The 285,570-nt window shown below is 45.8% G+C and overlaps 11 protein-coding genes and 1 long non-coding RNA gene across 30 annotated transcripts; 6 read left to right on the top strand and 6 right to left on the bottom strand.

Moving 5' to 3' along the window:
- The first annotated feature begins 17,289 nt into the window (after positions 1-17,289).
- Positions 17,290-110,084, top strand: FRMPD1 (FERM and PDZ domain containing 1). The gene is made up of 17 exons (XM_083592796.1): positions 17,290-17,529; positions 61,046-61,176; positions 68,901-68,990; positions 72,975-73,132; positions 74,445-74,550; positions 77,273-77,318; positions 80,186-80,293; positions 87,610-87,705; positions 89,643-89,768; positions 91,428-91,547; positions 93,030-93,166; positions 94,391-94,517; positions 95,926-96,024; positions 98,069-98,251; positions 101,023-101,170; positions 102,554-103,339; positions 105,721-110,084. Exons 3-17 carry the CDS (start codon positions 68,905-68,907, stop codon positions 108,054-108,056), a joined length of 4,662 nt encoding a protein of 1,553 aa, XP_083448922.1. The 5' UTR covers positions 17,290-17,529; positions 61,046-61,176; positions 68,901-68,904; the 3' UTR covers positions 108,057-110,084.
- Positions 110,085-114,271: 4,187 nt separating this feature from the next.
- Positions 114,272-114,743, bottom strand: LOC310752997 (cytochrome c-like). Its single transcript, XM_083594206.1, has one exon. The coding sequence runs from the start codon at positions 114,605-114,607 to the stop codon at positions 114,287-114,289; it is 321 nt and encodes a 106-aa protein (XP_083450332.1). The 5' UTR covers positions 114,608-114,743; the 3' UTR covers positions 114,272-114,286.
- Positions 114,744-114,752: 9 nt separating this feature from the next.
- TRMT10B (tRNA methyltransferase 10B) lies at positions 114,753-129,548 on the bottom strand. Of its 2 annotated transcripts, none has more exons than XM_083593855.1 (9): positions 129,389-129,548; positions 128,130-128,357; positions 126,522-126,630; positions 124,514-124,638; positions 122,236-122,388; positions 121,539-121,617; positions 118,809-118,876; positions 117,725-117,848; positions 114,753-115,177 (listed from the first exon to the last, which is right to left on the bottom strand). In XM_083593855.1, exons 2-9 carry the CDS (start codon positions 128,322-128,324, stop codon positions 114,978-114,980), a joined length of 1,053 nt encoding a protein of 350 aa, XP_083449981.1. In that variant the 5' UTR covers positions 128,325-128,357; positions 129,389-129,548; the 3' UTR covers positions 114,753-114,977. The 2 variants fall into 2 exon arrangements, with proteins under 2 accessions (XP_083449981.1, XP_083449982.1); XM_083593856.1 differs by having other exon boundaries at positions 128,130-128,336; positions 129,389-129,545.
- A 1,122-nt stretch (positions 129,549-130,670) lies between these two features.
- On the top strand, positions 130,671-143,360 carry LOC310752859 (uncharacterized protein). The gene is made up of 5 exons (XM_083593978.1): positions 130,671-130,845; positions 135,994-136,170; positions 139,555-139,654; positions 140,689-140,819; positions 142,773-143,360. Exons 1-5 carry the CDS (start codon positions 130,672-130,674, stop codon positions 143,049-143,051), a joined length of 861 nt encoding a protein of 286 aa, XP_083450104.1. The 5' UTR covers position 130,671; the 3' UTR covers positions 143,052-143,360.
- A 2,258-nt stretch (positions 143,361-145,618) lies between these two features.
- LOC310752900 (uncharacterized protein) lies at positions 145,619-154,065 on the top strand. Its single transcript, XM_083594055.1, has 5 exons — positions 145,619-145,756; positions 148,776-148,952; positions 150,404-150,503; positions 151,350-151,480; positions 152,840-154,065. The coding sequence occupies exons 1-5, from the start codon at positions 145,700-145,702 to the stop codon at positions 153,110-153,112; spliced, it is 738 nt and encodes a 245-aa protein (XP_083450181.1). The 5' UTR covers positions 145,619-145,699; the 3' UTR covers positions 153,113-154,065.
- A 1,525-nt stretch (positions 154,066-155,590) lies between these two features.
- On the top strand, positions 155,591-167,426 carry DCAF10 (DDB1 and CUL4 associated factor 10). 2 transcript variants are annotated; one of them, XM_083593584.1, is made up of 8 exons: positions 155,629-155,811; positions 155,871-156,081; positions 159,102-159,215; positions 160,066-160,263; positions 162,106-162,308; positions 163,321-163,431; positions 163,769-163,914; positions 164,785-167,426. In XM_083593584.1, the coding sequence occupies exons 2-8, from the start codon at positions 155,984-155,986 to the stop codon at positions 165,151-165,153; spliced, it is 1,239 nt and encodes a 412-aa protein (XP_083449710.1). In that variant the 5' UTR covers positions 155,629-155,811; positions 155,871-155,983; the 3' UTR covers positions 165,154-167,426. The 2 variants fall into 2 exon arrangements, with proteins under 2 accessions (XP_083449709.1, XP_083449710.1); XM_083593583.1 differs by having other exon boundaries at positions 155,591-156,081.
- Positions 167,427-171,876: 4,450 nt separating this feature from the next.
- Positions 171,877-178,690, bottom strand: SLC25A51 (solute carrier family 25 member 51; the record flags this gene model as incomplete). The annotated part of the gene is given in 3 exon segments (XM_083593908.1): positions 171,877-174,726; positions 178,636-178,657; positions 178,660-178,690. Coding segments are annotated over 3 exon segments (972 nt in total). The 3' UTR covers positions 171,877-173,807.
- A 10,666-nt stretch (positions 178,691-189,356) lies between these two features.
- Positions 189,357-228,958, top strand: FBXO10 (F-box protein 10). Its single transcript, XM_083593033.1, has 11 exons — positions 189,357-189,463; positions 194,588-195,178; positions 200,601-201,458; positions 210,729-210,878; positions 213,135-213,271; positions 217,738-217,808; positions 219,837-219,989; positions 220,779-221,054; positions 221,870-222,180; positions 228,266-228,447; positions 228,612-228,958. The coding sequence occupies exons 2-11, from the start codon at positions 194,594-194,596 to the stop codon at positions 228,787-228,789; spliced, it is 2,901 nt and encodes a 966-aa protein (XP_083449159.1). The 5' UTR covers positions 189,357-189,463; positions 194,588-194,593; the 3' UTR covers positions 228,790-228,958.
- On the bottom strand, positions 214,999-229,096 carry LOC310753114. 2 transcript variants are annotated; one of them, XR_014543196.1, is made up of 3 exons: positions 228,958-229,029; positions 217,669-217,775; positions 214,999-215,632 (listed from the first exon to the last, which is right to left on the bottom strand). It is a non-coding gene; the product is annotated as an uncharacterized lncRNA (long non-coding RNA). The 2 variants fall into 2 exon arrangements; XR_014543197.1 differs by lacking the exons at positions 214,999-215,632; positions 217,669-217,775 and adding exons at positions 226,216-226,477; positions 226,844-227,027 and having other exon boundaries at positions 228,958-229,096.
- Positions 229,097-237,873: 8,777 nt separating this feature from the next.
- Positions 237,874-258,016, bottom strand: POLR1E (RNA polymerase I subunit E; the record flags this gene model as incomplete). Its single annotated transcript, XM_083593465.1, is given in 17 exon segments — positions 237,874-238,160; positions 238,764-238,895; positions 241,509-241,590; positions 243,772-243,905; positions 245,083-245,179; positions 247,274-247,381; positions 248,740-248,884; positions 249,508-249,563; positions 252,160-252,245; positions 253,105-253,181; positions 254,795-254,898; positions 255,764-255,949; positions 257,598-257,610; positions 257,612-257,638; positions 257,640-257,654; positions 257,656-257,949; positions 257,951-258,016. Coding segments are annotated over 17 exon segments (1,770 nt in total). The 3' UTR covers positions 237,874-238,012.
- Positions 257,701-266,850, top strand: ZBTB5 (zinc finger and BTB domain containing 5). Of its 16 annotated transcripts, none has more exons than XM_083593289.1 (3): positions 257,705-257,931; positions 259,117-259,493; positions 263,097-266,005. In XM_083593289.1, exons 2-3 carry the CDS (start codon positions 259,468-259,470, stop codon positions 265,126-265,128), a joined length of 2,058 nt encoding a protein of 685 aa, XP_083449415.1. In that variant the 5' UTR covers positions 257,705-257,931; positions 259,117-259,467; the 3' UTR covers positions 265,129-266,005. The 16 variants fall into 16 exon arrangements, with proteins under 16 accessions (XP_083449405.1, XP_083449415.1, XP_083449419.1 ...); XM_083593293.1 differs by having other exon boundaries at positions 259,117-259,475; XM_083593285.1 differs by lacking the exon at positions 259,117-259,493 and adding an exon at positions 266,267-266,850 and having other exon boundaries at positions 257,809-257,931; positions 263,097-264,877.
- An 813-nt stretch (positions 266,851-267,663) lies between these two features.
- Positions 267,664-281,755, bottom strand: GRHPR (glyoxylate and hydroxypyruvate reductase). Its single transcript, XM_083593883.1, has 9 exons — positions 281,587-281,755; positions 276,152-276,276; positions 274,402-274,474; positions 273,927-274,043; positions 272,427-272,515; positions 271,054-271,158; positions 269,759-269,894; positions 268,592-268,722; positions 267,664-267,884 (listed from the first exon to the last, which is right to left on the bottom strand). The coding sequence occupies exons 1-9, from the start codon at positions 281,676-281,678 to the stop codon at positions 267,763-267,765; spliced, it is 990 nt and encodes a 329-aa protein (XP_083450009.1). The 5' UTR covers positions 281,679-281,755; the 3' UTR covers positions 267,664-267,762.
- Positions 281,756-285,570: the final 3,815 nt, after the last annotated feature.

The following is a 285,570-nucleotide window of genomic DNA, read 5'->3' on the forward strand; positions in this document are numbered from 1 at the left end:
TTTGCTGTTGAATTATTTCTGTGGTTTTCTGATCTAAGTTTTTGCTTATTATTTTGGTTTTACTCTTATTTAATTTGAACCCTGCCACCTCTCCAAATTGCTCTAATTCTTTCAATATTTCTTCCATTGCAGTTGTTGGTTCCTCTGACATTATTACAACATCATCCGCATATGCTCTAATCTTGTATACATTCTGTCCGACCCACACTCCTTTTATTTTTTGGTTCTGCCGTATAGAATTTAATAGGACTTCCAATGTCATTATGAACAGAAGCGGGGAGAGCGGGCAGCCCTGTCTCGTTCCTTTTTGTATCTTTATCTCTTCTGTCACTATGTTATTAATGATCAATTTGGCTTTCTGGTCTGTATATATAGCTTTTACTCCATTAAAGAAATCTTCCCCCACCTCCATATATTCTAAATTTTTCAGCATAAAGTCCCAAATGACATTGTCAAATGCCTTTTCGGCGTCTACAAACATCATTATAGCTTGTTTGTTAATCCTAACAGATAAGTACTCCAACATATTGATTATATTCCTTGTGTTGTCTCTCATCTGCCGACCTGGCAGGAATCCTGCTTGATCTCTGTGAATATTTTCTGATAACAACCTCCTCAACCTTCTCGCTAGGATCCCTGCAAAAATTTTATAATCTATATTCAGCAGTGAGATCGGTCTATAATTTTGACCTGGGTTAAATCCGCGTCCTGTTTAGGAATGAACGTAATAAATGCCTCCCTCCAAGTCTCTGGGAGTTCTCCTTTCCTTAGAATATTATCCATAATTTCTTTCATAGGTCCCATCAATACAGTTTTCATCTCCTTATAATAACCTGCAGTAAATCCGTCTGGACCTGGGGCTTTTCCTCTCTTTAGCTCTTTTATTACATCTTCTATTTCATCACTTCCTATTGGGGTATTTAGTCGTTGTTTTCCCTCCATTGAGATTTTCTGCACCCCTTTGTCCCTCAGAAATCTTTCTATTCTCCTTAAATTAGTTCTCTCCCTGTTAGAGTATAGTCTTCTATAGTAGTCATGAAACTCTCTCCTAATTTCTTTGGGGTCTGTTTTCTCTTCCTCTCCTACCTTTATTTTATTTATTGTACTCCGTTCCTTCCTCTTTTTTATTTGCCAAGCAAGCCATTTGCCTGATTTATTTGCAAACTCAAAGTTTTTTTGTCTTAATTTTTTGATATTCCACTCCACCTCTCTGTTTATTATTATGGCAAATTGGGCTTGTAATATTTTTATTCTTTCTTTTGCTTTCTGACAATTGGGTTTTTGGGCTAATTTTTGTTCATTTACCATTATCTGCCTCAAAATTTCCTCCCTCCCTTTCTCTCTATTCTTATTTTTAATTGCATTTTGCTGGATAAAGTAGCCTCTTATTACTGCCTTGCTTGCGTCCCACACCACATTAGCTTTTGTTCCTTTACCACTGTTTTCCTTAAAGTATTGCTTTAGTCTTTCCTGCGCCGTCTCAACAATTTTTTGGTCTTCCAGAAGATAATCCTTCAATCTCCATCTAAAACTTCTTGGCTCCAGGCTTTTTATTTCTAACTCTATCGGGTTATGATCTGAAATTACCCTCGGTCTTATTTCTATTAGTTTAATTCTTGGGCATAATTCACTTGAGGTCCATATCTGGTCGATCCGTGACATAGACTGATTGGGTTCCGAGTGGAAGGTGAATTGTTTATCTAGTGGGTGTTTGAGACGCCAGATATCTATCAAATTACTATTATCCACCATTGAAAAAAAAGATTTTGGTAGTTTCCCGTTCCTACTTCCTCCTTCTCTATACCTATCCACTTCTAGAGAAACCACCCCGTTCAAATCACCCATTAGAACAATTTTCTGATCTACATATTCACATATTTTCTCTTCCAATTTATTAAAGAATTCCGACTTATTGTCATTTGGGGCATACACCCCTATTAACACCAAATTTTCTCCTTGCCAATTAATACGGACCCCTATTATCCTACCCTCTTCATCCTTAAATATTGTTCTAGCTTCAATCTTATTTTTAATATATAGTACCACTCCTCTTTTCTTCTCTTTATCCAATGATTCAAATTCCTTCCCCAATCTCTTGTTAATTAATATTTTCCTGTGCCTTCTGGCTATATGCGTTTCCTGGAGACAAATAACATCCAAATTTTTCTTTTTCAAATATTGCTCGATTTTATTCCTCTTTTTTTTCTCATTCATCCCATTGATGTTCCAACTCCAAATTTTTAACCCCATAATTTCTAACTCTCCCTAACTCTCCCGTGAATTTTCCTTTTCTTTATGGATTCTCTGGGTCCCCCTCTTCTACTTCGCCCTCTGTTTCTTCGTCTGGTCCACTCCCCCCTCCCTCCTCTTCCTCTTTCGATTCTGATTCTCCTGAAACTCCTCCCTCCGCTCCCCCCCTTCCATTCATCTGTGCTCTTAACTCTTTATATTTTCTCAGGAATTTCCCGGTTTCCTCCTGATTTAATAACTTGTGTTTTTTGCCTCTATATGCAAAAGATAACCCCTCCGGGAATTCCCACCTGAATTCAATTTTATTTTTCTTCAGTGCCTGCACCAATGGTTTATAAGAGTCTCTTCGTTTGAGTAGTCTGATTGGGATGTCTTTAAAAATAATGATGTAATTCCCCTCAATATTCAACCTCTTTTCCCTATTCTTTTGAAGAATCTTGTTCCTTATATCTTTATCTTTAAATGTAATCAGGCAGTCGCCTGTATATCTCTTTGTTCTTGTTGAGCTAACCCGCATTCTAAATGCACTCTGCACATTTTTGGCCATTTCTTCCACTGATATACCCATCCATTCCGCTAGCTCCATTACTAATTTCTCCTTAATATTTTCATTTTGTGCCTCTGGCACTGCCCTCAGCCTTAGATTCACCTCCCTCTGTCTCAATTCATTCATTGCTATAATGTCCTTCATCTCTTCCTGTGCCTTATTTAAATCCATCACTTCTGCTTTCACCTTTTCCTTTTCTCTTTTTATATCCTTTAACTCCAATCTAGTCTTTTTTAATCCTTCTTCATTGAGCTGCGTTCTCCTAAATATTTCCTTTATTTGGCCTTTAAGTTCACTCACTGTTTCATCCATCTTTTTGTCCATTCTCCCAATCCTGTTATCTACTTGTTCTAATTTATATTCTACATTATTTTGACTCTGTTTAATTTCAGCAAGCACCTTCAAAATATCAGTCTTAAAATCCACTTCTTGTTTAGATCCCCTTCTATCACTAGGTACTCCCCCATTCGTACCCCTCTTTCCCGTATGCGACATCCTTCAGATTTTTCTTTTCCCCACCTCCCAGAAAGTATCTTCCTCCCTTATTTCTTTCTTGTGTTCTAATTGTATATTTTTCACCTCCTCCCTTTCGCTATATTGACTTTTCGTCCTTACCCCCCTCCTGGGCTACCAGACCTTTATACAGATCTTTCTATTACACTTATAGTCAGTATAGCGTTTTCCCAATTAGTCCCACAAGTTCACTTCTCTCCGATCTGGTTATCTCTCAGCCAGCTGTTCTTCTCGCCTCCAAACAGGCTAATCCGCGCAATTGAGCAGGGACTCAGGTACAGTTAGTAGCAGTATCGCATAACAGCAAAGGGAGGGGAGAAAAAGGGGGAGGAAAGATAAACAATAAAAATAACAAATAGGGGAGGTAGGGGGGATAGGGAGAGGTAGGAGGGATAGGGAGAGGAAGGAGGAAGAGGAACCAGCCGAAAAAAAATTAAGCAATCTCCATCCCAACGCTGGGCGACATCAAGTTCTTAAATAAACATTAATTTTCTGATATCTCAGTTCTACCTCAAAGACAACTAGCAATCCAAGTCTCTTTCTGAAGTATATCTGTATCTTTTCTGAAGATATAACTTAGATCACCAAATCTTAGTTCGTCAAGTCTTAGTTACTCATATGAGTCAGCATTTAGCATTTTCGTCTCCAATTGAAAGAGAAAAGAAGTCAAACGCCTCACAGGGAAAAAGGGAGACACCTACAGTGGGGTGGTGTCCACGCTAACTTACTTCGCCTTCTCCTCTTTTTTCCCTTTCTTCTTTCACCGTTTTCACACTGAGGCGGTTTCTAATGGCGACGGGGCTTCTCTTCCGGCTCGAAATCCTTTGCGTTCTTTCATGCAAAACCGAGAAGCACCTCCCCTCTTCTCCTCCCCTCCGTTTCGCCAAGGACCTTTTAATCCAACAAGTTTTTCTCTGGCCCCTCTTCTTCTCTCCTATTGCAACAATATTACTTCCCTTAGAAAGATTCTCTCTCGTCCTGAGAGAGCAGCCGAAGGGCAGTGTTTTATCCGCTAGGGCAGCTCACTTTCACTTTCCCCCTGCACTGACGTTGCGCTGCGTCTGCGTTGATTTCGGGATTCAGCTAAACTCCGTTTACTCCTTTTATTCCTCCGAGACTTCCTTGTTAGTATTTGGGCTCTTGGCCACCAAATTCAAGTATTTTCCTTTTTTTTTTTTTTGTGTCGGAGTTCTTGGTTTTGAGAGCGGACCGCTGTTCTCTGCAAGCTCAGGGCTTCGCTAATTGGAGGTGGATAATGGCGTCCCTCGACCTGCAAGATCTCTCCGCCACTCTCTTCACCTCTCTCGAGGCTACCTGGCAGCCGGGTTGATCTTTTTCTGGTCACGCTGGGAACCGGACCTTCTGAACACCCTCCAGAAGTATTTTTGGGGGGTCTCCGCGCCCTGGAGTTGCCCCCTCCCTCCAAAATAGCTCAGGCTCTCACTCCCGGTAAGAACCTTGCTTGCGTCGAGCTCGCGGCACACCGGAAGTCTCCGGGAATGGGGAAAACTTGTAATTTACCTTGAAAACCAATGAAACAGTTGAAATCGTTAGAAGGGCTGAAATAACACTTGTTGTTTAATGGTGAATTTTGGAGATTACATAAAAGATTATTATAAAAGATGCAGGAGGAAATTATTATTATTATTATTATTATTATTATTATTATTATTATTGTTATTATTATTATTATTTATTGTTTATACCCCACCCATCTGGCTGAGTTTCCCCAGCCACTCTGGGCGGCTTCCAATCAAATGTTAAAAACAATACAGCATTAAATATTAAAAACTTCCCTAAACAGGGCTGCCTTCAGATGTCTTTTAAAAAGAAGATAGCTGCTTATTTCCTTCACAAATATCTAACAATAGGACCCACAAAGGAGAGGAGGAAAATCCAGGGGAGTGTGTGTGTGTGTGTGTGTGTAAGAAAGGGGAAACAAACTCCAAGCATTGGAAATGGGCAGTCAAGTTGTGCATCCATGACAGTGACCAGAGGAGGAATAACCACAGAGAAGAGACACTGGTTTGTCTGTAGCAGCGCAACCCCAGCTGCGACAAAACATGTTTCCCCCATATCCGATTCTACAGCCACATCAGGCGCTGTAGATGTCTGGCAGTTTAACTTCACCCAAAAAGGTGCACTCTTCCACTGTCTCCCTAGACAAATGGATGTCAACCACGGATTATTGTGAGCCGCTTTCAGCTGAACATTTGTAGTTGGAAAAGCAAAATGCAAATATTTAAATCACATCAGATCAAAGAGCGCTTGTTCTATGTTATGTTAACATACAGAATAAGTGAACAAGAAAAACATACATTTTAAAGAAGATTGGAAAACGTTTATTGAATATATCGGAAAGAATTGTGTACAGCTGAAAACGCTGGCAGCATTAAGATAAATTCAACAGTGTAAATAAGTTTTGATGGATGCAATAATGGAATACTGAATGGTATACAGTTTTTGTCAAATATGCAGGGATTTGTGATATGTAAAATGAACCAGGGAAAGAAGAAGGGAAGTCATTAATATCTTAAGGATGTAAAATGAGTATTTTAAATTGCAAAACAGACGATTTAATAAAAATTGTGTTTGTGTGCTTGCTCTTGTTTTTTTGTTTTTTAAAAGACTTTTGCCTTGCTCTTCTGGCTTCCAGAGCACCTTTCAAATATCAGTGGTGGTGAAGAAGAAGAATGAAGAACAGTTGCTTGCAAAGAAGAAGAAGAATGAGGCTTCATTGAGTATTTCCAATGGATGTCACACTAATCTTTTTTCCATCTCTTAGCTGCATGGACTTTTAATTAATGGAGGACACCCATTTCCTAGTTCCTCAAACCTCTTTCCCCCTCCCTGGACAGGAAGTGAAAGCTTCTGACTGGGTGGGGTGAGGCAAAACAAATGAAGAAACCCATGAATTGTGACTGGGTGAAAGTGTGTTCACTCTGCAAACACACAAAAAAGCAACGTCCTTCTAAACACGGCAGAAACTGCAAAGTCTTGCAGCTGGGGCACTCACAGATGTGTGTTTATTACAGCATAAACTTTCAAAGAGGGTTTTGTCAGATGTATCCTGCTCTGTTGTGGGAATTGTTTTATTTTCGGGACACTTCTCTGTGCTGTTGCCTTTCAGAGGGGAGGCAACAGGGGTAATTTGTCCAGGCACTTGCACTTGTCAGGCACATCAACACTCCCACCAGAGGAGAAGATGACGGGGAAAGGAGGCGCAGATAAATCCAATACCTTCATTTTCACTTCAGGCCTATTGTGTGTGCCTGCCTCCAAGGAGTAGAGATTGGTGACACAAGAATGGGCCTTTTCAGTGGTGGCCCCCCATTTATGGAGTGCTCTCCCCAGGGTAATAAACTTATTTATTTCACCGTCACAAGCTGCTCTTAGGGGCCAGGCAAAACATTCAAATTCACACCAGCCTTTGGATCTTGATTTTAGAGGAGTACAGTAGAGCAGTAGCTCTTCTTGTACATATTATTTGTGTATATTGGGCTGTTTTATCCTTGTTTATGTAAATTACATGGGGGGAGGAAGTACCTAATAAAAATTATTATTATTATTATTATTATTATTAGCTGAGCCTTCTAGAACTACCAGCAGCTGCAGATGTTCAGATGATGGCAAAAGCCACAGGTATGGTGTTTTTTTTACTATTCTGCATGGAAATAATTATTACGCTGCCAGCAGGGGTCGTTCTCTGTTAGATTTAAAATTAAGAGCATCTCATACTATCCTTTTTCTATGGTTCTTCACCCTGAACTGCCCTGGTGGAAATCAGATGTGTAATTCAGGCTGGGATGAAGTGGAGAAATTAGGGCAGGGAAAGTTTTCAGTATTCATGCAGACCCAGATTTCACATCACTATGCTCTAAACATCCACTCCAAATCATCATCATCCTCTCTGCAACCTTAAGCTAGCTGTTGAAGTCCTTCAGAGCAGCTGGTATCTGTACAAAACAGAAATTGATAAAATGCAACAGTCTGAGGCAGTGTGGTGTAGTTGTTAGAGGGCTGGACAAAGACCTTGGGAGAATAGAGTTCAAATTTCCACTTAGCCGGGAAGCTCAATGGGCCAGTCACAGTCAGCCAAATGTGTGTGTGTGTGTGTGTGTGTGTGTGTGTGTGTGATTGAGCAAATTATGCAATCCCTGGAAGAAATGACATGGGCTGAAGGACCCTTGAATGAAGGCATTAGTCATCGATTTTCCAGCTCTGTCATTAATAGATTTAAATAATGAGACCAGATAGCTGTGATTATACACTAGTCAAATTAAGCCCCTAAATAACCTGTTCATTTCCCCCGATGGCATGATGAATGGCTGCACTGACAATGCAGCTTAAAAGGTGGCAATCCTTTGCATGCTGTGTAAACGGACCTATTGTGTCTGCTTTGCTTTCATTATCATCACCACCATCATTTTATTATCATTATCGCCATCTGGAAATGCAAAACCCACCTGTTTCCCAGGTCTGCCTCCATCCCTAGGCAAAACACACAGGTTCTTTGGTAGGTGGAAAACAGGAAGGAAGAGGAACTAGGTGTCAGGTGTGAGTGCAGAAGCCAGGCCCTGTGACCAATAGGACTCTGCAGGACTGGGGCCTTCCTAAGTTTGTTCTGAAGAGGCAAGGCGCGGTCACACAGGTGAGGCCGATTGGTAACTCACAGCACCTGGTGGCAAGAGCTGGGAAGGGATATAAGGTCAGCATTTTCCCTTTGGCTCTTTGCCACAGCAACACGCTTCCTGCCTTGCTGCGTTTGGCTTCTTGCTTCCTGATCCTTGAACCTCGGCTTCTTGACTCCCTGCTTCTTGATCCTCGGACCCCTGACTTTGTGACTTCTTGCTCCTTGAACCCTTGACTTCGTGATTCCCTGCTTCCTGACCCTTGGATCCTTGGCTTCTTGACTCCTGGCTTCTGGACTCTCGTTCCTGCTCCCACCCTGCCATCTTGCCCCCGGTCCAGATGTCCCCAGCCAGGACGTCGATTGACCGTGAACCGGACCGTGACACTAGGTATCCTTAATATCAAGTGGTAGAGATTCATTTTTGGAAAATGGGGCATTAGCTGCTGTTGTGCTGGTTGTTCCAGCAGGTCTTGGTACAATCTGAACTCTCCTCCGTGGACCTTCCTGTGAATATCTGCCACTCCCTCCCATGTTCTTAAGACTCACAGGAACATAGGAAGTGGCCTTATCCTGAGTCAGACCAATGGCAACAGCTCCCAGACAGGAGACGTTCCCCATCCTACTTAGAGACACCAAGGGTGAACCTGGGGCTTTCCGCATGCAGACCAGATCCTCTGCCCTCCCTTATTCTCTGTTAGAAACTCATTTTGCCAGTCTCTGGCAGCACTTGCCTAAGTGAATCTTTCAGTTTGCTCCTGTTCCCAAGAGCTACAGAGAGATGAAACGTGTCACGAGCAAATTGATGGGGTAGACAAAAAGGCAAGGAATAGTATTGTTGCAAAAGTCGGGTGTCTGCCCGTCTTTCTGCCGAGCGGTGGCAAAAGCCCATGGGGTCCCAGGCACCCAAAGAGGGTCTGTGTCCCTTTGGGGGATGGAAGACACTGTGGAGACTGCTGTTGCTTTAAGAAATATGGTTTATTTGCCTATTTGCACCTTCAGTCTGCATGGAGGAAATCCAGGTCGTACGGCATGGGCATTTCAAGAGGCAGCAGCACAGGCAGCCTTCAGCCAGCCTGCCCCAAATGGACCTCAGCTCTTCTTCCTGCCTCTTCTTTCCAGCAACCCTTACTCCCAGATCAGACTCCCTTTTCCTGTCACCTCAAATATACACCCCGTCACCTTGTCAACCTTTCAAACCTCTGTCTCTGTTCACACTTCAGGGCAGGAGGGGAAGGAGTTATCTTGCATTGGCAACAAGCCCTCAATGGCCCTCTATTCTAATAATGATGGTGATGATGATGATGATGATGATAGGTAAAGGACCCCTGGACAGTTGAGTCCAGTCAAAGGCAACAATGGGGTTGCGGCGCTCATCTTGCTTTCAGGCTGAAGGAGCCGGCGTTTGTCCACAGACAATTTTCCGGGTCATGTGGACAGCATGACTCAACCGCTTCTGGCACAACAGAACACCGTGACAGAAACCAGAGCGCATGGAAATGCTGTTTACCTTCCTGCCGCAGCGGTATCTGTTTATCCACTTGCAGTGGTGTGCTTTCAAACTGCTAGGTTGGCAGGAGCTGGGACAGAGCAATGGGAGCTCACCCCGTCATGGGGATTCGAACTGCCGGCCTTCTGATCGGCAAGCCCAAGAGGCTCTGTGGTTTAGACCACAGTGCCACCCACGTCCCGTCTTCCCTTAATGACCCTAGCTTGGCCAGGCTACCTAGGAATTCGAAACCTATGAGAAGCAAGATCCAGGCACAGGTGGAAAACTGTGGTACCTGGTTGTCCATCTGTCAAACGGGCCTGTTTCGCACGAGAGCAGGTTGAGAGGCAATCCCCTAATGCGTGTGACCTTGATCACAAATCACTGACAGCAGGATAGTTGCATGTCCCACTGTGATCGCCGCTAGGCATCACAACAGGGGTGTAATTCAATTGTGGCGCAATGTGGATTTTATTTTGGCTGCTTGCAGCCAGTAACCTGATTAAACGGAGCAGCCGTTGGTTCTGGCTTAAGACAACATCTGCCATTGCATGGAATTAAGCCCGCGTCCCCTTCTCAAGACGGCGTACTTGGTCATTCCTTCATTCTGGCTCCCTGTGCAACCACATAGTGGCACAATTGCAGGTAGCCATGTATGTCCAACAGGAATGTAAATCCCAAAGGTGCAAGGCAGAATAATGGCAAACCCACATTGCAGCACAGGTGAATGTTTGAGCCGCACTTCTTGTTTTTAGTCAGACAGGATCATTTGGGTGGTGGCAACTGATGCCAAGCATTGTCCAGTGGAGGGTTGCAGGTAGAGGTTTCTGGGTCATAACCTGGCACCCAAATCACAGCTTTCAAATGGGAGCGGAAAGTACAGCTGATTTGGACAATAGATATAGGACACAATATAGATTTTAACCTCTGGGGGAAACTCTGGAAAAGTGACTTGAAGTTTACCAGCATGTTACTCTTTGAAGGAGAACTACTTGGAAATGATTTACAGATGGTATTTAACTCCAAGTAGGCTTGCTAAGATGTGTAAGACAGAATCAGACTAGTGCTGGAGATGCAAAGAGGTGGAGGGAACCTTCTTTCATATGTGGAGGACTTGTAAAAGGGAAAAAGAGTATTGGGGAAAAGATCCATAATGAATTGAAAAAAATGTTAAAAAGTACTTTCCCAAAAATAACAGAGTCCTTTCTGTTGGGGATAATTCAGACTGAAATTCCCAGGTGTCAAAAAAGTTTATTTATGTATGCCACTACTGCAAGCTCCCGTTGCTCGGTCCCTGCTCCTGCCCACCTAGCAGTTCGAAAGCACATCAAAGTGCAAGTAGAAGGCGGGAAGGTAAAACGGCGTTTCCGTGTGCTGCTCTGGTTCGCCAGAAGCAGCTTAGTCATGCTGGCCACATGACCCGGAAGCTGTACGCCGGCTCCCACAGCCAATAAAGCAAGATGAGCACCCCAACCCCAGAGTCGGTCACGAATAGACCTAACGGTCAGGGGTCCCTTTACCTTTACCTTTACTGCGGCCCTTGTTTGGTTAGCCCCAAAATGGAAAACAAGCGAAGTTCCAAACAAAGAAGAGTGGCAACTTAAGTTGACGGAATATGCGCAGCTTGCAGAAGAAGAGAACAAGAAGAACATGCATTTAGAGAAGATTGGAAAATGTTTATTGAATATATTGGAAATAATTGTGTACAGCTGAAAACACCGGCAGCATTAAGGTAAATTCAACAGCGTAAATACGTTTTGATGGATGCAATAATGGAATACTGAATGGTATGGTTTTTGTAGAATATGCAGGGATTTATGATATGTGAAATGAACCATGGAAAGAGAAGAAGGGAAGTCATAAATATCTTAAGAATGTAAAAATGAGTATTTTAAATTGTAAAATTTAATAAAAATTATATCCAAAAAAGAAAGAAAGATAGTACAGCTGATTCCAGGTTTCAGGTCACTCCCAAAGCTATACCTCCCAGTGGGACTGCTTGGTCAGTGTTTCTCAGGCTGTTGGCTGACTTGGTAGCAGCAGCCGAGTCTCAGATACCATAACCATTTAAATTTCCCACAAAATGCCCTGGTGTTCCAGGGTTGCAGGGCATTGCGGGGAAACCAACTACATCTGGTGAGGAGTTCTGCAGCACAGTTTCAGATGGAAGTGATTATGTACACGTTTTGCAATTGCAGGTTTCATTTACAATTCAAACATTTATGTTAACTTGTATCGATATTTTAAGTTTTCCTATGTGAACCAATTTAAAGTCACCTACCCGGTAACGGCATATAAATTTTGTTAGATAAATATCAAAAAATAAAATTTTAATGACGGCTGCTTTCCAGACTCAGCCACTGCTGCCAGATAAACCCAAATTCAATATAAATTCAATAAATAATAATAATAATATGTTTTTTGGGGGGGCGCAGCAATTGGGTTGTTGTTTCTATTTTTATTATGTATTTTGTGTTTTTGTATCTTGATTTTTTGGGATGCGGGTGACGCTGTGGGTTAAACCACAGAGCCTAGGAGTTGCCGATCAGAAGGTTGGCGGTTCAAATCCCCATGACGAGGTGAGCTCCCGTTGCTCGGTCCCTGCTCCTGCCAGCCTAGCAGTTCGAAAGCACGCCAGTGCAAGTAGATAAATAGGTACTGCTCCGTCGGGAAGGTAAACGGCGTTTCTGTGCACTGCTCTGGTTCACCAGAAGCAGCTTAATCATGCTGGCCACATGACCCAGAAGCTGTACGCTGGCTCCCTCGGCCAATAAAGCAAGATGAGCACCGCAACCCAAGATTTAACCGCGACTCAACCTAATGGTCAGGGGTCCCTTTACCTTTACCTATCTTGATTTTATTCTGTGAAGCGCCCTGAGACCCTCCCAGGTATATAAATTCATTGAAGAGGAAGAAGAAGAAGAAGAAGAAGAAGAAGAAGAAGAAGAAGAAGAAGAAGAAGATCATCATCAACAACAACAACAACAACAGCGGAAATGTGCAAACAGGTGAGTGGGCCCTGCTGGGGCACACAGGACCCAGCAGCTGCCAAAAAGTGCCAGTATTGGCACTGCCCCTGGCAAGAGGTGAGTGTCATTTGCCACTCTTGTTTCTCTGCTGTGAACCTTCCCAGGAAAGGAGAGGCAAGTGCTTAGTAGGGGAGATGCAAGCTCCTCCCTTGCCTCTCCCAGTGTGAGACTTAAGAAGGACAATACAGAGAGAGTCGACCCAACCCCTTGGATTGATCATCATCTGCAAGTGCAGCTTTCTCCCGATTGAAGTACAGAGTGTTTGAGGACCGGAACATCTGCAGAGAAACAAAAATGCTTGCTTGCAAAGCTATTGTACTGCCAACCTTACTGCATGCTTGTGAGACGTGGATCTCTTATAAACGCCATCTCCAACTCCTCGAAAGATTCCATCAACGGTTTCTCCAAAAAACTTTACACATCACTTGGGAAGACAGGCGAACTAATGCCAGTGTACTGGAAGAAGCAAAGATTACCAGTGTCAAAGCAATGATTCTTCAACATCAACTTCGTTGGACTGGTCATGTTGTGTGGATGTCTGATGATCGTCTTCCAAAGCAACTACTCTATTCCGAACTTAAAAATGGAAAGCGTAATGCTGGTGGGCAACAAAGAGGTTTAAAGAACTCTCTCAAGGCAAATCTTTTAAAAAATGTAGTATAAACACCGACGACTGGGAAACATTGGCCTGTGAATGCTCCAATTGGAGAACAGCCTTTACCAAAGGTGTCATGGGCTTTAAAGACACTCAAACTCAGGACGAAAGGGAGAAACATGCTAAGAGGAAGGAATGCTTGGCAAATCCACACCGTGATCAACTCCCGACCGGAAACCAATGTCCCCACTGTGGAAGGACGTGTGGATCCAGAATTGGCCTCCACAGTCACTTGCGGACTCCATGGTAAGACCATGTTCATGGAAGACAATCTTACTCAGCTACGAGTGATCACCAAAGAAGATGGATCATCAATGCACAGGTTCAGAGAAGTTTCTCCTGATCTTCTCGCTGCTTGAAGGTTCCTGAGGGATTAGAGTGAAGTCATGCAAGTGCTTCGTCACTGCTCTGCACTTTATATGAGAAGTTTGAGGAAAGCAGCGGCGTCTAGGGAGTTCACACATTCACACATTGGCAATTAGCAGTTATCTATAATTCATCCTCACTCCTTCCTTTGGCAGAGGCTGGAAGCACTGCAGACGCAGAATCCTGAGCCCCATGGGAGCAGCAGGTGGAGGAGCATCGATGGACAACACACATGCCAAAGAGAGATGTGACAGTCTTTTCTGAGGTTAAGGGCTTCAGAGAGAGGTGCAGGTTTTAGGAGTTAAAGACTGAATTGGGATCCTCAGAAATCCTTTCTTCCCTGAGAGCAAAAACACCAAATGCCACCCATTGTTAACGGTGAGATCCCATGCATGTTTATTCAGAAGTCAAATCTGCTTTGCTCATCGGACTTACTCCCAGATAAGTACTCTGTCAATGGATAGAAAGGGCAATCCTATACTATACTTACCTGAGAGTAAGTCTCATTGAACTCAGTGGTACTCACCCCTGCGCAGACATGTATAAGACTGTGCTCACATTAAAATTGTGAATCTATTTCGTTCCATTAATTTTGTTCCATTTGGGGAGCAATCTGTGAAAATTTGTTAATATCTGTTGCTAGAAATTCAATTTCCAACCGTGTGTGTGTGTGTGTGAGAGAGAGAGAGAGAGAGAGAGAGAGGGAGGGAGAGAAAGAAGGTCACCCAGATAAGCTTTTTCTATGAAAACTCTTATGCTGAGTAATTTAATATAAATCAAATTGCAATAGCTGGTTGCTAGAAGGAATGGGAAGTTGATGTCACTGTTCTGTTCCATCTTGTAATCCCTCGAGAGCCATTTCCAGCTGATTTTCAGCCTGGCTTTTAGTTCAAAAAAAGGCAGCCTCTGCTGAGTCCAAATCAGCTGGCAAACCCACAAGCCAGGGCCAGCTCAGCCTGATCCCCCAATGTCATCATGAGTCATGTTTATAATTTGGTGTTGAATACCGTTTAAAAACTCCCTTCTCTGACTTATGAAACAGGCATCTCCTGCAGAACAGAATACAGCATCGAGCATCACACAGAGATCTGGTGTGCTATTATCAGAGAGAGGAAGGGATCATGTGATCTCAACAGTACTTACAGGGCAGGGAGTAGCTTATTAAAAATATGTGCCAGAGACACAAGAGGCATTGTTAATATCAGGATGGGAGGCTGAGCGAGATGAACTGGAAGTCCCCGCATAAATACAACACGGCCTTTAAACTTCAATCATGTGCTCTTGTTGAGGAGTACATGCCTCTCACTCTCTGAGAATAATACACCAAGAGAACTGTCTCTTTGGGGAAGAGCTTGTGGCTCAGTGATAGAAGAGGGGCCAATCTGCAAGTGTTTGGCACCACTTCTGAGTGAATTGGACAACGTAAGATTTTTTGCGAAATTCTGACCCCGCCCAGAGGTTAGGGCTCCGAGGGCTGATTTTTTTGGCCTACCGTAAAACGTGCTGTTTGCACTGCCAAACGTTGCAGGGGAGAATTTACAAGTGTTTGGCACCACTTTCGAGTGAATTGGATGACGTCAGATTTTTGGCAAATCCTGACCCCCGCGGGTTAGGGCGCCAGGGGCAGATTTTGTGGGGCGCCATGAAACGTAGTATTGTCACCGCCAATCGTTGCAGAGGGCTTTTCTGGGTGTTTGGTGCCATTTTGAAGAGAATCGGACAACGTTGGGTTTTGGGCAAATCCTTGCCTTATGAATCAGGGCGCCGGGAGCTCACTTTATGCCCTACTGTGAAACGTAGCGTTTGCACCATCAAAGGTTGTAGGGGACCATTTGCAGGTGTTTGGCGCCATTTTCTAGTGAATTGGACAATGTTGGATTTTTGGCGAAATCCTGATCCTGCAGGTTAGGGCACCAATAACTGGGTTTTTTTGCCTTCCCTAAAACGTGCTGTTTCCACCGCCAAACGTTTCAGGGGGCCCTTTGTCGGTCTTTGACACCACTTTCGAGTGAATTGGACGGTGTCAGATTTTTGGCAAAAACCTGACCCTGTGGCGAGGGCGGATTTTGTGGGGTGGCGTGAAACGTCCCTGCTTCCAGTTGCCTCCCTCCTGAAGCTGCTTTTCCCTAGAAGAAGCAGCCATTGGGGTTTTATTGCATGTATTCATATTTAACTTGCTAGTTTGCTCTCCGCAGACTTTGTATCCAAGTAGTAGTAGTAGTAATTTATTTATACCCTGCCCATCTGGCTGGGTTTCTGCTAAACAAGCTTAGGATAGAGCTACATGGAGATGGAAGGAAGAGACAGCCCTGACCAGAGTAAATGGCAAATCCAGTTGATGGACTATGCCGAAATGGCAAAACTAACTGGGAAGCTCAGGAATCAAGAAAACAAGAAATTTTAAAAAGAACGGGAAATGTTTATAATTTATATGCAAAATTATGGTAAATAGGTTAAAACATTAGCAGGATTTTAAATACATTAGTAATGTAACAGAATGTATAGATAACTTAGGAAGATGAAAAATTGGAGATATATTTATACGCAGTTGAAAATGGAATGGACCTGTGGAAGGGATGGGGTGGAAGTCAGGAGATTCAGAGCAATTTAGTACTATTTTTTAATGTATGTTTATTTTCTCTTTCTTTTTCTCTTTTTGAAAATCACATAAAAAGATTATTTAAAAAAGGATAGAGCTATATGCAGTAGCTCATATATCAAGGGGCTAGTCATTATTTTTGCTCTTGACAAATGCAATGTTGTAATTAAATGGGACAGGTGACCATTTCTATCCAAGGTAATTAAAGTATTGCACTTGGGCAAAAAAAATGAGAGGCACAAATACAAGATGGGTGACACCTGGCTTGAGAGCACTACATGTGAAAAGGATCTAGGAGTCTTGGTTGACCACAAACTTGACATGAGCCAACAGTGTGACGCGGCAGCTAAAAAAGCCAATGCAATTCTGGGCTGCATCAATAGGAGTATAGCATCTAGATCAAGGGAAGTAATAGTGCCACTGTATTCTGCTCTGGTCAGACCTCACCTGGAGTACTGTGTCCAGTTCTGGGCACCACAGTTCAAGAAGGACATTGACAAACTGGAATGTGTCCAGAGGAGGGCAACCAAAATGGTCAAAGGCCTGGAAACGATGCCTTATGAGGAACGGCTAAGGGAGCTGGACATGTTTACCCTGGAGAAGAGGAGGTTAAGGGGTGATATGATAGCCATGTTCAAATATATAAAAGGATGTCACATAGAGGAGGGAGAAAGGTTGTTTTCTGCTGCTCCAGAGAAGCGGACACGGAGCAATGGATCCAAACTACAAGAAAGAAGATTCCACCTAAACATTAGGAAGAACTTCCTTACAGTAAGAGCTGTTCGACAGTGGAATTTGCTGCCAAGGAGTGTGGTGGAGTCTCCTTCTTTGGAGGTCTTTAAGCAGAGGCTTGACAACCATATGTCAGGAGTGCTCTGATGGTGTTTCCTGCTTGGCAGGGGGTTGGACTCGATGGCCCTTGTGGTCTCTTCCAACTCTATGATTCTATGATTCTATGATTCTATGATTCTAAAACATTTATTTGGATGCAGACTTGGATTGCACTTTGGGACTGTCACTATTTATCAGGTGAGATCCAGTCACACCCTAGTAAATTCAGCTTGCACAATTAAAGCTGATTTCAAGGTCTTGCGCAGCAAAACTGCTTCCCGGAAAGATCGGAGTTTGAATCACAGAGTTTTGAATGCCTTGAATCACAGGCTCTCCAAGAAGCAGACGCTCCAGCCGGCAGGGGCGGGGCTTCCCGGGCGGGGCGGGGCCCCAGAGCACAGCCCCCACCTGCCACTGCTGGCCGGATGGGGGCTCCCACTTCTCGCTCGCTTGCAGTTGCTTCGTGCGGACGGAGCGGCGTAATTCAGGGTACCGTAATTCCCCGTCTCCTTTGCGCGCGCCGGCGTAAAAAGTTCCCCAGACCTCCGGCTCCTGGACGGCGGGACGTGGAGCAGGGAAAGCGCGCTCTGAGCATCACTCGGGCAGGTTCGGCGGCAGAGGTAAGCGTCCCGATCCTGCGCTTGAAATAAGCAAGGAGGGGGACTTAATCCCAGGGAAGCGAGCGCCGGGAGCGCAAGGCAATTTTGCGCTTCTGGAATTGAGTCGCCCTGATGGAGAGGCGTCCGACGGGACTCTTCCTCTCGGCCGAGGCTGCCCTTCGCCTCCTGCGATTGCCAGGGAAGGCAGGCAGGGGGCAGGGAGAGGTGACGATCGCGGCTCCAAGCTGCAGGGCGCACTTACCTCCGGGTGCCAAGCGCTGCCGTGCCACCCCATTCCTCGCTTGGGGTGCTCCGCTGCTTTCTAGGGGGCGTTCAGTATCCCTACCCCTGGCAGGCGGCTCTCGCACCCTCCGCGTCCCTCTGTCCGTCCTCTGCGAGGATGGATTGAAATGGTGCGTTTTAACTTTTGCGATCCAGCCACTCCCTGCCGATCTGAAATCGCTTCCTCCCTCCCGCCTCCTAATGAGAGTGAGTTTAAAGTAGGATTGCCCGATCGTAAGGCGCTTTGGTCAAAAATAACGCAAACCCCCCCCCGCTCCACCCAATATTTCTGTTGAGCTTTACTTCTGCTTTCCATCAAGCACGCCCCAAATGGAGATACTGCGCTTGGACTGTGGCCCCATCCAAAACCTAGTGGCATCAGGGCAGAGTAGTAGATCACATTGCTAGGAAGTCGATCCAATTGCATTCAATGGGGTTTACGCCTTCGGGACTGCCGCGTTCCTAACCTAGCTTTGCTCCCAGCCTGGAACTCAGGGAGCGCCTTGGCGTTCTGCGTAACGATGCTGAGTTCAATGCAACCTGCAATTTTGCGCGTCTCCTTCATGATCTGCTTTGAAAACGCTATTCTCGTGCTTCGTTTCTGTCGTTGTAACGCAGTATCGAACCCCTCGCAAAAAGGAGGCGGGGAAATCCTCAGGGTTAACTAATATGGGGTATTGGATCCTATCCATATGATCTTCCCGACGTCTCTTCTGGGTACACGCTAGGAAATCGCTCTGAGGATAAATAGCTGCCTTCATATTGGAGACATTTTGAGACATCTTATTATTTATTGACTTCATATACCGCCCTAGAGGGGACGCGGGTGGCGCTGTGGGTTAAACCACTAAGCCTAGGACTTGCCGATCAGAAGGTCGGTGGTTCGAATCCCTAGGACAGGGTGAGCTCCCGTTCCTCGGTCCCTGCTCCTGCCAACCTAGCAGTCCAAAAGCATGTCAAGTGCAAGTAGATAAATAGGTACCACTCTGGTGGGAAGGTAAACAGCGTTTCCGTGCGCTGCTCTGGTTCGCCAGAAGCTTAGTCATGCTGGCCACATGACCTGGAAGCTGTACGCCGGCTCCCTCAGCCCATAAAGCGAGATGAGCGCCGCAACCCCAGAGTCGGCCACAACTGGACCTAATGGTCAGGGGTCCCTTTACCTTTACCTCAAAATATAAAAGCACAAAATACATAATCAAAATAAAAACAACAACCCAATAACACCCCCCTCAAAACAAAAAAAAAACAGCGCAAGAGTGTAAGATATTCAAGCCCCAATAGACAGTCTCTGCAGAAATGCCATCACTCCAAAGCAGATTGTTCTCTGCCAAAAAATATTTCCCACCAAGTATTAAATCGGGCTAAACACATAATGAACTGAGTAGCAATAATCTAGGCCAGGCTATGTGCATATCACCCTTTCCTCTGGCTCCAGTGTGACACCACTGCCAGTGGTTGAAGCTCAGCACATGTGGCGTGAGCCAACATCCATAGGTACTCTGTAGTTTTTTGAGAAATACTTCTGTCTGGTGCACTTTCTCTTAAACCAGCTTCCGTCCAGTTTGAAAATGGAAGCCGAAGTTAGGCTGAGGTATGTACACTTCCGGCAGCCATTGCACATGCTCAGATGACAGTGCCAGTGAATAACTGTAGTTCGGTGCAGGGAAAACAAGTCAGGTAATGCATATCAGGTGAAGACACCCCCTGCCCTCTCTCTGGTCTGCACAGCAACTTAAAACCTTGTTGCATTTCAAGCTGCTAATGTGTTCATAGATGAAGCATGACCAACTGCTGATGGTTTTCCACAGTCTTCAGTTGCTGCCAGATGACTGTCAATTGAGCAGTCCTTCCAGCTTGCTTCCAGGGAGATGAGATGACCGTGGCTATTTAATGACCGTTTGTTCCTATTTGTTTGCAGGGAGGTTAGATGATGCTTGGTCAAAACAAGTGTTATCCCACACATTCCTTTCTGCAAACAAGTCTGCTATTTGGGGGGAGCGGGTTTGTGTTGCAAGCACTGCCAATCAACAATAACTGCTCGGCCTGGATTTTCTGCTTTGTGATTGAATCCCACCCAAAAATTAGACTGGAAGTGCCCACAGTTTGTGGGGAGGTCATACAGCAGCAGCTGCTTGTTCAGCATTCATTCTGATGTGTCTGCAAGGAGGTTATATGACAATTGCATCAAGCAACTGTGAACCTGTACTTTCAAGTGCATTTCCCTATCGCCTGCCACAAGGGGCAACTAGTTTGATTTGGGGTGGGGGGCTGTTGCAGAAAAGCACAAAATCCCCTTTAACTTTGCAACCTTAATTTGCAAATCCCACCTGCAAAATCTCCTTCAGATGCCCAGGATTGAAGTTGAGACCTTCTGTAAGCAAAGTCCTTCCTTTATAGAACTCCTGCTACTCAGGACTTCTGTTAGGGTGGGCCTGGTGAAAAAGTAAACAGTGCTCCTGTACCTTTAATAAGGTAAAGGAACCCCTGACCATTAGGTCCAGTCGTGACCGACTCTGGGGTTGCGGCGCTCATCTCGCTTTATTGGCTGAGGGAGCCGGCGTACAGCTTCCGGGTCATGTGGCCAGCATGACTAAGCCACTTCTGGCAAACCAGAGCAGCGCACGGAAACGCCGTTTACCTTCCTGCCAGAGCGGTACCTATTTATCTACTTGCACTTTGACGTGCTTTTGAACTGCTAGGTTGGCAGGAGCTGGGACCGAGCAACGGGAGCTCACCCCGTTGCGGGGATTCGAACCACCGACCTTCTGATCGGTAAGTCCTAGGCTCTGTGGTTTAACCCACAGCGCCACCCGCGCCCCTTGTACCTTTAATAGCTGTGCCTAAAAGTTTACACAGCTAATTAAAGGCATAAGAGACATGTCTGATTTTCCCCCTTTCCAGCAGATCATGCTAGCTAGCTCCTTTTAACTATCCCGTGGATGAGGGAATTTTTTGCAGATTCAGACTGCTGTAATGGAGAAAGGAGGAGAGCTACACCTGGCAGAACTCGAGGGAGCTATACCTGGCACAGCCACTTCTACACAGGGGTTAAAGGTGCACAGCATCACCCCATTCTTGCATCTAAAGTTCCATGACCTCAGGACTGAACAGCTTGCAGAAATAGCAATCCAGGTGCAAATTTGAAAGTACAACTTGGTTGCGAATGCCTGGCTGTCAGCTGGGAACAAGAGCATGAAATATTCACAGGCTAATGACCGCCCTTTCCACAAAGAAGCACAGATCAGGCACTGCTTGGTTTTGTTTTTTAAAGTTTGGATGTTTAGTGAAAGCAGGATTTGACATCCTGCCTGTTCGTTAGGTAGGCGTGTGCTTGGCAGTTGTTGGGCCATTGTTTGGATGTGCATATATCTGGGCTGGGAGAAAGTTTGGCGTTAGTTCTATAGTGCCGCTAGCAATGTGAATTTAAAGCCCAATGTGAATTTAAAGCCCAATTTAAAGCATTTGCCAGCTTTTCTTTTTTCATTTTATTTGCTCTCCTCCCATTTCTCTCCACTGCCACCTGCTATTTTATTTATATTTAAAATACAATTTATTAAGGTTTATAGAGAAATACATGAAACTTAATATCTTTTCCCTTTTTTAAACCAAACCAAGACTTTATTTAGATACAGTAAAATCATGAAGGGGGGAGGAGAAATAGAGAAGGAAGAATATATATATATATATATATATATATATATATATATATATATATATATATATATATATATTTCTCTTTAAACATATATATATAGAATATATAGATAGAAAAATTACTTACCGAAACTTACTGGAAGAATAAGAAATCAGGATAACAAACTTTTTATAAAAGAATGGAAATAGTTTATTGAATATTTACAGATAAATTGCAAACAAATAAAAACACTGGCAGGATTATTGTAATAACCTGCAGTTTCACAAGAGTATATATTTAAAATAGATAATTAAATGAGCAAATTAAATAAATTTGGATATGCAGAAGATATTAAAAAAAAAATTAAGGAACTGCAGAAAGATGGGGAAGGAAGTCAAACTTTGAAATGTTAACATGATTGTAAAACTAAGGAAATGTATCAATTTGAAAAGTATAAATAAAAACTTTGTTAAAAAGATACAGTGGTACCTCTGGTTGCGAACGGGATCCGTTCCGGAGGCCTGTTCACAACGTGAAAAGCCTGCAACTGCATCTGTGTAGGTGTGGCGCTTGTGCACATGCGCGAAGCGCGATTTAGCGCTACTGCGCATGAGCAAGCGGCGAAACCCGGAAGTAACCCTTTCCAGTACTTCCAGGTTGCCGCGGGACGCAACCTGAAAAACTGTAACATGAAGCAAACGTAACATGAGGTATGACTGTAATTGTTATGGGGGGAAAGGGGGGAAGAGAAAGATGGAAAAATAAAATTGAATTGGATGAAGTGCATATTGTGTTTAAATAGCAGACAGATGAAGAATTGGAAGTTCTTTACTTTTCTTCCCACCATCTGACATTTTAGAATCTCGTCAGGTAAAGTTTTTCCTGACATGGGTATGGTGATGGAGGAAATTATCACACATGCTAAGAGTGCCACACCTCTGAGAGAAATTATAGCAAGGGGTGTGTATATGCTTATTTTCCTACAGAGATGAACCCATGGCACTCACACAGTATAATAATTGTGCTTATTGAACTAATGACTCTCGCAATGCAACTCAGTGGAATTTATTCAAATAGATTTTGGGATATCTGTATATTTCTGTAACAGAGAAGCAAGGTTGGGATTTCCCCCAGGCACAAGGGCTATTGCCAGTCCAGTGGGCTGCTCCTATACATATTTAGTCTAAGGAAAATCACACTGAGCTCTAGGGGACTTGCATTCAAGAAAGTATACACAGGACTGGAGCCATAGTGAGTTAAAGTTACAGTACTGTTTAAATTATAGATTTGGAAGTTGTTTTGTCCTGACATGGTCTTCTTAGATCTAGTTCAACATGGACTTTCCTCACTCGGTGACAGCAGCAGTAAGTGACAAGTTGCACGCCTTCACAGATCAAATCCTACACATTTCATCATGCAAACAATTTCTGCCGAAATACTTCAGGCCCTGTGCTTTTCAAGATGATCAAACAAACCACAGATGATGAAACCATGGCTCGTTTCTCTAAAGTTTCTTTGTTTTCCAACTTCTCGTGCCTTGTCCTTTGGCACTTTGGCAAGCTTCTGGGGTCAAGTGGTCAAACAAATCATAGTTAAGGAAAAGTACTATGTTGTTGTTGTTGTTTATACCCTGTCCATCTGGCTGGGTTTCTCCGGCCACTCTGGGCAGCTTCCAGCATGCACAATGCCAAGCTATGCTTTAAACACACTCAATGTTCATGCACAATCCCAAGCTATGCTTTAAACATGCACAGTGTTCACACACAATGCCAAGCTATGCTTCAAACATATCAAGGTTTGCAAGCCAGCAACAAACCATGGCTTCAGATCATAGTTTGTTGACAGCAAATAAACTCTAGTTAAGCCGCTGGGCCAGGGTTCACAGATAATACCAATCAATGGCTTAATAAACCCTGGTTTATCATGTGCATACCAGGCCACTGAAGGTTTGTTTATTTAGCAAACTGTATATATCTCTGGATTGTAAATTGAAACTCTTAAGTGGTTTAGAGGAAGCCATGTACTTTAAATGCACGCTGATTGAACTTTAAATGCATGGTGTGGATCTGCCTGCACTATTCCCCTTCCTCCATCCTATTTGGCTTCAAAACCATGGTCAGCGGAAAACTATGGCTCCTTTAAAAGATCAGTTGTGGTGGATGTGTTTCCTTTGAAGACAGTTCATTACTTCCATCCAAGGCAACATGCTGCTATAGGGAGGGGGTGCCAGGGGATATTGGGGGAGTCTTTACGGAAGGGATGGGGAGCCAGGAGCCCTCTAGGGGTTGGCGGATACGACTCCTCTTATCCCTTGGTCTCTGGAGAGCTGCCCATTCTCCATCTCTGCCTGAGGGTGTGTGTGTTATCAGTTCCTGTGGACAAGAAGAGTGAGGGTAAGAGCCTTGGCCAGCATCCAATTGGAACTGAATGTACACCCTTGAACAATTTCCCAGAACCCTTTGCACTGTGTGCGGATTGCGTAACAAACATGCAAGAATTCCTTGGCAGGCCAGCCAGTTGGAAGGGGTTCTCTGAAAAGCAGAAAGCTCGACAGCCACTTCTTAATAGGACATGTGAACAAAGACCATTCCATTGTACCTATCCAACCTCCCAAAATTTCAACACCTCTAGCTATGGTTTGACCCCTTTCCGTTTTAACAGTACAAATTCTACAAACACCCTCCATATCTCCTCAAAATAATTTCTCCTGTGTATTCCCCGTCTTACCTTAATGGCACATGTTAATTTATCGTTAATAGCTATATCCCACACCTCTTTATACCATTCTTCCATTTTATATTCTACTTGCCCCTTCCACTTCCTGGCTATAATAATTTGTGCAACTGCCAATAAATTTGTGAGCAAGTCCTTCATAGCCTGTGAACCTTCCACCCCTTTGTCAATTGATAATAATGTTACCTCTGGACTTTCAGTTTAACCCGGTGGTTTCTGTTATCTCCTTAAAAACCCTTTGCCAAAAAAATTGTACATATTTACACCCCCACCACATGTGAACGTAATTCCCTGTTTCCTGGCATCCCCTCCAACATAACACATATTCCAACAGAATATTCCAACAGAATATTCCTTGTTTATTTGCTTTCATCTGACTGGTGTTATAGAAGGCCAGTTTTTTTTTTTTTTTTTACTAATCTTTTTATTAGAAGGCCAGTTTTTAATCACATGGGTCTCTTGCCCTTTGTCCAAGCAGCTTGGAGCAGTGGCCACGGGGAAGGTTCTTAGCTCTGTGGAGGATGCCAGGTTTGCATGCTGAAAATGCCAGGTTGATCGTCATTAGCTCTATAAGTAAGACTGGGAGCATCCCCGATCTGAAACCCTGAGAGGTGCTGCCAATCTGTGTTGTCAGTACAGTGGCACCTTCATTCTCAAACTTAATCCGTTCCGGAAGTCCATTCCAAAACCAGAGCGTTCCAAAACCAAGGCGCGCTTTCCCATAGAAAGTAATGCAAAACGGATTAATCCGTTCCAGACTTTTAAAAACAACCCCTGAAACAGCAATTTTACATGAATTTTACAATCTAACAAGACCATTGATCCATAAAATGAAAGCAATAAACCATGTACTGCAGTCACACAATCTATCAATCAATCAGTAGCTGAACAGGGTTCCACACAGTCACAAAAACAAAATGAAAAAGAGCCACAAAAACGCAAAATGAACAGCAAAAACAGACAGACCTCAGCGTAACACTCAAAATGGAAGTGTAGCACTCAGATTGGAAGTGTATCACTCAAAACGGAGCACATTCGGCTTCCGAAAAAGGTTCGCAAACCAGAACACTTACTTCTGGGTTTGCTGTGTTTGGGTTCCAAGTTGTTTGAGTTCCAAGGCATTTGAGAACCAAGGTACCACTGTATAGATGGAACAATGGTTTGGCTCAAGGCTGCTTTGTGTGTTGCTGTCCTCTCAACAGCCCTGTGAGTTAGGATAAGCAGACAAATGGTGATTGTCTCTAAGTGTTGGGTTCATGTCTGAGCAGCGACTTGAGCTGAGGTCTCTCGAGTCCACCTTCAATGCATCGCATCACGTTAACTCATTCATTGGTTGAGCATTGCTCCTATATTAGAGGTAAATCTAAGTAAACTATCCTTATTGGGGTAAAGATGCTCTGTTCCATTGAGCTAAGCTAAAGGGTAAATCCCCACTAAGTTTCCCCCTTTTACTGCTGGAATCTCCTGGCTTTCTAAAATATATACTTTATTAAAGATTTCTCAGTTTATAAAAGTATGTGCAATGTCTCTTTTTTCAAGTTGTGTTTTCGACCGATCAGTTTCGTTTGTTGTGAGGCATTAGTATTACATTAGGAAGAAAAGGGGGAAAGAGGTAGGGGGGGATGGTGAGGGGTGTGTGGAGTGGCAATGCTTCTATTTTTCTGCTTAGTGTATGTGTGGGGTTTTGTGTCAGTGTCACTTTTGTGGGTTCTCTTTACTATTTGCTTGTATTTCTTTGGTGGTGAGAGAAGTTGGGGGTGGCCTAGGGTGTGGTTGGTTGTCTTTGATTGGCTGTAATGAAATTTGTTTTCGTGTGTGAGTGGGGTGTGTGTGTGTGTGTGTGTGTGTGTGTTGGATCAGGTTAGCCATACAGTGGTACCTCAGGTTACAGACTCCACTAACCCAGAAATAGTACCTCAGGTTAAGAACTTTGCTTCAGGATGAGAACAGAAATCGTGTGGCGGCAGCAGGAGGCCCCATTACCTAAAGTCACACCTCAGGTTAAGAACAGTTTCAGGTTAAGAACGGACCTCCAGAACGAATTAAGTTCTTAACCTGAGGTACCACTGTATTGATTTGTGTGCTGTTGGAGGATGCTTGTTGTCTTGTTGGACTATGTATGTGATAAAGGGTAACCATATCAGGGTGAAGGCGTCTTCTATTTGTTCCCATGTCTGTTTCAGATTATTGGTTAGTTTTTCTAATAAGGCTATTTCCCATACGATTTGATACCCTTGGTCTATGCGTACTCCTAACAGGTCTCTCCTGTGTCTGGCTATGATGTTTCTAGCTGCTGAGAGTAGGTGGGTTATGAGCTCTTTGTGATGTGAGTGGGCATTATTATCTTGGAAGATGTTTAGTAGGGCCAGTTGTGAGGTGACTTCTAATACTTGCTTAGTTATGTTCCATATTTCTTGTATGATTGATGTCCAGAAGAGTTGGATTTTAGGACATTCCCACCACATGTGCCTGTGGAGGTGCATCCTCTCCAGCATTTTGGTGAGGTTCCTGGGCATATTGGTGTTAGTTTCCATGGTGTTAGGTACCACCTGTAAGTGAGTTTTAGAGTGCGTTCTTGTCTTTTCGCTGATATGGATTTAAAGGGAGGTTGAATCTCCTGGATTTTTCAGGTCCCACCATTCTATCCTGCGTACTCTTGCCACATAGAGTGCTTTTGTAGATAAACCATAAATAAATATAAGGTAAAGGGACCGCTGACCGTTAGGTCCAGTCACGGACAACACTGGGGTTGTGGTGCTCACCTCACTTTATTGGCCGAGGGAGCCGGCGTGCAGCTTCCAGGTCATGTGGCTGGCATGACTAAGCCGCTTCTGGTGAACCAGAGCAGCACACGGAAACGCCATTTACCTTCCCACCGGAGCGGTACCTATTTATCTACTTGCATTTTGATGTGCTTTCGAACTGCTAGGTTGGCAGGAGCAGGGACCGAGCAACGGGAGCTCACCCCGTCACGGGGATTCGAACCGCCGACCTTCTGACTGGCAAGTCCTAGGCTCTGTGGTTTAACCCACAGCGCCACCCGCGTCCCTATAAATAAATATAGTTCCCCCCAAAAAAACTATTGATCCATGTTTGTTGTTGTTTGTAGCAAAGTAATGCAAGTTTCTCAGAGCTCCTCTAGGCTGCTTTAAGCTAGAAAGACCCAAGGTTACTGGCGCTGATGTTATAGGGTGCTAAATTGTTCTTTGTGGCTTACCTCTATATTAGCAAGGATTTTCAGAAGAAATGAAAGTTCCGGTAGATGCCGCAGTGTTTTTGGCAAATCAGCTTTTGGATAAACCTGCGAGCCCGCTTTCAGTACCATCCCCACCCCATTACTAAGTGTGCAGTCTTTGATCGCTTGATTAATCAACTAGAGATTTACTGGAATAACCAGTGGGGGGTCAGTTATAATAGGTGGACTATGTGTTTACATGTATTTACATTTTCAAAGCTATTTTTGAAATCAAAAGGAATCAAAAAGGGAAATACTGACAATTACTCCTTCTAACAAACAGATGCCAAGAATGATGATTTAGCAAAAACTCATCCTTGGTTGAATAACTGAAAAGGTGTCTTTATTCTGGTTTTGATGATGCACACATTTACTTAAGTTTAATTTGGTTAAAAGGCAGGTGGCCCTCCAGAAACACTTCTGAATACCTAGGCACAAAGATATCTGTGAACTCTCATTGATTCTCTGACCCTGTAGAAGGCTTCTGATCTTTAATGCTTTAATTTATTATTATTTGTTTTGTAGTTTGTGCATCGCTAAGCATGTGCAAAGAACATTAACCATACTTTTTCTCTTTTTTTGTATTCCATTATTTCATTAAATAAATAAAAATAAAAGGCGGCTGGTCAGTCAAGGACCCTAAGCGTTGCTGAATAAGTAACAGCCAATTCATATCTTAAAAACTGATATCATTATGGTGACCATACACAAAGGAGGACAAGGGCTTTAAGAATTACGTAGAAGAGAGAATTTTGAAGGTGCCTTGGTTAAATCTCCTCTTTGACGCAAAACCTGTCCTCTCTTGCATTTGGCCACCCCTAGGTACAAAAGTGCACCTGAGCTTAAAAGGTAAAGGGACCCCTGACCATTAGGTCCATTTGTGACCGACTCTGGGGTTGCGGCGCTCATCTCGCTTTATTGGCCGAGGGAGCCGGCGTACAGCTTCCGGGTCATGTGGCCAGCATGACTAAGCCACTTCTGGCAAACCAGAGCAGCGCACAGAAACGCCGTTTACCTTCCCGCCGGAGTGGTACCTATTTATCTACTTGCACTTAAATGCCAAAATATTCCGGCAACTTTGTCCATTCTGAGCATGCCACTCCTGTTGTTCTTTTAATGGCATTTGATACAGCAGGCCTTTCCTGGCATAGCAGTACTCTTCAGCTGTTAAATTTCTGAGCGTCGGTCTGCTGTTAAAGCAAAGCTGGAAAAGAGGAGGCGATGCCGGAAGCAGCGTCTTCCTCTTCCTTTCTAATTATTAAAAGGAATGGGTACCCTGCCTTGTCTCAGATCTGACAGAGACTTAATGCACTCTAATTATTCCTGATGCAATTTCCTCTCTTTTGTTCTGGTTTCTCTTTTCCTGCATTTCAGACTGGCAACAGCTATTCTCCCATATTCCTTTTGCAGAGGTTATGATAAAAGTATGCTCTGGCCAGCTGCTCCTGCAAAGGAGAGCAAACGCAGCTACTCTAAGCTGCAGAATCATGTGGGTTTTGTTCCACTGGGACACAACTGCTGGATCTTCCAGGGGTAGCTAGGAAGTGAGGTTGGCATGCTATAATTGTTGTTTGTAAAAAGGCAAAGGGACCCCTGACCATTAGGTCCAGTCGTGATCGACTGTGGGGTTGCAGCGTTCATCTTGCTTTATTGGCCAGGGGAGCCGGCGTACAGCTTCCGGGTCATGTGGCCAGCATGACTAAGCCGCTTCTGGTGAACCAGAGCAGTGCACGGAAACGCCGTTTACCTTCCTGCCGGAGTGGTACCTATTTATCTACTTGCACTTTGACGTGCTTTTGAACTGCTAGGTTGGCAGGAGCAGGGACCGAGCATGGGAGCTCACCCTGTCACAGGGATTCGAACCACCAACCTTCTGATCGGCAAGTCCTAGGCTCTGTGGTTTAACCCACAGCGCCACCTGTGTCCCTAATTGTTGTTTGTGCCCGCAGTTAAAAACTGCTGTGGATGCAAGGGGATGCAGGTTTCAAGTAGAACACCAGATGATTTGCACCACACATGCCATGAAACTAGGAGTGTCCAGTACCATTGAGCTTGAATTGGGAACTGTTGCAGTGCAGCAGTTAGAGTTTAGACTAGGATCTGATTGGCCAGGATTCAAAGCCCCATTCTGCCTAACCTACCTCACAGGGATGTTGTGATGATGAAATGGAGAGGGAGAACCATGCAGGCCGCCTTAAACACTTCGAAGGAAAGGTGTGGCATAAAATACGCTGCAAGATCTAGACTCCCTTCATGCACACCGAAGGTGTAAATAGTTGAATAAACCATTTTTTATCTTATTTTTGAAATTGTTTTTATTTGATTTTACAAATGTGGATTTATAACAATGCCTAATACATATCCGTATATAGAGATTTATCTGAATCTCGAGACTTCCCACCAGCCCCTCCATGGGTCCTATTGTCAACATTTTCAACTGCATATTATTTCAAAATCTATATGTTGTATCTGTCCATATTATCCATAGTGCTTGTTACATTACAGTAGTCTGCTAGATAAATTATTTTTTAAAATCCCATTTTTCTTGAAGTTTTTGTCTCCTGGGTTTCTGAACTTCCTGGTCAGTTTAGCCATTTTGGCGTAGTCCATAAGGTTAGTTTGCCATTCCTCTCTGGTAGGGACGAATAAACCATAATTCTTAAAGCTTTGACAGTCTCCAAAGGAACACAGACCCCATGTGAGTGCCTGGAACCCCCAGGAATCTTGCACAGAATGGGGGTAGCACCTAATTTTTGTAACAACCTGATGGACTGAGAACCAAACTGCATGTTAAGTTATTTGTGCTTACAAAAAAAGAATCAATTTTCAATAGTCCGTTTCTATTACAAAGAAAATGCAGCCACTTTCCTATCCCGGGTGATGCCCTGAAAAACCCTGCAACTAGACTGAGATGTCCTCTAAACGTGATGAAGTTGATGACAGTCCTGCAGCGTGATCAACCTCCCCTTTCTGTATTTGCCTGCCGGTTCATTCCACCACCACATCCCTGCTGCCCTGATATGGCGAAACTGACAAGCTGCAGAAACTCTTATCAGTTTCACTCATGTGTGGTTGCAGTCTTGCCTCAAACTGCTATTCAGGCACAGTATGATTTAACATCTGTTACCACTGGATTCTGGCATTGGAATCCAGTATGAAGCATTTGGATTGACAAGATTTTCTTTTACTGTTCAGACAGGTCTTTGGAACTCCCCCCCCTTTTTTTTTTTGACCAGCCTTTATTGAGATGCTACTGATGCTTTTACTGATGTTGCTATTATAGTATTGGTTTGTAGTATTGTATTGCCTGCTCAATGGAGCCGTAAAGGTAAAAAGGTAAAGGACCCTTGGATGGTTAAGTCCAGTCAAAGGTGACTATGGAGTTGCGGCGCTCATCTCGCTTTCAGGCCGAGGGAGCCGGCGTTTGTCCACAGACAGCTTTCTGGGTCATGTGAACAGCATGACTAAACCACTTCTGGCTCAACACCATGATGGAAACCAGAGCACACGGAAACGCCACTTACCTTCCCGCCACAGCGGTTCATATTTATCTACTTGCACTGGCGTGCTTTCGAACTGCTAGGTTGGCAGGAGCTGGGACAGAGCAGCAGGAGCTCACTCCATTGCAGGGATTCGAACTGCCGACCTTCCAATTGGCACACCCAAGAGGCTCGGTGGTTTAGACCACAGCGCCACCCGCATCCCTGTAATAGAGCAGTGACTTCTGCCTGATCTAGGGCTCCTCTTGACATCCTTTCAATTGTGCATTTGTGATCATTAATGCTCACGCTGGTAGCAGGGTGGTTATATACGTAGTCCTCTTTCAGTACTGTTTGATTCTGCAAAACCTTTGGGGTGGGCATACTGCTTTGTGCGTACCCTGTAGCATCCAGCTGAAATCCTGTAACTTTTCAAACCACAAATGTTCCCTTGTTGTGGAGTTTCTATGTCCTGCTTTCATTGAGGTGCAGTGGCGTGCCGTGGATTGCTAGTACCCGGGGCCACATGGAGGGGTGTTTGGGAGGGAGGGAAATGGACGGAGTATGCATGCTCATTCAACTGCCTAATGGCATTCACTTCACCCAGGAAATTGCAGCCACAGAGATGAGGAGTCATTTTCTTGTCTGGAGGGGTCACTTCCTGGTTCGCATGGAGAAGCCGTTTGCAATGGAGCCCTGTGACGGAAGCACACAGCTGTCTTGAGGCCTGCACAAACAGTTGTCTTGAGGCCCTCACTAACAATTTTGCACATGGGGCAACTTCCACTCCAGATGGCAATAACAGGGGAATTACGCAGGTGGCGCTGTGGTTTAAAGCACTGAGCCTCTTGGGCTTGCTGCCACAATGGAGTGAGCTCCTGTTGCTCTGTCCCAGCTCCTGCCAACCTAGCAGTTCAAAAGCATGCCAGTGTAAGTAGTTAAATGGGTAGGGAAGGTAAATGGCATTTCTGTGCGCTCTGGCTTCTGTCACAGTGTCTCGTTGCGCCAGAAGTGTTTTAGTACCGCTGGCCACATGATCCGGAAAGCTGTTTGTGGACAAACGCCAGCTCCCTTGGCCTGAAAGCAAGATGAGCGCCGCAACCCCATAGTTGCCTTTGACTGGACTTAACCGTCCAGGGGTCCTTTACCATCAGAGAACCTCTAATAAAGGGGAATGGTGTGCAGGTGCTCCTGTCAGAAATCTACCACCCGTGTTCTCTTTTTGCTCCAGTGACCTGTTGTAGAATAAACCCACACACAAAAAAACACCGGAATGAAGTGAGCCCTACTTGAGGCTCAAACGCAACTTCTGCTGTTCCAGCAATGGACAAGGAGGAACACTGTGTTAAAAAACAACCTTCTCCTAAGTCGGGTTTGGGTTCACTTCTCCATGTCTCTGACAATGGGCTGACAAAGCCCTTCCTTAACTCCTGCTGTAAACCTGACGGCTAAGGGAGGACTGGCAGGCTTGGCTATTGATGGCAATCTTGCCAAGACTGGAATGGCTTGCCTGGGACAGTGCTCCCTTTGTGTTCTGCTTCACTGTGTCTGCCCACTGCAGCAATTTTTGCCGTGCTTTCATTTGTTGGGCATCGTGGGTAGCCGGGAATGTTTGCAAACTCTCTGCAGGGATTTGAACAGAACGACGTTTTAGCAAATAGGTCTTGGGTAACAACGGGGCAGAGAAGTTCAAAAAGATGGAGGTTGTCAGCTGGCAGCAAAACAGCTCTTCAAAAATTGAAAGGATTGTAGGTGGCATACATTGCATGCAGTATTTTATTGTACTTTGCTTATTTTCCCGCCAGCCCCCTGCATGGCTCTCGGAGTGGAATAAAACATCCAATTTCTGAGTCAAACTGCCTAGCTTTGGAGCATTTCCACCTTACATATCTGTACTGGCCTTGATTTGATGCCTTTTTGAAGACGCTTGCATAAATTTTCTCACCACTTATCTCCATGCCAGGAAAACCTTCACCTGCTGGATTTTTGTATGTCAAGCAACTATTAAATGCACACAAGCAGAAACAAAAACCTGGCAACCTTATTTTATAATAGCTTATAATATTCTTTATGGCAGGGGCGGGAAATCTGTAGATGTTGTTGGACTCCAGTTCCCATCAACCTCCAGCCGGCATAGCCAGTGGTCAGGGATGATGGAAGTTGTAGTCCATCAATATCTGGAGGACCACAGATTCCTCACCCCTGATATACGATGCTTATCTGCTTCCTTTAATTTATTTAAATCTGCTTTATAGGCTGCATATTTTTGTCAAGAAATAACGTCTCTAAGCAGTTTACAAAATAATAATGAAATAGCAATAATAAAATACATATGAAATTGCATACTGTCCCTATCACAGTAAGAATCCAAATATGAGACCAAAATATTGAGCACTGCAACATCCAGGGATGTTTGTTGTGTTTTTAATGTATTCTGATACATGTATTTTCCACTGTTGCAAGCCGCCTTGAATGTGGTGAGAAGATTAGGATATACATTGTATTTTATTTTATGTTTATTTTTTTAAAAAAGCAACAAGAAATGTAGGAGGCTGCCTTGCACAGAAGTGATCCATTGGTCCACCTAGCTCATTAAACCCCTTTGGGCTCCAGGCAAAAACATTCCTCTTCAACCAGGCCTTTGGCTAATTAACATCCAATACCCTTTCAAATGTGTTGTTGTAGTTGTTGTTGTTTAGTCGTTTAGTCGTGTCCGACTCTTCGTGACCCCCTGGACCAGAGCACGCCAGGCACTTCTGTCTTCCACTGCCTCCCTCAGTTTGGTCAAACTCATGCTGGTAGCTTCGAGAACACTGTCCAGCCATTTCGTCCTCTGTCGTCCCCTTCTCCTTGTGCCCTCCATCTTTCCCAACATCAGGGTCTTTTCCAGGGAGTCTTCTCTTCTCAAGAGGTGGCCAAAGTATTGGAGCCTCAGCTTCAGGATCTGTCCTTCCAGTGAGCACTCAGGGCTGATTTCCTTCAGAATGGATAGGTTTGATCTTCTTGCAGTCCGTGGGACTCTCAAGAGTCTCCTCCAGCACCATAATTCAAAAGCATCCATTCTTTGGCGATCAGCTTTCTTTATGGTCCAGCTCTCACTTCCATACATCACTACTGAGAAAACCATAGCTTTTACTATACGGACATTTGTCGGCAAGGCGATATCTCTGTGTGTGTTCTAAGAGGGGATTATTGGTTTGTTTTTGTTCTTCTTTTTATTATGTGCATTGTGATTCTTCTCTGGTATTTTTATGTTATGAATCACCTTGAGATCTGCAAATGAAGGGATGTATACAAATTTAAATAATAATAATAATAATAATAATAATAATAATAATAATAATAATAATAGCTGCAGAATCACAGACTTGTAAGGGACCACAGGGGTCATCTTCTAATCCAAAGGAATCTTTCACCCAACATGGGACTCGAACCCACAAGCTTGAGATTAAGAGTCTCATGCTCTGCCAACCGAGCTATCCCTCAGGGCTAATATTGTTTGCGACCACTGGCAGTGGTTCTCCGGGATTTGGGGTAGGGGAGATTCCCAGCCCTACGTGGAGATCCCAGGGAATAAACCTGGGACCTTCTGCATGCAAATCCACGGGAGTGAGTCCTGTTTGCTGCTGCCCAGCTTTTGCAAGACTTGCAATAACAGCACTGGGCTCATGGGGCACCATGAGCAGCCATGCGCCCTGGCCTGTGAGCCCAGCACTGCTTTTGCGAGTGGCACTGGGCTCGCAAGGAGGGTGCCGTCAACTGTTGCACCCTTCTTATGGTGCCCTCCAGTTGGAGGGCAGCTGAGAAGTATTCAACAAGTCTGCTCCCTGGCCCCTCCCTACGCCTGCAATAAAGCAACAGAATAAATCAGGGGTCTGCAACCTTTTTCAGCAGGGGGCTGGTCCACTGTCCCTCAGACCTTGTGGGGGGCTGGACTATATTTTTTGGGGGGGGAATGAACAGATTCCTATGCCCCACAGATAACCCAGAGGTGCATTTTAAATAAAAGGACACATTCTACTCTTGTAAAAACACGCTGATTCCCGGACCGTCCACAGGCCGGATTGAGAAGGCGATTGGGGCAGATCCGGGCCAGATCATCCGGCCCCCGGGCCTTAGTTTGCCTATCCATGGAATAAATCCTTTCTCGCACAGAAGGGCCTTCAGACTTGCTGAGGCTCCCTCTAACAGAAGTGGAGGAAGGCGTCTCATCGTGTTTTGCCAATTCCTCCTTTCTCTACAGCCTCGCCACACTGTTCTGGAAAGGGAAGATTTCCAGCAGGCCACAGGGGAGAAGGGAAATTGGTGGAAATTGCTTTCATTAGTCGGTGCCAGGAGCGCACGGCCTTTCCGTGGAGAGAACTCCACTCTCGGGATCTTTATTTATTTTTATTTGAAACGTACTTAGCCTGCTTTTAAGGATCAAAAACCATTTCAAAGCAGCTTAGGATGGAATGCAGTAGAATACAGCTACAGATAATTGATAATCGAGCCAATGCAACCATTCAAATAAACCATTGATTAAAAAAACACCCAGCTATAATAAAACCACAAACGTTTTAGCCCCAAAACACTACAGTGCGATACAAAACTGCCACCAAAACTTGGAGGAGTGGGAACAATGGGGTCTTCGGGGCTTTCCTAATACTTGAATGGAAGGGACCTGTTGGAGTAATTATTATTATTATTATTAATTATTTGTTTGTTTGTTTATTTATACCTCACCCATTTGGCTGGGTTTCCCCAGCCGCTATGGCCAGCTCCCGACAGAATATTAAAAACATCAAACATTAAAAACTTCCCTGAACAGGGCTGCCTTCAGATGTCTTCTAAAAGTCAGAGAGTTGTTTATTTCCTTGACATTTGATGGGAGGGCATTTCACAGGACAGGCGCCACTACCGAGAAGGCCCTCTACCTTGTTCCCTGTAACCTCATTTCTCACAGTGAGCAAACCAGCAGGAGGCCCTCTGTGCTGGACCTCAGTGTCCAGGCAGAATGATGGGGGTGAAGACGCTCCTTCAGGTATACTGGGCTGAGGCTGTTTCAGACTTTAAAGGTCAGCACCAACACTTTGAATTATGCTCGGAAACATACTGAGAGCCAATGTAGGTCTTTCAGGAGTGGTGCTAAATGGTCTCGGTGGCCATTCCTAGTCTCACTGCCGCATTCTGGATTAATTGTAGTTTCCGGGTCACCTTCAAAGGTAGCTCCATGTAGAGTGCATTGCAGTAGTCCAAGCGGGAGATAACTAGAGCATGCACCACTCTGGTAACTGTTTTCCAAGACATGGGGCCACTGCAGGAAACTTACTCACCCTTAAATTCATCAGCTTTAATCTCGGATCCAATCTCATATGTATGTTACACCCTGGTTAGCATACGCTTAAAAGGAGGGGAGTGGAGAAACAGGATCTTATGGTGTGGAAAAAAATATGCCCATTCTTTAGCGTGGCTTCCGCAGCCCATGTGAGTTATTCAGATTAGGCAAACTTGTCTGGCTCTCGTCTCACTTTGCATAACACATTTTGCCATCTTGCCAACTTACGTAATTCTGGGACTGCTAGTCATGGCAAGGGGCAAGGACCTGTATAGGGCACATAGGCGCCAACTCTATAGGACTGTGGTGTCTTCAGCCCCAGCCAAAGTCTGTTGGGATGGGGCTGATCCTCACCAGCAAATCTTGAGGGGCAGGGTCTGGCAATGGCGGACCTCACTGGTCCCTTGCAGTGGTGGCTGTGAGCCTCACTAGGGCTCATGGCGGCAGTGGCAGACCTTGCGGGAGCCTTGCAGCGTAGCACATGATGTGTGATGTCCCCCCACATGCATGCAATGCCTCAGCCCCCTGCAACATTGGGCAGAACTCGGCATCTCTGGTAGGGCCTGGTTCAGCAAATCTTCTAGCTTCTGAGATTTCAGCTGCCACTGCTGCCTGCACATTTCCAAGCATACTTTAGCAACCGAAAAGATACAGGGGTTTCCTTCTCAAGCAGAGATGCTCAGAAAGCTGAATTCTGCACATAGGATTTCGGCAAGCACTGCTGTCTGCACGTTTTCAAGCATACCTGAGCAAGCGAAAAGATACAGCAGCTTTCTTCTCAAGCAGAGATGCTCAGCCGAATTCTGCACCTAGGACCATGTTTTGTGCTCTGGGAGAATGTTGGCGTGCACACAACTCTAGTTGCCTCCCAAAGTGGGTTTTTGATGACCTTCTTTGGGCTGGGGTCTGCGATGAAGGAGACCTTAGACAAGGAAAGTGAGTCAGGGAAAATATTATTTGCAGGTTGATCTATATTATATTTGTTTTCCAACCCCAGCCTGCTATTGCCTGAGGAACTGACGTCTTCCTTACACTTCAGCTAGGTATATTTTTAGAGCCAAAAACCCTTTAAAAGGCGACGTATCGATTCCTTCTATCCCTCACGCATTTGGCCTTTCTGTTTTAGAATCATATTCCACTGTTCTCTAGTAACGTGACCTCGGCATCAATATTCCTATTATCTTCCATGCTTGTGTTCTGAAATAAACCAGATCCCCACAGGGGTTTTTTGCCATAACCCAAATGTGCCCATTACCATTTTAGCCTTTCAGAATATTGTCAGTGACAACAGCACGGGATCCCTATTGCATTCTGCAGCCTATATAAGAATAATAAATGTTGGGGTGAGGGCTGTCTCCTCAGAGCCATTCTGAGCCTCTTCCCTAAAGTCTCAGCTGCTCTTTTTATTAACTATATTTTTACAACAACAAAAATCTCTCGCCCTTTTAGTTAGATAAGGGGAAATTATACAGACAGTCTTCAAACCAATTGCTCAGTAAGAAGTAAACATGTTCTCATCTTCTGATGCACTGGCTGAATAAGTACAAACGCACTGGCATCATCAATGAGCACTGGGGCATGTAGAGTTTTTTTTAAAAACCAATTATTATATTAACATTAAATAAATAGCATGCTAGACTTTGCAGGGGGGGTCTTTCACATTGACAATCCATATATTTTCCAATTGTAATTGTCTAAATTTGTTTTTCCATTGTTAGCTTGTTTCATGTAATTCGTAGCAAAATGTATATTTCATGTTCGGTGCATGCGCCGTTCTGAACAACAGCTTCTGAAAATTTCTGACTCTATGCAAACATTCGCTTCTGTGCTCTGACAGCATAGTCCAGCCTCATCTGATTATGTGCAATTGCAGTTGCATGTTTTGCTAAGTGAACACCATGCGACTGCAACAAAGTTGTTGCATGATACACATTGTGTTGTGTTGTGTTGTGTTGTGTTGTGTTGTGTTGTGTTGTGTTGTGTTGTGTTGTGTTGTGTTGTGTTATGCATACAAGTTCAACGCTTAAAGTGTATGGTTAGTTCAGCATCAAATGTGTGGGTGCTTATATATTGATCTTAGTTATTAGGATCTCAATATGATCAACAGGTACAGATAATATATTTATTATTAACATAAAAATGAGGCCACACATTTATTTTATATCCCATGTAAAGCCAGTCTGCCATTGCTGAGGAGTCCAAAAGATTTTTTCCACTGGGACCTGAACCCAAAAGTATGTCTGAACTTGTGGTTTATCTCACTTCAGACAAACCATGCACAGTAGCCAAGCTTTGTTCTATCGCTTACCACTTGTGGTTTGTCAGGGGAGATGAAAACAATGAGCCTGGGATCAGATGTAAAGTAAAGGTAAAGGACCCCTCAACGGTTAAGTCCAGTCGAAGGTGACTATGGGGTTGCAGCGCTCATCTCGCTTTCAGGCCAAGGGAGCCGGCGTTTGTCCGCGGACAGCCTCCTGGGTCATGTGGCCAGCAGGACTAAACTGCTTGTGGTGCAATGGGACACCGTGACAGAAACCAGAGTGCACGGAAACGGCATTTACCTTCCCACCACAGCGGTACCTATTTATCTACTTGCACTGGCGTGCTTTCAAACTGTTAGGTTGGCAGTAGCTGGGACAGAGCAACGGGAGCTCACCCCATCGCACGGATTCGAACCCCTGACCTTCTGATTGGCAAGCCCAAGAGGCTCAGTGGTTTAGACCACAGTGCCACCTGCATGTAGATGTAATTCTAAGCCAAACCATGATACAGCTCACAGCAGCATGGAATCACCAGAAGAGGAGTGAGTGCCAATGAACTTCTCTCCAGAAACCAATGCTTGCTCATTTGCACAAAACCATGGTTTTGGCTTAAGCATTATGTGCACACTGGCTCACCGTGCCAGCTCTGCTCTTAATTAGAAGCATGCATTCCTGTAAATCCTGTTTGTTCTGCTATATGGTCCAATTTGGCAACCAGAAAAGAAATGTCCTCAAGAAGTTGTAAGGTGTTGGTCGAATGTACTTTCTTCTCCTCTTGCCATTGTCTTGTTGATTCTGGAGTTGCTCTCAGCCAGTTGGTCTACTCCCCAGATTTTGGTTCAATTTGCGTGCCAAGGCCCCTGACCCACAGCTCCCCATAGATGAATAAACACACCAAGACGAGTATTTAGGATTATGCCTGATTTTGTTAAATCCTATGGTGCCTGATGCTTGAATGTTGCACTTTTGATTGGTGATAACTTCAAAATGCAGGGGCAGCCTGAATTTCAGGAATATTTTGAAAGTAATGAAGGTTCTGTTTTGTCCTGTGATATTGAATGGGAGTCTTGCAAGAGAAACAGCCCACAACTTTATTGGTTACAGATGTGAGCGGTTTGGTTTAGGCATTGGGTGAAACCAGACTATATCTTGACTCCCGCCCATCTGCAGGAAGAGGGAAGCCCCCAGCCGTGCCACAGTTTTAAATACCCGCAGCCATGCCCCCTGCCAGCATAGATTGGCCCGGCGGGGGTGACATGGCCAGGGTTGGGGCAGAGGGCACATCAATTCCCCCACCCCTGAGCCCGGATGCCCAGCCCCAGCCCCGCCCACTGCAAAAGGTGAGTGGTCTTCTGGGCCATATGTTTGACATTCAAGAGGCGCTCGGTAATTTTGTTATACAAAAGCTGACTGGATGCTGGGTAAATTTTCCTAGCTGTGAAATCCTTCCCCATTTTGACTTTAAGTAGGAATTATTGATGTTTGGCACATAGCAGACTCTACAGAGTGATGCTGTACCTTTTTTGGTCAGTGTATCAAAATTATTTCAGATCAGAGTACTTTTCGTCTTTTACCTCAATATTTTGCAGCATGTCATATCGATACAATTGCTATTTCAGATCACACTCCACTTTCTCTTATTATGCTGCTGCCTAATTTTCTTAAATCCTCGGGTGCCTGATGCTTGAATGTTACACTTTTGATTGGTGATGACTTCAAAATGCAGTGGGAGCCAGAATTTCAGGAATATTTTGAAAATAAAGAAGGTTCTGTTTTGTCCTGTGATATTGAATGGGAGTCTTGCAAGAGTTACATGAGGGGGAGGAGAAGCACAGGGCTTAGCACGGGAGGAATTTGGATTTTGAAGTTTTTATTAAGTCAATTTGCATCATGTCTTTCCTTGAGTCTTTATCAAAATTTGTAAATGTGCTACATATAAACTGAATAATTTACTTTCAGTTAAAGCTGAATTTGCAGTGCGATGTTTGTGCCAGAAGTACTGGGAAAGTGGTGAGAGGATGGGTAAAATTTTAGTATTCCATTTAGGACAAAAAAAAGGTTGAAATTATATTCCTTTAATTAAGAATTAATGCAACAATGTATACACAACCCCAAAGGATATATATTTAGAGTTTCAAAAGTCCAAAAAATTATACAGTAATACAGTATTAAAGAGCAGTATCAGCCAAAATATGTTTACATTAAAATATACCAATAAAAATAAATAAATAAATGGTTAAATGAATTACTACATTAAAATCATCCAATTAAATCGTTACTGTCAGGGAATCAGGAGCAGGAGCACTGGGGAGAGAGGATTGGGAGAGCGAAGGGGAAGAATCCGAGGGCAGCGTAGGGGAGTATGACAGTGGCCCGAGAGATTCCATGAGCTTCTCCAGCGAATCAGAAGATTCCCAGAAGGGGGCGCCGATGGTCAGGGCAAGGGGGGTCCCAGGGGGGACGCACCAGAAACAAGGAGCCAGAGGGGAACCCCAAAGCAGCAGTGGAGGATCAGGACCAGTTTCCCCACCAGAGCGTAGTGGGGGGGAGGAGTCACATGTGTCAGGAGCAGTGTCTCCTCCAGAGAGGAAGTCAGGGCTGACCACGCCTCCAACGGAGGGGAGGTCAGTTGCAGCTAGCCCCCCCGATGGGGGAAGCAGTGACAGCAGCAGTGGAACGGTCAGGAGGAAAGTTGCTGGCTGGGCGCGCGCGCCAAGTTCAAATGTGCAGGCGCGCGGAACAGCAGGAGACCCGGATGGGGAACCAGCTCCTAAAGCCCGCCGGAGGGAGGGAGAAGGCTCAGGGGAATCAGCGGGAGAAGAGGCTAGAAAGGGTGGAACCCCGGCGGGCAGGCGGACCCAGAGGAGGAAGGAGCAGCGGAGAAGGTGGAGCAAGGCTAGACTCTTAAATTGGTGTCAAGGGGGAGGAGACTCAGACGGAGCATCAGTGGTCTGACACTTTAGACGTGGGGCTGCGCGCTGCGGCTCTGGAAGTGAAACTGAACTTCAATAAAGGCTTTTATACTTAACAACGAAGCAGCGTTGGTCCTTTGTGAGCTGGGACCTAGGGTAGCCCTGACAGTATGCTCCGTCCCCTATAAAAACCTCGCAGCGTGAGTTGGTGCAGCGAGGGGCAAGACTTGGTGTTTTGCGAGCTCACGAAGATAGGCAAAGATGACTACAGAGAGCCAGGTGAAAGAACTGCAAGAAGCAGTCACGACGCTTTACGCGGAAGTAGCAGCATCCAGGAAAAGAGAAGAAGAAGCAGTAGCGCTCTGCCGGGATCTGCAAGCCAGGTGGGACCGTTGGGGGAAAGAGGGGCTGCCAGGACCCAAACCGGAGGGAGTTGGCCTCGGGAAGAGGGGGGGCAGCCTGGTGGCGCACTTTGATGGGAACCTGCAGCAATACCCTAACTTCAGAGCTGACGTGGTTTACGCGCTCAATTTGCTTCGGAAAGACTTTAGAGATGAGGAAGAGAAGGTGGGCTTCATAATCACTCATTTGCATGGGGAAGCAAAAGCGTGGCTGCGGAATTTGTGGCGCGAAAAAGACCCTGCCCTCAAAGATTCCGATGCATTTATCAAAGCTATGGACGCTTGCTTTAAATCTACGGTAGATGTAGATATTGCTCGGAGGGAAATGCATGGACTACAGCAAGGGAAAGCGACGGTGAGGCAGTATCACTCGCGCTTTTTTGCCTTACTGAACGTGCTGGGCTGGGAGAAGGACTCCATTGCTGTCAGAGACCTGTTCTGGGAGGGGCTAAGTGGAGAGGTGAAAGATGAACTGGCAAGAGGAGAAAGACCCCAAAATACCCAAGAAGTTGCCCAAAGAGCGTTGGCAATTGGTGTGCGCCTGGAAGGACGTAAGGGAAGCACCCCAGCCAGGACAACCCCTTTCTTTCCCAGAGAGGCGGGGCGGGCGCTGTCCATGCCTCCTTTGGGAAGGGGAGAAGAGCCGATGGAGATTGGTGGTGCAAGGGCTCAGACTGCCAGCAGAGCCCAAACACCGGGAGCAGTCAAGGGGAAGGCTCCTAGAGGGACCAGGAAGTGTTACATCTGCGACAGTGCACAGCACATGGCCAAAGAGTGTCCCCAGAGGCTCCAGAAGCACACTGCAGCCTCAGCAACAGTAAAGGGAACAGGTGAGCAGCTGAAACAGCTGCAGGGGGAAGAAGAAGCCTGGTTGGAAACAGAGCCACTGGGGCCCAACCAGGCAAGTCAGTGAAGCAGTCCCCAGAGATTTTACAGCCCACAGACCCCCTCCCACCCAAACCAGTGGTGCAACTCACCGCATCGCTCCAGTTGCCCAATGGGCACACCATGCAAGTACCAATAACCATTGACTCTGGGAGCAACGCAGACTTTATTGGAGTGGACTTTATCAAGCAACATCGCATAGCACTCATGCCAGCCACGATGCCCCTAAACGTCGTCACGGTCGATGGCAGGAAGCTACTGGGAGGAGAGGTGGTACAGCAAACACCACCGATGGTGATGCAAATTGGAAACCACCGCGAAGTCATCAGCTTCAACGTCACCCACCTGTCGGACACGCCCATAGTGTTGGGTATGAGTTGGCTGGATAGGCACAGCCCGGCATTGGCATGGTACCAGCGGCAGTTAACCTTCTGTTCCTCCTACTGCGCAGAACACTGCATCCAGACCCGCCAGGAGGAGGAGGGGCAAGAGGATGAACCGCAGCTACACCTAGGCATGGTGCAAGCGGTACCCAACAAGTACAAGGAGTTTTTGGAGGTCTTCTGCGAGAGGGAAGCGGATAAGCTGCCTCCCCACAGGCCTTACGACTGCAAGATTGACCTCCTGCCGGGAGCGACGCTGCCGACTGGGAAACTGTATTCCATGTCTGAAGATGAACTGCAAGAACTCAGGGAGTTCATAGATCACAACTTGAAGCGGGGGTTCATCCAAGAATCTAAAGCAGTGGGGGGCAGTCCCGTGTTTTTCGTGAAGAAGAAGGACACGCCCCAACGGAGACTCATAGTTGATTTTAGGACCATAAATTCCAAAACAAAGCCCGCAGCATTCCCCATGCCCAAGATCGACGACCTGCTCGCGACGGTGAGGAAGGGACGGATCTTCACCAAGTTGGATCTACGAGGGGCGTACAACCTTATACGCATGCGGGAGGGCGATGAGTGGAAGACAGCCATGTTTACACCTTTAGGCACCTATGAATATCGCGTAATGCCTTTTGGTCTGCAAAATGGCTCCCATACCTTCCAAGCTTTCATGCATCACGTGTTAGCGGGACTCCTCTACAAGAAGTGCGTCTGCTTCCTGGACGATATCCTGATCTTCTCGGAATCGCAGGAGGCTCACGAGAGGGACGTCAAGGAGGTCCTGCAGAGGCTACGGGAGCACAGACTTTACGCCAAATTAGAGAAGTGCCAGTTCGACATGACGGAGGTGGATTTTCTGGGCTACAAGCTGTCCGACAAGGGACTCGCCATGGACAGCGCCAAGGTCCGCGCGGTGTTGGACTGGAAGAGCCCGCGCAATCGGAAGGAGGTCCAGAGGTTCGTCGGCTTCGCCAACTTTTATCGCAAGTTCATCAAAGGGTTCGCGAAGGAGACGGCGGCCATCACGGACACCCTCAGCTCCAAGAAGAAGAAGTTCACCTGGACGGACCAGGCGGAGCAGTCCTTTCGGAGACTCAAGCGTCTCTTCGCGTCCGAAGAACAGCTGCTACATGTAAACCCCAGCAGACCAATGAGGGTTGAGACGGACGCCTCAGACAGAGCAGTGGGGGCCGTCCTGTTGCAGCAAGATCCGCAAGGGGAATGGAGGCCGTGCGCATTCTACTCCAGGAAACTCAGCAAGGCGGAACAGAACTACACCATCTGGGACAGGGAGTTGCTGGCCATTCATGCAGCTTTCAGGGCGTGGCGGCACTTCCTCGTTGGAGCCAGACACACAGTGCAAGTCCGCACGGACCATAAGAACCTGGAGTACTGGCGCACGGCGCGGTTCCTGAACCAGAGACACATCCGCTGGGCGGAGTTCTTTGCGGATTTCGATTTCCGGATAGAATACATCCCGGGAGACAACAACGTCATGGCGGATGCACTATCCAGGAAGCCGCAGTATCTCGAGGAAGCGGCGCCGGTGGCGGCCAAGCACATTTTCGCACCGAAAGCGTGGGCGTGCGCTTCAGCTGCCGTGGACCTGGACGCGGTGCGTCGAGCGCTGCAGACGGATTCGTTCGCACAATCCAAGATGGAGGAGGTGCGAAGAGGCACAGCGAAGGACGACGAGTTCCAGATACGAGACGGACTGCTCATCCGCAAAGGGGCTCTCTACGTGCCCGGAGACGACCTCCGCGCGAAAGTCTTGCAGCAGCTACACGACGCGCCCAGCGCTGGGCACTTCGGCAAGGACAAAACGGCGGAATTAGTAACCAGAGACTTTTGGTGGCCCAAGGTGAGGGGAGAAGTCGCGGATTACGTCTCCAGGTGTGACACCTGCCAAAGGGCCAAGCCAGTACACAGGAAGCCAGCGGGTCTACTAGAACCCCTACAGACGCCGCTCGAACCGTGGGAGAGAGTGGCCCTGGACTTTGTCACAGATCTGCCCAGCTCGCGAGGCAAAACAGCGGTGCTCGTGGTCGTAGACATGTTCACCAAGATGGCACACTTTATTCCGTGCGCGAAGGTGGCCACAGCGGAACAGACCGCCAAGCTGTTCATAGACCACGTGTTCAAAGCTCACGGCTTGCCGCGGTCCATCCTGTCCGACCGGGGTCGCCAATTCGTCTCGAGCTTCTGGCAGAAGCTGCTGGGCATCCTAAACGTCAAGATCAACTTAGCGTCGGCACGACACCCGCAGACCAACGGACAAGCGGAGAGGGTCAACGCCATCATGCAGCAGTACCTGCGATGCTACGCCAATCAACAACCCTCGACCTGGGTGGACTACCTACCGCTGGCCGAGTTTGCCTACAACAACACGAAGCACGGGTCTACGGGAGTGACACCGTTCTTCGCCAATAATGGGCGGCATCCCAGAACTTTCCCAGGGTTAGAGACGAAGGGGGAGGGGGAGCCAAGGGGAGCAGAGCACTTAGCAGCAGAGTTACAGGAGGTCCACGAGCAACTCCGCAGGCAATTGGAACTGGCGAAACACGCCTACAAAATGCAGGCAGACAAGCACAGGAGGGTCGGGGAGGACATCCAGGTGGGGGACTGGGTCTGGTTAGCAGCCCAGGCAGTGCCGGCCAGGACGCTAGCTAAGAGGAAGCTCAAGCACAAGCAGCTGGGACCTTACCAGGTCGCGGCGCAAATCAATCCAGTGGCCTTCCGGTTGACACTCCCGGAGGGCTCCAGAATGCACCCAGTCTTTCATAGGTCAGTGCTCACACCCTACAGGGAACCCCACAGGTTTCAGGCGACAGGGAACGCGCCAGACACACTTAGTGAATCTCCGAAGAGGGAGGGGTCACGGAGGGCGACGCCACTCAACGAGGTCACGGAGATTTTGGACTCGAGGTGGGGGGAAGAGGGGGTGGAATACCTCCTCGCCAGGGAAGGTACCCCAGCCAGTGCCAACAGGTGGGTACCGTGCTATGCCGTGGAGGAGCACTATCTTAAAGACGAGTTCCATGCACTCTTCCCACACAGACCTATGCCGGCAGAGTATTTCGACGACTGGCTCTTCACGCCCGCACTGTCAGCCAGTACGTTCCAGGGTTTTTCATCAGCTGAAGAGACGACGCCAGACACTAGCTCCTCGGAGGGGTCTCTCTCGGGGTTTGCCACAGACCGCTCCTATTGGTGGGACACTCAACCGGAGGTGGGGTGGCGCAGGGAGCTGCTGCGGGGACCTTTGCAAGCTGTCTCACCAGAGGTACCCGGGGGAGGGGAGGACATGGACGTGTTGGGGGAGGATCCTGGATTCGAGCACATCAGCAGAGAGATGGAAGCAGAGGAAATCGACGTCGACGAGCCCGTTGCGGTTGGGCCGGATCCAGTGGACCGGCTACACACCAGGGGGGAAGAATGGTATCCCGCACTCACACCCACTGGACTGGAGCACCCGGAACCCACACCCGAAGAGGGGGAGGGGGGAAGGGGGGGCTTCGAGGGGGGGATGGATGTCAGGGAATCAGGAGCAGGAGCACTGGGGAGAGAGGATTGGGAGAGCGAAGGGGAAGAATCCGAGGGCAGCGTAGGGGAGTATGACAGTGGCCCGAGAGATTCCATGAGCTTCTCCAGCGAATCAGAAGATTCCCAGAAGGGGGCGCCGATGGTCAGGGCAAGGGGGGTCCCAGGGGGGACGCACCAGAAACAAGGAGCCAGAGGGGAACCCCAAAGCAGCAGTGGAGGATCAGGACCAGTTTCCCCACCAGAGCGTAGTGGGGGGGAGGAGTCACATGTGTCAGGAGCAGTGTCTCCTCCAGAGAGGGAGTCAGGGCTGACCACGCCTCCAACGGAGGGGAGGTCAGTTGCAGCTAGCCCCCCCGATGGGGGAAGCAGTGACAGCAGCAGTGGAACGGTCAGGAGGAAAGTTGCTGGCTGGGCGCGCGCGCCAAGTTCAAATGTGCAGGCGCGCGGAACAGCAGGAGACCCGGATGGGGAACCAGCTCCTAAAGCCCGCCGGAGGGAGGGAGAAGGCTCAGGGGAATCAGCGGGAGAAGAGGCTAGAAAGGGTGGAACCCCGGCGGGCAGGCGGACCCAGAGGAGGAAGGAGCAGCGGAGAAGGTGGAGCAAGGCTAGACTCTTAAATTGGTGTCAAGGGGGAGGAGACTCAGACGGAGCATCAGTGGTCTGACACTTTAGACGTGGGGCTGCGCGCTGCGGCTCTGGAAGTGAAACTGAACTTCAATAAAGGCTTTTATACTTAACAACGAAGCAGCGTTGGTCCTTTGTGAGCTGGGACCTAGGGTAGCCCTGACAGTTACATTAAATCTTTAATTAACTCATCCAATTAAACCTTTGCAATGCACCATATTGACCTCAATAAAATTTATCCTCCGCTTTGGGGCAGCCATTGCAAATCTCGCAACTCTGTCACAAAGTTGTCAGACTCAGACAACACGTATGTGTCTTCATCATCACCATCAAGGCATATCTTTTAACTCATACAAATGATTGACAGGCTTGTTTTTCTGCAAATGCATGGGTAATCTTGGAGATGATGTTTTTGGCACTCCTTGATGATGTCTGGCTATGTTCTGTGCGTATATAAAAAAAGGAAAGTACTATATCTGTCTGCAACTACAACAGCTATGGTATACAATGTCTTTTCAGTTGGCATTTGACCTTTATGCTCATGCTAAATTAACTTTGTGGCACCCCACAGATTTGAGAGTGGAGAGGCAGTCCTTTTTGTGGAAGAAGTGGGCTGAAACGTAGATATCATCTGGGGGTGGCGGAGAGTAGAGGAATCTCTACTTGATTCTGAATTTGAACAGAATCATGAAGGACGGACTGCCTGCCACAGAGTTGATATCAGAGCCTCCCTTTCTCCCTCGCACAATGCTCTGTGTGCATATTATAAATGCAAAGCAAGAATTCTGGGCACTGTAGGGTTGTAACTCTGTGAGAGGTAAACTACAATGCCCATAATTCTTTGAGGGAAATAATGTGCTTTAAAAGTACAGCTTCTACATTGTACACACCCAGCTCACTTCCGCAATGAGCTTGCGTATCCTCTTTCGTTCGCATGCCCAAGCGACGCTTGTGTGCTGTGGCAGGAACAAGCAGAATAACCAGACTGACGGGAACAGCGATTTAATGTCTAAACATCTCTGGGCACAGACTGTATCCCTGAGATTCTTAAGAGTACCGTTTCAAAGCAGCCTTCAGCTAAGGCTGGGTTCCTGTGCAACTCTGGTGTGGCATAGCTAAGGTAAAAGGTAAAGGACACAGAAAAAAGGGAAATACCATATTTTTCGCTCTATAAGACGCACCAGATCACAAGACGCACCTAGTTTTTGGAGGAGAAAAGCAAGAAAAAAATATTCTGAATCTCAGAAGCCAGAACAGCAAGAGGGATCGCTGTGCAGTGAAAGCAGCAATCCCTCTTGCTGTTCTGGCTTCTGGGATAGCTGCGCAGCCTGCATTCGCTCCATAAGACACACACACATTTCCCCTTACTTTTTAGGAGGGGAAAAGTGAGTTTTATAGAGCAAAAAATATGGTAGCTTCTGTTTGACATAGCGCAGAATCATGATGTTGGCTTCGTCAGTGTAAAACACAAACCCAAATTGTAAACCCACTAGCATAGGGATGGGGGAACCTGCAACTCTCAAGATGTTTCTGGATCCCATCCCATCATCCCTGACCATCATCAACCTTCCCTGGAGTTGATAGGAGCTGGAATCTAACAACATCTGGAGATCTGCTGGTTCCCCATCTAGCAGTTCCAGGCAGTTCTAAAATAGCTCGATCTTTCTGCTGTTTGGCACCACTGCAGGGCTAGGATCCAATGCAGTGGGGAGTTTTTTAAAAAAAGAAATCCAACAAGGTAAAGCTAAAGCTAAAGGATCTCTGGACAGATAGGTCCAGTCAAAGGCGACTCTGGGGTTGCGGCGCTTATCTGCCTATCAGGCTGAGGGAGCTGGCGTTTTTCCGCAGACATCTTTCCAGGTCATGTGGCATGCATGACTAAACCGCTTCTGGCACAACGGGACACCATGACGGAAGCCAGAGTGCACAGAAACGCCGTTTACCTTCCCACCACAGTGGTACCTATTTATCTACTTGTACTTGTGCTTTCGAACTGCTAGGTTGGCAGGAGCTGGGACAGAGCAACGGGAGATCACCCCGTTGCAGGGATTCGAACCGCCAACCTTCTGATCGGCAAGCCCAAGAGGCTCAGTGGTTTAGACCACAGCACCATCTTCTCCCCTTATAACTCTGGTGTGGCATAGGTGGTCAGCAAAACCGCTCCTCTGCACACCAAGAAGCCCTGGACTTTATGGGGAAGAGGGTTTGCTGAGGAATTCCACTGTCACCCTACCAGCTCCTAAGCGATTTGGGCTCATTCCAGTGTGGCTGGAGCAGCTATCAGTTCTGCCAGCTGCTGTCATTACCGGTGGATAAGCCTCTTCCAGCCGTCTCTCAGCACCTTCGCCCATCTGCTCATGTGCTCATGAACCCTCTGACAAAGTCCAGTGCCCTCTTGCGGAAGCCTTAGAGGGCATCTGGGCAGATGCTGATCATGGCAAGAAGCATGGAAAAGCTGGCATGGGGAAGACTGAGCAAACTGGGGTCTGAGCAGTCCCCAGTCTCAGGAAAGGGGCTTCCGGACAGGTGGGGGATTTGGCAAACAGCGTCATCTCATAAGGACAGGGTTGGGTGGAGGGATGTCAAATATCAAAAGGCAGAGGGTGGGTTGTCGTGACCCATCAGATGATGGTGCTTCCTGCCCCAGAGTGGCAGGAAGGTCACATGGGGTCTATGGGGCAATCATAGCCTGCTCTTATAGTAAATTATTGCTTACATCGGGACAGGGGTGTTTCCCCAGGAAATCAAAATTTCCCAGGTGTCCCTTATTGACTGTCCAGAATTAATTTAAAATTAAATGGCATGGGGAAAGTAGTCTTCTTCTCTTTTTTTTAGAATATGGCCTTGAATATTCCCAATGCAGAAACATTGGAAATCTAATATAAGAAATTGTATGAACTTCCGTTGCTTTTTATTAGATGTTATTGCCATTTTTATCAGATGTTATTTTTTTGAGATTTTTTGTATTTTTTTAAAAAAAAATAATGTTGTGTTATAAACTGTTGTAACTTGCCTTGGCTGCTTAGGGTGATGGGGAGTAATAAATGAAAATAATAATAATAACACACACCCCACTTCATTCTGTGTTCAAGATTATTTGTGCTCATGATGGTACCGGGGCTGGCATGCATGATTCTGCTTTCAACATTGTTCCATCTGCAGAAGTTTTGAGGTGGAAATTCTGCTGGTCCTGTGGCTTGCTGCTGAAATCAAGTAAACTTTTTTCATACCACAAATGTCCCAAGAGGGTGGTTGTTGTTGGTTTTGTTCTACTTTTGTTGTGCTAGAGTGCAACAGTGCCCCTACGGATGGCAACGGTGCAGGAAGACTGAGCAAGCACTGCAAAGCAACAAATAAGTTGGAATGATGTGTAGATAAGTAAAGCTAAAGGGACCCCTGACCATTAGGTCCAGTCGTGACCGACTCTGGGGTTGTGGCGCTCATCACGCTTTATTGGCCAAGGGAGCCGGCGTACAGCTTCCGGGTCATGTGGCCAGCATGACTAAGCCGCTTCTGGCGAACCAGAGCAGCACACGGAAACGCCGTTTACCTTCCCACCTATTTATCTACTTGCACTTTGCCGTGCTTTTGAACTGCTAGGTTGGCAGGAGCAGAGACCGAGGAACAGGAGCTCACCCCGTCGCAGGGATTCAAACTGCCGACCTTTCGATCGGCAAGTCCTAGGCTCTGTGGTTTAACCCACAGTGCCACCCACGTCCCTTGTAGATGTGTAGATGTGTGATGGTAGATGTGTAGATGGTCCAGCATAAATCCACCTCTGATGTACTATTATTTCATCGATAGCATGTCATGGAAAAAATGCAAGTGTATTTACTCGCATTAAGATGTAGCAGAAGTTCCGGGGACCAATTAGCTGCACATTTGCATGATGCATGATGCTTATGTATCACTGGGGTTAAATTCCCCTTTACGGCAACCACTATAGGAAGATATTTCGCAAGAACTTATGACGGCTTCCCTTGGTATTTAGCTTGAACTTCCTCTACTGTGAAGAACCCAGCTTGAACGTCTGCTAGCTTTCTCTGATCCCCTGTGAGAGGCCCAGGCTCATTGCTCAGTCCAAAACCAACAGGCATGCCTGGTCTCAGGGGCATGTGCAGAATTCCAGTTGAACTGCGCTTCTTGGAAACACCAGATTCTCTCAAATGAAAATGTTCTTTCTCCCCACTCTGTTGCAACGAGTCTGCTATTAGATCTTTGAGAGGACAGGAGTAGTATTGTCTGCAACAGATGGCTTTGTTATGCCACATTGTTTCTGGGTTGCAAAGCTGCTGGCTCAGAAGTGAAGTCCCATTAATTGTCCATCATAATTAGGCTAACAGCTTGGAAGCTCCTGTGTCCTGACTATGAATTTTTGGGGTGGTTCTGTGTTGTTATTAAACTCTGCCGGAACGAGCCTGCCTTCGTCCTGAGGATTATTTAGCAAGAGTTGCTTTCCCCCACCCAGAAGGATCAATGATCACACAGCCGCTGTTTCCATTCTTCATAAAAGTGAATTGTTCCTTGCTACCAAAGTAACCAAAATTAGGGCACTGGGGGAAACGATCAGATAAGTAATTGACGCAATAATTCAGAGTCTAATCCGATTAAGGAGATTTGTAAGGATCTGACCATGTGCTCCTGAGGAGTTGTTTTTCTTGGGTGATGGGACGGAAAACACCTGAGGAACAGAAGAAGGATCAACAAAGCTGTAGCAAAGAGTGAAGACAAAGAGGACCACTCATAAAATGCATCACAGGAGAATAATTAGTATTGGTTAAAACTGGGCAAGTTCTTCCAAGGTGCAATTTATACATCATCCCAGACACTCTTAAGAGAAGAGACTGCAGATTCTTCACTTGCTGGGTGAGCACAGCTTCATAAATTGTGCTCTGCGATGATACTGCCACAAATTATGGCTATTATTTTGAATGTTAAAACGATGTGGGATCTAAAGGTAACACGGCATTTGGGATATAGTTAAAAGAGCTATGAAAAAAAGGATTTAAAAAAGAGGGGAAATTAGAGATATAACAAGTGGGAGTATACAATTATAAATGAGATATGAAAGAGGGTTAGAATTTGCTGAATTTGACGGAATAAAGAGAAACACAAAAAAGGGAGATGTGAGGAGGTCAGGAAAGAGGGTTATAGAACCTTGAAATTTAAAAGTGGATTCTTTTTCTTTTTCTTTTTCTTTTTTATTAAGTGTGTATTTTTTGGTTTTTTGTGTGGATTTGTCTGTTTTTTATGTGTTGTAAAATTCTAATAAATATCTATTTAAAAAAAACAAATTATGGCTATTATTATTGTCGTTATTATTATTTGAATTTATATACCACCATATACCCAGGGGTCTCAGGGTGGTTCACAGAATAAAATCAAGATATAAAACCACAGAATACATAATAAAAATAAAAACAACACCCCAATCGCCGCCGCCCCCCAAATTTTTTAATAGATGCACATTTTAAAATAGAGAGATAGATGCAAAATCACAGGACATCGGTTTGAAGTGATTCCAAAACAATTGCCATTAAATCTAATAGATGCAAAGGACCGCCCATGCCACCACAAAAACTAATCGGCTGTTAGGTAACAGTGTTGACTATGGGAACAATCAAAAAGACTGCAACCTCAATCATAAAGTGGAACGCAGAATGTGCGGAACCGTTTCGGTGAAGCAGTTGTCCCATCTGATAAGGGCTAGACCAGGCAGGCAAAAATCGGATAACTTCTTGGAGTTATGCTTTGTGTGGCTCAAAGCCATATTGTTACCAGAGTTGGCTGCCACCCTCCCCCCCCCCCATTCTCTGCCAAGCGGTAGCAAAATTCCAGGAGGTTCCAAGCATTCACCCAGGGTTTGTGCTACTTTGAAGAACTGAAGATGTGGCAGAGACGACCGAAGCTTTAAGAATTTTTTTAAAAAAATTAATGTCATGTCTTTTATTAAATTACTTCTTGTGTTAATGAGATTTGAAGTTTCCAAATCTCTGGACTTCCCACCTTCCCCTCCATGGGTTCTGTTGTTAAACCTTTTCTACTGCATCTTTTTCAGTAATCCATGCTTTTTTATAACTCCATTATCTCCATAGTACTCGTTACGTTAGGGACGCGGGTGGTGCTGTGGGTTAAACCACAGAGCCTAGGACTTGCTGATCAGAAGGTCGGCGGTTCAAATCCCCACGACGGGGTGAGCTCCCGTTCCTCGGTCCCTGCTCCTGCCAACCTAGCAGTTAGAAAGCACGTCAAAGTGCAAGTAGATAAATAGGTACCGCTCCAGCAGGAAGGTAAACGGCGTTTCCGTACGCTGCTCTGGTTCGCCAGAAGTGGCTTAGTCATGCTGGCCACATGACCCGGAAGCTGTACGCCGGCTCCCTCGGCCAATAAAGCGAGATGAGTGCCGCAACCCCAGACTCAGTCATGACCTGGACCTGATGGTCAGGGGTCCCTTTACCTTTACTCATTACATTACAAGTGTTATTGCAATCCTGTTAATGTTTTCATCTGCTTACAGTGGTCTCCAATATAAATTATAAAAAATTCACCGTTCCTTGTGAATGTTTTGGTCTTCTTGGTTCCTGAGCTTTCTGGTCAATTTTGCCATTTTGGCATAGACCAACAGTTTAATTTGCCATTCTTCTCTGGTAGGGACTTTATCTTCTTTCCATCTCTGAGCTAGTAGCATCCGTGCTGCTGTCGAAGAAATATCATATATTCACCTTCAGTCTGCATGGAGGGAGTCCAGATTTTACAGCACAGTCATTTCAAGTGGGGCTTGTTCCCCATAGCAGTGCAGCCCTGGAGTCAAAGGCATCTCTGCAACCAGACTGCAGCCAGACTGCCCAAAAGGGATCTCAGTCTCTGTTCTTTCCCCTCTTCTTCCCAGCACACCTTGCTAAGGATACTCTTTTCCCGTCACTTCACACACGCATCGCATCACCTTGGCAACCTTTGTCTGCCCAGGTCCAAGATTCCTCTTAGATGGGCCATCAATACCTTATGCCAGGGGTCAGCAACCTTTTTCAGCCGTGGGCCGGTCCACCGTCCCTCAGACCATGTGGTGGGCCGGACTATTTTTTGGAGGGGGGGATGAACAAATTCCTATCACCCTCAGATAACCCATAGATGCATTTTAAATAAAAGCACACATTCTACCATAGCTGTCAACCGTCCCTTATTTGGCGGGAAGATCCCTTATCCCAGCACCGTGTCCCACTGCTGTCCCTTATTGATGATGTCCCTTAAATTTCCCGGGTTTCAAAGGAAGCAGCTCCTCTCCCTCCCTGCCTGCCGGCCAGGGAGGAGGGAGGCTCCAACTGTGTTGCTTGGCTGCATTGCTCACCCAATAAGGAGTCTAAGAATGACTGGAGGGTGGAACTTGCATTCCTTGTGCCGATCAAATTGGCCGTGTTGCCTGGGGACTCGCCTTTGCTCAGCGCTTCCCAGCGGAGAGGTGACGGTGGTTTTCCTTGCTGCATCCCCTTTGCCTGGTTGCTGCGATGTGGGAACCACCACTTGAGGCTTCATTTGGCTGCTGGCTGGGCTTTCTGCCTTTGGCTCGGAGGGGCTCAGAAGTCGAACATACCTGTGTTTGGAAAATCCCTTATTTTGGCTGCTGATCCCTTATTTTTGAGGCTGCTGGTCCCTCATTTTCAAATCTGTAAGTTGATAGCTATGCATTCTACTCATGTAAAAACACCAGGCAGGCCCCACAAATAACCCAGAGATGCATTTTAAATAAAGGGACACATTCTACTCATGTAAAAACACACTGATTCCCGGACCGTCCATGGGCCAGATTGAGAAGGCGATTGGGCCTCATCCGGCCCCTGGGCCTTACGTTGCCTACCCCTGCCTTATGCCATGTAAATGCCTCTAACCCAGGAGAGGCCTTGGCTCAGAAAGGAAACTTAGCTTGTGTTTTCCCACAGGCCTCTAATCTTCCCTTCAGTGCTCCAAATAATCAAAATCCTACCATTTATTAATTTGTAGGGTTTAGGGGGTCCCCCCCAAAAAATCTATAACAATATTTAAAAGCTCCCAGCGGGGGTTAGATCTCAACAGGTGAAGAAATTTGTTAAGGAAACAACTTGCGTATCTTGCTCTGGGCCATAATGAAGGTTGTGTTATTACCACATTTACTAGTTTAAAATAAAATAAAAAATCAGCCTCATTCAACTGTGGCTTCCTATTCTGGTTGTTTAAGAGAAGTTTATATAAAAAGGGGGGAAACCTAAGGACAGTTAATTAATTGCATAGTGCTTATGAAAATGATTGGTGGTAGTGATTATTATTGTGACTAGTGGGGCAACAATAAAACTGCTAGCACACCTGCAAAGCTAAGCAGGGTCTGGTAGGGTTTCAATTTGGATGGGGGACTGTGTCTTGAAATTCCTGCATTGCAGGGGGTTCGACTAGATGACCCTCGGGTCCCTTTAAGCTCTATGATTCAAAAGTTAGTTATTTTTAAATTCTTCTAATACGAAGCAGAAAAGTTGCTTCCCATGCTGTGTCAGCCACCAATCTTTGCTTTATTGCTTGTGCAAGTTGCTTGACCTTAAAACAAAAAGTGTCACTCATTCTCTTATATGAATATACTTTAAGCCAGTGTGGTGTAGTGGTTAAGAGCGGTAGTCTCGTAATCTGGTGAACCGGGTTCGCATCCCCGCTCCTCCACATGCAGCTGCTGGGTGACCTTGGGCCAGTCACACTTCTCTGAAGTCTCTCAGCCCCACTCACCTCACAGAGTGTTTGTTGTGGGGGAGGAAGGGAAAGGAGAATGTTAGCTGCTTTGAGACTCCTTCGGGTAATGATAAAGCGGGATATCAAATCCAAACTCCTCCTCTTCCTCCTCTTCTTCTTCTTCTTCTATTAGCTGCAGAACAGAATATTACAGAGTCTTTCCCCTCACTTACACTGAAGTAAGTCAGTGGGCAGAATCAAAGGGCCCTTCTGTCACAATCCGTTCAAAATATGGTCCACATGAAAAGTGAATTGCCTGCGTTATCTGCCACAAGCATCTAATGTTACGTTGAGATTTTGGAGGGGGGGGGATCAAGAAGGCACTGGAACGGACACCTTGTTTCCAACTGCGCAACTCTTGTTCAAAATCGTAGGGTTTTCTTTTTGTAATATTTTGAACCAAACCCCAGAGTGGCTGTACAGATACAGCCCATTATGCATTAAATGTGTTTTGCTTTATAATGTTCCTGAAGGAAGCACATTTGTCTAGCCTTTGCAGACAGAAGAAGCCACATTGTTTTGTACTGAACAGATAGATTTTTTACATTAGTTACTGTGTCTGTCTTAGTTCTGGCTATTATGGACAGCTTAGCCAGAGTCTTTTGTTTATAGAGTGGGAGGGAACTTTTCCATACAAAGACTCCAGTCTGACCAGAGGCGTCCTGTACACCTTTCCCATCCTGTACAGAAAGGGGTTTTCAGCAACTGCAAATATGTTATGCAAGTTTGGGGTGGGGCAGAGACTGCATCTGCCAAGGTTATCTTCTGCATAGCTGTTAGATTGTCAGAGTGAACCTAAGCAGGTGTTGGTCTGTTGAGTTTCTGGATGCAGACCTTCCAAGTGTCCCTGTTTTCCAGGGACAGTCCCGGATTTACAGAAGCCATCCCGGTTTCTGATTTGATCTTGGAATGTCCCACTTTTCCTTAGGACATCCCTATTTTCCTCAGAGAAATGTTGGTGGGTATGGTAAGATGTCCCTACTTCTATCGGAGAAACGCTGGAGGGTATGGAGTTACACAACCCACAAGCCATTAAAAATCTTCCCTATACAGTGGTACTTTGGTTCTCAAACTTAATCCATTCCAGAAGTCCATTCCAAAACCAATGCGTTCCAAAACCAATGCACACTTTCCCATAGAAAGCAATGCAAAACAGATTAATCTGTTCCAGACTTTTAAAAGCAACCCCTAAAACAGCAATTTAACATGAATTTTACTATCCAACGAGACCATCGATCCATAAAATGAAAGCAATAAACAATGTACTGCAGTCACACAATCAATCCATCAGTAGCTGAACTGGGTTCCAAGCAGTCACAAAAACAGAACAAAAAAGAGCCACAAAAACAAAAAGACAAAATAAATAGCAAAAACAGACAGACACTCAAAACAGAAATGTGGCACTCAAAACAGAGCAAAAAAAAAGTTCACAAACAGGAACACTTACTTCCTGGTTTGCAGTGTTTGAGTACCAAGTTGTTTGAGTACCAAGGCATTTGAGAACCAAGGTACCACTGTACAGGGCTGCCTTCAGGTGTCTTCTAAAGGTTGTATAGTTACCATATTTTTCACTCTATAAGACGCACCAGACCACAAGATGCACCTAGTTTTTGGAGGAGGAAAACAAGGAAAAAAATATTCTGAATCTTAGAAGCCAGAACAGCAAGGGGGATCGCTGCGCAGTGAAAGCAGCAATCGCTCTTGCTGTTCTGGCTTCTGTGATAGCTGTGCAGCCTGCATTCGCTCCATAAGATGCACACACATTTCCCCTTACTTTTTAGGAGGGAAAAAGTGAGTCTTATAGAGCAAAAAATACGGTACTTATCTCCTTGGCTCGGGGGACACTTGGAGGGTATGTTCTCAATTTTTTAATGAGGGACTCTGTTTCCTGCCACAAACCCTAATGGTGCACATTGTGCCTTGTGTTCCCGGGATAGGATGTACTGCAGGAAAACAGGTTTTGCAAACACACACACTCCTCCAGCAGCAGAAACCAATGTGATTTACCAGCACGTAGAAAGGAGCAAAATGTCGGGTGGCCTGTGACTACCTGCCCTTCTTCTGCATTTCCCAACAGAAGGGTGCTCTTTGGATGAAATTGACGTGCTTGCTGCAGTTCCCACGCTTGATGTCTGCGTCCAAATGGCAACTGACGTGTTTCTAACAATCGGCGTGGCTAATGCAAGGGATTGGCTCCGATGGGATTTCACAGTTCTCGACGCTCCTGTCCTTGAAATGATGGAAAAGCATCATGTGCCTTCAGTTGGCAATTATCACAGGCTGTGCATCTCTCGGCCCATCACAAAAGCTTTTAAGCTTGTCAGCTATAGCTTTAGGATTTCCCACCCCCTTCCTAAGGTCTGTTTTGCAAGCCTGGTTTTTTTAATGATCATGATGTGGCAAGAAAGTGGTTCTTTCCTGCTTAAAGTATATGTATTACATTTAACCACTTCTGCTAGAAGGAGATCGTTTAAGGAACCCAGGGTCATTGGGAAGGAGTTCTGTGTTGGTTTTTTGCAAGGGCAGTGAGCAGGGATGGAGGAGGAATTTGATTCGGTATGCATTTAAAGCCAACTCTGTCAAACTTGAACTTTCCAAAACAATATGAGAACCGAAACACAGCTATCCTTCAAAATTCTCACTCCTCTGATTTTGCAATGCAGTTCTCCAACCAAACAATAATTACAAAAATGAATATATTAAGAAGCAGATATATTAGTGAAAATGTCATACAAAAGTACACTATACAGTGGTAGCTCGGGTTAAGTACTTAATTCGTTCCGGAGGTCTGTTCTTAACCTGAAACTGTTCTTAACCTGAAGCACCACTTTAGCTAATGGGGCCGCCTCCTGCTGCCGCCGCGCCGCCGGAGCCCGATTTCTGTTCTTATCCTGAAGCAAAGTTCTTAACCTGAAGCACTATTTCTGGGTTAGCGGAGAGTGTAACCTGAAGCGTATGTAACCTGAAGCATATGTAACGCGAGGTAGCACTGTATTAGGAGAAACTGCTTGCAAAAAATGTGTACATTAGACAAAAACACATATGAAAAATGTGTTTCTTAGGAGAAATTTGCTTTAAAATGCTGAAGAATCCCCACGTGTATTTTTGTTTTTTAATGCAAATTGCTGCAGAAAGGTAGAGAGCTGGATCTAAGATTGGAAAAATGAGAAACTGAGAGAAATAAAATTGACAGGGACAACTGAGATTATCTTTGGCCTATGTTTGGATTCACTGGTGCTCTTGGAAAGGAGGAGTAGGAAGTATTACAACCGCCTCCTAAAAAAAAAAGGTGGTTCTTTCAACTGGGGATGCCAGAGAATTCTGACAAAAACAGGAGCAGAAATTGCCAGCGCTCACTTATTCATCCCATGTCTGGAACAGAGAACAATCCAGCAAATACAAATCAGCATTTATTGCTGTTGCATTTGGTCAACAAATGATACATCCTTTATAGTTCCCCCTCATTTGCCTTGAGTTTCCTTTGCACTGAAATGAATAGGATGCAGTAACGCAATGACAGTGTAAACTACGTAATTTACCTAATTAATTACATAAATTATGTAATTTTGCCAGAACAGACAGTGGGACAGATAACATAGTCTGTGGCAGAAGATGAACTGCAGAGGAACAGAAACAGGGCTGCCTGTGGTGAAGTGGAGTGCAGAATGATTCCTTTCTCCATCTTTAGTCTCAACCTAGCAAAGGAACTCTCTTGCCAACCTAGCAGTTCGAAAGCACGTCAAAGTACAAGTAGATAAATAGGTACCGCTCTGGCGGGAAGGTAAACGGCATTTCCGTGTGCTGCTCTGGTTCGCCAGAAGCGGCTTAGTCATGCTGGCCACATGACCCGGAAGCTGTACGCCGGCTCCCTCGGCCAATGAAGCGAGATGAGAGCCGAAACCCCAGAGTTGGTCACGACTGGACCTAATGGTCAGGGGTTACTTTACCTTTACCTTAGCAAAGGAACTGCACAAGCATAACCTGCACAGCCCTCGTTTGCTCTCTCATTGCAATGTTCACTGAGACCTAAATGTTCTTTTCATCTGGAGCCATAGAAACTGAAGGCGACTAGTTGCATGTGCCAGTAGAACAGGAGTGGCTAAGCTCTGATCCTCCATCATCCCTGACCAATGGCCATGCTGGTTGGGGCTGATGGAAGCTGAGCAGAATAGCATCTGCAGGTTCTTCATCCCTGCACTAGAACATCAGTGGAGACTGTTATGTACTGAAGTTCTCACCCTGGGCCAGAAGGGGGATACTGTAGATAGTTATGCAAATAAGGGATCGAAACTGACGTTCAGTGATTGGATAGTTTTAGAAAATTGTTACAGTTACATTGTACTGGAGCTCTATATAAGCAGGCTGACTGAACCCTTCAGTTCAATTCTGTCCTGGCCTGTGAATAAACAAGAGCTGTTTGAAGAATCGCTGTGTCGTCTGATATGTTCACCCACAACTTAACACAGACATTCTGTTGTTCCTTTTTTTTTTAGTTGTGGCACAGGCAATAATTGCGAGTATATTCGGCTTATGCTTGATTTCAGGGCATCCAACGGTCTTGAGTTACAGTAGGGGTAAGAAAATTAAGGAGGCACATGTGTTTTACCCCCAAGGTAAAGGACCCCTGGACGGTTAAGTCCGGTCAAAGGCGACTATGGAGTTGTGGTGCTCGTCTCGCTTTCAGGCTGAGGGAGCTGGCGTTTGTCCACAGACAGCTTTCCAGGTCATGTAGCCTGCATGGCTAGACCACTTCTGGCGCAATGGGACGCCGTGATGGAAACCAGAGCGCACAGAAACACCCTTTACCTTTCCGCCACAACAGTACCTATTTATCTACTTGCACTGGTGTGCTTTTGAACTGCTAGGTTGGCAAGAGCTGGGACACAGAAACGGGAGCTCACCCCATTCCGGGGATTTGAACCGTCAACCTTCTGATCAGCAAGCCAAAGAGGCTCAGTGGTTTAGACCACAGTGCCACCCACGTCCCTCCACCATACTAGAATACTAATATTTGTATAGCACAAGAGGGGGAGAATATCCTAGACCCATGTGCTACTGAAAGTCTTGTCTGAATCATCACATACTTCTCATCTTCTTGCACAGGCAGAAAGGCAGATGAACCAATGTCCCAAACACTAAGCAAGAGGTAGCATCCAGAGGCGCGAGCCAATCTCGCAAAATGCGAAGCACGTGAACAACTCCGCTGGGTTAAAGCCAACATTAAGTACACACACGTAAGTCTCGCGGCACGGCTGGATTCAGTTTATTCATTTGGGTTCTGAGTCAGATCGTTCATCCTGGGGGAGGGCAGAAAAGCCCAAAGCAAACAGAAGTCATGCTACCTTTTAACCACAGCAAGTTTGGAAAGATCATGACAGGTTGATCAATAGCTGCTGAAGTGCTGAGCTCTCTTCCTTTGCAGGCGTGTGCACTTAATTCAGCAGCTTGTTTCGTCCAGGACTGCACTTTTTTTGCATAACTTTGGCCTAAACCTTAGGCCCTAAAGAAAGCTCTAGAAAGGGAGGAGCCATTTTGGCCCAGCTGCGGATTTCAGAAAAGTTAACAGTTTGCTATGAATGTGCCTTTCTGGACTATTTATTTCCTCGCAGCTAGCACAGAGGAAGCAAACCATGGTCCCTGGCTTAGCATTGTGTCTGAACTCAGGACTGTGGTTTGTTTCACTCCAACAAACCATGGTTGGCAAGCCAAGAACAAACTCAAGCTACAGATTGTGGTTTGTTGAGAGTGAAACAAACCAAAAGCCCTGATTCGGATACAGTCCTGGTTTGCTTCCTCTGTGTATTAGCAGGGGAAAGCGACAGCCTAGAAAGGTACATACATGGTGCACCATTAACCATGGCTGGCCACAATGTACAAATGAGGCCTGTATGAGGGTTGCATGGCTCAGTGGGCTACACTATATGGTTACACACCATCCCAATCTCTCAGTGGTGCAAGATTCCAGGAGTCTAGGTGTTTATCGAGGGTTTGTATTTCCTTTGGAAATGAGGCAGTGGAAACTGTGGTGTCTTTATGATATATGGTTTATTTACACGTATATATACAACCTGAGCCAATGATGGAGGGGGCCACAGCATTACACTCCAATAGGTTCTTGCTTCTCCCATGGCCACAGTCTTGGATGCCAGCCGAAATTGGAAAGGCCCTCTGTCCCCCTGCTCAGCTTTCTGTGTTTAACCAACACTTTTTCTGTCTATCCTATATTTCAGCCAACTCTGCTTTTTCCCTGCGAACTACCCCCCAGGGAAAGGGGAGGCTCACTGCCACCCAGCACAGAGTATCTCCTTGTTAATCACCTATTACCTCTTTTTTTATTCTCCCTAATGGCCCTTCTCCAGGGACGCAGGTGGCGCTGTGCGTTAAACCACAGAGCCTAGGACTTGCGGTCAGAAGGTCGGCGGTTTGAATCCCCGCGACAGGGTGAGCTCCCGTTGCTCGGTCCCTGCTCCTGCCAACCTAGCAGTTCAAAAGCACGTCAAAGTGCAAGTAGATAAATAGGAACCGCTCCGGCGGGAAGGTAAACAGCATTTCCGTGTGCTGCTCTGGTTCACCAGAAGCGGCTTAGTCATGCTGGCCACATGACCCGGAAGCTGTCTGCGGACAAACGCCGGCTCCCTCGGCCTATAGAGCGAGAGGAACGCGCAACCCCAGAGTCGGTCACGACTGGACCTAATGGTCAGAGGTCCCTTTACCTTTACCTAATGGCTCTTCTCCAGAGTGATTTCCAGAGCACAGAAAATCTGGTTTGGTCTGTATTTTGACACTGCTAAATTCAGCATCTAGCAGCCCATTTCAGTACTCCAAGCAATGATTAAACCCCAACACTCACTAGACCAAGGAATTTAGTGGAGAATCTTGCACTTAAGTAACTGAAGCTCACCTCTAAGTTAGAAAAATGAGGCACATTTTCATGCTCTGTAACTTACATTAACAGTGGAATGCCTAAGAATGTAAGATCATGAATGCTGGATCAGATTAAAGGCCCATCTAGCTCTGCAAAGGGAATAGGGCTCTCTTAACAACTAAAGAAGGCAGATCGCCGAAGAATGGATGCTTTTGAATTATGGTGCTGGAGGAGACTCTTGAGTCCCATGGACTGCAAAAAGATCAAACCTATTCATTCTTAAGGAAATCAGCCCTGAGCGCTCACTGGAAGGACAGATCCTGAAGCTGAGGCTCCAAGACTTTGGCCACCTCATGAGAAGAGAAGACTCCCTGGAAAAGACCCTGATGTTGGGAAAGATGGAGGGCACAAGGATAAGGGGACGACAGAGGACAAGATGGCTGGACAGTGTTCTTGAAGCTACCAGCATGAGTTTGACCAAACTGCGGGAGGCAGTGGAAGACAGAAGTGCCTGGCGTGCTCTGGTCCATGGGGTCACGAAGAGTCGGACATGACTAAGCGACTAAACAACAACTGTTAGCTCTCTTAAACGACAGTTCCCAGGATTCTTTGAGAGAAGTAATGACTGTTCAAAGTGGTACGATACTGCTTTAACTGTATGGTGCAGATGGAGCCTCAGTGTAGCATGGGAATGAATGAAAAGGACCAGAGAACATTTTGCCTTCAGAGTGTTTTACTAGATAGGCTCACGGCTCCCAGAAGTTCAGTATTCTTGCTTGTTTGTTTATCTGACTCAGGCAAGTTTACCACCTATGAGAAACTTTATTTGCTGAGAAAATTAGAAATGAGGATATTAATTTAATGCCCTGTGTCATTCGGTATAAACTGCTGTGGAAATGCCTTATCAGCTTCCTCTTCCAGATAGCGTTTCCCTTGGTTTTTGTAACCATAGCAATCTCAGTGCTTGTATTCATTTGACTTGCATCTTTGTGCAGCACGACTCTTATCATGTTCTAAATGGAGCCTTGTTTTCTAATGAACTGGGGGGGTAGGCAAATAAATTTGACTCACTCAATGAGAAAATAACATTCTAAAGAGAAAATGTTCATCAACTGTAGCTCAGAAGGCTCCACCGTAAAGCCACAAATATGGGTAAATGGAATTGTCCAAAAGGCGCTTGGTGGAACAAAGATCTTGCCTGCCTCTGAAATACCTTTGCTAGGAGAGGATATATTTAAAACCATAATCACACAAACAGCCTTGTAAAAGGTAAAAAAATAACATTTACTCACTCATAGTTTCTGTTGCAGAATATCAGATACAGCAGCTTTGTTCAGGCAGGCTTAAAATGGTAATTCAGTTTCAAAGACATGCTTAAGTCTGCTTTAAGATGGTGTCTGAGCAATTAAGCTCAGATATGCAGATTGTGCTGACATTTCTGGCTTGGCGTTGAGATGAAGAGGTAAGAGTGAAGAGAGGCAAAAAAGGATGTGCCCACACAGGCAAGGCCAGATTTAGGTTTGATGAGGCCCTAAGCTAATGAAGGTAATGACCGCTCCCCGCATAAAAACGGGGGGGGGGGGCGCTCTTTGCGTGGACGCGCGCAGCCCCTGGATCTGGAGCAGCTCCATCAGCATAGGCTTGGCTTCGCTTTCCCTCAGGTGGGATACCTGGAGGTCTCCACCTACCTCAGTCAGCTGTCCAATCCCACCTGGGGGAAGCGTTGCCAAGGAGACCAGGCCAGGTAGGGGAGGGACTACCTGCCCACACAATAGAGGGAAGATCTTACCTGGGAATCCTCACTTGGCTCCAGAGCTTCTCCCACCCTACCCACCCTCAGTTAATGTCTTGTTTTGCAGGTTAACTTTTCTTCACAGGTTTGCAGGTTAACTTTTCTTCACAGGTATGCGGGCGCTGCTACGTTAAGGTCTCTGTTAAAGGGCCAGAAAGGAATTTCCCTGCATTGGCAGGTTTCGCCTTTCCCGTAGCAAAACGTCACAATTTTGGTGGTATCAGGCCTTGGGCGGAATCCTTTAGTCTATCTTCCTCTTTGCAGCGATGTTACCAGGGTTCCCCGTTAAAGGGGTTTCTGAAGGGAGGCTTTGACCATACGCCGAAAGGTCGTCATTGCTCTCCCCTGCAGCGGCGGCATAATGGGGGCGGCTATCTCTGCTTGAACATATGTTCTCCAGAGCCGGCCCATCCCCCCCACACACACACTGGATAACCCTGATGCTCCCTAGGTCCCCGACTGGGGAGGGATAACGCCCAATGTCTGAGCCAAGGTCTACCCACATTTGAAATTTAATAAAGTCGTGGCCAATTTAATCCCATAGCACGTTGTCTTGAGTCGTTATTCCACATGGCGGGGGGGCCGCTCGGGATCTGGGGGACTCCGCCTGTCCACGCAATGGAGCCCTTTATATGTCCAGCTGTCCTTTGTCAACAACAAATTGTCGCTGTTTTTTGTGTTGAATATATGCTATATGGTAATTTATGGACCTAATAGGTATCTCAAGCCATTTGCACATGTAGCCATGCAACCAGTCCATGCAGAATGTAGGCACCCTATATGTAGAAATGAGCAAACCAGTGATGTTTTAGGGAGCAGGCTAGCAGGCGGAGCCCATTACTTACATAACAGGAGCCTACACAACACAAAACACTGTTGCTGTATGTAGGTTTTATTTTATTTTAATCTTATATTTTGGAAATGTACATCCAGGTGTTTTTCCCCTTTAATTTTTTTTGGGGCCCCCAAGAGAGTGGGGCCCTAATCTATAGCTTATTTAGCTTATACGTAAATCCAGCACTGCACACAAGGAGAATATTTATACAGCTACACCCTTCCCCTGTCAGGGCACAATGGGAGTTCTCTCTAGCAAACTTACAGGAAAGCTCCGAGCTTCAGCTCCTATCATGTGCCTATCTAGAAAACATGCATTGTTGGTTTGAGGTCACATGAAATATCCCACATGTATTGCTTTGAGGCGTTATGTAAATGGAGCTATTGCTTAGGCCAGGAGGGGCTAGCATGGCATCTTTCAGGTGCTGCTGAACTATAGTTCCCATCATCCTTGACCATTGGCCATGCTGGCTGGGGCTGATGAGAGTTGGAGTCCCACAACATCCAATGGACACCATGTTGCCTACCCTGTCTTAGGCAGAGTGTGCTGGGCCCGGGGGTAACCCATGAAACACGGTCCAGGACTGGTCCAGAATCCAAAGGTTCTGCTAGTAGTCAGTCCGACAGGGCCAAGGCAGGACACCAGGCAAGGACAGGTACAGGATCTAGCATAGAGCAACGTTGCTCCCGCAACCTGGGGCAGGGTCCAACAGCCTTTTATCTTTGTTGGGGTAACAGCCAGTCCTGATCCCCCAGCGACTCACCTCCCTGTCTCACCCAAAGGTGAGCCCTCCTCCTGCAAGTACTCAGGTCTTTCCTTCTCTCAGACCTTAGTCTCTGCAGCTCAGGAGACGCCAGTGGTTTACTAGACCCAGGGGTCACCTCAGTCTCCCCTGACCCAACCGGTAGTGGAGCAGCTGTAAGTGATGGCCCAGCTGCAGGCAACGAGGTAATCCCCGCATCTGGAGCCAGGGCAGGCTCCGGCCCCTGACTCGGACCAGCTGGTGTTTGTTTCAGGGGAACTTGTGCAGACTGGGACTCTTCAGGATCAGGCCCCAGACTTGGTTCAGATGATGCCTGAGGCAAAGGATCCGGTGCAGACTGAGTCTCCTCTGGTTCCGAGCCCAAGTCCCAGGCCGTCACACAGAGCCAATCAAGAGCAGGAGGTAATGCTTGCTTAATGATAACTAGCCAAGTGTGAGTCTTGCAAGCTGCCCATTCAATTCAGTATGGGTTTTGCAAGTAGTTTCCTGGCAGACTCTTTGAGTCAGATCTGTCTGTCTTCCCATCTGGAACCTTAATGACCCACCTGAGACAGCCACCCCATAGCGGAGCCGTCAGTTCTCTCCTTGGGTCAGCCAATTTCTCTAATTAGCTAGAGTTTTCAAAGCAGCAATGGGCTTTGTTTCCATTACGGTCTCTTCATGCACCCAGGACACAGTGTATGTTTCCATCCTGAACACTCATCAAAGACACTCATCAAAGAACTTGTTCTCTCTCGTAAGACATCCCAGCAAAGAACATTTTCAGCCTTCCTGGAAGAAACTGGATGTATGCATACTTACGGAGAACAAAGACTTCGTCCGTGATCGCCACTGTTGCCTTCGTAAAACTTTCCCCTCTGAGTTTTGGTCTTCTCAAGTTCCATCCTGCAAATGCATCTTAGACATTCATAATAAAGACCTGAGGCAATTAACATCCAGCAGTTATTCTCCGGATTATACTCCTCTCCCCTTCGCTCTCATGCTTGCCTTGTTCTAGCCAGCTTTTGAGAGCACCAGGATCTAAGCTAGAACTTCTGAGGGCTGAACTTGAGCAGATGTTAACCAGCAATAGAAAGAAGGTTGCAGGTTCCCTCTGGGTGTTATTGTACTTCAACTCCCACCAGACCAAGTCAATATGACCAATGGTCAGGGATGATGGGAGTTTAGGTCCAACAATATCTGAAGTATACCTGAAGGAGCGTCTCCATCCCTATTGTTCAGCCCGGACACTGAGGTCCAGCTCGGAGGGCCTTCTGGTGGTTTCCTCACTGTGAGAAGTGAAGCTACAGGGAACCAGGCAGAGGGCCTTCTCGGTAGTGGCACCTGCCCTGTGGAACGCCCTCCCCTCAGATGTCAAGGAAATAAACAACTATCTGACTTTTAGAAGACATCCGAAGGCAGCCCTGTTTAGGGAAGTTTTTACTGTTTGATGTTTTATCGTGTTTTTAATATTCTGTTGGGAGCTGCCCACAGTGGCTGGGGAAGCCCAGCCAGATGGATATGTGAAATATACTCAGAGTCGCAAAGTGATTTCATGCTCTTTATTCAGCTCATAGTGGTGAAGAGGAATGAATCGAAGTCCCCTCAAAGTATCTGCTTTATATACATTATTTACACAATGGGCTGCACATGACTGGCTAATTCTGGAATTCTACTGTAAGCCAATCAGGTTGTGGATTCACTTCTATCTGGAGCATGATTGGGTGGTTCCTGCCAACCAATCATACTGCTGCATTGTTCTAGGACCAATCAGACTGCTGCATTCTGAATCCTATTGTTCTAGGACCAATCAGACTGCTGCCTTTTGGATCCTATTGTTCTAGGACCAATCAGACTGCTGCAGTTTGGATCCTATTCAACTCAGTACATAACAATACGGTATAAATAATAATCTGTTGTTGTTGTTATGAGCCACAGGTTCCCTATCCTTGCTGTAGAACTGGACCCTGAACCCTCCTTCAAGCAAATCTGTAGGGACTGTGGCCTCAGATTACCTCTTCCCAGGGAACTCTGGGAAGTGTAGTTCTGTGATGGGAAGAGGGGTCTCCTAACAACTCTCAGCACCCTTGGCGAACTACAGTTCCCAGGATTCTTTGCAGGAGGCCATGGCTGTTTAAAGTGATGTGAGACTGCTTTAGATGTATAGTGCAGATGGGGCCTAAGCGTTTTGGCTGAAATAATTATTTAAATCCCGTCTCCCCCAGCTCAGACTCAACACACTGGCTCCCTAGTTAGAGATCTTTCTGAGAAAAAGATTGCTTTCTCCCTCCCATGCTCCAAATTACTTTATGCATTCCTACCTTTAAAAAGAGTTTGAAACTCATTATCTACACACCAATAACCTCTGCTTTTAGGTTTACAGAGATAGGTCTTAGTAGTAACTCTTAACAAAACCTTGCGCGTGAAGAATATTTCTGTAACAGAAAGGAATGTGGGGTCTCCTTGTCTGAAGACTCCAAAAGTGAACCTTCTTGGAGAAAATCCAGTCAAGTCTTGTCAGCTGATAAAGACATCCTATGTCCTTTTAAAATGTGGTTTTTTGGGGGGCGGGGGCTATTGAGTTGTTGTTTTTATTTTTATTAGTTATTTTGTGGTTTTATATCTTATTTTATTCTGTGAACTGCCCTGAGACCCCCGGGTATAGGGCGATATATTATTATTAATAATAATAATAATAATAGGGATGGCATGTTTCTTGCACAGGTAAATGGAAGATCTGGAGACACGCAAGGCACGTCGGATAGAGCAGATGGTAGCCAAATGGCTCCGGCGGTCACGAGATCATGCAGCCAGGTAGTTATTTTAAGGAAATGTCATAAAAAGGGGGGGTGGGCTACCCTAGTTTCATAGGGGCATAGTTTGGATGTGGGTGCTTTGCATGGCTATTCCCGCCCCCTCCCACAGAATGGAATAAATAAAGACACAGGACACCGAATTTAGGTTAATGGGCGAAAAAAGGAACTGCTTCGCAAGTTTTTCAGACGTTCCCTGTAACCCAACTGCCCCTCTGCTTTCCTTCCCTGTTCCGATGGCAGTTCACTGACACATACACACACTCCCCCCCCCCACTTCCTGTCCAAATCCTGGTTTCTCCTGCCAGTCTTCTCTTTATTCTCCTCTTGTGCTGGTCCCAAGGGTTATCCGTGCAGTGAGGTCCGAGTCCAGTCCGAGGTCGAGGGTGCGGTATGGAGGCTGCCCGTCAAAGCTGAAGCAGGGTCCAAGGCAGGGAGTCGGGTGAGGTCAGGAACTCTGGCAGAAGAGCAGGACAGGGTGCAGGCAGGAACAGGCTACCAACAATGTTGCTCCCGCAACCTGGGACTGGGGCTGGCTGGCTTTTATCTGCCCCGAGGCATAGGGCGGCCCCAGTCCACAGGTGCCTTGGCCTGGAGGCGAGCACTCCTCCTGCAGGAACTTAGTTCCCTCCGCCTCTCTGCCCTGAGCCTCTGCAGCTCAGGAGAGGCTGGAGGGTTACCAGACCCAGAGGCAACCTCAGCTTCCCCTGATGGGGCTGAGAGTGGAGCATCTTTAGGCAATGGGTCCTCCATCACCTCAGGAGCCAGAGCAGACTCAGCTGGTGCCTGTACCTGAGGATCCACCACAGGTGAGGATGCTTCAGGCTCAGGCCCCAGCCCCGGTTCAGCTGGTTCTGGAGGTGGGGAATCCTGTGCAGGCTGGGATTCCTCAGGTTCAGCCTCCGAGTCAAATCCCAGGCCAACACACCTCTTCTCACATATCCTTCTGTTCCTGGTCTGCCCGCCTGCCTTTCTCTCTCACACACACTAAGCAGTGTGGTCTCAGAAAATGCCCGCCTCTGCCTCCTGCAATTGCTCCACTCAACACTGCTGCTCTCTGATTTCTCTCTCACCTCCTTTGCCTTCTCTGGGGCATATGCTGAAAGCTGGAGCCTTAATCTATCCAGGCTGCCATGCCAGTGCTTGCTAATCTTTCTGCCCGTCTGCCACTTAAACTATGCTACGTCCTGGCAAGCTCTGGAAGTTGTCACCCTGCGATACCAGGAGTGCTGCCAACATTCCTGTGCCTGCTTCCATTATCTCCACTTCTTTTCATGCCAGCCTCTCCTCCCTCCCTGGCCGCCCAGGGCACTTGCTGTAAGCAGAAGTCCTAGAATGGCTGAAACAACTTGCCTGCCAACTCTCCCCCTTCCTTCCTTGCCGCTGCCCAGTTCAATAAGAGCCTCTCTCTTTGGGCTCCCAGGCTGCCTGCCTGGAGAACAAAGGCTGTGACCTCATCCTGACATTTTCTGATGCAGACAGTGGCTTTTGTGACATCATCCTGGTGTTGCCCACCTGAAGCAGGAATAGGTGGTCCCCTCCCACAGCTGCTGTCCTTCTGACAGAAAAAAAGAAAACTGTTATGCCCCAATACCTGCACATTGTTGTCGTTGCCATTACTTATTATTTGTACATACATTTGTTGTACTCACTGTACAACTGATCCAGAATGCGGCAGCCGGACTGGTGACTGGGAGTGGCCGCTGACACCATATAACACTGGCCCTGAAAGACCTACATTGGCTCCCAGTACATTTCCGAGCACAATTCAAAGTGTTGGTGCTGACCTTCAAAGCCCTAAACGGCCTCGGCCCAGTATACCTGAAGGAGCATCTCCACCCCCATTATTCAGCCTGGACACTGAGGTCCAGCTCCAAGGGCCTTCTGGCGGTTCCCTCACTGCGAGAAGGGAGGTTACAGGGAACCAGGCAGAGGGCCTTTTCAGTGGTGGTGCCCATCCTGTGGAACACCCTTCAGATGTCAAGGAAATAAACAACTGTCTGACTTTTAGAAGACATCTGAAGGCAACCCTGTTTAGGGAAGTCTTTAATGTTTGATGTTTTATTCTGTTTTTAATATTCTGTTGGGAGCTGCCCAGAGTAGCTGGGGAAGCCCAGCCAGATGGGCGGGGTATAAATAACAAAATTACTATTGTTGTTGTTGTTGTTGTTGTTGTTGTTGTTGTTGTTGTATTTGATTTCTTTCCCATCAGTGGTGGAGAATCTGCCTTGCATGCAGAAGATTTCAGGTTCCATCCCCAGTGTCTCTGGGTACATCTGGGAGAGAGCCCTGTTTGAAACCCTGGAGAGTTTTTTTAAAAAAAAAAATATTTTATTAAGGGTTTTCTTGTTTTACAGTGTAAGTGTAATGCCTCGTATTTTCTTTTCTTCCATGTAACATTTTTACAAATCTGTTTCATTTGATGAGGCATTAGGGAGAGAAGAAAAAAGAAAGAAAAAAAGAAAGGGGGTGGAGGGAGGGGAGATGGATGGGGGTGGGGTCGGGTAGCGGTGTTTCTATTATGCTTAATATATGTAGAGTTTGGTGTCAGCGTGCTTGTGTTGTTCACTTGTGTTCCTTTGGTGGTGAGAGAGGTTGGGGTTGGCCTAGGGTGTGATTGTTTGTTTGTGATTGGCTGTGGTGGTCTTTTTTTTCGTGTGTGAGTGAGGTGGGTGGGTGTTTTGGATCAGGTTAGCCATATTGATTTGTATGCTGTTGGGGGATTATTGTTGTTGTCCTGTTGGGCTGTGTATGTGATAAAGGGGAGCCTTATTGGGGTGAAGGTGTCTTCTTCTGTTTGTCCCCGTGTCAGTTTCAGTTTATTAGTTAATTTTTCTAGTAGGGCTGTTTCCCATACTATTTGGTACCATTGGTCCATGCTTACTCCTGACAGGTCTCTCCAGTGTCTGGTTATGGTGTTTCTGGCTGCTGAAAGTTGAGCCTTCTTCTCTTGGGGGTCCCCCAGTTTGTGCCTCTCGCCATTCCTCTGTGTCCAAGCCAGTCCATGACAGACACTTCCAAACTGTTGCTATTTTCAGGAAGGAATCAATAACGTCCTAGCAAATTCAGGTTGTGAATTTCTAGTCGATTGGGAGGCCCTGTGCAATAGACTCAGTTCTCCAAAAAGATCAGACTTCCCGCAATATGGAAAGTGACACAAAAATGCACCGGAAAGTATTTATATTTATTTATTTTATTTATACCCTGCCCATCTGGCTGGGTTTCCCCAGCCACTCTGGGCGGCTCCCAACAGAATTAAAAGGACTACAGAGTGGGATGGAAAAGGATACCTTCCTGCATCCCTATGGACAACCTTCTTTTTCACATATAAATTTATTTAATTTTACATAATAGTTATACATAACAAACATATCAATTCAAACAAACAACATCAGCAACAAAGAACACAAAAGGTTATCTCAAACCTTCAGACCTCCATCTACCCCTCCATGGGTTCCATTTTTATAATTTTGTTCCTGCATCTTTTCCTGTAATCTATCTACTGTAATAATAAATGTCCATAATATCCAATTTACTGTAATCTACTTAATAATAAATGTCCATAATATCCAAAGCCCACATTTCTTTTCAAGTGTTTTTTATATTCCTGCTACTGATTTTAACCATTTACAGTGATCTCTCAAATATTTTTTAAAGTCATCCCAGTCCTTAATAAAGATTTGGTCTTCCTGATTTCTGATCTTTCCCGTCATTTTTGCCATTTCGGCATATTCCATCAACTTGGTCTGCCATTCATCTTTGTCTTCTTTCCGTCTCTGGGCTGAGAGCATCTGTGCTGCTGTCGCCACATACATAAAAATAAATTTCTTATCTTTTGGTAATTCTGCATCTATAATTCCTAATAAAAAAAGCTTCTGTTTTTTTAACAAAAGTTATGTTAAACATTTTTTCCCCAATTCATTATATATCAATTCCTATGAACAACTTTCTTAAGCATTTTTCTTATATAATTTTTTTTTTGCAGGGGGAGAGCGTCAGTGGGTGACAGAGCATCGGACAGCATTAATCAGCCTCCAACTCGCGTGAAGCTCACAGTGGAGGTCCAAAAAGATGTGCTACTTGGACATTATGGCTTTGAAGTTTCCCAGAATATTCCCCTTCTTATCACCTCGGTTGCTGCAGGTAGGGATGCCTTTCTCATCCCACATGGGGACTGTGATATCTCTCTAAGGTAACACCAAATAACATGCAATGACGACAGAGCGGTGGGGTGGGTGGCAGGAATGAATCACACAGAGTAGGCAAAGTTAACTCTTTATTCAAAGGAACAAGGTCTGCTCAGGAGCGCCAGGTCTAATAACCACAGCAAATTATTTAAACTTTTCAGATACATACATTTCACTGATGTTACATTCATTTTGACATTTTAAAACTTGACTTCCTTCCCCCCCCTTTCTGCAGTTCCTTAAATTTATTTTCAATTTCCTCTGCATATCCAAATTAACTTACTCATTTATTTATCATTCATATATTCTTCTTTCTTTTTTGGCGATCACTCATAGCCGAGTAAGATTGTCTTTCATAAACACAGTTTTAACAATGAGTCCGTAAGTGACTGTGGAGGCCAATTCTGGAAGCATACGTCCTTCCACAGTGGGGACATTGGTTCCTGGGTGGGAGTTGATCATGGTGTGGATTTGCCAAGCGTGCCATCCTCTTAACATGTTTCTGCCTTGCGTTCTGAGTTCGAGTGTCTTCAAAGTCCATGACACCTTTGGTAAAAGCTGTTCATATATATATATGTTCATACACACACACACACACACACACACACACACACACACACACTTATATAGCTGCAGGTTATTACAATAATCTTGCCAATGTTTTTATCCGTTTACAGTTTATCTGTAAATATTCAATAAACCATTTCCATTCGTTTATAAAAAGTTTGTTATCTTTATTTCTTATTCTTCTGGCCATTTTTGTATATTCCATAAGTTTTTGTATCATTCTTCCTTTGCTGGGACTACTTCTTTCCATTTTGGGGAACAGCAACTCTTCGTCACAGGTCTTGCCCCTATGTCACAGTTGTGGAGACTGAAGGTCCCCAGCTTCATGCAACTGCCTGAATCTCCTCCTTCCTGGGTCCTTCCCAAGCAATCTGAGACTACACCGATGTGCCTGTCTCTGCTCCTCTCTCTTCATACCTCTTCTGGTTCTGGGAGACCGAGGAGAGGGGAGCTTGTTGCAGCAAGAGGGGGACATACCCAGCCTGACTCATCTCCTGCTTCTGAGCACTACCATTCCTTCCTGAACTGACTAGGGTGGGATGGAGTTGCTCAATGGTGCAGTTACGACTCTTTGGGTAACTTTGGTTTGCATTTTCATGTTGCAAGATGTCTGAAGTGAGGCTCCAGCTTTCTGCAATTCGAGTTGATTTTGTAAACCCAGAGAGATCATTTGTCCCTAACAAGGCCCTGACATTTTGCAGGCAGCACCGCTGACGGGAAGCTTTTGCCGGGGGATCACATCATTGCAATAAACAACAAAGCAGCTGAAGAGGACGTTACCGGGGAACAAGCAGCCGCTCTTTTAAGGTGCTATACATGAGCATGTCCAAAGCATTAGATAATGCAGCTGGGCTCCAGGAAAAGCTTAGGTTCTCTCTTTATATATATATAAATCCATTTATTTGATTTTTCAGATTAAAGTTTTACAATCGCATATCCAGCACGGGTGACGCTGTGGGTAAAACCTCAGCGCCTAGGGCTTGCTAATCGTATGGTTGGCGGTTGGAATCCCCGCGGCGGGGTGAGCTCCCGTCTTTCAGTCCCAGCTCCTGCCCACCTAGCAGTTCGAAAGCACCCCTAAGTGCAAGTAGATAAATAGGTACCGCTTTATAGCGGGAAGGTAAACGGCGTTTCTGTGCGCTGCGCTGGTGCTGGCTCGCCAGAGCAGCTTCGTCACGCTGGCCACGTGACTCGGAAGTGTCTCCGGACAGCGCTGGCCCCCGGCCTCTTAAGTGAGATGGGCGCACAACCCTAGAGTCGGACACGACTGGCCCGTACGGGCAGGGGTACCTTACCTTACATGAGCATGCCCAAAGCATTAGATAATGCAGCTGGGCTCCAGGAAAAGCTTAGGTTCTCTCTTTTTATATATATAAATTCATTTATTTGACTTTTCAGATTAAAGTTTTACAATCGCATATACAACATAAAAACAAGATTCCAAAGACTCTCCTGGACTTCCCTCCTCCCTTTTGTGGCTCCTATTGTTAATCATTTCCTCCTGCATCTTTCATAATAATCCAAATCTTTTACATCTCATGTCCAAAATTCACCATTAAACTGCAAGTGTTATTCCAATCCTACTAACGATTTTAACTGTTTGCAATGGTTTTTAAGGTAAATTATAAATTCCCCCCATTCCTGATTAAAATTTTGGTCTTCCTGATTTCTGATTCTTCCGGTCAGTTTTGCCATTTCGGCATAATCCATCAACTTAATCTGCCATTCTTCTCTGGTAGGGACAGGGACAGCTTAGGTTCTCACCAGAGATTTGTGCTAGCAAAGGCAGGGTTTGGGTATCCCAAGGAGGATCCAGATTTTTCTGTGGCATCTCCTAACCATGTTCAATCAAGAGTTACTTATTTCTGAAGTCCCATGGTGTCACGGTCCGGTTCACGGGCGATCGAAGTCCTGGCAGGGGACGTCAGGACCGGGGGCAAGATGGTGGGGTGGGACCAGGAACAGGGGTCCAGAAGCCAGGAGTCAGGAAACCAGGAGAGCTGGGAGTCATGAAGTCAAGGGTCCAAGGATCAAGAAGCAAGGAGTCAAGGAACCAAACGCAGCAAGGCAGGGAACGTGTTTTGTAATTATTATTATTATTATTATTTATTTATTTATTTATTTATTTATTTATTTATACCCCAGCCACTCTGGGCGGCTTCCCAAAAAATATTAAAATACTGTAATACATCAAACATTAAAAGCTTCCCTAAACAGGGCTGCCTTCAGATGTCTTCTAAAAGTCTGGTAGTTGTTGTTCTCTTTGACATCTGGTGGGAGGGCGTTCCATAGGGAGGGCGCCACTACCGAGAAGGCCCTCTGCCGGGTTCCCTGTAACTTGGCTTCTCGCAGTGAGGGAACCACCAGAAGGCCCTTGGCGCTGGACCTCAGTGTCCGGGTAGAACGATGGGGGTGGAGACGCTCCTTCAGCTGTGGCAAAGAGCTGAAGGGAAATGCTGACCTTATATCCCTTCCCAGCTCTTGCCACCAGGTGCTGTGAGTTACCAATCGGCCTCACCTGTGAGGCCGCGCCTTGCCTCTTCAGAACAAACTTAGGAAGGCCCCAGTCCGGGTCACAGGGCCTGGCTTCTGCACACATACCTGACACATAGCACTTTACAGAATACAGTGGTACCTTGGGTTAAATACTTAATTCGTTCCGGAGGTTCGTTCTTAACCTGAAACTGTTCTTAACCTGAAGCACCACTTTAGCTATTGGGGCCTCCTGCTGCTGCCACAGCTCAATTTCTGTTCTCATCCTGAAGCAAAGTTCTTAACCCGAGGTAATATTTCTGGGTTAGCAGAGTCTGTAACCTGAAGCGTATGTAACCCGAAGGACCACTTTACAAGTCATATGGTGTTTGAGATGGCAGTGAAGCATCCAGACAGGAATATTGGGGAGACGGTTGGAGATGCAGGACTTGAATGAGGAAGACAGTTTAAAAGTAGAGCGATAGAGGTAACTTGGGTGTTATCTGTGTGGCGCTGATGGTCTAAACCACTGAGCCTCTTGGGCTTGCCGTTCAGAAGGTCAGCAGTTCGAATCCCCACAACAGGGTGAGCTCCCATTGCTCGGTCCCAGCTCCTGCCAACCTAGCAGTTTGAAAGCACACCAGTGCAAGTAGATAAATAGGTACCACTGTGGCGGGAAAGTAAACGGCGTTTCTGTGCGCTCTGGTTTCCGTCACAGTGTCCTGTTGCGCCCAGAAGCGGTTTAGTCGTGCTGGCCACATGACCCAGAAAGTTGTCTGTGGACAAACGCCTGCTCCCTCGGCCTGAAAGCGAGATGAGCACCACAACCCCATAGTCGCCTTTGATTGCACTTAACCGTCCAGGGGTCCTTTACCTTTTTACCTTTTACCATCTGTGTATAAGTGGTACTGAAAGCAACTGGGCCTGGATGAAGTCAATAACTCACAGTACGTCCTTAGATAAAAGGTGGTTTTGCTACTATCGAGAGTATGTATTATCTCCCTTGTGGAAACAGCTGTTGTATATTTTCATTTTCTTTTCTTTTTTTGCCTTACAGGGAATCAGAAGACACTCTCCAGTTTACAGTTCTCCGATGCACCTCGGTAAATTGCCTTCATGTACCCCTGGGGTTTGAAATGCTCGTTGGGGGGTCAGGGTTTGGCCTCCTGATGGGTGTGCGCAAACGAGATGTTACAAAGGATGAGATGTCCCTGAAACTAGGGAACATGCACTTTTTGCAACTCTGGAGAGGCCACACACATCACTGGTGGACATTTTGCCCTCACCGTAATGTTGCTGCCATCCTGGCATTAGTGCAACATTATGGACAGAGGGTTGACCACCCATTGCATGCCAACGTGTGTGACCGTATCCTGTTGACAGCCTGTCGAGATGAAGATAAGCTGCTTCCAGGGGGCAGCTAGGGGGTAAAGAAAAGCAGGCACAAGGTGGCGCTTAACCCTTGCTCTCCTGCTGTTTTCCCCTTCCAAATCACTCTCCAAATATGTTTTCCTGCATTTAGAAACCTCCCGTGAGAACAGCCATACGAGTGAGGTCCACTTTGGTGCCCAGTGAAGACTTTCTAATTCACTCTGACGTTTCCATTGTGTTTTAAAGCGGATCTATTTTGGGGGCGTTTTCCAGCTTTTCAAATTTTATTTATACTTTTCAAGTTTATACATTTCACTAGTTTTATACATTTCTCTAATTTTACAATCATTTTAACATTTCAAAACTGGACTTCCTTCCCCCTCTTTCTGCCGTTCCTTAAATTTATTTTTAATATCCTCTGCATATCCAAATTCACTCAGTTTGCTCATTTATTCACCTGCTTTAAATACAGACTCTTATAGAAACTGCAGGTTATTGCAAAACTGAGCTGTTTTACTCTGTCTCCGTTGTAACCTGGATATTGCCCCAGCTTTTTGGTGGCCTTTAATGACGACGTTTCATGTTTTGAGCATGGTTTGGTTTTGGAAGCCACTTATTTATTTATTTCTGGGTGAGGATGCACATTCAGTCAATAAATCTGGAGCAATTCAAACAGCGAAAGCGTTGTCTCCCACTCCACACATTTCTCCATTTCTGATTCGCCCCCTCCCTGCAAGTCATTTTTTAAAACAACAACAACAGATCATTAGGCTACCATTTCTCTGCATTGGGTTGCCGTAGGCAAACGAAAAGGAAGTCCTTCTCCTTAAGGTGCTCTTTGTGAAGTTCCCAGAGGCGTCAGGAGAGCCGTTGCAGGAAAGAACGCTGGTCAAAATGGACGTTTGATCGGATCCAGCAGGATTATTTTTAATGGCTTGGTAGCAGAGACGGAGCTAGCTGCTCCGGCACCCGGAGCAGCGCACATGCTGTGCTCCCAGGGGCGGGGCAAGCTGCCCACGGGGGGACGGGGTGAGAGTCCCAGGGGAGCACAGAGGCGTGCATACCAAAGGTTGAGCTGCCCATGGCAGGCTGCTTCCTGGGGGTGAGTGAAGGGAGCCACACCGCTTTGCCAGCAGCCTTCCTCCCTTCCCTCTTCCTTTTGACAGCTCGGGGGAGGCTCCCCCTGTTGGCATGCAACCAAGGGAATGGGGGCAATTGGCAGTCCCCCAGCTGGCTCCAGCCCACCGGCCGGTGTGCCAGGCGACCTCCAGTCCTTGGTGCAGCATGAATCTGTGACCTGAGTGTCAAAAGCTAGGGCACGCTACTCAGCAGAGTAAACACTGCCCAAACAGAAGTGGCAGGAGAGGCTGTGTGAGTATATTTACAGGCAGTTTATTCAGCGTATATCAGGGCAAAAGGAAACATATCTGATCTCCTTCGTGTCCAAAGCAAAAGTTATAGACAAATGGAAGTTCCCAGCATACTGTGCTGGCATGTAAACAGACATGTGACACACAACAATCATGCCTGTTCCTTAAGGTGAAATGGAATATCCCAACACTCCCTGTTATGTACTGACGTTCTCACCCTGGGCCAGAAGGGGGATACTGTAGATAGTTATGCAAATAAGGGGTTGAAAGTGACGTTCAGTGATTGGATAGTTTTAGAAAATTGTTACAGTTACGTTGTACTGGAGCTCTATATAAGCAGGCTGACTGAACCCTTCAGTTCAGTTCAGTTCTGTCCTGGCCTGTGAATAAACAAGAGCTGTTTGAAGAATCGCTGTGTCGTCTGATATGTTCACCCACAACTTAACACTGGCGACGAAGGTGGGATTGATGGACAACAGAGCACAGCCAGATGCAGCCACCCTCTGAGCGGAGCTGAATCACTGAGCGAAATCACTGAACGTCACTTTCGGTCCCTTATTTGCATAACTATCTACAGTATCCCCCTGCTGGCCCAGGGTGAGAACTTCAGTACATAACACTCCCCCCCACACACACCCCAGGAAGTAGCCTGGGAGTGGGGGGCAATGGTGACTCCCAAGCCTCCCCCGAGCTGTCAAAACAAAGGGGGAAGGAGAGAAAGCCGTTGGCAAAGCGGCACAGCTCCGGCCCTTCCCCCGACGGATTGGGGTAGGCTTGGGAGTCGCGGGCAGGTGGCGCGCCAAATGTCACCCCCCTCAGTGATGACACCCGGGGAGGACCACCCCCACCAGTGGGGGGAGAGCCAGTGTGGTGTAGTGGTTAAGAGCAGTAGACCCGTAATCTGGTGAACCGGGTTCGCGTCTCCGCTCCTCCACATGCAGCTGCTGGGTGACCTTGGGCCAGTCACACTTCTGTGAAGTCTCTCAGCCCCACTCACCTCACAGAGTGTTTCTTGTGAGGGAGGAAGGGAAAGGAGAATGTTAGCCACTTTGAGACTCCTTCGGGTGGTGATAAAGCGGGATATCAAATCCAAACTCCTCTTCTGCTGCTGCTCCTTAGGTGAGATTGCGAAAATCGTGATGATGTCAAACCGACAGGGTTTGTTGTCATGTTACCATGTTGCTGTCAGGGTGTTGTACTTTGCAAACCCAATGCCGTTGTCTTTGCAGGGTGGCCCTAAATCCTCCTTTCTTACAGCCGAGAAAAGAGCCAGGCTCAAGACAAATCCCGTCAAAGTCCGCTTTGCAGAGGAAGTAGTCGTGAACGGACATACTCAGGTATGTGCCAACGCGGCCATTATGCCGGAAGAAACAGCCTTGGAGCAATGGTCAGGTTGTCAAAATACATTTGCATGGAGGTTGTCGGTCATTAACATCACGAAGGCATCTTGTTGGCTGCCCCTGTACTGGGTTAGTGGAATTGAAAGTTGTGCTTAGGACTGATAACCAGTTTAAGGATAGCTCAGTTGGTTAGGGCATGGTGCTCATAACACCAAGGTTGCAGGTTCAATCCCCGCATGGGACAGCCGAATTTTCCTGTATTGCAGTGGATTGGACTAGATGATTTTCAGGGTCCCTTCTAACTCCACAATTCTATGATTCTATGAAAACTTAGCTGACTAGTTATTGGCCTTGTGACTGGTTTATTAGTTCCTTATATTTATATATATCTGTGTATTGCCAAAACCTCCTTGTTTGTGCCCCTCTTTGGCTGTGTACCCGTTACGGTTTACTCTGAATCCTGTGTGTTTCCACGGCTCGGGTTTTTTTAATCCACAGAACTATCCTGTGGTTTCTTGCAAAATGCTGAAGTTTGACGCATTCCAGCCTGCCACAATCAGCTTCGATCCAACTTGGGTTAGATCTAAACACAGGAAAAACAGGATAGAAGCATAACGACCCCACCCCACCCCACTTACCATTCCCCCCTCCCCGTCTTTCCCCCTCTTTTCATCCTAGTTGTTTAAACCAATTCATGAACCAATAACTTATACATTGACCACTAATAATGAACCATATGTTGTAGATATTACTCCACATTTATTATGCTATTTTTGTGATATACAAATGACATGAGAAAACTTGGTATACTTATTTGTATAACATTATTCTTGTTTATAAAGCCCAATAAAATAAGATAAAAAGAAACACTGGGAAAACCTGCTATAAATAAGCCAGAAATTAGATTATAACAAAAAAAAAAAAAAATCTATGGGAAATCGTGTTTTAAAATTTCTTGCTCTCTGGCGGCACCTTGTGTTGCATGTTTATAGCACATTCAAATCCCTGTTTCTTTACTAACGTAGCTGAGTTCTTGAAAACTATAGCATCTGACTTGAAAACCTTTGAGGTGTGCACACCAATAAACCAAAGAAACAAAACTGTGCAGATGCACAGTTTTTCAAGTGGAAATCCTGGAGGCAGCTTTATTGAGTACAAGTACAATAAACAATAAGGGACGCGGGTGGCGCTGTGGGTAAAACCTCAGTGCCTAGGACTTGCCGATCACATGGTTGGCGGTTCGAATCCCCGCGGCGGGGTGAGCTCCTGTCGTTCGGTCCCAGCTCCTGCCCACCTAGCAGTTCGAAAGCACCCCTAAGTGCAAGTAGATAAATAGGTACCGCTTTATAGTGGGAAGGTAAACGGCGTTTCCGTGTGCGGCGCTGGTGCCGGCTCGCCAGATGCCGCTTAGTCACGCTGGCCACGTGACCCGGAAGTGTCTCCGGACGGCGCTGGCTCCCGGCCTCTTGAGCGAGATGAGCGCGCAACCCTAGAGTCGGACACGACTGGCCCGTACGGGCAGGGGTACCTTTACCTTTACAATAAACAAAATCTACTGCTCACTCTTAGAAGGGTTGGGCTGCTTTAATAGTTTATTTCCCTACTATGGTAAAAGAGTACAAAAGTCAGGCAATTAACCTTTTACTGTTCCTTTAAAAAAAATTTCCTCTGGTAGAAAATGGAAACTAAAATTGTTTTACATTATTTAGTCCATTTGTGTGTGTGCTGATTGCAAGCTGCCTTGTGTTCAGCTGCAGAAAAGCAGGTTATACTTTCTAGAATAAAGAGAAAACTTTCTTCCATAGGTGTTCAGAGCCCACATCTGAAATATCCCCATATAGAGGCTTGTTTTTCATCACAAAACCTCTTGGTGCATGAATGTACACAGAGCAAGCACTGCATCAGGTTATTGTAACAAGGAATGGGAGGTCTGGGAATGCAGCCCACAGCCCCATCCAGCCCAAGGAGTATAAGCTAGAGCAGGGGTAAAGGTAAAGGGACCCCTGACCATTAGGTCCAGTCGTGACCAACTCTGGGGTTGCGGCACTCATCTCGCTTTATTGGCTGAGGGAGCTGGCGTACAGCTTCCGGGTTATGTGGCCAGCATGACTAAGCCGCTTCTGGCGAACCAGAGCAGCACACGGAAACGCCGTTTACCTACCTATTTATCTACTTGCACTTTGACATGCTTTTGAACTGCTAGGTTGGCAGGAGCAGGGACCGAGCAACGGGAGCTCACCCCGTAGCGGAGATTTGAACCACCAACCTTCTGATCGGCAAGTCCTAGGCTCTGTGGTTTAACCCACAGCGCCACCCGCGTCCCTAAGAGCAGGGGTAGTCAACCTTTTTATACCTACCGCCCACTAATGCATCTTTCTTGATGTTAAAATTTTCAGTGCTCGATGGAAGGAGGATTCAGCTTGTGCCATAGAGCCCCCTACCGCCCACCTAGAATCCTAAAACGCCCACTAGTGGGAGGTAGGGACCAGGTTGACAACCCCTGAGCTAGAGTAAAGGTATAAAAGGTAAAGGATCCCTGGACGGTTAAGTCCAGTCATAGGTGACTATGGGGTTGCGGCGCTCATCTCGCTTCAGGCTGAGGAAGCCAGCGTTTGTCCACAGAAAGCTTTCCAGGTCATGTGGCCAGCATGACTAAACCGCTTCTGGCACAACGGGACACCGTGACGGAAATGCCGTTTACCTTCCTGCCTCAGCGGTACCTATTTATCTACTTGCACTGGTATGTTTTCAAACTGATAGGTTGGCAGGAGCTGGGACAGAGCAATGGGAGCTCACCCCGTCGCGGGGATTCGAACTGCCGACCTTCTGATTGGCAAGCCCAGGAGGCTCAGTGGTTTAGACCACAGTGCCACCCGCGTCCCCTATAAGCTATAGTAGTGCAGGTTGGCCCTTTAAGGGAAAAGGGTCACTGCCCCAGCATCAGTCAACTCCATTTGACTCTGCTTAATGTTGACCCTGGCTCCACCTACTGTTGACCTCCCAGAATGCATGCCCCAAAGGTTAAGGGTGCGGGGAGAATGAAACAAAGTTGTACGCTATGGCGATCCCTCTGAGCACAGCCACTGTGGCTGTGCAGGAAAAGAGCACTTCCAAATAATTTTAGCAGGTTTTCAAAAACGGCATAGTAACTTGCTTTCTTAAAAAAAAAATGCATATCAGAATGATCAGTTTAAATGAGAACATTGTTCCGAAACAAAAGTTTTGCTTGGAAAAAGCCCAGAATTGCTTTCACGCAGCTGAAATATGAACCTTCGGTTTGAGGGCATGAATTGTTGATGAGACCAAATGCTTTTAAAACCTTAATTTTCCAGGGTAAGTCTTGTTTATTGCTTTAAGACAAAGCTATATGGGAGCACGAGGTCATCTAAGGATTTTTTGCAAGGTAAAAATGATGAGCTCCGGATCGGCGTATACTTTGTCATGTCCATTGAAAGTGCATTCCACAACATGGGCTTTTGATTCAACCCAAGACTTCGGTTTCTGCTTACAAATGATTTGCCAGTTGCTGTTCTGCTAAAAGGGCTCAAAGGAGATTTCAAACCAAAATCGCAGAATAATAAAACCCAACAGTAAAATGCTATTCGGTTGGGAATTTTAATATTGAAGTTTATTAATATTAAAGAATGGCTGCTAAGAAATAATCCACCACAGATAGCCACAAAATGGCTTCTGGAAGCAGAATGGTCATTGACTGACTGTATAAACTGCTTAAGTAAGTAAACTAGTGCAAGAATGGACAACAGTTGCACATTTGTTCTGCATGTACACTAGCGGCCAAAATTGTGGAAACCTTTTGGGGAAAGTATGTTTCTGAGGTTTGATGGCTCATCACACCACTTTCTTTTTGGAGTAATATAAAATTATTTATCAATGGAAAGATTTTTTAATAATAATTTTTATTGATTTTTTCAAAATAATACACACAATTTGCACATTTAAGTTTTAGAATAAAGATTCTACCGAATCTTAGGACTCCCTCCTCCCCTCTGTGGGTCTTTTAAATATCTTATTCAACTGCATATTATAGTTCCTCCAAATTTTTATAATCCTCCAAAGTTTTTGTAACACTGCAAGAGTTATTCAATGTTTGCCAAAGAAATGGAAAGATAATTTAATGAAGAATGTAATGCAACAAAGTTTGTTCAATTCTGTCAAAAGTTACAGTCAAATAACCAGAAAAGGAAACACCACTTGCTTAGGTTGATATGCAGTAGCTTGGCTGCATTTGAATGCAGCCAATGAGCATGAGTGTTTAGAGAGCCAATCAGTTGTTAAAGGTAAAGGGACCCCTGACCATTAGGTGCAGTCGTGACCGACTCTGGGGTTGCGGCGCTCATCTCGCTTTATTGGCCGAGGGAGCCGGCGTACAGCTTCCGGGTCATGTGGCCAGCATGACTAAGCCGCTTCTGGCGAACCAGAGCAGCGCACGGAAACGCCATTTACCTTCCAGCCGGAGCGGTATCTATTTATCTACTTGCACTTTGACATGCTTTGGAACTGTTGGGTTGGCAGGAGCGGGGACCGAGCAATGGGAGCTCACCCCATTGCGGGGATTCGAACCGCTGACATTCTGATCGGCAAGTCCTAGGCTCTGTGGTTTAACCCACAGCGCCATGAACCATCAAACCTCGGAAATACACTTTCCCCAAAGGATTTCCACAATTTTGGCCACTAGTGTAGAAGGTTCCGGGGTGGGGTGAAAATGTTCCCTGCCTGAAACACTGGCGATCTGTTAGCAGTCTTTGTAGACAATACTGAGGTAGCCAGACGAATGGTCTGACTTTGATTCTTTTATTTTTTTGTCTTGCTGTGCACTGCCCTGACCTTTTATCTGGGAGAATGGTACAGAAATATAAGTAAACCACATTGCACCAAGCGCCTGGAAACTGATGGCGCTTGACCAAATCACATCTTCTAGGATCCTGGCCCCATGGGGCAAGTAGAATAGAGCGTGCCTGCATTGGGCAACTCAGCAAATGAGTGTCTGCTTGGTGGCTGCAGTGCCGCAATTTGACTAACACTTTAATTTGATTCTGTTGCTAGAAAACAGTGTGTTCTGGAGAAGGCAATATGCTGCCAGATGTCTGGGAGATGGCAAAGAGGATATTTTCCATCCGTGGAAATGGCAGAGAATCTTTGACATCTCCCAAACATTGGTGTTTTGCTTTGTTTGCTATTGTTACCTTGTGTGTTTTGCGTTTTTATTTTGTGTTTTTACGCTGGAAGCGCCCCCTGTGATCCTTTGGAGTAAGGGCGGTTTACAAATGTAATTTAATTTTTTTTTTTAATGACATGAGGTGGTGTGCTGCCTCATGATATGTTACTTTGTAAACCCTTTAAAAGTCAATTTGGCATATAAGTAGTATATAAATTACCACATGTCAAGCAGTGGTACCTCAGGTTAAGTACTTAATTCGTTCTGGAGGTCCGTTCTTAACCTGAAACTGTTCTTAAACTGAAGCACCACTTTAGCTAATGGGGCCTCCCTCTGCCGCGGCCGCACAATTTCTGTTCTCATCCTGAAGCAAAGTTCTTAACCCGAGGTACTATTTCTGGGTTAGCGGAGTCTGTAACCTGAAGCATATGTAACCTGAGGTACCACTGTATTCTTATTATTATTAATAATAATAATTTTAAATTGAGCTGCTATTATTATTATTATTAATAATAATAATAATAATAATAATAGCAGCTCAATTTAAAATAGGGATGAGTTAATATTGTCAAGGTCACTTCCACTCTGTTTCTCATTTGATCTGTCTCAGATGCAGTTCACCACATTTCCATGTCAATTTGCATTTTTTTAAAAAAGGTCCTAACAAAAATCCATTAGCATTCCCCCCCCCAATAATTTTTATTAAATTTTCCACAGTTGTAACAAATATTGCACAACCGAAGGTCAAAACAAAACAAAAACAAAAGAATACATCAAAGAAAAAAGACGAAAAAGAAACAATAAAAATGAACTTAATTGTTTAAAAATCCAACCTTATGAACATATTAATTGACTTCCTCTAGTCCCTCCCTCCTGAGTTTCCTTGTATCTGAATGTAAGAGCTTTCCAATATCATTATTAAACAACAATATTCCAATTATAATCAAATTTATTCACTTTTCTTAAAATCCATTAGCATTTTTGGGCGAAATTTTCATAATATGCACATTTGTATGCAATATTGTCACACATTTTGCAGAGCATTTTTGCCTAATACGATACTGAATGCTTTTGTACATTATTTTCATTGTCATAGGCATTTTTATGCACACCAGTCAGGCACATGCATTTTTGTACAGGTTACTTGGCTCGGGAAGTGCATTGCAAAATTCGCAGCAGTGTGCCTTTTACAGGACGGCTGCGTTTCAGTTTTCGTATCATTTTGGGAAGGGCAAATTTGGCACGTTCGCTTTTAAATGGGAACTGAATCAAATTTCTAACCCATCCCTAATTTAAATTAATCCTTGGGCCCTATTGACTTTGGTGGGCATTGGGGATGTAGCAGATGGGGAATGTAGCAATGACATTCAGTTTGGTTAAAACTTCCTCATTCACCCCTCTCTATCCTCCATCCAGGGACGCAGGTGGCGCTGTGGGTTAAACCACAGAGCCTAGGACTTGCCGATCAGAAGGCCAGCGGTTCGAATCCCCGCAACGGGGTGAGCTCCCGTTGCTCGGTCCTTGCTCCTGTCAAACTAGCAGTTCAAAAGCACGTCAAAGTGCAAGTAGATAAATAGGTACCGCTCTGGCGGGAAGGTAAATGGCGCTTCTGTGTGCTGCTCTGGTTCGCCAGAAGCGGCTTAGTCATGCTGGCCACATGACCCGGAAGCTGTACACCATCTCCCTCAGCCAATAAAGCGAGATGAGTGCCGCAACCCCAGAGTCGGTCACGACTGCACCTAATGGTCAGGGGTCCCTTTACCTTTACCTATCCTCTGTCCAGATAAGGAAGAGTTGTTATCAGAGTTCAAGAGCACATTCCAGCCAGGGAAAACCACTCCAGGTGCAAAGGAAGACAAGTGCAAAGTGTGACCTGGGGAGAGGGAAGAGCTCCGAAAGCCAAATAGAGAGGTCTGGGGGCCATGTTTAGTCCCCCAGGTCTGAGGTTCTCAACCCTAGGCAAAGTGAAGCTTATTTTGTAGGTGCAATAATAATTGTATTAAGAGATCCCGTTGTTTGCCTTTGGGTCGTATGTGATCGCCGAAGATGACATGTTCCCGATAGATCTGCCAAGCAGAACTCTTGAAACAAAGAAAAACACTGTATGGCGGCTAGATTGTGTCTTTTGGTCTTCCAGGGAAGTTCTCTGCTGTGTATGCCCAACGTTCTCAAGGTGTATCTGGAAAACGGACAGACGAAAGCTTTCAAGTTTGACTCCAGCACTACTGTCAAGGTACTCTGAGCTGGACTCTCAATATTACCTGTTATATTTTGAGTTCTATTATATTGCAGAAAGTGCTGGGGCCTGGTGCACAAATGAACATTTGGGTATTGAGAAGTGCCTTGGAAATAGAATATGGAGGTTGCACACACACACACACACACACACACACAAACACACACACAGAGCCCAGTCTTGAATGAGTGACTTGTGCCACCCCAGTAAAGCGCCGAGGGCCTTCTGGCGGTTCTCTCATTGCGAGAAGTGAGGTTACAGGGAACCAGACAGAGGGCCTTCTTGGTAGTGGCGCCCACCCTGTGGAACACCCTCCCTTCAGATGTGAAGGAAATAAGCAGCTATCCTATCTTCAAAAGACATCTGAAGGCAGCCCTGTTTAGGGAAGTTTTTAATATTTAATGCTGTATTGTTTTTAACACTTGATTGGGAGCGGCCCAGAGTGGCTGGGGAAACTCAGTCAGATGGGCGGGGTATAAATAATATATTATTATTATTATTATTATTATTATTATTATTATTATTATTATTCAGCACTTCCTACCTGTATCAATGCGGGACGCAGGTGGCGCTGTGTGTTAAACCACAGAGCCTAGGACTTGCCGATCAGAAGGTCGGCGGTTCGAATCCCCGCGACAGGGTGAGCTCCCGTTGCTCGGTCCCTGCTCCTGCCAACCTAGCAGTTTGAAAGCATGTCAAAGTGCAAGTAGATAAATAGGTACTGCTCCGGCGGGGAGATAAACGGCATTTCCGTACACTGCTCTGGTTCACCAGAAGCGGCTTAGTCATGCTGGCCATGACCTGGGAAGCTGTACGCCGGCTCCCTCGGCCAATAAAGCGAGATGAGGAGTGCCGCAACCCCAGAGTCGGTCATTACTGGATCTAATGGTCAGGGGTCCCTTTACCTTTTTACCTGTATCAGTAGCCCCATTCGGGCAATTTTGCTCCCTCTCCATGTAACATTGTGCAAAAGGGTAGCAGGGCTGTGCATGCTAGTGCCACCCCACTGTCCTGCCTCCTGCCAGCCCTGCCTTCATGCTATCCATGCACTGGGGGAAGAATTGATGGGGGGAGTCTGCTGAGCACAGGGTCATGTGGGCATCCTACACACATCCAACAGCCTTCTCTATTCAGATGTTCCCCCATGCATAGACAGAGTGCAGGTGGGGCTGGCAGGAGACCAGGTGATGGGTCTACAGTTGATGTGTAGAGAGAGAAATGCCCATCTAGGGCTTATTTGGTAAGCTTATCTAGTTTTGATTTCATGCTGTTTCTGTAGGATGCTCTGCATGGTAGATTTTGCCGTGGCCTGATGTGTCTTATCACAAAAATCTATGTCCGCCATCCGGTTATGCATGCTTAAGTACCACAGGTTCTTTCTATTTTTATATTTTTTAACTGAATTTGTATGTCGCCTTTCATCTGAACATCACAGGGCGGTTCACAACATACAAATACAAAATTTGAACGCAAAATACAAAAACAAGGCAAGCATCCATAATTCTGTGATGGGTTGTACCCCATGCTAATATCTGTTTTAACCCATATGGGCGTGACTTCTTCTCCCCCCCTCCTCCCCAAATCATTATAAAATCCCAGTGAGACCCATGAGATTTGGGGTGCTTAGTAACCCCTGGAATTAGAGAGTCCATCACAATGGGTAAGCTTTTGTACCAAGAAACCTGCTGTGCTCTGAAACATCTAGGACACATTTGAAAGGGTAGTTTGTCAAGGAATTCTCCCCATGGGTCAGCTCTGCCTCTCACCCATTCTGCTGCCATTAACGGTGCTCCAGATCTGCCACCCAAGATGGACGCTTCACGTTGCCTGACGTGTACTCCCAGCTGCGGGAATATCCACGCGTAGTCCGAGATAATTTATCTGGGGCATAGATTTGCTGTTTAATTTGTTGCTTTGCCATCAATAATTGGCAGGACATTATTCTCACTTTGAAAGAGAAGCTCTCCATCCGGAGCATCGGTTATTTTGCCTTGGTCTTGGAAGAGCAGTACAATGTGTTGAAGATGTATCTTCTGCATGAGGATGAACTCATCGGACAGGTCAGTTGCAGTACTTTTGGTGCTCCCATCAGCGAAGGGTGGTGGACAAATGGGAAGAGCAACAGGAAGTACATTACAGAATTGATAACTTCCTGTTGCAGGGAGTTTGAGCTACCGTCAATGCGTTGGCACAACGGTCCCTCTGATCTCCTTAATTACTCCTAACGAGCTCCTTTACTAATCCAACCCTTGGGCTCCATTCTGAGGGGAAAGGCAGGGCCCATGTTTAAATGTTTGTGCAATTATTTTAGCTGGATTTTTAAAATACAGTGGTACCTCGGTTTTTGAACGTCTTGGAAGTTGAACATTTCAGTTTTTGAATGTCTCGGAAGTTGAATATTTCGGTTTTCAAATGCCAAAAACCCAGAAGTAACTGCTTCGGTTTTCAAATGCTTTTCGGAAGTCAAACGTGCCACGCAGCTTCCGTATTGAGTCTTCCGGAAGTAAATGCTTCGGTTTTCAAATGTTTTGGAAGTTGAACTGTCTTCTGGAACTGATTACGTTCGAAAACTGAGGTACCACTATATTCAATTGCCTGTGTTGTATTGTGAAATTGCTTTGAGATACTTCATCGGAAGATATAAATAAATGAATGATCTTGCTAGTTCATCTAGACTAGCAGCTACTAAAAGGGAGGGATGGCTCCTCAGAATGTGTGGGTTGTGGGTGACTGGAAGCAGCTTCATTGGAGCCCTCCAAAAATGCCAATTCTCACATGGATCTGTTCCTGTCATATGAACTGCTAGCATTTCAGAATAGTGTTCCAACAGCCATGCATTCTGTTGTTCAGAGCAAATCTCTGGCCCCCTCTCTAGGTGTTGCTGGTGGTGGTAGCTCATAAGTGCTGACTTTATCATCTGTTTGTTGTTCTTTGTCTAAAACACCAATGGAACGTCCTTTGAGTCATATCAGACTTCAGGTGAATTTCAGGCAAATGCCCCCCCCCATAAACTCCAGATAATCCTGATAAATATACTGCTCTGCAAAATCTATTCCACTTCCACTATAGACAACGGAGGTGCAAGGAGCTAAACTGGATAGTGAAACTCCACCCACTTAGCCCTAAGATATCATATTCAACAGTTCCTCCAGTGCCGGGTTACCAAATAGGCAGAATAGGCACCTGCCTGTGGGCCCCACACCTTTTAGGGGCCCCATGAAAAAGGATCAAAATAGTATTGATTTGATCTTGAAAGAAAATGACAATCAAGCTTTGTTAGTAGAAGAGAAGAAGAGGAGTTTGGATTTGATATCCCGCTTTATCATTACCCGAAGGAGTCTCCAAGTGGCTAACAATCTCCTTTCCCTTCCTCCCCCACAACAAACCTCTGTGAGGTGAGTGGGGCTGAGAGACTTCAGAGAAGTGTGACTAGCCCAAGGTCACCCAGCAGCTGCATGTGGAGGAGCGGGGAAGCAAACCCGGTTCACCAGATTATAAATCCATTGCTCCTAACCACTACACCACACTGGCTCTCTCAATGTTATTCCACTAGAGCACACACACACAAATTAAGAATTGCCCACACTTTTTCAAGCAACCATCTTTGCAAACTGTAAGAACTTGCTTATTACATAAATGAAAGTGGACATTTTCAGGAAGCTGGATACTGAGCCAAATCACTGCGTTGTGGCAGTAATTCTCTTATTTCTTCATTTCAGGTGGTTCAGAGGAAAGAGTCTCATGATTACCGCTGCCTCTTCAGAGTCTGCTTTATACCCAAGGATCCACTGGATCTGTTGCAGCAAGATCCAGTTGCCTTTGAGTATCTCTATTTGCAGGTGATGTGGTAATGCATCATGGGTCAGTCTATAGCCCTATGTGCCTTGGTTGGGGTTTTTAGCAACACCAACAGGAACCCGAAAGGTATTTCTCAAGTTTTATACTTTTGCCACAGCTCTGCTGCTGTCACATCCCACTGAAGTGCCTGCATAGATTAGCAACTGTGCATCACATACATAGCTCATAGATCCCACACAAATGGTGCTTTTCATTTAAAAAAAAATACATTTTTAAAACAAGATCCAAAACACAATGCACTTGATCGGATTTTCAAATTTGCAGCTCTTGAGAACTTCAGCATTCATATTCAGATGTGAATCTGACTCAGATAATTTGATCTATGATTTTTTTTTTACTTCGATTTTATCAAGGAGAAAAACCCAAAGCATGTATGTTGTAAATCTTCACAAATACAGTAATAGGAATATAAAAGCAAGTACATAGTATTTTGTATTTGTATATTCATTATGCATGTTTATTCACATTTGTGTTTCATTACATTTTGAGAGTCATTGTCTTGGATTCCAGTGTGCTTGCATATGTATGTATGTATGTATAAACTCATGTATGCATATGTAGGAGATGCTATGACTCTGCAGCTTTGGCAAGCCACTGGGGAAAACAAACAATTACTGTTAGAATTGTTCCTAGGTGTCCTCTACCATCATCACTGGTGGATTGGGGTCATCTTACAGTCTGGATGTAATGGTCTTAGGGTAAAGGGGTTTTTTAGATGGTATTATGTATTACTACACAGCATCTTAAAAAGCAGAGACATCACCTTGCCAACAAAGGTCCGTATAGTTATAGCTATGGTTTTCCCAGTAGTGATGTATGGAAGTGAGAGCTGGACCATAAAGAAGGCTGATCGCCAAAGAATTGATGCTGTTGAATTATGGTGCTGGAGGAGACTCTTGAGAGTCCCATGGACTGCAAGAAGATCAAACCTCTCCATTCTGAAGGAAATCAGCCCTGAGTGCTCACTGGAAGGACAGATCGTGAAGGCTCCAATACTTTGGCCACCTCATGAGAAGAGAAGACTCCCTGGAAAAGACCCTGGTGCTGGGAAAGATGGAGGGCACAAGGAGAAGGGGACGACAGAGGACAAGATGGTTGGACAGTGTTCTCGAAGCTACCAGCATGAGTTTGACCAAACTGCAGGAGGCAGTGGAAGACAGGAGTGCCTGGTGTGCTCTGGTCCATGGGGTCACAAAGAGTCGGACACGACTAAACAACTAAACAACAACAATACTTTAAAATGTTATAAGCCAGATCAGCTGCATTTGGGAGCCCTCCTACTCGTTTTGCTGAGTGGGACCCTAGACTTCTGCCCTAAAATTCTGCCTTGACAGGACCATTGACCAGGGACACCAACTTCTGGGTTAGCGGGGTGGGTGGAGTGGTTGCTTGTGGTTAGGAATAGCTTGCATAAATGAAACGGTGTCTTTCTCATCTTGCTAACCTGGCTCTGTCATTTTCAGAGCTGCAGTGATGTGCTTCAGGAGAGATTTGCTGTCGAGATGAAGTGCAGCGTTGCTTTACGGCTGGCTGCGCTGCACATCCAAGAGCGGATTATTGCCTGTGCTCAGCCACAGAAAGTCTCTCTGAAATATATAGAGTAAGTCACACTTCTCCGAATATAGCAATGTACCGTATTTTTCGCCCCATAGGACGCACCGGCCCATAGGATGCACCTAGTTTTTGGGGGGGGGATAAAGAAAAAAAATTCCCCCCCAGGCGCGGGGCTGGGGCGGGGGAAGCCTCCCCGCTGTTCCCCGAGCTTGTGGGGCTGGAGGCGGGGAGAAGCACGCCGCCAGCCCCACAAGCTCCGGGGTCAGCGGGAACTCCCGCGGGCTCCCAAGGCTTGCTGAGAGCTTCCTGAAACCTGGAGAGCGAGAGGGGTTGGTGCGCACCAGCGAAAGCCTGCATTCGCCCCATAGGACGCACACACATTTCCCCTTCATTTTTGGAGGGGAAAAAGTGCGTCCTATAGGGCGAAAAATATGGTACTTCTCTAGCCAAGTAGGTATGTGCAAAACTAGTGTCAAATAGGTGTTGAAATGCATAAAAGCTAGCGGAAATAACATACAAACATGCATTGTATTAGGGGAAAATGCTGAACAATTTTTTATGAGGGCTTAGAAAACTATCACAAATTGAATTTAGGATTGGGGAAACTGAGACAGATTTTCCCATCTCTATGTCTTAGTGCCACAATGGCAACTCCTGGTGTGCTAATTTTTCCCCCATTGCATATGATCCCCTGCAATAATGATGGCACTGGTGGGGGAAAAGGAAAAATCAAATGCTTCCTTTCACTATGCCATTAGGACACGGGTGGCACTGTGGGTTAAACCACAGAGCCTAGGACTTGCCGATCAGAAGGTCAGCAGTTCGAATCCCCGCGACAGGGTGAGCTCCCGTTGCTCGGTCCCTGCTCCTGCCAACCTAGCAGTTCGAAAGCACATCAAAGTGCAAGTAGATAAATAGGTACCGCTGCGGCGGGAAGGTAAACAGCGTTTCCGTGCGCTGCTCTGGTTTGCCAGAAGCGGCTTAGTCATGCTGGCCACATGACCCGGAAGCTGTACGCCGGCTCCCTCGGCCAATAAAGCGAGATGAGCGCCGCAACCCCAGAATCGGCCACGACTGGACCTAATGGTCAGGGGTCCCTTTACCTTTTAGCACCAGAAAGGCAGAGTCAAGCAGTTTCTGATCACCTCTATCATATGCAGCCAATGACCCCCACTCCCTCTCTGGGATGACTTTCTTTAAACACAGAGTTCTGTAGGGTTATCCTCTCCGACATTTGCTCTCTGGTTTTGTTGTTGTTGTTTTTGAACAGGAAGGACTGGGGAATCGAAAACTTTATTTCCCCAACTCTGCTCCGAAACATGAAAGGCAAAGACATCAAAAAGGCCATTAGCTTTCACATGAAGAGGAATCAACTCTTGCTGGATCCGAGACAAAAGGTAATGTGACTTTAGCACATCTCAGAAAGATCCCCAACTGCTTTGTTTTGCAGAGTTTGCTTGCTGCTGTTGAACAAATCTGTTCAGTGATCTTGATCAGTATTCTAGAGTAGTCTAGGTTCTCCATTCCAGATTTAGTGGACTAAAGTAAAGAACACAATATGGAAAATAGTTAGATTGGTTTGGCTGCATGCATGTGATGCAAGCTGAATATTAAACACTCTCTTTTTTGTATATATATATTTTTATTTTCTGTTTTACAATTTAAAGTACTCATTTTTACATCCTTAGCATATCCATGACTTCCCTTCTCTTTCCATGGTTCATTTTGCATATCAGAAATCCCTGCATATTTTACAGAAACGATACCATCCAGTATTCCATTATTGCAGCCATCAAAACTTATTTATACTGTTGAGTTTATCTTAATGCTGCTGGCATTTTCAGCTGTACACAGTTATTTCCCATATATTCAATAAACATAATTCTCTAAACATATGTTCTTCTTGTTCTCTTTTTCTATATGTTAAGTCTGCAAGCTGTGCATATGCTGTCAACTTAAGTTGCCATTCTTCTTTGGTTGGGACCTCACTCATTTTTTATTTTTGGGACAACAAAATATGGGTCGCAGTAGAGACATACATAAATAACCTTTTTTGACACCTGGGAATTTTCATCTGACTTATCCCCAACAGAAAGGACTCTGGTTTGTGGGGGAAGAAGTACTTTTAAACATTTATTTCAATTCATTATGGATCATTTCCCAATACTCTTACCCTTTTACAAGTCCACCGCATATGAAAGAATGTTCCCAGAATATTAAACTCTTAAGCCTACTAAGTGACTCATACACTAGAGGTTGATCCAAACACCTGGCTAGCAGTGATGGGGCTTGGTAGAGCAATACAGTAGTACCTTGGTTTTTGAACAGCTTAGTTGCTGAACAAATAAGCTCCCTGGTTCTGGTTTTCCGCTTGAGTCCAGGAAGCTCCTGCAGCCAATGGGAAGCTACACCTTGGTTTTTGAACAGTTTCGGGAGTCGAATGGACTCCTGGGATGGATTATGTTCGAGAACCAAGGTACCACTGTATAGTCACCGCCACTTGTACCAGGATAGAAGGTAGGTCCAAGGACAAATTCCAGCCAAGCAAAAGTACTCAAGGAGTGTAGGAAGCGGAGCTGGCAAGGGGTGTGGTTTGGGAAAAGAGGGTATGTCTGGGAAGAGGGTGTGGTCTGGTGAGACTCCCAAAGGTCATACGGAGAGACCTGGAGGTATGCATTAGTTCCCAGGGCTTCCCACCCCTGCCTTAGATTATCGTTTCAGCATTACATTGCCATTGCTTAACCTTGATTTGTACAATAGCTGGTTTTCTTAACTGTTGCTAAGCATTCCTCTCCACCATTGCAGCACCACCTCGTCTCAGCAGCACATGTGCGTCTGTGTTATCTGCAGATCCTGGGGGATCTGAAACTCTATGGAGGAAAGATCTTCAATGCCACACTAATGGTAAGGTCGTTATCTGTTTAACACAGTGTATCAGCAATCTTTGAAAGACACTTTTGATGTATTTTTTTCAACTCCTTTACTGTGAGAACTCAAAGAGCGTGGAAGCAGTCTGGGTCCAGGGTAGGGATGGGCAAATTTGTCAGTTTTGGGTACTCGTCGTTTCTCACTTTTCCAACCTTGATTTCACTTCTCCACATATTCACCTCAGTCTGTGATTTATTTATTTTTAAAAGTCCTTAAGAAAATGCATCAGCATTTTGGAGCGAATTTCACCTAATAAGCAATTTTTGTATGCAATGTTACCTAATATATGTTTCTTTGCAAGCTACTTTCCCTAATATAATGCATTTTAATGCTATTTCCACTAATACACACACACACACACACACACACTTCACAGGAGAACTGCATTGGAGGAGTTTGTCAAAATTACTTCCTTATTAAATTTCTATACAGTCGTACCTTGGTTCTCGAACATAATCCATTCCAGAAGTCTGTTTGACTCCCAAAACGTTCAGAAACCAAGGCGCGGCTTCCGATTGGCTACAGGAGCTTCCTGCACTCAAGCGGAAGCCACGTCAGACGTTCGCCTTCCAAAAAACATTCGAAAACCAGAATACTTACTTCCGGGTTTTCAGTCTTCGGGAGCCAAAACATACGAGTACCAAGGCGTTCGAGAACCAAGGTACAACTGTACTGCCCTCCAGTCAAAGATCACAGGGCAGTTTACAATATAGAAACACAAAAATAAATGCTCTTGCTAGGAGAGTAGTAGAACCAGGTTCCAGAATAGGAAAACAGGTGGAATTCAACATAGCGCTAAATGGAGCATTTGTGCATGGAATAAGGTCTGCTTGTGCAACAAGACTCCCCCCACCCCTAGCCGCCAACTCTCCTTCTAAATCTTTTTTTTGGGGGGGTTCCCCCAGTCCTTCGGAGCAGATTTAGGTGGTGCAAGGGGAGCGGGCAAAATGTTTCATTGCATGAGCTAAATTTATTCTGCACATGCAGCAATTTAGCTGAATCCTGCCCATTATTTATATTATTTTTAGGTGATAGCCCAAAAATTATGCTTAAAAGAGTATCTGAACTTTTCAGAAATGTCTGTTTGAGGTCAAAGGGCATTGAAACTACCTTGGTCAATAGCCTACTGTTTCTCTTTTCTTTATTTTCTTTTACCTTGCATTTAACATTTGCATTCATATATAGATCATAATCATATACAAATAGAATCCTCGTTACAGATAGGTAGCCGTGTTGGTCTGCCATAGTCAAAACAAAAAAAATTTTTTTCCTTCCAGTAGCACCTTAAAGACCAACTAAGTTAGTTCTTGGTATGAGCTTTCGTGTGCATGCACACTTCTTCAGATACCATCTGAAGAATATCTGAAGAAGTGTGCATGCACACGAAAGCTCATACCAAGAACTAACTTAGTTGGTCTTTAAGGTGCTACTGGAAGGAATTTTTTTTTTTTTTTTGTTTTAAATAGAATCCTCTGAATCCTTGGATTTCCCTCCAACCCCGCGTGGGTTCCAAAATTATTCTTTATCAGCTGCATCGTGTAATGTTCTCCATATTTCCTTAAAGCTCAATTCTTACCAGAGTTCTTGTTACAAATGTTGTTAAAATCCTGCCAATGTTTTTAATTGTTTACAGTGTTCTTCTAAGTAACTTTTTAAAAATTCCCCATTCTTTATTAAATTTATTATCTTATTGGTTTCTGATCTTCCCGGTCATTTTTGCCATTTCAGCATAGTCCATCATCTTTATTAACCATTCTTCTCTGGGAATGAGTCCACTGTTTCTCAATCAGTGTAGAGACTGAGTCACCCATTTCCACTCCTTGATTTGCAACTGAGTGTGTTGACATTCTTCTTTGTAAAATATTGAGGGCGGTGGTAGAAAGTTTTGTCTGTGGTCTTTGATGCATGGGGGCTCATTCCCACATGCAAGTCCTCATTGCCCATGAACATGGATGCATGGGATCTTACCATTGGTAAGAAGTTGTCCGCTGGAGTGTAAGCAAACTTTCCCCCCGTGTAGTTGCAGGACAGAGAATCATGTGTGGCCCTCCTGGTGGGAGCCAAATATGGAATCAGCCAAGTGGTTAATAACAAACTGAACATTGTCACCATGCTAGCAGAATTTGCGAACATCAGCAGACTGGAGCTGACTGAAGAATCCGACAAAGTGAGCATGGTGAAAATCTACCTCCAAGATATCAAGGTAACTATGACTTTGACTTACTTACTGTCAGAGCTACCCTAGGTCCCAGCTCACAAAGGACCAACGCTGCTTCGTTGTTAAGTATAAAAGTCTTTATTGAAGTTCAGTTTCACTTCCAGAGCCGCAGCGCGCAGCCCCACGTCTAAAGTGTCAGACCGCTGATGCTCCGTCTGAGTCTCCTCCCCCTTGACACCAATTTAAGATTCTAGCCTTGCTCCACCTTCTCCGCTGCTCCTTCCTCCTCTGGGTCCGCCTGCCCGCCGGGGTTCCACCCTTTCTAGCCTCTTCTCCCGCTGATTCCCCTGAGCCTTCTCCCTCCCTCCGGCGGGCTTTAGGAGCTGGTTCCCCATCCGGGTCTCCTGCTGTTCCGCGCGCCTGCACATTTGAACTTGGCGTGCGCGCCCAGCCAGCAGCTTTCCTCCTGACCGTTCCACTGCTGCTGTCACTGCTTCCCCCTTCGGGGGGCCTAGCTGCAACTGACCTCCCCTCCGTTGGAGGCGTGGTCAGCCCTGACTCCCTCTCTGGAGGAGACACTGCCCCTGACACATGTGACTCTTCCCCCCCACTACGCTCTGGTGGGGAAACTGGTCCCGATCCTCCACTGCTGCTTTGGGGTTCCCCTCTGGCTCCTTGTTTCTGGTGCGTCCCCCCTGGGACCCCCCTTGCCCTGACCATCGGCGCCCCCTTCTGGGAATCTTCTGATTCGCTGGAGAAGCTCATGGAATCTCTCGGGCCACTGTCATACTCCCCTACGCTGCCCTCGGATTCTTCCCCTTCGCTCTCCCAATCCTCTCTCCCCAGTGCTCCTGCTCCTGATTCCCTGACACTTACTTATTTCTATTTATTAAATTTGTATACCCACAGATCTCAGGGCAGTTTACAGCACAGAATCACAATATAAAAAAACAGAAAATACATAATAAAAACAAACACATTTCCACAACACATTTTAAAAGGCCATCGGATGTCCGACAAAAGTCTGGTGGAAGAGGAACGTTTTTGCCTGGCGCTTAAAGGTGTATAATGAAGGCGCCAGGCGAACTCCCCTGGGGAGAGCATTCCACAGATGAGGAGCCACTGCAGAGAAGGCCCTCCTTGTGTTGCCTCCCTCCAGACCTCTCAAGGAGGAGGCACACGAAGGAGGGCCTCAGAAGATGATATCAGGGTCTGGGTAGGTTCATATGGAAAGAGGCAGTCCTTAAGGTATTGCGGTCCTGAGCCATAACTTTAACAATTCTTTGGACTGCGGGTGGAAGGGAGATCTATTTTATGTCAAGTTTCAAAATCCACCATTCTGTGCTTTACTAAGAAATAGGAAATGGACCCCCCCACCCAATGCAGACTGAAGGTGTAAATAGGTGAATAGACTGTATTTCTTAAAGCTACAATGGTCTCCGTTGTGTCTCAATCTTCCAGTGGAACACAGTCCTGGACTCTTGCCACCGCTTGACAGAGAGAGGGGAAGGAACCCAACTTTTGTAAAACCATGTTTGAAGCACATTCTTTCCCTCAAAGAATTCTGGGCTCTGTAGTTTCGCCTTCGCAGAGTTAACAATTCCCAGCAACCCTCAACAAACTCCAGTGGGGCCGGAAATGTGTTTCAAATGTGCTTTCAGGGCATATTTTGTTCACAGTATGAACAAACCAGAAGCTGGAACCAGTTTGAGGGCACCTTCTCCTTTTGTTTTGCAAACCATAATAAATGCCCGCTGCATTTCTTCCTCCTTGGACCACACGTGTAAGTGTACATAGACAACGTGTGTGGACACACTCACCATGCATGGAGTCGTAACATGTACACGAGCATTTCATGCGTGGAAAAGGTTGCACAGGCTTACCGACAATTGAAGAATGGAGGATGAAGTTAATGGACTATGCAGAATTAGATAAACTAACAGGAAGGATTCGAAGCCAGCGAGACCAGAAATTCACGGAAGACTGGAGTAAATTTACGGACTATTTGAAAAGTATTTGTGAAGAACAGACATTGTTTGTAGGGTTGCAATAAGTTTTGTGAGGAGTATTATTAGAAGTATTATAAAAATGGACAAGGGGGATGTAAAGGGAATTGGGGGTTGCTCGTGCGTAAGGGGGCTGCTGCTCTAGGCAACGTTGTCTGGCTAAACCTTTCCCTGGCTGGACAGCCCTTTCTCCGTGGCTGTGTCAGTCACTGGCAGAATCCGTCAGTGGGTGTTTCCTGAACTTCTTCCAACATAAAAGCTCTTTGACGCCAAGTCTCCGCCTAGCCTCCCTGCGCGGAAGTCTTCTGCGCAGAGTGGGCGTGGCCAGCGGAGGTCCTGGGCTCTCCCCGCTGGTCTCTGTGGAAGAGACTTGGAGCCATCTCTCCGAAGTCCTTCCCTGCTCCCCTTTCTTCCTGGTGTCACGCCGATTTCCTTCCCCAAAGGAAGTGTTCTCTCTCTCCCTGCTGGTCCCTTCTCCTGCATCGTTGGGGAGCCTTACCTCCGCTCTTGGCTCTGATGGCAGTTCCCTGACAGGGGAGGATGATTTGTTAAGAGATGTAAAGAGAATATAAAGTTAAGAAATGCATAAGAAGTGGTTAAAACGGTGGATCATCAGAAGGGCTGATGGAAGTCTAAAAAGATTGTATAAGTGATAAGTTTTGTGGTACATTTTATAATTTATATGTTAAAATTAATAAAAAAAATATTATTTAAAAAAAGGAAAAGGTGGCACAGACAAAGAAGGTTTCTTGGTGTGGGTGAGGGTTTGTGCAGATGTCTTCAGCCTGCTTTTTCTTCCCCTCCTTCAAGCTGCTGACTCTGCTGCTGGAAACGAACAACGCCAAAGACCTGGCTTGTCTCATCCATGGCTACTACAGGCTGTTTGTCGATTCGAGCAGTTCCATATTCGTCTGGGGGGAGAAAAGGCCTCCTGTGCATCGTATCTCTGCCGAGGAAGGTAAAAACAACCTGAGAGCAGTGACCAAACAGTTAGGAAGACTCTTACAGTCCCGTGAACATATTATGAAGTACCGTATTGGCTTGAATATAAGCCTCACTTTCTCCCCAAATTCCGACCATGAAAAGTTGAAGTGCAACTTATATTCACGACCTCACGGTTTGCAGCCAGGAGCAGGGCAAAGCAGCACCCACCCCATCATAGCTGTCAACTGTCCCTTATTTGGCGGGAAGGTCCCTTATCCCAGCGCTGTGTCCCACTGCTGTCCCTTATTGATGATGTCCCTTAAATTTCCCGGGTTTCAAAGGAAGCAGCTCCTCTCCCTCCCTTCCTGCCAGCCAGGGAGGAGGGAGGCTCCAACTGTGTTGCTTGGCTGCATTGCTTACCCAATAGGGAGTCTAAGAACGACTGGGGGGCTGGAGCTTGCATGCCTTGTGCCGATCAAATCGGCCGCCTTGCCTGGGGACTCGCCTTTGCTCAGCGCTTCCCAGCAGAGAGGTGACGGTGGTTTTCCTTGCTGCATCTCCTTTGCCGGGTTGCTGCGCTGTGGGAACCACCGCTTGAGGCTTCCTTTGGCTGCTGGCTGGGCTTTCTGCTTTTGGCTCAGAGGTGCTCAGAAGTCGAACATACCTGTGTCTGAAAAATCCCTTATTTTGGCTGCTGAGCCCTTATTTTCGAGATTGCTGGTCCCTTATTTTCAAATCTGTAAGTTGACAGCTATGCACCTCATGCGTAGTCCTGTCCTCTCCCCCAAGGCTGGGAAGGGAGAGCGCGAGGAAGGGGGAAGGCCACTAGTATGCAGCCAGGAGCAGTGAAGAATGGAGTGGCTTATATTCGGGTATTTTTTCTTTTTTTCTTTTCCCCCCTCCAATTTTAAAGATGCTGATTATATTCAAGCCAATACAGTATTTGTGTTCTGTGTTATAAATCAAGCACTGCTAGGAGTTTCTTCTGTTCAATTTCAATTTCAATTTGAGAACCAAGGTACCACTGTAATCATAAATAACTAAGAATATAAATGTGCACCCCACCACCGAGACCATTCCATTGTAACTATCCAACCTCCCAAAATTTTAACACCTCTTGCGATGCTTTGACCCTTTTCCGACAAGCCCTTACGGTGGTGCCTCAGGTTAAGTACTAAATTCGTTCCGGAGGTCCGTACTTAACCTGAAACTGTTCTTAACCTGAAGCACCACTTTAGCTAATGGGGCCTCCTGCTGCCGCTGCGTCGCCAGAGCATGATTTCTGTTCTCATCCTGAAGCAAAGTTCTTAACCTGAAGCACTATTTCTGGGTTAGCAGAGTCTGTAACCTGAAGCATATGTAACCTGAAGCGTTTGTAACCCGAGGTACCACTGTATTTCCATCTCTTGCTCGGCAGGGTATGAGTCAAGGACCTGCAGTGATTCCGAAGAGTCGTCTGAGCCGGATTCCTCCTTGGACCGTTTTTCAGACACACAGTCGCCCCGGCACAACTGCGTCAGCCCCCTGCCTGAGGACAAAGGAGAGCAGGAGTCGTTGCAGCAAGAAAGGAAGGATCTGGAGGGCGAAGGGACGAGCTTTTGCAATGGGTACGACAACACAAACGACAGCTTGTCAGAAGCCTCTGACTCGGCCAACACGGAGAGTCGAGGGCTGAAGACGAGCGGTTCGAGCGACTCTCTAGACGCTCTCGAGGAGGACGATTTGGAAACGTGCTCCTCGAGCAAGCCGGAGTTTTTCCACCTGTATGCCCCCACCCTTCAGGAACTGATGGGCAACGGCAAGGCCTTCTTGGGTACAGACAGAGAAGAGGGAAACCGAGTGACCCAGGAGTCTGTGTTCTCCTTCCTCCTGCCACCCCAGCCGCTTGTGCAGCCGGACGGAGAATCCCGAAGGGAAAGTGAGCTGGCTGCTTCTGCTCTGGAGTCCAAGCTGTCGGAGAGCAACATCATGGAGTACTACAGCCTTTGTGCCAACATTTCCCCGGCCAGCAGTGGAGAGAAGACCGCCCAGAGCGACAGCCCAGAGGGTGGCTCTTTGAACGGCCCCGAGGGAGACGAGGGGCTCTGCGGAGGTGGCATGCGGGGCTTCATCTTGTCTCCTCCCCCCGGCTTCGGAGATGCCAGCTCGGACGAGGAATTCTACGACGCAGCCGAAAGGGTGACACAGGCAGAGGCACAAGCAGGTGAGGCCAAAGGGATTCCCCGGGGGTGGGGGTCATGATCAGTTGATGGACTGATTGACAGATTGCACTGAACTGTCGCTTTACTTTTACAAAAAAGTGCCGTATTTTTTGCTCTATAAGACTCACTTTTTCCCTCCTAAAAAGTAAGGGGAAATGTGTGTGCGTCTTATGGAGTGAATGCAGGCTGCACAGCTATCCCAGAAGCCAGAACAGCAAGAGGGATTGCTGCTTTCACTGCACAGCGATCCCTCTTGCTGTTCTGGCTTCTGAGATTCAGAATATTTTTTTTCTTGTTTTCCTCCTCCAAAAACTAGGTGCGTCTTGTGGTCTGGTGCGTCTTATAGAGCGGAAAATATGGTAACCTTGCAAAATGGTACGAAGATTAAAAGCAAGATAAAAGCAAAAGAGAATACAGTGGACGCTCGGGTTGTGAACGGGATCCGTGCAGGAAGCATGTTCGCAACCCGCAGCACCACGCCTGCGCACGCGCGGGTCGCAATTCAACGCTTCTGAGCATGCGCAAAGTGCAATTTAGCACTTCTGCACATGCGCAAGCACCAAAACCCGGAAGTAACCCATTCCGGTACTTCCGGGTTCGGTGCAGTGGGCAACCCGAAATCGTGCAACCCGAAGCGTCTGTAACCCGAGGTATGACTGTAAAGTCTTTAAATACACAGTGCCTTGCACTAAATGTGAAGAGAACACAGGGAAACGGAAGAAAGGGAGGAAGGCACAGTGGTATTTCGTTCCTGTTATTTATTTTATTTTTAACACCTTTATGAAAGTTCAAAAAGTGCATAATTATATATGCACTCAACATTGTGAAACGTAAATGAAAGAAAGAGAAAGAGAAACAGAACCCGTGTAGAAGAGAAAATAAAGGGGGAAGAGGGGAAATCTTGATCCTGATGAATTGGAAAAATAAAAATGCGGTTCCTTTCTACGATTGGATTGAAGAGTTATACAAACTCGCAACATATGAACAACTTGCATATAAATGCAGACTTGCCATGGAGAAAGTCAATGATATTTGGAATCCATTCTTACAAATACTGTAATAGGTTAAGATCTGGTAAAGTACAGTAACAACCTTGTAAAGTATACAGTTTTGGGTTTCTGTTATTATGTTGAGGGGGAAAACTCAATAAGAGTTTGGTGGTGATGATGATGATGAAGAAACAGAATAAAAACCCCAAAACGCATCCATATATTAAAAATACAGGCCTAATGCATCTCACCTGCGGAAAGAGGCCACAAATTAACAACCGAAAACCTGGGTAACGAAAAATGCTGTGGCAAGCTCCTGAAAATAGATATCAATGGCGCCTGGCCTAGCTCCCTGGAGAGAATATTCTGTGAATGTACTGATTGTGAAGATAACACAAGAACGGCTTTAAGCGAGGTGCCACAGAGACAGGGATATGGGGGAGGGGTGGGCTTTCAGCCCAATTCAAATGTTCTTTTGTTTTGACTTTCAGTCTGAGGACTAGAGCCCAGCAAGGATAGTAAGGTAAAGGTAAAGGGACCCCTGACCATTAGGCCCAGTCGTGGCCGACTCTGGGGTTGCGGCGCTCATCTCGCTTTATTGGCCAAGGGAGCCGGCGTACAGCTTCCGGGTCATGTGGCCAGCATGACTAAGCCGATCCTGGTGAACCAGAGCAGCACATGGAAATGCCATTTACCTTCCCGCAGGAGCAGTACCTATTTAGCTACTTGCACTTTGACATGCTTTCCAACTGCTAGGTTGGCAGGAGCAGGGACCGAGCAACAGGAGCTCACCCCATCGCGGGGATTCAAACTGCCAACCTTGTGATCGGCAGTTCCTAGGCTCTGTGGTTTAACCCACAGCGCCACACGCGTCCCTTCAAGGATAGTAGTGGGTTGCAAATAATAATTCTTAACATAAACGTTGTGCTTTCACATTTGTAAAGTGTTTCAGGCAAGTATTTATGTATGCATGCATGTACAGTGGTACCTCGGGTTAAGAACTTAATTCGTTCTGCAGGTCCGTTCTTAACCTGAAACTGTTCTTAACCTGAGGTACCACTTTAGCTAATGGGGCCTGCCGCTGTGCTGCCAGAGCACAATTTCTGTTCTCATCCTGAAGCAAAGTTCTTAACCCGAGGTACTATTTCTGGGTTTAGTGGAGTCTGTAACCTGAAGCACCTGTAACCTAAGCATCTGTAACCCGAGGTACCACTGTATATTGCTTAATGCCAAAGTAGACATCTAAGCAGTTTACAAAGCCTTAAAAACTGGTAGTGCAAACATTGAGGTATCAATAGCCACTGGTTTTAAGCGAACAGATCATTTATCCTCATAATATTTTTTTTAAAATAACATTTCTTTCTTCACACTGATAGTCTCTTCCTTCTTTTTAGGTTCTGCAGGCCCGGCCCTGCCAAAGGTACAAGACTGCAGCACCCTGAAAGTGTCTTCCAGCTGCAGCTCGGGTGAAAATGTTCTGTCAAGGCAAAGCAGGAGGACAAAACACAGGCCAGAAAAGGAGCCAAGGTGTGGCAACAGCAGCCTGAGAAAGAGGAGGTCTTTCCTGGAGACGAATTACACCTCCCAAGTTACTTTCCCTCAAGCTCCAACTCAGTCCCTGGAAAACATTGATCAGTTGTCCGGTGAAGGAGGACCTGGGTCTTCAGGTCTTTCCTCCTCACCCGTTGTGGCCTCCTTGAGGGACCCTGAGAGAGATTCTGCTCTCCTTGAGGTCGAACAAATAGCTCAGATAGCCAAAAATACACCTGTCTTAATGGAGATGGAGCCCGATTCACTAGAAACCAAGTCATTAACCGATTCAGTTGTGTGTCCTGTCTTGGCCATTCGTCTTCAGGGTGCTCAGGAAGGGATAGAGAGTTCAGACTTTGCCCGTAGCTCTTTCTCCACAGTGAAGCAAGACAGTAGTTTAGCTGTGTCAGAAATCTCCTTTCACGACCTTGACACCACTTACAAAGAAAAACCAGAAGGTCTTCCAGAAACAGCTAGCAGAGTTCAGGACCATTGTGTGTCTGGAGGAAAGAAAATATCTGGCAATGCAGCAGGGACAGCAAAAGTCTCACGTGAAGCAGGAGGAGTCAGCTATGTATTGATTGAGGAGATAATACACACCACTACCAAACCCTCCGGGTCTCTGAACAGCTACCAAGGGAAAGTGTCACCTCGCGTGCCAACCTTGGAACAGGATCTCCTTCCTGCTGAGAAGGTGGAGAAATACGAGCAGCTTGTGCTAGGTCCCTGCAAAAGAATCAAAGGTGACCTGGCCTCACGTGGCTCAAGCCAGGCACCTCCCGGAAACTTACTGCTCCAAGAAGACACCAGCAAAACGCTGAGTGAAGGCTCTGTAGCAACATCTGAAGATGCCAAATGGCTGGGGTTCTCCAAAGCAAATGAGCTCCTTTCCAAGTGTGATGGTGCTTCAGGGATCAAGACACACCGCTCTCAGCTTGGTTTTAGTTCAGTGGGAGGTCAAAGAGAAACACAGCAGAAGGTAAATGACAAGCACCAGAGAATTGTTGGCCAAAGTGACCTGGTTGCAGATCAGGTCTCTTTAAAAGATGATGTCCCAAGTCAATGGTCGTCGTCAACCATGACTCCTCCTCTGGATGGGTCTTCAGAACTTGCTGGTGACCAGAAGCCAGAGGAGAGAGCGCTCACAAATGATGCCTCCCATGTGGATTGTAAAAATAAACTGCCCAGTCCCCAAGTTGTCCCTACAGAGAAGAGTGTGGAGCAGAGAAAAGCTGGCATTTCAGACGGAGTGGATGGCTTTTCGCATGACAATCTGTGTAAGTCTACGAGGCTCAGTGAGGAAAGCGGTATTTCAGAGTTGTCTTTTTTGTGTTCTGGTAACTCAAGAGATGATGCTAAAGGACCAGGGAGCTCTAAGACCACAGAGTCTCCACCTGCAGTGAACACCGCAGGGTCATTCTCGCCAAAACATAAAACAGACAGGTGCAGTTGCCGGTTGACTTATGCAAGTTGTTTCCATGGGCTAGACGAGGCAGAATTAGAATTCGCCAGTCCAGTTGCACGTGGTCCTTCTGAGGAGCCGTTAACGACCCCACCACCAACAAGAAGTTCTCCGTCTTTAGATATTAACTCCACGAGATTTATTCTAGAGCATAACTACATGAATGGTAACCCCAAAGACTGTAGAAATCACGCCTTGCTTCCAGACTCTCATATTCAAGTGCTGAGCTGTTTAAAGGATAGAACGCGTGCCTCACCTTTTGACTTCCACCAGTTGCTAGATAATATTATAGACCTACAGGGAATTTTGCGGCAGTTTGGGGGAAGCAGAATAAAGCACCCTCGGGATAAATGTTTGGCCCATTTTTCAGAAAACAAGAACACCTTGCACACAGAATCACAAAGGCTGATGTCCAGTTGCCAGAAAGTTATCAAAGCACATGGGCCTTCCTCGGAGACACAAAACGCCATTCGGGAGACCTTCCAGAACCTTCTCCAGCTGACCGAAGTGTGCTTTCAGTTCACAAACTGTGGCCTTTGCAGCAAGAGGCACAAAGACCTCGCGGTCAACCTGAGAGATGTTGCGTACAGCTATCGCCAGTTTGTCCAAGCGGCAGAGCAAGCCTGGGAGAGGGGCTATCCCCAGTTGAGCATAAGACTCCTCGTGTGCCAGTACACTGCCCTCAGTGCAGCCCTCTTCTGCCTCATGCAACGATTCAGGGCCTCGTCTTGTGTATGAGATGGGAGGATTTTGCACAGGTGGCTGTCCGACTTTCAACGGGGAACGACCTAGCCAAGTGTCTGCCCTTAAAAGCCCTCCTCCCAGTAAAATTACAAGCTGATATGTAACAGCTGGACTGAAGCAAGCAATTGAACAGTCCCCCTCTCTAACAGATATCAGTGCTCATGGCTTAAATGAGTTAACTTGGCAGGATTGCTCAGCCTTCATGCAGAATAGTATTTTGGTGCATGTCCAACTTGTTCCCCCCCCCCCCCCAGTGTGCCACAGGTAAAGAACACAAGAGATTCGTCTCTATTGCGTGACTCCGGTTGTAAACAACTGCAGTTATATGCATGCAGTCTCCAGTGTCAATTTGCCGCTAACCCATAATAGCTGAGAGAGAGTGCTGTCTGTCGCCCGGACTGAAGTACTGAGAACATTCTAAAGTTATAGTTTGGGTATGCCAACCTGCACAGATATCAGCCAAGGTTGAGGGAAGCGCATCAGATGATTCAGTGCGCTTGGGTGAAAATCAGGGCTCCTCATGCTTAAGCAATGCACAGTGGGATGGGTTTACAAACAAAACAACACGCAGAGCAGATAATTATCTAATCCAAGTGGCTCCAGTGTCGGGGACAGAGTGCCTCATTGTACCTATTGGACTCTAACGCCCAGGGGTGCCATCTTGGGCAGCTGCCCCCCCCAAAGTTCAATATTCCACAGCCTGTTGCAGGCCCCATTGGGCCTTCCCACAGGTGTGGCGGTGTTGGGAGATGCTGTGCGGTTTGGTGCGACCTCACACCAAGCACACTGGTACCTGGGGCACCTCCCGGTGCTGCGTGGCCCAACAGGAGGCTGCAGCAGTGTGCGCAGTGTTCGGAAATGCCGTGGGGACCACTGTGCAGGCGTGAGGTCGTACTGAACTGCGCAGGAGCTCCCGACACTGCGAAGGTCAGTGCAGCCTTCCGCTAGACCAGGGGTGGCCAACTCACAAGAGACTGTGATCTACTCAAAGAATTAAAAACTCTACCCCCTTAGGATTCACGCCTAAGCTCAAGGGAGAAAGGGGATCAGCCACTCATCAACAGATCGCTGGGGAAACAAACAGCCTCACTGAGTAAACTCCGTCTTCCGTTCTGCAGATCGGTGCAACAATGGAGGGTGGGGCGGGGGCAGATTCTCTTTTACCAATGCTAAGGAAAGGGACCCAGCGATCGACCGTGATCTACCAAAACCTCCCAGGGATCTACCAGTAGATTGCGACCAACCTGTTGGACATCCCTGCGCTAGACCAACATGTCCTAGCAGAAGGCTGCACCAGCCTCACGAGACACACATGACATCACACATGACATCACACACGCCCATCAACCCCAGCCAGCATGGTCAGTGGACATGGCTGACGGGAAGTGATCCAGAAAGTTGACAGTGCACGTTGTGAGATGCTTTCCTTTGCTTATAGCCACTTGCTTCAGTGCCACCGGGAGGAGCTGTCATGCTGGACATGCCTCCTCACTGGATTTCAGTACAGTCATACCTCTGGTTACAGCCGCTTCAGGTTGCGTTTTTTTGGGTTGCGGACTGCCAAAACCCAGAAGTACCGGAACGGGTTACTTCTGGATTTCGGCAGTCATGCATGTGCAGAAGCACTAAATCACACTTTGCGCATGCGCAGAAGCACCGAATCACAACCTGTGCATGCACAGACACGGGTTGCGAACGCAGCGGGTTGTGAACGTGCATCCCGCATGGATCATGTTTGCAACCCGGGCATCCTTGGAACTTCCTTGGAAAATGGATTCCATTAGCAGCCAGTATTCTAAAAGCGACATACAGGTAGTTTACCTGAGAAGCAAAATCTGTCCACTGCTTGTTACCTTTCCACAAACTCTTAGCTGCACTTATAGAGGGACGCCCCCCCCCTGCTGGCTTTTCATCTGTCAGGCCTCCTGTGTATGTACTCTTGTCTACTTCATGCATCTCGTTTGGATTGAGCTGTTGTCTTCTCAAAGTTCCTGCCACAATAAACCAGTTAGTTTTGTCATAGAGCTTTCTTCATCTGAGTTCCAATCGGTCAGCCCTCACCAGAAACAGTTTATTTTAAAAGCAAATAAACACACACACACCCAATCCAAAAACTACATTTAGGGTCTCAAAATTGTAGGGTACTTTGGCGATAGCCACAAGAGCTTGAATTTGGTACCCACGTGATGGATTGCGGGTGATAGGAGGGTACAGGGGTTCTCCCCAAGCAGGATAATCCATGAGTGAGATTGCCTCTGGGTGCTTTGGAATAAGACATCCCGGCATGGCCGATGGTCAGGAATGATGGGCGTTGTATTACAGAATATCTGAAGGGCAGCACGTTGGCTACCCCTAACTTTTAAACAACCACTGTTCACTAGAAACCAACCAGGTCTCTGGTGGAAACCTCATTAAACATCTTGCAAGGAGGCAGAAGCAATAGATTTGAGGAGTCCAAACTCATGATAGACAGGCAAGGAAGGATGCCAGTGAGCCCCAGGCACAAAATTAATATAGTAAAAAAACCAAAGTGGTACTCAAGGAATCAGAACTGGAAGGGACCCGGGGGAACATCTAACCCTGCAATGCAGAAATACGCAGCTGTCCCTTTTGGAACCTGCAACCTTGGCGTTATCAACATGACACCCTAACCAGCTGAGCTGATGGCACTGGTTTTAAGGGAAAGAGCTCTTTACTCGATATTAAAATGTTATTTGAACACCTGACTCATGGTGCTGTCTGAGCAGGATGACTTTCTTTTATTTTCTTCTTTTTTCACAAAATAATAAATCATAAATAAAAATGTGCACCCCATCACCGAAACTATTCCACTGTAACTATCCAATCTCCCAAAATTTCAACACCTCTTGCGATGGTTTGACCCCTTTCCATTTTAACAGTACAAATTCTACAAACACCCTCCATATCTCCTCAAAATAACTTCTCCTGCATATTCCCCATCTTACCTTAACGGCACATGTTAATTTGTCATTCATAGCTATATCCCGCACCTCTTTATACCATTCTTCCATTTTATATTCTGCTTGCCCCTTCCACTTCCTAGCTATAATAATTTGTGCAACTATCAATAAATTTGTGAGCAGGTCCTTCATAGGCTGTGAACCTTCCACCCCATCGTAAACTGATAACAAATTGACTGGGTCGAGGAGCTGGAGATGGCATTTATAAGTGGTCCACGTTTCGCAAGCATACAGTAAGGTTGCTAGTAGAATAGCACTGTAAACAAGCATTTTGGTTTCCCTGCGAATGTCCCCGTCCTCAAACACTCTGCACTTCAATTGGGAAGAAGACAAGGAGAAACTTCAGTGGTCTTCAAATTTCAGGTAAGCCCACACCAGGTGTCAGCCCCATTCTCACTGGAGGCCCCATGGGAGTTGGATGATCCCATTCTCTCACCCTGCTAGGCATAACCTGGAGGAGATGGCCCAGGACATTTGGATGCCTGACAAAGAAAATTTGATTAAGACAAATGTAATAAATGAATCTTAAAAAGCAGAGACACCACCTTGCCAACAAAGGTCCGTATAGTTAAAGCTATGGTTTTCCCAGTAGTGATGTATGGAAGTGAGAGCTGGACCATAAAGAAGGCTGATCGCTGAAGAATTGATGCTGTTGAATTATGGTGCTGGAGGAGACACTTGAGAGTCCCATGGACTGCAAGAAGATCAAACCTTTCCATTCTGAAGGAAATCAGCCCTGAGTGCTCACTGGAAGGACAGATCCTGAAGCTGAGGTTCCACCTCATGAGAAGAGAAGACTCCCTGGAAAAGACCCTGATGTTGGGAAAGATGGAGGGCACAAGGAGAAGGGGACGACAGAGGACGAGATGGTTGGACAGTGTTCTCGAAGCTACCAGCATGAGTTTGACCAAACTGCGTGAGGCAGTGGAAGACAGGAGTGCCTGGCGTGCTCTGGTCCATGGGGTCACGAAGAGTCAGACACAACTAAACAACTGAACAACAACAACAATAAATGAAATGACTGATACGTTACTGTCCTGTCCTAAAGTCCCATAATCCATCACTGTAGGTTCTCCTCTACGTGAGCAACACATTCATAGAAGGGTCACAGTTTCTGTGTCATGGACCGTTGTTGAGTGATCAGAAGAAGACGGGGGAAGAGGAGGTGTCGGAAGCTGAGGAGGTAACAGGGCTTAGTGAGCTGGGAGAGTCTGTAACAGAAGTCCGGAATCGGAGGCAGGAGAGGATGGGAGCCAGGAGACATGAGATTACTCTGGTGAAGAGACAAGAGATGTCTCCCCCTCCTGTTGCAACTAGTTCCCCAAATCCCAGAACCAGAAGAGGCATAAAACAGGAGGAGCAAAGACAGGCATGCAGGCGCAGTCTCCAATAGCTTGGGGAAAGCCCTGGAGAGGACAAGACATTGATGGCTGTGAGGAAGTGAGGACCTTTAGTCTCTGCACCTGAATTCATGGAGGAAGACCTACCAGGATTGAACTGCTGTGTTCGTTAGGCCTGGCACTCAGCCATTGTGTTTTTGCTAATAAAGAGTTGCGTAACTCCAGCTTTGAACTGCGTAATTGACTGTCCGGCTCACTCTGTGACAACAAACAACAACAACAATAATAATAATAAATTATTTATACCCCGCCCATCTGGCTGGGCTTCCAGAAAAATATTAAAATACTGTAATACAGGGGTGTCAAACTCAAATTCATCGGGGGCCGCATCAGCAGTTTGGTCACCCTCAAAGGGCCGGTTGTATCTGTAGGACTTACAGTACAGGAGAGAAGGGTTCAGGCAGCCGTTGGATCTGTCACATCACAGGATGGCATGCGCTCAATATAAAAACAAGTGGAGGTTTCCTGAATGCATGTAAAGTGGAGGTTTCCTGTGTAGAACGGCCGGCGCCGCTAGAGGGCAGACATTCTCTGGCTTGTAGGCTGCCGCACATGCGCTGAAGAGGCGGCTTTCTTGTGTCAAAAAAAAGAAAGTGAGAATAAAAGGTGAAGGCTGGCGGCCGCCGCCGGCTACACGGGCCACATGACGAGGTCTGGCGGGCCGGATTCGGCCCGCGGGCCTTGTGTTTGACACCCGTGCTGTAATACATCAAACATTAAAAGCTTCCCTAAACAGGGCTGCGTTGGCACACGGAAAGTCTCAGTGGCGTAGCGTGGGTTGTCAGCACCCGGGGCAAGGCAAGTAATTTGCGCCCCCTAACCCGTGGATTTGCGCCCCCTAACCCTAACCCCCAGATGTTGCACCCGGTGCGGCCGGCCCCCCCTGCGCCCCCCACGCTACGCCACTGGAAAGTCTCAATCCCAAGCATCTGAAGGTGGGGCTGGGAATGCCCAATCTGCAGTCCTGGAGAACTGCCACTTGGGATAAGGCATCGCTCTCTTGACACACAGAACTAGAATGTCATATAATCAGCTTCCTTGCCGCTAAGGGGTTGAAAGAGTCATCCACCCATTAGCCAATGGTGGGACACTTGCTTGTTTTGGGGGGGGGGGTTGACAGGGGTTGTTTGTGTTTTAATTACATGATCAGGAAACACTAGTCACCCTGCCTGCACTCATTCAAGCCTGACTGCACAATTCTATAAATTATAATACAAGAACAAGTACATGTGTTAAGAACCATCCATGATCAAAAGTTCTCTGGCTAACATGAAGGCTTTTTGAAGTTGTTACAATATAATGCATGTAAAAACAGAAAGTTTAAAAACCAATCTCATCAGAGAGTCCTTTCCATTTGTGTTGCTGAAATACCGTATTTTTCGTCCCATAGGACGCACCTAGTTTTTTGGGGGGGAAATAAAGGGGGGGAATTCCTTTATTCCCCCCCAAAAAACCAGGTCGGGGAATCCAAACCAAGTCGGGGAACAGCGGGATGGCGGCGCTGCGCCTCCCCACTGTCCCCTGAGCTTGTGGGGCTGCCCGATGTCTGCCCGAAGCGCGGGGCGCTCTGCTTCAGCACGCCCCGCGCTCCATGCAGCAGGCTGCTATCCGAAGCCTAGGGAGCCCTGCGGGAACTCCCGCGGGCTCCCCAGGCTTAGGGATAGCTTCCTGAAGCCTGGAGAGAGAGGGGGGGTCAGTGCGCACCGACCCCTCTCGCTCTCCAAGCTTCAGCGAAAGCCTGCATTCGCCCCATAGGACGCACACAGATTTCCCCTTCATTTTTGGAGGGGAAAAAGTGCGTCCTATAGGGTGAAAAATACGGTAAATAAGGTAGCAGAAGCCATTAGTTAGAAGTCGCCTCCTTAAGGTATGCTATTAAATCTGCCCTCTCCCCCTTCTTCTTCTTCTTGCCAGCAAATATCATCTTGGTTCCTGAAATATACTTCTTGGGGTTTTCCAAGTAAACCATCAGTGTATCTTCTCCCCAGGTTATACCTTTGCTTTTGTTGGCCTCTGTGTAAGAGAAACCTTCGGCCTGACCAGTCTTTCGGCCAAAAAGACCATGAAGGTTAGGGCCAGTCTTGTGCTTGCCTCCCTTCTCAACTGTGTGGCACTGCGGACACTTCTGAACAAAGATCTTCTTGCCCTTCTCAACGTCTCCCATGCTCACTGCACGCAAAGTAGAGGAAGGGATGCAAAGCTGCCGCCACACGTTCTCCCGTCAAGAGTTCCGCAAACTGAGCCCAAGGCCACCCCGTACGCAGCGCTATGTAACCGGTGTCCACGCAACCAAGCTTTGGGACGCTTGCTTGTTTATGAAATAAATTTATTAAACACTTTACCGCTAACAAAAAAAAGCAGCAGCTCTCAGAACAAATGCCCTGTTTACCCAAGGAAAAAATGTTCTCGCCATTGGTCGCTAACAACAATATTAAAGGAGGTCAAGGGTATTTTAACCCCATCTCCTAACACAGATTCAACAAGAACAAGCAACTGTTTAGCCCCACGACTGATTGCCTCCAGAGAAGTGGGGATCAGTTGAGCAGGTGAGGGTCACTGAAGACAGGTCCTAACCCAGCCACCTCCTTATCAACTTCTCTCCTGCTTTTGCATGCCGATTCCTCGCTTCCCTGTGCTGGGTCTCGAAGAATGTATCCTTTTCCAGGAGAAACTGCAGCTTTGAGGGCTTCCTCCCAGCTCTTGGTCTCGTAGAAAGTTGACAAGGCATCAAGCACTGAGAGAAACACATGTGATTATTACAGGGATTAGTGGGAACTGGATGAAAAGTGTGAGACAATCGTGACATTCAAGAATTTTTTTATTATTATCAGGCGGCAGAGCAGCTGGAACGTCTTGTTTATGGAAACCTCCCCATTGCTTACAGCAATGCTTCTACCCTTTGCACATTTTAAGCTTGTGACAATTCTGGTGTTTGGGATTGAAGAATATCCATTTTGCTGTCTCTCACTTGTTCCTCAGGTTGCATGTTATAAAAGGTACTGTGTAACTCGATCGTATGAGGACTACTGAGCTAGCTATGTGTTCATGGAGCATTGTTGCTGTTGGTGTTTAGTCGTTTAGTCGTGTCCGACTCTTCGTGACCCCCTGGACCAGAGCACGCCAGGCACTCCTGTCTTCCACTGCCTCCCGCAGTTTGGTCAAACTCATGCTGGTAGCTTCGAGAACACTGTCCCACCATCTCGTCCTCTGTCGTCCCCTTCTCCTTGTGCCCTCCATCTTTCCCAACATCAGGGTCTTTCCCAGGGAGTCAGCTAATTCTCTACGAGTCTCCTAAAATCTCTGATATAGAGAATTAGCTGAAATCTAATGCTCCATGAACACATAGCTAGCTCAGTAGTCCTCATACTATCGAGTTACACAGTACCTTTTATAACAGTGCAACCTGAGGAACAAGTGAGAGACAGCAAAATGGATATTCTTCAATCCCAGACACCAAAATTGTCACAAGCTTAAAATGTGCAAGGGGTATAAGCATTGCTGTAAGCAAGACTTGTCGATTTCAACAGTAGTGTCAGGCGCAGGCTCAACTGTATCCTAGTAAAATCAATAGTGCCTGAAGTTATTTACCCATATTTTTCGCTCTATAAGACACACCAGACCACAAGACGCACCTAGTTTTTGGAGGAGGAAAACAAGAAAAAAAATATTCTGAATCTCAGAAGCCAGAACAGCAAGAGGGATCGCTGCGCAGTGAAAGCAGCAATCCCTCTTGCTGTTCTGGCTTCTGGGATAGCTGCGCAGCCTGCATTCGCTCCATAAGACGCACACACATTTCCCCTTACTTTTTAGGAGGGAAAAAGTGAGTCTTATAGAGCAAAAAATACGGGAACTTTGGCTGAATTATGCCCCTCATTTTAGTGTAGGTGCAGGCAGCCATTTGGTTGCGAGAATGGGCCAATAAAACAAAACACATAAGAGCTCTAGAATGCTCTTGCTTCACCCAGCCTAACCAGAATGAGAGGCTTTCTACTTCATCCAAAGTTTTCCTCCCTTCCCTGCTTCTCAAACTCCCCATTCTTCACAAGACTGAGCTACCAGGTGCGGCCGGTACCCACTGGGAAGGGTAGGGCATAAGGCTGGAAGACCAACACCAGGGGCTGCCATAGCTGGTTGGAAGTAATAAGGCAGACAACTAGGTTTGATGGCAGCCTAAGGTAGGGCACTAACCCATTCATCATCATCATCATCATCATTTTAATATTTATACCCCACCAATCTGGCTGAGTTTCCCCAGCCACGATGAGTGGCTTACAGCATATTTTAAAAATTGTAGAAACTGTAGAAATTTCCCGATATTTGGGGTTGAAATCAAACCCCAAACCTCCCTTCCAATTACATTTCTAGCAACAGGGATTATAATTATTGTTTCCTTTGTTCAAAATAAATGGAGCAATATCATTTAGAAAGAAGGTTTGGAAGATCTCCAACATCATATTGAAAAACGCCCCCAGAAATCTTCCCCAAACTGATAAAGGCCTACTTCTCCTACGTCCTAAATGTACTTTATCATATACTCCATTACACAAAATTCCAATATAATCTTCTAGATCTTCAACAGTTATCAGGGACAAGGCGAAATTATATCAGAATAAATAATGGTTTAAGATATGGGATTATATAAATGGACCAGCTTCCACTGAGCACTACATAAAGCAACATTAATAAGACCATTGCATTGGGACCCGAGCAGACAGCATCATTATGGTGTCCCATTTAACAGAACAGCAGCTGCAGGCTGCATTTGAAAACTAGTGGCAGCACATCACCTACGGGATGCATTCCTGTCAGGAGTTCAGCCTACACTCAAGTAGGACCCTGATAGAGACACATGCCCGACTGGCATATTCTCTCCCTCCTGGTCGTTCATTCGGGAGCTTCAAGAGCTTTCTTCTACCCGAACATCACAGCGACCGATGCCAACCGACACTGGCACACTTAGGGATCCGCAGAGTTTGCGCACCTTGCGTAACAGACCTCAGCAACTTAGCATTTTGGCTAATCTACTTTATTGACATATAAACACACACGGAGCACTGCGACATGGCTCCCTCTCTCTCTCTAGCATCAGACAGCAATGGGGGAAAAGAACAAAGGACAATAGTCCCACTTCACGGAACACAGTAAAACAAACATCCTGTCTTCGTCACTTCCTACTCTGTAGAGTCAAAACATATACCGTCATGTGAAAGACAACAATCCTATGACTGCAACCATGGATCAGGAATTCTCAAACTTCCAGCAAACACTGCAAGAACCTCACCTTGATTGATGGCCAATGTTGTGGAGTGATAATTCTTTGTATTGACGTTCTTTACCATGTACTCTTGGATTGGCAGCCGTGCTGTTTGCAGATGTTCTTCCTGGGCTCTTTGGAAGGTGAGTCTCTGTAAATATATATATAAAAGAAAAGTCACACCAATGGTCCCTTGGGGACTGTCTCACCAAGAGCCCATAAGTGAGCTGCAATTCAACCCAAAGACTCAACAGCTGAGTTGAGAACAATAAGAACATACGTTTAAAGAAGACGGGAAAACGGTTATTGAATATATGGGAAATAATTGTGTACAGTGGTACCTCAGTTGTAGAATGTAATCCGTTCCGGAAGACCATTCAACTTCCGAAACGTTCGACAACCAAAGCGCAAAGGGCAGTCTGCAAAGTCAATGGAGAAAATTGGGGGGAAACGCAGCAAAAGCTGTTTGACTTCTGAGGCGCATTCAAAAACGGAAGCATTTACTTCCGGGTTTTCGGCATTTGAAAACCGAAACGTTCGGCTTCCAAGACACTCAAAAAACGAGGTACCACCGTACAGCTGAAAATGCTGGCAGCATTAAGATAAATTAAGCAGTGCAAGTAAGTTTTGGTGGACATAATAATGGAATACTGAATGGCATAGTTTTTTGTAAAATAGGCAGGGATTTACGATATGTAAAATGAACCATGGAAAGGGAAGAAGGGATGTCATTGACATCTTAAGGATGTAAAATGAGTATTTTAAATTGTAAAACAGAAAACTTAATAAAATTATACACAAAGACTCCACAGCTGCTACAGTCACCCCACAGAGCGTTCACTAGTTTTAAAAGGAACAGAGTTGCATATGGACACCCTAATAATTTTCTTCTAGCAGCAAGAACCGGAATACAGTGTTGTGGAAAGGTGAAGAAAGCAGCACTCGCTGAAATTTCCTCTTCCCAACAACCTCCTGAAAAGGTACGGGAATTTTTTTACTACGAGAGGATACCGAAGCACAGCCTAAGCCACAACATGACTAATGTTAAAAGTTGAAAATGTGCAGAAGTTTCCATCAAAACCATAGCTTATATCGTGTGCGACGCACTTGCCTTTTTGATGCTTTCGTCCACCAACCCTCCAAGGATGTACACCTTTTGCGGGTCAACTTCCTCGAGAGCTGGAACGCAAAAAAGAAACGTGAGCACGTGTGTAAACAAAAAAACAGTGACACATTTATATGACAGCATTAAAATGGCAACAGAAACATTATAGAATTGTATAGCTGGAAGGGACTCTGATGGTCATCTAGTCCAACCCCCTGCGATTCAGGAATCTCAAGTAAATCATCTGTGATAGATGGCCACCCAAACTCTCCTTAAAACTCTCTGCAACTACAACTGCCGCCACAACTGCGGCTCGTAGTTTGTTAGCTAAAAAGTGGAAAACCCAAGAATTACCAACGATAGAAGACTGGCAGATGAAGATGATGGATTTTTCGGAGCTAGCCGACCTAACCGGAAGAGTCCGCGACCAGAAGGAGGAGGAGTATCAGGAAGATTGGATCAAATTTAATGATTACTTAGTTAAATATGTTAAGTTAAACTAACAGCTTGCAGATACTTAACTGGCTTAGGATTTTATTTAAGCGATGAATTAATATGTTTAATTTCATAATGTGAAGATCTAAGGATTTTAATGTTTAAGTTAAATTTTTTTAAGAACTGCGATTTGGAAAACCGTTAAAAGGACACGCAATGAAATTCAACCAAGGGGAAGCGAGGAAGTCACTTAACAAAGTTAATAAGTGTAATTTTTAATAAGGCTATGATTTGTGTTTGTTTGTTTTATGTGTTTGGTTGTTTATAATGTTGTGAAAACGAATAAAAAAAATGAAAATAAAATAAAACTCTCTGCAACTAGAGATTCAGCAGGCGCCTTCTGTGCCAGCTTCTAAATGCCTGCTGAAAAAAATTCTATTCTGCCAGGCAACTGTGGATACAGCACTACTTTTCAAACAGAGTAGGAAGGGACCACGAGGGTCATCTAGTCTAACCCCCTGCAATGCAGGGATCTTTGGGGGCTTGAACCCACAAACCTGCAATTGTCTAATGCTCTACTGACTGACATAGAGAGACAAAAACGTGTCATTCCAGACACGTGAAGCTGATCCACAAGTAAGCTAACAAGCACTCTGGAAATCTGACGTGTCCATGCAAAGTTTGCTGCAGAAGATAATCACTTTCCCTCTCTCTCTTTCTCTCTCTTTTACATATAATTTTTATTAAATTTTCCGATGCACAATTTAAAAATACTCATTTTACATCCTTAAGATATCAATGACTTCCCTCCTTCTCTTTCCATGGTTCATTTTACATATCATGAATCCCTGCATATTTTACAAAAACTATACCATTCCGTATTCCGTTATTCAAGATCATGGGTGGGCAAACTAAGGCCCAGGGGCCTGATCCGGCCCAATTGCCTTCTAAATCCAGCCTGCGGATGGTCTGGGAATCAGCGTGTTTTTACATGAGTAAAATGTGTCCTTTTATTTAAAATGCATCTCTGAGTTATTTGTGGGGCCTGCTTGGTGTTTTTACATGAGTAGAATGTGTGCTTTTATTTAAAATGCATCTCTGGGTTATTTGTGGGGCATAGGAATTCGTTCATTTCCACCACCACCACCCCCCCCAAAAAAATTTTGTCCACCCCCAACAAGGTCTGAGGGACAGTGGACCAGCCCCCTGCTGAAAAAGTTTGCTGAACCCTGTTCAAGATAATCACTTTCTCCACGCTTCGCATCAGAGGTTTGCTTGTATTTCTGTTAGCAATGAGCACATAAGCAGAACTGCATACTATCACCAGAGTGGCGTGGAAGCTCCAGATGTGGTTAGGGTTCCAACTCCCCTCAAGCCACCAGCCAACATGGCAAAAACATCTGTAGAGAGCCTGGGGCCTGTTTCACCCACCCCAAAGTGAAGTTGATCCCCGACTTCAAATTTAGAAAAAGACCTGAATCTGAGAATACAGAGGCCTACTTAACGCTGGAACTGTTAATAATTAATAATGGAAGTGAGAGCTTAATATGGAAGTGAGAGCTGGACCATAAAGATGGTTGATCGCCGAAGAATTGATGCTTTTTAATTATGGTGCTGGAGGAGACTCTTGAGGGTCCCATGGACTGCAAGAAGATCAAACCTATCCATTCTGAAGGAAATCAGCCCTGAGTGCTCACTGGAAGGACAGATCCTGAAGCTGAGACTCCAAGACTTTGGCCACCTCATGAGAAGAGAAGACTCCCTGGAAAAGACCCTGATGTTGGGAAAGATTGAGGGCACAAGGAGAAGGGGACGACAGAGGACGAGATGGTTGGACAGTGTTCTCGAAGCTACAAACATGAGTCTGACCAAACAGCGGGAGGCAGTGGAAGACAGAAGTGCCTGGCGTGCTCTGGTCCAGGGGGTCACGAAGAGTCGGACACGACTAAACGACTAAACAACAACAACAATAACAATTTAACGCTGCAGAGACATCTCTCATTTGCCACCATTTGTTCTGACCAAGAACCAAATCTAAGATTTGTTGCTTAGGATGGGATATGCGGACGGCTCGTCCAGCACTATCATCATAAAGAATTGCCTTACACCGATGGTTCGAGAGGATGCTGAAACAAGATGCAAATTTGAGAGTTGAATATTACAGCCTAAGACAAGCAAAAGGCTGGAGACAAGTTTGCTCAGGATGACTTGAAACCTAAATCCCCAAGGCAAGAACTTATTCATTTAAAATAATCTAAAGCTTTAACAGAAATCTTTCATGCCGAAGCTGCAACGCCGTACCGTTCTCGGAGTCTGGAGTGAGGTACACAATTCTTTCTAAAGGAAACAGGTCAAGGTAACTTTCTGGAGTAACATCCATCTGAAAAATAGTAGAACAATATAACCCATGTGTATGGGATTGAATTTTTAAAAGGCAGTCGGCAGACATCTTTTGGAAACAAGAGGCCATCTCTGGCCTGAGAGTATTTGTTTTTCCAAGGTCTGCTAAATAATAAGCAAATGGCAATTACAAATCCAGAGAATTTAATGAAATTAGCATTTAATCAAGATGGCAAATACAAATCCAGGGAATGAAATTAGCATTTATCCACAGCTTCAACGTTGAGCAACTCTAGAAAGTAAGGACATTTCCAGGATTAATCACCTCAACATTCTTAGTTCTTCCAGCAAGAAATGGCTTTGTTTGCTCTTCAAAATGTCACTGACTTTACAGTGGTACCTTGGGTTAAGTACTTAATAAGTTCCATACTTAACCTGAAACTGTTCTTAACCTGAAGCACCACTTTAGCCAATGGGGCCTCCCGCTGCTGCTGCGCTGCCGGAGCACGATTTCTGTTCTCATCCTGAAGCAAAGATCATAACCTGAAGCACTATTTCTGGGTTAGCGGAGTCTGTAACCTGAAGCGTATGTAACCTGAAGCGTACGTAACCCGAGGTACCACTGTATTTCTTGAAGGCAGGAGGGGGATATACTTACAAGATAACTGGCAAATCCATCATTCATCCTCTGGCATGCTTCGTAAATTGGGCTGTTTTTCACAAACCCTGTGAGGTAGATCCAGAAGGGGGCTTGAGCTTTCTTGTTTGACCCATAAAGCCGCCTTATCTGAGCAGCAAGCCGACTTGTTTCCTTGCGAGGAAGAAAAGAAAAACGATCAGGAAAACCGGCAATGGGCCTTTTTGCCCTAGCACTTTGCGTACTTTCCAAAATGGCTGACTCAACCACCATACACTCAGTACAAAATACAGTGGTACCTCGGGTTAAGAACTTAATTCGTTCCGGAGGTCCGTTTTTAACCTGAAACTGTTCTTAACCTGAGGTAACACTTTGGCTAATGGGGCCTCCCGCTGCCGCCACGCAATTTCTGTTCTAATCCTGAAGCAAAGTTCTTAACCCAAGGTACTATTTCTGGGTTAGCAGAGTCTGTCACCTGAAGCGTCTGTAACCTGAAGTGTCTGTAACCCGAGGTACCACTGTAAGGGATGCTGTTAAACTCAACATAGCTCTTGATCTCAATTAGCTACTCCTCCTCACCAGCGTGGTAAAACAGACCCATTCACCACTTAACCCAGAGTTAAGTGGGCTAAGGAAGCAAAACTGGAAAATCCGTGACAGTGACCAAGTAAAAGCCAGTGCCTTCTGAGTAGGACCCAACTGGTCGCCAATCTGCGTAACTCAGAACCAAATAATAGGCATCTCTTGCACTTTCTGTGCATGGATCAGGCATGCCAGCAGCAGTCCAAGCAGGACTGAACTCGCCACAGATCAGGTGGTGGGCAAGTTCAATCCGGCTTTCTGCAGCCTGCTCTCTGCCCTACACTAGACATCATAAAGGTAAAGGGACCCCTGACCATTAGGCCCAGTCATGGCCGACTCTGGGTTTGTGGCGCTCATCTCGCTTTATTGGCCGAGGGAGCCAGCGTACAGCTTCCGGGTCATGTGGCCAGCATGACTAAGCCGCTTCCGGCTTAGAGCAGCACACAGAACCAAAGCAGCACACAGAAACACCGTTTACCTTCCCGCCAGAGCGGTACCTATTTATCTACTTGCACTTTGACGTGCTTTCGAACTGCTAGGTTGGCAGGAGCAGGGACCGAGCAGCGGGAGCTCACCCCGTCGCAGGGATTCGAACCGCCAACCTGCTGATCAGCAAGTCCTAGGCTCTGTGGTTTAACCCACAGCGCCACCCGCGTCCCACCAGACGTCATGGTATGGGGCAAATGAGCGTGGTTTCAGAAAAACGGCCTAGCAGACTAAATAGGGAGATCCGGCAGATGTGATTTGGCCTATGGGTTAGAGGCTCTTCACCCCCATCTTACAGGCCTGTACTATTTCAGACTGCAGATGCGGGAGGAATGTTTGCAGGACCCTGTGCGTTGAAAAAAAATCTCCCTCGATAGTAATCAACTCTCCCCAGCACACCAGGTCTGAGACGACAAGGTTTATGAAGCACTACACACGAGAAATGGATTTTATATTTGTAAGACATAACAGAGGCGCTGTGTGGGGGGAGGAAACAATGGCTTGCTGTAAGAACGGACAACAAGAAGTGAAGGATGAAATGGATATTAAAGAAGAGATGAGGTGGCTACAGGAGGAAAGGATGGACATATGTTTGCAACAGGAGCGGGAAACCTGATTTTTTAAAAAATAAATTGTATTAAATTAAAGCAATTTGGTTTGATTTGTAACAATTTGAAAAACTAATAAATAATTTGGGGGGGAAAGAAAAGAAATAAATCTTCCTCTTGCACACAGACAACTCGTGTGTTAGGGAGAAGATTCTTACCTGACATCTGAGCTTTGAAAGTGTTGTATTTTAAAATGAGGAAGAATTCAAAGGTCCAGTCCTCTGCCCCACCAGCATTTCTCAGTGGTAAATCGAGACATCGCAAAGCGATGTTGCTGAACGCACCCTAGTCCTCTTACAAGTGGCCTGTAATGTGTTCAATACAGTGGTACCTCCAGTTACGAACTTAATTCGCTCCAGAGGTCCATTCTTAAGCTGAAACCGTTCTTGTTCTGAGGCGCTTTTTTGCTAATGGGGCCTCCCACTGCGCGCGATTTTCGTTCGCATTCTGAGGCAAAGTTCACAACCAGGAGCAGCTACTTCCGGGTTAGCAGAGCTCGTAACCTGAAGCGTTCGTAACCAGAGGTACTACTGCAGTGGCTACTCAGCAAAAGAGCAGAGGCCCACAATACCCTTAAACCAGCCATGAAAAAAAAAGTGGTGGAGATGATTCACTGCCACTACCTTCTTCGTCATGTGAGCGGTCATGCTCAAATCGATACACAGCCGAGGGCCCGATTCCTTGGCTTCCAGAAGGCGCTCTTTGGCAATCAATTTCAAATCCCGCTTGCTGCGCTGGGGAACAGCATCTGAAACCCAGGCAAATATGAGAATTGTATGAGAGAGAGGGGGGAAAGAGAACATCCAGTCACTCACATCTAAGCCAAATTAAAACGTGCAGACGTAGCATTGGTGCATAGTAAGTTAACCACAGAGCCTAGGGCTTGCCGATCAGAAGGTCGGCGGTTCAAATCCCCGCAACGGGGTGAGCTCCCGTTGCTCGGTCCCTGCTCCTGCCAACCTAGCAGTTTGAAAGCACATCAAACTGCAAGTAGATAAATAGGTACCGCTCCGGCGGGAAGGTAAACGGCGTTTCCGTGCGCTGCTCTGGTTCGCCAGAAGCGGCTTAGTCATGCTGGCCACATGACCCGGAAGCTGTACGCCGGCTCCCTCGGCCAATAAAGCGAGATGAGCGCTGCAACCCCAGAGTCGGTCACGACTGGACCTAATGGTCAGGGGTACCTTTATCTTTAAGGTCCTTAATGAGATTGTGCCCTATTTGAAAGTCCTCACAGGTCAAAATCTCCCTGTACAGAGAGGCTGTCTGATGAAGTCAGTGAGATTATTCGCCTGCCTTCTGGGTACCAAGGTCTTTTTTACAGCTTGATAGTGGAGTTTGGCAGGAATTATCACGGTTCATATTCATACATGGAAGAAAAGTAGCTATACATCTTACCAGAATAATGTGAGAGCAAGATCCACAAGCACACTCCATTTATTTTAATGTTTTGGGTGCCAACAAGGCCCCTTAAGAGATCCCAAGTTGATTGCTTCAACTTCAGATCCCACATCTAAAAAGCTGGGATCCCACATCTAAAACTATCTATGTACACAGAGCGTCTTAAAATAAACGGATTTCTGAGTAACAGTCCTATGGAAGATGTTTTTAAGAGAATAAATCAGCACCTCTAAATCAAGCACCATTTGAAGACAGTGGTTCTCATGCCTGTTAGCTTCAGAGAAGCCTTTCCACATTTGATGTTTTCTGCCAACAAGCCCAGCACCCCAGAACGTTGCAAAGGATGGTGGAGCATCTTCTGGGGTGTAAATTCAGCTCATGCAGAATAGCAGCCAGGCCTGTAAAGCCTCAACATTACCCTGCAGGAACTGAAAGTGTGCCCTAAAACAGACACAGCACTCTCTCGCAGCTGCACATTGCAGGAGAAGGCCAATGATAACAGGACCATAGGAAGCTGCCCTACACTGACTCAGGCTGCTCACACTGACTGGCAGCAGCTCGCAAGGGTTTTGTTGTTGTTTAGTCATTTAGTCGTGTCCGACTCTTCGTGACCCCCTGGACCAGAGCACGCCAGGCACTTCTGTCTTCCACTGCCTCCCACAGTTTAGTCAAACTCATGCTGGTAGCTTCGAGAACACTGTCCAACCATCTTGTCCTCTGTCGTCCCCTTCTCCTTGTGCCCTCCATCTTTCCCAACATCAGGGTCTTTTCCAGGGAGTCTTCTCTTCTCATGAGGTGGCCAAAGTATTGGAGCCTCAGCTTCAGGATCTGTCCTTCCAGTGAGCACGCAGGGCTGATTTCCTTAAGAATGGATAGGTTTGATCTTCTTGCAGTCCATGGGACTCTCAAGAGTCTCCTCCAGCACCATACTTCAAAAGCATCAATTCTTCGGCAATCAGCCTTCTTTATGGTCCAGCTCTCACTTCCATACATCACTACTGGGAAAACCATGGCTTTAACTATACGGACCTTTGTTGGCAAGGTTTAGGCAGCCTTTAACAGTCCTACCTCGAGATGCCAGGATTTGAACTCGGAACCTTCTGAGTGCAAAGCAGATGTTCTGCCCCTGTCCCACTTCACGAAGGGCCTGTGATCAGCTGTGACCAAACCCCATGGCTCCCTATACTATGGTCTTAAGAGATGTGGAGAGAAAAAGTGCAATTTTGCTTGTACCTTTTCCTTCCGCGTGCTTAGCTTTGCGCCGCTCTCGCTCGTATTTCCTTTTGCTCTTTTTTGCTGAAATTATCTTCTCCCAGTGCCTCTGCTTCCTTAAAACGTTTCTCTTAATGTAAAGAAAACAGGAAAAAGTCTAAAATTACTCGGGGGAGCATTCATCAACACAACCGTCTTGTCAGAATTCAAAATGGTGTGCATGCTTTTAAAAGCTCCCAAATTTCCCCCTCCTAAACATACACAGCTCCATTGGTGCACATTACCTGGTGAGATACCTGATTTACCTTGCCTGTTCTCCTTGTGTCAAGGCTTGCAGCCCTAGTCTTAACTTAGATGTAATCATGTTTACATTTGGACACATAGAATCATAGAACTATAGAGTTGGAATGGGCGACAAGAGTCATCAAGTCCAACCCCTTACAATCCAGGTAACCTGTGTGTTACCCCACTTTTTTAAAAAATCTGTACTTACACAGGTTAAGAGAAGTGAAGTGCAGATACAAGCCACTGGGCTCTTTAATATCCACCTCCACACTGCAGGCAACAACAGGAATTCTGACAGAGCCAGCCCTCCTTATTCACCAGTTACCCTCTTTTATTTTTTTATCGTCTTTATTGATTTAAAATACCGTCTTGCATTACAGATAAAGTCGTACATTACAAATGATTACAACAGAGTTATACACGAAAATGAGGGGGGGGAAATATAAAGAAAATAAAAATAAAAAAGGAATTAACAATAACAAAAGAATATCAGTTAAAAAGCCAATTATTTATATGGCATCATAGCTTATCCAATAAAGTCTTCTGTAATAAACTTCCAATTGTTCTCGTTGTACTTTTTATCTTGTCTTGGTTTTATCGCAGAGTTTGTTTTATAACTTTTTCTATATATTCCTCTGAGATATTTATTCCATTTGTTTATTATGCACAAGTATCATTCAATTCTGCTAGGATAATCTCATTTTTACAATATATTCACCAGTTAGCCTCATTTCACGCCAGCTTGGCTCACACACAAAGGAGTCAACAGCTTGGAAGCATAAAGGGGAAACAATGCAAGGCCGCTGACTGTAGCTCACACCGGGAAGAAAGGGGCGAACTACTACGGTTGTGGCTGCCACCTCCACATTTATATCCAATATTTCCTTCTCCTGTCCTTCATTGCATTCTCACAACAACCCTGTAAGGTAGGCTTGGGTGAGAGGCAGGGACTGCCTCAAGGTCATGCAAGGACCTTGATGGCTGAATGGAGTTTTGCACCTCGATCCCCTCAGTTCTAGTGCTACACTCTAACCACTACACTACACTACCCTTGCCCTCTGCCTTAACAAGTGCTGCTAACAAATGGATTAAAGAGTGTCATGTGTCTTGCCTCGCAAGTGAGGAAGTCACCAGGCAGAGACGACGTTGCCGACCTTTCAGACTTTCTTAAAGCCAAATATCACCCTTGTTTGAAAAAGAAATTGCCAGTCATCAATGCTTAGACTCTCAAACCATGTGGCTGGATTTATATTGGCAGCAGCTGCTGTTCGTGTGGATTATTGTGGTCCCACAGCTTTACGGACTCATTTCAAAATGCAGGTCTGTCGTTTGCACTGTACATACCGAACACCAATTCTTGTTTTCGGCCAACCGATCCCTGGGGCTTTCACATCCCACATCAATCTGCAGAAGCCCAAAGGTGTCCCAGAGGTTTTCCCCATCACCACTTTCCCAGAAAACAACCTCACGCTTCTCACACTGATCCTGCTGGTCTCCACAAGCGCTCGTCTCACTTGCATACTCAGGGCAGGTCGTCATTTTTGCTATGCCCTTACAGGTCAATTTGGGGAGCTGTGCAGAGACAAATGTAGAAGATGTTAATACGCTGAAACACAGATTTTAACTTGATCTGGCAGAAATCGGCCCTCTAGACTGCTGCCAATGCAGCACTAGATTTGCATTTTTGTCTGTGCTTTATGTGTCTGCTACAGTGATAAGGGACGTGGGTGGCGCTGCAGGTTAAACCACAGAGCCTAGGGCTTGCCGATCAGAAGGTCGGTGGTTCGAATCCCCATGACGGGGTGAGCTCCCGTTGCTCGGTCCCTGCTCCTGCCAACCTAGCAGTTCGAAAGCACGTCAAAGTGCAAGTAGATAAATAGGTACCGCTCCGGCGGGAAGGTAAACGGCATTTCTGTGAGCTGCTCTTGTTCTCCAGAAGCGGCTTAGTCATGCTGGCCACATGACCCGGAAGCTGTACACCGGCTCCCTTGGCCAATAAAGTGAGATGAGCACCACAACCCCAGAGTCGGCCACGACTGGACCTAATGGTCAGGGGTCCCTTTACCTTTACAGTGATCATAATGAGCATAAAAATATGGACTGGGAGAAGCACATGTGGCTGGTCTCTGTGCACATTCACACAACACAGGTTGTGTGTCGTGTTTTGACACAGAACAAACCCCTCGCAAATATGTAAATGGCAAAAGGTCACCCTCCTCCGCCAGCCCACAAGCCTCCCCGCCGGCCACATGCTTTCCCAAACGAAGCATGTCCACTTGTACCCGCAGGGGCTCTTTCAGACGTTACAATAAACACAAGGGGATCACGGGTACACGACTCCTCCTTTCCTTCCCACTATATAACGTCTTAAAAGGGGCTGTTTCCACATAATGGGATCCAATCAGCTAGGATGCCTTAATTAGCATTGCAACAACAACAAAAAAGGGGCCAGCGTTTGATCAAGCGAAAGACTTAAATGTAAAATAAAACCGACTTCACTCCAAGACTCAGCTGGCTCTCATGAGGGCGCAACCAAAGCCCAAATCAGCTGAAGAAGTTACTGCCATTTAATGGTCGGCAATTGCTGGACGTTTGCAACTCACCTGCCTCGGAGACTAAATAACAAGATGCTGAATAGGCTCCTCTTCTCTGCTTCGGAGTCAATCTGATTGCAAAAACAGGGCAGTTAAAGGCGCCCAGGTGGGAGCTGTTTCCTTGAGAACGTGCAGATCGCTTTGAACATGTGATGCGGTATAACTGTGCGAGACTTCCCTCTAACGTCACAAACCAGTCAAGGTGCATTCTGGGGGTTGTAGTTTACTTAATTGGACGGCTCTGATTCATAGCCTGATAAGAGTTGGAAGGGGCCCTAGGGTCATCTAGTCCAACCCCGTGCAATGCAGGAATCTTTTTGCCCTGTATGGAACTTGAACCCACGACTCTGAGATTAAGAGTCTCATGAGCTATCCCGGTTGCGGTGATATTTGGGACGAGGCAGCGTTTGAGTGTTTCAAAAAGCGTTATCACTTGATTTGGAAGAAAAGCCGTTTTATATTTTGATTTCTGGTGCTTAACGCTAAACGCTTGAGCCGCTGGTTTCCTTCACTGCTTACCCAGAACTCGAAGCCGGAGACATGATACTAATAGCATCTTTAAAACAGTTTCCTGGAAGATTTTTACCACGCCTTTCAAAAGCAGATTGTAATTTTGAAAAACCACACGCATAAGCTCAAAAGCCCACAGAAACCCGACCATCCTCAGTCCTCCGGCTGCCGGCCAGAAAAAGTTCCCCTTCGGCAATGCAGACCCAGAGCAAATGGTAGTTATTTGCGGCAGGGTGGAAGTTGATGTGTTAAGAGCTGCAATTCAGTGGTAGCTCCCATCCTTTTGCATGAAGAAACTCCTCGACATCTCCATGTCGGGCTGAAAATAAAAGCCTCCTGTGGGAAACCTGGCTATTTTATTTATTTCATAAAATTTGCACAATGCTCGATTGCAAAAAGAACAATGTCAGGTGTCTGTTTTGTGCAATTAAAGAAGCCGGGGGCGCGTGACTCTCATGGCACACCTTGCAATAAAGGTTTTTTTTGGATGCAGGGAGGCTGCGAACCCATCTAAAAAAGATGAGTTTTTCTGCAATAGCACCTGGCCACATTTGCCATTCGCTCTCGGAAGGTACAATGTGACACACAGACTCAATCATAAAATTGGAAGGGTCCCCCAAGGAGCATCTAGTCCACCCCACTGCGATGCACACACGCATGGGAGCGCGCGAGGAAACCCAACTAAGTTCTCCATCGTTGGGAAGTAGGGTCCCGTGTCGATATAGGGGGCGGTGGCTTGGGGGGTGGGGCGGGCTAAGGGAGGCCTTTCCGGCCGTGCGCGCATGCTCTCGCCTCCGGAGGAGCGCTTGGGTATAAAGGAGGAGGCGCCGAGCCGCGCCTGCTCGTCCTTCGGCCCTTCCCAAATCGCGCAGCGGCCGGATCGCGGCACCATGATGGCGAGGCGGCTCCTCCTGGGTACCAGGCTCCTGCAGCTCCGCAGTCGGGGCTCCCTGGACGTGAGTATCCCCGAGCCCAGCGCAAAAGGCAGCCCGGCTCGGCTGGGATGTCCTCGCGGGACATGTGCGTCCGGGAAGCGGGCAGCGCTCCAGAAGGGGGCGCCTCCCCCTTGGCGCAGCTTCTTGCGTCTTTACGCGCGGCTAAGGTTGCGCGTTTGCGCTCTGGGTAGGCAGGGCCGGCGCGCCCAGGAGGCAAGGGGAGGCGACCGGTCATAGAATGGTAGAGTTGGAAGGAATCCCGAGGGTCATGTAGCCCCAACCACCCCCCCCTTACAAATTGCTAAAATACTAAAAAAAAAAAAAACCAGGGGTCTCTATAACGTTTAACCCGGGAGACACCAGCCACACATTGCAGTCCTGGCAGCAGGGCACATTGTCCAGACTAAATAGCATTCCGCTCGGGTAAGGTCTGATTCCCTTGGTTGAATCAACGAATACAGGTAACAATAAAATCATTAAAAAGCTCCAGTAGAAGTTACCCTTAGGACTGGGATAAATTGTGTTCGCTGAGCCCGTATTTTATACAGTCTGTATATGATGTTTGTGTGATAATGTGTGGTGTGCTATGCCTAATAAAGGATTTTGAATTGAATTGAATAGAAATTACCCTTAAAACAGGAGAAGAAACACAAACCACCCCATCATGGTCCTTCAGTCCCATCCTAACCACAAATAAATTAGAGCAGGAATAGGCAAACTTGGCCCTCCGGATGTTTTGGGACTACAACTCCCATCATCCCTAGCTAACCGGGCCAGTGGTCAGGGATGATGGGAGTTGTAGTCCCAAAACACCTGGAGGGCAGAGTTTGCCTATGCCTGAATTAGAGAGAGTCCCCCAAAAACTCTCCAAAGCTACTTCAGAGAAAATGATGCTACAGTTCCCAGCATCCTTGACAAACCTCAGCTCCCAGGATTCCCCTTTGGAGGGAACCATGTGCTTTGAATGTACAGTGGTACCTCGGGTTACATACGCTTCAGGTTACAGACTCCAATAACCCAGAAATATTACCTCGGGTTAAGAACTTTGCTTCAGGATGAGAACAGAAATTGTGCTCTGGTGGCGTGGCGGCAGCAGGAGGCCCCATTAGCTAAAGTGGTGCTTCAAGTTAAGAACAGTTTCAGGTTAAGAATAGACCTGCAGAACGAATTAAGTACTTAACCCGGGGTACCACTGTACTTTAAGTGCTGAAAACCTCTGTTCTTTCCTTGAATCCCTTGGCCCCACTCTTAACTCTTAATTAATTTCATTCTTGCTACAACCAGGTGCGCAGAAGCCCCTCCCCCCTCCAGAAACATTTTCATTTTTTTTAAAGCAAGGATAGCACTTCAAAGTTTGCACACGCTGCTCTTAATTCCACCCAGCAAAATGGGTATAGCATTTGAATTGTGGAGCCTACATAGCTCAGCTGGTTAGAGCTTGGTGCTGATAAGGCCAAGGTTGCAGGTTCAAGCCCTGTATGGGATGGCTGTGCAGTCTTGCATTGCAGGGGGTTGGACTAGATGATCCTTAAGGTCCCTTCCAGCTCTGCAATTCTAGGATTCTATACTTTGCAGGACTGGCGTAGCCACAGCCCCACACCTCCAATATGAGTGTATTAATGATAGGACTTTGTTTACACTGACACTGGCAGGGTAGCTTTTTAAATGAACTCACGGGGTCACTTTTTTGGAATGCAGTCCAGCAAAGAGAAGCTGCCCCAGTGACCCCTCTGTTACTTAACCAATTTCTCTTTCCATGCTTGGAAAAGTTTATGTGTAAGGCAGGGGTGTGTGAGAGAGAGGGTGGTGCTACTGTTGTTAGAAGTTCCAAGAGCTTCTAGCAGTTTTTGGTTAGAAATACATAAATGCAATCCCTGCAAAGTAAAAAGAAAATCCTGCTTTTTGAAATATATAATGTTTTGCATTGCTTTATGTTGGGGTTAGGGACGCAGGTGGCGCTGTGGGTTAAACCACAGAACCTAGGACTTGTCAATCAGAAGATCAGTGGTTCGAATCCCCGCGACGGGGTGAGCTCCTGTTGCTCAGTCCCTGCTCCTGCCAATCTAGCAGTTCGAAAGCACGTCAAAGTGCAAGTAGATAAATAGGTACCACTCCGGCGGGAAGGTAAACGGCATTTCTGTGCGCTGCTCTGGTTCACCGGAAGCGGCTTAGTCATGCTGGCCACATGACCCAGAAGCTGTACGCTGGCTCCCTCGGCCAATAAAGCGAGATGAGCGCCAGAGTCGGCCACGACTGGACCTAATGGTCAGGGGTCCCTTTACCTTTACCTTTATGTTGGGGTTGCATTTTATATGCACTTTTCAACAAACTGCCTCAGCTATTCCCCAAACAACCTGCTTGTTAAAGGCTTAATTATGCAGACCCACTGGTGAAACTCTAACCCGGGGGCATCCTGATAACACTGACATTCAGAAACGGACTTTCTATTATGGTCAGGAAGAAAGAGATGACTGAAGAAACTTCGCCAACTGGGTGTTGTTTGACTAACAAACAATGCAAGGAGATTTCAACAGAAAGACGGGTTCTGCCTTTGCTAGTCTAAGTGAAATGGCTTATTGCTCTGTGTGTCTCTTAATTGCACAAGTATTTGTTTCATTGCAAAAGAATGGCTGGTATTTTTTCACACTGTGAACAGCTCGTTTCATTGCTTTATGCCAAAGATCAGGAACCTGGGGCCATGCAAATATTGTTGGGCTAGTTCCTTTAATCTCTGACCAGTGCCCCTGCTGACTGAGGCAGATGGGAGATGGAGTTGAACAATATTTGAAGGGCCAGATTTGCCCATCCCCAACAAGTAAATCCTTCTCCCAATTCTGCACGTTCACACTTGAGTTCTTATTTCAAATTTGGTGATACCGTTCTTTTTTAAAGCTATTAGTCATAACAGTCAATCCATTGTTCTATAGCAACACTGTATGCTGCCTCCCAAGCGCTTGGTGCATTTAAGAAAGGCAGCAACCATGTTTGGTTAGAACAATAGGTCTGTTTGCTTTTAAAAATAAGAACACAGTGTCTCGAACACATCATTTGCCCAGAGGAAAGCAAAAAGCCCACGAGAATAGAAATACGATTTGGAAAAGCACAAGCAAATTTTACAGCCTATGCAAATTGACTTTAAAGCTTAGCTGATTTCCCTCTCTTGTGAATGCACACTAGACCTTTTAATTTTAAGAGCTCTAAAGTAGGAAAATGTTTGGCAAGCCTTCTTACTTCTGCTGTTAAGAGACGGCGTTGGTCAGCATGGGGGGTTTCCAACGCTTGAGAATTGTAGTCCATAAAATATGGAAGGCACCACATTGAATCACAGAATTGTAGTGCTGGAAGGGACTCTGTGGATCATCTAGTCCAGCCCCCTGCAATGCAGGAATATGCAGCTATCCTACAGGGTTCGAACCTGCAACCTTGGCATTATCAGCGCCGTGCGCTAGCCAACTGAGCTATCCATATCATATTTCTTACCATCTTGAGATGCTGAACCAATAAGCCAGCCTCACTTTCTGTTCACAGAAGCCTGGAACTGGAATGTGTTAGAATGTAGGAATTTTAAGAGCAGCCCTGCAGAATCAGACTAAAGCTCCCATCTAATCCAGTATTCTGAGAGGTCAGTCCCTAAGCCTTCCCCAGCAGAAAGACTAAGCACAGTTTCTTGCCTCTAATTGATGCTGCAGACCCTCCAAGTGTCCCTATTTTCCGGGGACGTCCCTGATTAAGAGAAGCCGTCATGGTTTCTGATTTGATCCCGGAATGTCCCGCTTAGGATGTCCCTATTTTCATTGGAGAAATGTTGGCAGGTATGGAGTTATCCGGCCCGCAACGCAATCCTGCATAGGGAAGTTTTTTAAATGTTTAATTATGTTTTTGTATATGCTGGAAGCAGCCCAGAGTGGCTGGGGCAACCCAGTCAGATGTGTGGGGTATAAATAGTAAAATTATCATTATGGAATGGGATGTCCTTCTTTTCATCAGAGAAATGTTGGAGGGTATGTTAGTCCATCATCTTGCAATGCAGAAATATGCAGCTGTCCCATACAGGGATTGAACCTGCAACCTTGGTGTTATCAGCACCATGCTCTAACCAGCTGAGCTATTGGCTATCCCTGCCCTCCACAACAATGAGAAGAGAAGAGCATGAGCCCAGAAGGCTGGAAGAAGTGTAATGGGAGAGAGTGCTTAGGAGATGATGGGAAGTTAACACAAAAACCCAGGATATTTGAGCCCCAAACACTGAGGCATGTGAGCCCTGGGAAACTGAAGACACTCAGATTTATATATCTGTGCCAGGAGCCATAAAACCATGCAAGTGGTTCTGCATGCGGCCTGTGGCTTTGTCCTCTGCCATCTGGCAAACAGTTACAGTATTTGCTTTTAAAAACTCACTCAGTTGCAGCACTGCTTGAAGCTCTTCTCTTCAAGCGTTGTAGGGACACGGGTGGTGCTGTGGTCTAAACCACCGAGCCTCTTGGGCTTGCCAATCGGAAGGTCGGCAGTTCGAATCTCCGCGACGGAGTGAGCTCCCATTGCTCTGTCCCAGCTCCTGCCAACCTAGCAGTTCAAAAGCACACGTGCAAGTAGATAAATAGGTACCACTGCGGCGGGAAGTTAAATGGCATTACCATGCGCTCTGGCTTCCATCACGGTGTCTTCGATGTGCCAGAAGTGGTTTACTCATGCTGGCCACATGACCCGGAAAGCTGTCTGTGGACAAACGCCAGCTCCCTCGGCCTGAAAGCGAGATGAAACCCCATAGTCACCTTTGACTGGACTTAACCTCCCAGGGTCCTTTACCTTTACCTTGTTGATTTCCTTTAAAAACCCCACTGCATTGGATCCTAGCCTTTTTTGCATCCTAGCCCTGCAGTGGTGCCAAACAGCAGAGAGATTTAGCTATTCTAGAACCACATGGAACTGCTAAATGGGGAACCAGCAGCCCTCCAGATGTTGTTAGATTCCAGCCCCATCAACTCCACGGACGGTTGATGATGGCCAGGGATGATGGGATGGGATCCAGAAACATCTGGAAGGTTGTAGTTCCCCCATCCCCATGCTAGTGGGTTTACAATTTGGGTTTGTTTTCTACACCGATGAAGCCAACATTATGACGCTGCGCTTTGTTAAACAGAAGATTTCCCTTTATTTCTGTGTTTCTAGCTTCTGCCTCGCGGTTTGGCGTCTTCCCCGAAAACTCCTCAACACTCTGCACCTCAGAACCATGTGTACAGCACAGAGGGAGGGAGTGCCCGCAAACCGTCCGGGCGCTATCTAGTACCCAACAAGAAGGATTTGCCCTATGATATAGTAGAGCTCATGGAGGAAGTGGAAGTAAAGGTAAGGGGGAAATCTCCTGGGGAAGGTGAAATCTTGTCCTTTCAAAGAAACTTGTTGTTGTTCAGTCGTGTCCGACTCTTCGTGACCCCATGGACCAGAGCATGCCAGGCACTCCTGTCTTCCACTGCCTCCCGCAGTTTGGTCAAACTCATGCTGGTAGCTTCGAGAACACTGTCCAGCCATCTTGTCCTCTGTCGTCCCCTTCTCCTTGTGCCCTCCATCTTTCCCAACTTCAGGGTCTTTCCCAGTGAGTCTTCTCTTCTCATGAGGTGGCCAAAGTATTGGAGCCTCAGCTTCAGGATCTGTCCTTCCAGTGAGCACTCAGGGCTGATTTCCTTCAGAATGGATAGGTTTGATCTTCTTGCAGTCCATGGGACTCTCAAGAGTCTCCTCCAGCACCATAATTCAAAAGCATCAATTCTTCGGCGATCAGCCTTCTTTATGCTCCAGCTCTCACTTCCATATATCACTACTGGGAAAACCATAGCTTTAACTATACGGACCAAAGAAACTTGGAACTATCTTAAAGCCAGATTTTAATGAATGGTTGGATTTTGGAGGGAGGGAGAACCAAAAACCAGATTGTCTTGATTTGGCACACTAGGTGATATGACCTTCATATTAGAAGTTACTGAGCTGTGTGATTTATGTTTGACTAGAAACAGTGTTAGAAACTCAAATATATAAGCTGATCGCCAAATGGCACCTTAAACCTAGGTTATGGTCGCCAAAATGAAATGTGCAGGCGCTCCCCCCCTTTTTTTTTTGCAATGCATTTTATTATTAGAGTGGCTGAGGAAACCCAGCCAGATGGATGGGGTATAAATAATAAAATATTATTATTATTATTTATCACTATTTTTCATTTCTATACTGCTTTACCTTTTAAAGAAAAAATCTCAAAGCAGTTTACAACACATTAAAATATCAAATAAAACAATCCAGAATAAAACAAATTCAAGCTTCGAGGAAAATATTTCAGATGCTTGTCTATAAGTGGCATTTTGCTTTCCTCGTATTTTTTTAACTACTGAATTTAAGTAGCTTGCCCATAGCAGAAGTACTCTAGAAAGGCAGTGTCGTGTAGTGGTTAGTGTAAGCCTAGGACCTGGGAGATCAGGGTTCAAATCCCCTCTCGGTCATGCAGCTCATTGGGTGACCTTGGACCAGTCACAGCCTCTTAACCTACCTCACAGGGTCGTTGTGGGGATTAACTGGGGAGGAGGGTGAACCATGTAGTCCTTGGAGAAAAAGTTGGGAGAGAAATGCAATATGCTCTTCTGCTTAGTTCTTAAGAAAGTTGGAGGGGCCAGCCAGATGGAGATGTCTTTTGTCAACCTGGCATTCAGAGATCTCCATGTGGTCACAGTGGACCCACACTAGAAATAGTAGCAGTGAGAAAAAAAATTTCTGTGTTCTTGGTGGCTACAAGAGAGCGGCAGGATTAGGCCGGCATCTGTGTCTTGCTTCATTGCCCATCGGTCTAAACCACTGAGCTTCTTAGGTTTGCCGATCAGAAGGTCAGCGGTTCAAATCCCCTCGACTGGGTGAGCTCCCATTGCTCTGCCCCAGCTACTGCCAACCTACCAACTCGAAAGCACGCCAGTGCAAATAGATAAATAGGCACCACTGCGGCAGGAAGGTCAACAGCGTTTCTGTGCGCTCTGGTTTCCATCACGGTGTTCCGTTGCGCCAGAAGTGGTTCAATCATGCTGGACACATGACCGAAAGCTGTCTGTGAACAAATGCTGGCTCCCTCTGCCTGAGAGCAAGATGAGTGCTGCAACCCCATAGTCGCTTTTGACTGGACTTAACCGTCCAGGGGTCCTTTACCTTTATCCCAGCTCTGCCAATTTGTATATTGGTCTACTGTAATAGGTAGCAGTTACCCATGGTTTTAGGGGGACGCGGGTGGCGCTGTGGGTTACAATACAGAGCCTAGGACTTGCCAATCAGAAGGTTGGCAGTTTGAATACCTGCGACAGGGTGAGCTCCCATTGCTCAGTCCCTGCTCCTGCCATCCTAGCAGTTCGAAAGCACATCAAAAGTGCAAGTAGTTAAATAGGTACCGTTCCGGCGGGAAGTAAACGGCGTTTCCATGCGCTGCTCTGGTTCGCCAGAAGCGGCTTAGTCATGCTGGCCACATGACCCGGAAGCTGTACGCCGGCTCCCTCGGCCAATGATAATAATAATAAATTTTATTTATATCCCACCCTCCCCAGCCGAAGCCGGGCTCAGGGTGGCTAACAACAATAAAACAGTACAAAAGTACAGCACAAACAACACTCTAAAATCATTCATTATAAAATTAATTCAAATCAAGCCACTGGCAACCATTGGGCCAGAGCTCCGCGAAGATTGCCGAGGGAGGGAGTCAGGCTGTGCCCTGGCCAAAGGCCTGGTGGAACAGCTCTGTCTTGCAGGCCCTGTGGAAAGATGTCAAGTCCCGCAGGGCCCTAGTCTCTTGTGACAGAGCGTTCCACCAGGTTGGAGCCACAGCCGAAAAAGTCCTGGCTCTAGTTGAGGCCAGCCTAACTTCTCTGTGGCCTGGGACCTTCAAGATGTTTTTATTTGAAGACTGTAAGTTTCTCTGTGGGGCATACCAGGAGAGGCGGTCCCATAGGTACGAGGGTCCTAGGCCGTATAGGGCTTTAAAGGTTAAAACCAGCACCTTAAACCTGATCCTGTACTCCACCGGGAGCCAGTGCAGCTGGTATAGCACCGGGTGAATGTGATCTCGCAGCGAAGACCCCGTAAGGAGTCTTGCTGCAGCATTCTGCACCCGCTGGAGTTTCTGGGTCAGTCTCAAGGGCAGCCCCACGTAGAGCTATACATAGGGCAATAAAGCGAGATGAGCGCCACAACCCCAAATTTGGTCACGACTGGACCTAATGGTCAGGGGTCCCCTTTTTACCCAGGGTTTTAGGCAGAGGAGAGGGTCTTTCATAGTCCCTGCTTCCCTAAACCTTTTAAGTGGAGAAATCAAGGATTGATAAGCTGAGACCTGAGTGCAAAATATGTTCTCTGCCACTTCCTCCCGCACTGTTAGGAGGATTGAGAAGGGGAGACTTGCCGTTTTCTAGGAACTGACCCGTGAAAGTGTGGGGGAGTAGAATGTTACTGGGATGATTATTTTACTGTTAGGCTCTCTGTCATTGTTTTTATTACGCTTTTATTATTGATGTTCTGTAAAGTGTTTTTTAACGTTGTACACCGCCCTGGGATTTTCTGATAAAGGGTAGTATCTAAATTGAAATAATAATAATAATAATAATAATAATAATAATAATAATAATAATAATAGAAGAAGAAAACAGTATCAGCATCTTCTCTTAACTGTTTTAAGGTGATTGACTGGTGTGTTTTTCTTAATTCTTCCAACAGACTGGGTTTTTGCCCAACGTGTTTAAGGTTATGTCTCACCGACCAGCAGAATTTAGAGCATTCTTTGCTTATTACAATGCCATCATGAACAAGGAGACAGGTAAGAACAGAAACCATGCTTTGGTCTATCTTAACGTGACTGTTGTTGAATTCCACTAGGGTTACCTATGGGTAAGATGAGCACTCGTGCTACAGGCCTTCCTTGGTTCTGTCAACAGAAATAAGTACCAGGCAATAATAATTTCCACCGGCTCCAAGATTCTTTAAGGCCTCTAATCAACCAACAAACAAATAATGGTATTCCGGAACCCCTAGCTCAGCACTGCATTACCTCAAGGAACCGCCTCTCTCCTAATGAATCTACCCAGACCCTGAGATCATCTTCTGAGGCTCTTCTTCATGAGAGATATGGAGGGTTGCAAAATGAGATGAGGCCTTTTCTGCAGTGGCTCCTTGTTTGTGGAATGCTCTTCCCTTCTCGGTAGTGGCGCCCGCCCTGTGGAACACCCTCCCATCAGATGTCAAAGAAATAAACAACTATATGACATTTAGAAGACATCTGAAGGCAGCCTTGTTCAGGGAAGTTTTTAATGATTGATGTTTTAATGTATTTTTAACCTTCTGTTGGAAGCGAGGCTGGGGAAACCCAGCCAGATGGGCAGGGTAGAAATAAACTATTATTATTATTATTATTATTATTATTATTATTATTATTATTATTAATTTCCAGGGGGTTCAGCTGGCAACTCCATTATACACCTTTAGGCACCAGGCGGAAACGTTCTTCTTTAACCAGGCCTTTGACTGATTGACAGTCAATGCCCTTTTAAATGCGTTGGGGGCAGGAGGGATTATTGGGTGGTTCTTGTTTTTATTTTTATGATGTGTTTTGTAACCCACGACCTTGCTATTAACAGTCTCATGCTGTTCCAACTGAGCCATCCAGAGCTTTTTTTCAATATACCTTTTGCTGCTTCTAACTGATAGCATTTGGACATCTTCCAACCCTTACTATTTGGGAGTCCAGTCTATCTTATCTCTATATGGTGGTATTTGTGCATGTTGGTTAAGTGACTCAATCCCACTGCCGCTCTATAAATATGACCCACCTTCTGCATGTCTCTTCCTCTATAGGAAGCCTAAGCAAGGCTGACAAAGAGCTCATTGTCGTGGCCACAAGTATTGTTAACAAGTGTCCATACTGCGTCATTGCACACGGCGCTCTACATCGGATATACTCCAAAAAACCAGCGCTAGCAGATCAGGTTGGTACACGTGTCTGTCTTGCTTGTCTGTCTCATCTTCTGTTTCACTTCCTTGCTTAGGATTTCTCTCCTGTACAGTGGTACCTCTAGTTAATTCCTTCCAGAGGTCCATTCTTAACCTGAAACTGTTCTTAACTAGAGGCGTGCTTTCACTAATGGGGCCTCTTGCTGCTGCTGCACCGCTGGCACACAATTTCCGTTCTCATTCTGGGGCAAAGTTCTTGACTCAAGGTCACTCTTCCAGGTTAGCAGAGTTTGTAACCTGAGGTGTTTGTAACTCGAGGTACCACTGTACTTGTTTCCTTGCCACTCATTGGCTAGTTTCGCACAGATACTTGGCGAAAGAATTGCCAAACTGAGAAAGGAATTGTATGAAGGGGAATGTTTTTTTTTTTTTTCTGGATTCAAATGCTAGTTTTCTCAGTACAGTCATACCTCAGGTTACAGACGCTTCAGGTTGTGTTTTTTCAGGTTACGGACGCGCCAAAACCCGGAAGTACCGGAACGGGTTACTTCCGGGTTTCGGTGGTCGTGCATGCGCAGAAGCGCTAAATCACACTTTGCATGCGCAGAAGCACCGAATTGCAACCCACGCGTGTGCAGACACGCCGCTGCAGGTTGCGAACGTGCCTCCTGCACGGATCGCGTTCGCAACCCAAGCGTCCACTGTATGTGAATTGCCCTTGTGAAATCTGCAAAGCAGTTTTATACTTTCCTGTGCATCAAACCGGGAATATGATAGCAAAGCAGTCTAAAAGTGCTTTCAGATTGATATTTATGATAGGTGACCATGAGAGGTTACTAAAGAAGGCATAACAAAAATTATGCAGTTATGATTCCTTGCATTCTGCATGATACAAAACTGTGGGCTTGATAAGTTTGTATTGTAGTACAAGATGCTGGGTACTTTGCCACTGGATCAGGTCATTTAAAGGTCCTATGAAGCAGCTGAAAAAAGCTGCTTTCCAAAGGCTTAGAATTCTATAGACTAGGGTTTTTCAGCAGATGCTATTGTTGCTGCCATTCATGCACTTTTAATCATTTTTGAATGTTTTTAAATACCTGGTTCTTATTGATAATTCTAATGTTTTGCTTTCTATTTTTGTAAACCACTTAGAGGTTCTCTTACAATCAAGCAGTATATAAAATTTTGTCAAGTAAAATAAAATAAATAAAATGCCGTTATGCTACAAACCCGAATTCTGCGTTCATCCTCTGAGGCCCTTGTTCTAACTATTTGTTTGTGCTTTTACCTTGCATTTTTTATATCGCGAACAGCCTGAGATCTTACAATGAAGAGCGGTATATAAGTCCAATAAATAAAAATAATTAATAAGAAGTTGCACTTGGCAAAATTCCTTCTCTTGTACAAGGAGCAAAGGTAGAGGAACCCTTCAGTCCTTTGCATCACCCTGTTCAGGATCTGGCAGCAATGCACTGTGGTTCATGTTCACGGTTGCTCCCTAATCCTTTTCGGCACTCCTTCTCTTTGACCTAATGCTGCCTGTAAATTTGGTCCCCATAACTGGTCTAGTAAGGGACGCAGGTGGCACTGTGGGTTAAACCACAGAGCCTAGGGCTTGCCGATCAGAAGGTTGGCGATTCGAATCCCCACGATGGGGTGAGCTCCCGTTCCTCGGTCCCTGCTCCTGCCAACCTAGCAGTACGAAAGCACGTCAAAGTGCAAGTAGATAAATAGGTACTGCTCTGGCGGGAAGGTAAATGGCATTTCCATGTGTTGCTCTGGTTTGCCAGAAGCGGCTTAGTCATGGTGGCCAAATGACCCGGAAGCTGTACGCCGGCTCCCTCGGCCAATAAAGCGAGATGAGCGCCCCAACCCCAGAGTCGGCCACAACTGGGCCTAACGGTCAGGGGTCCCTTTACCTTTACCTTAACTGGTCTAGCGGTTGGCCATAACTGCCAATAACCTCCCTTGGCTCTGATTTTGTGCAGGTCACTGTGAACTGGCAAATGGCCGAGCTGAGTGATCGGGAGAGGGCCATGGTTGAATTTGCACTCGCCGTCTGCCGAGCAGATAATATCACTGAAGAGCACTTTCAGAAGCTGGAGGCAAACGGGTTTGACCGAGAAGATGCCTGGGACATCGGCACGATTGCAGCCTTTTTTGCCATGTCGAACCGCATAGCTCACTTCACAGAGATGCATCCAAACCCAGAATTCTACATCATGGGAAGGATACCAAGAGAGAAGGAGAAGAGCGATACCTCCTAACAAGGCCTGCTGGCACCCAAATCATTGCAAGGACATTGGGATCAGTGACAGGCAGAAGGTCAAGATGGGCAAATGTTGCATCCACTGAAAAATGAAATGTGCTTCACTTGCTGTTGTGCTATACTTTTGAAAAAGGTTTTCCGGTAGGGTCTCGATTGTAATGAGGTGCTCTGAAGACATGTCAAGATTGGAGATTTGCTGCTCAGTTTCTTTTGATTGTAATAAGCTATATACTGTGATTTCTTCATAACTGCAGAGTTAACACTTTTGTCATATCGGTTGTTTCTAATAAACGTATTTGAGCAAATACATATCTGCTGTAGCAAATCTTTTAACGGCCAGAAATTGGAAAGAGCTTTTTATGTATACACTGGAGAAGATCTGGAGGAAGATCTCCTTTCCTCTACAAGTGTAAAATCTCATTGGTCTCCTTGGAAGGTCTTCTCAGGAACAATTCCATCTGCATTTCCCCAACCTGTACAAATGAGGAAAGTTTTCTAGTCGGCATCCCACAGATCTGTTAAGCAAACTTGATGTCTTACTGTTTCCTTAATTCTTCCAAGGGGAATAAGCAACTATTTTCCATGAAGGAACATGCTGCTTGTCTCACACATTGGTTGCAGTTTTGACCTTAGTTGTAAAATATGTATAAACGTCTTTCCTGGAAAGAATGTACTTTACAGTTTGGATTCCATATCTGCTTTAACACTAACTTGTCTGAGGCCTTTGCCCATTGTACAGGAGATCTCAGAACTACTTGCAGGCAGGTTGTTGTTGTTCAGTCGTTTAGTTTGGTTTTCCATCCCTGCATTGGACCCAGGGTGCATATATAGTTGTTGTTTAGTCGTTTAGTCGGGTCCGACTCTTTGTGACCCCATGGACCAGAGCACGCCAGGCACTCCTGTCTTTCACTGCCTCCCGCAATTTGGTCAAACTCATGCTGGTAGCTTCGAGAACACTGTCCAACCATCTCTTCCTCTGTTGTCCCCTTCTCCTTGTGCCCTCCATCTTTCCCAACATCAGGGTCTTTTCCAGGGAGTCTTCTCTTCTCATGAGGTGGCCAAAGTATTGGAGTCTCAGCTTCAGGATCTGTCCTTCCAGTGAGCACTCAGGGCTGATTTCCTTCAGAATGGATAGGTTGGATCTTCTTGCAGTCCATGGGACTCTCAAGAGTCTCCTCCAGCACCAGAATTCAAAAGCATCAATTCTTCGGCGATCAGCCTTCTTTATGGTCCAGCTCTCACTTCCATACATCACTACTGGGAAAACCATAGCTTTAACTATACGGACCTTTGTTGGCAAGGTGATGTCTCTGCTTTTTAAGATGCTGTCTAGGTTTGCAGGCAGGTACTGGGTCCAAAATGCATTCTATTTGATTCACAGCCTCACATCTTGTTGCATTTTTCATCAAACGTCAAAACTAAAATGGAGTTGAACCTCATCTAATTCTGTCCCCCGCATAGATGAGAGGTCCTGTAAGAAACGATTAGATGCCCTCGTATGGGATCTGTTGCAGTTCACATCCCAGGTCAAAGTGGGCTTTTTCTCTGTGAAAAGGATGCCCTGGAGGTAGAAAGCCTAATAAATACTGACCTTGAGAGATGGGCATAAGAAGAGATTCATTGTCTAAGAATGAGGTGTACCGCACTATGAAATTACTCCAGTGACATCTAATGTCATCGGCCTTTCCTGATAAACACCCTAAGGTTCAGACCTTCCCTTATAATTTGACAACACTTGTACAACCAGTCATGCTATGAATAAAATATATCTGCATTCAGCTGACAACACATGGGTAGTGTCTTTTCTGATCGATGGAAGGGTTTTGTGGTTGTTTTGTGGTAGTGAATTTGTTTCAGATACAAAAGGGCCCAGGTGCAATCCCTGATGTTCCCAGGAAGAGCAGGGAAAGCTTATCTTAAAACTGCAGAGAACAGCTGCCAATCACTAGATTAGGGGCAGGCAGGAAATCTCTGGATCTCCTGATCTCTGGGTGATTTGCAGTAGACTGGAAAACGTTTATGACCCCCCTTTTTTTAACAATAGCAGCAACAGCGCAACTGCTTTCCCACCCCAAATTTTTAAATTTTTAAAATCAATTTTTAAAATAAAAAAGCTTGGGTAACCAATAATTGCTTTTTGTGTGTGGAAGGACTGTGAGCTCCTGTCACTTCTGTCAACTCAACTTCCTGGATTCAGAATTCTTTAATTCTAGGGCTGCAACCCTAATCCTCACCAATTACCTGAGACTGAATTCCACTGAATTCAATTGCCTCTGCATAGATATGGTTAGGAAGTAAGTATTGTACATGGATTTTGCACCAGGCCCAGGTTAGGGGAATCTCAGGATTCCAGAAGAAAACAGATGAGAGCCTACAACTTGAAATCTGCCCACTCCTGCTGCGGAACACTTGTTGTTGACTAAGTAGGGATTTCAACAGGGCGGGACTTGCTACTCTTTACTCTTCCACGGGCTGCTGTTCCTTATGGTCTAAATAGATTTTTCCCCCCTTGCACTGGGGAAGTGTCGAAATGTGGGCGGGCTAGCAAGCGCCTCTTGGCTGGGTTACTAGAAAACGGCTCTCCGCCTCGCCTGCGCCTCCGTCGGTGCCGCCCAGGAGCGCAAGGAAAACAGCCGCGGTTTGGCAATGTGGCGGCTTCTCCGCAGCAGCCTCCTACAGCCCGGCCGTCGGGGCTCTCCCTCCGTGAGTATCTCCATCGCCACAGGCGTTCAACCCTGGCTGTCGATGCGCGCTGCGGAGGATGGCAATGGTCCAGAAAGGGGCGCGCGTCTCCTTGGCGCAGCGGTGCCATTGGCTCCGTGCGTCTTTGCGCGACCGAGGGCACCTGGATCAGGTGAATCTAGTTCAGCCCCTGGCCAGACAGGTGACATCGAGTCAGACCATTCATCGCCCTAGCTTAGGACAGTATATTTTCTTCTCTCCGCTGACTGGCGGCTTGCCGGGCTGGGAGATCAAATGGCTGCAGCGCTGGTTCCCAGTGGCGTAGCGTGGGGGGTGCAGGGGGGGGCGGGCCGCACCGGGCGCAGCATCTGGGGTTAGGGCAAATCCATGGGTTAGGGGGCGCAAATCCACGGGTTAGGGGGCGCAAATTACTTGCCTTGCCCCGGGTGCTGACAACCCACGCTACGCCACTGCTGGTTCCGAAAAGGTGGTGCGCTCCTCCGAGGGCGAGAGGTGCAAAACTTCTTTTTAAGGAGAGTGAGTGCCAAATGCCAGAGCCGAGGGACTTCCGGCTGGTGCAGGCACTTGACTTCTTCAGTTTTGCCTTGCAGTGTTTTCCCCCCCGCACCTCTCTCTGGTCACCTATATGCCATGCGCAACCATTAAAGTAAATCGAAGAGGGAGAAAGTGGGGAGCAGTGGCGTAGCATGGGGGGTGCGGGGGGGGCCGAGCGCACCGGGCGCAACATCTGGGGGTTAGGGTTAGGGGGCGCAAATCCACGGGTTGGGGGGCGCAAATTACTTGCCTTGCCCCGGGTGCTGACAACCCACGCTACGCCACTGGTAGGGAGCCCTTCCAGCGATACTGCCGAGCATCTCTTTTTTTTCTTCATAATAATATTTATTATTTTCCATACATAGACATAGCAAAAGAAAAAGTTGACAATAATAAAGGAAAAAGAATGAAACAGGAAAAAGAAAAAGAAAAAATAATATAGAACATAAAATACAACAAATCATCACTACACTAACACTTAATTAATTAGTTAAGATCCATCTTCATAAACATATTATTTGACTTCCTCAAATCTCTTCCATCTGAATTTCTTAGTAATTATATATAGCAGTTTCCAATATCATTATTTCATAAAACCATACCACAGTCATAATCATATTTCCTAACTTTTCTTATCATACATTTTCTTATTTATATATTTAATCCTAATTTAATCCTAGGCCTAATTGATTCTTTCAAGTGATTACATATCTTTAATATTACAATATTTATTCAGATAGTCTTTAAATTTCTTCCAGTCTTCTTGGTGTTCCTCTTCTTTCTGGTCGTGGATTCTCCCGGTGAGATCAGCCAGCTCCATAAACTCCATCATCTTCATCTGCCATTCTTCTACCATTGGTAGTTCTTGTCTTTTCCATTTTTTGGCTAGTAAAATCCGTGCAGCAGTTGTGGCATACAAAAATACTTTTACATCATTTTTGGGGGCTGCTGGGCATCTCTGCATGCCCGTCTCATTATTTATTGCCTCAGCACAACTGGTCTTTTTAGGTTAGTGGTTCTAAAAAAAATTCTCTGGGTCACACTTTCAGAACAAAAAATTGCTTGCACCACACTGGTTTATTATTATTATTATTATTATTATTATTATTAATATTATTGATAAGAAATACATTGGAAAACAAAAGATACCTACCAGGGTGGATTGGCAAATGGAATCAGTGCTTTTTTTCTTTAAAAATGTTTAGGGGTACTCTCATTTTGACTCAAGAAAATCACCATTTTATAGTTCAAATCGGGGAAAATAAATACAGTAAATGGACAAAAGTACAAAGATTCACAAAATGTTTAGGGGTATGTGTACCCCCAGAAAAAAGCACTGGATGAAACTATTGGACTATGCAAAGATGGCTAGATTAACCGGGAAAATCAGAAACCAGGAGGATCAAAACTTCAACAAAGAATGTATATTATATTTGAAAGACCACTGTAAACACTTGAACTCTTTGGCAGGTTTTTAATAACTCTTGCAATGAAACATAGATTTTGGAGGACTGTAAATTGGATGGACTTATAATATGCAGTTTAAAAGTTACTTAAAGAATCCACAGAGGGGTAGAGGGAAGTCTTGGGATTCGGAAGAATCTTGTGTTTATCCAAAGAGTGTCAGGCTGATTTAAATGGGCCTTTACTACTCCATAAATATGCCTTGGAACAAGATGTCAATGGGATCAACTTTTAATCTTAACAGAAGAAAGAGTGTTTCCCTATGTTGCTATCCAGCCATTGCACAAATACCTGACTCCTGTAAGCGTTAAGAGCACAATTTCCCCATATCTCTGTTTGCAAAAACGTCTGTTTCATTGCAAAAGAATAGAGGATATTTCTACCTAAATAAGAAGAGTTTGGATTTGATACCCCGCTTTATCACTACCCGAAGGAGTCTCAAAGCGGCTAACAATGTCCTTTCCCTTCCTCCCCACAACAAACACTCTGTGAGGTGAGTGAGGCTGAGAGACTTCAGAGAAGTGTGACTAGCCCAAGGTCACCCAGCAGCTGCATGTGGAGGAGCGGGGAAGCGAACCCGGTTCACCAGATTACGAGTCCACCACTGTTAACCACTACACCACACTGGTTCTCACCATAAGGGTATGGTGCTGATAACGCCAAGGTTGCAGGGTCCCTTCCAGCTCAACATTTCTATGATTCCAAGCTCTTTTAATCAGATTGCTTTATTGCAGAGATGAGGAACCTGTGGCCCTCCAGATGTTGCTTCCATCAGTCCCAGCAAACATGGCCAAACTCCAGTTTCCATAAGTCCCAGTGAGCATGGCCAATGGTCAGGGATCATGGGAGTGGAAGTCCAGCAACATCTGTACAGCTATAGGTTCCCCATCCCTGTGCCGAACATTTTTTTCAGATCCTAAACTGTGCAGTTAATCATTTTACAAATAACACTTGAAGCTGACGGAGCCAACTTTGCACGATACTACGGCAAATGGGTCATTTCTTCCTTTCCATGTTTTAGCTCCTGCTTCCTGGTGCAATGGGGAGCTTTGGGGTAAGACCCAGAACTGTAGCTTCGAACCATGCATATAGCACAGGCGAGAGGAACGCCACTAAGTCCACTGAGCGCTTTCCGCTACCTAAGGAGGAGGATTTGCCAAACGATATAGCAGAGCTTATGAAGAGAGAAGAAGCAAAGGTAAGACTGATATACTGGAATCACCTTAGAAGACAGCTGAGCACCTAGCAGGCCAACCGGTTCACTCCATTAGGTTTAGCATGTCAGAGGCTTGCAAAATTGCGACAAAGAATACGCGCTAGACTTTATTAAAAAGCTGCCTTAATCCCAGGTCAGCCAATTTACTCGCCTTGCCCTGCATGGTTTGCTGAACTGAGCTACAGCTCACAGCATCCCTGGCCATGCTTCCTAGGGCTATGGAAGTTGTAGTTCAGCAACATCTGGCGGGACAAAGGTTAACCTAATTTTTCACTCCATAAGGCACACTTTTTTCTTCCTAAAAAGTAAGGGGAAATGTCTGTGCGTCTTATGGAGCAAATGCATGGTCCCTGGAGCTGAATTGCCCAGGGGCAAAAAGCAGATCTTGCTTTTTTGGGGAGGGGAGAGGAAAGTGGGTGTTGAAACAAAGCTGCCGATCGGCAAGCGATCGGGGAGGGAGATAAGGGACGCTAGCAATAAAGGAGGCTGCCTGGGAGCGGGGAGGTAAAGAAAGCAAACTTGCAAGGAGAGGAGACAGGAATACTAAAGCAATGAGGAGAGAAATTAGAAGAAAAGGAGGAGCAAAACAGTGCTCCAGCTAAGGAAAAGACACTAAGGCAAACAAGAGGGAAAGGAGTGTTGAAAGGAAGCAGCTGATCAGTAAGCGATTGGGAGGGAGATAAGGGACTCTAGCGATAAAGGAGGCTGCCTGGGAGGGGGGAGGTAAAAGCCCATGGATCCTCAGGATTTTTGCATTGGGTCACCCCAAATTCACCATCAGATCACATAGCATGTCCATGGCTACAGCCTGCACCAAAAAACACATGCACCCACTGTTTTGTGGGGCCGCAATGGCGCAAAAACGTGGTTACAAAGCACAGATCCACATGGATCCTCAGGATTTTTGCATTGGGCTACCCCAAACTCACCGTCAAATCACATGTCTGTGGCCACAGCATGAACCACAAAAATCACACATCCACCGTTTCGTTCAGAATATTTTTTTTCTTGTTTTCCTCCTCTAAAAACTAGGAGTGTCTTATGATCAGGTGCATCTTATGGAGCGAAAAATGCGGTAATTAAACACATTAAGCACAGTAAAGCGTCAAGCATGTTCCCCATGTCTGGTCTATTCTGGCTGGTAGCAGTTCTGCAGAGCCTCAGACAGCGGATCTCTACCACTGCCTGATTCTTCTGAGTGGAGAGATTAGGCTGAGAAATTAGGTTCTTCCCTGTAAAGCACGTCCGCTGTGGCTCTTCTCCACTGCTTGGATTATTCGGAACGAGAGACTTGGCATCAGCCTGCAGTTTACTATTGAATGGCCCTTAGCTAATTGTGCCATATCTGAGAATCGATGGCATTGTATAGACTCTTCCCTTGACGGCAATTTTAAGGTGTCTTGACTAGCTTTCCCCCCTCGATTCCCGAACAGCGTGGGTTTTTGCCCAACGTGCTCAAGGTGATGTCTCATCGCCCAGCAGAATTCAGAGCATTCCTTGCTTATTTCAGTGCCGTCGTGAACAAGGAGACAGGTAAGCATGGCGATCAGACTATGATCTTCTTTCCTGTTCCAACAGTCATAAACCCCCAGTGGCAATTTTATTATCACCTACTTTTCTATTTTTATACCAGTTCTCATAAAAAAAGAGAAATCCCAGAGTAGTTCACACCGAAATATGCTGGGGTGAGCATTGGCTCTGTGTGCACTCCAAATTACAGGGCAAATTGGGGCCATCTGGGGAAGGTCCTTGGGTTTCTGAGTTGCATCATACCATGAACGAGAAGAGTTTGGATTTGATATCCTGCTTTATCACTACCCTAAGGAGTCTCAAAGTGGCTCACATTCTCCTTTCCCTTCCTCCCCCACAACAAACATTCTGCGAGGTGAGTGGGGCTGACAGGCTTCAGAGAAGTGTGACTGGCCCAAGGTCACCCAGCAGCTGCATGTGGAGGAGCGGAGACGCGAACCTGGTTCACCAGATTACGAGTCCACCACTCTTAACCACTACACTACACTGGCTCTTAGGTGGACCTGGGACTCCCTAAGCTTCCAAGGCGCTCTGGGGCTTCAGTTTTCTCCCACCCCCTCATCAGAAATGAAACCAAGCTGACTTAGACAACACCCAGAACTTGAGAGGAGGGAAGGAATGAGGGCAGGATGGGGCCAGTGTTGTTCAAAGCACCCCGGAGCATCATTCAAATCACCCCAGGGTGCTACAGCACACTGGTTGAAAACCTAGGCACTAAAGCAATTATAGAACAGATGCATAGTACCCTCAAACTCAGATACAGGGTATAAGCGCATAAGCCCAGGATTAAGTGACTCATTCCCATGACTAGATATATGATCCACCCTTTGCATGTCTTTCCTCCCACAGGAAACCTTAGCATGGCTGACAAAGAGCTCATTATCGTGGCTACCAGTGCTGCAAACAAGGTTCCCTACTGTGTAACTGCACACGGTGCCTTACATCGGATGTACTCTAAGAAACCAGTGCTGGCAGATCAGGCGAGAAACTATATTTGCTAGTTTTAGTGTGTATGTGTGCGTTTCACTTCTGTGCTGTTTTAACTAGCAAGCTTCCACTTGCGACCTTGCTTCTGCACTTGTTCCAGGTTCAGGCAAAAAGCCGGGCTTTACCTACAGCTTGCAAAAAAGAGAGAGATGAATGAATTGCATGAAGGGGACTTGAGTCTGAATTTGAATGCCAGTTTATGCAAATTATTCTGGTGAAATCTTTATAGTAGGTTTTTTCCTTTTTGTGCAGTGCACTGGAAATATGATTGTAAATTAGCATATACAGTGGTACCTCGGTTTACGAACTTAGTCCGTTCTTAAACCAAATCCATTCTTAAACCAAGGTGCGCTTTCCCTAATGAGGCCTCCCGCTGCCAGTGCCCTTCCACTGTTCGGCTTCTGTTCATAGACCGAGATAAAGTTCACAAACCGGAGCACTGCTTCCGGTTTTGCGGAGTTCGTAAACTGAATAGTTCGTAAACAGGACTGTTCGTAAACCAAGGTACAGCAATTTAAAAGAAGCTTCAAAAGATTACTGAACAAAAATTATGGGATTATAATTTATTATATTCATATTTATACAAACCTGTGATTAGTTTATATTAGCTTTCTCTAACCTGGTGGCCTCCATATGTTTTGTAGTGGAACTTCTATCATTCCTGATCATTGACCGAGCTGGCTGCAGCGGATGGAAATTGGAGTCTATCTAAAAGCTGCAGGTTGGGGAAGACTATAACATTACAAGCTGCTGGGCACTTTATAACTAGATAAGTGCATTTAAAAGCCTTATGCAGCAGTGTTTAAAAAGGCCCTTGCCCAAGGCTAAAAATTGTATGGAAAAGGGCAGTTTGCAAGGTACTAATTCTCATGCCACAAAGCTGAGGAGTTGCACTTGGCAATATTCCCTTTTCTGTACAGCCAAGCTGGTTGCAAGAATGTTGCTCTGCTTTCTTTTGGACCACATCAGCGAGGCTGAGATGGTGGATCTGTTTGTCTGGGCATCCCTGGACCTCCATACACACTGCCTAGGCTTGCGTCCTAGGGAGGTCAAATCACTGCTGCTAACTTAGTGGTTTGACTTCACCCCCGGAGGTACACTCTATTGTTTATTGAGACAGCCGAATGCCAACAACCCAAAACAAGAGCAAAGATTGGGGGAGCACTTTACTTCTTTGCAGCGATGCATTGCAGTTCCTATTCAAGGTCACTCCCTAATCCTTCTTTTCAGCCCTCAGTCTGTTTGTCACTGGTCTGATGCTGCCTGTATATATGGTCTTTATGTCCCACACTTGGCCATTACGTACCCCAGCAGCTGTGTTGATGATTTCCTGCTGGTTTGTTTCTGTGCAGATCATGGTGAACTGGAAAATGGCTGACCTAAGTGATCGCGAAGTAGCCATGCTCGAGTTTGCACTCGCTGTCTGTCGAGCAGATACCATCACTGAAGAGCACTTTCAGAAGCTGGAGGCGAACGGGTTTGACCAAGAAGATGCCTGGGACATAGGCGCCATTTCAGCCTTTTTTGCCATGGCAAATCGCATAGCTCAGCTCACAGATATGCAGCCAAACCCAGAATACTACACCATGGGAAGGACACTGAGAGAGAAAGAGAAGACCAAATAGCACCCAAATCTTTGGGAGGAAATTGGACTCCAGATGCTAGGGCCAAAGTTCACTAATTAGTAAGTGGCGGGTACAAGTTAAAAATGGCAGGCAAAGAATCCAATGAGAAGGGAAATGTACTTTCTATTGCACAATAGTCCTGAAGAGGAGTGCTATTTTTCTAGAAAAAGAGGAGCTGGAACTCACCACGAGTGCCTCCCTTGTTCCCTTATAATGGCACCCACTTGAGAGGGGCCGGAACTGAGTTCAGGTGAGTCCCCCCCCTGAAAAAAGCCCTGCTGAATAGGATAGCCCTTTACAAGTACTGTTGTTGGACATTTTCCATATCTGCTATTGGGTCCCCGGAGCACAGATTCACACGAAGTGGCATCCAACCTTGCAGGATTCAACAGGATTTATGCATATGCAGAACAAAGGTACAGAGCGATAAGTTTGCAATCTGCACCCCCAGTCAGGGTGCGCCCACTTTTTATAGACTATACAAAAAAACAGAGAGTGAGAGTTTACATTCTTATCCAGTCAGGCTCTAACATTCCATGTTTCTCCTTTTGAAGGTTAACACTTCTTAATTTACTCATTCTTCGTTTGTCTGCCTGCTACAGCCTTCCCTGTCTCATAAAAGTTGCTTTGTTTGTCTGCCTGCTTATGGCCTTGCCCATCTTGCAACAGTGGCTTTGATAACAGCATGCTGGAATTTCTATTTCTGAGGCCCTTCACGATATATAATCTTCTTCTATATATCTTCTTAGGAACATTTCCATCTGCACCATCTCAAACTCAAATCATAAAGATGTGAAAGGTTTCCCAAGTTATCTGTAAAAATTAATAGGGCGAGCCTACGAAGAGTAATTATGGAGCCTCTCATTTCATCGCCCTGTGTCTTCCAGGAAGTCAATATATAACCCTGGTATGCAAGGAAGCCAGTGAAAATATACAGCTAAATAAATAACCAACCCCATTGTGCAAGAAAGTTAAATCTCTGCAGGTTTAATGATGTACTTTGGTCATTGCATTCCATTTCAGACTGGTAAATAAACAAGATAAAAAAGGTCAAGTATAATGGTACTAGTGTGCTTTCTAAATCCCTGAAAACAGTTTACTCCTTTATTTACTCTGGCAGCAATGGCTGTGTGTACTATCTTAGCAGCCAGCTGGCAATTTGAAATCATTCTAATAAGTGCTGAAATTACACTTCAGATGGATCTGCTACTCAGTGAGAATACACACAAAAACACATGGTTTATTTTTAAAAATTCAGATAAATCTGATGGCATGAAGGAACACGGCAATCTCAACGGTGCAAGATCATTCCTCCCCAAGTTACCAACATATTTTTTTAAAAATAAGTTTTATTTGATTTTACAGTTCTAACAATGCAAAATACATACCCATATTTAGAGATTTCTCTGAATCCCTGGACTTCCCACCTTCCCCTCCATGGGACCTATTGTCAACCTTTTCAACTGCATATCCGTATTATTTAGTCATCCATATTTTATGCCTCTCCATTTTGTCCATAATAATAATTACTACATTACAAGTGGTATTGCCATCCTGCTAGTGTTTCCATCTGCTTACAGCGCTCTCCTAGGTAAATTACAAAAGTTCCCCACAAATATTTTGTTACGGAAAAATCTAGGTGTGAGGCTGCTCAGTGACCCAGCTCGTCAGGCAGAGCCCGCGGGTCCCTGCGGAATAAAGGAAGGATTCCAGCCAACCGGAGCAAATAGCTGTAGACCAAAGGTTATTGCAAAGTAGATTCAAAGAGCAAATTTGAAACCCCAGGATGGGGTGACAAAGACTTTTAAAACTTTCCCACCATATCCCAGAATACAGTTCGTACAGCATCATTGCTACATTACTGACATGTCACAAAAGGGGAGGGGTTAACTTTGGCAAACATGTCCAGACAAGTCCTTGGTACAAGATTAGCATAAGCAGACATGGCAGGGCAAGACTCAGGTATAAGATTAGCACAGACAAATATGTCTTAAGTGCCCACCATCCAAAAGTACAATAGATCTTCCTTTGCATGTCTGGAGCCTGAGCCAAGTCAGGGGATGAGATTTGGCTTCCCTTGGCTAACAATGAGCCCAGCAATTGTCACCTCTGGTCACTTCCTGGAGTCCTTTTCCAAGGGGAAAATAGCTTTGGAATGGCAAGGAGTTGATTTTATATTATTGTAAAGTTAGGTAACTTCCCTGAGATGTCAAGTTGAAAGGATGCATTCAGGCATAATATTTGTATCATTTAACAACTTTAAAGACGGTAATTTCCGTAACAATTTATTTTTTATTCCCTTGCTTGCTTCTTGGGGGGGGGGGGGGGGCAGAAATCGCAGGGGGCGGGGCGACCCACAAAGGAGGCGTGGCCTTGATAAGGGGCGCGGCTTTAAAAGCAGGGCGCCAGGGAACCTCCCCTCTGGGGGAAAGGAATCCCGGCGGCCCTTAGGATCCGGGTCCGTGTTTCCGGCCGGCGCCTTTTCGAAGGGTACTCCCCGCACCGGAAGTCGGGGGGGAAGGAGGCGGAGGAGGCCGAAGGGTGTGTGAGGGGAGAGAGAGGAATGCCGCTGCCGGTGGCGGCGGGGCCGGGCTCGGGATGAGCTGGAAGGCGCGCTGGGGCCCGACGCCGGAGCGGCCCCCTCGCGGCGAGGGGGACCAGTCGCCGCCGCCGCCGCCTCCGTCGCCCCCCCGGGAACCGCCGCCCCCGGACGCCGCCGCCGCCGCCGCCTCAGCGGCAGCAGCCTCCTCAGCAGCAGCGGTGGCGGCCGCCGTTTCGGTGCCCGGCGGGGGCCTGTTCGCGTGGGTGCGCGGGCGGCGCCTGGGCCATGGCGGCCGCTGCGTGGAGCCGGCGAGGGACACGTTCCGGGCTATGACGGGGCTCTACGGCGCCATCCAGCCCGCCGACTCGGTTTCGCCCATCACCCGCACGCACGGCGCCGTCTTCAACCTGGAGTACTCCCCTGGAGGGTAAGGAAGGCGGAGGGACCGTCGGTGGGAAATTCCCCTTCCGAGACTCGTAAAATCTTGGAAAGGGACCCCGAGGGTCATCTAGACCCACCCCCTCGGCGAGGCAGAAAGCTCGGCTGGGTCATTCACGGCAGGGGGCCACTCAACCTCTGCTTAAAAAAACCCCAAGGAAGGAGAGTCCACTGTCGAACAGCTCTTCCTCTCAGAAAGTTTTCTTTTTTTCTTCCTGAAATGGATTTTATTTGATTTTACAAGTACAGTGGTACCTCGGGTTAAGTACTTAATTCGTTCCGGAGGTCCATTCTTAACCTGAAACTGTTCTTAACCTGAAGCACCACTTTAGCTAATGGGGACTCCCGCTGCTGCCACACTGCCAGATCACAATTTCTGTTCTCATCCTGAAGCAAAGTTCTTAACCTGAAGCACTATTTCTGGGTTAGCAGAGTCTGTAACCTGAAGCGTATGTAACCCGAGGTACCACTGTATATAATTCTAACAATTCAACCATTCATATCCACATTTACAGAGGAATCTGTAAATTTTACAGAGGAACTTGTAAATGTACATTTACAGAGGAATCTGTAAATGTCAGAAAGTTTCCCATATGTTTAGTCGGAATCTCCTTTCTCATAACTTGAAGGTTCTCGGTTCAGGTCCTACCCTCCGGAGCAGGCCAAGTGTGGCAGCCCTTGAGATATTTGAAGATAGCTGTCATCTCTCCTCTTTTCCAGGCTAAAAATACCCAACTCCCTCAACTGCTCCTCTTAAGGCTTGGTTTCCAGACTCTTGATCATCTTCGTCACCCTCCTCTGCATACACACTGGCTCGTCAATATCCTTAAATTGCGGTGTCCAGAACAGGACAGAGTATTGCAGTGTTCAAAAGGGATCTATTTAGATAGTGAGCTACATTATGTTTCACTTCTTTATATTCTCTCTGTCACACCCACCCACCCAAAAACATGAAGTATGGGTCTAGCAGCTGGTATTGAAATTTGAAGCATAGAATTGTGCCCTGCACATGCTTACTGTCTTTCGTCCCCATATCTTAATCTTCTGTAATACTGTATTGCATTGCAATGTGATTTCGGATCTTTCTGCCCCCTGTGACTGTTTGTGAAAGTGTTGAAGAATTCTACAGTCGAGTAATTGGCCCCACAAGACTTTTGAAGTGTATTCCAACATGAATGTAAGAACACAGTATTCATAAACTACATGAGGGTTGATGCCACATTTAAAACTGTTGGTGTGCATTCGTATGGCACATACAGATGTTTTTAAAATAACCTAAACCTGATTTGTAAATCCACCTTCATTTCAGTCTTACGTCAAGTAGAGATAGTGGTGCTAGCACATTTGCAAATAAGCAGGGTCTGGTATGGTTTCAAATTGGATGTGGGGGGCCCTGCATGTTGAGATTCCTGCATTGCAGCGGGTTGGTCTAGATGACCCTCAGGGTCCCAACTCCACAATTCTGTGAATCTGTGAACTTGTCCCTGACTTTCAACAAGGTTTTCTACTCTTTCACCCCATCTGTTGGGCATCCCTGGAAACACATGACATATCTCTGATGCCTACAGTTTATCAATAACTGATGTCCATAAGTGCATTTCTTCCCAGTCTTAAGCTTCAGTACTTATTGTGCATTTTCTAGTAGCAGGAATATAGGAAGCTGTCGGATAACAATTCAGACCATTGTCTGTCTAGCCTGGCATTGTCTACACCAGGAGTGGAGAAGTCTTTCCCCTTCCATCCCAGTCATTTACTCACAGGAAAAGTAAATTGGGTGCTTGAGGTAACAGTGACAAGAGTCATCTCTTCTCTCTCTGTCCCCTCTTTTCTTTCATTCTGCACCCCTCGCCCCCAGTGATGCTTGGTAAATGGTGGTCCTAGTGCTTAGTCCATTGACATAGCAACTAGTGAGTCAATTGGCATTGGAAGTGTGCTTTCTGAGTTTTATGGAAGAAGCAACTGAGTGGTATTCATCTTTGTTTTACTTAATGAACATGATGACATCACGCCTAAGAGTTTTGTTGCACATACCTAATTGGGGGAGGAGAATTGGGCACTGAAGTTTGATCCAATAGGAGTGGCCTTTTGGGGTAGGCAAGAGCAAAGTAACATGCACGCCATACTGTTATACGACTTTAACAGTCATGCTTTCCCCAAAGAATCCTGGGAACTGTAGTTGGTCACAGGGCTACAATTCCCAGCACCCTTAACAAGCCAAAGTTCCCAGAATTCTTGCTGTGACAGTTAAAGTGGTATAATGCACTCTGATTAAACATATGGTTGGGTTGGGTGGTGAAAGGAGCATGTCCCTTTGCCTTCTGGTTTCATGGATCATTTGATTGTGGTCATATAACATGTGAAGAGGGACGCAGGTGGCGCTGTGGGTTAAACCACAGAGCCTCGGACTTGCCAATCAGAAGGTCGGCGGTTTGAATCCCCGCGACAGGGTGAGCTCCCATTGCTCAGTCCCTGCTCTTGCCAACCTAGCAGTTCGAAAGTACGTCAAAGTGCAAGTAGATAAATAGGTACCGCTCTGGTGGGAAGGTAAACGGCATTTCCGTGTGCTGCTCTGGTTTGCCAGAAGTGGCTTAGTCATGCTGGTCACATGACCTGGAAGCTGTACGCCGGCTCCCTCGGCCAATAAAGCGAGATGAGCGCTGCAACCCTAGAGTCGGTCACGACTGGACCTAATGGTCAGGGGTCCCTTTACCTTTACCCTTTATATAACATGTGATCAGTTGGTGGCATTTAATTAATTGATTCACGATCCAATACATTGCAGCAAATGAGAGAAAATAAATGTGGTTCTAATTAAAAAATCCAGTGCGTAGAAATTCTGCAAGCTACTCCACGGAACGCCTCTGCCTTTGGAACTATTATTCACGCTTCAGCTCTGTGTTTGTGTGCCCTTTAAATAAGGAAACCTTTCTGTTCTTTACCAGATGTCATTGAGAGGGTGTTGAGTTTCTTTGGGCATAATAGCCTGTTTCTTGTTTCTTTCCTATCCAGGTCAGTGCTAACTGTTGCTTGTGAACAGACAGAAGTCCTTCTTTTTGATCCCATATCTTCAAAGCACATCAAAACTCTCTCCGAAGCTCACGAGGACTGTGTAAATAATATCAGGTTAGTTGGCTGGGAAATGAAAACCAGTTACAGATATCTAAAATTCCAGTACTTGTTTTATTTAAGCTCTGGAAGCATTGATGCTGTAGTGACAAACATATCTTCTATTTTCTCTTTTATGTTTTTCCCTCCCATCAATTAGTAATGAGAGTCATGGTACTAATTTTTAACTTTTTGCTGCAAGCCAAGCCAGAACTTGAATGCTGTTGCCCATAAACAGCCACAGAAAACTGAGGCAGCCCCTGTCTGCATTGCCCATCCCTGAATCTGTTTCTTGGTTTGAAGCTAGTCTGCGATGGAACCAAGGAAACTGCCTTCTTGGTGTACAAGTTGGACCTTTCTCTCTGTACACTGCTTCACCGCCCATCCCCAAATAGTTGTAATTGTCACTTGCCATTCCCTTCCTCCACCCCAAAAAAATTGCTAAGTGTTTTTGTTTTTCGGCTGGTGCCTTCCCTAAAGAAGCACAGGTGTGTGCGCATCTTGGACAGCTCATTGCATCAGATAACAGTGTAATGCTCTGTTGAAATTTTGCATGTTTTGAGGTTATTGAAATCTCGGGAACAAATGTGCATTGAAAGGATGATGAAACCAATCCAAACCTGGGAATGCGTTTTGGCAGCTTGCTAAATCTGTTTCTGAAACTCGAGCTAGCTCCCGAATGTACACCTCCAATCTGACAATGTCGGTCTTTGTTTCCACATCAAGATGTTATGAAAATCAATATCCTGGCATTTCTCTTCATGTGGCTGTCATCTCAAAGTTTCTTTGGGGGGGGGACAATTTAGAGAGGTTTTGCATGAATTTCAAGATACGAAACGGCCTCCCTCCTTGTCCATTTTATTTGTAGGTTTCTTGATAACAGACTGTTTGCAACTTGCTCTGATGACACTACCATAGCACTTTGGGATCTGAGGAAGCTGGACACGAAAGTGTGTACCCTGCATGGTCACACTAGCTGGGTAAAGAACATTGAATATGACACTAACACAAGACTGTTGGTAACATCGGGATTTGATGGAAATGTTATCATTTGGGATACCAACAGGTAAGCAGGTTTTAAACTGGCATCCCTCTTGATATGGAAATATTGAGGGAGATAGATGTCTGTTGCTCTGAAATGCCTTTATTCTGTACCTCATTTGCAAACTTCCCTGTTGCAAACATGGTGTTATGGCACCTGGGGTTGCATAGACTCAGTGTGTGGGTTAAATCGAACAAGTGCCAAGTAGATGTGCATAGAAAAAGGGGCTGGGTAAAAGTCTATCTGCTGTCATCCCCCCCCCCCCCCAGCCTGCAGTAAGCCAAGGCATCCCTCTCAAATTTCAAATAACAGATATAACTCTGGTTTCAGTTGATAAGAATGAACTTCTGAGCATGCTCACTTGAAGCAACCCTTGAAAGTTCCAAATAATAATAATAATAATAATAATAATAATAATAATAATAATAATAGTTTATTTATACCCTGCCCCTCTGACTAGGTTTCCCCAGCCACTCTGGGCAGCTCCCAACAGAATATTAAAAGCACGATAAAACATCAAACATTAAAAACTTCCCTAAACAGGGTTGCCTTCAGATGTCTTCTAAAAGTCAGATAGTCATTTATTTCCTTGACATCTGATGGGTGTTCCACCGGGCAGGTGCCACTACCAAGAAGGTTGCCTATAACCTCATTTCTATTGGTGAGGGAAGTGGCAGAAGGCTCTTGGAGCTGGAACTCAGTGTCTGGGCTGAACAATGGGGGTGGAGACGCTCCTTCAGGTATACTGAAGGAGGCTGTTTAGGGCTTTAAAGGTCAGCACCAACACTTTGAATTGTGCTCGGAAACGTACTGGGAGCCAAAGCGTGAGAGGGAGTTTAAATAGTAATCGCTGAATTACAATTACAGTGCTTTATACTTAACCAATCCTATCGCTTGATGTAGTAATCCTTTGTCACTACTAAACAATATTGTGATTGTATTAAGCCTGAAAACGTGGAACAGTTGAGAAAGAGAGAAAGAATGAAAGCACATTGGAACTTGTGTGGTTTGGTCTCAACAGTCTTTCAGTATTCACAGCAAAACACCCAGTGTAGCTGGATATGTTAATGCGAAATTTCCTCCATGAGATCTGGCTCAGGTAGCCTTGTCTTGTAAACAGAGCTTGTGTATAGACAAACCCCAGACCAGAAAAGTAACCCAGTGAGACCAGCCTTATCTCCTTCTTTCATTGTACAGTGGAACCTCGGGTTGCGGACGTAATCCGTGACGGAGGCACGTCCGCAACCCACAGCGTTCGCAAGCTGAAGAACCACTTTGCGCAGGTGCCGGCGCAATTTGGCGCTTATGAGCGAGCGGCAAAACCCAGAAGTAACCCGTTCCGGTACTTCTGGGTTTCCCACGGTCTGCAACCCAAAAACACGTAACCTGAAGCAAACGTAACATGAGGCATGACTGTAGGAAGTAGAAAGGGAGGAGTTACAATGACCACTATATTACTGTTAAGATACATACCACCTTAAATATAAGGCTGAGGTTCTTCCACATGTGCCTACTCCATGAAAAGCAACAGAATGGGCCTTTTCTGTGGTGGCCCCCTGCTTGTGGAATGCTCTCCCCCAGGGAGGCTCGTCTGGCGCCTTTGTTACATATCTTTAGGCACCAGGCAAAAGTATTCCTCTCCTCCCAGGCCTTTGGGTAATTAAATAATCTATGACCTTTAAAACTGAGGGAGTATTGTGTATGTTTGTTACTATGTTACGTATTTTTGTGCTTTTATATTGTAAACCTCCCTGTGATCTTCGGATGAAGGGTGATAATAGAAATTTAATAAATAATAATAAATAAATGGAATTCTTGAAACTAGAAGCCAACAGTGGATGTGGTTTGACGCTTCTCTTTCCCCAGGTGCACAGAAGATGGTTGCCCTCACAAGAAGTTCTTTCACACCCGCTTTCTCATGCGCATGAGGTTGACACCAGACTGTTCCAAAATGTTGATCTCAACCTCCTCTGGGTATCTCCTGATCTTACACGATCTTGACTTAACCAAATCCTTAGAGGTTGTCAGCTATCCGATTTTAAGAGCTAGGAGAACGACATCCAATTCGGGTAAGTCCTTGTGTTTTGATTGGTATATACTCTTGTCATGTCTGCTATTCATTTGCCTAACAAGAGATAGCTAGCGCTGGGGGAGCTGTGCTGTGAGCAGTGAATTAGCCAACCCCTCCGTTATTTATTGCATTTCATCAAGTTTATGCACCGTTTCATTGCTTTAAAAAAACCTCAAAGCGGTTTACAAAAGGAGATCGACTTGTCCACTAAAAAGCCTTTACATGATGCATTGGATTCTGGGTAGTGTTTTAGGGCATGCGCTCAAAGTTCATATATAGTCCCTGCTGTGATTCCACCATCAGCTCATGTGAACTGAATGTGTTAAACTTCCCCCGCCCCAAGGCTTCCCTGTGACTGCAGCATCTGTGGAAGGAACATTGGTAGTGATGTGTCCAAGATGCCTTTCAGATTCACCATTACTGATGTACTCACTGAAGAACTCTGATCAGCTTCCAGAATCCCAGGGTTTCGCAGCAGCCAGTTTGTAAATCTTTCCTTTGTAGTGGTTTTGAGTTGTGTCTTTTTAATAAAAAAAACCCCTGCTGCCTTTTTCCGTATCTGCGACTACGACAAATAACCATTTAATGCAAACTGTTGTCCACCACCTTAGGAGGAAAATAAGAGAAACCTAAATTAGAAGCTTATCAAGAAGTTCCATGGGCTCTGACATTAGCAGACATCCACAGGGAAGAGTTTAAACCCATGGTTCCCAAAATGGGGCACACGCCCCACAGGGGGCAATTAAATTTTTAAGGGGGGCAATTTGAGAACCAGTTATTAACAGTGAATGGCCTTTTAGGCTTCCTCCACGTGAATAGGAGTTCACTTTTTGAATAATAAGAATTATATGTCGGGGGGGGGGGGAATCAGGATTTTGGAGGTGCTTAGGTGGGGCATGGCCAAAGAAAGGTTGGGAACCACTGGTTTAAAGTGATGGAACACAGGAGACAATGGTTGAACAGGATCCCTTCTGTACGTTTCATTTTATACGTTACTGCTTTCTTCTCAGATTTGACATCTGCCACATCGTCCATTCCTCGAAGCGCTGGGTCACCGTGTCATCAGAGTGACACAAACCCAGTGTCTGAGAAGCATATGGTACGAGCTACCCAGCGAGAAGGTGTGTTAAAACAGGGTTAAACCAAGTGTGTGGGGGGGGTGTTCTACAAACAAGGGTGTCCCAGAAACTAAAAACGGTCTCCTACATTCAGGTTCAATAAAGTTAATGCAGCCTTGCAACTCCATGTAGGCTGCTTGAGGACTGGTTCAGAACTGCATGCTTGTCCTTTGATAACTACAGGCCACACGCTTGCATGTGTCGATGAGCTCTGGGCCCAATGCAGTACAGTAGACTTCCATTCATGCCATAGTTCTTATGGTCCATTGTTTGCTTTGGCTGACAAGAAGTTTGGGAAATGAAAGGGGGATAGCGACAGTGATGCTTTCTCTCCCTGCAGGTGGATCTCCGCGCAATAGTCTTGAGGTTTTAACCCCAGAAGTTCCCGGAGAGAGAGATCGCGGGAACTGCATCACATCGCTGCAGCTCCATCCCAAGGGATGGGCTACACTTCTTCGATGCTCAAGTAACACTGATGACCAAGAGGTATTTTGTGTGTGTGTGGTGTTATCACATAAAGTCGGTGGTTTGAATCCCTGCGACGGGGTTCTGTCCCAGCTCCTGCCAACCTAGCAGTTCGAAAGCATGCCAGTGCAAGTAAATAAAATAGGTACTGCTGTGGCAGGAAGGTAAACAGCGTTTCTGTGCACTCTGGTTTCTGTCATGGTGTTCCGTTGCGCCAGAAGCGGTTTAGTCATGCTGGCCACATGACCCGGAAAGCTGTCTGTGGACAAACGCCGGCTCCCTCAGCCTGAAAGCGAGATGAGCGCTATAACCCTATAGTCACCTTTGACTGGACTTAACCGTCCAGGGGTCCTTTACCTTTTACTTTACCTTATATGCAAATAATTTTTCTTGAAGAGAAATGCCTTCAGGTGTCTTCTAAAAATCAGATAGTTGTTTATTTCTTTGACATCTGATGGGAGGGCATTCCACAGGGCAGGCACCACTGACGAGAAGGCCCTCTGCCTGGTTCCCTGTAATCTCACTTCTCGCAGGGAGGGAACCTCCAAAAGGCCCTCAGAGCTGGATCTCAGTGTCCAGGCAGAATGATGGGGGTGGATACGCTCCTTCAGATATACTGGGCCCAGGCTGTTTAGGGCTTTAAACGTCAGCACCAACACTTTGAATTGTGCTCAGAAATGTACCGGGAGCGAATACGGTCTTGGCAGCCACTCCCAGTCACTAGTCTAGCTGCCGCATTCTGGATTAGTTGTAGTTTCTGGGTCACCTTCAAAGGTATCCCCACGTAGAGCGCATTGCAGTAGTCCAAGTTATATTCTTGGGCCCACATGAGCAGGATGAACTGGCAGTTAGCAGAGTGGATTAATTGTGCTTTTCTCCCCCTTGCTGTAGTGGACTTGTGTCTACGAATTCCAAGAAGGAACTCCGGTCCGGCCCGTTTCTCCTCGCTGTTCCCTCCGATTGACTCATTGCATTGAGGAAGCCAATGTCGGCCGGGGCTATATCAAAGAACTCTGTTTCAGCCCTGACGGCCGGATGATCTCCTCCCCGCATGGCTACGGGATTCGCTTGTTGGGATTTGACACCCAGTGCAGTGAACTGGTGGACTGTTTGCCCAAAGAAGCCGCCCCCTTGCAAGAGATCCGCTCGCTCTACTCTCACAACGATGTGGTCCTGACCACCAAGTTCTCGCCGACGCACTGTCAGATAGCCTCCGGGTGCCTTAGCGGTCGTGTTTCTTTATATCAGCCAAAGTTCTAGGCACCTCTTGCCTTGAAAAGAACATTAGACTTTTTTTTTTTTTAATTACTTCAGTTTAGTTGGAGTGTTCTTTTTTTAAAAAAAGAAAAACTTGTAAATTTGGCCGAGTACAGAGTTACTCTGACCCTTGGACTGGGAAACAAAAAAAAAAGACAGGTTCAATCCAGCCCTTTATGTGTGCGTGTGTGTGTGTGTGCGTATGTGTGAGTGCTGTGATTCTGAATTCACACACCAGACCTCCTGCTCATTCTCCCTCTTTCCTCCTGCTGATTCCACTAGTGTTGTTTGGATGTAGCATGGCAGCACTTCTAAGTCTTGTCTTTCCACGTGAGTCTTAGTGCAAGATGCTAGCTGGGCATGAGAGGGGGGGACGGGGACACCCAGACACAGCCCACATGCTTCCTTTGCCTGGAGTTCGCTGTATTTTTCTTCTTCTAGGAACGAAGCAGTTCTCTCGCACACTAGGTTAGATACAGCCAGCAAATGCATTGTTTTCTGTTTGTTTGTTTTTTTGTGAACTACGGGAAATGCGGTTGCTACATTTTGGTATTGTTCTGCTATAGTTGAATCTGTTGGCTGGAGTTCCTAAAATTGTACGCTGTTTATTGCCAGTTCTTCCCCCCCCAACCCACTCCAAAAATGACTGGAAGCACAGTTATTCTTCCTTGTTTAACTAGATATAAAATTTATTGAGAACTGGATAGCTTAACATCTTGCCCTCACGAGTCTTGTACAGGAGCACCTTCTATAATAATGTATGGGCATGGGAAGGGGTGTTAGTTGTTCACCTGAATATGTGCCCAAAAACTTAGATATACAATCCAGCAGGAAGTCCTGCACAAATCTCATTGAGATGAGACTTGAACAGCAGAATTTTCTGTTGAACTGTGTCCGAACCCTATGATCGCTTCCATCACTGTGGAAGGCTTTTGGAATTAATAAAACCATTTTTTTCCAATATCAGACTAAAACGTTGCCCCGTACTGTTTCAATTTTGCAACATTATAAAGGCCCGCTGGCCTGTTATTTATGTGCCTTGCGAGCCACAAAAGGATGCTACTCCATCTGAGAAAAGGCCCACCGTATATGGTCAAAAAGATTTGTCAGAATGATACTTTCTCTCCCGTGGCAGTCAGTAACAACACAGAATTCTTAGCACATAATTGTTACATCCTTTAGAAGCATTCTGCAGATCTTCATTAAAATAGCTTTAAATTGTTTCACCGTTACAGACCCTTGTGTAAAATAAATTGAACCATCATATTTGTGTAGTTTCATTTTGACAAAAGGAAGGGTAAATACTGCAGGCAGTCAGTAGCACCTGCTGCATATGGTTATGGCGACTCTGCCTCATCACTCCACAGGATCAGACACTGGACAGTGGAATTTAAACGTGGCAGCAACAGCTTTGAAGACGATCCAGGAAACAGAAGTCTTGCAACTCTCCATGACAACAAAGAGATGGCCAAAGTAGAATCTGTGATTGTGAAGGATCCCCAAGTCTCCATTGAACATGTTGTGCACAGACTGAATGTTTGGATCACTCCAGTAATACACAACCAGCAGTATTCATGAGAATATAGCAATGTCTCTTTTAAGTAATTTGTCCTGAACTGCTAGAGCAGATTGCAAAAAGATCTAGATAAATGTCATAAAAATCAATGCTCCAAATGAATGCTAGCTCCATCACTAGGGTGCAAGCAACAGAGAGCTGGCATGCGGTGTGTGTGTGTGTTGCCTCACTCCCACAAAAGAGGTTCAGCATCCTGAAATCGGCTAGAAAGCTGATCTTGAGGGATGATAGGGTGCATTTCTTACCGATTTGGGGGTTGGCAGGAAAGCTACAACGAGACCATTGCAACAGATTTTAAATTACATGAGATTATAAAGAAACGGGTATGTTCCACATTAGTGCACAGAAGTGCTCTGGCAGCTCAAACGACCATCACAACCATTAAAACAATCTGATTACTCTCTGTTTGAAAAATTAGAGGCTCTGTGGCATGTGCTCTTATCTAACGATGAAACCCTGAAAAGTGATACTATGGTTGGAAGACCAAAAAGTAGTTTTTACGAAGAAAGGAGTTTTTGAAATTGAGACAATGGTTTCAGCTGTGATAAGTCACTGTCAGTTGTTTTGACAAGAATGACAGGGTATAAATTTGTAAAATAAAATACATCCTGGGGGGGGGGTATGTAACTTCGTAAGGAGGTCATATTGAAGTGTTAAACTTGTATAAAATTTGGCTAATAAAAATACGTTTGCAAATACAGTTTTGACCAAACCTTTTGACTGAACCCTCAGCAGTGGCTAGTGCGTTGCCTGCATGGGGAATTTCTGGTTTCTCTGGATCTGTTTCTCAAGAGATTGTGGAGCTTGACTCCTCTGGAGATGCAGGGAAGCTGCCCTAAATAACAACAATCCCAGGTTTCTTATTTCCTGAAATGTCATTTGAATCCAATATACCTACATCTGTGTTGCAAAAGCTAGTTATTCTGTCATGTACGAACTTTATTTTAGACATCCATTTGAATGGTGAGACTCGATTTGTAAGACTGAGCATTGATGGGATTTGAATAAAAATAGACACCCACACTCCGCACAAAAAAAGCTCAGCAACATTGGCTCATCCTCCCTTAAAAAAAGCTCAACAATGGGTAGATCACTGCAAGTTTTTTTTAATAGTGAGAGTAGATCGCAGTCTCTTGGAAGTTGGACGCGCCCAGTCTAGGATGATACATTTGCCCCAAAGGCATTTAAAATAAAGTGGGGGGTCATAATTGCCATATTTGAGGTTATCTGCTATGTTAACAGTCTCAAAGGCTGCTGAGTATGGAGATAGGGAGCAGTTCTCTGCCCCCCCCTCCCCCCCAAAAAACACCTTTGGACTTGATGTCCTCCCAGGTGAAAGGAGGAGGGAAAGGGGTGGAGGGGGAAAATATTTTGCAAAACGCTCCACATCTTGTTCGTTTCTCTCTTGAGTTCTGAGCTGTTGGCTCTTCCGCAGAGGCCACTGCAAGATAGATAGATAGATAGATAGATAGATAGATAGATAGATAGATAGATAGATAGATAATATCCCACATCCCCGGCCAAAGCCGGGCTCAGAGTGGCTAACAACAGGTAAAAACAACACAGCACATAAAATTGCACAGTCAATTAATTAAAATACATTCTAGAATCAGTAGTGTGTAATCTTCACTACAAACTTTTCCAGTGGCTTGTAACTGATTTATACGCCTTGTAATTATATTCCGTTAGGAAACTAGTGCTCTCAAAATGCATCTTGCAATATCACCCCATCTTGGTTTTTTCTTTTTTAACTGAGGTGCAAAAATTCATAGTGAGAACATTTTAAGGTTAATTTTACTCTGGCTTAGTAGAAACTAACATTGTCCTCAGGAAAGGAAAAACTTTCCATCCCTCAGTTAAGAGAAAATTCATACCGAAATAGCTAAATTGTTCTCCGGTTATAAAACACAGCATTGAGAGCAATCCCTATTTTATGCTTATTTATTCAAAGTTCCTTAGAAATCAGTGGCTCTAAGAAAACATGCATGAAATCTGGATGTAAACGAAGTTATGGGTTAACGCCAAGTGTTTTATTGTTAGGTTGACCTTGCATTATTCCTATACATTTACCGTATTTTTCGCCCTATAGGACGCACTTTTTCCCCTCCGAAAATGAAGGGGAAATCTGGGTGCGTCCTATGGGGCGAATGCAGGCTTTCGCTGAAGCTTGGAGAGCGAGAGGGGTCAGTGTGCACCGACCCCTCTCACTCTCCAGGCTTCAGGAAGACATCCGCAGCCTAGGCAGCCCTGCGGGAGTTCCCACAGGGCTGTCTAGGCTGCGGATAGTAGTCTGCTTCCCGGAGCGCCGGGCGCTCTGCTTTCAGGGCGCCCAGCGCTTCGGGAACACATCCGCAGCGTGGGGAGCCCTGCAGGAGTTCCCCGCAGGGCTCCCCACGCTGCAGATAGCAGCCTGCCGCCCGGCGGGCGGGGCGCCCTGAAGCAGAGCACCCCGCGCGCAGGACAGACATCGGCCAGCCCCACAAGCTCGGGGGACAGTGGGGAGGCGCAGCGCCGCCATCCCGCTGTTCCTCGACCTGGTTCGGTTTCTCCAACCTGCTTTTTGGGGGGGAAATAAAGGGGGGGAAATTTCCTTTATTTCCCCCCAAAAAAAACTAGGTGCGTCCTATGGGACGGAGCGTCCTATGGGACGAAAAATACGGTATATATTAGGACACACAACTAAAGCTTTAGCAATTCTGTTTGTGATTTTGAAGTATGAAATGCACACACACATATGCTTTGAAAGCATTGTCACCTTTTAATTCCTGCAGAATACCATAAACCTAAAGAAGCTGATTGCCGAAGAACTGATGCTTTTGAATTCTGGTGCTGGAGGAGACTCTTGAGAGTCCCATGGACTGCAAGAAGATCAAACCTATCCATTCTTAAGGAAATCAGCCCTGAGTGCTCACTGGAAGGACAGATCCGGAAGCTGAGGCTCCAATACTTTGGCCACCTCATGAGAAGAGAAGACTCCCTGGAAAAGACCCTGATGTTGGGAAAGATGGAGGGCACAAGGAGAAGGGACGACAGAGGACGAGATGGTTGGACAGTGTTCTCGAAGCTACCAGCATGAGTTTGACCAAACTGCGGGAGGCAGTGGAAGTGCTCTGGTCCAGGGGGTCACAAAGAGTCAGACACGACTAAACGACTAAACAACAAAGAAGCATGCCTGCCTGGCCAGAAGCAAATTAACTAGCTATATTTTGGAAGAACAGCAAAACCTATAGAACGTTTACCAAAAACCACTGCTAATGTAATCTGAAGCTGGTAGCTGTTGTGCTGGTCCAGGGAGCGCAGTATTGAACAGATGGTGCACTTTTCAAAAAAACCCACTAGAGGTCATACTTAATTCTCAGCCCGCTTAGAATTGTGGAGCTGGGATTCCAAAGGGAATCTAGTCCAACCTTACTAAGAAAGCACATTGCAACTCCAATTTGCAAGCAAGTTAGTCATCCTCAATGAGATTGCCCCTAACTAACTTGTTAACTATCTTATAATGGATCTGTGGCAACAACTTATTGGTATACAATAATTTTCTCATTTGGCATAAAAAATATATAATGCAGAAGTACACTTGTGCATGTATTTTTAACATTCTTAAAGTTTCATAATAATAGCTGTGAGCTTTAAATACAGTGCACTTCCAAGAGCTGGCTGGAAAAACTTGTATTTATTCCTATAAGAGTGATGTTAATGTTTCATTGGTTTATCTTGCTTGCATAATAAACGTGTTACAACTGTGCTCTGAATTAAGTTGCAATGCCTAGTATTATTCAGCGGAACCCTGAGCTGAAGACTGTACTGAGATTTGATTTGTGTGAGTTGACAGAAAAATAGCTCTTGGATATCCTCTACCTGGGGGCGAACTCCAGGTGTCTCCAAGTTTTAGTGGGGAATTCTGAGCAACAAGAGAGCAGATGCAATGATGGTGAATTCGGCCAAGTAAACTCTAAGCTTCGCCTAAATACCCATTCCATGGTTTTAATGGCAGCAAATAGATATCTGCATTCTCCAGAGTGAAGCTTTTCCAAGTACTGAAACAACCAGTTTCCAGAAGAAAATGGATGCATCTGTTTTGCTGAATGTCTTCTTTCTTCTCTGGCAATCATCCGTAGCCGAGTAAGATTGTCTTACATATACGGTTTTAAAAGTGAGTCCGTGACTGTGGAGGCGAATTCTGGATCCACACATCCTTCCATAGTGGGGACATTTCCAGCGGGAGTTGATCACGGTGAGGGTTTGCCAAGTGTGCCTTCCTCTTAGCACCTTTCTCCCTTTCACCCCGAGTTTGAGCATCTTCAAAGCCCACGACACCTTTCGTAAAGGCTGGTCTCTAATTGGAGCAGTGGTTCTCAGTTGTTGCTGTTTATACTACATTTTTGTATATTTGCCTTGAGACAGTCTTTAAACCTCTTTTGTTGACCACCAGCATTACACTTACCATTTTTAAGTTCGGAATAGAGTAGTTGCTTGGAAGACGAAATCCAGCATCGCCTGAGCTCTGCGGGTGCAGCTTTCTCCTGATTGAAGTGCGGTGTGTTTGAGGACCAGGACATTCGCAGGGAAACCAAAATGCTTGTTTACAAAGCTATTGTACTACCAACCTTCCTGCTGAAGGTAGCCAAGGCCTTGTTGAGCAAGGGCTTTGTTCTAACTTCAGTGAGGCTGTAGTGAGATTTGAACCCCATGAACTGGGCAAGAGGCAGACAATTACCATGGTGGTACCTAACTCTTGTGTTATTGCCCAGCTGATGGCTATGGCTATTATTACTGAGAAAGTTACCTGTGACTGTAATCCTAAATATGGTAGTACAGTCTCTACGCCGCCATGTTGTTATGCAGGATTCTGCACCCTAAAACTCATTCGTGGACATTATGCTATTTATGCAATTATTTTCTAACAATGCAATATAAATTGAGAAGAAAAAAGGGAAGTCTGAGAACAAGAACAATCTTCTTCATTGCCTTCCTTTTTCAAGTGTTCAAGATACTTCTAATCTCACATGGACTGAACTTGTAAGATAATGTTTGAAAAATGCTAGTCTACTTCATTGCAGCAAATAAATTCATGTTTGTTTATTCCATCAAGGGAAAGATATCAAAAAATAAAAAACACACTGGTAAAATCAGATTTTACCAGCTAAACATTCCAACAGACATTTTATTTAAATGCAGATAATCACAACATTCAAAATATCAAACATTCTTTCATTTTGTGCTTGGCAATCTGTGAGGCTAAACAGCATACACTGGTACAGTACAAGAATCAAGAAATAGGATAAATAGGTTCACAAACTGCTGCTGACGGGCAATTTTCAGGTTGACAACAGGCAACATAAAGTAAAAAAACGAAACAAAAAACACCACACCATCTCAATAGTGAGATATTAGTTCCACTTTAAAAAAAAAAACCCTCACTCTGAGGATAAACGCTTGGAGGATTATCAATTCAGCTAGGGAAAGCTTTCCTGTGAAATTGACAATAAGGAAAATATTAACTCCTATTTGCATTTTAAAAAAACAACTATACAAAATAATTTCACCCTCCCCCACCCCATTAAGAGCATTATTTTGGTATTCAGACATGCTTTCCTCTCTGACTTGAAACCTCTTAGGTTGCTTCTGTTCATCTTTTGCTTTTTACCTGAATTCCAATGCGCAGAGAAATGTTTATTAGCATGATTGAATAAACACAGAAAATCAGCTTGCAGAAGCTTATGTCCTTTTTACACACATGCATGGTCCTTCGAACCGAACTATCAGCCAGTTCGCACGCCTGATGCGAGTTTTATATATATAGATTTATATGAAGCAAGGCCTGAGTCAACAACTTCTCTGTTGTAAAGTGAGTGGACGGAACTCATGAACTGGACCTACCTGTATTGATTCTATACTGAATGAGATACAGGTGAGGGGGTCGTGCATGAGGCACATTCCCAACATAAAACAAGCCTGAGCAGCGTGTGAAAGGAGCTGTTTAAATTCCTTTTTCAACCACAGTGAAATAGCCTGAAAATTGCAATACTTGGGTAAGTCATTTTCATTCAAGCACATCAAGCCTTGCTTAACTAGAGCATTCAAAGTTTAGGTGACAGCACATAACATTTCAGATCCGAATACCAATTAGCTATGCCAGAATTGTAGAAAGTATTAACAAATAGACCACAACCCACCGAAAAAGCTAAAGCAGTTTAAATATCACTAGGGGGTGGGGATTCAATGGAGAAAATGCATAATTTTGGTTGGATTGCACCAATTGTCATTCGCACCATCCTTCCTAAAGCAACCCTTTGGAGAAGTATATTCACTTGCAACAAAACTTAGTAGTATAAAGAGCCACACAAAATACCACATTGACAAGTCAGGTGGCAGTGTAACATGAAGGGCACTTAAAAGCTTTCCTCACCTTTCCACCAACACACACACCTATTTATTTTTAAACAGATACTCCCACCGCTGAGCTTACAGTGAATTCAGTTTCTGAAATTTAATACGAAATCTCGACAAGGTGTCATTTGCATCAACAGTCTAGCAAAAGCTATTTGACAACTTTTACAGAACCTTAAGGTTTGGGGGACAGGATTTCTCTTCAAAATTTGGCAGTCTCTGCTCAAGGAATAGTAATTTTTTAAAAAGTGGGGAAGGGGAGACTTGAGACATCTTGGGAGTTTATCACAGCATGCCACTGTTTGTTCCGAAAGGGCCAAGCGACAAATTAAATATCAGTCTTCTGCCCATTTATACATTTCTTCAAAGTGCATTCTTTGGATCACCAGGAGTGTGAGAATAGTTGACGGTGATCTGGAGCAAATGAATCCATCTTCAGGCATATCCGAGGAAACTTTTCAAACAATTGTTCTAGCCATTCAGTTCACTCGCACCCACAGATTGAAAGGCCATTAATATGACTGAATACATTTTGAGCTAAGTAGGCACTGTTTAAAACTGGCATTTTTACCTACCGATTAACTATTATGCTGGAGTTCAGTGTTATTAGTGGGTTTGATTTCTTCCTGGAAATTGACAGTTCTGTGTTTGTCCGGCGCCCAACCGAGAAAATGAACTCCACAAGCACTTTTCACAATAATCTGAGCAAGAATTCATATGTCGCATTGATTATTCCCCAAGAAATCAGAGACCGGTGATAATTCAGATGGGCGCCTCGGAAGAGGTGCGTCACTTTCCTGTCACGCTCCAGCCAAATCTTCATGAAAACCTTGGAAAAAGACTGGAATTCCCCGCCGATTTGTGACTGCATGCGAGCTTTTACTACGTTCAGTGGGAAAAAGAGGAACCCCAGCATAGCACCCAACAGACCTCCACAAATAAAATCATTGATCAAGTGAGTACTGTAAGTTGTGGCTTCCGGCAAACACTGCTTGATAGGTCCTCTGAGACCGAAGAAGAGAGCATTGCTCGGGCCGTTCCGGAGGAGGATCGGCACTAACCCCCGGTAATATTCCCTGGCCCCATGGTCTCGGAGAACTCTGAACGCCTGGTAAGTGTTTGTAAATTTGTCGTGGTGTTTGTAGTCCTGCAGAAGCGTCTGAACGCGCTCAAAGGGGGTCAGGACCGCTTCCGTGGTCCCAGCGAGCACGGCTGCCAAGCTGCGGGTCAAAATTTCAGGCGCACTCATGTGCCTCAGGAGTACGGAGGACAGGTCCTCATACAGGCCGAACATGATTGCCAGGGTTGTGCTCTTCTGCATGAGCGGTGGGAGGATCCCACGGTACAGATTCCTGAGCCCGTCTTTCTGCAGCTGACGTACCGCATCTCTGGTTCGTACGCCATACAACTGCTGCCGAAAGAGGACTTTCTGGACAGGGAAGGTGACGGCAACATTTGTGATGGCTGCACAATAGCCACAGAAGTAATGTTTGCCTGAGCTAACTTTTACAATGCGGTGACCGACTTGGTCTGCCGTTGATTTGTTCAGGACAAGGTCTTTTGAATCCATCATGCTGCTTGTTCTCTCTTCACAGTTGACTTCTCTTCTCCTACAAAAAGAGTGAACAAAGCTGTACATAACTCGGCTTAGTTTTATGTACTTTGCTACGCATTTCCCCCCCCCCCGAAAGACCCAAGCTACCCTAAACACTGAGTAAAAGGGGAACATCTGGCTTTAAAAGCATTGAGGACATGTCTGAGCCAAAATTGGCTGGCTATGAAAATGGATTAAAACTAATAGAAGGTTGAGAAGGTGATCAAAGAAGAATGAAGCAGTAACCTCAGGAATTTAATGGACATATGCTTGCAACGGGAGTGGGAAACCTACCGTATTTTTTGCTCTATAAGACTCACTTTTTCCCTCCTAAAAAGTAAGGGGAAATGTGTGTGCGTCTTATGGAGCAAATGCAGGCTGCGCAGCTATCCCAGGAGCCAGAACAGCAAGAGGGATTGCTGCTTTCACTGCGCAGTGATCCCTCTTGCTGTTCTGGCTTCTGAGATTCAGAATATTTTTTTTCTTGTTTTCCTCCTCCAAAAACTAGGTGCGTCTTGTGGTCTGGTGCGTCTTATAGAGCGAAAAATACAGTAATTACTTTTTGGGAAAATGTATTGAATTTAAATAATTTGGATGGATTTGTTTAAATTTGAAAACTCACACACCCCCACATATATGGACATGTCTGGGCCAACTATTTTCCCCGTAATAGTATGAACCGCCCTGAAAATATTTATATTGAAGTCAGCAAAGAAAAGTTTAAATTAATTTTTAGTAGTCTGATCAGCTTAGGCAATCTTCACCTCATCCCATCTCAACTGACACCCCATGTCTGGATTTTTTAGGATGGAATTTAATTCCTGCATTTCACACAGCACTATCTTAGGTCCACACAAAGTTAATTTCAGGTTTCTCTGACAGGGACCATTATCATAAAATTCATAGTGCATTTAATTACAGAAGGTAACTGGGAAGAAAAGTTAAGTCTTCCATGGACAGAAAACATGTATAATGCAAACCATTCTCTTCAAAAAGAGAAACAGAACCCTGCAAGCCTAGTTCCCTTTCTTACTGCTTGCTATCTTCTTTTATCTACTCGCACTTCACTCAGCTCAGCAAACAGATAAATTGCTTCCAAGTTTCACCATAGTTCCCAAACAGTTTCATTTTCTTACTTTCTTCTTGCAGAGCTCTAGGTAAACAACTTTCTCCAAATAATCACTTTCACAAAGAAGGCAGAGTCTTAAAGGGCATGTTAAAAAAAGAAGCACTGGGAATGTTCGTGTACTTTTTGGGCAGTATCTGGAGTGGCAGTTGGGAAAGGGAGAAATGGCTGGTCCAAGATGCTTTACTCTATTGCACAGGCTAGTAACAAGATTATCCAATATGACATAACTTGAGGCTTGGGTACCTGGAAGAATCTTTGCTTCCACATCAATCTGTCCTTGCATTATAATCATCTGAAGAGGCCCTTCTGTCAACTGAGATGAAGTGGTTAGAAACCAGAGAGAGGGCCTTCCCCCCCCCCCGCGACACCCCACTTACAGAACTGTACCCCCAAGGTGGTTCAGCTGGCGGCTACATTTATATATTTCCAGCAACCGGCGCAAAGTTCATTTACTATCTGAGGAATTTTTCTCATCTACAAGAGTCTACCCACGTAGCAACCAAGTATTTGCATCTGGTTAAAAGAGTTGGGGCCTAGCCAGAAAAGCTCCAATGTTTCGCCGTTTTTATTTAAACCGACATCATTTTCCTTTTAAGCAGCTCTGCCAAATCCATTACTCATTCTTTTTCGATGTTTAAAGTGTAACAGTCAATAACAAATCTACACTGCAGAATCACAGACTTGTAGGGACCATGATGGTCATGTAGTCCAACCCGCTTGCAACGCAGGAATCTTTCACCCAATGTGGGGTTCAAATCCATGGCCCTGAGATGAAGAGGCTCGTGCTCTGCCAACTGAGTCATTCCTCATATATTCTCAGACTAAGCAGATCACTATTGCCACCAATCATGTGATAAATATATTTCATTTTCTGTGCATCAGGACACAAGTTGCAGGAAACTGCTGCTGGTGCGTCTTAAATCTTGCCACCCAAACACATTCCTGGTTGACTGAACAGAAGCAGCAGTCAGCATTTTAAAACTTCTACTTTATTTTCCTGAGTCTGTTAAGTTCCTATTTCCTTGTAGTAGCTTTCTTTTTTTTTTTTTTTTTTTTTTTTGCCACAGGTTCCTTCTCCATTCCCCAGCCCAGAGGTCGGCAACCAAAGGCCCAGGGACCACAAGAGCCCCGTGGGGGTTGTTTAACCGGTCCACGAGCCGCCCCCAAACCAAGCAGCCTGCTCAGTGAGTCCCCATGCACTGTGCTAAACTGGCACAGCACGGCACAGGGACTCGCTTCCGTGGCGCCAGAAATCGCGTCTGCGCCGATGCAGACGCCAGAAATCTGGCTCATAGAGGTATCTCTGCTGGAGTGAACCAGCCCAGGCGGGGTAAACCTTGCCAACTCCTGCCCAGGCCTCTGCCCTCCTCCTGACAAGTAGTACTACAGCTGTTCTCTTTCTCTTTCCACTTCTGAAATGGGGAGGGAACCCAGCCGTTTTGCTCCAAACCCCTCTTTTCATCCTTTGGTGATGAGGCTGCATATACACTAGACCTTTAAAGCACATCCTTCCCTCAAAGAATTCTGGGACCTGTAGTTTACTCTTCACAGAGTTACAATTCTCAGCAACCCTCTACAAACTACAGTGCCCAGAATTATTTGGGGGGGGGGTGTGTGCTTTAAACTGTGCACACAGTCTGGCTGGTTTGTGAAGAATTGAGCTGCTGTGAGGAAGGCAGAAAAATCTGACCAACTACTTTTGTGGAAAGATTAGAGTTTGCGATCCTTTTTAGCCCTGGTGTGGAAAGCCAATGCCTTCTGTGCTGGTGTTGAATTGAATTGAATTTTTTATTATTTCGGTCACAGACCAGTTCCAGCTCACTTACAATAGCAGGGAAATCATAAAACACAACAGGAATACATTAAATTGCAATTGGGTATAACAGAGGCGTATATAAGATTTTGCATGTCTGGACCTTATGACTCACCTGATGAAAAGCAAATGTTAGTACAGGTTAGTCATTGTATTGAAAATCCTCCATTCACATGCATATATATATATATTCTGTTTCTCCTCCCCTCCCTGCACCCCACACCCTCAACCAAAGTTCTTTTGCCAGCTTCTTTATGGCTACCAAGCAGCCTGAGCCCTGCAAGTTGGCAGGAAGGAAATCCTCTTCAAATTCATTTGGGAATCAAAATATTTCTCTTTGAGGTTCCCTCCCCACAAATGTATTATATGTATTGCTAACACACGCCTACCATAACAAACACAGGAAATGTCCCTTATGCGCATGAAAATATGTGTGTTTGTGAACGAAAATATGTGGGTGGGGGTTGGGGGATGTTCCCACACTTTTGAGGCAGTGCTGCCTCCTATTATTATTAATAGTAGTAGTAGTATTTCAGCAGCCCTGCCCCTGTGCCCTTCAAAGCAAAACATTATTATTATTACTATTATTTTGCCAACTCTTCCACTGTGCCTTTCAAAACGAAACATTATTATTATTAGTAGTAGTAGTAGTATTTCACCAGCCCTACCCCTGCGCCTTTCAAAGCAAAATATTATTATTATTATTATTATTATTATTATTATTATTATTATTGCTGTTGTTATTTTGCCAGCTCTGCCCCTGTGCCTTTCAAAACGAAACATTATTATTATTATTATTTCATATTTTGCGTTCCCAAGCAAAAGAGGATCCCGACCTCTCCTCCCCAGCAATGGCAAAGAGAAACACCTCCAGCAAGAAGGAGGCGAGGCCGGGGAGGAAAGCGAGACCGCGAGAGGAAGGCGGCAGGAAAGCAAGGGAGCCCCGCCTTGCAGCGAGAGGTCCGGAAGGGCCTTGGCCTTACCCTTGCCCGAGGTCAGCAGGCAGCAGGAGGAGGAAGGCCCGGCCCGGGTCCCCATCTCGCCCTCCTCCTCCTCCTCCTCCTCCTCCTCTAACCACTAGGCACTCCTACCCCCGAGCCCAGCTGACTCCACACTCACCCGCCGGGGCTTCATGGCGGCGAAAGGATGCCCCGAATCGCGCGCGCTCCCGTGCACGTGCACGCGCGCGTCCTGCAGCCCAGCCCGGCCCCGCGCGCGAAGCGCTCCCGCTCTCGGCAACTGCTCTGACAGCGGCAGCCCCGCGGGAACCGGCCGGGGAGCGGGACCTTCGCCACGCCCTGACGCAAAGACGCATGACGTCAGGAGGAGGAGGAGGAGGAGGAGGAGGAGGACGGCGTTCACGTGACAGGCGCCGCCTCTGTCACTCCCCCTCCTCGGAAAGCGCATGCGCGGAGAGGGATTCGAAGGCGCGCCCCCTTCCGGCCCTGTTCGAGCAGGGCAACTTTATCTGTTTACTGTATTTACTTCGTAGGATCTATAAGCCGCTTGGTTTGCAGTTTTCTGAAGGCAAGCAGCCCCAAAGCGGTTTACACACAAAAAAGGAAAAGGAAAATTCATATTTTTTAAAGTTACGTTTCTGTTAAAAGTTCCTCTTCAAGTCGCAGAATCACTCAAAACAAATTGGTCATATTCAGAAAGACGCATCACTGCTGCAGGCAATATGGAAAATAAAGTACCTGTTAATGTGACTGTTATGTACTGAAGTTCTCACCCTGGGCCAGCAGGGGGATACTGTGGATAGTTTTCACTCAGGTCCACATATGCAAATAAGGGATTGAAAGTGGCGTTCAGTGATTGGATAGTTACAGAAAGTGGTTAGTGTTGCGCTATAGTGGAACTCTATATAAGCAGCCTGGCTGAACCCTTCAGTTCTGCTCTGGCCTGCGAATAAACAAGAGCTGTTTGAAGAATCGCTGTGGCGTCTGATATGTTCATGCACAACTTAACAGTGGCACCTACGCAAAAGTTTTGTTCATATACAGTGGTACCTCGGGTTACATACACTTCAGGTTACAGACTCCGCTAACCCAGAAATATTACCTCGGGTTAAGAACTTTGCTTCAGGATGAGAACAGAAATCATGCTCCGGTGGCGCGGTGGCAGTGGGAGGCCCCATTAGCTAAAGTGGTGCTTCAGGTTAAGAACAGTTTCAGGTTAAGAACAGACCTCCGGAACGAATTAAGTACCGTATTTTTCGCTCTATAAGACGCACCAGACCACAAGACACACATAGTTTTTGGAGGAGGAAAACAAGAAAAAAAATATTCTTAATCTCAGAAGCCAGAACAGCAAGAGGGATCGCTGTGCAGTGAAAGCAGCAATTCCTCTTGCTGTTCTGGCTTCTGGGATAGCTGCGCAGCCTGCATTCGCTCCATAAGACGCACACACATTTCCCCTTACTTTTTAGGAGGGAAAAAGTGAGTCTTATAGAGCAAAAAATACGGTACTTAACCCGAGGTACCACTGTACTATGCAAAAGAATGAAATTCTACTGTCTGTCCTAAACCTCCTTTCTCTCTTCCTACTTCTCTTTCCCCATAACCCTTCTTTTAAAACATGTTGGCATCTGTCCTTCTCGAGAGACAATGGAGTAGGTCTCCCGGGTGAAGTCAAACCACTGTGAAAGCAGCACCAAAGTGTCCTTCCCAAGGCCCAAGGTAAAAAGGTAAAGGACCCCTGGACGGTGAAGTCCTGTCAAAGGCGACTATGGGGTTGTGGTGCTCATCTCGCTTTCAGGCCGAGGGAGCCGGCATTTGTCCACAAACAGCGTTCCAGGTCATGTGGCCAGCATGACTAAACCGCTTCTGGTACAACGGGACGCTATGACAGAAACCAGAGCGCATGGAAACACCATTTGCCTTCCCACTGCAGCGGTATTTATCTACTTGCACTGGTGTGCTTTTGAACTGCTGGGTTGGCAGGAGCTGGGACAGAGCGACAGGAGCTCACCCCATCGCAGGGACTTGAACCACCAACCTTCTGATCAGCAAGCCCAAGAGGCTCAGTGGTTTAGACCACAGTGCCACCCGTGTCCCTGGGTAGTGTGTATGGAGGTCCTGGGCTGCTCAGACCTTGTTCTTGGCCTTCCTGATGTGGTCCAAAGGAAAGCAGAGCAATATGTTTGGCAGCAGGAATTGCCGCAAGGAGTTGTACAAGGCACCATCCAACTGTCTTAGGGACTCCACTCCAGAGCTGTGTTGGGTTTACTCCTGAGCCTTTTCTTCTCCCCAAAATATCCCACAAGGCAGCAGAGGTTTAGGATCAGGGTTTTCCATCTTTTAGGTAAGCTACCTTCCCAGGTTGACAAGCCCCATCTGTCCCTCACTTCCCTCCCTCTACAGCAGGTACAGAAACCTTCTTGACCATTGGACCCACTATTGGTCTTGTCTGCTCAATCTGCTGGAGCCTGTCTTTGCATGTAGTAAAGGTAAAGGTAAAGGGACCCCTGTCCATTAGGTCCAGTCGTGACCGACTCTGGGGTTGCGGCGCTCATCTCGCTTTATTGGCCGAGGAAGCCGGTGTACAGCTTCCGGGTCATGTGGCCAGCATGACTAAGCTGCTTCTGGCGAACTAGAGCAGCGCACGGAAACGCCGTTTACCTTCCTGCTGGAGCGGTACCTATTTATCTACTTGCACTGGCGTGCTTTCGAACTGCTAGGTTGGCAGGAGCAGGGACCGAGCAACGGGAGCTCACCCCGTCGCGGGGATTCGAACCGCCGACCTTCTGATCGGCAAGTCCTAGGCTCTGTGGTTTAACCCGCAGCGCCACCCGTGTCCCGTAACACCCCATACACCCCTTTTAAAACTTACAGAAGTTAAAATACTGTAACAGATTAAAAGTTACCTTGACTTTACTAAGCATCTGGCTGCATAGGCTTGTCTTAAACAGGAATGTTTTGAGCAGGTGCCGAAAAGATTGCAGCAAGATTGCTTGCTTGATCTCAACGGGCAGAGTGCAGGTGTTGCAACACTGAACGATCAAGTTCTTACAAATGTGGAATGGGTATTTATGTCACCTGTAGTGGTGCCAATTCTGAGCTGGCGCATGTGAGGTAAGGAGGTCTCGTAGGTAAACTGGTCCCAAGTTGTTAAGGTCTTCATATGCTAATGGTAACACATTGAATTTGCCCCAGTAGCAAACTAACAACCGGTGCAGAATGAGTGCAGCTGTTATATGCTGACAAGGTCTCACTGCTGTCAGCAATCGTGCTGCAGCATTATGCAGCAACTTTGTGAGGTTTCTCTCTCTCTCTCTGTGTGTGTGTGTCTGTCTGTCTGTCTCTCTCTCTCTCTCTCACACACACACAAATAAGATCTTATTGTCTACAGGGAGTCCCCCCATAGCAGTGGGCAGTCCCTGTTTACACAGTGGTGATAATGTGAAATGCATCAAACAAAATTATGGTGGGGCACACATATTTATCCATCTGTCACATTTTCTGACAAAAAAGGCCCAATTAAAAAAAAAAAAAAAACCAGTTGAATTACTGCATTGGTAAAGTATTTCACTTCCGTAAAGTCTGTGTTGGCGACTCAGTTTGCTCCCTACTGAGGAGAGTGAAGACTTAAGAAGTGAAATACTTTATTACTTGATGTTCTAGGATAAGCATGAACTTTAGCTTCTACTCAACCTTGTGTGTTATCTAAAATTAATCTTCAGCATTGCTAACACAAGCATTATAATGCTTTTCTTTAATTCTCTTCTTTAGATCAAGGGGCACAGGATCCAATCCTGCAAGTTCTGACTAAGAAGAAGGAGAATAGTATTTCCAAGAGCAGAGTCCCCATTGTTGTTTCTCTTTCCTGCTTGTCTTTACAACCAGAGACTGTTTAAACAAGGCACAATTCCAAATCTAAATTAGTCTGCTGACTTCAGGAAGACTGAAACTACCAGCAAATAAGTTTAAGCACCAGATATTCTCCCAAAAACAGTCTTTCCTTCCTTATAAAGCATTTCTGGAGCAGTCAAACTGAAGACGAAAAAGTGTAATGCAAAGTGTAATCCCAAAGTCTCACAGACAACTCAAATGACCTTGTTCTGCCTGTTTCTTTGTTTTTTGTCTGTGACTTCTAAAATATTTCCCCCAAGGTCTTCATATGCATTTATTTATTATATTCAGTGCATAGTAAGCATACCCCTAAACATTTTGTGAATCTTTGTCCTTTTGACCATTTACTGTATTTATTTTCCCCAGTTTTAACTATAAAATGGTGATTTTCTTGAAGCAAAATGAGGGTACCCCTAAGCATTTTTAAAAGAAAAAAGCACCGATTATATTTATGTTATTTATACAGTGGTTCCTCAGGTTAAGTACTCAATTCGTTCTGGAGGTCCGTTCTTAACCTGAAACTGTTCTTAACCTGAAGCACCACTTTAGCTAATGGGGCTCCTGATGCTGCCGCGCTGCTGGAGCACGATTTCTGTTCTCATCCTGAAGCAAAGTTCTTAACCTGAAGCACTATTTCTGGGTTAGCGGAGTCTGTAACCTGAAGTGTATGTAACCCGAGCTACTACTGTACTCTGCCTCACCATAATTATATGTGGATCAGCTAAAAAAATTGAAACTTGTTCAAAGCAACGGCAACGAACACACTGGAAATGATTGTAACAAACATAAAAAGGAAGGTTACGGTAACCAGTTTGTCTTTTACTTGCAGTTTGTACTTACTGCCTTTTACTTGCAGTTTGTACTTACTGCCTTTTGGAAGTATATTCTAGTTTTTCCAGTTTAACAAGTTAAAGCATCGGAGTGGGGAATAACACTTGCGGTCAACGTCAACAAATATCAGCAGAGTAAAAAACCAAACCTTCCTTTTTATGTTTGTTACAATCATTTCCAGTGTGTTCGGGCAAACCAAAAGACAATTAATTTAGTTTTATCAGGCAAAAGTGGGATCTACCAAAAAAAAATTGACACTATAGAATGCTACTGTTTCAGGTTCAAGCCCCCTCAATTCCATTTCCCCTTCTTCCTCTGTACAGCAGCAGTCAGCTGAGCAAACTCAGTCCTCACTGGCAGTGGCGTAGCGTGGGTTGTCAGAACCCGGGGCAAGGCAAGTAATCTGCACCCCTAACCCGTGGATTTGCGCCCCCTAACCCGTGGATTTGCGCCCCCTAACCCTAACCCCCAGATGTTGCGCCCAGTGCGGCCGGCCCCCCCTGCACCCCCACGCTACGCCACTGCTCACTGGGCTGTTTCCTCCCTTAGGGATTTTCTTCTAATGAGTACCCCTAAACATTTTTTAAATAGAAAAAGCACTGTGTATCTCTCAGCATTCCCACCTCAACTTTCTGCTGAAAAACACACTTATTGTTCATTGAGACCATTTTAAATGAACAATAAATGTAGTCTGACTATAAAAGCAACAAACAAAAGCCCAGATATTCCAGGGAAGCAGTAGGGCCAAATACCTCCTGAAACAAAACCGTATTTACTGCTCACCTAAAGGAAAGTAAGAAATGAACCCAGGTGGACCATGAGAGGGAGGGCACTTAAACATATTGGGGCCAAAACTGAAAAGGCTGTGCTCTTTGTAAAGGTAAAGGTAAAGGGACCCCTGACCATTAGTTGTGGCCGACTCTGGGGTTGCGGCACTCATCTCGCTTTACTGGCCGAGGGAGCCGGCGTACAGCTTCCGGGTCATGTGGCCAGCATGACTAAGCCGCTTCTGGCGAACCAGAGCAGCGCACGGAAACGCTGTTTACCTTCCCGCCGGAGTGGTACCTATTTATCTACTTGCACTTTGATGTGCTTTCAAACTGCTAGGTAGGCAGGAGCAGGGACCAAGCAACGGGAGCTCACCCCGTCGTGGGGATTCGAACCGCCGACCTCCTGATCAGCAAGTCCTAGGCCAACACCACCCGCATCCCTTGTGCTCTTTGTACTTGTTGCCATTTCCATTGGCAGAGGAATATCCTTGCAATGAATGCATGCCCACATTTTCTTGCAGCTCTGTATTGCATGAGAAGATCGGTCGTTTTGAAAAACTGTATTTCCGCTCAGGTATACACCACTGCTAGTATACTTAAGTAACCCCCGGTAAACTTCTGTGGACTCCTATAATCATGCAGAACACAGTTTGAAAACTACTGCTTTAGAATTGCATCATCATGGCAAACTTTATTTTTATTTTTTATTTTAATATTTTTTATCTGATTTTACAAGTACAGAGCTACAATAATACAAAATACATATCCATATCTGGTGATTTCTCTAAATCTCCAGACTTCCCACATTCCCCTTCATTGTGTCTTATTATAAACCTTTAAAACGGCATATTACAGTCATACCTCGGGTTGAATGTGCTTCAGGTTGAGCGCTTTCGGGTTGTGCTCCGTGGCAACCCGAAAGTAACGGAGCGTGTTACTTCCGGGTTTCGCCGCTCGCGCATGCACAGAAGTGGCAAAACGCAACCCGCACACGCGCAGACGCGCCGTCGTGTCTTACGTTCCATTCAGGATGCGAACGGGGCTCCGGAACGGATCCCGTTTGCATCCCAAGGTATACCACTGTATTTCAGCATCTGTTTCCGACAAGCATCCAAATTTTATGTTTCTCCTTTTTATCCACAATATCTTCTGCATTACAAGTGTTACTGCAATCCTGCTAATGTTTTCATCTGCTTACAGTGGCCTCTCCAGTAAATTATAAATTTTTCCCATTCTTTAAGTTTTGGTCTTCTTGATTCCTGAGCTTTCCGGTCAGTTTTGCCATAGCTTATTTTGCCATTCTTCTCTTGGCAAGCTTTACTACCACAATTCTATCAGCACTTACATAGGGATTATAACATCTTGGACAGAGCTACCTTGATTTCCAGTTTTGCAGGTATTAATCCCTTCCTACATCTCACGTAATCAATGCTGATCAATCAAGGCAATGAGGTTCTGCTGCCATCTGATGGCTAAGCCTCTACATTTCACAATTTGCGCTGGTGCCCACACTTCATAGGAGCATCGGAAGCTGCCCTGAACTGACCCTCGTCAGTGCAGGTAAGAAAAAACCTTAATTTTACTTTTTATCATCTACAATACTGTCTTATTTATTTAATAGTACAGTACATTATTGCTTTCATATTATGGATTAATGGTCTTGTTAGATAGTAAAAATTGTGTTAAATTGCTGTTTCAGGGGTTGTTTTTAAAAGTCTGGACGGATTAATCCATTTTGCATTACTTTCAATGGGAAAACGTGCCTTGGTTCTGGAACGCTTTGGTTTTGGAATGGACTTCTGGAACGGATTAAGTTTGAGAACCAAGGTACCACTGTATTACAAATACATACATTGGTATTAGTCTGAGAGACATAAATTACACTACCAGCTTCACAGTCTGTTCTCTTATCTGCTAGATATTAAGCGAGATGAGCACCACACTCCATAGTCGCCTTTGACTGGACTTAACTGTCTAGGGGTCCTTTACCTATTTTTTTTTAACCTATTGTACACAACACTTCTCAAAACCTAGATTAACTAGGTCTTTACAGCACAGACTTCTCCACCCAAGTCTGTCCAATTCAACAAGCTCCCAACAAGCTCCATCATCAAATTGGTCATCAGAATGTATTTGTATCTAGATAGATAAAGGTAAAGGGACCTCTGGCCATTAGGTCCAGTCGTGACCGACTCTGGGGTTGCGCCGCTCATCTCACTTTACTGGCCGAGGGAGCCAGCTACAGCTTCCGGGTCATGTGGCCAGCATGACTAAGCCACTTCTGGTGAACCAGAGCAGCGCACGGAAACACCATTTACCTTCCCGCCGGAGCAGTACCTATTTATCTACTTGCACTTTGAAGTGCTTTCGAACTGCTAGGTTGGCAGGAACAGGGACCGAGCAACGGGAGCTCACCCCGTCGCGGGGATTTTAACCACCGACCTTCTGATCGGCAAGCCCTAGGCTCTGTGGTTTAACCCACAGCGCCACCCGCGTCCCTTATAGATAGATATCTAGTACCAATTCCTTTACTCTGATGACAATAAAGCAGAGCCGCATTTTGAGTACAGAGAAGGCTTTCATAAAAGCATGTTCAACCCCATGAAACGGAAATGAACTTGCACAACAACTTCACAAGCCCATCAAAAAAATATGAGAGAGAGAGGAGATCCCAGCAGACTTTAGGGATGCCAAAATTTCAATCTTTTTTTTAAAAAAGGTGACAGAACGGGTTGCAGAAACTATCGAGGCATCTCTTCATTAGCTGCCCTCGACAAAATTCTTGCAAGGATCTTAGCAAACCATCTCTTAACAATATCCAAGCAACCCTTCCTGAATCCCAAAATGGTTTTAGACCTGCTAGGACAGGTATGTCCAAAGTATTTTTTAAAAAATAAAAGTTATTTTGAACATCCTTTTCAATTCATTGTATATCATTTCCCAGTAACCTTACTACAGGACTGCCACATATGATGAAAAGAACCTTCTTTCTAGTTACATTTCCAACACTTGTTCGATTTAGATTTACAGTTGTACCTCTACTTACATTCACCTCCGGTTACGTATCCTTCGGGATACATGCACAGCAAACCCGGAAGTATTTTTCCGGGTTTCGCCCTGTGTGCATGTGCAGAAGCACTAAAGTGCACTGTGCGCACGTGCAGAAGCAGCACCTCCAGATACACACACCTTGGGATCCGACCGGAGCTCCGGAACGGATCCCGTGCGCAACCAGAAGTACCACTGTATACATTTTTGACCGTTTATGCGGTGTTAGATACCAACGATGTATCATTTTCATATTATTTTCTCTTAGACCATAATATGCTGTAAATTTTATATCCCACAATCGTTCCCGTGCTTCCATACCAATATTATGACCAATATAGAGAACAACAACTACCAGACTTTTAGAAGACGTCTGAAGGCAGCTCTGTTTAGGGAAGCTTTTAATGTTTGATGCATTACTGTATTTTAATATTTTGTTGGAAGCCACCCAGAGTGGCTGGGGAGGCCCGGCCAGATGGGCGGGGTATAAATTATCATCATCATCATCATCATCATCATCATCATCATCATCATCTATTGCCCAGGGCATCATTGAGTGCATCATTATCCTCTGTCTGGCTCTGTCTAGCAGTGTGTTTCCCAAACTTGGGTCTCCAGCTGTTTTTGGACTACAATTCCCATCATCCCTGACCACTGATCCTGCTAACTAGGGATGATGGGGGTTGTAGTCTGAAAACAGCTGGCGACCCAAGTTTGGGAAACACTGGTCTAGCAGATTCGGAATGAAATGTCTCAACATCAGTTGCTTGAAATTACTTTCTTTTGACCCCCAAGTGCTCAGGGGGAAAAAACCCTCTCAAAACCTACACTGAGTTAGGTATTTTTATTTATTTACTTGATTGTGGGGGCAGCTGCCCCCTCCCCGGCTATGCCCGTGCATAGCTGTCAACCGTCCCTAATTTGGCGGGAAACTCCCTTATCCCAGCGCCGTGTCCCGCTGCTGTCCCTTACTGATGATGTCCCTTAAATTTCCCGGGTTTCATGCTCGCCCGGCTCGGGAGGGAAGCAGCGGCTCGGGGTCCTCCGCCTCGAGAGAGAGAGAGCGGGCACGAGCTGCCGTGTCTCCGTCTCTCCCTTTCCCCCCTCAGGGGCGCATCGTGAGGAGACGGGCGGCGGCGGGTGGGCAGGCAGCCCCTCTCTTGCGAGACTTCCGCCACGCTGCCAGGGGAAGCCGGAGGCAGCAGCGGCGGCTGAGGAGGCGGCCTGAGGGAGGAGGAAGAGGAGGGGATGGGGAGGGACGCAGAAGGGCGGTGCTTCAGCGGCCGCGGCGCAACCGCCTCATGCCGGGCCGGCGGGCGGCGTGGGCGAAAGTCTCTCTCCCTCCCCCCCTCTCGGGCAGGGAAGTGCCGATGGAACTCCTCGCGCCAGGACGACGGCAGCCCCAACGTGCTGCTTAGCATCCCCTCCAACCAGTGCAGCATCTTAATGTAGTGATTTCCCCCTCTGCATCCCTTTCATAGCTCTATTTTTATAAATCATTTGTCCATCCACAGTTCAAATTTTTACTACATGTTTTCTGTCAATCCTACCAATGTATGTAACTCTTTACAATAGCTTTTCAACTAAGTTATAAGCTTTCCCCATTCTTTATTAAAGAGGTCCTCTTCCTGGTTTCTAATTCTGCCTGGAAGCTTTGCCATCTCCACGTCGTTCATCAGTTTCGTCTGCCCCTCTTCTTGGGTGGGAGTTGTAGACCCTTAGGATCATCTAGTCCAACCCCCTGCAAAACACAGTCAGGGGCAGCCAAAGCAGCATGGCTCCATCAGTGCCGGATTTCTGTATAAACTATCCCTTACTTTGGCTGCTGATCCCTTATTTTCGAGGCTGCTGGTCCCTTATTTTCAAACCTGTAAGTTGACATCTATGCCTGCCCTATCATGGAAGTGAGTTTTCCGGGGACTGCCCTGTGCACACGTGACGAGCCTGAGCCCCCGAGGCTACTTAGAAACAACATCGCCAAAGATACACGCGTGTGCGTGAACGTGGCTGGGCTGCAAAGACATTGGCGACCCCCTTCCTCCAAACCAGGCTCCCCTCTCTCCTCCCGCCTTTGCTGCAGCCGATCTCTCTTTTCCAGGACCCCGGCGACCATGTGATCGCCATGATAGAGATCCCGAGGAAATGCTCTCTTCGTGCGCCTCCCTTCCTTGGGAAGATCTCTATGATCGGCGCGGCCGTGCGCGCCGGAGCCGGGGGAGTGGCTCCGATCCCGGGGTGTTTCCAGCAGCCTCCGGGCTCGGCTCGCGGGCGGAGAGGCGCTTTCTCGCCAGAGACCGGGATGCCGTCATAAGGTAACGAAACAAAAGATCGGGAAACTCATGTTTGGTGGTGTGTGTTTTTGTGTGCACTTTCTTAGCTCTGCTAGCAAGCGGGGCCGGGGGGGGGGGCGCGCCCTGCACGGTGCAACCCGCTTGGCTTTTGCAGATCTTCAGGGTCGGCTGCATGCATGGTTTTTCCTCGGGATGTGTTTTTCTGCATGCATAGTTTTTCTTGGTGTGCGTTTTTCTGCATGCATAGCTTTTCTTGGGGTGCGTTTTTCTGCATGCATAGTTTTTCTTGGTGTGTGTTTGTCTGCATGCATAGCTTTTCCCGGGGCGTGTTTTTCTGCATGCATAGTTCTTCTCGGGGCGTGTTTTTCTGCATGCATAGTTGTTGTTTTTTCTCGGGATGTGTTTTTCCTGCCCGTGCACACACTTCTTCTCTTTGAGCAAGTCCCCTCGGGACAGCAAACATGGAGCGGGTTGCACAACGCGCACACAAAATGCGACCTGTGGATGTTGTCCGGATGTGCTTCTGATTTCTGGGTGGTTTTTGGTGATATTTTTGGAGGGGAGGAAGGCGGGATTTCCCCCCTCCACACAATGGCTGTAGACTTGTTGGCTTCGCTCTTTGTACTCAAGAGCATCAATCCCTATGTTTGAAAACCCGGTGAGCTCCCCACTTTTGTGGGGGGCCATTAGCAATGTATATGCACAACGTTTTTAAGTGGTAGATCTGTGCATAGGATGTGCTTTGCAAGACGCACATGGGATGCGTTTGATTAGTATTTTTTATTATTATTAATAGCACAGGAGATAATAGAAATGCAATTTGCAAGCAGATCCTAGGAACCTAGGTGAAATATACTCGGAGTCGAGTGTCAATTTCATGCTCTTTATTCAGCTCATAGTAGCAATGAATGAAACTTTCCCCAAAATTAGCTATATATACATTATTTACACAATGGGCCCCGCGTGATTGGCTAATTCCGGGGTGCTCCTATAGGCCAATCAGGTTGTGGATCCACCACCTCCAGAAGCCTGATTGGCTGCTCCTGCAGGCCAATCAGGTCGCTGATTCACTTCCACCTGGAGCTGGATTGGGTGGCTCCTGCGGACCAATCAGACTGCTGCACTCTGGATCCTATTGTTCTAGGATTCAGCTCAGTAGATAACACTAGGAAAATGCTTTATAGTAAACCAGACCAGTGGTCCATCTAACTATAGCCTTGGTTACTGTCCCCAAGCCCTGCCTGGAGATGACAAGGACTGAACTTGGGACATTTTGCTCTAGCACTGAGCTGCCACCCTTTCTTAAAATGTTACGGGAGTTTACCTGCCTTAGAAGACGTCTGGGTGCTTAACAGTTCCCCTACAACAGGTAGATTATGATCCCGTGGTACATCACTGGACGTCTTTGGTAGATTGCTGTAGACCCCCCCCCCGAAAAACCTTTGGCTCTCCCCAGATAAGCTCAGCAACTTTGCCTCGACTAAAAAAAGCTCAACAACCTTGCCTGTCAATAACAATGGGTAGCACATCCTTTCCCTCAAAGAATTCTGGGACCTGTACAGTGGTACAGGTGGTACATACAGTGGTACATACGCTTCAGGTTACATACGCTTCAGGTTACACACGCCACTAACCCAGAAATAGTGCTTCAGGTTAATAACTTTGCTTCAGGATAAGAACAGAAATCATGCTCCAGCGGCGCAGGAGGTCCCATTAGCTAAAGTGGTGCTTCAGGCTAAGAACAGTTTCAGGTTAAGTACGGACCTCTGGAACGAATTAAGTACTTAACCCGAGGTACCACTGTAGATCACAGTCTCTTGGGAGTTGGACGTGCCTGCCCTACAATAAAGGAGCGAGCTAGAGAGAGACCCTGATGTTAAGGAAGCTGATCCGAGTTTTAGTTTGCATTGGTAAAACACTTTTCTTTCAACCCTTAGGGGCTCATGCGACTGTGTGGCCTTTGCTTTCCTCTTAGGCTTAATTAGGCTTACAATTAACCATCTTGCTATACTTGCAGTTCAGGATAATGAAAGGGTGGGTTTTATTTTTGCACACAGTGTGTATCCAGCATTCGAAATTTGCCAGGCGCATTTTGCACCTGCCTATCGGCCACATGCAACCAAGTGAAGATGCCCAGGCATCAGGATGGTGTCTGACATCTCCACCATCTGGAGGTGCATGCCTTCAAGATCCTTGGGTGTTTTTTTTTCTTTTTTAAGTGGCTACCTACAATTTCAATAGAACAGAGAATACAGCACAAAGCAATACATAGTGTCACAATAGCATTTCCAAAGCAGCTCCAAAAACCAGCCACAATGTGTTGATTAAAACCGGAAGAAACAAAATAGTTTTTCACCAACCTTCCTGTATTATACGAAGCAGGTGCCAAATGTCATTTTACATGGATCCTTGAATATTGACTACTTTCACACGCTAGCAACGCACCCTGCAGAATTCTAACCATTACAGTGGTACCTCTAGTCACAAACGCCTCAGGTTACAACTGCTTTGGGTTACAAACTCTGCTAACCTGGCATAGTTGCTCTGGGTTGCAAACTTTGCCCCAGGATGAGAACGGAAATCGCGCGCCAGTGGCGCGGCGGCAGCGGGAGGCCCCATTAGCGAAAGCGTGCCTCAGGTTAACAACGGTTTCGGGTTAAGAACGGACCTAGGAACAAATTAAGTTCGTAACCCAAGGTACCACTGTATATTTTATCTGCACAATCAGAATTGATTTCAAGGAACCAAAACGTCGGATTGAAAAATGCAGATTTTGAGCTGGTCTGGTACCAAAATGGCAACTGGACATTCTGTTTTGGCAACTGCAGTTCTGATTTAAGGACCCATTTGACGCCCAGTTTATATATCTGAGTTTCTAGCACTAATACAGTGGTACCTCAGGTTACATACGCTTCAGGTTACAGACTCGGCTAACCCAGAAATAGTGCTTCAGGTTAAGAACTTTGCTTCAGGATGAGAACAGAAATCGTGCTCCTGCGGCGCAGCGGCAGCGGGGGTCCCATTAGCTAAAGTGGTGCTTCAGGTTAAGAACAGTTTCAGGTTAAGTACAGACCTCCGGAACGAATTAAGTACTTAACCTGAGGTACCACTGTATCTGGAGGGTGAAGTGGAACTTAATACCTTGCCTTAATGGTGTTGCATGTGGATCCTGGGAGCTGTTGAGCCATGGGGTGTGTTTGAAATGCGGATACCCCACAAGCCACCACTTTGATTAAAGTGGGACTAATAGCTGCTTTGAGGAGATGGGGGCGACTTCAGTCTAAAAAGCAACTGGGGGGGTTTAACGCCTCCTTGCCCAGCACCACCTGCTCTGAGCCAATTTGGCAGCTTTGAGCTTTTTATTTTTTATGTAAAGACATTGAGATGTTCAACAATAGATCTCCTGCGTCATGTGTGGTTTGGCTCTGAATGTGCATGTCAGTGGTGGCCTTCAGGAACTGCTTTTAGCAGAGCCGAGAAACTACAGTATAGCAATTTACCTCCAGCTTTAAAAAAATAACAGTTTTCCTCCAGTGAAGCTAGTGATTCATGTTCTTTTATTAAGGGATATCCTGAGCCCCCATAGAGCGGCAAAAACAAGAAGGGGGGGAAGGATTCCACTTTAGAGGGTGGGGGGGTGAGAGTTCCCCCCTGAAAAAATGAAAATGAAGGCTAATGGTCAATGAGATCAGAAGGTGATCGTAAAAGAAAGTACTTGGTAAAATTCGTTTGGCAGTAATGGAAGAGAACGTACACAACAAACTGTCAATAGTGTTAGAAACTTGGATAATCTAGGCTCTGAATGGCTCTTTAAATCGAGGTTACAGTCACCAAAATGGAATATCTAGTTGCCATTTTTGGGCAAGACAGCTCAAATCACGGGCTGACTGTGACTGATTATCAGTTCAGCATCTGGCTAGTTCAAATGACAACCTTGAGCTGGGTTAAGAACAGGCAATGGATTTTTTCAATGGATTTTGCCGCCCATTGATCCTCGGTTTTCGAATGTTTCGGAAGTTGAAAGGTCTTCCGGAACGGATTACGTTCGAAAACCGAGATTCCACTGTAATTAATACTGATGCTTGTATTTCAAATCGTGCTCATGTTTTCATCTCGCTATAATAGATCTTTAAATACTCGATAAATGTTTTCAGTCCTCAATGATTTTTTCTGTCATTTTGGCCTCTAATCGTTACTGTTAATCTTGCCAGTTTCACCTACTCCATCATTTTCAAAAGCCATTTGCAGTTCTTTGATTCTCTGATCCCCATCCCTCATACGGTGGTACCTCGGGTTACGTACGCTTCAGGTTACATATGCTTCAGGTTACAGACTCCGCTAACCCAGAAATAGTGCTTCAGGTTAAGAACTTTGCTTCAGGATGAGAACAGAAATCACGCAGCAGTGGGAGGCCCCATTAGCTAAAGTGGTACCTCAGGTTAAGAACAGTTTCAGGTTAAGAACGGACCTTTGGAACGAAGTAAGTACTTAACCCGAGGTACCACTGTACAACCTTTGAAAGGAAGGGGCGGAAAGAGGTGAGCATCTCTTACTAAGTCTAGAGAGTAATGAGTCTTTGAACTGGCAGAATCCGAAGCCAGGGAGAAGAGATAGTGGAAGATTACTGGATAATTTAAAGTGTTTATTTAGAAATATTGTTAAGGTAATGACTGTTAGAAAAATGATGGAATGACATTTTATGGATTTAGCAGAAATGATATAAGGAGTTAAGTACATATAAGTAATTTACCCTTAATGGGAAATAAGGTTAAAGAATATGTTATTTATAAGATGACAGAAAAAAGAGAAAGATGGAAAGGATTTGCTGAAACAAATACTAGAAGTGGGCTACAAAAAGGGAGGTGTGAGGAAGTCGAGGAAACAAGGGAATGAAGGATAGAGCATGGAAAAGGAGGGATGTTTTTAAATTGTTTTTGTTTTACTTCATTTATGTGTTTAGTTTAATGGGTTTAGGTTGGGTTTGTATTGTTCATATACTGTATTGTATTGTTTTTTTGCTTTCTTTTTTCTCTTTTTTGTATTTTTCTCTTTTTCTCTTTCTTTTTTGTAAACTCTAAAAGTAATAAATATTATTTTTTTTAAAAAAAAAGAGAGTAATGAGTCTTTGTGCCTTGCCGTTCATAGGTGACGATGGAAATCAGTGGCTTGCCACTGGAGTTGTGGCGCCTGATATTATCCTACTTGCGCCTTCCGGACCTTGGCCGCTGCAGCTTGGTGTGCAGAGCGTGGTATGAGCTCATCCTCAGCCTGGACAACACCCGGTGGAGGCAGCTTTGCCTTGGCTCCATCGAGTGCCGGCATCCAAATTGGCCCAACCAGCCTGACGTGGAGCCCTGGTCGTGGAGAGAAGCCTTCAAACAGCATTACCTCGCTTCGAAAACCTGGACCAAGAACAGCCAGGACCTCGAATCCTCCAACTGCTTCTACCTGTTCAGAAGGAAGAAGGACCGGCGCGTCCTTTGCGTGGGTCCCGGCTGCGAGTTCGAAAATCTCCGGAGCGCCTTGGTTTCGGCGTGTGTTTATGACCGGATTGTCCTGTTGCCCGGAGTGTACGAAGAGCAGGGCGAAGTCTTCCTTAAGGTCCCTGTGGAAATTATGGGGAGGGGCAAACTCGGAGACGTGGCTCTCCTGGTGAGCTTTGACCAGCACTGTCCAACCGCGAGGTTATGCAATTTGGTCTTCATGCCAGCGTGGTTCACGCCCATCATATATAAGGTGAGTGCAAATGGGTCAAAGGACTGTAAGGCTCTCCAGATATCGTTGGACTACAATGCCCATCATCCTGATGACTGGGGCTGATGGGACTTGGAGTCCAACATCTGTAGCTACCACCACCTTGTCTACCACTTGCCTGTGTGGATCAAGCAGTGAACTCTGGGCACCACTAAGAATAACAGAATGGGCAGTGGATGGATCTGAACCAAGTGACGTAGTCCATTGAAGGTTTTCCTGCTCAGGTTGTAGCACATTGAACGAGAGCTTCGCGAGAGCATGATGGTTTCTATTTCGGGCATGAACATGTCAGATCGGTCTTGCAGCAGGGGTAGGTTGAGATCATGCTTCAGTCATAGGTTTCTGCTCCCCCCAGGACAGGTGGAAGACCAGGAGTAAACTGGGAGGTCCTGTGCTTATGACTTTTGCTTTTAAAAATGTGTTTTTATTAAAAGGTTTTCTTGGGTAACAAAGGTACACACAGGTTCTCAGTTTTCAGATCATAGAGTCCCTTGTAGACATTACAGTTGTAGGCAGTATGGGGTTGGAGGGTGAGAGAAGTGGGGAGAGAGGGGAGGAAAAAGAAGTGTGCGGGGGAGACAGTAAAGATCCATTCTTGATTCATAAATTTATTTATTTGGTTTTTCAAATTACAGTTTTACAATCACATATCCAGCATACAACATAAAAACAAGATTCCAAAGAATCTCCCCGACTTCCCTCCTCCCCTTGGCAGGTCCTATTATTAATCATTTCCTCCTGCATCTTTTATAATAATCCAAATCTTTTACCTCTCCCATTATATCCAAAATTCGCCATTAAACTACAAGTGTTATTCCAATCCTACAAACAATTTTGTTTACAATGGTTTTTAAGGTAAATTATAAATTTCCCCACGTTTCGTTCTTTTACATAGTCTACGAGCAGAAGTTTTGTTTTGGCGTCACTTGAGTAGGTATCTTTATTTTTTGCTGATCAGGAAGCCCAGGGCATGGCGGGTTGTAGCCGGTGGGTTGCAGTGTGTTTTGTTTGTGTTTGTGTGATGGGAATGGAACCGTATCAAATTAGCCATATCGATTCAGCTGTTCCCTCACCCTCCATCTTGAGAACGTGTCGTTGGGGGTGGCAACAGCAGTCCTCCATCATAAGAAGCGTGAAGACAGGACAAATAAATCCCCCCCAAAAAACCTAGGTTTCCCCCAACAAACGTTTGAGACTAGCTCCCCTAAATCTAAAAGATGGGCAGCAGCTGAAGAAAAAGGGTTTTCTCGTGTGTGTGTTTCTTGTGGCTGATTAGCTGCTCTCCCTGTGCAAAGGTCAGAGGGGGCAGGGTTTCTGTTGAGGCAGGTGATTAGCTGTGGGAGGAGCTTATCAGAGCTTGCAGTTTGATCCATCTTTTAGATTTAGGGGAGCTAGTCTCAAACGTTTGTTGGGGGAGACCTAGGTTTTTTTTGGGGGGGGGGAGTTATTTCTCCTGTCTTCACGCTTTTTATGATGGAGGACCGCTGTAGTCACCCCCAACGACACGTTCTCAAGATGGAGGGTGAGGGAACAAAGTCCAGCAACTGGAGGAACGTGTAGCTACGCTCCAAAGAATTAGAGAGCTGGAGCTCTTCTTTGAAGCAACAGAGCACACCGTCTCCACCAAGGAGGAGACAGGGGACTCCCCTGAGAAGGAGGCTAGTTCACCAACACAGGAGCCAGATATATGGAGAAACGTGACTCAAAGAAGTAGGAGGCCCAGGGTTCGCTCTGATTGTTTAGAAATACACAATCGCTTTGAGGTCCTCTCTCCTAGCATGGAAGACGAAGAGCAGACTCCATTTGAGGATCTCTCCCTCATTACAGTCGATCAGGTATATGAAGACGAGCAGCAAAGTCAGTCCTCAGGGAATGTGCAGGCGACCGTGGAACGGACAGCTCACGGAAGAACCCCGACCAAACCTAAGAGGAGGCGTGTAGTGGTGATAGGGGATTCCCTACTGCGGGGAACAGAAGCAGTGATCTGTGGGCCTGACAAGATGTCTCGGGAAGTGTGCTGTCTCCCCGGGGCTAAGATCCAAGATGTAACTGAAGGACTGCAAGGAATCATAAAACCCACTGACAAATACCCCTTCCTCTTGGTTCATGTGGGAACCAATGACACTGCAAGCAATAGCCTCCAGAAGATCAAAAGAGACTACGAGGCCCTGGGCAGGAAATTGAAGCAATTAAATGCACAAATTGTCATCTCATCTGTCCTCCCAGTTGAACGACGTGGCCCAGGGAGAGAGGGAAAAATAGTGGAAGTGAACAGCTGGCTTCGCAAATGGTGTAAACAGGAACGGTTTGGATTCTTAGATCACAGACTGCAGTTTCTTGAAGATGGACTTCTGGCAAGCGATGGGCTGCACCTCACAACGATTGGGAGGAATGTTTTTGCCAAAAATCTCAGAAACCTCATCAGGAGGGCTTTAAACTGACTAATGTGGGGGAGGGAGACAGTGCTCCTGAAGGTAGGAGTCTATCAATTGATGAAGATGATCGTCCAAATGTCATAGACCAAATGGAGCAAACAGCACGCAGACCTAGTGGTGGGAGGAAAAAATCCTTAAATAAGAGACACGGGGGGAATGATTAATGGACTTCAATGTCTGTACACTAATGCGCAAAGCATGGGAAATAAGCAAGATGAGCTTGAGCTCTTGGTACAGCAAACTAAATATGACATAATAGGCATCACTGAAACCTGGTGGGATAAGTCCCATGATTGGAATGTAATAATGGAGGGATACAATCTATTTCAGAGAAACAGACCAGACAAGAAAGGAGGAGGAGTGGCGTTATATGTCAGGGATGTGTATACCTGTGAAGAGATCCAAGATTTAGAACCTCAAAGCCAAAGTGAGAGCATTTGGGTCAAAATTAAGGGAGAGAAGAATAACAGTGACTTCATTGTGGGAGTTTACTATAGATCCCCAAGCCAAACGGAGGACATAGATGATGCCTTCCTGGAACAGGTGGCCAAGCATGCAAAAGGAAGGGAGATAGTATTAATGGGGGACTTCAATTACCCGGATATTTGTTGGATGTCAAACTCAGCCAAGAGCATAAGGTCAAACAGATTCCTCACTGGCCTTGCAGACAACTTCATTGTCCAGAAAGTGGGAGAAGCAACAAGAGGAACAGCCATTTTAGATCTGGTCCTAACCAATGTTGATGACCTGGTTAGTGGGGTAGAAGTGGAAGGATCATTAGGTGCGAGTGATCATGCTCTTCTTAAGTTTACTATACAGCGGAGAGGAGCAGCCAAGCATACTAGGACTCAATTTCTTGACTTTAAGAAAGCCGACTTCATAAAACTTAGGGAAGTGCTGGGTGAGATCCCATGGACAGTAATACTAAAAGGAAAGGGAGTTCATGATGGCTGGGAGTTTGTTAAGAGGGAGATAGTAAAAGCACAACTTCAGGCAATACCAATGAGACAGAAACATAGAAGGTGCCTAAAGAAGCCAGGGTGGCTATCTAAAGAACTTTTAACTGAGTTAAGATTAAAAAAGGATGTGTACAAAAAATGGAAAAGGGGGGAAACCACCAAAGAGGAATTCAAACAAATAGCCAGCACGTGTAGACACAAAGTCAGAAAAGCTAAAGTACAGAATGAACTCAGGCTTGCTAGAGAGGTTAAAAGCAACAAAAAAGGCTTTTATGGGTATGTTTGTAGCAAAAGGAAGAACAAAGAACTGGGCCAAAACAAACAAGATGAATTTTAACAGGGAGAAATGTAAAGTATTGCACTTGGGCAAAAAAAATGAGAGGCACAAATGCAAGATGGGTGACACCTGGCTTGAGAGCAGTACATGTGAAAAGGATCTAGGAGTCTTGGTTGACCACAAACTTGACATGAGCCAACAGTGTGACGCGGCAGTTAAAAAAGCCAATGCAATTCTGGGCTGCATCAATAGGAGTATAGCATCTAGATCAAGGGAAGTCATAGTGCCACTGTATTCTGCTCTGGTCAGACCTCACCTGGAGTACTGTGTCCAGTTCTGGGCACCACAGTTCAAGAAGGACACTGACAAACTGGAACGTGTCCAGAGGAGGGCAACCAAAATGGTCAAAGGCCTGGAAACGATGCCTTCTGAGGAACGGCTAAGGGAGCTGGGCATGTTTAGCCTGGAGAAGAGGAGGTTAAGGGGTGATATGATAGCCATGTTCAAATATATAAAAGGATGTCACATAGAGGAGGGAGAAAGGTGGTTTTCTGCTGCTCCAGAGAAGCGGACACGGAGCAATGGATCCAAACTACAAGAAAGAAGATTCCACCTAAACATTAGGAAGAACTTCCTGACAGTAAGAGCTGTTCGACAGTGGAATTTGCTGCCAAGGAGTGTGGTGGAGTCTCCTTCTTTGGAGGTCTTTAAGCAGAGGCTTGACAACCATATGTCAGGAGTGCTCTGATGGTGTTTCCTGCTTGGCAGGGGGTTGGACTCGATGGCCCTTGTGGTCTCTTCCAACTCTATGATTCTATGATTTGTGTGCTGTTGGGGGATCAGTCATTGTCTTGTTGGCCCACATGTGTAATAAAGGGGAGCCACACCGGGGTGAAGGCATCTTCCTTCGTTTGTCCCCATGCTCGTTTCCATTGGTTAGCTACCTTTCTAGTAGGGCAGCTTCCCATGCAGTCTCCCTTGGGTTCGCTTGGTAATCTTTTTGGTGTCTGTTGTGAAATTGTTTTGTGACTGTGAAATAGTGGTACAGTGGTACCTCAGGTTAAGTACTTAATTCGTTCCGGAGGTCCGTACTTAACCTGAAACTGTTCTTAACCTGAAGCACCACTTTAGCTAATGGGGCCTCCTGCTGCTGCTGCCGTGCCGCCGGAGCCCGATTTCTGTTCTTATCCTGAAGCAAAGTTCTTAACCTGAAGCACTATTTCTGGGTTAGCGGAGTCTGTAACCTGAAGTGTATGTAACCTGAAGTGTATGTAACCTGAGGTACCACTGCACAGTCATACCTCAGGTTACAGACACTTCAGGTTGCATGTTTTTGGGATACGGACGCGCCGAAACCCGGAAGTACCAGAATGGGTTACTTCCAGGTTTCGGGACTCACAGATGCACAGAAGCACTAAATCGCGCTTTGCACATGCACATAAGTGCCGAATCGCAAGCTGCGCGTGCGCAGACACGGCGCTGCGGGTTGCGAACGTGCCTCCCGCATGGATCACGTTCGCAACCCGAGCGTCCACTGTAGTATTGATGATGATGATGATGATGATGATGATGATGATGATGATGATAATAATAATAATTCTATGCCACCTATCTGACTGGGTTGCCCCAGCCACTTGGGCGGCTTCCAACAAAATATGAAAAACACAATAAAACATCAGCCGTTAAAAACTTCCCTGAACATATATTGATCTGGTGTCATTCTTTTTCTCTAGACAAACTCGGGCCACGTCCAGTTTGACAACTGCAACTTTGAGAACGGACAGCTTCAAATCCATGCCCCGGGCACTTGCCAAGTTAAATTCTGCACTTTCAACCAGTCCACCATCAATTTCCACAGCGTCGCCATCTGCCTCCTGGAAAACTGTGAGTTTGTGGGCAGTGAAAATGCCTCAGTGACTGTGGATGGCTGCCCATCTGTGGACAGGAACTGGGCCTGTAAGCACTTGAGCACCTTGGCCAAATCCTGCTCCGCTTCACTACAGACGGCGGAGCCACAGACACATTGCAGCGCATTGAAACTGGAGAGCCGGGGGCCGCTGCTGACAAGCGTACGGACCTGTGAAATTGTGGTGGGTGGGGACCCTGGCAATGCGCTGCCTGCTTCTCACCCCCCAGCAATGCCGAAGAAAGGGTGCGAGAAAGGGAGCGATGTCGCTGGGCATCTCCAGGGGGCCAACAAGGAGGAGGCCGCGACAATGGAGATGGATTCTAGCGACAGCGAGCTGAGCATGAGCAGCGAGAACGAGGAGGACGACGAGTCGATGTGCCGGCTGCCTTACCAGGCCCACAGCCTGAGCCACATGCTGGCCAAAGTGATTGACGGCAGGCCGCAGGCCGACGGCTTGGCGGCGCTTCCGAGCGACTACGAGCTGAAAACTCTGCAGCAGGAGCTTCAGAAAGACAAGGAGGCGCAGTCTCTTGCCAACGCCATGCAAGGATGCCTCATTCGGAAGTGTCTCTTCAGGGATGGCAAAGGCGGCATCTTTGTTTGCTCCCAGGGGCAAGCGAGAGTGGAAGGGAGCATCTTCCGGGACTTGACCTATGCCGTGCGATGCATACAAAACAGTAAGGTGCCGTACAAGACGAGGAGTAAAATCTTGCATGCCTGGGTTAAGTGGGCGGTAGTGTTCGGTCGGTTTGGGATTTCCTTTTATAGGCAAACATTTTATAACAACCTTGAGCTTCACGCCTCTTAATAGTTGGGGATGTCGGCCTCCTAATTTATGTCGTGGCTTGGAATAATTTATGCCTGCCGTTCCTCCCTAAGGAGATGAGAGCGTTGTATGCTGGAAACTGTAGAACACCGCAGAATACAGTCATACCTCGGGTTGAATATGCTTCAAGTTGAGCGTGTTTGAGTTGCGCTCCGCGGGAACCCGGAAGTAATTGAGCGCGTTACTTCCAGGTTTCGCCGCTTGCGCATGCGCAAATGCTCAAAATGATGTCACATGCATGCGCAGAAGCGGTGAAAACGACACGCGCATGCGCAGACGTGCCGTCGCTAGTTACGTTTACCTCTAGATGCGAACAGGGCTCCGGAACGGATCCCGTTTGTATCTAGAGGTACTACTGTATAAGAAAAATGGTAGAAAGCAGTAAAGCAGCAGCAGCTCAAGTAAGCTAAGATTAAATAAAGGACCGATTAAATAGGAAAGTTTTCACCCAAACAGAGACAGCAAAGAAGCCAAGAAGAAGAGTTTGGATTTGATATCCCGCTTAATCACTACCCTAAGGAGTGATAAGCCAAATGGAGGTTGAATTGTAGAGTTGGAAGGGACCACAAGAAGCATCTAGTCCAACCCCCTGTTATGCAGGAATCTTTCGTCCAACTGGAGCAACCCAGTCAGTTGGGCAGGGTACAGATAATAAAATAATAATAATAATAATAATAATAATAATAATAATAATTATTATTATTATTATTATTATTATTATTATTATTATTATTATTATTACAACAACGTGGGAATCGAACCCACAACCCTGAGATGAAGGTTCTCATTCTCCACCGACTGAGCTATCCCTCATCAGTCTACTTTAAAACAAGTAGGCCAGTAATTCTGCCATCTGTATAAATTATACAGATTAAGATAATTCACATGAGTATTTATTATTTTTCTCACCTGAATTCTTCAACACTATTTTTGCTCATTTTTTTGTACACTTCTACTAGTTATGGAAGGGATGTGGGTGGTGCTGTGGGTTAAACCACTGAGCCTAGGACTTGCTGTTCAGAAGGTCGGCGGTTCGAATCCCTGCGATGGGGTCAGCTCCCGTTACTCGGTCCCTGCTCCTGCCAAACTAGCAGTTCGAAAGCACGCCAAAGTGCAAGTAGATAAATAGGTATTGCTCCGGCGGGAAGGTAAACGGCGTTTCCATGTGCTGCTCTGGTTCGCCAGAAGCGGCTCAGTCATGCTGGCCACATGACCCGGAAGCTGTACGCCGGCTCCCTCGGCCAATAAAGCGAAATGAGCGCCACAACCTCAGAGTCGGCCACGACTGGACCTAATGGTCAGGGGTCCCTTTACCTTACTAGTTATGGAGAATGGCAAAGACCAGGATATTTGAAAGGTATTGAAACACCAAACCTACGACCATTGAAAAACTTCGCCAGCCTCTCCCCTGGTTTCAAGTCACCAGGCGTTCATTGCCTGTACACCTGCAGGCATATCATCATGTCCATAAGGTTTCTTGCTTTCTTTACAACGAAGCAGTAGCAATGGAAAAACAGAAAACAGGGGTTTGTAGGAAAATTAATTTGTGATTTCCCCACACTTCGCTATCAAAGCATACCTAAAGCTTGCCTGCCTTTTTTGCCTGCCCCTGAACCAGAAAGCTCATTTGAGCGCTTGGTTGTGGGGTGCATTTAGTTGTGGAGGCCTGGCCAAAGAACTGATTTCACCCAGCCACCCTCCTTGGAAGTCAGAGATCAAAATATGGAGAGATTCTATTTTCAGAATCTGGTGAGGTAAATGTATGAATGGGTGTGTCCACTGCCCTGATTTGAAATTGGTTGGTCTATCAGTACGGCCTTCACCATTCTTGAACTCAGGAGTGTGTGTCTGAATGAGCTTTCGCAAACCTGGACCCACCCCCAGATGTTGGCAGTCTAAAACATCTGGAGGACACCAGGTTGCTGAAGGTGCGTCATTCCTCAGAGAAGGGGGCTCTGGGGAGAAAGGCAGAGCTGCGGGAGTCTTCCTTGGTTGCTGTTTCCACACCAAAGAATTCAGAGGTCTAGCCAAGGTAGTTTTGAAAGGGCTTGGGAGATGTTACGTGAATTGTAATACACAATTTATGGTGCCTGCAACCATTTATGACTAGGTCTTAAATCCTGCGTGTATCTCTTCAACAATCTGGCGAGCGTGGTGCTGCTCCTTGCTTAGCAACCTTTAAAAAGGAAGCCTTTTGTGTAGGGAGCTGTTGAGATTTTAGGATCCTAATTATTCAGAGACAGCGGCCAGGATATTGGCAGCTCCTGGGTATGGAAAAAAGAAACTGGGCCACGTTAATTGCTTATGCTGCACCCTTCATCCATGAATGCTTTGCTGCAGGGCTGGCTGACCGACTTTTTGGGGGGGACTGAGGGCCACATTTGACCTTTGCCAAGCATCTGAGGTCCACATGCCTGCAGGGGATGTGGTCACCCATACACTTGCACACACATTTTTCCATGCATGCGCACACACACACACGCATGCACACACACACACAGCACTCCTTCCTTATTTAATTGTGACGAGGAGGGGGGGGTTGTTGACCCATCCCTAATCTGATGATTGGTGAGGGGGCCATTTGCATCGCTGTCAGGGTGCTGGGCTGGGCAGGCACCCATCTCCCCCCTCCCTTCTTTCTGCTGCTTCCAAAACAGTAGAACTGTTTCCGTGGAATCCGTTCCCCCAAGGGAACAGCAGCTGGGGGTCTGCCTCTTTTTACAACAAAGGTACCTTGATGGCTGACAAATGTATGGTAGCATAAGCTTTTTTTGGACCACAGTCCTCTTCATCAAATGCATGAATTGTTATCCTCGGTTGCAGATATACCCGTGGGTTGTGTTTTCATCTTGGGGTGCGCGTGTCATAAGCAGTGAATTCAGAGGGAAACAAAATTCAGGAAATATAGTGATGATTGCATCATTAATACCAGCAATTCTCGAAACAGTAGTAGACGATGCAGTGATCCTGGCACCAGTCAGCCAAGTAATGCATGCAGCGTGGTGAAAACCTGTTGTCCTGATTCAGTCCAGAACTGATGGCATTGAATTTCTTGATGAATTCAGCAGTTCCATATCACAGTCTCCCTTGGAAGGTTGCTTCTTCATCTATTAAGGATAGCACTTCATGCATCTCAGCTGGTCAGAGTGTGGTGGTGCTAACGCCAAGGTTGCAGGTTCGATCCCTGTATGGGGAAGCTGCATATTCCTGCATTGGACTCCCTCAGGGTCCTTCCCAGTTCTACAACACTATGATTCTGTCTGATGCCATGTGATGTACAGTGGTACCTCGGGTTAAATACTTAATTCGTTCCGGAGGTCCATTCTTAACCTGAAACTGTTCTTAACCTGAAGCACCACTATAGCTAATGGGGCCTCCCGCTGCTGCCGCGCCACTGGAGCACGATTTCTGTTCTCATCCTGAAGCAAAGTTCTTAACCTGAAGCACTATTTCTGGGTTAGCAGAGTCTGTAACCTGAAGCGTATGTAACCTGAAGCGTATGTAACCCGAGGTACCACTGTAGTCAACAGTACAGTGGTACCTCGGGTTACATACACTTCAGGTTACAGACTCTGCTAACCCAGAAATAGTACCTTGGGTTAAGAACTTTGCTTCAGGATGAGAACAGAAATTGTGTTCTGGTGGCGTGGCGGCAGTGGGAAGCCCCATTAGCTAAAGTGGTGCTTCAGGTTAAGAACAGTTTCAGGTTAAGAACAGACCTCCAGAACGAATTAAGTACTTAACCCGAGGTACCACTTTAGTTTATACCAGCGGTAGCCAATGTGATGCCTTCCAGCTCTTTTGGGCTACAGCACCCATCAGCCTAAGCCAGCATAGTTGATGGTCGGGGATGATGGGAGTTGCAGTCTGCAACATTGGCTGCTTCCAGCTTATGCCATACCGGGTTTGTAAGCCTTAAGGTATCACAGGAGTCTTTGTCGATGTTGCTGCCCCAGCCTCAACATGATGCCTCTTCTGGGAACATGGAAATGGAGGGATGGTCTCCGCAGATTATGGAGGACGGCGTAAGCATTCTCTGTCTCTCCCCTGGATTTGCTCCTTTGCAATAACAGCATCGAGAAGTGCAGAAGTCAAACCGGGAGATGTCATTTGTCAGTGCAGGACTCCTGCGCTCTGCGCGTTCGGCTTAGCTGATGAGTGAAACATTAAGTGGGGGTTTGTGTGCCGTTCGTTACGCAGCTATTGTTCCCGGCTGAAACGCTCTGCAATTACACCTGCATTTTTCTGAGCAGTGTTCAGCCTGCCGTTCCAAGCCAGCAATTTGCCGCTCGCTTGTTTCAAAGAGGAGGAAGGGAGGAAAGAAAGAAGGGGGAAGTTTGTTTTCTTGGCTTTTAAGAACAGAACTTTGAACAGAAGCAGAGGCTTTTTTCTTAAAGGAATGTGTACTTTTTAAGATGGAATCCCATTTGTTTTGATTCCTAGTCCACTACATTCCCAAAACCTAGAAGGACACTGAGAAACGACTCTGTATCTCATTAATTCTCATTACACTGTGAAGTGCAGTTTAAGTTGCAGGAGTGAAGTTACAGGGAACCAGGCAGAGGGCCTTCTCGGCAGTGGCACCTTCCCATCAGATGTCAAGGAGATTTAAGTAACTATATAACTTGTAGGAGACATCTGAAGGCAGCCCTGTATCGGGAAGTTTTGTTTGACGTTTTATTATGTTTATACGTGCATTCGAGGGACGTGGGTGGCACTGTGGGTTAAACCACAGAGCCTAGGACTTGCCAATCAGAAGGTCGGCAGTTCGAATCCCCGCGACGGGGTGAGCTCCCGTTGCTCAGTCCCTGCTCCTGCCAACCTAGCAGTTCAAAAGCATGTCAAAGTGCAAGTACATCAAAGTGCAAGTAGATAAATAGGTACCATTCCAGCAGGAAGATAAACGGCGTTTCCGTGCGCTGCTCTGGTTTGCCAGAAGCTGCTTAGTCATGCTGGCCACATGACCCGGAAGCTGTATGCTGGCTCCCTCGGCCAGTAAAGCGAGATGAGCGCCACAACTCCAGAGTCATTCGCTGCTGGACTTAACGGTCAGGGGTCCCTTTACCTTTACCTTTATAGCACATATTGCTTTCTTGATCTGCATTCTTTCTTGATCTGCATTCTTTCTTGATCTGCATTCTTTCTTGATCTGCATTGCTTTCTTGATCCAGATTCAACTAACCCGTTCCGCTAGTGCAGGGCAGTCCAACTTTTCATACCAAGTGGGTCGCAAGAGGGCGTGTGTCACCAGCTAGACTGGTGACTGGGAGTGGTCGCTGAGACCATATAACACCGGTCTTGAAAGACCTACACCGGCTCCCAGTACGTTTCCGAGCACAATTGAAAGTGTTGGTGCTGACCTTTAAAGCCCTAAACAGCCTCGGTCCAGTATACCTGAAGGAGCGTCTCCACCCCCATCGTTCTGCCTGGACACTGAGGTCCAGCGCCGAGGGCCTTCTGGTGGTTCCCTCATTGCGAGAAGCCAAGTTACAGGGAACCAGGCAGAGGGCCTTCTCGGTAGTGGCACCCGCCCTGTGGAACGCTCTCCCATCAGATGTCAAAAAGAAAAATAACTACCAAACTTTTAGAAGACATCTGAAGGCAGCCCTGTTTAGGGAAGTTTTTAATGTTTAATAGATTATTGTATTGAGTGGCTGGGGGGACCCAGCCAGATGGATGGGCGGGGTATAAATAAATAAATAAATTATTATTATTATTATTATTATTATTATTATTATTATTATTATTTTGACAAGAGCTGCATGTTGGATCGCCCTGCTATAGTGGAAGCCGGTGTAAGGATGCACATTAGGGATTTCCTTCCCCTCCCAAATTTGGCACGAACCCCCCAAAACTGCACAGATGGAGGAGAGGGTAGATCATTCAGTCAGCGGGAATGCTTGTGTTGATGGACCGATCGCATCAGTGCGATGTGGAATTCCACCCAAAGTCTCCATTCAACCATACAGGACATACGTCACGCTATACCTAATAAAAATGTTCGTATTTACATGTTTAGGACGTACGATTACATGGAGAGTGACTCGCGAATCGGTAGCTAGATTACCGACTGACTGGCTCTCGCCAAACAGTTGTTGCAGGCGTTTTGTGACGTTGCTTACGAGACTGACCTTGGCGTCCATCTCCTCCACCCCTGGCCCGGCTGAATGATTCCATAAGTCCCTGAGGTGGATCCGTCCCAGTCAGAAATTAAGAGAGCTGTAAACACCTGTCATCCTATTAACTGTTATGGGGATAACCACAGTATTTTCTGTTAATGCGTCGGAGAGCCGAGCTTAGCATTCTAATTGGAGCTTGACCTCCATGCCAGGTCAATGGTGAGTGACTAATAAGGAGAGGAGCACAGCCATCTCTCTCCCCCCCTGGCTCCAGCATTTTAATTAACGGATTGGGGGGCGAGCCACCTTTTCAAATGAGCAAATAAAGGCGGCGTAATTTAATTATAATCTTTGATACGCGGCGCTTACCAAGGCGAGGATATTGCAATTTGTAGATTTATTCATTTACGCTTGTCAGACATGGGTTTAAAGGTTTATTCGACTGGAATGGAATTAGGCAGCGCGGTGCGCATGAATATCTAAACCACTTACATGCGCAAATAAAACAATGGCGGGATTGAAAGCGTCTCCTCACTTTTCACTTTCGCCAGCCTGCGTAGATTATGATGCTCCAGGGGTGTGTGTGTGTGTTTGCTTTCGGTCTCCTCTTGCTCTGTAAACCAGGAACTTCAGAACTGTGTGTGGTGGGACTGCTGGCATACTGTGAGTTCAAAGTGTCCGCTTCTCTGCATGATTTACTGCTCTCGTCTTGCTTCCTTCTGCACAGCTTTCGTTCTGTTGTTCTTAATGCACACATAAGGTATTCACCTGGGAGGTATTCACCTGTATGTTTTCTAGTCAGTCACTGTTCTAAAAACAGTGATGCGGAGCGTAAAATTTCCTGGAATATTTTCCAGTGCTTTGTCCTTCGACAGAGAACGTTCTGCTTCCTAAGTTCATACACAAGAATGAATGGGTGTCAGCTTTTAATAAATATTGGCGAGCTTGGCAGTTTCAGCCTTTTTCTAAGCTTTCTTTACTAAATGCAAGTTCAGTGGTACCTCAGTTTAAGTACTTAATTCGTTCCGGAAGTCCGTTCTTAACCTGAAACTGTTCTTAACCTGAAGCACCACTTTAGCTAATGGGGCCTCCTGCTGCCGCTGCGCCGCCGGAGCATGATTTCTGTTCTCATCCTGAAGCAAAGTTCTTAACCTGAGGTACTATTTCTGGGTTAGTGGAGTCTGTAACCTGAAGCGTATGTAACCTGAAGCATATGTAACCCGAGGTACCACTGTAAAACAAATGGGCTTAATTTAGATCCCTCTCTAGGGCAGTGGTAACCAACATTGTGCCCTGTGGCTGTCATTGGATTCCATCTCCGATCATCCGTAACCAAGAATGGTAATTGATCAGTGATGATGGGATCTGTAGTCCAACAAACTCTGAATGGCACCACATTGGCCATCCCTGCTCTAGGGCATCAGAACAATTTCTGAGTCAAATTATTCCATTCAAATTACTCTAACCTGCATAAGACTTTTTAAACAGTGCATTATCAGCAAGGTTGAACAACAAAAAAACACCCAGCTTATGCTCCCCCACCCTTTTCAGAGTCTTCGGAGTAAGACCATCAAGTTTTGTCCAGAGCATATGATTTCTCCCAGAGTCTTTTCCCTGAGAACTCCTCTCCATAACTATCTGGGATTTTTTTCCAACTCAACATTCCCTCACTGCGAGAAGTGAAGCTACAGGGAACCAAAGAGGGCCTTCTCGGTAGTGGCGCCCGCCCTGTGGAGCGCCCTCCCATCAGATGTCAAGGAAATAAACAACTATCTGACTTTTAGAAGACATCTAAAGACGGCCCAGTTTAGGGAAGTTTTTAATGTTTGGTATTTTATCGCTTTATTATTAATAATGTTCTGCTGGGAGCCACCCAGAGTGGCTGGGGAAACCCAGCCAAATGGGTGGAGTATAAATAATAAATTATTATTATTATTATTATTATTATTATTATTATTATTATTATTACTTGTTTCTGGATGCAAGAGTGAAGCGTGCTTCCATTTTAATTCAGAAAATTACGCACCTCAGCTGCGAGAAGTCTGGGAAATAATTACCGTCTTTTTCGCTCCATAGGACGCACTTTTTCCCTCTTAAAAACTAAGGGGGAAAGTCTGTGCGTCCTATGGAGCGAATGCAGGGGGGAGGCCAGGCAGGAAAAGCCCCCAAGAGCCGCACAAAAGCTTCGCATGGCTCTTGCGGGCTTTTCTACGAGGAGGGAGAAGGGACTGACGCGGCAAGTCAGTCCCTTCTCCCTCCTCGTAGAAAAGCCCGCAGGAGCCACACGCTCCTTAAAAGGTGTGCGGCTCCTGTGGGCTTTTGCGGGAGGTGGGGGAATTGCCATTTTAATTCAGCCTCTCCTGCCGGGAGAGGTTGCGCAAGGCTAAAGAGGAAGCCAAGGCAGCGAGCGGGATGGATCGCGCTCGCTGCCTTGGCTTCTGTAGCCATGCTTCTTTAGCCGCGCTGGAGAGGTTTAGCTCCCGGCTGGAGAGGTTGCGCGGCTGTAGCAGAAGCCAAGACAGCCAGCGGGATGGATCCCGCTCGCTGTCTTGGGTTCTTTGCTCTTTGGGGCTGGGGGGAAAACCTGGGCTTCCCTGGCAGCCCCGAGAAGCTCTGGGAGAAGCGGACAGGCTTTTTCTTGATTTCCCCCTCTAAAAACTAGGTGCGTCTTGTGGTCTGGTGCGTCCTATAGAGCGAAAAATATGGTATGCAGGCAAAGTAAAACAGGGAGTGGATGAGCTGGGGTGCTGTCCCTCATTTCCCCTCGAGGCACAAGTGGTAGGGATGGCTGGATAGCGTCAAAGGAGAATAGGGACTTCCCTAAGGCCATCAAAGCAATTTGAGGCAGAGACAAGATTCAAATTAGGGACTTCTTGTGTCACAGCTCAAGTCTTGACCCTGTTTTTGTTTGACCATCTCAGCCTGCCAAACGCTGATGTCTGTTCACTCGTAGCAAGCTCCTCCTCCGCCTTTATCTAGAAATGCATTTGCCTTTTCTTTCCTTTAGATCGTCATGCTGAAGAATGACATTCACCACTGCAAGACCTCCGGGATATTTCTGCGCCTCGGGGCGGGAGGCTTGATTGCAGAAAACAACATCCATTCCAACTGCGAAGCCGGCGTGGACATTCGGAAGGGAGCCAACCCTCTGATCCTGGTATTGACCCTTGTCTGCTCGGGTTTTTACCCAAAGAGCTTGACGCAACAAACTTGGGATTCGCCCAACACAAATGTTTGGTGAATGTGGGCATTCGTAAGAGAGAAGCAACAGGCGGGAGGCAGGTGCTTACCCCTCCCCCGGCAAGTCTCCCTCCCCGGGGCACTTTTCCGCCTAGCTGGAGTCTTAAGCTGGAAAAAGGGCCTGGCTGGGAAGGAAAGGAGCCTGGGGCAGAGGTTGCATGGAGGGGTGTAACGCCAATCAGTCACACCCGTAAACACTTCTCCCCAGTGTATGCCTCCCCAAATTCACATTATGCTGCAGCGAGAGCTGGGAATCCCATGTTTGCTGCATAACGTGACAGCTGCTTTTGATCTAAGGCAGCGGTTCTCAACCTGTGGGTCCCCAGATGTTGTTGGACTACAACTCCCATCATCCCTGAGCTCTGGCCTTGCTAGCTAGGGGTGATGGGAATTGTAGTTCAACAACATCTGGGGACCCACAGGTTGAGAACCGCTGCTCTAAGCCTACTTGTTTTGTCCTCAAATTCTTCTTCCTATGTTTGCATGAAAAACCTGTAGCGCTTAGCTACTCCCTTCCAGTAAGTTTTAGGTTATCCCCATGCCATGCTAAAGATGTTGGAACTCCGTAATGATCAAGCAGCTTTCATTGCCGTCCAAGAGCCCAAACAAGTTATTAATTAGTTATTGTTAGGGAAGTTTTTAATGTTTGAGGTTTCATTGTGTTTTTAATATTCTGTTGGGAGCCAGCCAGAGTGGCTAGGGAAACCCAGCCAGATGGGCGGGGTATAAAGAATAAATTATTATTATTATTTGGGTTGTGTTATGTCCCCGCTACTGTAGAGCTTTTCCTAGTGCTGTGCAAGAGGGAGGCACCATTAGTGAGAGGCTCTGTCCTTGCACAATGCAAGCAGGTGTGGACCTAGGCTTGTTGATGAACAGCAGCCTTCCTTTAAGGAGGAGCAAGCAATTCAAAATTGAATCAGCTGCCCAAGACAAGGGCTGGAGGGACTGGAGACACTTCCCACTTATTCTGACCTGTCGGTGGAAGGAGGTTTCCTTGCCTGATGTGGTTCATTCCCATGCATTCTTTCCCCACCCTTCTTTGGGTAGAAAACAGAGCGGACCAAACCTTTTCCTGTCCATTGTGGTCCTGATTCCTCACAATACAGTGGCATGGGATGATAGGTTGGTGACGTTTAATGGCTCATTCAGATATGTGCCTGCATTTATAAAAAGCATTTATCTCATCCTCAGTCAAACTGTTCTCACGATAGTGTCAAAGAACCCATTTAAAGCAATACCGTAATTCCACCAGGAAAACAGAAAGCTGGCAAAAGAACAAATAATCTTAGAACGCTGAGTAGCTGTTATTACATAGTGGAGTGGTAATTTGAAAATTCCCATGTCTTAACCTGGTGTCCAAATTGAGCTGATATTGGTGCTAGGCAGGCCTCAGAGGGGAGGGTGTTCTGAAGTTGGGGTGTCCCCAGAGGAAACACCTCTGAATAAATGGGGCACATGTAGAAAATTGAGGAGACCCTGCAAGATGGTCTCCGACTTGCGTTTGGAATTTTAGCTGGCTCACTCAGCCCCAAAATCAGATCTAGATATGTAACATTGGCCTGTGGATGCCATTATTCTCTCAGCCCACAGGAGCTAGGGTTGCTAACTGACCGGGAAAAGAAGAAGAAATCCTGCCTGGCCAACTCCTGTGCCTTTTTAACAGCAGTTTAATCTGCAGAAATCAGTAGGTGAGGCTTTTTACACAGCAAGAAACTAAAACATCACCACTTGCTAATGACTGCATATTAAAAGCCACAGCTGAGACACAACTGAGAAGCTGCTAAGAGCTGGTTGATCCAATAAGCTTTTACCCTCTTCCTTTATTCCTGTCCAGCAAAATTGGGAATTGGTGGACGAGATTATGTGTTTATCTGAGTAACGGGGCCAAGGTATGATGGGAGCCCTTTTGATTTTCATATCGAGTGGCCGCTATAGAGGCAGAAGGTTTAGTCGCAGCCAAAATGCCAGGCCTTCTCCAAGGAGACACAAAATTGGGCTCTTCCACTCGAAAACAAACCACTTCCAGCTTTGAAAGAGCTGGGCGCTTTTGTCCGGAGGCTTGCTGACCTTTCTGCTATTGTACTGAGTCCTTGACTTTTCTGTGGCTGATCTCCCTCCCTTGCTTTCTATTTTTCATTCCTCTTGTGCTTGTGCATAAATCAAACGGCAGTGTAATAGGATCCACGGTGGCCTTCGCTCCGGCATCGTTGTCCTTGGCAACGGGAAAGGCATCATCCGTAGCAATCAAATATATGGAAATAAAGAGGCTGGCATTTACATCCTGTATAACGGCAACCCTCTGGTGAGGTAAGTTATTCAACAGCAGCATTTCTTGCCGTTTTTTGGATGTCGGTTTGAAACAATACACCCACACGCCCTCCATGCAGCTAAAGAGCAGGAAAGTTTATTATTATTATTATTATTATTATGAACACTGACAGGGAGATGAAGTCTTTAGGCCAATGTACCTGTGCGGGTGGCACTGTGGGTTAAACCACAGAGACTTGCCGATCAGATGGTTCGAATCCCCGCGACGGGGTGATCTCCCGTTGCTCGGTCCCTGCTCCTGCCAACCTAGCAGTTCAAAAGCACGTCAAAGTGCAAGTAGATAAATAGGTACCTCTCCGGCGGGAAGGTAAACAGCGTTTCCGTGCACTGCTCTGGTTCGCCAGAAGCGGCTTAGTCCTGCTGGCCACATGACCCGGAAGCTGTATGCTGGCTCCCTCGGCCAATAAAGCGAGATGAGCGCCACAACCCCAGAGTCGGCCATGACTGGACCTAATGGTCAGGGGTCCCTTTACCTTTACCTTTGTCTTTGCAGTCGCTTTGTGGGGAAGTAGCTTTCATACTGTGTGTTCTGGGCAACACAAAGGTTGCTGATCTAGAATGGTGAGTAATGTTTCCCACTCTATGTGGGGGGCTACCTTTGAAGGTGACTCGGAAACTACAACTAATCCAGAATGCAGCAGCTAGACTAGTGACTTGGAGTGACCGCCAAGACCATATAACACCAGTCCTGAAAGACCTACATTGACTCCCAGTACATTTCTGAGCACAAGTCAGAGTGTTGGTACTGACCTTTAAAGCCCTAAACAGCCTTGGTCCAGTATACCTGAAAGAGCATCTCCACCTCCATCATTCAGCCCGGACACTGAGGTCCAGCTCCGAGGGCCTTCTGGCGGTTCCCTCACTGCTAGAAGCAAAGTTACAGGGAACCAGGCAGAGGGCCTTCTCAGTAGTGGCCCCCTCCCTGTGGAACACTCTGCCGTCAGATCTCAAGGAAATAAAGAACTATGTGGCTTTTAGGAGACATCTGAAGGCAGCACTGTTTAGGGAAGTTTTTAATGTTTGATGTCTTGCCATGTTTTAAGTTGTTGGACACCACCCAGAGTGCCCGGGGTAACCCAGTCAGATGGGCAGCATATAAAAAATGGTTGTTCTTCCCAGAATGGCAGCTTTCCCTCACCCAGCCCTGCAGCAGCAGATCATGGTTCATGCAAGGGCAGTTGTCCATCCCAATGGGACCTGGCCTGAGGGTGTGTGGTGAAGGGATGGGGAATCTGTGGCTCTTCAGACATTGCTAGCTTCCAAGTCGTGGCAGTTTCAGACCACCTTGACAACGCACAAAGGGTTGATGGGAGCCATACTCTGACAATAGCTGAATGGCCCCAGTGTTCTCCATCCCTGTCACAGGGCTACTTTGGCTAGGCAGTCGATAGAGCCAGTGTGGCGAAATGGCTAGAGTTCGAATAAACCAGAGTTTGAATCCCAACTCGGCCATGAAGTTCAGTTCACCACCTTCCAGATTGTGGAGTTTTCAAACTTGGGAGTCTATAGGGCATGCAAACTTGCTTCTGATTTATTGGCGGCTCTTGTTTTGACATGAATGTCGGAGCTGTGCTGCGAATGCAACAGCAGACACTTCTTGCAGGAAAATAACAGCCCCAAAACGCTCTTCCGAAACACAAGGCAACCTAGACAGGCTTAAGCATCCATTTGGGAACGGCTTGTTCCAGCATAATAGCTCGACTGACAAGTGTGAAACAGATTTTATTAATCTGCAAACCATAAGGGTCACGACTGGGCTGAAACAGACCTGTCAAATAAGTAGCAATTTCTAAATAGGCAGCTGTCTTGTCTGGTGATTATGATGCAGCGAATGAAGCCTAGAGGAAATGAACATAAAAGAAGAAGGGAGCTCAGAGCGGAGACGCAATTTCTCTTCCTAGACAACGCTGTCAGCAGCATGTTCATCAAAACAAAAAAAACCCCTGCAAGTCTATTATAATTGAGATCAGTTTGTCCCTGCTAAAACAAGAGGCATTTGACTTGATCTTGCCTAGTTTTTTTGTTGTGGGAGATGAGGCTTGTTATTCTTAAGAAGATATTATTGCTAGGCTAATTATTCCCAAGCAGCCCTGAATGTATTTCAAACAGAAGTCTCACTTGGGTCTTTGGACCAATCAGAAAGCTTGTTTCTCTGGCATTTTCCCTTAAAAGCCTCAATCCCAGAGGCATCCAGAGAATGGCTCCAGGAGATTCTCTTTAGGTTGACTGAGATCTCACCACACTATTATTCCCCCACAGAGATCATTTTCAGGGCAGGGATGGGGACAGGGTGGAGATAAGCCCTGCTCGTTCTCCTTGATTTCTCATCAGCTTTCAATACTGTTTTTTTAAAAAAAATAATAATAAATTTTAATTGAAGTAAGCAAATCAATACTATAAAAAACTCCCAGAATATTCAAGGGCTCAAGCTGTCATAATGAAAAACTGGTTCATGTTAAGGAGACTCAGCTACCATACTCTTTGCTGATACCTTTTGGAACTTCTGTCTTCAGTCTGACAACAGCAAAGTTTAAGATAATGACTTTTTGAATTCAGATTTAGTCACTTATTGGCATCTGGTGACAATCGAAATCATTTTTGGGTACCACTAAAATAAAACTGCTGTAATATTTTCTCCTATGGAAGTGTTTGCAGGCATTTGTTGAGATGGGTAAACTCTATAGTAAAATCTCTTTTAAAAAGATAGCCAATACTATAAAGATAATAGCAGTACAAATGCAAAAAACGAAATGGTATATTCTGGGAACTGCCCTGAGATGTTGTGATGGGCAAAATATAAATTTAATTAATTAATTATCAGAAAAAGACATAAGCCGAGTACTTAGGACCATTAGGAAAGCCAAATTTCACAGAGGGAGTTCTTTGTGTTTGCACTTGTGTAGAAGATAAAATCCCACCAAACAGCATAGAATTTTTCAGGGTCCTTTGGCCCTGAGATTTATGAGTTAGTGTTAAACTCCGCAGTCACAAGTTCTGTACAGTTTTTCCATTTTGGAGCAATTGAAGTTCTGGCATCTGGCAGCCTCTATGTCAAGAGTTCCTGAGAGCTGTAAACCTTTCAACTGATCATGTCTCCCTCCATCTCCACAACAGCCCTGTGAGGTAGAATCAGGCTGAGAGACTGGCCCAAGGCCACCTAGCAAACTTCAAGGCTGACCAGTGGATTTGAATTCAGATCTTCCTCTTCCAACTCTCTTTATCTGCTACGTTGCACTCATTGAAATTTGGCCTTTACTTGGCATTTGCCACGTTCCCATTGATTTGTGTGGCAGCAGATTTCTCTTCCGCTTGAAACGACGGATTCATTCTCTCTCTTGCTTGCTCGCTGTTGGAAAGTTATAGTGAGGCAGAACATGCAATTTGGCACCTGCTGGAGTAATAAAAATCCTATTTATTTATCTTACTGAATAGATTTGCGCCCTTTCCCTCTCTCTAGCGAGCACCGGACAGTTTATTTTAACAGTGGAAGTTCTGTCCTGTGAGCAGGACGGATGGGCCCAACATCACCTAGTAAGCTTCATGGCTGAGCAAGGCTTTGAAATGGGGGCCCCCACAGTTCAAGAGCAAGATGAAAATGATTATATTCCATTTATGAATCTCTTGCCATGAGGCACGCCCAAGTGATTTGCAATATAATAGCAATGTATATAAAACAGTTATAGGAAAGCACTTAGAACAATTGTGGAAGCAAGCACCAAACCACAGTGCCTCACACTCAGAAACTGACCAGTGCATCAGGTCAGTTTAAATAAGCAACCCATCTCTGCCTTCCAGTGGGGGAGAATCACTGGAAGGAGGAGGTGTCTAAAAAAGGGAGACACTATTTTACAGACACTACTTTATTTAATTGTGGCACAAATAAATTGTACTTTGGGGATTTTTCTGCTTTTTGTAATATATTCTGATTATCTAAAAGTCCTTCATCTAAGTGGGGTATTTTTTCCTCTTAATTCCAGTATTACTGAATTATGATCTGAATGTGTTCTTGGTAGTATCTCTACTTTCTTGGCGTGTGTTGATAATTCTCTAGAAAGCCATACTGTGTCGATTCTTCCGCTAGACTAATGCGGTTCTGAGAAGTACGTGAATTCTCTGCCCAGTGAGTGCTTAAATCTCCATATGTCAATCACATTAAAGTTCTCCACCATTTTGAAAAAAGTTAAAGGTAGTCTTCCTTCTTTTGAGTCCATTTTTCTTATTGTCCTATCTATCTCTAGAGAGACTACCCCATTTAAGTCTCCCATTAATATTATATTCTGGTCCATATACTCCAACAATCTTGTCTTCTATCATTTTTTAAAATTCTGACATTTTCTTATTCGGTGCATATATTCCAACTATTACTATTTTCTCACCTTGTGCTGTTATACAAATAAGCAAACTGTACCAAACACTGACAGTGTCTCCACCCCTTTTTGTTCCAGTGGGAACCACATCTTCCAAGGCCTTGCTGCTGGCATCGCTGTGAACGAGAACGGAAGAGGCCAAATAACAGGTATGGGAAGGAAAGCATTTATGGGGCATGGGTTTGGGTCGGGCAGAAATTAACCTCCAAACAGTGAATCCTCATTTCAGTTTTGGCAGGGTTTTATCACGTCTGATCCCGTGCCCTCTGACCTAGTAAGACTTCACGTTGGGAGGAATGGTGGCATAGCATTGGTTGCTGGTGCTCGGGGCACGTGCGTTCCGGGTCCAGGGGCTACAGCCCGGCCCTCATTGCTAGAGCAACCTCACCCCCACCAACCACGCTGAGTCGCCTGTCTGCCTGCGCAGGGGGCCGCCCAGCCAACTAATACTGACCTTGGTGGGCAGCGAAGAGCACTGGCGTGGGCTGTGCTGGGAATACATACATGGGAATGCCTGGTTCATTCCCCCTCAAAAATCATGTGCCTGGGGCCATGGCGCACACACTCCACTACTGGGCAGGAAGGTCCTTAGCTCAGTGGCTGAGTAAGTAAGACTGGGAATGAATTTCAATTGCCTGAGGCCCCCCCCCCCGAGCTGCTGGCAGTCAGTGTAGACAATACAGTGGACTCTTGGGTTGCGAACATAATCCGTGCGGGAGGCACATTTGCAACCCGCAGTGCTGCGCCTGCGCACACACGGGTTGCAATTCGGCGCTTTTGCGCATGCATGACCGCCAAAACCCGAAAGTAACCCATTCTGGTACTTCCAGGTTTCAGCGTGTCCGTAACCTGAAAAAACGCAACCTGAAGCGTCTGTAACCCGAGCTATGACTGTACTGAGTTTGATAAGGCTGATTCTGTATTGGGCAGCTTCCTCCACTTCTGTGCTTGAAGTTTCATGTGACAAGGTGTTGGTGGTCCTTTCCCATAACCCTGTAAGGTAGGCCAGTGTGCACATCCCCATCTTACAGAAGAGAGACTCTGGCTGCTTGCCTAAAGCCACCTTTTGTCTTCATGGCTGAAGTGCTGTTTGATCCACGGGCTTCCTAGCTCATAGGAGAGTCACCTCTGAACAACAAAAGTCTGGTGACCACTTCATGGTTATTTCTCTTGTCCGTTTGGCGCCACCTGCCTCTCAGAACTTCCCTTTTTGAGCACGGCCAGAGCATTTCCTTAGTGCAGAGCTTTCCAGACTTTTCACGTTGGTGACACACTTTTTGGACGTGCGTCATTCCACGACACAGCAGTTCAGTTTTGCATCATTTCACGACACAGCAGTTTAGTTTTACTAGCAAGCCGGAGGTTAAACGAACGCTTTCCAGCCCCAGGAGGAGTGTGGGGAGCATTTGTGCGACACACCTACTCACTGCAGCCGACACACCAGTGTGTTGTGGCACACAATTTGGAAAGCTTTCCCTTAGTGGTCTGTCACTGGGGCTCCCAGTCTGTCATAGTAGCCAAGGATCTGCGCTGGAAAAAGAAAGCTCTCCTCCTTTCTCCTATTCCCCCTTCTTCTCAAAACAAAACAAAACAAAACAGGGTAAAGGACCCCTGGACGGTTAAGTCCAGTCAAAGTTGACTATGGGGTTGTGGTGCTCGTCTCGCTTTCCGGCTGAGGGGGCCGGCATTTGTCCACAGACAGCTTTTTTGGGCCATGTGGCCAGCATGACTAAACTGCTTCTGGCACAACAGAGCACCGTGGCAGAAGCCAGAGTGCATGGAAATGCCATTTACCTTCCTGCCACAGTGGTAGCTATTTATCTACTTTCACTGGTATGCTTTTGGACTGCTAAGTTGGCAGGAGCTGGGGCAGAGCAACGGGAGCTCACCCCGTTGCGCAGATTTGAACCTGATGGGCAATCCCAAGAGTCTCAGTGGTTTAGACCACAGCGCCCTCCTCGTCCTTCATAACAAACACAATAATAACCTTTCATAACAACAAGCATTTGGCTAGTTACATGCTGGATGATGACACAGCCTTGGGCTGCCTCAGGTTGATATAGAAGTCGAGGTAGAAACTGGCTTGACGTGAAATAGTCTTTTCACTTCATTCCTTCAGTGCTCCTTTGGATAATTGGCAGTCCTTTGTTTACCCTTCCTTCCTTAAACTGCTTTAGAAAACGTCATCCGGGAGAACCAGTGGGGAGGTACAGACATCCGCCGTGGAGGTGACCCTGTCCTCAGAAGTAACCTGATCTGCTGTGGCTATTCAGACGGCGTGGTGGTCGGGGAGCGTGGGAAAGGACTCATAGAAGGAAACACCATTTATGGTAAGCCTCTGCTGACAGTGGGGTTATTACCCACTCCGTATCCTTGTTTCCCTGGGTCTTGTGTGCTGAGTGTAGCAGAGCAGCTCTCCACAGACTGTTCTAGAATCCAGTTTCAAAATGGAGGATGGCCTGTCAGGGACTGGCTGGATGCAGTGGAATGGTGGGAGGCACCAGCTAGGGAACATCCAAGGGGAAAGGGCTCAGAGCCTGGGGTTTGGGGGCTGGACAACAATGAGTCAGAGGGAGAAGATGGGGAAGAGGAGGTGTTGGAAGCTAAAGAGGAAACAAGGCTTAGTGAGCTTGGGAGAGGCTGTGGCAGAGGGGGATCTGGAATCAGAGGCAGAAGCTGGAGAGGAGGGAGGCCAAGAAGCAGAGATGAGTCTGGCTGGTGAAGAGTCACAGGTGTCTTCCCCTCCTGCTGCAACTGGCTCTCATCTCCCAGAACCAGTAGAGGCATGAAAAGGGCGGAGTAGAGGTTGGCTGCATACAGATGCAGTCTCCAATTGCCCCGGGAAAGCCTTGGAGAAGAGGGACTTGGATGTCTGTGGGGAGGCAGGGACTTCCTGTTTCAGCAACTGATTTTCATGGAGGAAGACCACCAGCAATGCTTATTAGGCCTGACACTCAGCCCAGCCTGTGGAGATTCTGCCTCTCACCATTCCTCAGCCTCCAACCAGTTCAGGACACCTAGGACCCAGTTAGCTCCCGGCCCAAGCTTCTTCAGTCTCTTGCACAATGTTACATCGGGAAGACAGGCCAATGTGCTTTCCCCCTCTTCTCTTGGCATAGGGAACAAGGGCTGCGGTGTCTGGATAATGTCCTCCAGCCTCCCGCACATCGCAAACAACCAAATCGGTCACAACAGCATCTATGGGATTGCGGTGTTTTGTCGCAAAGACGACGCTAATGACTACCTCGCCAACCAAGGGGGCAATGAGAACTTCAATGACGAGGGAGAAGCTGCCAGCTGGGAGAATGAGCTGGAGAGTGAGGATGAGCGCGTGGTTATCCGGAGGCCAATCAGCGTGGCTCTCGTGGAGTCGAACAACATCAACCACAACGGAGGTGGGTGCTGGCCGGGAACATTGTGTAGCCAGGCTTGTCCATGGGAAAGGCCAAAGAGGCTCCAAAGAAGCTTCTGAGAATTCCTTCTGGGAATAATAATAATAATAATAATAATAATAATAATAATAATAATTTATTACTTATACCTCTCCCATCTGGCCGGGTCTCCCTAGCCACTCTGGGTCTCAACAGAATATTAGAAACACAATAAAACATCAAACATTAAAAACTTCAGGTGTCTTCTAAAAGTCAGATAGTTGTTTATTTCCTTGACATCTGACAGGAGAGTGTTCCACAGGGCGGGTGCCACTACCGAGAAGGCCCTCTGCCTGGTTCCCTGTAGCTTCACTTCTTGCAGTGAGGGAATCGCCAGAAGGCCCTCGGAGTTGGACCTCAGTGTCTGGGCTGAACGATAGGAGTGGAGACGTTCCTTCAGGTATACTGGGAAGCTCCTGCAGAAACGCTATGCTTGCCCCACCACCGGTTTCGGTGACTTATGGTGCCGCGATCCACCATGTGGCATGTGCCGCCTGCAACGTGACACTGAGCCGCCATGCCAAAACACTATAAAGTGGTGCCAGAATATCACACCTTCCTTAAAATCATGATCCTAGCCATATAGCTGGGGTCTGTTTAACTGGGGGCAATTTTTGTTTTTAATGCAGATATTAACATTGCAGCATCTTAATCGTTTGACTTCAACGTAGGTGCATTTCCGGGTTTCTGTCCCTTCTTGCCCCAGGTTTTTGTCGTGGTGGTGGTTGTTTTGGTTAAGATAGGTTATTGATTCCAGGGTGTTTTTCCTCCTCTCGTAGCTGCTGGCTTGTACATCAAGAGCAGCGAAGCCCTGAACATCATTGGAAACGCCATCCACGCCAACCACGACTGCGGGGTCTCCGTCTTCCAAAGCTCACAGCTCACGAGAATCGCAAACAACAGCATCTCTTGCAATAGCCTGGGGGGAGTTGTGGTGGAAGCAGAGTGCCGGGTGGAGCTTCGTGGGAACGGCATTTATGACAACAGCAGCCACGGGCTGGCCTCCAAGGGCGAGGGAATCGTCACCGAGAATGACATTTTGGGCAATCAGGGCTGTGGCCTCAAGCTGCTGCAGGCAGCCGATATGAAGGTGCGTGGTGAAATAAAAGAGAACAAGCTTGCTTGTTACCAGGGAATCGTGGAGTTGGAAGCGACCCCAATGATCATCCAGTCTAGTCCCCTGCGATGCAGGAATTGCAGCTGTAAAATCCCTGGCGGGTGGCCTTCCGTAGAATTACAGAGTGGAAGGAACCCAAGAGTCATCTAAATAGTCATAAATAATCATTATGATGATTTGTGGTTATTTAGATGACTCATTATGATTATCTATATTTCACCAGTCCTCCATGAATGGTTGCATGCACAAGTTACCTCATTTTTTTCCTTCCAGCAGTGATATTTATATGTGTAAAAGCTGCCCCAGGTTCTTTGGCCATTTAAAAAATATAGTTCTCTTTTTTTTCTCCTAGAAAAGACTGCGCAAGATTTTCTGTTTAGAGTTTAAACATAACATGCTACTTTAATTGGAATACTAAAACATATTTTGTGTATGTGCGTGTACACACAAATATGTTTTAGTATTCCAAATAAAGTAGCCACTTTATATATAAAGGGACGCAGGTGGCACTGTGGGTCTAAAGTACTGAGCCTTTTGGGCTTGCCGATCAGAATGTCGGCTGTTCGAATTCCCACGATGGGCTGAGCTCCCATTGGTCTGTCCCAGCTCCTGCCAACCTAGCAGTCCAGAAGCACACCAGTGCTAGTAGATAAATAGGTACCTCTGTGGCAGGAAGGCAAACAGTGTTTCCATGCGCTCTGGTTTCCGTCAGGTGTTTTGTTGTGCCAGAAGCAGTCTAGTCGTGCTGGCCACATGACCCAGAAAGCTGTCTGTGGACAAACGCCAGGTCCCTTGGCCTGAAAGCGAGATGAGCGTCGCAACCCCATAGTCGCCTTTGACTATATATATATATATATATACACACACACAGTGGTACCTTGGTTCTCAAACTTAATCTGTTCTGGAGGTCCGTTCCAAAACCAAATTGTTCCAAAACCAAGGTGCACTTTCTCAAAGCAATGATCAATGTACTGTACTATAAAAGAAATAAGACAGTATTGTAGGTGATAAGTGTTAAATTTTTTTTTTCTTACCTGCACTGATGATAGTCATTGTTTGGATGGGGTTTTTTTATCCATTTCCACAGTCGTACAATCAATCAATCAATCAATCTATAGCTGAACTGGGTTCCACACAGTCACTGAAACAAATTAACTGAAAAAGCCTGAAAAACAAAAACGCAAAAACAAAAGCACCAAACTTAATCTGTTCCGGATGTCCGTTTGACTTCTGAAATGTTTCAAAACCAAGGCACAGCTTCTGATTGGTCCAGGCACCCTGGATACAATAGCTGACAACTGCATCGGATGTTCGGCTTCCACAAAATGTTTGAAAACTGGAACACTTACTTCCGGGTTTTTGGTGTTTGGGAACCAAGGCATTTGAGAACCAAAGTACCACTGTATGTGAACATGAGACACTGACAGACTTATGAGACTTTACAGACTTATTCTGAGGCACATGGCAGCGTAAAACAAACTCCTCCTGCTCTCATAGTAAAACTCACTAACACTGTACATTTAATAAGAGACCTAACTGAATACTGTCTACTGTGGTGACATCATAGAATTCTATACTACATTAACTCTTCTCATAGCATTTTGGATGCCCCTGTGAAGCACGTTTGGTTGGCTGCCCATGGTCCTCCCAAGAGCTTCTGTGGCAGAGTAGAGATATAAACCCAGGTCTCTGCCCACTAACACCACTCCAGGTTATTCCCGCTTCCATACAGACACTCTACATAGGGGTTCCACAACCTTCCTGGTTCCAGGAGCACACTTGGAGAGCTAAGAAACTACTGTGAACGCTGTAAAATACCTATTTCACAGAAAGGAAGAAAAACTCGATGCTCAGAATCACCACCACCCCGCCCCCAAACACCTACACACGGGTTCCCAAAGAAATAAAACAGACAAACGAGCTATAACCAAACAGCAACAAAATTAAAAAAAAAATCCCACATCGCTCAATTAAAAAAAGCAATTGCAAAAATGGGGAGGGGTGCAAAGTGCCCACACACCTCTATATTGATAAGTGAGCACATTTTAATAGGAATCCTAAGGGTTGTTTGTTGCCTCTGCTGCTGTTTTCTCATTTGCGTTCTGGCAAGAATCCATCGCCTACCCCAAGAGAAGTAGCAGAGCAAGTAAACAGGTTGGAACAGTCCTCAGAGAAGCAGGGGGGAAAGCTGCTGCTGTGGCGAGAAATATCATGTTGAATGCAGTCCCAGAAAATGACAGGCGTGAAGGAGGCAAAAGAAATAAACAAATGGGAGAAGATGAGGATCTACAGATCCATTCACTGACACAAGAGCCCTTAACACCCCAGCAAAACACACACACACACAAACGTGCAAGTTCTGCAGTAGATATTTTTTAAAGGAAATTGTGTCTTAATTTGTGTACCAACCTCCAGGAAATGCTCCCATGTCTTTCTCAGTTCTTGTCGATTTCGGTATTGCCGTATAGTGGGTTGTGGAATTTGAGTGTGTGTTGCACCACCGGCGGCTGGTAATTTTACACACTTTCCCACAGAACTGCTGTTGGCCCTTCCAATTCCCTCTTGGATATGGGCATAACCTGAATTTTTGTTGTGGGGGTGGGTGGACAAGACACCCACCTGACCTCATCCTCTGTCCGGCTCAGATTTGGAATGAAATCCCGTATTTTTCGTCCCATAGGACGCACCTAGTTTTTTGTTGGGGAAATAAAGGAAAAAATTTTTCCTTTATTTCCCCCCCAAAACCAGGTCGGGGAAACCAAACCAGGTCGGGGAACAGCGGTATGGTGGCACTCCGCCTCCCCGCTGTCCCCCGAGCTTGTGGGGCTGGCGCTGAGGAGAAGCGCACTTCTCCCCAGCGCCAGCCTCCAAACCAGGTTGGGGAACAGCGGGATGGCGGCGCTGCGCCTCTCCACTGTCCCCCGAACTTTTGGGGCTGGCCGATGTCTGCTGAAGCGCGGGGCGCTCTGCTTCAGCACGCCCTGCGCGCTGGGCGGCAGGCTGCTATCCGCAGCCTATGGAGCCCTGCGGGAACTCCCGCAGGGCTCCGCAGTCTGCGGATGTCTGCTCGGCGCGCGGGGCGCTCTGCTTCAGGGTGCTCCACGCGCCGGGCGGCAGGCTGCGGATAGCTTCCTGAAGCCTGGAGAGCGAGAGGGGTTGGTGCGCACCGAACCCTCTCGCTCTCCAAGCTTCAGCGAAAGCCTGTATTCGCCCCATAGGACGCACGCAGATTTCCCCTTCATTTTTGGAGGGGAAAAAGTGCGTCCTATAGGGCGAAAAATAGGGTATCTCAACAACAGTTGTTTTAAATTACTTTCTTTTGACCCCCAAGTGCTCCGAAAAATCTGTCAAAATCTTCAGTCATTTGAAAACTTGGAAGTAAAAAAAGACAAACACCACCAGGGAGTATCTTTCCTGCGGTTACTGAGTATGTTTTGCCAAATTACAAAGAACACACTTTCCCCCCATCTTATTGGAAAAAACAACAACTAAATTAAAACAGGTTTTCTTGGATTTGCTGAAAACCTTTCAGCACTTCCTTCTCAAATTCCTCCTCTTTTCCAATACAGTTTTTCTGTGCACACTCAGTAAGCAGAGCCCATTGAGACCCTCCCGTCAGTCTTTACCCTGCGCAAGGTATTAAATGACTGCTCTGTGGTACAAGAGGTGCATGGCTGAGCAAGAGAGATGAGCCGAGGGGGACGCGGGTGGCGCTGTGGTTGGCGGTTCGAATCCCCGCGACGGGGTGAGCTCCCGTTGCTCGGTCCCTGCTCCTGCCAACCTAGCAGTTCGAAAGCACGTCAAAGTGCAAGTAGATAAATAGGTACCGCTCTGGCGGGAAGGTAAATGGCATTTCCGTGTGCTGCTCTGGTTCGCCAGAAGCGGCTTAGTCATGCTGGCCACATGACCTGGAAGCCGTACGTCAGCTCCCTCGGCCAGTAAAGCGAGATGAGCGTCGCAACCCCAGAGTCAGCCACGACTGGACCTAATGGTCAGGGGTCCCTTTACCTTTGAAAGATTTCTGCCTCTTTTACTAGGTCTGCTATGTTCAGCTCTTTTAACTGCTCTTTGCTGAGCTGCTTTTCCTTCCAACATGGTGTACGGTAGTTCAGCTTCGGAGTTGAAGTCTTTGAACCAGCAATTTCGGGTTGCTGGTTGCGTCGCAACATCATCCAAGTAACCCCAACACACAGAAATATTCTGATTATTTCTACTTTTAGTTAAGTAGTTTTATTTATTGACTTGATTTATTTATTTAATCTTAGACAACCTTGTGGGATGTGGGTGGCGCTGTGGGTTAAACCACAGAGCCTAGGACTTGCCGATCAGAAGGTTGGCGGTTCGAATCCCCGCAACGAGGTGAGCGCCCGTTGCTCGGTCCCTGCTCCTGCCAACCTAGCAGTTCGAAAGCACAAAATGAAAGTAGATAAATAGGTACCGCTCCGGCGGGAAGGTAAACGGCGTTTCTGTGCGCTGCTCTGGTTCGCCAGAAGCGGCTTAGTCATGCTGGCCACATGACCCGGAAGCTGCACACTGGCTCCCTCGGCCAGTAAAGTGAGATCAGCATCGCAACCCCAGAGTCGGTCACGACTTGACCTAATGGTCAGGGGTCCCTTTACCTTTATCTTTAGAAAACCTTATCAACTGCCTCCCCCAGTGGACTACTTACCAGGGCCTTGGTTTTGTGATGGAGTCATAGCATTTTAGGTGTAACGTGCTGCTACGGCGTTCTAGAGCTGCATTTGCACAATACATGCAAAGTACCATAATACCTCTTCTAGTTCTTCTCTTCCTCTTTTACAAATTTATTTATTTGGTTTCTCAAATTAAAATTTTACAGAGATATATCAGACATAATTCAAATCATAGAAACAAGATTCCTAGGAATCTCCTGGACTTCCATCCTCCCGTTTATGGGTCCTGTTATTAATCCTCCCCCCCCCCCCGCATCCTTTATGTTAATACAAACCCTTTGCCTCTTCCATTGTGTCCAGAATTCAACCTTAAACTACAAATGATATTCCAACCCTCACGATTTTAACTGTTTGCACTGGTCTTTAAGATAAATTATAAATTTTCCCCATTCCTTATTAAAATTTTGGTCTTCCTGATTTCTAACTCTTCTTGTCATTTTAGCCCTTTCAGCATAGTCCATTAACTCCATCTGCCATTCTTCTCTGGTTGGGACTTTATTTTCTTTCCATCTCTGGGCCAGTAACATCCGTACAGCCGTGGTCGCATGCATAAATAGTATTTTCTGCTCCTTTCAGCACCTAGAATTCCTAAAAGGAAGGCTTCAGGTTTTTTAACAAAGGTTGTTTTAAACATTTTTTTCAACTCATAATATATCATTTCCCAAAATCCTTTTACCACCTTACAATTCCACCACATATGATAAAAGGTGCCTTCTTTTTCATTACATTTCCAGCATACATTTGAGCCTGTTTTATGCAATTTTGCTAATTTACTAGGAGTTAAATACCATCGGTACATCATTTTCATATAATTTTTGTTCAACGTATAACATGCCATGAATTTTAAATCCCAATTCCATAACTTCCCCCAAGCACCATAATACCACTTTAAGCAGACATGGCTTCTACAGCAGAATCCTGGGAACTTTTGTTAAGGGTGCCGGAGACCCTTATTCCTCAGAGCGACATAACCGTCAGTTCCTCTTCGCAGGGAACAGTCTTCCTTTAGACCAGGCATAGGCAAACTTGGCCCTTCAGATGTTTTGGGGCTGCAACTCCCATCATCCCTAGCTAACAGGGCCAGTGGTCAGGGATGATGGGAATTGTAGTCTCAAAACATCTGGAGGGCTGAGTTTGCCTATGCCTGCTTTAGACTTTTTCTCTCTTGAAGTTCAACTGGCACCAAATTTCCATGGTGTTCAGAAACTCGCAGGTCTCTATCAAGCTGTCTTGGGTTCTTCTTTTTTAAATCACCTGCTTCTGGAAAAGCAACTCGCTCTTTCTCTTCCAGAATGATGAATCATCTAATTTTGCTAATGGAGTGCTATGTTACCAATAATTGTGTTCTCCTCTTTTCCTTCCAGGTAACCAAGAACAGAATCCACTCCTTTCGAGGTTATGCGATTGAGATGCTTGACCAGACCAAGGCCTTGGTGCAAGACAATGTGATTTTCCAAGGGAAGTCCAAAAAGAGCATTTTGCAGCAGGCTTCCGACATGGAAGCCTGTGTGGTTCAAAGCAACAAGCTCCTGGCATTCAAGAAAAGGTAAGCCAGGTGGCCCTTTGGGGACTTCAGAATATGAGGACCCTTATTCCATACAGCTGATGCCCTCTACATTTTAAGCATACCGTGTTTTTCCATGTCTAAGGCGGCGTTGATTCAGACTAGGTATCTGACGAATGCATTGTTATATCTTCCTGTCCTTCCAGGTCGGACGTTGGCTGGACCCTGGAGAACCCCCCTGCGCGGCCTCACATCGAAGGAGCCTCCAGAGGCGTATCAACATCTGGGAATAGTCAGAAAGTCTCAAACATGACCGCCAGGATAGCAGCAAGAGTAGATGGGGGCTGCCATAACAACGGGAGCATCTTTTGTACAATTGTGTGATCCCGGCCTTCCTCAGGGGCCACCCTGGAAAGTCCCTTCCCCATGCGTGCTCGTTGCAGGAGTGAACGAGCTCATGTTCAGTTGCTTTTCAGTGCAGCGGCTACAGTACGACGGGAACGGAAATGATTTTGCTCCCTGGCATGGTTGCTCCCTCACATGTACCCTTACCTCAGGCCTCAGCTGCTGCCTCCTCCTCTTCCTTGCAGTCGTCTTCAGCTGTAGTCTTGTTTGTCAAGGGGAAAGCAGTGCCTTTGTGACATCAGCAGCAGCCACCATGCCAACTCTCACTCCTGTCCGACTTCTCGTTGCCTTTTCCCTTAGTGACACTGGCTACTCAAAATTTGCTCTGGGATTCGCCTAGTGGATGATGTCACAAAGGCTGCTGATGTCACAAAGATGGAGTTAAGATGGCGGCGCAAGCACTTGCAGCGGCTCGGCGCTCCGAAGACCGGTATTCAGTGATTTGTGTTTTATTTTTATTTGTGAACTTGTTGCTGCTATGGACTGTGAATACTCAGGCACAAGAAATTTATAGTCGTCAAGAGCTCTTAAGTATCGGCAGAGGAGAAGGTTGCAGCCAGGAGGTCTCAACCTATAACATTCCAGCTGAGCTTATCAGAGAGCCTCCATATCTTGCACATTCTTGGGATACTCCCCTTGCTCTCCTTGCCAGAAAGAAAAGAAAACGGAGAGGGCGTAAGCAGAAGAGGGGTTGCAGGGCTGGACTACGAGTGAGGTTAGGTAAAAATCCCCACAAGCCTGCATTGCCAAGTCTCCTTGTATCAAATGTGAGATCCTTACCTAACAAGGTAGAGGAGTTGGAGCTTATTACCTCTCGGCAGAAAAGTATCCGGGACTGCTGTGTTATGGTCCTTTTAGAGACGTGGCTGGATCCCTCCTTTCCACAGGGACTTCTGCAGCTAGAAGGACGCTCAGTAATTAGAGCGGATAGAACCGCTGAATCCGGGAAGAGCAGAGGAGGAGGAATTTGCGTTTATATAAATAACAACTGGAGCTCGGACATCAAACAAATGGACACGCATTGCTCTCCTGACTTGGAGTACCTAGTGGTGAAGTGCCGCCCTTTTTATTTGCCACGTGAGTTTAATGTTGTTATAATAACAGCGGTGTATATACCTCCCGATGCAAACACTACTACAGCTATGGGCCACCTGCTAACTGCTATTAGCAAACAGCAGCGGGCCCACCCGGATGGAGCATTTGTGGTTGCTGGTGATTTTAACCGAGCCGATTTAAGGACTGTGCTTCCTAAGTTCCACCAGTATGTTGATTGTCCCACTAGGGGGGGAAATACCCTGGACCGAGTATATAGTAACATCATGCATGGATATAAGACCAAGCCCTTGCCCAATTTGGGGCAGTCAGACCACATATCTTTACTTATGATACCATCATATAGACCTCTCGTATGCAGAATTAGACCATCAACTAGAGAGATACGAGTGTGGCCAGTAGGTGCATCTGAGCAACTTCAAGACTGCTTTCGGAGCACCGAGTGGTCGCTTTTTGTGGAGAATAATGTGGACACATACGCTTCGACAGTACTGTTCTACGTTAAAAGCTGCATTGATGTTGTCACTACCACCAAACAAATACGGGTGTTCCCTAACAACAAGCCCTGGCTAAACAGGGATGTGTATCTTCTGTTAAAGGCAAGAAATGCTGCTTTTCATTCTGGTGATGCGCAACAGTATAGAGAAGCCAGAGCCAAATTGAAAAAGGGCATTAGGAATGCCAAAGCTATGTACTGCCGGAGGATTGAAAAACATTTTGAGAGCTCCGACCCTCGTCGAGTATGGCAAGGCCTGCGACAAATCACAGGGCAAAATATTAAAAACGAACTGGCCAGTAGCAGTGCGCACCTGGCTGATCAACTGAATCAATTTTTTAGTCGCTTTGAGGTGGGAACTGGAACTACCGTCACTACAGCATTGGCTACCAGCACATCATCAGAAACTACTACTGATAGACAACCATTTTTATTACAGACCTCTGACGTACAACGTGCCTTTCGGAGCATTAACATTAGGAAGGCAGCTGGACCGGATGGAATTATGGGACGGGTTATTAGGGACTGCGCTGCAGAATTAGCTGGGGTATTTACGGACATTTTTAACCTATCCCTGTTGCAGGGTTCTGTCCCTACCTGCCTGAAGACATCGATTATAGTGCCAGTCCCCAAGCAGTCAGTGGTGGTATCTCTCAATGACTATAGACCAATAGCTCTAACATCTGTTGTTATGAAATGTTTTGAGAGATTGGTGCTAGATCATATTAAGGCTGGTCTTCCATCCACTCTAGACCCGTTCCAGTTTGCATACAGAAGAAATAGATCTACTGATGATGCTATTTCCATCGCTGTCCATACTGTACTGAGTCATCTAGAACGACAGGGAACCTACGCAAGGCTGTTGTTCGTGGACTACAGTTCTGCCTTCAATACAATTCTGCCAGACAGGTTATTTCTTAAAATGACCAATTTGGGTATACATCAGAAGATCTGTCTGTGGGTAAGGAATTTCTTGACTGATAGGCCGCAGACAGTGAGAATGGGACCTTACTATTCTTCTACTCTAGTATTAAGCACAGGAGCCCCTCAGGGATGTGTGCTAAGTCCCTTTCTCTATTCCCTGTACACATTTGATTGCACCCCACTGTATAAGTCCAACACAATCATCAAATTTGCGGATGATACAACAGTGGTGGGGCTCATTAGTGAGAACAATGAGACTGCTTATAGGAAAGAAGTACAGGGGTTAATTCAATGGTGTAAAGAAAACAATCTTATGCTTAACACCAAAAAAACCAAAGAACTCATAATTGACTTTAGGAGAGAGAAAAGTGTATTTTTACCATTGTACATAAATGGCGAGGAGGTGGAGAGGGTTGGTAGTTTTAAATACCTGGGCATTTATATCTCTGAGGACCTCTCATGGACTGCAAATATTAATATGGTTGTGAGGAAGGTGCAGGGGAGGTTGTATTTCCTGAGAATGCTCAGGGGACTGAATCTATCTCAGCACCTACTTCTGTCCTATTATCACAGTACCATCGAGAGTGTCTTAACCTATAGTGTATTATCGTGGTATGGGAGCAGCTCCGAAACGGATAAAAAAGCTTTACAGAGAATAATTAAAATTGCCCAGAATGTTATTGGGCTCCAACTACCAACCCTGGATGAGATCTTCACGTCTCGCACTTTGAAGAAGTCACACAATATCCTGAGAGATCCCACCCATCCTGCTCACAACTTCTTTGAACTGTTGCCTTCGGGCAGAAGATATAGGACAATGAAAACACGAACCACACGCCTTCTGAATAGTTTCTATCCAAGAGCTCTGATTGCACTAAATAATGATCTCAGGGCCAGTTGCAAGAAATAGCAAGCAGGGAGTAGGAAGGAATGAGATAGGTTTTAGGTTATGTTATGCCTTTAAATAGGTTATGTTATATTCTGGATTATGTTATGTTTTATAGATTATGTCTGAATAGGATGAGAGTGTTGGAGATACGTGTAAATGTGTATGTGAACCCGGTCTTTGGGGGGGTGTTTGATTTTCGTTGTTGTGTATACTGTGTATATACGGACAATGACAATAAATTTATCTAAACCAATACTTTCCCCTACATACAGCTTTTAAGGAGTGGAGAGAGGTTACAGGGTGCTGTGATGGGCTCCGTTCTAGGTGGAAGATTGAGAGCTTCCCAAAAAGTCTGTTACTTCCCCATAGTTTTCAGTTGGTACTTCTCCTGCCCGTAAAAACAAAATGGCGGTGAGTAGGTAATAAATAGAAATGGGAGTGACGTCATCATGGAATATGTCTCTTCTGATAAATAAAGGTAAAGGGACCCCTGACCATTAGGTCCAGTCGTGACCAACTCTGGGGTTGTGGAGCTCATCTCGCCTTATTGGCCGAGGGAGCTGGCATACAGCTTCCGGGTCATGTGGCCAGCATGACAGCTGCTTCTGGCAAACCAGAGCAGCACATGGAAACAGCATTTACCTTCCCGCCACAGCGGTACCTATTTATCTACTTGCACTGGTGTACTTTCGAACTGCTAGGTTGGCAGGAGCAGGGACCAAGCAACGGGAGCTCACCCTGTCGCGGGGATTCGAACCACCAACCTTCTGATCGGCAAGTTCTAGGCTCTGTGGTTTAACCCACAGCACCACCCACCTTTCCTTTCCTTTCCCCCTTCCCTCTTACCTACCTACCTACCTACCTACCTACACACACACACCCTTTTAGTGATTGCCAAAAAGCCAGCTGGTCAAGTTGCCACAGTAATGTTGACTATTCAGCCACGGAGCTGGTTTTTTTGATAAGACAGTGAAGCCTTGCTCAGAATGAATCTCCCTTTCCTCCATTGAATGTTAGTTTTGTTTTCTTCTGTGCTGCAAAGTCCTTGGACCATGGCAAAATATGCCTATAAAGCAGACAGAATTGGAATATGCCGACTCTTCAAGAAGGCAAACAGATCACTGTTTCTAGGCGGTTTTGCTGCGTGAAGTTTCAGCAGATGAACACAGCATCTCTTGTACATTGCAAGAAGAAAAACCTGTAACTTACTCTTGACTAGAAATGTCAAAATAACATGGTGTTGGCTTTTAAAATAATGTACAAAAACGACCGACAAAATTGACTCCCAGGCAGGTGGCAACCATTTTCATACCAGGGCAGCTCAGAACTTGAAATGATTTTATGCAAGAGGGCCAAACAGAGTATGGCAGAGCTGCACATTGTGCCTTTGAAAATTATCTGCAAGAGAAAATGGACCTGTACAATTATGGGGGAAAGGTATTCATGGAACTCCTTGGCCTAAATAATGAGTTAGTTGAGTTGCTTCTTATTAGACACACACCAAGCAGAAGCTGGATAGTGGTGAATAAATGGGGAGAAATATTTTGCTGTGCTTTTTTAATGAGACTCGGGGGCATGGTAGCCGTTCCTCTGGTCAAATAGGGACTAGGATTAATCCCCTTTTATCTTGTAAGACTCCTCAGTCTTTCAACAGGTACGTGGCAGGCAGAAATGGAACAGGTGAATCCTTCCCTATTACTTCCTGCATGTCAGGATCTGCAAGCAGGATTTTTGTTTGTTTGTTTTAGTGCAACTGTTAAAAGCACCAAAACTCTGGGGGTTGCCCAACATTAGGGCACAATTCAGATGCATTGATGGGAGCCAGTGTGGTGTAGTGGTTAAGAGTGGTAGACTCGTAATCTGGGGAACCGGGTTCGATTCCCCGCTCCTCCACATGCAGCTGCTGGGTGACCTTGGGCCAGTCACACTTCTCTGAAGTCTCTCAGCCCCACTCACCTCACAGAGTGTTTGTGGTGGGGGAGGAAGGGAAAGGAGACTGTTAGCCGCTTTGAGACTCCTTTGGGTAGTGATAAAGCGGGATATCAAATCCAAACTCTTCTTCTTCTTCATGGAAGGAAACTGTACAAGAACCAACAAGCCACATTAAGCAGGTTAGAGGTGATATTTTTTTTTGTGCATTCAGAAATGGCAAACAAAGTAGGAATTGAATTTTTTTGCTCCCTGTGACTTGCCGATAGCATATGCACCCAGAGAAGTTTCTTTCTCTATATGTATATAGTTGAATTCTAACCCCCTGGGTTTCTCTGCGAAGTTGCCAACTTCTTTTCCATTTTAATGGCCTTCACTCATGTGCCTTTAGCAGCACTTTGGCCTGCAGCAGGAAGGTCACTCGAAGAATTCTTACTCAGAGTGACCACCAGAGTTTGAGGCAGTAGATTGACTACTAGTTCTGCATTAACTTTGCATGTGCAAGCGAAAACTTGTCTGAAAGAAGAATGCATACTGTGGGACTTGCTGGACTACAACTCCCATGATCCCCAACTGTTGGTCATGCTTGTTGGGGGCTGTTGGGAGTCCAATGAGACCTGAAGTTCTGTTGGTTCCTCCTCCCTGCCTTACCTCTTGAAGAGAGCCTGAGGCCCCCCTTTTATTGATACAAGAGCTGGATGGGCTGTGGGCTAAGAGAGCAAAGATGGTAGCATTAGTTTTTAGTTGGCAACACATACCAGTGAAACGCATGAACAAGGACCGAATTGCCTTTTGTTTATATCTCATCAATGCGCAAGTTGGACTGGCTTATTCTGATGGCACGACATGGAACAGTTCTCTTGAGTGAAAACACTAGCAGACCTACATCCAAGGCAAGTCAAAACTCTGCATAGCCAACAGGCCACGACAATAAATAGCTATGACCTTGCATGGAGCAAAAGAAACTGCCTTATTCCAGGTCAGACTATGTCCTCAAGCCCAAGATTGTCTACTCCAGGGCTGGCTAACCTGTCGCCCTCCAGGTGATACCTTGGATGTCGACTTCATCAAAACAAAAACAAAGCAAAATTTTTAAAATGAATTAAAACAATGTGTACATAAACAACACATGTGTTATGAGGGAATCTTCTTGGATGCAGGGTAGAAATTGCTTCTGTAGAAATTCATTGCAGGATGTGGCTGCCATCCTCTCTACTTACTCCAGAGGTAGTACCACTGACATGAGTGGCATATATTTTGGAATAAAAATGCTCTAGACCAGCCCATGTCAGCCATAGAAGCAAACCAAGCTACAAATTATAAATAGGTCCTCCGATGCAGATCAAGATAGTTTGTTATGGACCCATTGAAACTAAATGAATCCTCATTGCTTTAATGATATTTAGGCTATAATCCTACATCTGCTTCTCCAGGAGTAAGCCCCCCCCCCCAATTCAATTGGTTTTACTTTTGAGTAGACACAGGGAGGCTTGCCATGACTAACCTTGGCTGGATCAGGGCCACAGACATCCCCTTTAAAAGCAACTGGATTTCAATCACAGAAGGCCACTAACCTTTCTAAGAACTTTGTAAGGCTTTTAACTTTATGTCGGATTATGTGTTACAAGTTCCTTTTTTAAAAACAGAAGTTAAACATTCTATGTAAAGTTTTATGAAGGAAAACCTGTATATTGCAAGAATAAAAGGCTCTATTTTAAACACCAAACCCTTCTTAATTAACCGGCTTGTTAGATATTGTTAGACATGTTATGGAGACGGCCAGCTGCAAAAGGACAGCATGGCTCCCATAATGTCAGCAGCAAGCATGTGGTTCCAGCTATGGGAGGGAAGAGGTACTCTGGGATCAGCTCAGCTACAGCAGACCAGATCTGGACAGGCTTACAGTACTGATTCCTAGCTGTCATTTCTTTCCATCTCTACAAAGTAGTGGGGATGCTTCAGTGAAACTAGAATTTTTGGTGGCATCAGCATTCAAACTCAGTGGGTCTTGTTTGGAGGAGAGATCAGTGGTGGACTACTAGATAGCATGTCTCATGGATTGGTTGGATGCAGAGGAATGGTGGGAGAACCAGCTGGGGAACCCCCAAGGGAGGAAGGCTGAGTGCCTGGGGAGTGATGGTGGGACGACGATGCATGGGCAGAGGGAGAAGATGGGGAAAAGGTGGTGTCAGAAGCTGAAGAGGTAACAGGGCTTAGTAAGCTGGGAGAATCTGTGGCAGACAGAAGTCCAGAATCAAGAGGCAGAAGCTGGAGCAGGAGAGGAGGGAGGCCAAAAGGCAGAGATGTCAGGCTGGGGAAGATTCACAGGTGTCTCCCCTTCCTGCTGCAACAAGTGACCTTCCCTGCTGGTCTCCCAGAACCAGAAGAGGCATGAAAAGGGCAGAGGGGAGGTTGGCTTCACATAGGTGCAATCTCCGATTGCTTGGAAAAAGCCCTGGAGAGAAGGGGACTTGGGGTGGCTGTGGGGAGGTGTGGGCCTTCGGTCTTGGCAACTGATCCATGGAGCAAGACTTACCGGGGATGAGCTGTTGGGCTCATTAGGCCTGATGCTCAGCCAAGTCTGTGAATATCAGTTTTACTAATAAAGGGTTAACTCCAACTTGAATGGTGTGATTTACTGCTGGCTCGCTCTTTGACAGGACAACTATGTTTTGCTTCCGGTGTTATCAAGAGCAAATAAATACCAGTTGTTGGGAATTGCAGGTGGGGAGGGTGTCACTGCACTCAGGTTGTGTTTGTCGGCTTCCCACCTGTGAGAACAGCACACTAGACTAGATGAGCCTTGGGCCTGATCCTGCGGGGCTCTTTTGCTCATATACAACAATAGGCACATGTATCTCCGTTTATGTGTGAAGAGGGTGGCTGTGTGTGCAGAGGGCCACCAAGACCACTTCTGATTACAGTTTGATGGCTGCTTCTCCATCAAAAGCATGACAGCCTGGTTTGTTGCAATTTGCCTCCCTGGAATAAAGGGCGGGCACACAGAGGGCCTGAAACACGCTGTTCCATACGCTCCATTCAAAACAGTGGGAGGCGGGATACAAGAGGGAGAAATGACAACCAAGTTGATTTTTTTAAAGGTCTTTGCTGTTAAAAGTTTTGCAGTATAATAGCAGAAAACGGCTGTCAAATGCCAGCAGCAAAACACAGCCAGGCACACCCACATTCATCATACAGTGAGCAGCTTCCACAGTCAGTGGGAGGAGAGCATCAGCCGCCGTTTGTGACATGATTAATAACAGCAGTGGAGTGACGCATGCTGATGCTTCTCATTTTTCTGCCTGGGAAATGGATAGCTATTCTTTTCAAAGACTCGCATACAACAGAAAAATAAGACTTCTCAGATCTACTTGCATATAGTAGGTACCTTTGTAGGGTACCAGAAAGCGTGACCTTATATGGTAGAAGTTAGCTCTGAGAGGAACAGAGGTCCATGGGTACAAGGATGTTTTGGTACGAGTCCCAACTATGTGAGGTGATGAGGTGGGAAAGCATGGTCTAGGGGACAGGAGAGAACCAGGAGTGGGGTGGCTAGGGGCCTGGGGTAGTGTGGAAAAGGATAAAGTGATGGCAAAAGACTGACCGGGGTCTAGGACAGGGATGCATAATTCCTGGCCTTCCAGCTACAGTTGGGGTATACAGCTTTCCCCACTCCTGGGCCAAGAGAATCTTGAGTGCTGCAAGTTGGCAGTGTTTGTCAACCTTGGGTCCTGAGCTGTTGTTGGACTACAACTCACTCTACAAGAGCAGATGTCGGTCTAATCCTTTATTAAGGCCTTGCCCAGTTCAAGAAGGTGCTCAGTTGCAACAACTGGAAGACCAATTCATTCCTTCAGCCTGGTGTGACACTGGAGAACAGTCAGGGCTCGACAAAGAGTGACAGTCGTCATTTAGTTCGCCTTGCGTTTCCTTCCGCCTGATGGCATTTTGTACACAGGCAAGGGCAGAGACAGTGTCCCCAGTTTGTGTTCATCCAATCCAGAGAGGCTTTTGCTTTTGGAGATCTTCAGCCTCATTGCCTTGGCAATGTCGAGTATCCTGACAGGAGAAAATAAAAGATGCATGTAAAGAAACCGATTTACTCATATTTGTGTTCCACCACCTTCACATTGTTAGCCTTGTCTCTAAGGCCAAACACCCAGCATCAGAAAGAAGGGGTAACTTATCCTTCCCTGCTTCTGGTGCAACGGGACACTGTGACAGAAGCCAGAGCGCACGGAAACGCTGTTTACCTTCCCGCCGGAGCGGTACCTATTTATCTACTTGCACTTTGACATGCTTTCGAACTGCTAGGTTGGCAGGAGCTGGGACAGAGAAACGGGAGCTCACTCCATCGTGTGGATTCGAACCACCGACCTTCTGATCGACAAGCCCAAGAAGCTCAGTGGTTTAGACCGCAGAGCCACCCGCATCTTTGTAAGCTGTTCTGAGAGACACTTTTGGCTGAAAACTCTGATAAAGAAAATCTTCAAATTTTAAAAAAATCTCCATATCTGGATCAGAAGATAATAGGCCTTGAGACCAACACTGACGTCAGTGGTGGGGTGTGGAAAGAGAGTGTTTTAAGGTTCTCCAGGAAGCACTGGAGATGCTACAGAAGCCATGAAGGACTCGCATGAGTACAGTCAAGGTTACCCTCACCTGGAATCCCGCATTTTCAGGTCCCGCTGTAACACTGTCAGGTCTGTTTGGAAGTTGTTAATATGCAAAGCCAGCGCTATGGCATAGGCCGTAATCTTCACTTTCATGGAAGCAGAAACTTGATTCTGTAGCCTAAGACACCAAAAGAGGAGAGGGTGAATCAGGGCAGTGTACACCCCACAGGCCAACCCACAATCAGAAAGAACAAAATGGAAGACCTTCACCATAAAAAAAAACTTACATTCCGGGATGAAAGATGAATTCTGCAGCTGCAAATTGGAATCATTTCCCCCATTTTGCATAAATGTTCAGCAGTTTTTACTCCTTTACAGTGGTACCTCGGGTTACATACGCTTCAGGTTACATACGCTTCAGGTTACAGACTCCGCTAACCCAGAAATATTACCTTGGGTTAAGAACTTTGCTTCAGGATGAGAACAGAAATCGTGCTCCGGCGGCGCAGCAGCAGCAGGAGGCCGCATTAGCTAAAGTGGTGCTTCAGGTTAAGAACAGTATCACTTTAAGAACGGACCTCCGGAACGAATTACATAAGTACTTAACCCGAGGTACCATTGTACTTCGTTTGCTCTATGCTTTGTCCTGAAGTGTGAAATCTTGGCCCACATACAGGCCTGAGTACATCATGGCTTGGGGGAAAGTGGTGCTTGTTAGCAGGGCGGTATTTTAAGATAAGCAGCAAGTTACGCTTTGTACGAACCAGAGCAATGTATATATGATGATTCATAGCATTCGTCAGGTGCAGAATTTAGCTTCTGGAGTACTTCCTTTCCTTTTTTCTAAAAAAAAAGCAAGACCCAGACTCCCAAGGATGCAGCCAATGTGTGGTAAGATCTCTGAAGCCAGGAGGGGATGCTTCAGATTTCCACAGGTCAGGGAGTAGAGCTTCTACACCCTGCAGATCATTTACTCTCCACGACTAACGGAAGCACACTAAATAGATACATATGTTTGCCTTTTGCCAGCTTCATCTTAGTTCACCAGCTACAGCCGTTCCTAGGCAGAGATAGCCCATGCATTGGAAACCTTCGAGGCTGGACTACTGTACTGAGCTCTATGTGGGGCTGCCCCTGGGTCTGGTTCAGAAACTCCAGCTGCTACAGACATCTGGCCAAGAACACATGGCACCGTTATTTTTAAAAAAAAACCTGTACTTGCTGTCCATCTACTACAGAGCCAGGTTTAAAGTCCTTCTATTGATTTACAAAGCCCAGAGCAACTTGAGTCCAGGGTGCCTCAGATATTGCCTGAACCCTTATATTCTAGCTCAACTGCAGAGATCACCTGTAGGAACATTGTTGGGTGTTCCCCGAGTTGGCGAGGCTCATCAGACAACAAGGAATTTAGGAATAAATATCCCCCCCCCCCAAATATATTGCTGTATACAGCTGAAATGCACTGGGAAGGAAGAACATACATACGCTCTCCTGGAAAGAGGTGTTTGGTCCTTGTTGTGTTATCGTACTGCAAAACCCCAGCTTAGTGAGTGACTAAAGCCTAGCCAGTTCAAATTAAGATCTACAAGTTTGATAGACGTACAAGGCGAAAGATTTATATGATCTGAAGAGAAACCAGAATGGGGAACTGTTTTAACTGCTATAACAAGGGTGTCTCTGGATCTTAAATTGAGGCTCATACAACAACAAAAAAGTATTTAGAATATACTGGACCCCATTACGTTTGTTTAAAAAAGGGCTATCTAAGGTATCTAAGCGGGACGCGGGTGGCGCTGTGGTCTAAACCACTGAGCCTCTTGGGCTTGCCGATCAGAAGGTTGGCGGTTCGAATCCCCGTGACGGGGTGAGCTCCCGTTGCTCAGTCCCTGCTCCTGCCAACTTAGCAGCTCGAAAGCACGTCGAAGAGCAAGTACATAAATGGGTACCACTCCAGCAGCAAGGTAAATGGCATTTCCGTGCGCTGCTCTGGTTTCGCCAGATGCGGCTTAGTCATGCTGGCCACATGACCCGGAAAAACTGTCTGCGGACAAATGTCAGCTCCCTTGGCCAGTAAAGCAAGATGAGCGCCGCAATCCCAGAGTCGTTCATGACTGGAGTGAACTGTCAGGGGTCCTTTATAGTTACCTTTCAGGTATCTAACTGTTGGCGATTCAATACGGATAATGCTTCTCAAAAACTTATGTTTTTCCATTGTTCTATATTGAAAGATTTTTGGCAGAAGGTAACTGAAACCACCAACAGAACTGTACAGAACAACCTTACATTTAAAGAGCAACGTATCCTCTTGAATTATATACCCAGCACATGGACCTTACGAAAGGACAATATGAGTGGACTCTCTGTGCCCTTACCACAGCAAAAAGGCTGATACTGATGAATTGGAAAAATAAAAATGTGGCTCCCTTCTACGATAGGATTGAAGATTTATACAAACTCGCAACATATGAACAACTTGCATACAAACACAGACTTGCCATGGACAAATTCATATTGGATGGATATTTGGAATCCATTCTTACAAATACTGTAATAGGTTAAGATCTGGTGAAGTACAACAACCACCTTGTAAAATATACAATATTGGGTTCCCCCGCTCCCCCCTTTGTTTTATCTTCTACACAGGTTCTGTTTCTCTTTTTCCTTTTCCCTTTTTCGTTTGCGTCTCACCATGTTTGGTGCACATACAGTTATGCACTTTTTGAACTTTCAATAAATATGTTATTTAAAAAATAATAATTTAGAGACGTAAGAGCAAAGCAGAATGTTTTACCTGCCGTTGCCAAAGGATAGTGCTGTAAAGTTTTTCACAAGTTGGTTGCTGACAATGTGTGGACAATCGGGTCCCAGTGCAACTAGAACAAGAAGCATTGTAAAGTTAGTTCAGCCCCCTAAAAACCCACTTTATCTGGATATATGGCATATATATTGTATATACAAATACTGTAAGGTACAACCTGGCAGTGCTCACTGCAGAGTTGAGCATGCACATAAAAATGACAGAATGAGCTGTTGGGCATACAACGCAACATCCAGAAAAATCTCAACTTCCGTTTAAAGAAAGTAAGACATCTGTACCCTCCAGATGTTGATAAACCAAAGATTAGAACTGAGGGAAGTCGGGGGGGGGGAGTTATGGGAGGGTGGGGGGGGGAGGAAAATGGGGAAAAATTAAGGATGTGATGTTTTTGGATAATATGTTTTGTTTAAGTTTCTAATAATTTTTTTTAAAAAAGCAAGACATTCGTCCTTCCAGCTGAAAGTATAAATCTGAAAACAGAAGCCAGAGGAGAGCTCTGTAGGTTCATGGCATGGTTGCTCCTCCCCTTGATTAGCAGATTAAACAAGCTTAGCTTGCATAAAACTCATGCAGTTTGCAAAAATTCCCACCCTCCCAAGTTTCCAGAAAGATCAGCTGGGTCTCCTCAAGAGCAGAAGCTCAACCTCTCTACATCTGCATGTTGTCCACATGCTTCCAAGACCTGCTCAAAGATATCTGCTTAAATCTTTGCACCACAGAACGTCCTGTAGGCTTAAATTACCATTTTGAAATCCACAATAGCTTCACTACCTTTATGTTGTGAAACGCTGTGGACATATTGCAGTCAACGTGAACAGGTCACCAGCCACTGCGCTTATTTGCCAGATATTGTATGTGCACAAGCGAACAGCAAAAATCAGATTTTGTATACTGCACAGCTGATACAGTGGCATCTCGGTTTTTGAACAGCTTAGTTCACGAACAACTTGAAATTCGAACGCTACAAATCCGGAAGTAGGTGTTCCGATTTGCAAACTTTGCCTCGGAAGCGGAACGTGCTCTGTTTTGAGTCCTGAGCTTCCGTCTTTGCTGTTGCAATGCTAATTTGCGTCCCCCCATTGCAATTGAAATGGGACGCAGGTGGCGCTGTGGGTTAAACCACAGAGCCTAGGGCTTGCCGATCAGAAGGTAGGTGGTTCGAATCCCTGCGACGGGGTGAGCTCCCGTTGCTCAGTCCCTGCTCCTGCCAACCTAGCAGTTCGAAAGCACGTCAAAGAGCAAGTAGATAAATAGGTACCGCTCTGGCGGGAAGGTAAACGGCGTTTCCGTGCGCTGCTCTGGTTCGCCAGAAGCGGCTTAGTCATGCTGGCCACATGACCCGGAAGCTGTACGCCGGCTCCCTCGGCCAATAAAGCGAGATGAGCGCCGCAACCCCAGATTCGGCCACGACTGGACCTAATGGTCAGGGGTCCCTTTAACTTTACCTATTGCAATTGAAGGCTTCCCTTTCCGTCTTTACTGCTGCACTGCTAATTTGCGTCCCCCCCCATTGTAATTGCAGTGTTCTGAGGTGATATTTGGAGCTTATATTTGGAGCTTTTGTTTTTGCTTTTTTTTTTTTGCTATTTTGTTTTCGAGACTTTTTTGGGGGTTAATTTGTTTTTGTGACTGTGCACACTGATTGGGATGGGGAGAGGGGAAAAACGTCCCCTGGTAGAGCTCCACAGCCCAGCTGATTTGAGGAGAGATCGCGCGCTGGCTTGTGGGGGAGAGCTGCCTGCCCGCCCGCCCGCCCCAGCCCACCCCAGCCCCTCGGGGGAAGTTGGATATGCCTGATCTACAATACTGTTTTATTTATGTTATAGTACAGTATATTTGCTTACATCTTATGGATCAATGGCCTTGTTAGATAGCAAAATTCATGTTAAATTGCTGCTTTAGGGGTTGTTTTTAAAAGTCTGAAACGGATTAATCAGTTTTGCATTACTTTCTATGGGAAAGCGCACCTTGGTTTTGGAACGCTTTGGTTTTGGAACGGACTTCCGGAACGGATTAAGTTTGAGAACCAAGGTACCACTGTATAAGTAGCTGCCAAACATGTAAAAAGAGCATGCGATACGTGATGGCAAAGAGATTTTTTCACACTGCCCATGGCACCTCTGCAGATGAGGTGTGGTTCTCAATGAATCAAAAGCCAAGTGGGTTAAAAGGAATACAGGTGACATGAATCGATTATCTTTCAGGTAAGTAAGAGGTGCAAGGAGATAAATCTTACATTTCTTTTTAACTACCCTTTGTGAGCTCAGCTTGACAAGACAATCCAAATACCAAAGACATCGAGCCTTGTGATCACGCTTCTTCTCATCCAGAGGCATGGCCTTAAGTTCATCCAGGACAAAGGAGCAGTATCTAGGGAAGACAGAAGAGGCTGTCATTAGGCCAAAATGCATCCGAAACAGAAGTAGCTTCTCTGGCTACTGTAAATTAACAGAATTCTGTGTGATTTGAAAGCAAGCGTAGTCTTACATCAACAGAAGCTGCCCTGTTAAAACGAAGATATTGGGTTGCGACCAGTGTTAGTCCTTTTCAGAGTAGATCCATTGAAAGAAATGAACTTCTTCTTATTCATTTCAATGAGTATACACCGATTAGAATTTACTTTGGACATCATTTACTGTTCTGTGAAACCTACTCTTGCTTGTTTATGCCCTGGCACCCTCTATAATTAGGACTAAGGAACACGGATTTAAGAAGCTGGATGGATATCCAGCTCATTGTACCCCTCTAATCATGCCTGCCTGTATAGCGTTCCTCATCCTGCTATGCCTCTCAGCTCCCACCAGGCTATTCCCAATTCCTTTTTCTTTTCTTGTCTTTCAAGAAAGCTTGGTTTTTTACAGAAAATAGGAGAGACAGAATATATAAAAATGCTGCTTTAGACAGCAAAGTTACAGTCTAAGCAGGTAGCAAATTACAATACATAACACACCTTGATTAAAGAGTAAAAGATTCCCTAACTATTCTGAAAGCCTACAGTAGCATGGCATGACAATTTCGCCATAAACCCACACTAGGAGGAGGAGAAAAGGAAAGTATACTTGTCCCCGTCTCTCTCTCTCTCTCTCTCTCTCTCTCTCTCTCTCTCTCTCTCTCTCTCTCTCTGTGTGTGTGTAATTTTTATTAAATTCTGTTTTACAATTTAGAATAATCATTTAAACAACCTTAAAACGTCAATGACTTCCCTTCTTCTCTTTCCACTGTTCATCTTGCATATCATAAATCCCTGCATATTTAACATAAACTAAACCATTCAGTATTCCATTATTACATCCATCAAAACTTATCCACCCTGTTGAATTTATCTTAATTCTGCCAGCGTTTTCAGCTGTACACAGTTTTCACCCATATATTCAGTAAACATTTTCCAGGCTTCTTTAAATGTATGTTCTTCTTGTTCTCTTATTCTATATGTTAAGACTGCAAGCTGCACATATTCTGTCAACTTAAGCCGCCACTCTTCTTTGGTTAGCGCAAGGCAGTATTTCAATACTCCCTTTCCTCAGCAAAACGTTAAGACTGCCCATACCTTTTCTCTTCTGCCATTTTGAGGATTTCTTCTGAGGTTACATTCATGAAAGCTGCCGCAGGAGCCTGAAGCGCCTCATACTCAGCAGGTGGAATAACTAGAGCCTTTTTCAGAAAAACAACAACAACACAGCTGGCTTCTGATGACTTTCTAAAGGGTAAAGGGGACCCCTGACCATTAGGTCCAGTCGTGGATGACTCTGGGGTTGCGGCGCTCATCTCGCTTTATTGGCTGAGGGAGCCGGTGTACAGCTTCCGGGTCATGTGGCCAGCATGACTAAGCCGCTTCTGGTGAAACCAGAGCAGCGCATGGAAACGCCGTTTACCTCCCGCTGGACTGGACCTATTTATCTACTTGCACTTTTTGGCGTGCTTTCAAACTGCTAGGTTGGCAGGAGCAGGGACCGAGCTACGGGAGCTCACCCCGTTGCGGGGATTCGAACCGCTGACCTTCTGATCAGCAAGTCCTAGGCTCTGTGGTTTAACCCACAGCGCCACCCGCGATGACTTCCTAGGGTCCTCCAAACGCTAACTGAGGTTTAGCTCCCAGAGGCAGTCCTACCATGAGGCAAAGTGATGTGAGGTGGGACACCATTAAGAATGGCAGCCAGCCCATCAGGGCTGCACCACCTCTTTTCATTTCAGCTAGGCACATGTAGGAGAACTTTCTAATTAGTGGGGAAAGACAAAACGTCTTTCGCCAGATCTATTTAGCCTGTGAGGGAGGGATGCTCTCTTCTGTACCAATGAAAAATGCTTTCTAAGTATTCTATTACAGTCGTACCTTGGTTCTTGAACGCCTTGGTGCTCAGATGTTTTGGCTCCCAAACGCCACAAACCTGGAAGTAAGTGTTTGCGAACGTTTTTTGGAAGTCGAACGTCTGTTTCGGCTGTCGGCATTTTTTCCGGGGTGAATCAGCCAGTCAGAAACCGCGCCTTGGTTTGCCAACATTTTGGAAGTTGAACGGACTTCCGGAACAGATTCCGTTCGCCAGCCAAGGTACAACTGTATCAATCCAGTATAATTTCTTTTAATTGTTGAATGATCCTGTGTACATTGCGGCAGCCTTTGGCTATGTGCAATAAAACTGACTGTATAGCAAAGCAGATTATAGCACAACTATGAGTGAACTCCAGTATATTTCTGACTTTGAGCTAATGTCTCAGTGTCATTTATTTTTACCAGAATCTAGCCCTCATCCCTCAAAGAACCAGTTTCAGCTATAGCATCACTTCAAGATTTATGAAAAGACAGAGCAATCTAGCAAGGTCCTGGGATACTCAACACTCTCACTCACACACACACAATAAATCTATATATGGGTGGGAGGACACACTTCACTATCCAATCACTGTCATCAACCATGATTATGGAACAGTGAAATAAAGGAGGGTAGTCTGGGGCAGATCGATTTTATGGAAGCTGAGAGAACCTTCAACCTGCTAGGCCAAGGCAGGATTCCCCCAAGGATACCATTTAGGTAAGGAGAAAAATGCTTCCTTCCTTACAATGGTTAACCTTATATGTGATCAGACTTCACGAGTGCCCAAATCTCTAGCCTACACATTAGTTCAGTGCTACCATCGTACTAAAGGTAAAGGTCCATTAGGTCCAGTCGTGACTGACTCTGGGGTTGTGCGCTCATCTCACTCTATAGACCGAGGGAGCCGACGTTTGTCCGCAGACAGCTTCCGGGTCATGTGGCCAGCATGACAAAGCCGCTTCTGGCGAACCAGAGCAGCGCACGGAAATGCTGTTTACCTTCCCGCTGGAGTGGTACCTATTTATCTACTTGCACTTTGACATACTTTTGAACTGCTAGGTTGGCAGGAGCAGGGACCAAGCAACAGGAGCTCACCCCGTCACGGGGATTCGAACTGCCGACCTTCTGATCGGCAAGTCCTAGGCTCTGTGGTTTAACCCACAGCGCCACCCGCGTCCCGTTACCATCGTACTATTTCCCACTAAAACTGAGCTTCTGAAATCCCCAAAACATTAGTCCGCTCTTTCTTATCACGCCCAAAGAGATCCAACTTGTAAGTCTAACAGGCTAATGAGCCATCTGTGGTTGAACTAGGAATACTCCCGGCCACACACACTTTCTCTTCTCCTGCCCCGCGACACTGAAGCCTATTCCTTTACATTAAGGTTGGGTTCTGCCCACATTGCAACGCAAGCTTATAAAGGATACTGTCCTCGAGCCTGTAGACATCCTCTGGTCTGCCAGCATCTTCGTGGCATGGGGGAAGAACGAGAGAGACATCGGCCTTATCACCCTCTGCCGCATCACTGACCAAAGCTATGAAAGCAAACAGAATGTTATCCCAAGAAGCAGGGAGAATATGCAACACCGAAATGCAATAGCTGCAACAGCCACCATGGTCTGCCAATGCATTGGCTCCCAGCTAATGTGAATGTGCAGTGAGCACGTGGCCTGTAGTTCTGGTGACCATGAGCAATTTGGGTATGAGTGGTTGATTGGGCAGGGTATAAATAAAATAAAATAATAATAATGATGATGACTCCCTGGTCCTGAATGGGGAATGGGGTAACTGTGCCACTGAAAGACCAGGTGTGCAGTCTGGGAGACATTTTGGACTCACAGCTGTCCATGGAGGTGCAGGTCAATTCTGTGTCCAGGTCAGCTCTCTACTAGCTCCATCTGGTACGCAGGCAGACTGTCTTGCCAGAGTGGTGCATGCTCTGGTTATCTCCCGCTTGGACTACTGCAATGTGCTCTACGTGGGGCTACCTTTGAAGGTGACCCGGAAACTGCAATTAATCCAGAATGTGGCAGCTAGACTGGTGACTGGGAGTGGCTGCCGAGACCATATAACACCAGTCCTGAAAGACCTCCCAGTACATTTCTGAGCACAATTCAAAGTGTTGGTGCTGACCCTGACTGGGCCTCAGCCCAGTATACCTGAAGGAGTGTCTCCACCCCAATCATTCAGCACGGACACTGAGGTTCAGCTCCGAGGGCCTTCTGGAAGTTCCCTCACTGTGAGAAGTGAAGCTACAGGGAACCAGGCAGAGGGCCTTCTCAGTAGTGGCACCCGCCCTGTGAAACGCCCTCCCATCAGATGTCAGGTAGTTGCTTATCTCCTTGACTTTTAGAAGACATCCAAAGGCAACCCTGTTTAGGGAAGTTTTTAATGTTTGATGTTTTGTTGTGTTGTTAATATTCTGTTGGGAGCCGTCCAGTGTGGCTGAGGAAACCCAGCCAGATGGGTGGGGATATAAATAATAATAATAATAATAATAATAATTATTATTATTATTATTATTATTATTATTATTATTATTATCATCATCATCATCATCATTATTATTATTATTTGCATGGGTGGTGAAAGAGATGCTATGAAAGTGGTTGTGTGAACAGTGTTTATGCTGCCTAATAATTTCCTTTGATTTTTGTCATATATTTATGGATACGGTTAATACAGATTTGGTTTTTTCTTAACGTAAATAATCAGAACTGCGTCGTCTGTATTATCTGTGTGCTTCGACTATGCACTCTGTTTTTTTCTTCTTGTAAACCATGTCTGTTAATAGATCAAATATATAAGTTCAGAGACCGAAATGGACTCTGGGAAATCTATTAAGACAGGCTTGGTGCTCTAATTTTTCTTCTCCAAAGCTGTCGTTACTTACCAGCAACCCCCTTTGTCTCTATAATGTCTTCTGCCGCTTTGGTTACAGCCTTATTCAACACCTCCTTGCCAACTTCATTCATCCTCCGAGAGTTCAGGGCTCTTCTCTGCTTGTTGGTTCCAAAGGCTTCAATGCACATATCTATCTGCAAAAGCATAAAAGAGAAATTGCTGCACCAGCACCACAAGGCTATTCGCACTGGAAGGCAACCTCACTTTGGGGGCAGCTAATAAGGTGCTAATAATAAATCTCTTATTTCAAACTCACTGAAGACAGTGGAATTATGAGAAGGCAACCAGGGAGTTAAATTATTCCAAATTATCTGGCAAACACAGTTTAAACAAAACATACCCCATTCTCTTCCCAGTTACAGCTGGGTCATCTTTTTAGATTCAGCAACATAAAAACAGCTTGTTATGTAGTGATTTCTAGAAACATTGCTGAAGCAATAATCCACGAAAAAACAAACCATTAAACTATGAGCAGACGTATACTACTGCCAGAGATTCTATTGAGATTCTATTGCTAGAATCAAAAACTGTGAAATTAATGGCAGTTAAACACTCCAGGAAGACCCTGTGTGAGGGCAAAAGTAGGAATGAGAGGTCATTCGCATACTTTTATAGGAACCCATGAGTCTATCTGGTAAAGGTAAAGGACTGCTGGACGATTACGTCCAGTCAAAGGTGACTATAGGGTTGTGACACTCATCTCGCTTTCAGGCCAAGGGAGGTGGCATTTGTCCACAGACAACTTTGTAACTTGTACCTTCTCTCGATAGGATTTAGTCAAATATTCTGACAGGTCATCATCAGCTACACCATCTGTTAAAAGAAAAGAGACGGAGAACAATTTAGCAAAATCAGGACCGACAGCCCTCAAAGTCAGTCTGGCCATGATCCCCACCAAAGGGAACTTGAATCATGGGGAAATGAAAGCATCTACATTACAACACCACAAAGCACAATGAAGCTGTTGTTACAGGTCCTCTCATCGAAATGGCTTTCCTGTAGGATCTCTTTGCGCTGCCAATCAGAGGTCAGTGAGGTCACCATGTTCTCTTTGGCCAATAAGGGGTTCTAAAGTGCTGTCCAAGAACCAACTTAAACTTTCAGAAAAAAAGCATGTACGTAACCAGAATTAGGAAGTGCATGTTTTAATATCCTCCCAAATCATAGAATTGTAGAGTTGGCAGGTACAGTGAGGGGGGGGAAAGTATTTGATCCTCTGCTAAATGTGCCCGTTTGCCCTCTGACGAAGAATTGACCAGTCCATAATTTTAATGGTAGGTTTATTGTAGCTGTGAGAGACAGAATAACAACAGGAAAAACCCCAGAAACCCAGAAGACAAAAGTCAGAGATTGATGTGCATTATAATGAGTGAAATAAGTATTTGATCCCCTATCAACCAGCCAGATGTCAGGCTACCTGGTATCCTCACTGTATGTAACGAGCTGAGATTAGAAGCACCTGCTGTAAGGGAGAGGTCTTACCTGTAATCCCAGCTCGTTACAGTACTTGTACATAAGACACCTGTCGACAGAATAATAATAATAATAATAATAATAATAATAATAATAATAATTTTTTATTTATACCCCACCCTCCCCAGCCAAGGCCGGGCTCAGAGCAGCTTACAAGCAATAATAAAAACAAGATGAATGATTACAACTTAAAAACAAAAATAAAATACAACATTAAAATATTAAAATGTAGCCTCATCGCAGGAGGAGAAGGAAAAGAAAAAAGAAAGAGAGGGAGGGAGGGAATCAAATTGGCTCCAAGCCAAAGGCCAGGCGGAACAACTCTGTCTTACAGGCCCTGCGGAAAGAAATTAATCAATTGACAGAAGCAATCAATCCAGCAGATTCCAAAGTAGCCACCATGACCAAGACATCTAGTCCAACCCCCTGTAATGCAGGAGTCTCAACTAAAGCATCCGTGACAGATGGCCACCCAAACTCTGCTTAAAAACCTCCAAGGAAGGAGAGCCCACCACCTCTCGTAGGAATCTGCTTCACAGTCAAACAGCTCTTACAGTCATAAAATTTTTCCTGATGTTTAGGCGGAATCTCCTTTCTTGTAACTTGAAGCCATTGGTTTGGGTCCCAGTCCCCACCCTGAGCAAGAGAAGACGGGCTCTCTCTATCTCCCCTGTGACAACCCTTTAAATATTTGAAGATGGCTATCCTATCTCCTCTCAGTTTTCTCTTCTCCAGGCTAAAAATACCCAACTCCTTCAACCGTTCCTCATAAGGCTTGGTTTCCAGACCCTTGATCACCTTGGTTGCCTTCCTATTCCCGCGTTCCAGCTTTATCCTTCTTTAAATTGTAGCGCGCAGAATATTAGCTTGTCTGGGAAACTAGCCTAGAACCCTTTGTCTCTCACGTACTTGCATTTCTCAGGCAGGGAATGTTTGATGTGGAAGGTCCACGTGATTGATTTGCCACCTGCATTCATGTGTTGGCAGGTTCTCAGCAAGCTTCCAGAAGACCAAAACAAGTCATTCCAATCTTCCAAGCAGTGGGCAGGAAGAAGATACCATGAAGCAACAACTGCTTCTCACATGGCTTGATGCATCTGTGTGAGTGTAATCCTTATTTGACCATAGAAACCCATCTCAATACCAAGAGGGCAGGAGTGAGGCAACAGCAGTGTATCTGGGTTTCATTTAAACCAAAAAGAAATACACCAAACCTTGCCTTCTAGCCTGAAACTGCAGGTAATGGCTCCTCATAGGCTGCACGCTCCTCTTTAGCGCTGAGCTACATTGTCAGCAGTCACATGTGACATGCCTCTGGCTAGATTGTATTGCTTCATAGTACAGTGGTACCTCGGGTTAAGTACTTAATTCGTTCCGGAGGTCCGTACTTAACCTGAAACTGTTCTTAACCTGAAGCACCACTTTAGCGAATGGGGCCTCCTGCTGCCGCCACACCGCCGGAGCCCAATTTCTGTTCTCATCCTGAAGCAAAGTTCTTAACCTGAAGCACTATTTCTGGGTTAGCGGAGTCTGTAACCTGAAGCGTATGTAACCTGAAGTACCACTGTACTGAAGGGAGGGGGAAATCACATACTTGAATGTCTCTTCATATTAAAGGAATCCTGCACACAGAAAAGTCGCATATGAGGGAGAAGTATTCCTTACTAGCCTTTCTCCCTGACTGGCTAGGTTTTTATTTTTAACACGCAACAGCGTTCAAGCCAGAACAATCTGGCAAGGAGTGTGTCATACAGTTGGGGTGATGATGCAGCTTGCTTCTTAGAAAGCCCCAAGTTTTTCTTTGAGAACCGCAATCAAAATGCAACCTAGAAAAACATTCAGTCAATTACCTGACTCTGTGTTAGTACAGGCCACCAGGAATATAAGCAGTGCCCCTCAAATCCACTATAAATATGAAGAAGCATATTTTACCCACCTGAAATCAATGGCTGCATGTTGAATAACTCTGCATTATAGACTTCCATTTCTCCAGAGTTCTTGTCTAATACACCAACAAAGTATCTAATGGAAGAGATAATATTTAATCTCAAAAGCTAGCTGGCTGTACTATTTTTTCCTAGTTTAGTAATAGCTAGCACATTGCATAGGGAGGACATCTTTTGTTTTCTACAGCAATTGTAGCCGTTAGCCAGACTTATTATTTTAGCGGTTTTTGTGTCTATGTAAGAATAGTATTTCTTACTTGAAATCACTGTACTGTAAGCCTCCTTAGGACCTGTTTCTTTGGCAAAAGGCTGGCTAAAATTATTATTTGGTTCTTCCCATCCCTCGGCTGCCTCTTAGAGTGACTACAGCTTTACTTACTTTCATCTTCCTCCCTGTCCCTGCTCCCTTTTGTATTGCAACCATTACATTAAAAGCCATTATTTTGAACTGTGAACCACCTTCAATCAATGCATTGGCAGAAAGGCAGCATATAAATGTTGCAAACAGAATAATGAAACAGGCAATTAGCCAATAAACCAACCAACCCACAAGAAGCAATAAAGGGAACTATTGAATAATAATCTAAATTGGTGGACCCCTAAACTTGCAAGGCTCTTTACATTTGTCACTTCCATTGGTAATTTACCAAGGAGCTGGGAACTACTGAATAAATATAAGCATCATTATGGTATTATGCTCTAAGACATGCACAGTTGTCTGATTTTATAGTCTATGGTGTCTGTAGTTTATGAAACAGAGCACATATTTGTCTTTGTGACTCAAAACACTCCATTTAAATGTTAAGAAACAAAGATTGCTATCTTGAACCAATTCAAACTTACAAAAACATTTACAACCAGCATTGTGCTGACAGTCTAAAGAAAGCAAACATACTGCTATATTCATGCATTTTAGACAGCTTCACAAATTGTACCTGCATGGAGTCCTGCTTTTCATAGCTCCTGTGCTAAAGTTATTTCCTACATAAGAGAGTCTTTCTGTTTCCGCATTCTAAACAGGAAGGAAGAAAAGAAAGAGTGAGTTCTGGGTGCAGGTTTTCTAGGTGAAAGCAGATTTCCACACCGGCTTAAATACTCCTGAAAGCTCCAATTTTTTTCACCTCAGAATGGGGATTTGCTAACCTCAAGACTGACAAAGTCCCAAATAAACGATAACACACGTGGTTGCCAAGTAATCAAACACATGATTTTCTCCTATTTCACCTTTCCTTCCAGCTAGAGGCTTACTGAGTCCAGTCGGAAGACGACTAGCTGGAAAGATACACAACTTTTGTTGCCCCGGCACTGTAAAGCGGTAGCAATATGGAGCCAGCTGTTCTCCCTCCTTGAGCCAGGTTGTACCCATAGGCTGCCAATCCCTGACTCTTAGTCAACGTAATAAGTAAGTTTTTTTAAAAGAAAACTTTAAAATTTTGACAAAAATAGCATTGGCAAGGGAACTGCCAGTACTTGGCACCACCGATGCCACGGGCCCTTTCTTAGACAGCCACTTTCCACGCAAAAAACCATCACAGGTTCTGTTATTTTCCTGTGGGTTTTAGATTTTGTAAGCCTCGCTCCAGAGGTAGCAGCATTATCCATTTACGCTGGGGTGGAAGGTTCGCAGGCTATGAAGGACTTGCTCACAAATTTATTGACAGCTGCACAAATTATGATAGCTAGGAAGTGGAAGGGGCAAGCAGAATATAAAATGGAAGAATGGTATAAAGAGGTGTGGGATATAGCTATGAATGACAAATTAACACGCGCCATTAAGGTAAGATGGGGAATATGCAGGTGAAGTTATTTTGAGGAGATATGGAGGGTGTTTGTAGAACAGTTAAAATGGAAAGGGGTCAAACCATCGCAAGAGTTGTTGAAATTTTGGGAGGGTGGGGTGCACATTTTTATTCTTATTCATTTATTCCTTCTACCACACTCTCAAAATCTGCTCCAAAACCTTGAAGGATTTTCTGCAGCAGAGAGAAGAAGAAGCGGATGTCCCATCACATCCACTGACCATACTAAAAATTGCCCTGAGAATTGCATTTTCCCAATGAGGGAACGTTGACATGGGTGAGCTGGAAAAATCAGTCAAAAACGAGATTTTTGGAAATTGCAACTTGTCCCATTGACCCTTTGTTATGGTGGGAGAAAATTTACCTCCTGAACCTGTCTTTTCTATACAACTATTAAGATTTGCAGGCTCATGTACTACCACCATGTTCAAATAAATAACACAGTAATGGCAATATGTATGCGTACATGAATCAATTCCTTTTAACACATCTTAAGATGTGGCCTACATCAGCACAGCTGTGGTTTTTTAAAAGTATTATGAAGTCGCGTTTCAGGATCTCAGATCTCACCCTGGGCAGAATTCCCAACTTCCTATCACTGGAATATAACAGAAATGTTATGGTTAAGGCCTTTCCCAGCGGCCAAAGAGATTATTACAAAGAAAGCCTCATGATAAAACCACCGGAGCCCTACATAAACCTCTGAAAGCTTAATAAAGGAAAAGCAGAATGTACATAATAAAATAATAATAATAAAAACAAACAAACATATACACAGTTCCACAGAAACATAAAACAGAACCTGTATTACGGGAATATCACTTACCAACATTCGTTTATTTTTCTTTTTGGGGTTATTGGTGTCTTTGTTTCTGTACAAGGTAAAATTCATATTTTCCGAACTCTTCAACTTCCCATTTGTAAACTGAACTGTAAGCAAATGGTGAGAACAAACCAATGAGTCTAGAGTAAGAGAAAGGGTGGGGAAGAAACACAGTAATAATAATATAAGAGGTAAAAAGTTAAAGGACTCCTGGATGGTTAAATCCACACAAAGGTGACTGTGGGGTGAGCGCTCAACTTGCTTTTCAGGCCAAGGGAGCCAGCGTTTGTCCACAGACAGCTTTCCGGGTCATGTGGCCAGCATGACTAAACCGCTTCTGGCGCAACGGAACACTGTGACGGAAGCCAGAACGCACAGAAATGCCATTTACCTTCCCGCCACAGCAGTACCTATTTATCTACTTGCACTGATATGCTTTCGAACTGCCATGTTGGCAGGAGCTGGGACAGAGCATCACACCATCGCACAGATTTGAACCAACGACCTTCTGACTGGCAAGCCCAAGAGGCTCCATGGTTTAGACCACAGCACCACCAGCATAAATATAATATAATAAATAATATTATATAAAAGGGCAACACAACGCAAGATTTGCCATTCTTATGCCTATTGTTTTAACTAACATCGAAGGTCAACGCCAAACCACACTCAAGTAAGAACATATTCGTAACCTTCCTGCCCAATGCTAACGCAACCCTTAACTCTTGGTCCTAATCCTTTCAATCGCTTTTCTATCTCCATTTTCACCTGCCCAGGAGGGAAGCTCAGCTGCCGGCTGCCCTAGGGGCGCCGAGAGTCGAGCAAATGCACGCCAGATCTCTTGCACGCTGCCAAGCTACGCATTCCCACGTGGAGCAGAGGAAGGTGGAAAAGTTATCATTGCGCAGTTGGAAGGAGAAGAGGGTACAAGCGCATTGCCTTCGGCTTCTCCCTCCTTCTCCCCGGCCTTACCGAGCGGAGCGCGCTGTTCCTCCTGGGGATCCCCCCGGTAGCACCACCTGGCCTCGGCTGCCATGGCAAAACACGCAAGAACTCCCGGGTCTCCCGGTTGATTTTCCTCCAGCGTCCAGGAAGAGGAGGAGTGATCTGACTCGAGGTTCTTCCGCCTGTGATGCTCACTTAAGCCTCTCTCGCCACCTGCAGACGGGAAAGAGCCACTGAACTGGCAAGAGATTGACTCCAGATCCCTTCCCAAAGGAGATCGCGTTCACGTGTAGTTCCTTAGCCCCTCTCGAGGATCCAGGACTCGATTCTGAGATCTTCCGTCCAGTCTTCTTTGCTCGATTCCCAGGACATCATTGTTTCTGGAGAAGATTGGCTTTTAAAAACAGCAAGCTGCCTTATGGATACAAAAGCTGGCTTGTTTGGGGTACCCCTTGCAGCATCTCATAACTAGCTGAAGAACAAATTATGCAAAATAAGTAAAAATATATAAATCTGCATAATTTCTATAGGTTGCGTTGCGGCATTCAGGTTTTCTGCGTGGATTTTTAAACATCTCTAGTCCTGATTATATAAAGGCCATTTTATAAGTTGCTTTTGAAGCCAGACGGACCAAGGAAAAGACCAAAAACCACTTGAAGCAAAACAGTTATAATTTACCAAGGAAATTAAAACATAAATATTGCTCCACAGGGAAAACTAATTTTTTTTAACAGCTGCAAGGGTATCATAAATAAGCAGATGACATCCAGCTCTCTCTTTCAGTCCCAGCTTCCGATCCCAAGGAGGAAGCACAGGTTCTTGAAAAAGTGACTTTTGGATGGATGGGCAAGCTAAAATTTAATCAAGGCATGACAGGAGCACCGTTAGTTGCAGGTTTTAGTACTGGTGATCCTGGACTGAGCCTGATCTGAACGGAACTGCAGTCACTTTTAAGCAACAGGGTTGGAGTCTGGAAGATTTCTTGGACTCAGACGTGCAAATGGATGGCCACAAGTGTTTTACCAACTCGCATCTTGCACATAGGACTCCTTGAGGCTTCCCCCCCTAAAATATTTGAGGGGGCCGGGCCCCCCAAAGTCGATGATAGGCAATGCCATTCAATTGGTGTCCATGCACCGTAACATGTGATCAATTATGCAGGAGGGAGCATAATGCCCCCCCGGGCATTTTATTGAAGTTGGCACCCCAGGTCTTGCATGTCAATAGTTCGCTTTCCTGGAGAAATTTGACCTGATCTCCGCCAGTTCTATTCCTGTCATCTCCAGGATTGCTTACAGTAATGCGCTTTACAAGGATCTACTCTTGAAGACAGAAGCTACAACCGATCTGGAATGCAGCTGCGGAGATTCTTGACAGGAGCTGTAAATTGTTTAAGTTGAGTTTTATTATGAATTATATTATCTTCGCAAGCTAGCTTGTGTACCGTGTTTAAAAAGGCAGCGTATAAATAACCCAAGCTGTGGCAGAATATACTCAATACTTTTTAATACTTTTTAAATTAATTTTCAATTACAATCCAATAATAGCCTCATTATAACAATACCAAATTATAATTCAATTACTAATTCCAATCATAGAATATACTCAATATAACAGGCACGGATACCCAGCTCACATCTTTAGCTGTTTATAGTGTTAATTTTGAAGTTTGTGGGCTCGCAACAGCCGCCAAATTATAAAGCGAGTCAAACGCGGATGCGCAAGAGCCAAATCTTTCTCTACTTCGCATCGAATTCTCAGTGTCTGCGTCCTGTCCAATCACCGAGCCGTTTGTTGGGGTATTCCCGCCCCTCTCCTCGCAGGCTCCCAATCCGTTTTCGCAACCAGCCCGAACGCCCACCCCATTGGCCGAAAGCCCAAGCATGGGTAGCAGCTAGCCGTTGGCGACGGTTCGGCCGTTCAACGGGTTCTGGGTTGCCGTCTGAGGGAGCGACGTCACTTCCGCCCGGAATCCGCTGAGGGGGGGTGGGGAGAGAAAAGCGCAGCCATTCGGCGAAGGCGGAGACTCGGCGGACGGCTGAGCCCGCCCCTCTCCCGCCTCTGAGGAGCGGAAGGAAGGACAAGCGGGCAGCGCCAGAGCCGAGAACAAGGGGCGCCCCTCCCTCCCGGAGATACGGGGGCTCGGGACGGGAGGGGACCGTCGACGCCGCCGCCCTCCCCTCCCCCCCGCCCAGGTGAGAGAGGCCGCGAGAGAAGGGAGGGAAACGGCCGTTGGGCGCGCGCGCTCCCGCGTGCTGCGCCGTGATTGGGCCGTGACATGCGAGGGTCTGAGGGGGGGAGCGCGCGAGGGAGGGGCGTGGCAGGCGGCGGCGGGCGCGCAGCCTCGCCATTGGCAGCGGGGCGCGCGGCGGGGGTGGGGCGAGGCGAGGCGTGCTGCGGTTGGGTGGCCGCGGGGTCGCGGGAGGTGTGTGGTGGGGGAGGGGTGGCTTGGTGTTCCTTCGCGAGCACGCGCACTTGAGGAAGCCCGTTGAGGGCGGTTGGCCGAGAGCGCCCGAGACGGCTGCTTTCCATCCCCTCAGCGCGGCCTGTTTCAGAGGGGGGCGGGGCGGGCTCTTTCGGCGCAGGTGCGCATGCTCCGTGGTGGTCCGAGGGGCGGCGTGATTCCGTGACAGACGTTGGCCGGGCTGTCAACGGAGAGGGAGCGCGAGGTTCCTGCCGCCACGCCCCCTTTCTCCCCTCCCCCTCCTCCCTGGGCTCCCTCCCGGCGAGGGCGGGGCATGGACTGGTGAGTGGCCTGTGGGGAGGGGCGCCTCCTGCCCTAGACGGGGGGGGGGCTTCCCCTCCTTCTCTGTCATCGGCCCGCTTTGCATAGGCCTAACTGACGGGGGGTGGGAGGGGGCTGCACTTGAGAGCCTCCATTGTGTCGCTCTTCTGCCCTTTGAAGGGAGGGGGCTGTGAAACCTTTAGTGTTTGGGTTTTGTTTTTAAAAAATCATGCCTCGAATGCTAATTTAGAAAGGCAGGATCTAAACAGATGCATGAAATCAAGTGTCTTTTTGGCGATCCCTCGTAGCCAAGTCAGATTGTCTTCCATGAACATGGTTTTAACAGTGAGTCTGTAAGTGGAGGGCAATTCTGGATCCACACGTTCTTCCATAGGTTTCCAGGTGGGGGTTGATCACAGTGAGGGTTTGCCAAGTGTGCCTTCCTCTTAGCACGTTTCTCCCTTTCGTACCGACTTAGAGCGTCTTCGAAACTCATGACACCTTTGGTAAAGGCTGTTCAGGACACAGTCGTCTTTGAACACTTCTCCCCGCCCCCCCCCCCTTCGCAGAAAAAGCTTGAATTGGGGGCAGGGGAGTTGGCAGGCTTAATTTCAAGTGGGCTCGGGTGCCTTGTAACGTTGTCTTTCTCTTGCAGTTCATAAGGGCACGGCGGGGCTATAAATAGGCCAGCATGGTCCTTGTGAAAACAAGCCTCAGGACCCAATGCTGACATCAGCTTGCAGTGTGTTCAGTGTTTTGGAAAGAGCTGCACTTTACTCTTAACTTTCGTTTGCCCTGCTGAGTAAAAGATACAGGAGCCATCCCAGATTCCTTTGCATGGAGTAAATAAGTATTGGTGCTGCTACCTTTGAAAAGAGCCCTCTGTTCTACTGCCATTATCCAAGAAGACAGGCATAGTTGCATTCTGTTCTAGAACTGTCCACACATCTATTTCAATTGTGGAAAGACACCAGATGAGACTGCAGGGATTGTCAGGTGTGGACTTATGCTGAGGTACACAAGAACCAGTTGGTAACTATAAATCTTCAATAGTTTTGTCATGGGAGTATTTTGGATGTAAAGGTCTCCTTTCATCTAGGACTGAAACTATTTCAGAATAATTTCTGCTGTGTTGCCTCTTTTCTCGGACATGTTGTCCATAAACATACTATTTCTTGGAAATTCTTTATGCAATTAAGTTCTTATCACTGAACGTCAGTTGCAATTTGCAACATAAAAAGTCACTTGAAAAGGAAGCTGCCTTATCCTAAATCGGACCATTGGTTTATCTAGCTCAAGATTGTATATACTGATTGGCAGCAACTCCTGAGTATTTCAGACACTACCTAGATGTGCTAGGGATCGAACCTATAACCTTCTTTATATAAAACATATACTCTACCATTGAGCCATGGCTCTTCCCCAGCTACTACTAATTCTTATCATTAAATAGGAACATGAGGAATGACCGCAAAGACTAGAAAGTATTGAAAACAAATATTCATGTTTTAGCCATGGTGCAGTTCATGGTGTCTTTAGCTGTAGTCTATCTCTCAAAACTATGAGCAGGGAAAAGCTATTTTCTAAGCTTTTTTATCAGCTTAGAAAACGTGGCCTTAAGTTAGATGCTGGAAGCCACGACAAACTGTAAAATGTGATTGTGTTTTGCTGTTGTAACATAATGTTCTTTTTTAGGGTGACTTTTACTAACTTTAAACAAGCATGTTTTACACGCTAAGAGCACAATTGATCTCTGGAACTTATATAACCAGGTTCCCTCCATATGTTTTGCATTACAACTCATAGTAGCCTCAGCTAGCACAGCAGATGGTTAGCTAATGTGGTTGTACTACAAAATATCTGGAGGGCACCAGGTTGGGGAAAAGTGAATTACAGCATATGACAGTTGCACATAGCCAAGTAAGAGTCACTAGCTCACAATGCCTTAGTTTTTTAGCACTCTGAATTATAAATTGAAATGCGTGGAGCACACTTAATCTTAGTAAGAGTCACAAAGCATTCCCCTTTGAGAGCTGGACATGATTAAGCTAGACTAGTTCTCTTACTGTTTTTCCCTAAAACAGGAGAGTTGAATTCAAAACAGATTAAAGGGCCAAATTCCCTACCCAACATATGTCCAGAGGCCACATCCACCCCTTTTCATCAAAAATAAGTAATTTTGTACCAAACTGTCCACTCCACCTTAATTAGGCACCAAATTTTTACAAAACAGGAATGGCTACCATAGTTCTAGCAAGTTACCTGTGTAATGTTAACAGTATCTTAAGATAGCAAATGCATACTTCGTAAGAATACTTCGCTGTGTCATGGAATAACATCCATGAATGAGTCAGTCCCTTTAACTATTATGGGCATCAACTTTCAATTCCTAAAGATAGAATTCTTTTGTCAAAAAGTAAACACAATGGGTCTTCAATTCTTCATTAAATCTTGTCATACTTGCAGCTGGCACAGCTGTTGCATTATCCAGAGGTTGTTCTTGGAGACTTGGCCACTATTGGAAATGGGATTAGATGGACCTTCTTGCAGAAACCAGCAGAGTACATGGAAGCAGCCACTTGTCATTCCAGATTATGGTCACTGAGTTCCTAGTACCCAATGGAGGAGCATCCCTCACTTTGTCACAGTATTTCTTTAATTATTCTTAACACTTTGAACTGAGGAAATAATTGGTTTATTCAGTTTTGATTTCTTTTGACATTTTGTTCAGCCTAATAAAAATATTGCCCAATTTGGATTTTGAAACCTTATGAATCAACGTATCTGCTTTTTATATTAGATATAGTTGTCAGTAGACTTATTTGTTTGATTCCGTTAGTGCATATGTATTTAACTGAATGACAACAGTGGTAAATACAGTATTAGTTATTCATGAATAAGGCCTAGTGAATATTTTCTGAATAAGAACAAAAATGGAACTTAATGACTGGCATAAACGAATTTGGCCATTTTACCAAAAAAATTTTTCCAGTTGAAAAAAAGACTTCAAACTGGCAGTTTCAAAAAAGGCAATCGAAAGAGAATTCAGTTGTTGTTCTCTGACTTGATGGCAATTTGCTGAGCACTAAAGCCTTTAAAGCTAAGAACTGGCATATTTTGGACCCAAGTAGATGGAGGGGAAAACTTTTTCAAAGGGGAAGGTGGCAGGGAAAACCCCTTTAAAATTTCAGTTTTCAGCTATGCGTATGAATTGTTCATTTTAAAAAATAATTCAAAATATTTTCAAACTAAAAGAAATTATTTGATAAACTGACTCAACGAAGTATAAGCAATAAACATAGAGTATAAGCAGATCTTGAATGGTTCACATATTTCAGATGCCATAACTAAACCTGTTACCTTTATGATCAGGGTAAGAGCCTCTTTCTAGAAACAGCTGGAAAGTGGTCTTCCATCTTCATGGCCCTTGGTTCCCCTCCCTGAGGGTTCCCAACTACCCAAGTGGCTTTAGTAATTGGTCCTCAGTGTTCTCTGACATGCACAAGGGGCATCTGACCACAGGAACTGACCAGGTTCTGGCACGTTTTGTGGAGTAGAAGCCCACAAGGGCAGTAGAGAGTCAAACCTGTTGTGTGCTGTGTTTCCTGGGCAGCCAGTTCTACTTGCCACTGGCAAACTGCAAAACTGCACTCAATTACTCACTCTCTCTTGGCTAATCCCAGAATTTCTTCAGAGTTGAAGAAATGATTATTAATGAGCAGTGACAAATCTAGCCCTAGGGCCAGATTGTACAGCAAACCATGACATAAGACAGGCTTATGTTGGGTCTGCTGAGTGCTGGATAAGGTAACCTGTTGCAGCCCATGCAACTCAAGCTGCTAGTTGTCCTATGGCCTTGTTATATATGCAGCTATTGCGTGTGCTGGGAATTCAGACATTTCTTTTGTGGGTGTTTCATCTGTCTGCTTGCTCAGCTGTTAACATTCCTCCCCTTCTTGGTATCCCCCTGTAATTTCTTTCGACTAGTTGCATCTGAGTATTTTGTATAGGTATCTTATACTTCTCTCCAGCACAGTCTCTGCAGTCTAACATTAAATAAGCCACATGCTCCTAAACTGATCTCCTGGACTTGCCCAGCTCTTTTGTATTGCAGTCTAAACTTTGGTTTCCATTTCCAAGCAGAATCCCATTGTGTGTCTAAGGCCTGAAGCTGTTGCATTCACATTCCTACAAACTAAGGAAATCATGTGTATTTCAATACGGTGGTGATAAGTTTTAAAAACAAGCCTCGTACAGGAGCTTCTATTATCAAACGTCTACTGTATTGGCCTGAATATAAGCCATACTTTCCCCCCAAATTCTGACCGTGAAAAGTTAAAGTGCGGCTTATATTTGCGACCTTACAGAATGCAGCCAGGAGCATAGAATGAGGAAGGGGAAAGGCCGCCGGCAACACAGTGCGGCCCCTCTCCCTAATATGCAGCCAGGAGCAGCGAGGAAGGGAGCGGCTTATATTTGGGCATTTTTTATTCCCCCCCCTCCAATTTTAAAGGTGCGGCTTATATTTGGGTGCGGCTTATATTTGGGCCAATACGGTATATTTTGTGCCCCATTTGTGTGCTAGAAACCAGAAGTTTGGTCCTTGTTTTTACATCATATTCTCTCTTTTCATAGGATCATGGATTTTCCAGGGCACTTCGAGCAAATCTTTCAGCAGTTGAACTATCAGCGGCTTCATGGTCAGCTGTGTGACTGTGTCATTGTGGTGGGGAACCGGCACTTCAAAGCACATCGCTCAGTCTTGGCAGCATGCAGCACACACTTCCGTGCTCTTTTCACCGTAGCAGAAGGAGATCAGACCATGAACATGATCCAGTTGGACAGTGAAGTAGTGACAGCTGAAGCTTTTGCTGCTCTCATTGATATGATGTACACTTCCACACTCATGCTTGGAGAGAGCAATGTTATGGATGTGTTGCTAGCAGCTTCTCACCTCCATTTGAACTCTGTGGTTAAAGCCTGCAAACACTACCTTACTACAAGGACACTACCAATGTCTCCACCAAACGATAGAGTGCAGGAGCAGAACGCACGCATGCAACGGTCTTTCATGCTTCAGCAGCTGGGATTGAGCATAGTGAGCTCTGCATTAACTTCTACCCAAAGCACAGAAGAACAGGCAAATTCTATGAGCTCATCAATCAGAAGTAACATAGAGCAACGGAGTGCTTTTCCGATCAGACGTCTCCATAAACGTAAGCAGACTTCTGAAGAAAGAGCGAGACAACGCATTAGGGCTCCCATAGATGATTCTATCATGTCAGATGTTACTCCAGAGAGCGCACAGACTGTGGTTCATTCACGAGATGAATTTTTTTCCCCAGACTCGCTGAAAATTGTAGACAATTCTAAACCCGATGGTGTGACTGACAACCAGGAAGATAATACTATTATGTTTGACCAGTCCTTTGGTGCCCAAGAAGATGCACAAGTGCCAAGCCAGTCGGACAACAGTGGGGGAAATATTTCTCAAATGTCTATGGCATCACAGGCAACTCAAGTGGAAACTAGCTTTGATCAGGAAACAGCTTCCCAAAAAAATAACTTTCAGTGTGAGAATCCTGAAGTTGGACTAAATGAAAAAGAACACATGAGGGTAGTGGTGAAATCTGAGCCTTTGAGTTCTCCAGAGCCCCAGGATGAAGTGAGTGATGTGACTTCCCAAGCAGAGGGAAGCGAGTCTGTTGAAGTGGAAGGCGGAGGACCAAGCGCTGAAAAGATAGAACTGAGCCCCGAGAGTAGCGACCGCAGCTTCTCTGACCCACAGTCTAGTACCGACAGGGTGGGAGATATCCATATCATGGAAGTAGCAAATAACCTGGAACACAAATCTACCTTCAGTATTTCAAATTTTCTGAATAAGAGCAGAGCCAGCAGTTTTGGTGCTGGCCCAAATAATGAGGACAACATTCCAAATACAACCAGTGACTGTAGAATGGATAGTGATGCATCGTATTTAATTAGCCAAGAAACTGGGCCTGCTAATGGTCATTCCTCTGCCACTGTCTCTCATGTAGAGAATCCGTTCAACGAGAGTGCAGACTCCCATTTTGTCAGGCCGATGCAGGATGTGATGGGTCTTCCTTGTGTACAGACTTCTGCCTACCGGGCAGCAGAGCAGTTTGGAATGGACTTCCCTAGATCTGGCTTGGGGTTGCATTCTTTATCGAGGGCAGTCGTGAACTCGAGAGGTGGTGCCACCACCTTTCCTGGGTATCGCCGCATAGCTCCCAAAATGCCTGTAGTGACCTCTGTTCGGAGCGCTCAGATTCCGGACAACGCTTCGACTTCTCAGCTGATGATGAATGGAGCCACTTCCTCTTTTGAAAACGGCCATTCTTCCCAACCTGGCCCACCGCAGCTGACCAGAGCGTCTGCTGATGTTCTTTCAAAATGTAAGAAAGCCTTATCTGAACATAACGTCTTGGTAGTAGAAGGTGCCCGCAAGTATGCCTGCAAAATCTGCTGCAAGACTTTTCTAACTTTAACAGACTGCAAGAAGCACATCCGTGTGCATACAGGCGAGAAGCCCTATGCCTGTTTAAAGTGTGGCAAGAGGTTTAGTCAGTCAAGCCATTTGTATAAACATTCCAAAACTACTTGCCTACGCTGGCAAAGCAGCAATCTACCCAGCACTTTGCTTTAACTCTCTTCCTCAGTTCCATGATGCCAATACAGATTTTTAATAATCCATGGAACACAAGAGGCGAACATTTGCAGTGTGATTGTGCCACACACGCAAAAAAAAAAAAAGGCTTCTTTTTAATACTTGTACCATACCTACCTCACAGGGGTTTTGTGAGGCCTGAACAACTTCTAAAAAGCGCTTTGAAATTCTCCAGCTCTGACACAAATGTAGTTCTGAGAATGCAGTCTTAACAGACATTTGGGAGTAAGCCCCATTGAACTCTCTGGGATTTGCTCCCAAATAAACATGCTTGGGATTGGACTGCATGCATTATACAGTATATGGATACAATCCTTAGTGTCATTAGTTCTAAGAGTAGGAGAAGGGTTGGAAGAATGAAAGTGTAGCTAGCACATAACTAACTAGCATGTTTCAAAAAGCTGAAGTGGAACCTTTGTAATGGTTTTTTAAAAAATGATGTGAAAGCATTTATCTGTAAAATAGGTTGCTACATGGAGTGTGTGAACAACGTTACTAAGAGCTCTTTATTGTGAGACTGCATATCTTGAAGAGAAATGACCTTTGCACCTCAAAGTGCTTTTGGAGTGTGTTATAGAATAACATAGTTTTAGGGGTTCTGAATGTATTTTTGGTTGTTTTGCAGTAACATACACTGTGTAATGAAGATCCTTACCTTGAGTCCAATGCAAGTAACTTTTAGACTGTCTGATATGTGTATGTGTGTATATACTTTTGAATACAGCAAAATCTAGGTGTTTCATAGTTTCTCTTTTTGTAAGATCTTGTACTGAAAAGTAAAGTGTGTTTGTGTCATGCTTGGTAGTGTTTCTAATCAATTTGTATTTCATGTGTTAAACTCAACATTACGTCGTAATTGATCCGTCTACTGTTGTTATTTCAAAAGGCATTCTTGTAAGTCCTTTGACAGTGGAAGTTGCCTTTTCAGGTGCTGCTGGTCAAGCTCGTCTGAATTTATGGTACCATTTTCAAATACTTTTTTCCTTCTTTAATGTGCATTTTAATATTAAAAGTCAGTGGTGGCTAGTAACATTTTGATGTGGTAGGGCTAGAGTTTTTAATCTTGCTTTTTTCCTCACAATAGGACTCATATGGAACTTTTTTTTTTTTTTTTTAGGAACGCGTGCCATTACACCAAGTGCAGAGTGCCATTGTCTTACCACTGAAAACCATCCGTGACTCTCTGCACATCTTTGTAGGGGGCAGAGCTTCCGAGTTTGGTTTCAGCCTTCCCTAGCCCTAAGGCTACCAGAGCCTCAACAAGTAGGAGAGCACTCGCACCCTCCTTTTAAGTTCAGGCTGTTGAAAACAGATACACATCCATTTTGGGGGAATGCTTTGGAACTGCACGTGGCAGAGGCTATTACACAGAGGGCAGGCTTTTTCTGGGGGGGGGGAGAGAAAGAGGTGAGCCACAGAAATTGGTGTGGGTACTAGCAGGAGGCAGAAGCAGAGAGTGGGCTTGAAGCAGCACAATGCAAGCGACTTCATTGACTTCGACAGTGGAATTATGGTTTGAGGGGTGGATGGGAGAGAGAAAGAGATAAAATGTGTGGGAGGGTACCACCCCATTTAGACCTAACAACAAGAATTACTGTATATGGCAGTTTAAAGACAACTTTGTAAAAGTGTGCTTCCCCACAAGGAATCCATCCTCAGCAACTGTAGGCAATCTTACTATTTCAAGTAAATTACAGTGATGTTTCTCTCTGTGGCAGGCACCCCCAAAATTGGCCCTCCAGATGTTTTGGGACTACAACTCCCATCATCTCTAGCTAACAGGACCAGTGGTCAGGGATGATGGGAATTGTAGTCCCAAAACATCTGGAGGGCCGAGTTTGCCATGCCTGCTCTACGGCATCCCCAACATTCATTTTTAAAAATTAAGATGTAGATGCTCTAAGATAGAGTTTAAAGTCTGACAACTTGCTCTTGTTTTAGGCCTGTGCATGATCAAAACTGTAACACGCATCTATACTGTAATAATGCATTGATTTTCACTGCAAACCTTTTGGCAGCAACAGAACACACCCAGTTCTGCTTCTGAGAGTGGGGAAGTTGTCATTTGGACGGAACTCAAGTTGCATTGAGGCCTCAGGGACCAAAGGAGCTGCTTGGGGTTGGCAGAGGGCTGAACACAGTGTAAAAACTGCATGACAGCTGGACATTTAATCAAATATCAATAAGGCAGGATGAGAAACCATCAGTTCTCAGTAATTTGTGGATTGGCTACAGTTGGGGAAGCCTGGAAGTCCTTTTAAAACAGGTCATGGTAACAGCTCCCCCACTGAAGCCTATGACAAAATAACTTCCAGCAGTAGAGCCCACTATAGGAGGGGGCAGGGGGAGAAGCTCATTATTTTCAGTCTGCTGCTTTCTGTTTGCTTCTGATTGAACGGTTGTAGAAAACATACCAGTACACAGCATCTTAATTACTTTGTATAAGATATAGAGTATTGCTTTTAAAAAATAGGTGTGAACTGGAACCTTTTGCTATAATACACAAAAGTCTGCCACTGTTTTAATGCTTTATTTGAAAGACAGTTTGTCCCATTTAATATCCATTTGGGGCAAAAAGTAAAAAATCCTTCAAAACTCTTCCAGTCTTGCTTCTCACAGCTTGAGTTCGCTTGGCATGCTTTCTCCTTTCAGTCCAGCCAGAAGATTGTTGGCAGCCAACACTGACATAGCATTCCTTGTGGCGTAGGTGGCGCTTCCAATATGAGGCAAAATTACTGCTCAAGACACGGGGGGGGGGGAGCAATTTAGGAAACGAGCCAGTATTTATCGACTTGTAATCACTAGTTCATGAATATATCGTTTTATCAGATACTATATCTTGATTCATGAAATCACTTGCTCAAGCCAACCCATTCCCTCTGTATTCTATTTCCAGGGCCCCATCTCTGTTAGATCAGTGTTTAAATATATTATCTGTCTTTTGCAGGGCATGCCAATCCAATTACAGCCCAAAGATGCCTGCCTTGCGGAAAGGAGCAGGAGTGCAAAATTCAGAGGATGCCCTCTGCATTTTATTTCTTGCTTTACCCATGCACATACTTAGGGCAGCATCGTGGGAGAGAGTATAGAAATGCCACAGGACGTAGCAGGCATAGATTTCTTTTAAGAACAACTTCCAATTTAGAAAAGAACGACCCACAAGTTTCTAGCCCTTATAGTTGCAAAGATGTTCTTTTGACACATTTCCACAAGGAAAAACCTCTGCTTGCTATTGAGCCTTGCCGGCTCAGTGCAAGTGAGACTTGAGCAGCACCTGTCTGCTTCTGAAAGGCAGCCGTTAATTCCCCAGGAGGAGACGGTGCAGAAATAGCCATGTACACATTAAGTCTTTAGCGGAGATTCCTGCATTGCAGGGGGTTGGGCTAGATGACCCTTTGGGTCCCTTCCAACTCTACGATTCTATGAAATTAAGTCGGCTTACCACAGTTCTTGAGGGAAAGAAGCGGATTATCAGTAGGCAGAGGTTCTGGGGTTGTAACATCCAAGCCCGCTGCTGCGATGTGGCCATTGACTAAAGCTTCGTATAGGTCCTTTTGATTGACAACAGTGCCCCTAACAGAGCAAAGGGAGAAAACGTGGGGTGTGAAGGTGTTACTGAGCCTACATTGCAAGCTGCAGTAAATAATTCAACAAGACTCTCACTGGGGAAATATGGATTGTGGCTTTTCTTGACAGCTTAATACTACCACATTGTTTATGCCTTCCCTGAAGTGGCAATGGTGCTGCTTTGCTGGGCTGCATCCCTCATCACTCTGGTACTCTAGGAAATCTTATGGGGGGGGCAGCTTCCCCCAGTTGGTGCAAGCAGCAGTGACTTAGAACGGTGCTAAGGATTAAATGACTCCCGGGGTCATTTACTTACTATTCAACACATTGCACTAACAGAAGACAGCACAATGATTTGTGCTAGTGCAATGAGACTTCACCCCTCCTCCCCCTGCACCCTGCACCCAAGCTTCTTGGGGGAGGGGGGAGAGATTGTTATGTCAAGCAAACAGAAATGCTTGAACTGATGGGACCTTGGCACTATGCAGAATACAACCTGCTGATATTGTACATGGTAAGTTTTCTATTTTGGCAGGTGTTTGCTGCTTTAGGCATGGAGCTAGGCAACCAGTTATTAGATAGACTGAGCAATATACAGCACTCACAGGAGCAATGAACATCCTGCCTAAGGGAAGGGCTGCAGAATATTAGTTTTGAGTGGTGCAGGCCTGGATAGTGATAGACCTCAAGAGAGATCCAGCTAGTTAAGTGTTGTGAATATGGAAAGCTTATTTCCACAAGTGCAACTTCTTTACAAAACCAGGGCAAATGTCTCATAAAGGAAGCACAATTGCAATGTATTTACCGTACGGTGAAGAGATTTGGACACGGTGGAGGCCCTTAATTAAAACGGGGAGGGGGAATGATTTGTGCATTTTAAAAAACTCGTGACAGACAAGGGTATGTTGCAGATCTAGGCTCACGCTCCTCCATACTGTCATGTTACTTCAGTCATGCTATGCAGTAGCACTGGGACTTGGCATTGTCTTGGGGGATGTGCCCCCGACTCCCAGCCTCCACTCTGGGCCACATCTGGTTTTACCTGCTTGTGTTGATGAACACAGACGTCTTCTTCATCTTGCAAAAGAAGTCCCGATTGCACATCCCCTGAGTGTCGGGTGTCAGAGAACATGTCACAACGACAAAGTCCGACTCTTCCGCTAGCTTGGCAAGGGGCACTGGAGAAAAGAAAGAAAGAGGAAACTCACTGTGGTCTGTTTAAGAGGTTTACCTACTTTCACGAGCTTTTCCTATTGACCAAAACAGCAAGGGTACTTCTGAATAGAGTCAGGAGAGCAGGGATGATTCAGGCATGCTTGAGTCTGCACAATTATGCTGTTGGCACTCCTTGAAGCCTGTTGCAGCATTCATATGAGCCAAGTCAAATAGGAGGAATTGCCCTACTTCTGTTTTCAGAGTGTACTGTTCTCCCCACCACCATGAGGACGATGATGTACAGCGATGTGTGCATATCCAAGTGTTCTTTCAAAAGGATCCTGTTTGACTCATTGAACTATGTGGCACTGTGGGCTATGAACAAAAACCTAACAATCATCCAGTTTGTGCTGTACTTTGCCTGAAGGGATGGATGACTGATCTTCCAAAACACGCATGCGTAAAGTGCATGTGGCTGCCATGTTTGCTCCATATTGACTCTTGACTTGTGGTGCAATCCCGGTGCAGCAGTCGGTACGTCTCGTCGTAAACAGCATGTCTCCAGAAGGGAATTGCTGTTCTCTAAGCGAGACTAAGGTTAACTGGTGATGGCTGGGTCCCTGCTTTGGCAATGCTTGCATGACCAAATGACTTAGGAGGTGGGGTGCATAGCCCTGATTCACGAAGGGATGTATACTCCTTACTTTTAACTATGGTCACTGGGAACAGGAACAAATAAATCTTAAGATTTTGTCAAACTGAAACAATCGTTCTCATTTGCAGGAATTGAGTGAATCCTGTTTTCAACCAACGTAACACCCAAGTCTTCTCATTTCAGAGATTCCCCCCCCCTCACTGAAGTGACTTACAAAAAGCCATACTGGATCACCCCCTGGTCCATCTAGTCCCAATGTCCTGTTCTCACAGTGGACACCCAGATGCCTGAGAGGAGCCTGCAAGCAGGACCTGAGAATAAGGGCACTTTCTCTGCTACAGTTTCAAGCAACAAGTATTCAGAAGCATGCTGCCTTGGACCTATGGAGACAGTGAATAGCCTCCATTGTGCCCAGTAGCCACTGACAGGACTTCAACTTCAGTTTTCTACTCCACATCAATGGGGGGGGGGATGTAGTATTGAACACACATAAAGAAATTCCACTAATATGAAGATAGAACTCTCACCAAACTCGGCTTTCAGTTCCATAGCAGCTTCAGGTTTAGGGTGACGTCCTGCATACAAAAACTTCTTGACTCCAAATGGCTTCAGACGATGTGCTACAGCCTGCCCTAGAAACATGAGGAACCAAAGGACATCACATCACTCACTAGGCTAGGATGTTTCATCCTTCAAGACAGAGAAATGGGGCTTCTGAAAATGGTGTTAGCACTTCAAAGGTACATGCAAAATTCACATAATCAAAGGCTTTCTTTAAGACTGAGCGCCCAAATCAAAACTTAGCACTTGAGCATTCTTGGATAGAGAAGCAGATGAGAAAAATTGGTAAATCAGGGTAGATGCAATCATTTTACCACATCTGCATACCTGATCCATGGTTAAAATCTTACCATTTGGCAACAGGATAACTTTGCCACATGGTTACACACAAACTGTACAGTGAAACTTCGGTTTTTGAACGTAATCTGTTCCAGAAGGCTGTTTGACTTCTGAAGCATTTGAAAATCAAGGGTCAATGGGCGGTTGGCAAAATCCACTGAAAAAATGGAAAATCATGCAGCTGAAGCTGTTCAACTTCCGAGGCGCATTCGAAAACGGAAGGAATTACTTCTGGGTTTTCAGCGTTCGGCTTCCAAATTGTTTGGCTTATGAGACACTAGAAAACCAAGGTTCCACTGTATTTGGAAAACTGCAGTCCCAGCCATGCCTTAGAGTAAGCTACAATGAATACAATGGGACTTCCTTCTCAGTAAACACATCTAGGGTTGCACTATTGCCCAGAGTGTTGAGTGAAATCTTTCCAGGTTAGAGGCCACAACTATTCTGAACTCGGTTTCTCCAGTTGGTCCATTGGCCGACGAGCCATGAGCAGAACTTAAGCTCTTGCTGTTCCCTGTGAATTATCTTGCCGACGGGCAGAAGAACGGGCGGGCTACCAGCAGCTCTACGTTGAAAAGGGTGACGGCAATGGCTGCACTAAAGGCACTTATGGCACCATATATCTCAAAAGTCGGGTATGTGAGAGAGACAACATCAAACACTGCACGGCTCCTTTGGGGGTCATGGATATTTGTTCAAAGAGACAATCAATAGTAGAAAGTCCACGTTGCGATAAAGTGAACAGTACAAGCTTTAGGACTGATAACCTCAGCCTAATCTCAGATGCTCAGTTCTGCAGAGACTGTGCAGTTAAATGTCTCCACACAGATGCAGCAGATACCTCCTTCAGGGTGGCGACTTGAGGTTTCGACCTGGACACGCATGTAATGCTTGTTTCTCTCTTGACCTACCTACTTTGCAAAGACGTTGCAATGGTCAAACCAGCTGTGAGCACCATGGTGAAAGGGCAGGCTGAAAATGAATGTAGAACTCAGCTTACCTATTCTTCCTAGCCCTATAATCCCAACGGTGCTGTTAGAAAGTCCATAGCCACACATCCAGAGGGGTTTCCATGTGGTCCAGCCACCACTGCAAAAAGGACACCAAATTACAATGGGATGTTAGCTAAGGAACAGCCCCAGAGCTTAGAAGACAATCATTAATGGAATGACAAGAAAAAGCTGCATGGGCTAGACAGGCTCTTAGCTAAAATTCCAGAAATGAGCAGTTGTGGACAATGGCAACCCACAGACATTGTTATCTTGTTACCTTAGACAAAGGAAGAAATCCTGCTTTAAAAGCTGTGATCCACCCTTTATCTTGCAAGGCCCACAATGATTTCACGCCTAATCCCATTCTCTACTCTCTATCCCTGTATCAGTTGGGTGGACTACGGAAAATAACAGACAAATATCAAAGGGGCACTGGAACCAACGTCTGTCTTATAATGTCCAGGGATAGAGCTAAATTCTCCCAGTTGAGTAGCCCACATCTAGCTATCAGAGGTTCAGCAGTGTACACTTAGATACCTTGATCCAGTGTTTCCCAAACTTGGGTCTCCTGCTCTTTTTGGACTACAACTCCCATAGTCCCTAGCTAGCAAGACCAGTGGTCAGGGATGCTGGGAACTGTAGTCTGAAAACAGCTGGAGACCCAAGTTTGGGGAACACTGCCTTGCTAGATTTGCACCACCCTGTCACCACAATATAACTAAAGCATTTATTCAACTAACTAATATTATATACTCTTTAAGAATGCTTAGAAGGAAAGCAACACCATGCACACCCTCTCATTCATCCGTACAACAACCCTGTAATGTAGGTCACTATTATTACTCCTCATATTGCAAGGTGAAGCTGAGAGTTCAGGATGTTGCATGTGGCTATCTGATGAGTTCGTGGCAAAAAGCAAGATTTGGACTGGGGTTTTTCCACTTCACAGTTCAGCCTCAGGGACCTGTTTCAGACTGTAGTTGTAGTGCAACTGAACTCTGCTGCAAGTGTCAGCTTGCATAGCTGAATGGAAATAAAACCAGATGCCAAAGACAAAATAGCTTGAAGCCCAAAGTTCAGGGGACTTTGTCACCTTCCGGCAACTGGTTTTCAATGTCCATGGATTTTTAAATCATTTGTGTGTGTGTGTGTACTAGGAGCTCCTCCTTAGGACAGTCCAGCAATAGTTGTATAAGTGCATCCACAGTTTCTGTGAAGCAAGTAGAGGATCTTCTTTGCATACAAAAGGTAAGTGGCATTTCCAGGTAGGGTGCCCAAGAAGCCCACCTAAAACCCTGGAGAACTGTCATTCAGAGCAGACAACACTCAACTAGACAGACTAACCATCTTACTTTGATTAAGGTACCTTCCTACTTTGCTGTGAGCCACAGTTGCCTTTTTTAATATGCTGAATGAGGCTAAAAGACAAAATAGGACACGGCCACCCCCTCCAAGCAGTCCAAACAGTGTGGTGTGGAAGTCCCATAAATACCACTTCGGACACTCACTTCTTCACTTCCTCCACAGATTCTGGCAGCCTGCGGGATGTTGCTAGGAGCAAAGCTACTGTGAGTTCAGCAGTGGCATCTGTCAGGATGTCTGGCGTGTATCCCACACGGATCCCACTAGAATTTAAAAGAAGCAGTCAGATCTTCTGTGTTTTGAGCCACAAGGCACTTACTGACTAGTTTTGTGGTACTCATCATTTCTTCAACACGGGTAGCCTGAGCATCAATTGTTTGGTCCATACGCCAGTTGGGCAATGGCATGCATTTAAACCCCAACCGCTAATTTTCCTGGGGAAAAGCTGTTCTGGGAAGAGGCGATTTTCAACAGAGAAGCCTCTGGGGAACAGAAAGGGTGGGTTATATAGGGCTGGAGTAATTATTAGCCCTTCCACAACAACTCTCTTTTCTTTTCTCCCTGTCAGGATAAGATGTAGTTTGCCTCTAAGAATCACCTTTAAAAAGATGTGAGTCTTACCGCTTTTTTATTTCCTCAATGGCAAGATGGTCATATCCCACGGACAACGTACTGATTACTTTCAGGGATGGTCCTGAAAAAGATGAAGACCACGTGCTCAGAACAGAAGGTCATTAAGAGGAAGGCAACTAGTGTTGAAGTAGCCAGGCATGAGAAGGGGTTAATTTCCTTTAATGTGCATAAATCACCCCAAGGATGAGCTAATAATGGGTGCAAGGTCAGTCAAGCCAATTGCTATGGTAATGGCCCAGTGCTCCAACTATATCTATGATTAATGCCCATCAGTCTGTTAGTTTGCAATTCGTCTGTGAGTTGTCAGTCTGTTGGTGTTACTTGTCCAGTGTTACATGTTGAATTGCTGGAGTTTATTTGGAGCAATGGAAATATTTTGTACTTGTATGTATCTGTATGTCTGTATCTACATTCAGAACTGTTTTAGTGAGCCTTATCTTCTGCAACAGTAAACTATTTGGACCTTAAGCTTCTTCCATGTGGTGACTGGTACTGGGAGCAACTTGCACTGCGTGGATATCTCACCTGAGATTCCCAACAACTAGTTGGCAGAGAAAAGCAGTGAAGTGCTCACCTCAAACAACAAAGCTCCTACCAGCTTCAGAAAGCATTAAAAGCTAAAGAAGTTGGCAGCAACGGACTTGTCAAGGCTTTTGTCTGGTTACTAATAAACACAGAGAAATGAAGAAGGCGATTTTTTGATAAAGTTTCACAAGGTCTTGCTTGAAAAGAAACAAAATAATAAAAGAATGTCAGCTATGAATGGAAACCTAGCTTTTGAGCCATTAAAAAGCTGTGAGCTTTCATTCATTAATCTGTGCAATTGACCAACAAAATACAGTGGTACCTTGGTTCTCAAAAGCCTTTGTACTCAAACAACTTGGAACCCACACACTGCAAACCCGGAAGTAAGTGTTCCAGTTTGCGAACTTTTTTCAGAAGCTGAACGTGCTCTGTTTTGAGTGTTACGCTTCCGATTTGAATGTTACGCTGAGGTCTGTCTGGTTTTGCTATTTATTTTGCGTTTTTGTGGCTCTTTTTTGTTTTTGTGACCGTGTGTAACCCAGATCAGCCTCTAATTCATTGATTGTGTGACTGCAGTGCATTGTTTATTGCTTTCATTTTATGGATCAATGGTCTCATTAGATCGTAAAATTCATGTTAAATTGCTGTTTTAGGGTTGTTTTTAAAAGTCTGGAACGGATTAATCCATTTTGCATTACTTTCTATGGGAAAGCGTGCCTTGGTTTTGGAATGCTTTGGTTTTGGAATGGACTTCTGGAACGGATTAAGTTTGAGAACTAAGGTACCACTGTATTGCATTGAGGATTATCCACACACCCAGAATAATCAGTGGGGTAACAACAACCCACAGATACAAACACAGTATAAAAATGGGATTTAACAGCACATTTGGCTCGTGGAACTTTCCCCCCAGATACAGACTGTTTGGCCAGATAATCCTGAGGAGCTGAATGCAAACCTTCACCAAAAGGAGATAAGAAGAAGAATGAGGCTGGGGTTGATGCCAGTCCCATGAATTTATTCCAGTTCCACCTCTTGAAAAGAATTAGGCACCAACTTCAGCTTTATACAGATGCAGGGCTTTGGTCTGCATTCGCACCAGTATCTGGGGAGCAGCCAGTAACTTTGCCTGCCCAGGCAAGTCACTGGCCGTGTTAATGTTTCTACAGCCCACTCTGACACCATTCCGTTGAGCTCCCACCCGAGGTCTCACCTGCAGCATCCAGGACTTCCTTGTCAATCCGGTCAGACAAGAGGCACAGGAGCCCGTCCTTGCCAGCCACCCCCGCCAGCAACTCCGACTGTGGGATTGGTTCATCTGAATCCCATTGCTGGACGCTGCAGCATCAGAGGAAGCAAGAAAGGCAGAATCACACAGAGCAGATCACAAGTCGACACGAGGCGCTAGAGCAGCCTTTCTCAACCTGTGGGTCCCCAGATGTTGTTGAACTACAACTCCCATCACCCCTAGCTAGCAAGGCCAGAGCTCAGGGATGATGGGAGTTGTAGTCCAACAACATCTGGGGACCCACAGGTTGAGAACCGCTGCGCTAGAGCAGTGTTTCCCAACCTTGGGCTTCCAGCTGATTTTGGACTACAACTCCCATTATCCCTAGCTAGCAAGACCAGTGGTCAGGGATGATGGGAACTGTAGTCCAAAAACAGTTGGAGGCCCAAGGTTGGGAAACACTGTGCTAGAGGCTGCACAGCTTTTGCCACTTTAGATCTTCAGTTTTAATTGGCAAGGACAAACTTTAGTAAGATTGGACCCCAGTTGCTTAACCTGGAAGCTGTTCTATTGCAGGAGTGTTGTGTATTGTAACAGGGGACGAATGAAGATATTAAATTATATCACTCATGCTGAGAAAAAAAGGTAAAGGGACCCCTGACCATTAGGTCCAGTCGTGGCCGACTCTGGGGTTGCGGCGCTCATCTCGCTTTATTGGCTGAGGGAGCCGGCATACAGCTTCCTTCTGGGTCCTGTGGCCATCATGACTAAGCCGCTTCTGGCGAACCAGAACAGCGCATGGAAACGCCATTTACCTTCCCGCCAGAGCGGTACCTATTTATCTACTTGCACTTTGGTGTGCTTTCAAACTGCTAGGTTGGCAGGAGCAGGGACTGAGCAACGGGAGCTCACCCTGTCACGGGGATTCGAACTGCCAACCTTCTGACTGGCAAGTTCTAGGCTCTGTGGTTTAACCCACAGTGCCACCCGCGACTGTTCATGCTGAGAAAGGTTGCTATAATTCAGTAGGAAACTATCCCTCACTCCCATTAACATTTCAAAAAGGCCAAGGCTGTGGAAATGGGTGTTTGCATTTTGAACCAAATAAAACAGCACCTCCCATTGGTTTCCAGCGGCCACACACTACCTCTGCCCACTTCTGGAAGAAAAATACTCTGCCCAAATCCTCCTGCATATGCCCACCTCAATGAGAAAGGGGCCGTGTCCAGATGCACCCGTTTCTATCTGCTCAGAGAGACACAGTGTGCCCACATGCCCCTGCTTTTGCTGCCTGCCGAGAGAAAGGAAAACTGCCCCTTGTGACCTTGCTGCAACACTGAAGGGAGAAATAATGCCCTTTGTGACCTCAGGCTGATGCTGATGGCAGAGAGACTGGCCCAATTTTGGCACTGCACAAGTCACTGCTGAAATGTGAGACGCCAAGGTCCACCACTGCCCAGGCAATGTGTGGACACAGAAGAACCCAGCGCTCCTTGAAATGGGCAGCAGTTGGGCCAGAGACTTTGGGTGTAATATACAACTTGCAGCATGGAAGAAGTTATGGAATTGGGATTTAAAATTCACAGCATGTTACACGTTGAAAGAACATTATATGAAAACGATGTGCTGTTGGTATTTAACTCCTAGTAAATTAGCAAAAATGTGTAAAATGGGGTCAAATGCATGCTGGAAGTGTAAGGAAAAAGAAGGCACCTTTTATCACATGTGGTGGAAATGTAAGGTAGTAAGAGAATTTTGGGAAATGATATATAATGAGTTGAAAAAAATGTTTAAAATAACCTTTTCTTTAAAAAACCCAAAGCCTTCCTTTTAGGAATTCTAGGTGCCGAAATCCTAAGGGAGCAGAAAAGACTATTTATGAATGTGACCACGGCTGTGTGGATGTTATTGGCCCAGAGATGGAAAGAAGATAAGGTCCCTACCAGAGAAAAATGGCAGATCAAGATGATGGATTATGCCAAAATGGCTAAGATGACCGGGAGAATCAGAAATCAGGAAGAACAAATTTTAAAAAGGAATGCAGAAAATTTATAGCTTATCTTAAAGACCACTGTAAACAGTTAAAATCATTAGTAGGATTGGAATAACATTTGTAGTTTAATGGTGAATTTTGGATACAGAGGAGAGATAAAAGATTTGGATTATCATAAAAGATGCAGGAGGAAATGATTAACAAGAGAACCCACAAAGGGGAGGAGGTAAGTCCAAGAGATTCCTTGCAATCTTGTTTTTATGTTGGATGTTGGATATGTGACTGTAAAATTCTAATCTGAAAAACCAAATGAAGAAATTTTAAAAAATGAAATGGGCAGCAGCATGTGAAGAGAGAATCAGCAAGCAAGGAGAGGAGAGTTGGCAGGTAGATGCCCAGATGTTCCACTTCCAAAACGACTGCTTGCCAAGGTTTTCAGCCAGATCTCCTCCTCCTCCTCTGCCCTGAGTTGCCAGGCATGTGGAGGATTTGTGGAGTGGGCAATGAGGTCTTTCATGCAGCCCAGGGCAGAATGAGTCTCTTGTACAACTTCTGCCTGTGATGAAGTCCAGAGCAACCTGAGAAACACCCACCCCTCTCCAGCATGTGTGGGAGGGGGGATTTGGGGTAGGGGATTCACATCACCCTGAGCTGCGGCAGGACACAGAAGCAAGGCCACCCACCCCAGGGGTGGCGCGAAGGGGAAGCATCAATAGTGACCACAAGTTATGGCTTAGATACTGATCCCAGCCAATTTTAGTCTCCTGGTTTGCACAAATGATTAACCATTAGCTGGCCTGGAACAATGGCAGTCTTATTTGAATGTAGTCAGCTGGTCAGCACAAATAACAGTTTAAACAGACAAAATTACTCCAAGGCAGGGTGGATAAAAATCAATGTGTTTTTTCAGAATAAAAAATAGGATTTTTTAAATATAAATTGGATTTTTAAAATGCTTTTGGAGGGAAAATCTTTCCAAAGATAGTTTTCTATTTAAGTTACATTATAGTCCAAATGTTATTCATCAGGAGATATGGGTTTATTTTAATTTTTTTTGGATAAAAATGTAGATGTTTATATACGTGTGTGTTTGTGTGTACGCACTTTCAATACTGTTATTAAGTATGGTGTCAGGAGATGGTACCCACTTTATCTGGAGATGTCAGGAGATGGTACCCACTTTATCTTTTATGTGAGAGAGTTGGACTATAAAGAAGGCTGATCACCGAAGAATTGATGCTTTTGAATTATGGTGCTGGAGGAGACTCTTGAGAGTCCCATGGACTGCAAGAAGATCTAACCTCTCCATTCTGAAGGAAATCAGCCCTGAGTGCTCACGGGAAGGATAGATCCTGAAGCTGAGGCTCCAATACTTTGGCCACCTTATGAGAAGAGAAGACTCCCTGGAAAAGACCCTGATGTTGGGAAAGATGGAGGGCACAAGGAGAAGGGGACGGCAGAGGAAGAGATGGTTGGACAGTGTTCTCGAAGCTACCAGCATGAGTTTGACCAAATTGCGGGAGGCAGTGAAAGACAGGAGTGCCTGGCGTGCTCTGGTCCAGGGGGTCACGAAGAGTCGGACACGACTAAATGACTAAACAACAACTATATATGCACCCTGGGTCCAATGCAGGGATGGAAAACCAATGGCCCTGCAACTGCTGTTGGGACCATCGATCCCTTTGTCTATTGGGGCATGCTGGCTGGGACGCATGCAACCTCTGAAGGGCTGCAAGTTTCTTATCCCTGCTCTAATGCTACAGACAGGCCTGCTCTGCTTTGTAAGTCGCCCACCCACCATTTTATTTTTGCAGGCCCCCTTTCCACAGTTCAAACCTCGCTCGAGGCGGCTTACAATACGGAGGTGGGGGGTGGGGAATACATAGGCACAACATAACAAAGATCGTCCTGAACAATAATAAAACATTTAAAAGATGAGCAACCGCAAGCTATAAATCACAAGGAGATCCAGATACAAAAAAGTGACAGCAGCAAAGAAAAGAACAAAAAGCCTCAAACACACACACACACACACACACACGATTTCCATAGCTGTCAACCGTCCCTTATTTGACGGGAAACTCCCTTATCCCAGCGCTGTGTCCCGCTGCTGTCCCAGATTGATGATGTCCCTTAAATTTCCCGGGTTTCATGCTCGCCCGGCTCGAGAGGGAAGCCGCGGCTCGGGGTCCTCTGCCTCCAGAGAACGAGCACACGCATGGGCTGCCGTGTCTCCGTCTCTCTCCTTTTCCCCCTCAGGGGCGCATCGTGAGGAGACGGGTGGCAGCGGACGGGCTGGAAGCCCCTCTCTTGCGAGACTTCCGCCGTGCTGCCAGGGGAAGCCGGAGGCAGCAGCGGCGGCGGCCTGAGGGAGGAGGAAGAGGAGGGGATGGGGAGGGATGCAGAAGGGTGCTGCCGCAACCGCCTCATGCCGGGCTCATGGGTGGCGTGGGCGAGAGTCCCTCTCTCGGGTGGGGAAGGGCTGATGGAACTCCTTGCACCAGGACGACGGCAGCTCCGACGTGCTGCTTAGCATCCCCTCCAACCAGTGCAGCATCTTAATGTAGTGATTTCCCCCTCTGCATCCCTTTCATAACTATTTTTATAAATCATTTGTCCGTCCATAGTTCAAATTTTTACTACAAGTTTTCTGTCAATCCTACCAATCTTTACAATAGCTTTTCGACTAAATGATAAACTTCCCCCATTCTTTATTAAAGAGGTCCTATTCCTGGTTTCTAATTCTGCCTGTAAGCTTTGCCATCTCAATGTCGTTCATCAGTTTCGTCTGCCCCTCTTCTTTGGTCGGAGTTGTAGAGCCTTAGGATCATCTAGTCCAACCCCCTGCAAAACACAGTAAGTGGCAGCCAAAGCAGCATGGCTCCATCAGAGCCGGATTTCTGTATAAACTAAGCCAAAATCCCTTATTTTGGCTGCTGATCCCTTATTTTCGAGGCTGCTGGTCCCTTATTTTCAAATCTGTAAGTTGACAGCTATTGGGGCATGCTGGCTGGGACGCATGCAACCTCTGAAGGGCTGCAAGTTTCTTATCCCTGCTCTAATGCTACAGACGGGCCTGCTCTGCTTAGTAAGCCGCCCACCCACCATTTTATTTTTGCAGGCTGCCTTTCCACAGTTCAAAGCACGCTCGAGGCGGCTTACAATATGGGGGGTGGGGTAACAAAGGTCGTTCATAACAATACAAAAAAGCGACAGCAGCAAGCAAAAAGCCTCAAACACACACACACACACACGATTTCCCAAAGGTGCACATGCAAGAGAAGGAAAGAGAGGGGTTCACACGTGCGTGAAAGCAGGCGCCAACGGGGCAGGCAGAGTCCGGGGGCAGCCGGGCGACCTTCCCAAGGGGAGAAGGGGGCTGTTTCTCCCTTGCACCCCCAGCCCGTCTCCCCGCCAGCCCACTTACTCTCCGGCCCGGCTCAAGGCCGCCAGCCCCTCCGGGGGGATCCTCCGCGTCACGAAGACCTTCATGAGTCTCTGCACGGCCGCCGCTCTCATGCGCCGCGTTGCAAAGGCGACTCCGGGCGAAGCGGCTCCTTCCCCGCCCCGTAACCCTTGGCCCGGGCGGCGTCCGGCGGAGAGAGGCTTGTTCGGCAGCGCCCCCTGGTGCCCATCCGCGGCCACGTCCAAAGCGCGCAGACGGCTCGCCTCGCCCAGATGTTGGCGCGTGTTCTTCTAAAACAAAAAATCCTTGTCACTGTGTGAATCCTGCGGGTGAATGGGGCTGAGGCTAAGCAAAATAACATTGGTGGGGTTCTTTTCCAAAGGGCAATGTCCTTTTGACTGTTTACTTCCTAGCTGTCGCAAGCAGTGCACTTTCTTCTGGGGGTACGCAGACCCCCTAAACATTTTGTGGATCTTTGTACTTTGGTTCATTTACTGTATTTGTTTTTCTCAGTTTGAACTATGAAATGGTGATTTTCTTGAGTCAAAATGAGAGTAGCCTTAAACATTCTTTTAGAAAAAAGCACTGGTTGCAAGTAGGGCTGGATTTAGGTTTGAAGAGGTCCTAAGCTGCTGAAGGTAATGGGGCCCTTTATATGTCCAGCTGTCCTTTGTCAACAACAAATTCTCCCTGTTTTTTGTGTTGAATATATGCTATATATGGTAATTTATGGACCTAGTAGGTATCTAGATATGTATTTTATTAAAGTAATTGCTGGACTGAAATACAATTAAGAAGTATATTGATAGTGAAATAATTATTAAGCTCTAACTAAAAATGCTTTTTTATTCATAACAAACTTAATAATGCAAACACATTGGCATTTGGCAATAACAAAAGTTCCTTCAGAAACACAAAGGCCCATTACTTACACCATAAGAGCCTACACAACACAAAACACTGTTGCTATATGTAGGTTTTGTTTTATTTATTTAATTTTGTTTTTTACCTTCTATTTTGGAAATGTACATCCAGTTTTTTCCTCTTTAATTTTTTTGGGGGGCCCCCAAGAGAGTGGGGCCCTAAGCTATAGCTTGTTTAGCTTATACGTAAATCTGGCACTGGTTGCCAGTTCGGGAGAGGCGCTCCCAGTTCCTTCATACCTGTAAGGTTATTTATTGGCTAGCTTTTTAATTGTGGACTGAAAGAATTGGCAGCTTTTTAGTTTTTTAATTAATGGAGACTTTCCTTGTAAGATGGCAACACTGGCAGAGACGGAATGCCATCCTTCCAACTATCCAGTAGTCACCGTGAAACCATATGCAACCTGGATTTTCAAGCGGGGGCAGTCTTCATATTTTAATTATTTTCACCTGGTTTGTACTTTAGAACTGATTATATGCTTGTTCCCACTTAGAACTTCCTAAGCGTTCTGTGATGTGGGTTCTCATCTTTAGAGGTGTAAATAACAGCAAACTTTTTTAAAAAAAAATACACCACAAATTAATAAACTTTCCCTTCTTTTAGGAAAAAAACCTTGTAACCAGCAAACACAGACAACGTTTTCTTCTTGTTGCTTGGTCCTTTCTATTGCACATTCATGAGGCTAGAGGACAGCACAAGTACATACCCTCCAATATTTCTCTGATGAAAATAGGGATGTTCTATTCCATTATTATTATTATTATTATTATTATTATTATTATTATTATTACCACGCCCCTCTGACTGGGTTGCCCCATCTACTCTGGGTGGCTTCCAACATACAAAAACGTAATAAAGCTTTAAACATTTTAAAATCTTCCCTATACACAGGACTGCCTTCAGATGCCTTCTAAAGGTTGGTGGTGGAGCTGGTTCTCTGTCATCTGGATGGAGAACCTTCTGGAAAGAGCCAGCGGTAAGAGTATTTTGAACCTTGGAGCCCGGGGTTCAAAACTCCACTCAGCTCTGAAGCTCCCTGGGTGACCTTAGGGCAGTCGCTGTCTCTCAGCCTAGCCTACCTCACAGGGGTGTTGTGAAGATAACATGAACAGAGTGGAAAACATGTCAATCTGGAACATCCTCCTCTGAACACTGGGTTGTATGATAAAAGGATTTAAACACACACACACACACACACACACACACACACACACACACACAGAGCCTCACTCGCTCCTGAGCCTTTAACAGCAGCCTTAGGAGGGAGTGGGGATGTTGCCAGCATTATCTGACCCATACCTTCTAGCTGAAATATCTCCCTTGCAAGTACCGTATTTTTTGCTCTATAAGACTCACTTTTTCCCTCCTAAAAAGTAAAGGGAAATGTGTGTGCATCTTATGGAGCAAATGCAGGCTGCGCAGCTATCCCAGAAGCCAGAACAGCAAGAGGGATTGCTGCTTTCACTGCGCAGCGATCCCTCTTGCTGTTCTGGCTTCTGAGATTCAGAATATTTTTCTTCTTGTTTTCCTCCTCCAAAAACTAGGTGCGTATTGTGGTCTGGTGCATCTTATAGAGCGAAAAATACACTAATCTTTTATTGAGATCATGCTGCCCACAGAAAGCTGGAAACAGTTCCTGCTGCTTTCAAGATGCCTTCTTCTAGTAAGAAACTAGCTGAAGCTTTGAGGCACTAAAACAGGGAAGCAACGTAAGGACATTTTAGATTCAGAACACTCTCCCCTGAACACTTTAAAAAGAACACATGAGAAGTCATCAGTGTTTTAGTGTGTGTTGCTCCCAATAAACCCACGTTTGTTTTAATATACAAATTTTTGCAAGACTTACAAAAATGTAATCTTGAGTGGAGTCATGGGCCCTGTTATAGCCAGAGGTGGCTGGATCTAGAGGTTGTTTTAGGGTAGCATGACTAGTTTGGCAGCACTGGCTTCTGGCGCTGCAGAGGGCACAGCGACAATGATGTAGGGGGCAAGGGGCACCGAATTTTAGCGCCGCACAGGGTGCTCCTGAAATTTGAGAGCCCCAAATCCTCCACTGCTGCTCCCCCCCTTACCTGTTAGCCCACCCTAATGGCAAATTATCGTAGCAGAGCACAATCTACAATTGTGTGATTTTAAGAATAGCTGTGTTGCCATTTGCAAACCGGTTTGAGAAGTGCAAATTAGGTAGTGTTTCCCATTAAAATGCGAACCAAATCAAATTTCTGCCCCTTCCCTAGCGGAATGCCCCCATTTACCTACACACACAGAGGCCAATATCCTTCTGCTGATGTTACTAAAAGGGCAAAGATGCAGTGACCTGCACACTGAAATAAGATGACAAGGAAGATTATAATGTAAATAAACACTTTGCTTCCATTGATGGAAATGCTAAGTGACAGGAAGTAAATCAGCTCTGCGATATTGTGGCTTCCAAATCCTCACCCCTTTTACCTTTTCTCTCCTGTTTCTCTTCCTGCCTGGTTGAATATACAGGGTGCCTACACAGCTGTGATGAGAAACGGGGAATAGGCATTGATAGGATTCAGAAGCGATACATAAATCATATTAGAACAAAGCTGCTGCTGTTTATGCAAATAACCACAGACAGGAGCCAATTGGCGGAGGAATGCTGAGCAAGCCGGAAAGTGACTAATAAATGCTATTAAACATGGGTAAATCTGACGTTTCCTCAGTGATGAATAAAAAAAACAAAGCACCATCGAGCGAAAAATATGCAGAGGGAATAAATTTAAACGAAGCCCTTCCAGGGCTGTGCCAGGAATTATGTAGATGCGAAACTTTTGCCTTTGAAGAACAAATGACATATACAATTAAAGAAAATAGCATTGACAAATACTGAGGTGGTTCCCCCTTCCCCCCTTTCAGGAGGCTTTTGATCACTAAAAAATTTGTGGACGAAGAAAGAGGAGGACCCACATCAATAGGAGACGGGAGATACAGAGGTCATTTCCTGCATGGTTATGTACGCTCAGTCTATGGACAAACATTTAGTCCGATACCATACCTCATAATGCAGAAGGTGGGAAACCCAGAACTCTCCAATGTTATTGGGACTCCAGC

Source organism: Podarcis filfolensis (assembly GCF_964270895.1).
Source record: "Podarcis filfolensis genome assembly, chromosome: 17".
Classification (NCBI taxonomy): domain Eukaryota; kingdom Metazoa; phylum Chordata; class Lepidosauria; order Squamata; family Lacertidae; genus Podarcis; species Podarcis filfolensis.

Bases quoted from the DNA above. Each gene is read 5' to 3' on its own strand.
- DCAF10 (XM_083593583.1), top strand. From the start codon at position 155,711: ATGAGCTGGAAGGCGCGCTGGGGCCCGACGCCGGAGCGGCCCCCTCGC. The intron at 162,309-163,320 runs GTAAGTCCTTGT...CTTTCTTCTCAG, and splicing joins GAGAACGACATCCAATTCGG to ATTTGACATCTGCCACATCG. The intron at 163,915-164,784 runs GTATTTTGTGTG...CCCTTGCTGTAG, and splicing joins GTAACACTGATGACCAAGAG to TGGACTTGTGTCTACGAATT.
- LOC310752900 (XM_083594055.1), top strand. From the start codon at position 145,700: ATGTGGCGGCTTCTCCGCAGCAGCCTCCTACAGCCCGGCCGTCGGGGC. The intron at 145,757-148,775 runs GTGAGTATCTCC...TCCATGTTTTAG, and splicing joins GCCGTCGGGGCTCTCCCTCC to CTCCTGCTTCCTGGTGCAAT. The intron at 148,953-150,403 runs GTAAGACTGATA...ATTCCCGAACAG, and splicing joins TGAAGAGAGAAGAAGCAAAG to CGTGGGTTTTTGCCCAACGT.
- FBXO10 (XM_083593033.1), top strand. From the start codon at position 194,594: ATGGAAATCAGTGGCTTGCCACTGGAGTTGTGGCGCCTGATATTATCC. The intron at 201,459-210,728 runs GTGCCGTACAAG...TCTTTCCTTTAG, and splicing joins GATGCATACAAAACAGTAAG to ATCGTCATGCTGAAGAATGA. The intron at 228,448-228,611 runs GTAAGCCAGGTG...CTGTCCTTCCAG, and splicing joins CTCCTGGCATTCAAGAAAAG to GTCGGACGTTGGCTGGACCC.
- GRHPR (XM_083593883.1), bottom strand. From the start codon at position 281,678: ATGAGAGCGGCGGCCGTGCAGAGACTCATGAAGGTCTTCGTGACGCGG. The intron at 276,277-281,586 runs GTAAGTGGGCTG...CTGATGCTGCAG, and splicing joins GCCTTGAGCCGGGCCGGAGA to CGTCCAGCAATGGGATTCAG. The intron at 271,159-272,426 runs GTAAGCTGAGTT...TCATGTTTCTAG, and splicing joins TATAGGGCTAGGAAGAATAG to GGCAGGCTGTAGCACATCGT.
- LOC310752859 (XM_083593978.1), top strand. From the start codon at position 130,672: ATGCTCTCGCCTCCGGAGGAGCGCTTGGGTATAAAGGAGGAGGCGCCG. The intron at 130,846-135,993 runs GTGAGTATCCCC...CTGTGTTTCTAG, and splicing joins GCAGTCGGGGCTCCCTGGAC to CTTCTGCCTCGCGGTTTGGC. The intron at 140,820-142,772 runs GTTGGTACACGT...GATTTTGTGCAG, and splicing joins AACCAGCGCTAGCAGATCAG to GTCACTGTGAACTGGCAAAT.
- TRMT10B (XM_083593855.1), bottom strand. From the start codon at position 128,324: ATGACGACCTGCCCTGAGTATGCAAGTGAGACGAGCGCTTGTGGAGAC. The intron at 122,389-124,513 runs GTAGTGGCAGTG...CTTCCTCGCAAG, and splicing joins CCGCTCACATGACGAAGAAG to GAAACAAGTCGGCTTGCTGC. The intron at 121,618-122,235 runs GTAAGTATATCC...ACTATTTTTCAG, and splicing joins ATGGATTTGCCAGTTATCTT to ATGGATGTTACTCCAGAAAG.
- FRMPD1 (XM_083592796.1), top strand. From the start codon at position 68,905: ATGGAAGATCTGGAGACACGCAAGGCACGTCGGATAGAGCAGATGGTA. The intron at 74,551-77,272 runs GTGCTATACATG...TTTGCCTTACAG, and splicing joins CAAGCAGCCGCTCTTTTAAG to GGAATCAGAAGACACTCTCC. The intron at 89,769-91,427 runs GTCAGTTGCAGT...TCTTCATTTCAG, and splicing joins AGGATGAACTCATCGGACAG to GTGGTTCAGAGGAAAGAGTC.
- LOC310752997 (XM_083594206.1), bottom strand. From the start codon at position 114,607: ATGGGAGACGTTGAGAAGGGCAAGAAGATCTTTGTTCAGAAGTGTCCG.
- ZBTB5 (XM_083593278.1), top strand. From the start codon at position 260,996: ATGGACCTTCTTGCAGAAACCAGCAGAGTACATGGAAGCAGCCACTTG. The intron at 261,109-263,096 runs GTATTTCTTTAA...CTCTTTTCATAG, and splicing joins GCATCCCTCACTTTGTCACA to GATCATGGATTTTCCAGGGC.